Genomic DNA, 288358 nt, shown 5'->3' on the forward strand with positions numbered 1-288358 from the left:
ATAATAATAATAATAATAATAATGGAGTGAGTTTCGTTTCGCAGTGTAAAACGGTTAAACTTCCAAATTATTCTAATTCAATACTCAAACTTGAAGTAATAAATCTATAATTTCTGGTTGCAATAGATGAATAAGACTGTTCACAAATAAGAGTGTTCAATGAAACACATCGAAAATGTTTTCAAATTATTATAATTCATAATTGGAAGTGGCAAGGACTTCAGTAATATTGCAACACTATTGAAAATGTATTACTTATATGGGCGCTCCAAGTTGGAATATGCTGTTGTAATTTGGAACCCCTCGCAACAAAAGTATCGTCAAGAAATTGAAAAAGTTCAACACCATTTCTTGGGCATTTGATTTACAAAGTAAGTGGGATTCATCCCTCATTTGAAAACCATACTACACTGATAGACAATTTTAATAGTTACGCATTAGAACAAAGGCGTACTGCAAACATTTACGGTCACATTTACTGACCGATTACCGTGAATTCTAGCTGAAAACTGATTATCCTAAAATTTACGGTATTAGTGTTAAAGTTACGGTAATAGGGCATAAATTGGCCCTTTTATGGTCTATAACCATAAATTTTACATCGTAAGTAATACCGTAAATTTTAGAGTAATCAGTTAACAACCAGCATTGGCGGTAATCGGTCAGTAGATGTGACCGTATAATTTTTACAGTGCGTAATATTGCCGATCTGTATTCCTCCAAAATATAGTTTAAAATGCATTCGATTTCTCGAATTTTATATAATCAGTACACTTCCATGTTACTTCAGTTTAAATTAGAACTAATAATATAGGTCTCTTTTATTCAAGAAAGAAAAAAAAAAAAAAAAGAGCACCAACGTAATGCTGAAATCACCAATCTAGAGAATATGTTATATCTACAACAAATTATGTCAAAAACATGATAAGATTGATATATGCACAATGTCTTGTATGGCATTAAAATAGCTGTCGTAAAAAAGGTAATATTTCAAAATTTCTAATTGGGCATCTGTCTGATGTGATGATAATTAAATAAATTAATTGAAGATAAAACCTGTTCCTCAGTCGCTGAATCCATATCAAAGAGACATTACTCATTACCTCATTGTTTTGACTTTATGAAGATTAATATTGCAAACAAAAGTACTAATTCATGTCTATTACTTCCGGTTGCAAAGAGAAATATAATCAGAAGTTAAACATATTTTTAGTGTTTTGATGTACACATCAATCTTGTGTTCCATATGTGCTGCAGGAATCAGCTGAATCCGTATAATAAAAAACGACTTGTCACTATTTACGTTCTATCCATTCAACAAACAGTATTTAACATGGTATTGTAAATTTTCACCAATTTCAGTTTGAACAGACACATTCAAGTCGAGACTCAACCTATTCTTGGTTGATTTGAGTTGATTTTGAGTTTAACTTCCCTTTCAGCAGCGAAGCAATATGAGTCGGGACCTACTGATTAACGTGGAAACCGAACAACATGAGTTGCCGCCAGGAATCGAACCCGGGTCTCTCAAGCCAAAGGCGCGTACGCTAACTGCTTAGCCACAAAGGAGCTCAACCCATTCTTGGGACACTGACTGAATATGTGTGAAAAATCTCTTTTCGATATTTCTTACGGTTTTTGCTCTATCGAAATCAATATTGAAACCGGAAGTATTAATAAATTTAAACCACTTTTGGTTTTGGAAAAATGTTCCGAGTAGTGATGATACATTGTCTCGACAGGCTAAATCGATAACGAAAAATGCGTATCGCTATCAATTAGAGTTTTATGTTCTCGGAATCAGTTGATTTCTAGCCATTTCCAGTGTTAAGAGGGTCAACGGAAGAGATGAAACCTATTCTTGGGACACTGAATCGATTGAAAACAGTAAAGTTCTTGATACCTCTTACTCTTTGTGGTATAGGAAAATCAATATTAAAACCGGAAGTATTAGTATATTGTAACCACTTCCGGTTTTCACAGAGCCTTGGGTGATTATCATATGTTTTCTTCAGACTCTGAATATCGATTGCAGAAAACCAGTTGTCCGTATCTGCTACCGTTTTTATTTTATGGCAATAGCCTAAATGTTGAAACAGGAAGTGGTTGATTTCTATAATTTCCGGTTTGAATAGAGTGTTTACGAAGATCATATCCATTCTTGGAGCGCGGAATCGATTTCAAAACACATACTCTCGATATCTTTTACCGTTTTTGCTCTATGGAAATTAGTATTAAACCGGAAGCAGTAGCAAATTTCAATCACTTCCGGTTTTAGTAAAGTGATGGTGATGGTGAGGTTCTCTTGAGACCCTGAATCAGTTGCAAAAATCCAGTGGTCACTATCTGTTTCGATTCTTGTTCTATGGCGATAAACGTTGAAACCTGAGATGGTTGATTTCTACCACTTTCGGTTAGAATAAAATGTTAACGGAGCAGATAGAACTGAATCTTGTGAAGCTGAATCGATTGGAAAAAGACGTTTCTCGACATCTCTTATTGTTTTTGCTTTGATATCTGTCAAGAGACGAACGGACGGACATAGTCGTTCTATATGACTTTGATAATGTAATAATAATAATAATGTTTATTTTTGTGCCATGAACATTCTATCATACAGCACTCGATCAGATAAAATAAACACATATTACATTCTACAATGTAACCTATCTATTGAAACAATAATAAAACATAATGATAAAATAAAATAGTATCCGTGATAATTCCTTCTCAAATTAACACTAAATATTTGTAGTCTCAAAATAGATACATCGTCAAAAATACTAAAAATAATATTTGTCAATCTAAAATTCATGCTTCAATGCTGATAAAAATAAACTAAAATAAAAGAATCTTCTTAAAATCACAGATTTTGGATTCAAAGGAACTAATCTTGATCTATTTCTCGTAATAATAATAATAATAATAATAATAATAATAATAATAATAATAATAATAATAATAATAATAATAATAATAATAATAATAATACACTAACATATAAAGACCGATTTTCAAAAAAGGTATAAGGTAAAAGGTTCTATCAAATTACGTTTTTGTTTCCTCAGTAATTATTTGATTTACAATCCTAAAATATTGCATAATTCATTTTGCACCCAATATTTCAGAAAGGTTGGTTTACTGGTGTTTCGTTGAGGTTGTTTTCGAAAATGGCTTTAATGTTCTTGCGAATACCTACAGGGTGCGGCACGTAAAACCGGCCCGTAAAGTGAACACATAAAATGAAATGTAATGTATTGAATATGATTAACTACAACACATAAATTAAATGTAATGTACTGAATATGACTACTCACCTTCACAGCAGCCTTCACAGCAGGTGCTGAAAGTGTCCTCCGCCCACTTCAACACATATGTGAGCACGATTGAGGAGATTCATATATACCCTTGTCAGTTCTTGTGTTGTAATGCTATTGGTGACATCCTGGATCCTGGTCTTGAGTTCTTCAATTATGTGTGGATTTGTTTCGTATACTCGTCCCTTTAACAGTCCCCATAAGTAAAAGTCACACGTGGACAAGTCTGGTGACCGAGGAGGAACAGAAATGCACCCTCTTCTGTAGGACAGGCTCCTTCAGTTCTTGCACAACACTTATCCGGTGAGGTTTTAACTTCAGTCCCCTTAAAACACGTCTTCAACTTCTCTCACTCGCACGAACCTGTTGACTCAATCTCCTGGTTGACTTTCGAGGACTTCTTGTCATTATCTTCTCCACCTGCATCTCTAATTCAGGTGTGCAGAAAGATGGTCGTCTGTTCCTGGGAGCATTTTGAACCGATCCTGTACGCCGCCATTTTTCAATCAATTCCTGAATGGTGCTTTTTGCTGGCACAGAACGTCCTGGAAATTTCTCCCGAAACAAATTCTTTGTTTTCACAAAAGATCCAGTGAGAATGAACCCTTCAACAATGGCAACACGCTCGGGTATCGAATACGGCATTATCACACACTGACACTCACCCGGCTTAACACAACGAGGCCTTTTTCTCAACTGGTTTCGACAAGTTTCACTGGCTGCGGCTGCACGTGACTGCTGCAGGTCACGTAAGTCGACCCGACCTCGACACGCCATCTCTTGATAGGAAGGTAGATTATTTAAGTGTTGCCAAAAATACAATATACCAGAATATTACGACGGGCCGGTTTTACGTGGCGCACCCTGCACTTCTTATTAATCGCAGAATATAATTAATTTCTTTGTGAAGGTCGCAGAAAGGAAGTTATATATATACATACATATATATATATATATATATATATATATATATATATATATATATATATATATATATATATATATATATATATATATATCCTACCTACTGTACTGTATATAAAACTACATGAACTGGCATAAATTAAAGGGGTATTTCCGGTTAACGTGGAAAGTTGAAATTTGACATGATTGTAGCTTTCCGGGACTAACCGACAGGCAAATTGCCAAAACTGAATATTTTTAATTGTTAGGTAATCTAAAGGGGGGGGGGGAGAATTTCCCCATGTTATTTCCAAGGGGTACTGATGGGCAAATGCAAGACCAAGACTAAGACCGGAGTGGTCTTGGTCTTGGTCTTGGTCTTGCACACCCAGTCTTGGTCTTGGTCTTGGTCTTGCTTTTAAAACATCTTATACTTTTTATAAGTAAATTTTACTCTGGACATGAGAGATAATAAATTCTACAATGCGCCAATAGTAACAGAAATACAATGTATGTTTCTAAATGTGACATAGTTTACTTTCTTGTAAGTATTATGATAGTGTACAACATACGTGGTGACCTTTATTTTTTAATGGGTGTCCACGCTTCACTACTTGTAAGATAAATCACAAAGTTTCGTAATCTTTTTACATCTTTAACAGATCCAACACTCCACTGGTTCCCAAACTGGCGAGGCTACCCCTAAGACGCATGAAAGAAAATCAAGACGGCACAGATTATTAAAATACCATGAACTGCAAAATTATTTTTAAACTCTAAAGGCGTCAGATTTTTCTTTTCAACCACGATTAGCTAATTCTTGTATTACACAAACTTCCAATTAAATATTGAAATTTTGTTTTACTGATTCCAACATATACTCTATGGGGCAGAAACATGGACACTACGCAAAAGCGATGAAAAAAATTGCAGACTTTCGAAACTGGGCATGGAGAGAAAAGGAGAGAATTAGCTGTGTTGAACGGAAAATGAATAAGAAGGTGTAAGAAATATTAGCAGTAGGTAAAAGTACTTTTAGATATCGATCAGAGGAGGAAGATGAACGGGTTGGGATATTGACTGAGAGGGGCGTACAGAGGGTATGGTGGAAGGAAAGAGAGGGAAGGAGCGAAGGAGACTGTATTTGAAGAAAGGTACAGTATTAAAACAGAAAATTGCTAAGTCAAGACGAGGGGACTAGCTAAGGACCACCTTACGTCGAAGTTTCTCAGTTGCAGTAACTAACCTGCCAATAATGGCAAAATAGCTATGATAATGATGATGATGGTGATGATGATATGTTTAGCAATATTCACGAAAAAGAGAGAAAAAAATTAAAATAATAATTATTATAATAAAAACTCTCAATATTTTAAAATAATTTGAGTGAAAACTGAAAACGACTCAACTGTCTATGTTTTTTCTGTAAACTCAATTTATATAAATACTTTTGATCTAATACAAAATAACCGAATCAAACTCCAAGTTATTTGAAGTCTCACTTGTGAATATCTATGGATTACTAGCATGAATTACCCACTTCTTTGGGTTAAATTTAAAAAGAAATAATGTGTTTTTTAGTCAGTCACTTTTTACTATTACTAAAGCGCTCTCTGACATCGGTCATTTTCGATGATTTTTATATTTCTCTACCCTCTTCCTCCCCAAGTTACAGCGCTGAATTTGTATTTAAACGGCATCAGAAGTGTCACTGTTCGTCTAAGAGACCCCGAAAACTATGGATTTGGCATCGGTCATTTTCAATAAATTTATATATCTACTCCTCCCTCATGTTGCAAGGCACGGCATCGGAAGTGTGACTGTTATTCTCAATGACCTCGAAAACCATGGATTCGACATTGATAATAAGGGTCATTTTCCATAATTTTTATATTTCTTTTTCCTCCTCATCCCCCAAGTTGCGGTGCTGAATTTGCATTTAAACGGGATCGGAAGTATCACTGTTCACCTTAGCGACCACCCAAACTATAGATTCCATTCTGATATCGGTCATTTTAAATATATCTCCTCTCCTCCACCCCTCCCCTAAACTACACTGTCAAAGTGATATGACAGAAACCATCTCAGGTCTGAACCTCATCTATGTTGAGAGATCGGTTGGATGGTTCAAGAGTTATTAAGTTTTATTTATTTTTGTACACTTCCCCTCCCCTCCTCCTCCCCTAAGTTCTATTGTCAAAGTAATATGATTAAAAAACACCCAAAGTCCGAACCTCTTCTATGTTGAAAATTTGATTGAGATCGGTTGGCTGGTTCAAGAGTGATGAAATCACAAAGACAGTCACTTATATTTTTATTTTTACATATATCTCTCCCGTCCCCCTCCCCTACTTTGTACCGTCAACGTAAAGTGATAAAAATCGTTCTAGGTCTGAACTTCATCTATGTTGAAAATTTGATCGAGATCAGTCGGGTGTATCAAGAGTTATTAAGTTTTATTTATTTTTATATATACATGCCCCTCCCCATGTTCTACCATCAAAATGAAACTATAAAAAAATCTTTCCAATTCTGAACCTCATAGATGTTAAAAATTTGATTAAGATCGGTTTGGTGGTTCAAGAGTTATTAAATCATAAACTTAATCACTTTTATTTTTATTTATATTGAATTTTGTATCTCTCTCTCAACTCCTCCTCCCTTACGTTGCTCCGTCAAAGTGAAGTGACAAATAACATTCCAGGCTTGAACCTCATCTATGTTAAAAATTTGATCGAAATCGGTCGTTTGGTTCAAGAGTTATTAAGTTTTATTTATTATTTTATAACCCCCTCCTCCTCCTCCCCTAAATTTTAAATTCCCTTTTCCCTAAGTTTTTCCCTCAAAGTGAAATGATGAAAACACTTCCTAGCCCAAACCTCATCTATGTTGAAAATTTGATCGAGATCGAGCGTGTGGTTCAAGAGATTAGGAGTCACAAACATGGTCACTTTCAATTTTATAATATAGATTTACTGTTGTATACTGTTACATCACTCAATCCTCGATGTGTCGTATACCTAAGGAGGCTAAAAGTTACATTGATAATCAATTATTCAACGTATAAGCATCTGCCCATGAAATCAAACTTGTGGTGACATGCACTAAGTTTTTGTTAATGTCATGAAAATGTTATTTCGATATTCATTTTATGAGCACACATTAAAAATTTCCAACGGATGCTTGAGTCTCGGAGCCAAGGCCATACCCATGTAGTCGGCACCTATGGTGTACGGAATTACCGATGTTCAATACTACATTTCTCTTTAGTTTTGGAGGAAAAATACCACTAACATGTTTTGAAACGAAACGAAATATCTAGTTTAACGTCCCACGTTTATGGACCAAGGCTAAGGGAGACGGTGATGACGAGAAATGAATGAAATGGTAGAATAAAGAAAATAGGAGGAAACGAAAAAGCACTGAGAAAACCCACGCATACGGTGTTTGTCCACCAAAATAGCTCAAATGGCGCAAGATAACACCTGTGTCTCTTGAAAACGAGCAATATCTACAGAAAATGTGAACAACCAATTCAGAAAACGACATACTGTAGCTATATGCTACAGGGGCAGATCGACTCACAAGGATTGCATAAGCTACTTGGAACACATTCACTCCAGCGACATTTTTACTGAAGCCAACAAATTCAAGTGAAACATGTAATGATTTTCCTCCTTTTTTTATTCTATATATCGGGTGTCATAAAATTCGACCGACAAACTTTGGGAGGTAAATCCTCTCATACGAAGAAACAAAAGGTCTTAGTAAACATGGGTCCGGAAACGCGTTGTTTCGGAGATATAAGGCGCCGAAACCGTGGGAAATGAATCTTCAAATGCGTATATTTCAGAAACTATTCAACGTAGAGGGTGCGGTTTAAAAACTCACCAACGAAGTCATACCTGCTCTTGTTAAACATGCATGTTTCATAATCTTGCAATGCCTGCGGAAGGGATTCCCCAAAGGAGCATAGAAATTCCCGGATAATCTGCCGAGTGAAGATGGCTCGAAAGGTGTATGAATGGACGACTGCCTCACCCGTTAACAGTATTTCCTGGTACCAAGACGATAACTCAAACGGATACAAAATAATGGACACTTGTATACCTGTTGTGTGTGGTTGCATAACCGCCACATACGGTTGATGCCCAATAATGAATTTCGGAATATGAAGTACTGTGAATATGCAGTCGAAGGTTCGTAGTGAGGCACGTGCGGTGTTGCTACAGCATAACACACGAAGCAGAGTGATTGAGAGCTGTTGAAACTAGATGCAAACCCGCTATCACAATGTACCTAAATTATCGTGGACAAATGTATGTTAAATATGCAGCATTGTGGAGTATATTATTAACATACGTAAGAAGCAGCTAACAAATGACCTCCTGGGAATAGCGATAATGTGATTCGCATATTAGTAGCATAGTTGGTACCGTGCAATGCTGTCAAGCATAACCTCCAGTCACACAAATAAAATACACAAAGCACAAAGACAGAAGAAGACGAGTCAATGCAGAAAATGGTGTTTGTAATTCATTTGTACCTTACAACGTCACGAAATCTACTAAAAATGTGAACCATTGACTTCAATACACAAGAGATAGCGTCGAAGCACTTCGTCTCGCACACTAGGAAAAACGTCGTGGTTAACACGAATTTTTGCGGAAGCCTCGACAATGTGGCCCACAAGGTCAAATTCATTCTCCACTGGTGTCTGGTAGACCAACTCCTTCATGTGTCCCTATAGGTAAAAGTCCATAGGTGTCATATCCGGTTATCTAGGAGGCCATGCTACAGGACCAGCATGCCCGATCCATCGATTCCCAAACATATCAGAAAGTACATTTTGAACACGCCGCGGCCGATGGGGTGGACCTCCGTCATGCTGGAACCACATTTTGTCGCCAGACTTCAAGGGGACATTTTCTAGCAGTTCCGGGAGTACCTCTGAAAGAAACACACTGTAAGTATGCATGTTCAGTCGTGGAGGTAATACATAAGATCCTACTAAGACATTATTCACTATACCGGCCCACACATTAACTGTGAATCGTTCTTGATGACCTCGGCGAAACATTGCATACGGATTGTTTGCTGCCCACATATGTCTATTATGAGCATTGTAACATCCGTCACGAGTAAAACATCTGTGAACAAAACATGCCGCGCGAACTGCTTATTCTTCACACTCTGCCGCAGGTAAAATCGGGCAAATCGCACACGTGTGGTATATGAATAGAAATGTTCTTTATGTAGGACGTTCTACATTTGCTGGTGCTGAACATGCAACACATGCCCAACGACCCGCGTGCTTTTTCAGGGACTTTGTTCAAATTGGTCCAACACATTCTCTTCGAATGCTGGTTTTCTCACTATTCGTGGTCTTCCTGCATCAGGCCGGTGTATATGTAAGGAACCTGATTCTCGCAGCTGCCGATCAATTGACGTAAATGTAGTGTGATGGGGGCACCGTCATTCTGGAAAACGTTCTCTATACAGTCTTTGTGGCTCCCTTGCATTTCCCAAAGCTGCACCATATGCCAGATGCATATCACTTAATTCTGCCCAAGTAAACTCCATTTCCCACTACGGTGTTTTATAAAGCACAGACAGTAAGCACTGCACACAAGCACAGTCGCTTCCAGAATACACGTCAGTCTTCGGTAGACTAGCATCTTTAGGTGCTCGTCTGTCATATGGCTTAGAGTCGAATCCCACTAACAGCATGACTCTGTTAATCAATGTTTATTTTATCTCTTTTATCGTATTTTTGTTCCTATAAACAGTTTTGGACGTAAGAAAAACGCTATGTACTGTCATTTCAAGGACAATGTCTTTTTGTTGAATATTCTGGACTCAGTTAAAATTATCGTGTGAAACTGAAATACCTCTTACATGTTTTAATATTTAAAGAAGACCAGAAACCAATTTCCTTACACACAGTAAAATGATAATCAATGTTGTTTTTGTTTTTCAAGGTCGACAATACCCTCCAGAGTTCGACTGCGTGTGCATTTAAGTGCAGCCTAAATCTGTTTACATTATGAGAGTTAATGACATCCGACGACTAAAGTTCAGACACAAACGCAGGCGATCTTGCGGCCAGAGCGTTTATAGAGGTACCATCTTAGCATTCGACTTGTGAAACTGAAGAAAGCCACTCAGAATGGTTGAACAAAGAGTGGCGAATCTAGGGTGGGGTCGGGGGGCCTTGGTCCCCCAATTTTGCTGCGTTACTAGAAAATCACTAATGTCATAAATACTAAAACGCAGTCCAAATTACGTATTTTACATAGCAAAATACTGACACCCCCTCCCCCGCCAGTTTTTACTTTCAAGATCGGCTACTGAACACAATGATCGTACCCGGTTCTCTCTACACTTAATCTACTGTGGTTGCTAAATTGGAATAGGCGTATAGATTTGAGGCTCCAGCAGTTGCATTGTAAGCAAAAATAAACATGAGAAGAGTATGACGTTATGATTATTATTTCGTAATAACGTCCCCGCCTTATAGACCTAACAAAATGGACACGAAGACAATCTTGATGTAACTTTAAATGGAGGAATAAAGACAAGATATAAAATATGAAGGTGGTTTATTGTTCTGTTTACATATTTTGGAATCCGTTAACACGAGCGGCTTGGGTACCCGAAGAGAAAACGAAACCGTAGCAGGACTTACGTTTAATTTAACGAGCTAAACCAATTCATTTAGATATCACATTCGCGCACTACAGTATCATTAAATTGTACGTTTATAACAATTGTTTATTGTTTGATTGTTTATTTGTTAAGATGTTCAACGTTCCTTTTCAGCAGCGGCGCTATATACTCATAGTGGAGATTGACCCCGAGACATGGCGCGCCAACGTGCAACCTTGCTTTCTGTTGCTTCCTTGCTTATCCACGTAACGATGTAACAACTGAAAGGAACAAGTACCATTGAAATCAGGTGGATGGTTGCAGACTTATTAAGATAATGCATATGATTTCAAATCACAAATCTCTTATACATTTAATCAGATCATTCATGTAATGTACTTAACATTGGGTCACGTTCATTAGTGACATTCACTCAGATCACTAGACATAACGATATTTGTAGCCATTGCTAAACATTACGCATATCTGGAAATGTGCTGACTGTATTTGCTATCGTGCTATTTTGGGGGTTTCCTTTGCATCAAGTGTTTTCACAATTTCAAGCACTCTGCTTCGTGCTATGCTGTAGCAACACCGCACGTGCCTCACTACGAACCTTCGACTGCATATTCACAGTACTTCATATTCCGAAATTCAATGTTGGGCATCATCCGTATGTGGCGGTTATGCAACCACACACTGCAGGTGTACAAGTGTCCATTATTTTGTATCCGTTTGAGTTATCGTCTTGGTACCAGGAAGTACTGTTAACGGGTGAGGAAGTCGTCCATCCATACCCCTTTCGAGCCATCTTCACTCGGCAGATTATCCGGGAATCCCTATGCTCCTTTGGGGAATCCCTTCCGCAGGCATTGCAAGATTATGAAACATGCATGTTTAACAAGAGCAGGTATGACTTCGTTGGTGAGTTTTTAAACCGCACCCTTTACGTTGAATAGTTTCTGAAATATACGCATTTGAAGATTCATTTCCCACGGTTTCGGCGCCTTATATCTCCGAAACAACGCGTTTCCGGACCCATGTTTACTGAGCTTTTTTGTTTCTTCGTATGAGAGGATTTACCTCCCAAAGTTTGTCGGTGGAATTTTTTGACACCCTGTATATATATATATATATATATATATATATATATATATATATATATATATATATATATATATATTAAAACCTGCCTTCAACGGACCCTTTATTAAACGGAAAACTGTCTTAAACGGAAATATTTCACGGTCCCGTGAATTTTCCAGTAAAAAAGTGTAAAAGTCCCTTCATTAAGCGGAAACTGTGTTATGCGGACAACGGAAAGCAAAATAAGCCTTTAACGGAAAATTCTGAGTTCCGGACTACAGCATTTAGACATCCTGTGAGAGCGAATACACATACATTTACACACATATACTCTCTCTTTATGGTCTATGGAACCCGGAGGTTCCATGGCGGTTCACAAAATCTCTCCACTGACTTCTATCTTTAACCAGCTATCTGTGATATACATTATACTGTCTGTGATAAATTCTTCGCTCTTTTGTTAATTTTTTTTTTGGGCATTGTTGACCTTCCCCAACCACTACCCATATTCACCCCCATAATTTGTCCGTAATCCCCTCACCGTAATCAAGAATTATACGGAATGTCGGAAAGGAGAAGACGAGATGGAAGAAGAAGAGGAATACCGTGTTCCAAAAAGAGATTAGAATAAAGACGTATTAAGATGCTCTCAGAAGTTTGAAAGAACTGCAACAATTTGCCTTACGAAAAAATGACTCTGATTTACTTAGTGCAATTTCTGAGGCTCAAGTGTGTGCGGAAAGTAGAGCAGCCAAGCAGCAATGCATACAGAAAACACTGTTTAACTACTGGAAAAAATAAAGAAAGCATGTGCTTAGCATATTTTCTATTAATTTTAACCTTTTTGTGTATTAATTCGTAGAAGAAAGAAATACTGTAATTGAAAAAAGTACGTAGAACATTTTCACAGTATGTCCATTATAAGCATGTATTTTAAAAAAGACGTCTACCTCCATTAAGTGGAAACCTGACTTTTACGGAAATTTTTGCGAGTCCCGCTCGATTCCGCTAAAGACAGGTTTCACTGTATATATATATATATAAAACAGTAGTACCGGTACTTGTGCAAGACTCTTGCGCAAGAGTCTTGGTCTTGGTCTTGGTCTTGCACACCTTGGTCTTGGTCTTGGTATTGCATCGGAATTCCTGGTCCTGGTCTTGGTCTTGGTCTTGCATGCAAGACTCTTGCAAAAACTGCAAGACCAAGACTCTTGTGCTCATCATTACCAAGGGATCCTTTTTTGGACCTATAATCTCATGTTTTAGGTACTTGAAATTAGAATAAATGTCAGAATTTGGATTTAAACGGCATCACAAGTGTCACTGTTCGTGTCAGAGACCCCGAAAACTATGGATTCGGTACTAATATTTGGTCATTTTTGATCATTATTATGTATCTCCCTCTTCCCCAAGTTACGAGGCTGAATTTGGTCGTAAACGGTATAGGAAGTCTCAGTATTTAACTCAGCGACCTCGAAAACTATAGATTCGACACTAATATTCGTCATTTTCGATCATTTTTATGTATCCCTCACCTTCACCAAGCTACAGGAGTGAATTTTGATTTAAACTGCACCGGAAGTATTATTGTTTATCTCAGCGATCCCCAAAATTATAGATTCCATTTTAATGTCGATCATTTTCGATCATTTTAAAATATCTTTCCTCTCCCTCTCCCCTAAACTGCATCGTCAAAGTGAACTGACATTATAACATTCCAGGCTTGAATCTTATCTATGTTAAAAATTTGATCGAGATTGCTCGTTTGGTTCCAGTTATTAAATTTTATTTATTATTTTACAACTCCCCCTTCTCCTCTCCCCTAAGTTTTACCGTCAAAGTGAAATGACGAAAACACTCCCAGGCCCAAACTCCATCCATGTTGAAATTTGATCGATATCGGTCGGGTGGTTCAAGAGATTAGGAGTCACAAAAATAGTCACTTTCAATTTTATAATATAGATTTATTGTTGTGATATAATGTTATATCGCTCAATCCTCGATGTGTCGTATACCTAAGGAGGCTAAAAGTTATATTGATAAACAATTATTCAACGTATAAGCATCCACCCATGAAATCAAACTTGCGGTCACATGTACTAAGTTTTTGTCAATGTCATGAAAATGTTATTTCGATATTCATTTTATGAGCACACATTAAAAATTTCCAACGGATGCTTGAGTCTCGGAGCCAAGGCCATACCCATATAGTCGAAACCTATGGTGTACGGTATTACCAATGTTCAATACTACATTTCTCTTTAGTTTTGGAAGAAAAACACCATTAACATATTTTGAAACGAAACGAAATATCTAGTTTAACGTACCACGATTATGCATCGAGGCTAAGGGAGACGGTAATGATGAGAAATGAATGAAATGGTGGAATGAAGAAAGTAGGAGGAAACATCAAAACCCCGAGAAAACCCACGCACACGGTATTTGACCACCAAAACGTTTCCATGGCGCAAGCTACAATCCAACCAGGGACCCGTATAACCACACGTGACTGCTCTACCACCGAGCCGGTACTTGTGCAAGACTCTTGCGCAAGAGTCTTGGTATTGGTCTAGGTCTTGCAGGTATGGTCTTGGTCTTGGTCTTGCACCTCTTGGTCTTGGTCTTGGTCTTGCATTGGGATTCCTGGTCTTGATCTTGGTCTTAGTCTTGCATGCAAGACTCTTGCAAAAGCTGCAAGACCAAGAATCTTGAGCTCATCACTAGTCTTAGGGTATATTAAATAAACTTATAAATGTCCTTTACAATATTACTTATCTATAACAACATTTAAGCAAGTATTCTTTTTTATATAGTTTTCTAGAAAAGCTCATATAATTTACTAACAAAAATATGTAAAGAATTACAAATATTTAAAAGAAAAATAAGTGAAAACGACAGTTTTGAGCTGAAATGCTTTTTCCTGTTTTAGAGATACTTGTAATAAAAGTACACTGAAAAAAAGGGCTTGGTCAGGAATACCAAATTTGTTTGGTCAGAGCATTTGGTCAGTTTTTTTGGTTAATTTAACCAAAATTTGGTCATTTTGACCAAACGTGTTTGGTCATGAACACTATATTTTTTGGTCAGAACATTTGGTTGATTAATTTGGTTATGCGAACCAAATTTTAACTGATTTGGTAATTATTTGGTTTTCCTGACCAAAATGTTTAGTTACAACGTCACATGTGTTTATTTGCATTCTGTGTAAACATTTCGATTACGAAAGTGTGGATTGCATTAGCGCTTTATACCGTAAAAATAAAAAGGAAAAGAAAACGTAGGGCAACAATCATAAGGGACATGTCTTGGAAGTAAAAGAACTGTGTGTAAATGAGGTTGGTTTGCACTATACAACTTTCTCAACGAGTAATTTTCACTTTTCAACGACGTAATGGATGCCTATGTTATAAATTTATTAAGAAGCTGGAATTTACCGCAGCTAATCGACATGTTTCAAGGTAAGTGTACTTTTTCGTATATAAGCTATTAATTTTGCTGTTAGTTCATATGTACTTATTCTATTAGCTGTAAATTTGGCGTATCAAATACACCTTTGGTAAACTTTACAATGCACGCCCCAGCTGCGCATCGATATGTAGAACCGCTTTCAAAGGGTGTAGAATAGAGTAGGGTAGGGTACATTAGAGTAAGGTAAGAGTAGGAACGGGTTAGCTTAAGGTTAGGGAATTTTTGATCCATTTTCATAGAATTAATAGAGAGGAATTTCTCGCTTCAAAGTGAGTACCGGTATACCACCCGGAGCGGGCATTATTAAGTTAAACCTAGGCCCTTACATATAGATAAGGGGGGCATTGACGACACTAGAGCAGGGTATAAAATTGCAGGGGCAAGAGTTGGGGTAATTTCTATTACCACTAGATACTTCCGGAAAGGGGTAAATAAAGTGACACTAACGCTGGTAGTTTGCAAAATAAATTGGTGCATTTATAGTTTACAGATGAACAAAATTCTAAAGTTTACGGAAGAAATATGGTGTATTATTTAGTTTCTCCTCCAGATCACTTGGTATTGAGTCTGACTTACTTGGTAGGGGTTACCATTCGTTATTTGTAAATATAAAGTAGTCATGAGTATAAGTACAGTGCGAACGTATAGCATAAAAAACTACGCATAAAACACTAACCAACTTGTGCTATATGGACACGGAAAACCATTTATGCTATCGAACAGAGTCAGAACAGAAGCGTAGCAGCGGGGCCCCGACAGTTAGAAACGATTTGCGTCCGTAGGGAGCAAACGCGTCAGCGACGGTGGGTATTCGCATAAACGAGGTAGTTAACAACAGCTTACTCTGTCACAGTACTGGGTCCTGAGCCGTCGATGGATTTGGGAGAGATACTAAATGTCATCCGAAATATAGCCTAAAGCATAATTTTGAAAGAACATTTCATGGAACCCAAATATAGAATCCTTACCTTTGAAATCGATATTTCTCGTGACATACGCTGATAAAAGCGTGCATTTAGGGGGGCGCGGTGGCTCAGTGGTAGAGCGTTCACCTCTGGTGCTTGGGGTCCCGGGTTCGATCCCTGCCCCCGCCAAGTGAACTTTGTGGTGGACAAACACCGTACTCGTGGGTTTTCTCGGGGTTCTCCCGTTTCCTCCCACTTTCTTCATTCCACCATTTCACTCATCTCTCATTATCAACGTCTCCTTTAGCCTAACCGGCATAATCGTGGGACGTAAAACTTAAAGATTTCATTTCAAAAGGGTGCATTTTTATTTTCGGTACACCACTCGAAATAATCGTTGAAAAAAATATAATTTTTACTAATTTACTTCTTAGTGACTCCTAAAAGACTTACGCTGGGCGACATGAAAATATCTCACTTAATCACAGGTAAGTATCGATGGCCCCACCAGAAGTAATTGTGAAAAAGTCACAGTTCTTTTACGATTTGCGTATAAATAAATCTTTCTGATTGTCATAAATATACAGTGCATAAAAGTAACCTGTGCTAGGTGGGCACTAGGGGGGCGCGGTGGCTCAGTGGTAGAGCGTTCACCTCTGGTGCTTAGGGTCCCGGGTTCGATCCCAGCCCCCGCCAAGTGAACTTTGTGGTGGACAAACACCGTGCTCGTGGGTTTTCTCGGGGTTCTCCCGTTTCCTCCCACTTTCTTCATTCCACCATTTCACTCATCTCTCATCATCACCGTCTCCTTTAGCCTCACCGGCATAACCGTGGGACGTAAAACTTAAAGATTTCATTTCATTTTTTTTTCATTTAGGTGGGCACTAAAAAGCGCGAATGCTATCTAACAGTCAGGGCAAAGCAAATTTGGTGGGCCGAAGCGGCATCGCAGGGAGCAGGCACGTCAGTGATGGTGGGTATACGCGTAAGTAAAGATATGAAAAGAAGTGGGATATTGCAATGATACGAGTTTCAATAGCACTTGTCATACTTTGACACTAGTAACGCTCCACTTGTAAACGTAAAATTCAGCTTGTGTACACTATGTCATATTTCTTCTGTAAATTTTACAAAATTGTGCTTCCGTAACATGAACCACTATCCCCTCCCTATATATATTCGAGTGTATACTTCTTATTAGGTAACTTCTATTAGGTATTCGGAAAATATTACATTCTTCAAAGCATTCAGAGAATAGTGTATTATCTCCAAAAGATAATTCTGTGGTTTGGAGCAAAACGACCAATGTCAGAAATTGCAAAGAGGAGAGAGAGAGAGAGAGGAGACAGGCTATGATTTCTGCATAGAACCTTTCATTGTTTGTTAGAAGTACATAAGTCGTTGAAAACAATCGGTTAGCATTAGACTTATTGTTATCCATAGGTACTCGTTATGCACCAAATTACAAAATTATTTGCATGAGTTAAAAATGCTCTTAAATTCTTGTTGTTGCTTCTATACCATTGTAACTTTTACAGTATGAAGCTGAAGTATGAAGTTACCATGAACATTTTTCTCTTTAGCTTTGCCCAAATACACCCATTTCTGTAAAGCCCAAGAAAAAAAAACTGGGGTGAGCAATTTACTATACTCTTTGTGTGGCACATGATCGCGTAACATACCAAATTTCGCTTGGTAGTGTAATAAAACTTAAATGCTTTCACCATTGTATAATTCTTTTTTGATATTCAGTAAATATCTGGTTAATTATAAACTTTCAATCTACATTTCAGAACAGGAAATCGACGAAGCAGCATTTAATTCATTAACTGATGAACTAATTACTCAGTTAATTCCCAAAATAGGGATACGTGCAAAGTTCTTAGCAAAATTTAAGGAATTTGTAGAAGCAAACACAGTTGAAATTTATGATGTGCTAGATGACGGTTCTCTCTCATTTGCTTCACCATCAATGTCAACGCCAGATGACTCAGTGTCGGTTCGATCTGAAACTACAGAAAGCAGTTGTTCCATGCCAGCACCAACTAAAAGAGGAACTGATACGATGCTGAAACGAGAAACAAATTTCTCTACAGAGTCTCGGAGTCCGAAGCTCTTCAAGCTGACAGATTTTGTAAGTGTTCTGTCTTAAGTCACTTGAATATCAATTGATACAGTGATACTTATGCTGCACATATGAACTGTGCAAATGTGATTCATTATCAGTCGAAATGTAAAAGATTTTTGCGTTCACTTTTCAATCTGGTGACAGCCTGCGTGTTATTTATTCCATCTTTGTTGGTGCAAGTAACTTTTCTCGGGATATCAATCACGTGTTGTGCTCGTTGTCCAAAGTTTCGAGAACAGACGTTGTTCTCATCATCAGGGTCAGTATCATGAGAACAATGTCTGTTCTCGAGACTTTGCACAACAAACACATCACCTGGCTGATACCCCGAGAAAATTTATTTGCATCACGATACGAGGAAAGCATCAGATGCATTGAAAGAGTTTTTGTAACGTCCCACGGTTATGCCGTTTAGACTAAAGTAAACAGATGATTAATGAAAGTGAACGTTCGCAAATGTTTTTGTGCTCACACCGGGAATTGAATCCGGACCACATACATCAATGATACACCCGTTATCCACTAGAGTAGCTGGGAGGGCGAGGAGATTGGTATTCAGTTATATTTTTGGTTATTTCAATTTAAGCGAAATGACACCACAATATGCAGGATCTTTAAAATTGTAAAGGAACAGGAGGAAAAGGTGCAAACCTTAAAGGTACTACCTCAGTATTTATTAACTACAAGTGAAAATACCCGGATTCGATTTCGTATAAAATTTGATCTAGGTAAACAGCATCTCTGCTCTTAAGTTCCTAATCATAATTCGTTTGTATTTATTCCGTCTCCTTTAGCCTATGAAGCTAAATCAACTGTTGATATATGGTCGGGAAACATTTGACAAGTACTTTTGACGAAAAAGATTTGAATGAAAAGATCTTCTCGGGAGAACTCCGACAAATCCACACACACGGTGTCACTTAGCGCGATTTGGAATCAAACAAAGTATCTCACACGTCAGAGGTCAACCCTCTACCACTGAACCACCGAGGCCCCGATCATACTTTAAAAACTGCCAATGATTTACCTATTTTGTGCCAGGGTTTGCAAGAACCATGTTTTAAAAAATTGTTTAGTTTTTTTTTTCCTGCTAATTGAACGTATGGAACACATTAATATAAGTCGATACTAACCTGAAAGTGTTCCTGTAAGATTAAAACGTGGTTCTTCAATGTTCATATGTATTTCTGGCAAAAATATCGTGTGCCTTTCATCAGGATGGCTCAAAATGTAAAGTGTATATGCGTTCAAGCTGAGTATTTCAATAGTATAAGGTAATAATGGGACTGTGTAGATATTCTTACTGTTTACAACATGAAACTACAGTCGAGAAATTTTTCACCTACTCTTCAGTTAAGCAACCAACTAATCTATTAAGGATTAAATAGTGCACTAAATTAATCGATACTTAGTTTCTATGTGTTTCTATTTACAAGACTGAACAAGTCCAAATTTTGTATGCTTAATCTTCAAATCCTTCATTACAAGAGTTACTTTGTTGATAAGAAATCATAAGTAGCATATATTACTAAATATTTTTGCGACTTTCTTCGTCGTAGATAGTCATTATACTTATATAGTACCACTATTACGTTATACCATTGAAGTACTAAGCTAGAACATGTAATTTACATCAGTTCTACATGTTTGAAGAATTAAACCATTCTGATGAAAGGCATTCGATATTTGTGCCGGAAATATAGATTACCATATGAAGGCAAATTTCAAGTTCAGCTTCACAGGAACAGTTCCAGGACATTTTTTTTTTTTTTGTTTTTTTGTTTTTTTTTGTAAATATATTTCTTTCTTTATTATATATTACATATGGATATAAATACTTGTACAGAAGACTTATGAAAATATAGAATCATTTTAACTGATATTTGAAAAAATATAGGAATTTATTTATTGAGTTTTTAATGTAATGCAGATCTGTTTGGTAAGTTTATTCTTCTCTTTCAGAATGTGGCATAGATATTGAAAACAGCTTAGCGTGGCTAAAGCATAGTGTCGAGCCCTGGCAGGAAGTACTTGATCACTGGAAGAAAACGTTGAAAGTTCGATGCAAGCAAGAGGGCAAAACTGTTCATGAAATAATTTCAACTTGGCCAGCATTGAAGCAGCCTTTGGGATATACATTGGTAAGATTCATTTAATTAACCTGCATTCTGTTTTACTACTAAGGACTGTGTTGTTACTGAATAGGCCATAATTTACAAGCATTGAATTATTCTTTGGGGCTGAGAACACTCATACAAAATCTTTTGCTCACGTCCAGAAGTTGATTTTTTCATAACGTACTTTTTAGAACAGAAGTTTTCTTTAAAATTGTGTCGCGTTTGACAAGAAAATAGTAAAAGCCTTCAGGATAGTCATACTGAATATTGAAATGACATATACTAGTGTAGGTATTTGTATGTGTGAGCTAATAGACCTTAGTTGTCATAAAACCATAATAAAAATATATATAAATGGTGGACATGAATTACTTCCTTGTCCTCTTATGTAATATCTGTTCATGAATGTTGAGATATCTTGAAGCAGGTCTGAACTGCCTGTAGGTTGGTGGTTATCGGTTCGATGCCCGGTAGGTGTATAATTTTATAACAGTAATTCAGATTCAACTACAAACTATAGATTCCTTCCTGTTTAGCTCCGGTGATGAAAGAGGATAGAGGCAATCAATGAATCTGGAAAGTTTTTGCAGTTTCCTTTTCAAAAGTGCACATTTTGCATTGTATTTAGATTGCATATTAAAAGAACTAAAACATGTCTAATAATCTTTTTTGCTGGTTCTTTATAACATATTCATCCACATGCATGTAACACAAAGTGGGAAAGGATTAAGTTCAGTTTATTAGCAACTCGATCTTCCTTTGAACAACTAGATGAAAAGCTCAATCGCAAGTCTGAAAACAAATACTCTAAACCTAAAATTATTGTTTCCATTTTTAAGACGCATATGATTACGTGGCCATACATTACGAACACGTGCACTGACTTTACCTTGCAATGGAAAGGAACGTATCATATTCAGTAAGATAACAATTGAGAACTGAGTTCTTACAACACGATGTCACTTGCTTATGAAAGCGAGATCTCAGAAGAACAATACTTACATGACTGATAAACAATCTTTCTTGTGATTGCCTACCAACCAAGCATATACGTACAGCAATAGAAACTTTGACGGTGATTTTTTTAAGTGCATGAAGTACTTTTCGATTCAATAAGTCTTTTTCTTTTACTCAGTAGATAGCAAATAGTGGTTTTATTGTCTGATAAACGCTAACAATATTGTAGAATTTTCTTCACTTTGTCCTTTGACAAATTAATATGAAACCCTAGCGGCCTTATTTCAGAAAGTAGAACCTTGGCTTTACATTCGGAAGCTTCCGGGCTCAAATCCGGTCATCGTGACTGAAATTTCCGTGGATTTTTCCTCAGTCATTCCAGCAAATACCGGGATGGTACCTGTAATATTAAGTCCAGATCAATACTTTCCCCATCCTTGCCTAATCTATCCGAGTAAATAGACCTTTGTTTACATTAACCTATATAACCAAAAACCATTATAACACGACGAAAGCCCGTGATGCCACAACCTCAATATGGGTCTAACTGGCAATTATCGTCAATGTAACATCTTCTTGCACCACGTTTCTGGCTTTTGTGGTCTACTTATTTAAGCTACCAGTAAGTCAATTTCCTCAAGATGTTGGACAACACCAGAGGAAAGCAGGTTGAATTTGAACCCAAGTCAAAGTCCATAAAAGTACACGCTGTAACTAGTAGTTTGTATTGAAATTGTTACAGTTAAGAAATTTCATTTATGCACGTAAAGGAAGTTGTGATTCTTAAAAATTAATGAAATAATGTTATTAATGTAAATGTTTTAATACAATGGAATTCCATTTCCAGATTGATCAAGATTTCAAAGACTTATATCCTGATCATACATCCTTGTTCGTGAAATGGGATTCTGTCAGTAAAAAATTGGAAAAACTAATGAAGAAACGGCTACATGACGCTCCAGCAGTCGAACTTTTAAGTCTGTTAGACACAGAAAGTGTTACAGAAGGTAATATTATTTTTGTGTTCTTTAATTCTTCCTTTGTTCTGTTTCATTAACTTGAAATTGTAATTACTTGTATGAATGAAGTAGATTTTTCTATCTGAATCCAGTTTTATTGCAACAAGTATGTTGTAATGATCATATTAATAATTATACATTGGTTGTAAGTAGTAGACACTATACGTACAATATATACTCAGTTGTTCAGCATTGATTCAAAGAGTAGATCTCATTTCTCCAGATAAGCCTCTATTCAAACCGGAAGTGGTATGAATCAGTCGTTTAGGGTTTCAACATTGATCGTTATAAATCAAACATGGTTATTGATAGTTAGAAACTGTTTCCCTGATTCGATTTAGCGTCTCAAGTAAAGTAAACACATTAACCGGTGTTTCTGTACAAAAACCGAAAATAGTAAAGCTATACTACTACTTCCGGTAAAAATAGTGGCATCCATACAGCATCCGATTTTTTTTTTTTCTACTGAAACCGGGAGAAGTAAAAACTAGTAGTTATTGTAGTTTCAATTTTGATTCCTAATAATTATAACGGATAGCAGAAATCTGTTTTTCTTATAGACTCAGCGCACGAAGAACAGATTATCTCTCTCTCCCTGTATTGGAACCGAAAGTTATGTGTCTACTACTTGCGGTTTTGTTATTAAATTGGCATAGTTTTTAAGTCTACCATAGTTTCAACTGTAAAACAAAACTCACTCATATTGAGTTACTAATGATTAAAGATATAATTTTTATAACACTGCAAAATAGTTCACTACTAAAAACAAAATGACTTTCATTCATATAGTTCTTTCTTATCCATCACAAACATTGCAGATTTGTTTCAAACCATTAAGCATTAAAATTAATATAGAAAATAATGGAATTGATTCACAGAGCTGTAATGGGTGGGGCATTTGCCACTGCAAACTACTGTCAAACGTCCGGTAGGCATTTTAATCGAAATAGTATATAATTTTTAAGATTTTATATGGAAGATATAATAATGCAGGAGTCCGCGTATAAAAAACAATTTCGGTAAAAATATTTTTTATTTTATATTCTATTGTATAGTTTTCATTTTTATTTTTAGATACCAGATCCAGTGTACTACTTTCATTGCTTGGTACCCTGTGTAGGTCAACATCACATATAAAAACATCGAAGAAAATTTGGAAGCCAACTGTGAAAGAGTCTCAGGATAGTTTCTTCTGTCATGTTAATGTAAGTAAAGTATATTTTATTCTATTGATTGATCATGGTCAGCCAGATCAGGTGTCAACTACGTATGTTTTGTTAAGAAAATAAAGTTACGTCTTTTTATTGATCTGGCATGGGCATGAATAATATGAGAATTAGATCTGTTAAATCAATATTTCGGTGGAGAGAGGCAATGAAAATCTTAAGAGGGGCAGAAGCGGGGTCGCACTTGCTATTAGCCAACTAGGCCCATGCCTGGAGTGCAAAATTTAAAAACTATTGAGATAAACTCTCACATTTCATTTCAAACTCTTTATAAACATCTGATTGGCATTATATTTCATACAGAAACATAACTTAGTTTATTGTTAATTTCAAATAACGTGAGGACGAGAGAGAAAGAAAGAAATGAAGTGAAATTTTTAAGTTTTACGTCCCGCGGTTATGCTGGTTAGGCTAAAGGAGACGGTGATGATGAGAAATGAATGAAGTGGTGGAATGAAAAAAGTGGGAGGAAAGGGGAGAACCTCAAGAAAACCCACGAGCACGATATTTGTGCACCACAAAGTCTACACGGCGTGAGCTGGGATCAAACCAAGGACCCCAACCACCGGAAGTGAACGCTCTACCACTGAGACACCGCGCCCCCGAGAGAGAGAAGTAGATTATTATCCATTGCTGGCTATCCATAATTATCCAATTGTATCGGGCGTGGACGAAAGGTTCAGTTTTCTAGAATACGTAACACAGTTCGTAGTCCGACTGGGATTTTGGGGTATGCTTGGAGATCACACAGCAAAGGTTCAACAACTTGTTTATTAATAGAGTTGGTCTTCTTCCCCTATCTCCGATCATTAAGTTCGGAGGACTGTAGCGTAAACTAAAGTAATTTGTGCCTTTCAAAGTGGTATGAAAATGTTCTCGCCAATAATTCCCCCCCCCCCCACACACACACACTCAAAGACACACGTTGGAAAGAAAATTAAGGTTACGCCAAGAACCCTGTTTTCGGAGTGTGAAGCTGAGCTACGACGTTTCATTACATGTGAACAAATACGAACTCGATACATTTATTTAATAATAACCAAACAGTGGCCGCGGTGGCTCAGTGATAGACCGTTCATCTCTGGTGCATGAGGTCCCGGGTTCAAACCTTGCTCCAACCAAGTGAACTTTGTGGTGAACTAACACCGTGTGCGTGGGTTTCCTCGAGGTTCTCCAGTTTTCTCCCACTTTCTTCATTACACCATTTCATTCATTTCTCATCACAGTCTCCTTAAGCGTAGCCGGCATAACTGTGGGGCATAAAACTCAAAAATTTCATTTCATTTTAATAACCAAATCACTTACTGAGCATAAATGTGATCTATTCTATATTCTCTGTTGGTAAATGCTAGTGAGGAAGTTCTTAAGTCTATTTGAGGACAAGTTGTCGAGTTTTCGTAATTTGTAGCTTCTGTCCTTGTTTGAACGTATCGTTTTTGCAGTCAGATATAAATAGCTTTTGAAAACCTTTGCAGCTTTTAAAGCATTTAAGAGCTTTTAAAACTTTGCAGTATTAGTATTACTTACCAATTTTTTAGCTTCAAAATAACATATATTTATAGGCGCAAAATGCATATGTCATTGTAAATGTACAATAAATAATGCTTCAGACTATTGAGGAAGAAGAAGTGTCTTTGTTCTTATATGTAAGAAAACTTATTTAAGTATGTAACATGATCAGTTAACCTCTCTCTGATTCCAACAGGTAATGGGTGATGTTCAACCTTTCATGGAAACGAGAGACCTGCAACATTCGTTGAGTGTTCGTTGTTGGCAATTACGGAATAAGGAGCTGCTTTACATACAGCTACGTTAAATAACTTTCGTCTGCAATATAGATTTTTGTGTTTCCTCCGAAAATGAACTCTAAGTGATTTGGCCCCTTGAAATTCGCGAAAACAACCTTCATCAATACATCTAAAGACTCCATTGAAGGATATTCTGTGTTTGAGCTTTAAATGAAGGATAAGTGTTGCTACTAGCATAAAATTTGATTTGCAAATTGAACAAACAGGCATTGTTACAAACAATTCCATATAATTCATTCAATTACGTATAACGCATGTACTGAAATAACATTTGTTTTAGAGAAACGTGATTCAAGCAAGCATAAAATATCAGTAGTTGTATCTGTTTCGACCACTATTGTTTACAGATATTTCATATCAGTTAAAAAAAAAAAACAAACAAACAATCATATCCAACAATAGTGTATCGTCTGTTTATCGTGAGGAGTACTTATGTCATATACAACTTTTTGCAGAAGAGAGCCAAAGATGTTCCCCTTCCTTAGGGAATTCTGCGTTAAACACAAAAAGTTTTAAAACATATGTCCACACCCTTGAGCACGTTGTCTAGCTCAGTTAAGAATAGTTTATAATTTATTTGAAAGATCTTCAATGCTGTTTGCTGGGAGTAAATTTATAACTTTTCTCACAGTTTTTTACCTTTTTTGTTATAAAGATTTATATTTGGCCTAAAAATGTTATTTTATTTTCACTAACCAGTTGATACATGTTAATATCATTGTTTTATTTTGAATAGATTTATATTTGGCCTAAAATGTTACTTTATCTTCAGTAAACAGTTAGTTTCGTTATGTAATTTTTGAAAAGATTTATATTTGGCCTAAAATCTATTTTATTTTCAGTCAGCAGTTGATAAATGTTAATATCATTGTTTAATTTTGAATTTAATATTTTTGTTTAATTTTGAAGTCTGTATGGCTCAGTTGCTATATTCAGTTATAATAAATTCTTGTGTAGAAAAGTATTGTAAGTACATGCTTTATATCCTAAATTCGTTCTATTTTTCTCCTAAAGTTGATTTATAACTTTGTTCATATATGTGTGTACATGTATTAGAACTTCATGAAAATGTACATGTATTCATGTACATGCATGCTATTCTAGGAATAAACCAAGCCTCGAATATGTGTTCAGGACCTCATTATAAGAAAACCAAGTTTATTTGCAACTTTGGTCGGAAGCGCCTAATTATGCAGATGACACCAATTTAAGATAATTTAAGACATACAAGAGTGAAGAAATGCGTCTGAGCCGTGACTCGAACCCGGGATCTTCGTCTTACCATGCAGATGTGCTACCCAGTCCGCTCTCGGTAACAACAATACATTCTTTCACTCTTTATAACGATGCTGTTCCACAAGGTGGAAGAATGTATGGCTGTTCTGGGAGCGGACTGAATGGTGCAGTGGTACCGCATCTGCATGGTAAGCGGGAGGTTCCAGGTTGGAATTCCGGTTCAGTTATATGTTTTTCAGTCTTTGTATATCTTTGATTTCGTGCCTACAAAGGGTTTGGTGTGACAAAATTGGTTGTTTTCTCAATTTATCAATATATTAATGTAATTATTTAAATTGATCGTAGGATACTACATTGAATAAAACAATCGAGGAACTTTGCATACGGTTGAGTACCTCGATACGAGAGGGTTGTTTTAATTTGATCCGAAACGTTTGATTACGGAAAAGTAAGTATGTTCTACTTACCTTCAATTGGCCTCATTTCTGTAATTAGGCTTTTCCAACCGAAGTCGCAAATAAACTCTTTACTTATAGTGAGGTTCTGAACACGTGTGCGACGTTTCTCGGTTGTTTTATTCATTGTAGCCGCTCCTGCGAACAATTCTACTGATTATCTTAAATTGGCCCCAGTTACGTAAATATGTATTTCCGACCAAAGTCGTAAATAAACTTTTTTCTTGCATTAACATTTTAAATACGTATGCGAAGTTTTTCAGCAACTAGTTTCTCATTTATTTGAAAAATCTTCAATGCTGTTTACTGGGAGTAAAATTACAGCATAAGTTTTCTTTAAGTTCTTTACGTTTTTTCTTGAAGTTTTGAATTTGATCTAAAAATCTTACTTTCAGTACTTTAACAGATGTTAATATCATTGTTTAATTTTGAAACCTGTATGACTCAGTTGCTGTTTTTTTACTATTATTATTTACAATAGAATGATTTTGTAGAAAAATGTTGTGTGTAAATTCTTTATATATTAAATAGTTCTATTTTCCTCAAAAAATTGATTTGCAACTTTGTGTACATATACATAGAGTTTTAAATTTACATGTATTCGTATACATATTTCGTATGTTGCTTCAAAATGTATATGTAAATCTTATTTTTGAAGAAGTTCTTAGTAACTAGAAGCAATAACTTCTAACTTTATATGTGGGTTACCGCAAAAGTCATGGCAACTTTTTTTTTTTCTTTCTTACGAAAATGGTCACGCATCAAAAACTTCTGAAATATCCAAATGGAAGGTTAGCATATACGTAAACGTTACATATAAGGAATTGTGTAAACATACACATCTCCATCAGAATATAGCACGAGAAAAAAAAAAAGTAAAAATGATTGTTCGTATTATGGGAATATGTATTTATATCCAATCTATACGTAATATTTACATATGTATTAACTTTCCATTTGCATGTTTAAAAATTTCTTGCTTTGTTACCATTTTTGTTAGAAAAAATTTCCCATGAATTTTGTGATAACCCTCGTATTATTTTCAGTTTAGTACCTATAGCAACAGTCTTTGGTAATTGCTACCAAATGGTTTGGTCAAATTCACTAAATACGCGTTTAGTATTTGCAACCAAATTATTTGGTTCCAAGAACCAAATTTCGTTCATTTTAACCAAATTTTTGGTATTCCCAACCAAATTCTACTTGTTTGGTCATTATTTGGTCAAAATTACCAAATGCATATTTGGTACTGGTAACCAAATAATAGGTTCCTGCAACCAAACAAATCGTGACCAAACGATTTAGTGCTGGTGACCAAGCGTTTGGTTGGCGCTATATTGACCAAACGATTTGGTACCCAGGAACTATTTTTTGGTCAATTTGACCAAACTTTTTTTTCAGTGTATGTTTTTTTTTTTTTAAATAATGGTTACAAATTAATTATGCAGTTTTATATTCTTGAGTCTCTAAGACGCAGCCCGATCGTTTATGAAACTTTTTTTTCCGCCCGACCATTGTAGGGTTAAAGCTACCACCTGAAACCCGAGTTGAAAGGCTCTGATTTATTTTCAGGCGTGTCGCCACGTTTGGCCTAATCCTCGTTTCGCCTAACCAATTATCTGGCACTTTTATGACAGATAAATGATAATATTTGTGTCCGCCATTTTAGGCGAAAAAAGGATCCTCGTTTGTCCTAATCCTCGTTACGCCTAAAATGGCGGACAATAAGAAAAAATCGTGGAAATTCAACTAGAGGGAAATTATATAACCGAAAATTCCCTAGTATATAAAAAATTAAGAAATGCAAAATATATAGATTAATATTATATTAACTATTTTCGAGGAGTTAGGATTACCAAAACTCCTTTATGTATTTACTAGGACTATGGATATATACGAATATATATGAGTACGTGAATACCAAAACCCGTTAAATTCACATTTAAAAATTTGTGACAGATCGAGAAAAACTGTTTAAACACGTCATAATTGTAACTAGAAACTAAAGAACATTAAAAAATTAAGAATAATGTGAGTGTTGGTCTGTCGAAAGCTGTATAATCACACTAGTCTGTGAATTGCGTTATTGAAGAAAATAGTTTGGATTTAACAGGTTTTGCGTATGTAAATGGAAATAACAGCTTTTGCATCTGGACGAGCGGCCATTTTTGTTGAAGCTCAAGATACAAAACCTGTCAAAAAGAAAGGGAGTCAGAGCCAGAAATCGGTATTATGCCTATTAAAATATTGGGGGGGGGGGGTATTATCGACTATATATTGCACAAGATTGGCACAAATGAATATGGATACATAAATGCTACATTAATTTTGTTTTAAATTGAAAACAATGGATCCAAATGTGCAAAAAATTGAATTATGTAACCTCCTCTCCATCATCATCTACTAAATGGAAATCCATATCGTCGTCGTCCTCTGGTGCATCACCATTTTCTCGGTTTTCTATTCCTCAAAAACCTCTTTGTAAAACGTGAGCTTTGAGCTGCTTTCAATCGTCAAACCCTTCGTAACTACAAGCGGAGTTAATTATACCTATCCGTATACATTTCTAAACTGAATGACTATATTTTGGAAGAGTTTGTAACCTTTTATGGACTAACATAGGGTGAATATTAATTTGCCAACTATCCCAATATATGAATTTGAAATATAGCAAAACAAAATGTGCAAATGTTGAGTTTGAGCAAAACAGTGGCAGAAAGAGAATCAGAAATGGTAAATAAGTGGCAAAATTTTGTAACATGTTGTACCAGAAGCATGTTATAATTTTGAATGATAATTGACACGAGACATTTTAAGAAAGAGGTTCTGCCGAAGCTGAAGAGACCGTTTAGAGAAGAACCTAATCCAACAATGTTCTGTTCAAAGTAAAGAGTTACCCTGAAATACAAAACAAACGACTTTTAACCATAGATAGTCCACTCACCTTGTCTTTTTGGCTACATTTCGTTTCCAGTTTTTCATGTGTCTTGTACGTTTTCTAGACAATTTTGGTGTTGCCTGATAAAAAAAATTATGATCATCGCTGCTTATAGTATCGTTTTCTTTCGATTTTGCGTGCATATGTCTAGTAATTATTAACGAAAAGCAAATAAGCACAGAAAAGTTTCACGAACAGTTAGGTTAAGACGTATAGTGTCTCCATTTTCAGTCCAGGGTGCGCGGTGGCTTAGTAGTAGAGCGTTCAGCTTCGGTGCTTGGAGTCCCTGGTTCGATCTCAGCTCGCGCCATGTGTGGACAAACACCGCCATGTGTGGACTTTGTGGTGGACAAACACCGTGCTCGTGGGTTTTCCCGGGGTTCTAAAAGAAGCATTAATGTTGTTTTTGTAGTATCATCTTTTTAAGTAATGAATGGGAAATTTAGGTCTGTATATAATACGAATGATATACGGAAGTGAAACGTGATAACCCATAAATGTGTGTTTATCAAAATTTACGAACACTTACATTTTTACGAACATTTTTCGTTTTTTGGTTTAAACCATTTATTTTATAACAGCTGATTTAAACCAGCAAACCCTGGTGCGATGAGTCTCGATTTCCATCTCATCACGCCGATAGTTATCTATAATTTGGTGCCAGCCCAACGAAATCATGTCAGGTTGGAATTGTACAAGATAACGGAGACCATGTTGATTTATAGTGTTTTTCTGTAAACAATGTTTTGGCCCTTTGGTACCTACTATTCACCCGTATTGTATCGAAGTACGAAGATCACCAGAGTCAACTATATCTTTATTTCTGTCATACGAGTGGAAATGGAGTGTACCAGCAGGACAACCACCCTCGTAACAGATCCCGGTTGGCCACCATCTATTTGGAGGAGCATTCAACTTCTTCCTGCTGAAACAACCACCGAGAAACCCGGATTTCAACCTCATTGTGTATCTCAGAGACTTATGCTATGGACATTCCCGGTAGTATGTGAAACGAGTGGAAATTCAACTCAAAAGTTGTAATTTCAAAAGTAATAAGAAATGAAATATATTTTTCTTCTTTCTTTGTCAGTAACACATTGAGATGTTTGAATTGTGGAATTATCCAAAGAGCAATTTGTCAGCGGAGCGATTTGTCACAAATCACTCATTGCGATCACAATTGTCCATTGTTAAGTTATGGGCAAATTTAGGGATCTTTTCTCAGATCTAGCTCGAAATAGTTACAAATTTCATTCATATTGTAATTACAATAGAATCACAATCGGATCTGTTATAATGCATTAACAGTTCAAAAAAGCGTTGAAACTGGAATGAAATCGTCTGAAAGATCAGCAAAACCTACAATAAAATAACTTTTGCACCTACATAAGAAAGAAACACACAAACTATATTTCCTTTAACGTACCGATTAGCAGTACCATTTGACAATATTAAATATTTGGAAACAAACTGCAAACTAAAAGTTACTTTTGAACAGCACTCGCCTTTAAATAAAATTAATAACAGGTGTAACTTTTTGTGTTTCTCTCATCTCAAATATAGTCACTATACACCCTGTGGGGGCATTAATATTCTCAAAATGGAACGGAAAATTAACTGTACAATTGTCGAAATCTTTTTCCGAAAGCAAATAGTCTTATTACAAATTAATTATGGGAAAACTAATTTGTATTTCTCAGTTCTTCACATAGTAGGGAATATCTTTTGTTTGAAAAATTTCCCTCCAGTTTTATCTCCAAGATTTTTTTATAGTCCACCATTTTAGGCAAAACGAGGATTAGACCAAACGAGTATCCTTATTTCGCCTAAAATGGCGGACATAAAGCTTATCTTTTATGTGTCATAAAAGTGTCAGATAATTGGTTAGGTGAAACGAGGATTAGGCCAAACGATGCAAGATCATTTTCAGGAAATGAGAGTGACAAATTTTAGATTATCTTTGATGAAAAATTATGCTGCAGGATAAAGAGAGAAGTTCTCACTTTAAAAAAAAAAAAAATCATTGATATAACATCTTCCTGGAAGCTAGGGTGGCTCAGTGGTAGATCACTCAGCTGTGGTGTATGGATCCCTAGTTCGATCCCAGCTAACGCCAAGTGAGTTTTGTGGTGGATAAACAACGTGTGCATTTTTTTTTAAGGGGAGACTCCCGTTCCTTCGCACATTCTTCTTTCCACCGTTTCATTCACTACCACCATCACCTTCTCTTATAGTCTCAATACATGACAGTGGTATTAATACGTAAAATTATATATTTCATTACATTTTAACATTTTTCATAGTAGTGACCTAGCTATATTACTTTTTCATCCAGAAACAGTAGATACCATATTTCACGGAAACCGTAAATAAAAATCTTTTCCTCTAACTGAAGTTTACTGAATTCGAGTATATGTCCTTTTTTCCACATATACGAGATAATCTACATGAAATTATCTTATTTGAACATTAGGCTACTTTAAAAACTACTTAATATAGCATGTTCGTTCGAAAATTATCTCATTTGAACAATACTTGATATAACATATTCATTCCTAACTTACTTAACACAACATGTTCGTTCCGGAGTTACCTTAATTGAACAATACATAATAGGCGTATAGCATGTTGTTCCAAAATTATCTTCCAAAATTATCTTATTTAAACAATTACCTACTTCATTTAACACGTTCGTTCCGAAATTATTTCACTTAATATATATATTTATTCTGAAATTGTCTCAATTGAATAGTATTCAGAACAGTATGGGAACATGTTTGTTCCCAGTTTTCTTACTTGAACAGTGCCGGATTTACGTATAAGCTAAACAAGCTACTCACTCACTCCCACTGGCTTGGGAGCCCAAAAATTTTTAAAGAAAAAAACTGATTGTAATGCAATTTCGAAATAACAAGAAAATGCCAATAAGATAAAACGCACAAACAACAATCGTGTTTTATATTTTTATGTGCTAGGCTTTTATGAAGCAAGTAATAGGTAGAGACACGATTTTTTGGTGACACGCGAAAACGCGAAATGTATCAGTATTGTATGAAAATGTTGTGTACTTAAAATATATATTTTTTTCCACTATTTGTTAGGCCATATAACGCTCGTGATTAAACTCGAAATTCTGTCGAATTAGCGAAATTTGCAACAACTCTCGATATTGCACGAAATTTACGCAAAAGTGACAATTTTTCGATGCTTTTACGATTTACTCATTACCGTTATTTCTGACTTGATAAAGTGCTTCGAAAATTCCAACATCCTTTGGCCCATAAAGTTATTCCAAAAGTAAATGAACTGATGTCATTACTGATGTCAAAAGTAAATGAGTAAATATAAACTTGTGGCACAACTTATATTTAAGAAAGAAAGAAACAAACAAACAAAGAAACAAACAAAAAAAGTGAGTTGAGTGAAGAGAGAACGGAGAGTGCCGAAAAGAAGTTCAAGGAAGTTGGGGTGGTATGCAGCAACACAAACTGGCTGACATGCCTAAAAAGGGATCCAGCTGGTGAGATCTTTAAGACATTGACATCATTATTTAATCTTCCCTAGCTCAAGTTTGCAAAACCTGATGGTAAGTTTTCTAGCGTAGTGATGAAAATTCCCATTTTTGAGAAAATAAACCACCATGAATTTTTTAAATTTTCAGTTGTAAAATGAGCTGCAAACAGTATCTACTATATCATAAATTACTATATCTACTATATTAGAAATTAGATGAGTTTTACGATATTGTGAAAGGAATGTATCAGTTTCGAATGTTGATGTGGAGAGGGCTCTCTCTTCTTACAATCGCATACTTACCGGCAATAACACATTTAACACCAGAAAACATTGACACAATGATTATGTGTTATTTGTGTAAGTAAACTATGAGCACAAAAGTTACCTTTTTATTAATGTTCTTTCTCTGTGTTTTTTAAAATGATACTTTTATTCAATGAGGATGCTTAGTGTTATTTAAAAAAAAACAAAAAAAACTCAAATATTGTTTAATATAGTTATGCATGAGCTCATGTCATGATGATTGATGAGTGGAAATTAAGGTGAAATAAAAGGCAACTAATTGCTAAGGAAAATAGTATTCTTACATTGAACTTTTATTCATCGATTTTATCCCGCTTTACGCACATTTTTATAACAAAATTACGAATTCTTATTTATCACAAAATCGTATCTCTAGAAATAGGGTTCTATTTCTCAGCCCCACTTGTAATGTGGCCCCTGTTATTCAGTCCCGCTTATAACGGAGCCCCTGTTTCCCAACCCTGCTTGTAATGGGCCCTTGTTTCCATTTAGATATCCATCAGGTCCATAAATTAGCATATGGCATATATTAAAACCTAGAAAATGGCGATATTTTGTCGCTGAAAAAGAAAGCTTCACGTATAATGGATCCCTTTCAATAGCTTAGGGCTCCATCAAACCTAAATCCGGCTCTGTACTTGAACAATAGTTACATACAGTTCCGAAGTCGACCTACTTGAACAATAGTAAATACATGTCAATTCGGAAATAATCTCCTTGACCATCCTAATTATCGTATAACTTGTTCATAAAGAAATTAATTTACTAGAACAATACTTAATATAAGGTGTTGTTCCAAAATTATTTCACAAATTGAGAGATAAATCTTAATAGTTTTCAAGAAGTATTTTAAAGTAAAACATGGCATGATATGATTTTTTTTAATGAAGGAATTTCCAAAATTTGTGTTACACCCACAGAACATTACTTTGTGGCGGGCCTCAGAGAGAGCAGAGTCATTCATAGAAAACCCGGCCCTTCCAGGCCTTAATGTCTGACACTGATTTAAGTTCTGTATCATATATCTTAGCAATACAACCTACATGCCTTAAAATATTTTATGAGTAGGGATTATTTTCTTCTTCTTCTTCTTTTCAGAAAATCGGCTTTCTTTTGCAAATACTTTTCTGGGAAGCAAGTGGGAAGGACAAGGCCGAGCTGATTAACTAAACATAAACAGACGAAAATGTGACAGGTTGGTATTGTGTGTCACGGTGATTCCTAGATCCCTAGCCTACTGGAGAGATAGATGGTTATAATGATGATTTTTCGGATTTTCTCGGGTTGAATCGGCTTTCGTCGGGTTGCACCTGGCTCGCGATTTTGGACAACCAGCAGAAAGCGAGCGTAAAGCAAGAGGGCCACAGTCGGCTGTCGGCCGAGGTTTGTAGCGGATGTAGTGTAAGTGAGGTGTGTTTGAAGACGGATAATGTAGGACTGCCTCGGGCTCGCTCCATCACCACGTGATTTCGCGAAAACAGTGAAGATTATTTTTATTATTTTTTTTGGAGGAAAAAAAGCGAACCAACACATTGGATCGACTGACAGGCGGTACTGCTTTTAAGGAAAACGCAAAAAAATATTAACAGGTAGGTGAACTTGTTTTTTTGATTATATAGAACAGGGCGTTACTAACTTTTATTTAAGGATGAAAAAAATTCCAAGTGAAACATCTCCGAATCCAGTTTCTTGTGAGTGATTCCAGCAGATTATTTTAATGGGTTAACATTACTACCGTACATACATATAGATGTTCAAATTACTTAACATATATTTTTTTTTATTTACAAAAAATGTAGTTATTTTTCCGAAGCTGAAACAAGCTAATACTATTTTCCCGAAAAATAGCACTAATCCATATTGAGATAGATATATTCATGAAATATATTGCAAGGATACTTCCAAACTTTTTTTTTCTTTTTGTGTGTGTTTATTATATCATTTGCAAGGAGCGAATAAAATTCACATTATATTTCACAAGAAATATTCATCCATGTAATTATCGGAATGTTTATGTTGTGTTACTACTTCAATTTAAAAAAAAAAATCTACATACTTGCTTAACTTATTATTTTTGTCTGTGTATTAGGTTGACATTTAATTCCTAATAATACTGGCATGTTCATGTAGAAACGGAATATTTTGTACACACTATATATTCGTTATATATTCATTGAATTTTACTGTAGCAGTTGTGTGTGTGTGTGTTTTAATTATCATATCATAGTTATATATTTCAATTTGCTTATATTTATCTAGCTACCATATCCTTTATTATTGAAATTGTGGAGTCTCTAGTTCGATTCCTGGCCAAGTAAATTTGAGGTGGACAACATCATGTCCGTGGGTTTTCTAGGGTTACTTTCGTATCCTTCCACATCCTCATTCCACCAATTCTTCCATCGTCATTCATTTGGCCTAATCATCCGTCTCCCGTAGCCTAAAAGAACATAATCGTGGGACGTTAAACTGAAAGATTTCATTCCATTATTGGAAGAGTTATGTCTCGTCTCGAAAATTAGATCTGTTTTCATTGCAAGAATTCTGTCTCGACTTGAAAAAAATATATGTTTCTATTGGAAGAGAGATGTCTCGTCTCGAAAGTAATATTTTTTTCCATTCGAAGAGTTATGTCTCATTTCAAAAATTAGATCTGTTTCCATTGAAATAATTCTTTCTCGATTCGAAAAACAGATCTATTTCTATTGGAAGATTTTTCTCGTCTCGAAAAACATCTGTTTCTATTCGAAAGGTTCTGTATGGTCTCGGAAAATATATCTGTTTTTATTGAAAGAATTCTGTCTTGCCTCAGAAAATATATCTGTTTATATTGGAAGAATTGTCTCGTCTCGGAAAATATACCGGTTTCTATTTTAAGAGTTCTGTCTTGTCTCGAAAACAGATCTGTTTCTATTGTAAGTTATGTCTCGTTTCGAAAATTAGATCTATTTCTATTGGGAGAGTTCTGTCTCGTCTCGAAATATATATATGTGTTTCTATTGGTAGGGTTACGTCTCATCTCGAAAATTAGATCTGTTTCAATTGAAAGAGTTCTGTCGCAACTCGAAAATTAGATAGGCTTCTATTGGAAGAGTTAGGTCTCGTCTCGAAAATTAGATCTGTTTTTATTGGAAGAGCTATGTCTCGTCTCAACAAATAATCTGTTTCTATTAGAAAAGTTTTGTCTCGTTTCGAAAATTAGATCTATTTCTCTGGAAAAATATATCTATTTCTATTGGGAGTGTTGTCTCGAAAAATAGATCTGTTTCTGTTGGGAAAGTTCTGTCTCGTCTCGAAAAATAGATATGTTTTATTGGAAGAATTCTGTCTCGTTTGGAATTTCGTCACGAAAACTCTATCCCGTCTCGATTTATCTCGTATGTTACCTAATTTCCTCACAACACTGGACCAACACCAAAAATTATGTGGCTCGGCCAGATATTGAACCCAGAACTGTACGCACATATGGCATATGCCCTAACCATTCAACCACAATTAAGTATAGATATCAATATTAGAGCATTGGTTGTCTCGACATCTTAGAATAAGGTCATAGAGATCTGTTAACATTAGTATTTTGCTGTTTTGTTCTTCAAAGTTTTGAAGTGATCTTTAGCGTAAAGCAATATTACTTTCATAAACCTGATTTGAAGTTTAACGGAAAAAAAATCTTAGTTATGACAATATTGCAATGGTCTTGCCAACTACTGAAAAATTTTAAGCTGAGACCGAGATCAATACAGTCGTTTATAAATCGAGACGAAACCTATATTCAAGATACCGAAGACTTATTCAAGTCGAGATGAGAGCGAGACACACAGTTGTAATTCGATTCGATACTGAGAAGAGGCAGTTCAGGCTCGGTCTTGTCTCGAATATTGATAAAGAATTGCTGAAAATTGTATTTACACAAAATGCTTACGTTGTTCAGTTTCATGTACAATCGTGTAACTATTGATCTGAAATGGTTGTCGTCATAGGCGTATACACGAGAGAAGGGGCTGAATGGCACTACTGATCACTTAGAACCTAGGTACCGCATATCAATAATATTTTAAACAACATAATTTTTAGTTGCGATTTAAAATATTTTATTCTCTTCCTAGTCATTTAAATGACTCAAAGAATTCCCTTGTGGCTAAGCGGTTACTGTACGCGCCATTGGCGTAGAGACTGAGGTTTGATTCCCGGCAGAAGCTCATGTGGTTCGGATCCCATGTTAAGCTGTAGGCTCATGCAGGGGCGCCGATTTCTCTGTAAATTTGGGGGGCGGACCCATTCAGATCTAGAAGGCATATATGAGTGTTTTACGACAAATTGCATTTAAATTATGCCAAATATTGTATATTCTTAAATACAATAAGGGGGCCCACATGAGCTTTGGTGGACCCGGGCCCTCTTGCCCCCCCCAGGATCGTCGCTCTTGGGTTCATGTCTTACATAGGCTCGCTTTTGAAAGGGACGCTAAACTCAAAATCAAATCAAATGACTCAAAAGCTATGTTGCCAAAATGCTCCGAAACTTAATTTTGTAAAGCAAATTTATAAGGTTTCAACTCGGCAGCATAAGTTTTCTACACAGCTTAGAAATTCTCCTGGGGAACACGTGTTTAAAAGTTCTTGTTGTTTTTCTGCAACTGCTCTTGTAAATAATGTGACCTTGGCAAGAGTTCATTCATAAAACGTAGCTTGATCTTAAAAAGTTAACTGGCAATATGTTTGAGATGAAAAAAATTCAGAGAATATGATTTTTTTTTTTTGATGAGTGGATTGGAAACATGATTTGAGGCTCCTAGTATCAAAAGCCGCCAAATCTTTTTTTTTTTTTTTTTTGCCGAAATTGAGTTATCGCTTGTTATATGTTTGATCTCATGGAGTGCCATGGAAACATAATTTTGTTGAAAAGCTTAATAATTCATACTAAAAAACTAGTTCAAATATGGGACTTTGTACGCGTGTATATGGAGCTTCACGCACGTTTTGCGAGATTACTCGAAACTAAGTGAAATGGATGTGGCGGATTTTGATACTAAGCTCCTCATTTAAGAAATAATAATAATTAAAATAAGATTTTAAAAGCTTACCGTTTGAAGACTATACAAGAAAATATAGTGAGATATGTGCTAAAAATTACTGGCAAACACAGGAGAAGAATTACAGAATCAGGAAACTGCAAAACGTGAAATATATTATTCTGAAAATCCCACATTTCACATAGAAAATCAATCCTTGATTGTATGTGAAAGATATTGTAAAAATAAAAGCAATGAATCAGTCATTTGGAAGAAGAAATGATGGGGAGAAAATCAATCCTTGATTGTATGTGAAAATATTATTGTAAAACAAAAAGGCATTGAAATGGAAATGGGTCGGCCACTTGAAAGAAGAAATGATGGGATAAAAATCAATATTTGATTGTATGTGAAAAATATTATTGTGAAAATAAAGGCAATGAAGTGGAAATGAATCGGTCACTTGAAAGAAGAAGTAATGGGGAGAAAATCAATCATTGATTGTATGTGAAAGATATTATTGTAAAAATAAACGCACTGAAATAGAAATGAATCGGCCATTTCCAAGAAGAAATGATGGGAAGAAAATCAATACCGCCACAATTGTTATGTGAAATGTATTATTGTGAAACTAACAGCAGAGAAGAAATGATGGGGTAAAAATCAATATTTGATTGTATATGAAAAATATTATTGTGAAAATAAAGGCAATGAAGTGGAAATGAATCGGTCATTTGGAAGAAGAAATGATGAGGAGAAAATCAATCCTTGATTGTATGTGAAAGATATTATTCTAAAAATAAAGGCAGTGAAATAGAAATGGATCGGCCATTTCCAAGAAGAAATGATGGGAAGAAAATTAATCCTTGATTGTTATGTGAAATGTATTATTATGGAACTAACAGCAGAGAAGAAATGATGGGGTAAAAATCAATATTTGATTGTATGTGAAAGATATTATTGTAAAAATAAAGGCAATGAAATGAAAATGAATCGGTGATTTGGAAGGAGAAATGATGGGGGAGAAAATCAATATTTGATAGTATGTGAAAAATATTATTGTAAAACAAAAAGGCATTGAAATAGAAATGGATCGGCCATTTGCATGAAGAAATGATGGGAAGAAAATCAATCCTTGATTGTATGTGAAAAAAAAGGCAATGAAATGAAAATGGATCGGTCATTTGCAACTAACTTGGATTAACTTCACTCAGATGGCTAGTCGGAGCTTGAAAGTTATGTTAAAATTAAAGCAAACAAAAGAAAATTCATCTGCAATTGCAATCGATGGGATGATTTGTTTCCTGGTTAAATCCTGCCCACATGCTTGTGCTTTTGGTTACCAATTAAAGGCAATCTATTAATAGTAAACTAAAGAATTCCAGATCGTTTTGAGAGCAATGTCCGTAAGGCATGAATGAGGAAATTAAAAACAGCATGGCGTGAATTGTATACCGGAATCTTATTTTTGAACTGTGCTATAACTAATTACTGTGACAGGCCTCCTACGCAGCAAGATACCTGTTATTACTTCTGTTCCACATTGCCATCCAAAGACAAATGGTGTGGCTACTAGCAGCGAACTATAAGTAACAAGATTCATTATGCAATCTGTGAACTTGTATTGAACTAGATCTGCTATTAATATCTTTCAAAGGTAAAGACATTTACTATCACGTAGCAATAAGACAGAAAAATTCAGGCGCAAATATATTGTATATGGAAAGAGGTATGTTATGTTTTCTTCCGTGTAGGCGTGCCACGAGAAAGAATTTATAAATAGTACGGACAACACATCAATCTGAGCTTTATAAGGTATTCATAAATGTAGCATGCTCTTTATCGTCCCATTACATACACACTTAGAAACAAAGCACAAGTTGTATAAAAATAATTTTAAGAGTACTGTTTTACCTGCAAATATTTGAATAAAATTATACCTGTCACTTGGCGTTAATGTTAGGACTATGTGTCTCACTGTTAAGAGTCACTGATTGGAGTATAAGCTATACTGCTAGGATAGGTGAGTCACTATTAGGAGTGGAGTGGCGCTGTTTGGAATAGGTGAACGATGTATGAGAGTCAGTGTTAAGAGTAGGCATGTCTCAGTTAGGAGTATGACTGTCACTGTTAGGAGTAGGTATGTCACTGTTATTACTATGATTCTCACTGTTAGGAGTACGTATGTTACTGTTAGGAGTATGACTGTCATTGTTAGGAGTAGGTATGTCACTGTTATTAGTGTGACTGTCATTGTTAGGAGTAGATATGTCACTGTTATTAGTATGACTTACTGTTAGGAGTAGGTATGTCACTGTTATTACTGACTCTCACTGTTAGGAGTACGTATGTTACTGTTAGGAGTATGACTGTCACTGTTAGGAGTAGGTATGTCACTGTTATTAGTGTGACTGTCACTGTTAGGAGTAGATATGTCACTTATTAGTATGACTCACTGTTAGGAGTAAGTATGTCACTGTTATTACTATGACTCTCACTGTTAGGAGTACGTATGTTACTGTTAGGAGTATGACTGTCACTGATAGGAGTAGGTATGTCACTGTTATTAGTATGACTCACTGCTAGGGGTAGATACGTCACTGTTATTACTATGATTCTCACTGTTAGGAGTACGTATGTTAGGAATATGACTGTCACTGTTAGGAGTAGGTATGTCACTGTTAGGAGTTTTCTCGTCTCGTCTCGAGTACAATGCTAGTTCAGGCAGAATAAAAACTATGAATTATTATTCGCGGCGAACGACACAATTTTAGTGCTATAGAATATTGTTTATCTCTTTTTATTTCGAATGGTACGCATGAGACTTTGCCCTTAAGCATGAGCATGAGCATGAGATTTTACCCTTGAGCCTAGAGTTACCATGTTTCTAGATTAAAAACCGGGACATCTTATGAAAGAACTACCATATTTCTAGAGTAAATTCCAGGACATCCTATGAGAGAGCTACCACATTTCTAGACTAAAAATCGGGACATTCTATGAAAGAGCTACAATATTTCTAGACTAAAAACCGGGACATCCCATAAAAGAATTATCATATTTCTACACTAGAAACCGAAACATCCTATGAAAGAGCTAACGTATTTCTAGACTAAAAACTGGAACATCCTATAAAAAAGCTACCATATTTCTAGACTAAAAACCGGAACACCCTATAAAAAAGTTACCATATTTCTAGATTAAAAACCGTTACATCCTATGAAAGAGTTACTATATTTCTAGACTAAAAACTGGAACATCCTATAAAAGAACTACCATATTTCTGAACTAAAAACCAACATCCTATAAAAGAACTACCATATTTCTAGACTAAAAATCGGAACATCCTATGAAAGAACTACTACATTTCTAGACTAAAAACCGGGACATCCTATGAAAATTTACAATATATTTATATCAACGAAATAACAGATCAACGTTCACAGAGTGTGAACGACAGAGAATAAATTATTACTATTATTTGAGGATCGATGGGAAATAAAACCTGGATTAAAAAAAAGAAAAAAACAGATATATCTCACGAATTATGTTATGTTTTTAAAAATTGAAATTTTTAGTTTAATGTTTGTGCCCTGCGTATAATGGAAACACTAATGTTAATATGATGAAACGAAAAAAGTGGAGAAAAGCAGGTAAACCCCGATAAAAGCCACGCACATTGTGTTTGTTCCTCCGTAACTTCGTGCAAGGTCGGAGTCGAACCAGGAACTCCACGCACATTGTGTTTGTTCCTCCATAACTTTGTGCAAGGTCGGAGTCGAACCAGGAACTCCACGCACATTGTGTTTGTTGCTCCATAACTTTGTGCAAGGTCGGAGTCGACCAGGAACTCCACGCACATTGTGTTTGTTCCTCCATAACTTTGTGCAAGGTCGGAGTCGAACCACGAACTCCACGCACAAGAGGGCTAGCTTATGATTTGGAGGGGAACCAGGTCATTTGGAGTTACCGGATAATTCTTGGGGTGAGGAGATATATGATGCAAATCCGGGATTGTCCCGGCTAAACCGGAATGGTTGTGAACCCTATTACATGTTTTGTCTTTTGAGACATTATAGTTTAGCAAAAGTTTATATTTAAGGTGATCTTGTACCCCTAGCAACCTTGAAAGTTAGTCCATTTAAAAAGCATTGCAAAGTTTTTCACTATTTTCTTCTTTATTATTAAAGTTACAAACGTCAAAATTTGAACAAACCTAGATGAGACACATATCTATGTCTTGTGTGTTTTAGATTTTGAAAAAAACACAGTAAGAAAGCTTCCATGTTTGATTTTAAAAACTTGGCAACGCAGATGTAACCCTCCCACTCAAATTTTGAGTTGGTGTCTCCTTTTGTTGAAATGTCTATTGACTCCTGTGTGAACCTCCCTGTCCGCGTTTAGCGGTCGTCTTTCTGCCTGTCCTTCGAGTCGTGGTTGCTTGAAATGTGAATATCGACGGATAATCACTTTATGAGTGACAGCAGGAGGGATAGCAGTACAAATGTGTGCCGTGAAAAGACAACGGAAAGCGAGATATTCCTGCCGACCGAGGAAAAATATCGCACGACTTTCGGCTTCAGAAACATAAGAAAAGAGAAGAAAGAAGTGCTATTGTGTTTCATATTTCTGTGGTTATTTCTTCCGTTTTTATGTAGCTTTATTTCAATGCAGTATTTGAAGGTTGAATGAAAGATGATAAATCGAACGGTTGATAGACAGGTAAACAGATAGAAGTAATAATATATATATATATATATATATATATATATATATATATATATATATATATATATATATATAGAGAGAGAGAGAGAGAGAGAGAGACATAGATATAAATATAGATAAATAAGCATATAAATGCAGAAAAAATATTTTCTAAAAATGATAAATAGCTAGAAACGATATATAGGACCTAACACATCAAACTGAAGCTCTTGAAAAGTATGTACATTAGTAAAGAAATACTTTCAAACAGAGGCGTACTTTAAGATGTGTTGGTACAGGTTGTAATCCCTCCTTTCATATCTATTGAAATTAGAAGATTTTAGCTTTCATCTTGGATCAACAACAATCTTCCTCTGTGCAGAAGGGGCTTACATATACGTACGACGACACATCACAATGTTTAGAAAATGTAAATGAGTAGAGAATATACACACCCAGGCAGAGGTCCCTATTTTCCCCTGAAGGTTACCATTCTTCCCATTTACTGTCCTCCCCCCAAATTTACCACTCTTTATTATGACAATTACTTATTTAAAAATGTTATTCATGCTAAGTTCTCCTTCATACTTAGTGTTCATCAGTCGGTGGCTATCGAGCTCAATGCCCCCCCCCCCCCCGAAATAAATTTGTTATATTCACAACTTCATTAAAATTTGTCGGCACCTAAAAGGAAAAATATAAGTGCTTATTCTCGTATTGTGCATACCCCTTCCCGAAACAAATTCCTAAATACGCCACTCGTGTTCATAAAAGTATCATTGTGGTATAATTAAAATTCGATTGTTCCACTTTCAATGACAAATTATGTCCCTCCTCTTAAAAAAAAAAAAAAAAAAAAAAAAGGTGCAACCTGTGCCCCAAAACTTGACTGTGGGCACCCCTGTAATCCAGAGAAGGCTAGGAAATGAAGTTTCTTTGTTTACAATCTTTCCCAACCCCATAAACACCCCCTAACACCAACCAAACTCTCTTTACACACATCCCTGGGCGTAACAAAATATATTGCTTCCTTTGCGTTTCTGTAAAAATATGTATCACTATTCTAAATGCTCTCTCTCTTGGGTTTTGAATACCTCACAAAATAAAATTCCCAGCGTACTTACTGATTAAACGGGAGACTCAGGTGAGATGCTCGATTGCAATACGTACATTTCCAAGGTTTCCCACAGGGAAGTATTGCGTCGCACACTACACCACACATCTTTTAGGTGAGGACTGTTAATTTTATGCAAAGATTGAAGACTATAAAGAAATGCATTCCAGTGAAATTAACAATAAACAGAGAGACAGACCACCGAAACTGATTGGAATCTAAAGATGTGGGGGTGGGGGTGGGAAATGTTTATATGGAGACGGACAGTGTCAGAGGAAGAAGTCTACATCTGTTCTACGAAACACAATACTAAGCGAATATTATTATTATTATTATTATTATTATTATTATTATTATTAGTCTATTATTATTATTATTATTATTATTATTATTATTATTATTATTATTATTATTATTATTATTATTATTATTATTATTATTATTATTATTAGAGGCTCTATATTTAAACCCGACTAACGAATATTTCTGGCTACGCGTATGCCTTCAAACATAAGTGGAAAACATTCTTGTGTATCTTATTTTATCCTGTAGGGATGGCATAGAGACTTGTAGGCGGATCCTGAGGGAAGGGTCGTTCGCCATCTCCAATGGCACAAGCACCAGTGATGCAAAAGTTCAAGTCTGTACATAATAAAACTAAAGTAACCCTAACTAGCAGTGTTACAACTCACCGCTACCCCATCCCTCAGGAATCCATCCTGGATCCGTCCCTGTGTCGTCTGGAGTCGAAAATATGTCATGTAAAAAGAAAAGGTATGAAAAATGTCATCTTACAGCCTTTTGCGTCGATTTCCTTATAAATTGTGAGAGGCCCGTCCTAGTGTGCTAATTGACGAGGGGATGCCAGGGTTTTCTCCTCTGAGAAATTTTTATCCCCCTGTAAGAGAAAATTTTCATTTCAAACAGGAATAACTTTTCCCCACTCTTACGTGTGTGATGGCTGGGTGCGCATATGAGTGAAATTCATCCGCCCTGGGAAAAATATTCAATTTCCCCCGTCGAGTTATCCAATTTTTATATAACGTAGTGAATAATTTTTTTACGAAATAAAGTAGTGGTGTTTATTTTGTGAAATAAAGTACCGGTACTGAGGAATCTACTTACATAGTTGTGCAACTACGGCGGGGGTTAGGGGGCCTGCTCCCTTCCTAAATTTTTTAGCCTCTCAAACCACAATGCATCCTATGACATTGATACGGAGACCCAGAATTGTTACGATTGCCCCCTAGCATATTTATGCTCCCCAAACTTCAGTGGCTGGTTGCGAGCCTGGTCAACAAGGTTTTCACAGATATTACATAATTTAAACAAATTTGTATAATGCAAAATAAATTTACTACTAAATCATGCTCAGGTATGCGCACGAGACGAGTCGAGACACGGCTTTTCCAATAGAGAAATATACATTTTTCGAGTCGAGACATCACTTTTACAGCAAATTTTCGAGACGAGACAACCACAAATCTTGTCTCGTGCGCATCCCTAACCATGCTCAATTTTAAAATAAGCCAACATCATTTACTTACAAAGAACATAAAATGTTGCGTGAGCCGTTACCCAGCTTTATCAAACTTGGTTCTCTTCTGTTCGAACTCACAATGAAACTTTGCACAAGATATTTCATACGAATTTGAAGGGTGTATCTATGCACATGATACCCAGGTAGAATCTCACAGCCTTCAGGTGCCTTGCGAACTTCATTTATTAGAAAAAAATCTAAAATTAGGAAATGCTAGTGTGAACATTACATGGATCTATATTTTTTCCTTCTCCGCTTCCAGGAAAAGGGAGATATAGACATTACACATGAGTATATGGTAATTTATACAATATTGTATTGTCACCGGACATGTGCATGCAAAATTAAAAAAAAAAAAAGTTCTAGGGGATAGTATAGAAGTGGCCATGTGGACAGGCAACAAAGAACGAAAATGATTTTTAAAAAAGCAGGCCCTACGAATTTTGCCCACATGCCATTTCAGTTGATCATATTTCCCTCAAAAATTATTCATGTAAATATCTTTCAATTATTTCTGGAGAGAGGGTTTTGACCTCGCTTTCAAAGGGTAATTTTGTCCTAGATTGATTCCAACAATATTTTTTCTATAATCTTTCCCAAAGATCACAAACTGACATCTATACTATGTTATTTTGCGGAAATGGTAAGCTGACAAGTGACAACTACCCTTCCAGGAATTCGCAGAATGAAAAGAAAGAATAAAGAGAGAGGGAGAGAGATGAGAAAAGAAGGTTTCGGTTGTACCGCTGTTTATGAGTCACCTGATTGGAACAACTTGAGCGAGGCAGAGAACTGAACTTGCCGCTCGACTCGGGCGGAAAGGAAAAACTATACCGTCGCAGGGAGTTCAGGTCTAACTGTTGCCATGTTTTCAAAGTTGAAGATAAAAGTTTCCTTACTGTGTTTTTTTCAAAATCTAAAACACACAAGGCATAGATATGTGTCTCCTCTAGGTTTGTTCAAATTTTGACGTTTGTAACTTTAATAATAAAGAAGAAAATAGTGAAAAACTTTGCAATGCTTTTTAAATGGACTAACTTTCAAGGTTGCTAGGGGTACCAGATCACCTTAAGGGTTGATCTTAACTTCACGAAGTATGTTGTTTATTTTTGTTTTACTAGTATCATGATGAAAAATTTGATAAAGGTTAGTATTACTCATGAGACGAAAAGAGACAAGAAGAGAAATAATATTGTTGAGACATTATATCTTAGTCTCGTCTCGACTCTCAAAAAGCTTTCCTCGTCTCGAAAATTTCTCTCGTCTCGTTTTGCCAACTTATGTACAAAATTTATGTCCTGATTTGTTTCTTCCTAATTTCATCTAGATGTTATCAGAATCGTTGCGCGTAATGGAAGGTCCACGAAGGATACAATATAACAACACTTAAATTAGGGATGGGCAAAACCGTCTTCTTTTATAAAAACCGGAAACCGGTTTTTAGAAAAACCGAAACCCGAAAAACCGACATTTCGGTTTCTCCAAAACCGGTTTTGGGTTTTTCAAAACCGATTCGGTTTTCACCGAAACTGGTTTCGTTGAAAACTTTTGGAAAACCCATAAAACTATTTCTGTGGAAACGGATTCGGTTTCCGGAGAACAACGAAACACTATTCTGGTCAGAAATAGAACACATTTTAAAAAACAGTGAAAACCGAACCGGTTTTGAAGAAAACCGAAACCGGTTTCGGTGAAAACCAAACCGGTTTTTGGAGAAAACCGAAAAACCTGTTTTTGTGCCCACCACAAATTTAAATCATATTTATTTCTTGGAATATATTATGTATCTTTAAACGTTGAGGAATGCTCTTCATTCGGAAAAGCACTTTTTCAATGTATAGGTTTTATAATTTGAATCTTTCAGTGGCGTATTTACGATTTTGTTTCGGGGAGGGTTTTGCTAACTTTCGGGGGGGGGGGCTTTGGCTGAAAATGTGAAAATTCTGCGAGATATTTCATATACTTTCCTATAGTAAGTAAGATTTAGGGGGGCATAAGCCCGGAAGCCCCCCTAAATACGCCACTGGAATCTTGTAACAGTAAAACAGTGATTGAGAGATTAAATATGTGTGAACTAATTTTCACAAAAGACGCGTTCCAAAATTAAAAGTATACTTCTTATCTCATTTTTGAGACGAGATGAGAAATTTCTCGTTTCGCGGACAACACTAATGAAGGTATATTTAGTACCAGTATCCACTTTTAGTTTCTATTACTTAAAAAGAAATGTTAATTTTTCGAAAACTACACATAAGAATTTCGGTTTACCCATATTTTTTATTAAGATTAATGAGATTTCTTATTGATACACATCTCGTCTTTGGATATTTTGTTTCCTTTTTACGCTTATTTAATTTGATTTTTAGTTTAACGTATCTTTCATCAGCGAGGCTATATGAGACATGAACCTACTGATTAACATGGAATCCGAACTTCCGCCGGGAATCAGTCACATGTAGGCGTTTGAGATAAAAAATAAATTTAAAAAATTAGTAGTGAAATCTTGTGTTCGAGAGCAGGACTACCTCCTTAAAAATTGTTCCTAAACATGTTCGAAGCAGTGATACCAACCTGAAACATTATAAAATCTCATTTCGAGAGGCAGAAATTCCCGTTTTGCTCTTGAATTCATCAATGGATTAGATCAGTGATTCTCAAACTTGTTGTTACCGCGACCTACACTAAATATTAGAAAGTATTTTGTGGCCCACCTACTTTTATCCAAATACATATTGTCGTTCTACGCAATGGTGGTGTATTTTAAGGCAATTAAATTTTCTAAATCATTTTTCTAATTTTTCCATATAAAGGTAATACAGAGCTAACACTATTCCCAACGCAATGTCCTACCCTTGACAGATTTTGACTCACCCATTCTCTTTCGATCCAAACCCAGCATCTCTACTGACTGTACAGCAGGGCAGAGTTCTAAGTAACCACTTACTCTTCACTCCATTAACAAACGCTTTCAATTTTCATTTCCTGAATGGCGCTTACTTTACAACATATGTTTCTGCATCAAAATAAAATTTTCATAATTAAGAGGAAAAACTTCTCGCGACCCACCAAAGAAACGACCCAGACCCACCAATGGGTCGCGACCCAAACTTTGAGAAACACTGGAATAGATATATGAAAAGACCATAAATCTTACTTTTTTTAAAACGGAAATTCTCATTATCTCATTTCGAGAAATTATTGTCAAAAAAATCCCACAATATGGGATTTTTCACACGGGTATCACTGATTCTGAATTCGCGATTATAGTTTTCAAAAAATGTAATTTTGACGAAGCTAATATATCTATAGTTCTTGGGTAGGAATTGGTTAAGTATGTTTCAAGCAGAGAGAATAAGTTAAATTAAATCATGCAATAATAATAAAATAATTACGTTATATAACTCATCGTAGCTGGAACCGAAGAAAAACTACAGAAGATGATTGACAAAATACTTGACACTGGGAAACTATATGGAATGAAAATCAATATTGAAAAATCGAAAGTCATGAGAATATCCCGTGGAAATGCGCCCTTACAGGTCAGAGTAGAACAAAGAGTACTTGAACAAAGAGGTTAACCATTGCAAATATCTGGGAAGTATTTTGACGAAAGACGTGTACTTCACCAAAGAGATTAGGTCGAGAATTTCCATAGCCACATAAACATTCAACAAGAAAAGGTCACTCTTCTCCTCCTATTGGATTAAGGAAGAGGTTGGTCGAGTGCTATATATGAAGTATTGGACTTTATCGTTCAGAGACTTAGACATTACGGAAGTTAGTGAAGAAATATTTAGGGAGCATCGAAATGTGGTGTTGGAGAAGATAAAATGGACAAAAAAGAGTAACAAACGAAGATGTTTTAAAACGGATAGGAGAGAAGAGGACGCTTCTAGCCACCATCCTTCGTAGCAAAGGCCAATTGGATTGAATACATCTTGCGAAGAAATTGTCTTTTTCATACCGCCATAAAAGAAAAGATGGAAGGAAAGCAAGGAATAGAAAGAAGAAGAACACAAGTGATCGATAATTTTAAAAATAGAAGACAATATTGGCAGTTAAAAAAGGGAAGTAGAAAATCAAGAAACATGGAGGAAACATTTCCAGGTCCAAACTGAAAATTAAGAAACAAAAAAAAAACCTTCATTAGTCCTAGGACCTGCCCAAAGGCAGATAATAATAATAATAATAATAATAATAATAATAATAATAATAATAATAATAATAATAATAATAATAATAATAATAATAATAATAATAATAATAATAATAATATAGGTGCTTAAAATTTTTCATATTTTATCCAGTTTTATGTTTTATCCAGTGTGGAATATACTGCATTGAAAACTCTCGCTACGCCAGCCATGTGTGGAAGTTTTTATTCAAACCATATAGAAGTTAATCTACGCATCACTCTTTTTGACTATACATGCTCTTTTTTTTTTTTTTTTTTTTTTTTGCGTATCTCTTCAGGTGTCTTCCATTAGCAAATTCTTGTTATAAACTGTCGGCAAGTGTCTTTTAGCTTGTTTACTGGTTTTGCTGGATTATTTGGCGTCTTTTATTAGATCAACATTGTTGTCGGTATCTCTTTGGACGCCTTAACTGCTCAAATGTTTTTTAAAAAATTCTCTTTCATTTTGTGTCACACGATGAGCTATAAATATCTCTTTCGGCGCCAACAGCCATATTAGTATTGTTTCCCGCGCAATCTTCACTAATAAACGTGCCGTTGTGAATATTGGAACTACGACTCTTTTGATTATTGCAAAAGTTGCCGCCTATGTCCAAGTGCTTTAAATGTGTAAAGGTTTAGAAGGATCATAATCATTTTATCTAAAGAAATTATCTTTGTAAAAGTAGAGAAAATTTACTTTCTTCGCTTTTAAGTATTTCGTACAATGTTAGAATACCGAATTAGGCTTGTCTGACTGAAGTACGATCTCAACTGTAATTATAGTCATTGTTAATAGATATGGTTAGAGTAAATGCAATTAAAGAGAGAGCATTTTTTGAGTCTGAGGTATTGAGGTTGAATGGAACTGGAAAGTCATAATAATAAAATGTAAGATTCATGTTGAGTGTAGCTAGAATTTACAACATGGCTTGTTCAGATTCATCATGAGGGAAATTTGAGGTCTCGATATGGCATGTTATGATGTAGTCGTGAATAATATGTTGTAGCGTGAGGTTCATTTTGAGTGAAGTTAAAAGTTGTTGATGTGACACGAAGTTGAGATTAAGTAGTAATGAGGTTCAGTTAGGTTAATCAACATTTAAAGCAAAAACATTGCAGGTGATCAATATTAGAGTTCAGAGTATTATAAAATTTCTCAAGGACCAAGTTGAGGTAACTTCCAGTGGCGTTTCTAGAAGGTACAACGTGAGGAGGGACAGCCAGAACCCAGAATATGATAGATATACCATAAGTTTAGTATAAACTTTCAAAAATATATAAATAATAGGTTCAATTATTTTTGTCTCTCTAAAAACTGGGGGAATAGGACCCCCAGCTCCGGGCTAGATCCTCCGTTGTAACTTGCTTCTAAAAAAAATGAACTAATAGTCGGTAAAAGGAAATTGAGAATCGAATTTTATCTATGGTTATTTCCTTGCTCGGCTTTAACTTGCTTCACAAATGGGTAATTTTACCTGAAAAGTGTAGTAAGTTTATGAAATATTTCTATGGAAGAGAAATGAAATGAAATAAATAAATAAATAAAATAATTATTGGACAGAGCTCGATTTTCAATTTAACGTTTAATTTCTTCCTTCTTCCATCAAAAATTGATCTAGGGATGATTGGAATTGAAGAATGATTTTATCTAACAATTTCCATGAATTGGAGTGAATTCACCGCTTTCGAGCTGTGTGCCAATGATTTAACTTGGAATTTTAGGATTTTAGAATTTAAATTTCTGAGCGTTTGGCATCTGTGGCCATATTAGCCCGTCACGTTTGAGGGTTGACATCCCTTGGCAAGCACACTATCCGGGGAAAGGGAAGGGAGGAAGCGACCTTGAACTATAAGTTAGGTACCACCCCGGCATTTGACTGATGTGAATGAGGAAAACTCATGGAAACCTAATTCAGGATGACTGGCCTGAAACAGCTGTTTACACTTTTTCGACCGAGTGCCCCCATCGGGAATCGAATTTGCGACCGTGCGCACCGAAGGCGAGAGCGTTAGCGACTACGCTACGCGGGGCTACTTAACTTGAAATTGACACTGTGGAAATTATAGGCGTGATTATGTGAGTATTACATAACCAGTAAAATCAAACTTCAATTAACAAGTATAGAAACAGAAAATGTTTGTAGTTATTTTTCAAATATTCTCCATAAATCTTATTCTTCTCGTGCCAAGAGTCGATAATATCAGCCTTCAGTTAATTAAGTTCTGTTGTAAGTATAAATAAATAAATAAATTTCGAAGGTGAGGACGGAGTTTTAATGAAGACAGTGTTGCGTTAAACTGCTAATTTTAGGATCGTCCATGTTAGCCAGTCACATTTCTATCATAACAAGAGTGCTTACCCATATTTATGCAACTTTAATACACACTTTTTATGTCCAGATATAGTATCTAAAGTTATTATACAAACAAGCACGCACCCAGAACTCTGGTCCAAATTTCCGGGGATCCAATACGACAATATACTACGTCTATGTAGTTTTGAACTGTTGGTATTGTACTCCCGAAAAATTGATAACAAATTTTCAAGTACTCACATTTAAATTCTCAGGGGGGAAATGCAATAATAATTAAACAATTTTTTTACATAAAAGAAACCGTACAGACGTAGTGTAAAATGAAACCTTTAGGCCACATGAATCGTTTCTCTGTTAAAACAAGTACTGTAACTTACAGTTTCGTTAAAAAAAGTGTACAACGTATCTGCTTAGTTTTTAAAATTGGACGGGTTCCTGAACGGGTGGTCCTCCTTCAGTGAGCCTCTGATACAGACAAAACATAAGTATTGCGAAGTTATTATTTAGAGGGGGAGCAACAGAGTAATTTCAGATTTTATCAAAGGGAACAATATTCTCAACTCATGTAGGAATTTCACGTTTTTTATTAGTAAGTTACTTTACAATTTATTAAAGAATATGTATTTCCCTAACTCAGGGGGGCAATCTCCCCCTCTGTCCACCCCAAACGATGCCTCTGCGTGGAGAGGTCCAGACTCAGTAGGCTTCCTCTGTGAGTGCGTTCCTGCGTACACATTAGAAAGAATCAATGGTACACTACATTCGATTCAATACAAATTGAACCAATAGTTCACCAATCACTTCATTCAAATTTATAGCTCCGTACTCGCTCCATTGTTGCAATACTCGACTACCTTACACTTATTGTTGACATAGGCCGATACTGAGAGGAAGTGTCCAGCGGCACAGACATCAGTAAGCCCAGTGACAAAAAAAAAAAAAAAAAAAAAAAAAAAAAAAAAAAAAACTTTCAGCTCTCCCTCCAGGACTCTGTCTTAGGCGCGCATTCAGAGATTTTTACTTTGAGGGGTTCCACATTTTGCGATGGAAGCCCAGTACTACAAGCCACTACATCTACTGTACGAACGCGTAATATTCTGCACCCGGAAAGATGATAAATAATTGTTAAATACATGATAGAACTAGATTATTTTTATAAGAGAAAAAGTACAGATAAAGTATAAGATCAAATTTTCATACTTCATCAATCATGTTGATATTAAACAAGTATAGTTTTATTGATGTGCAAGTATATGTTGAGTTATGAAATTTCTGGGAAGGTCCGAACTTTGGACTCCTTCCCCGGTGGGTGCGGTCCTGATTCTGAATCCAACTCTATCGTTGGCCTGTTATTGCTGAATTAGAAAGTCATAAAGTGGATGGTAAACAGAAAATAACTTCTTACGACACTAGATTCAAGCGTAAAGCAGTGTCTGTTCATTCCAAATGTTTATTTCTTGTAATTAGTACAGTAATTATAACAATGAGTGTGTCACGTAACAATAGGACATCTATAAACTTTTACTGTTCTGATAATGTATGTACAAGTCATTGTTGTATAAAATAAATTAATTTACCTTATCATTGATGCGCATTACATTCGCCAAAAAAAACCTTTTTCTCATCCCGGCGAAATTAAAATACCGCTAATTTTACGGAAATTATGTCGTATCTTCAAATAGATAAAAGATAATCGAAATGTGGAACAAGAGCACCCTAGACAATATCATTTTACATGAGATACCGTTATCACGACTCACTTATCTGCTTTCGATTTCGAGTCATTTTGAAAATCGGCATTTATTTTCGCGTTTCTAAACGGCTGAAAACGGAAAGCTACTAGGTGACTTGTAATAACGGTATCTCACGCAAAATAATATTGTCTAGGTCGCTCTTGTTCCACATTTCAATTATCTTTTATCTATTTGAAGATATCACATAATTAGTGTAAAATTAGCGGTATTTTAATTTCGACCGGATGAGGCCTCTTAAAAAAATGATTTTAATTTTTAAATTTCTAGGTTCGCATTAGATTGACGTAAATACGATATTTCTATGTTACAGGAACATAACTATGCTTTGTAAACACCTTGTTGAGAATTTCCGTTGTAAAGCTTACTCAACCTACACAATCCTGCTACGCTCGTATAGCAATCCCTCATTTCCCAGATCAGCTGATTCTGTTTGCGCAGAGAGAAAAAAAGGGAGAGAGAAATTCGTACTTGTAATAAAAGTTGGCAACATTGTCTAGCATGTCCAAAACCACAACATTCCTCGGGATAGCCGCGTGTTCCAACCTTGATCAGATTCAAGAAATAAAAACAGTCAGACAAGCTCTGTGATCCTGCCGCCTCTGTTTTTCTACTTTTCTTTTCTTTTTTTTAAGAAAAAAAAGAGGGGGTATAATCTGCTTAACAATTCCTGTGGTTCTAAAGTTGTGGTGTGTACACCTGTGAATGAAGCGAACTAGAGCTATCGGTACAAGCGGCCTACACCCAAATTACAACCACAGGCTACTACAAATTACAGAGTGACGTCACTGCTTCCCCGCCAATAATAAAACTCTCGATCACAGCTTGCCGCTGTCTTCCCCTACATTTTCCCCCTTTCATTTCTCTTCTGCATCAGAAGAAAAAAACCCTACAGCAATACTCACACTTCCATACACAGCGATCCGCAGGGTCATTCACCATCAGGGTAGGACATTGTAGGGTAATTAACGGATTCATAATGATGCTCATGTGTATATATACACACACTCTATAATGAAAATGACATGATTTTTTTTAAAGTTCAGGTAAACTATATTCTATCAGTACTTTTTGCGCGTAATACGAGTAGTTGGTTGCCAGAAACGCGGGCAATATGAAAAACAGTGTTGTTTGAGGTCTATTTACAATCAGTGACGACGCTAGATTTAATTTCTTGGCGGGTGGTTGCGAGCGGAAGTGGACGCAGATTCTTTTTTGCATACTGTAGATAATAGTTTTATATGATATGACCTACATTATAGAGGACGCAGTGGCTCAGTGGTAGACCCTTATCTCTGCTTCGTGGGGGTCCCTGGTTCGATCCCCGACCAGGTAAGTTTATGGTGGACAATATCGTGTCGTAGGATTTTTGGAGTACTCCCGTTTCCTCCCACATTCTCATTCTATCATTATTCACTTACCTTAATGATCTCTCTCCCTTAGCTTAAAGTGCATAATCGTGGAACGTATAACTGAAATATTTAATTTTCATTTCATTTTTACCTACATTATAATACAACATGTCTGGGGGAAGTTAGGGGGTCGGACGATTTCATCAGCGGGGCAACGGCCTACATCACAATACAAAATGTCTCGGGAGGAAGTAGGAGGTGGGGGCGGGTCCACCCCTTGTCCCCCTTCTAGCATCGTTACTATTTACAAGGAGTTTAAAACGAATTTGTTCAACACAAAAATGTGTGATTATAAATAACTTTGAAAAATGATAAACATATATTTATTTCTGTAAACTAATTAGCTGATGTGCTCGTTCTTCGCATGGGAGGAATATATTTATGGATATTATTTGAACCCATTTCGCCTGCACCCTTAGGATACCCATTTCAGTGAAAAGGTAATGATAAAAGCCCGTAAGAAAATCAGTTTTTGGCATAATTTTTTAAAAACCCTTTCCCTACTTAGGAAACGCCCGCTTTATAAAAAGTGACATGACACTAAATGGTTGTGGTTAGGATTTATTTTAGTGCTTCAGGCAAGCAAAGAGAGTAGTTAAGGTCCCATAACGCTCCAAGCAAGCTGGGTGGGCAAGGAACCTAAGAGCTCTAGGCAAGCTAAGATATAACTACAAAAAATCCTTTTAAATATGAAAATGTTGGTTAAAAAGAAAATACTTCCTCGTTACGGTAGTAAATGAAAATAAATTATTTCGGGTTTACGTCTCACGGATAGGCCCTATAGGCTAAAGGAGACAGATGAGTAATGAAAGGAATTGATGGATTGAGGATGTGGGAGAACCTTGAGAAAACATATGGACACAGTCTTGTCCGTCACAAACTCACATGGCGGCTCTTCAAGGATGTCACATCGGTAAAAGTGAAAATTTTATTGCTACAAGCTAAGAGAAGAAATCTTGTATACAAGAATCGGAGAATTAGGTAATGCTTCCCTCCTTAGCTTATGGCATTTTTTTTTTTTTTTTATCAATGTAACTTTCCTTACGAACCAACACTGATTTTGGCATATGAATCGTCTTCTTTAATATAGGCCATCAAATACAATCACCTTCACCTTCTTGTTTACTTTATAGTATATCTTAGATCATGTACCGTAGAACAATGATGTCCAGCCATCCAATAGAAGAGAATTGTATCATTTGTTTCATTTTTAAACACCATCCGTAACAGGTAGAGTATGGCTGCCCATCATGATATGTACCTGAATGGAGACTTTTAGCTAAGAAAATATTTTCTTTAACCTTTTGGTTGCTAAGCCCATTCTGCGACATGAAACGGTTTTTAATAAAATTACAGAGTTATTTTAGTAATTTCAAACGTCGTTAGCTCTTAGGGCCTAATTGATCCAGATACATGACAAATGCAGGAAATTTAGAACTGAACACAAACTCGGAGAACGCACATTCAGTAAACTGTCACCTCATGGAAAAGGGGATGGAAAATGGCTCCCAAATATAGTTCTTATCTTGTCCTGATCCGCAATGTGTTATAAATTGCCCATCGCTATCTTAGAATATATCTTTTAAAAATAATAATATTCTATTTACTTCGTTTTCTTCTTTTTAATTAACTAAAATATTTCTTCAACTTTCACTAATACTTTCTCAGTTTTATAGCGCCATCTACCTATTTTTTAATTCTTCGGCACTGTCTCAAATTTTATAAAAAATTGTCTTAGTTATTTATTTTAGTATGTTTAGTTTAGTAGGTTTCTACAAAGAATTGGAAAGATGGGAGAACAAACAGAGAAAATGAAATCTTTGAAGTTTACGTTCCACGGTTATGCTGTATAGTTTAAAGGAGACTGTGGTGATGAGAATGAATGAAGAAAGTGGGGAAAGTTCGGTGTTTGTCCACCACAAAGCCAACTTAGTGTAAGTTGGGATCAAACCAGGACCTCGTGCACCAGAGGTGAATGCTCTCACTGTGCCACCGCGGCTCCTAATATTTATAGTATTTTGAATATTAAAATTTACTTGCAATGCAACTTTCATTGTATTTATGTGGATAAGTGTTTCCATGTAGCTTATTGGTTGTTTTAGTGCACGTGATCCCAGTTCCATTTGACAGGAGTCCCATTCCTCATGGCTTCTTACTTTCCTTTAATTTAGCTTGATAAGTTTCACCATAAAAGCCATATCTGATTTAAATATAACTGTTGTAACTTCCAATACATCCGCTCCCTCCAGGTACAGTTTCGGTTAAAGCATGTTTTCATGCAAAACTTTTGAGTTAACCATCTTAAAAGTATGTGTTACTTGGTTATTAGCACCTTCTAAAATTCCAATGTGTATTTTGTCTTATAACAACCCCTCTTCCCGTCCCTTAGGCACTTCTGCATTCAGCAATGTAGACGTTGGATTTTCGATCTAGAAAGCCACTCTTGCATTAGTAAATAGCTAGCTCGAATCAGAAATGCCCGAAATAATGGAAATAAAAGCCGATTCCAGAACTACCAAAAGATCCAATTGAACGCGCGTCATTCATCTGCCGATCACAGCCAGCCATTTGTGATCTGTTCAGAAAAAATTAAAAATTCATCGAGTTCCTTGGAAGATATGCAACCCAACCAACACACTGACTTGGCAGAACAGTATCGCAGTAGGATATGAACGTTGAGTCCAGTTCAGCAGGGTCCCGTTCAGCAGAGAAGCTATATGAGACGTTAACTACAGCTTAACGTGAGATGTAAATCACATGGGGTCCTACCTGTAATCAAAACCCGAATCTCCAGCGCAAAAGACTCGTACGTTAACCATATAACCACAAAGAATCTAAGATAAAGATTTGATATTAAATGTCGTAAGAGATGGTCCCTTGTTTAAATAATTTTGGTTTGGACTTTTGTGATTTGTGTCCTTACACAAGGAGTGGATCTACTATTAATGTGGTCTTCGAATCATAACTGGAGATTGAATCCTTGAATCTGATTCAGTTCGTGGATGTTCAAATCATCATGCAAGATCAACTTGGATAGTATATGTTGTTCCCCACCATACTATCTCCCCTTCAAAACAACAGGATTGCGAAGCCACATTACCAACCTCCGACTGAATAACTTTCGTGTTGGTGGTCTTGACACGAAACATAATCTTAACATGTTGGAAATACAATTTGTATTCTGGATGTTAAAAGCCAAACAAACGAATTTTATTTATCTGTTTTTTTTTTTTTTTTTTTGAGTTTAGCGTCTATTTTTAGGACCGAGACCATATGAGACATACACTTACACTTTAAACTGGAATCTGAATACTGTAATGCGTTCAATTTTTAATACCGTCTAATCAGGAATCGAACCCGTGACCATGTGCACCAAGGACACAAAAGGTAGCCACAGGGGCGCACAAGGACGCAAGGGACGCTAAGGATGCGCACAAAACAAGATTTGTGGCTGTCTCGTCTCGAAATGTGCTGTAAAAGTGATGTCTCGACTCGAAAAATGTATATTTCTCTATTGGAAGAGCCGTGTCTCGACTCGAATTTTGTCAGGAAAATCCTGTCTCGACTCGTCTCGTGCGCATCCCTAAGGGACGCACCCCCGCGGAGGATCAAACGAGTCTACTCACTCCAAAACGTCATAATTCGGTATTCGTCGTAATTGTATACTTTCTTAATAAAAATATACTTGCTTAGAAGAGAAATGATTGATATAGGCTAAAGATTTGATCTTTCATGTTTTCTCTACCTTCCTATAAAAGCAATTCCTATATTTCTCTACCTTCCTATTTCCTATAAAAGCAATCTACTTCTATTATTTTTTTGTGAGAATATAGGTGACAGTACTTATCAATTATTTGTAGTTTTTTCGTATGCAGAATAACACCGGTTCTGCACTACATACACACAGTGTCTTACAGTATTTGAACTCCCCTAAATTTCGAATCCCTCCCAACAAAAATTTTGGATGCGCGCCTGGTTAGCCACTAGACTAACGGGGAGGGTATAAACGTGTTTTAGTCATTTGATATATGGTCATAAGGCAGTGGCGTATTTACGATTTTGTTTCGGGAGAAGCTTTGCTAACTTCATTTCTGGAAATATGAAAATTCTGCAAGACGTTTCATTTACTTTAAAATAGTAAATAAAATTTCAGGGGTGTTAAGCCCGGAAGCTCCCTCTTAAATACGCCACTGTCAGTAAGTACAATTAAACCCAATTTTCTTGCTGATATCTGCAATATCGCTCTTGTGACAAACAAAACTTGACGCATTCTTTTTCTCTCTATATTCCACGCAGAGCTCTCATCAGAACTATATGATTGGCATATACGTCGTCGGTGCCTGAGACCCGGGCTTGATTCCTCGCGAGATCTCATGTAGTTCGCATTCCATGCTAAACTGTAGTCAACTCCGTTAGGTTTTCTCTTCTCAAGAGTAGCAAAAAAGTTGTAGCATTTAAGATGGTTTCAAACTCTCTTTCCGCACTTCCATCTTCAACAGTACAACAGAACCCCATCAACTGCTAATGTACTTAAATCTATTATGATTGAGACGAAATGGAAATTGAGGCTTTATATTCCTTAACATAAAAAGAAAACTTGTTCTTTTCTTCCATAATATATGAGCCCTTGGTTATTATTCTATTATATCTTTTATAACGTATTATGCGTGATCAGATGTAGCAGATTCTTTTTTTTTTTTTAATACAAATTTTTACAGCATCAAAGCATTCTTTTTAGAGCGAGACTATTGATCCTTATACGCTCGTCGAATTATAAGCCTCCCCACATTTCTTGGAATCAGTTTCTCGTTTGCCATGAAAAGCTCATAAAAGTAACATTGTAAAAGAGTGAACCCTGTCAACTCCATATTGTCTGGCACAAAGAACTGAGAGAACCTTTTATTTCCTTTGTCTCTAAATTCAATTTTAATATGTCTTTTAAAAAAGAGTATGTAAGAACGAAAAAAAAAATAAGCACTCAATTTATTCTGAAGTAGTTTTCAAACTTTGAAATACGTTCTTCATTTCATTACCAAATGAAGTAATACTGTGTGTCGCAGCGTTCTTCCTATTTTAAAGCGTAATCTTAGTAGTTTATGGATTTTTCAAATATTTACCATTTGGCTTTAACTGTTATAGCTCTTTAGTATTGAAATTTATTGAAAAATGCAGTAAATACAGAGACGCTCTAACTAGTAATTATCATTCTGTTCCGTAACTGTCTACAAAATGTATTCACTTCATTTATTTTTGAAAGGACTACTTATTTGGATCATGAACTTAAATAATGTCTACTCCATTATAATGGAAAGCTCTTGAAGAGTACTCAAACTTTCTTACTTTTGCTCCTCAATAAAAAGCTTCATACAGAAGATTTTATTCTTTGTTCAATCATACTGGTACATTGTGGAAATGCATTTAGACAAAACATTAACTATAAAGGTAACCAAAAGTTTTTTTTTTTTTTTTTTTTTTTGCTTTTTCACCCACCACTTTCGAACATCGATATGTCACCTAAGACGTACCTGGAAGATCAAAAATAGTCCCCATCATCATCGAAGACCTTTTCCCAACGTTCTGGAAGGCCATGGACTCCATTGCGGTAGAACTTGGTGGGCCGTGAAGCGAAAAAGTTATCAAGTGCATTTTGCATCTATACTACGTCATCTAAGGTGATTGTCCAAGGAATGGAACAGGTGATAATCGGACGGTGATCGGGGAGTATGGCAGATGCAATAATGTTTCCCATCAAGGCGTAGAATGCTCTCCCGGGTCATCGTAGCCACGTGGAGCTTAGCGTTGTCCTGTAACAGGAGGATCCCTTTGCAATTCAGAAGTGCTGGCTCCAGAGTTTTAAGTTTTTCTTGAACACGGTTTAACTGCTGACAGTGTACAGTTGCATTGATGCTCTGACCAGCTGTTAGCAGTTCCCGATGCACGATACAGCGAGCAGTCCACCAAACACAGAGGAGGACCTTCTTCTGGTGCAGTGCTGGTTTCGGCTGTTTTGGAACCGGTTCATGGGATGCTAACCAATGATGACGGCGCTGTGGAGCTTCGTACAGGGTCCACTTCTCATCACACGTGAACATCCTCTCCAGAAATTGTTCCTCCCTCAGACGAGACAGCAAAGAAACACAGGTGTCTGCTCGCGTTGTTCTCTGGCCCGGAGTCAAATCATGGGAACTCATCGACCCAACTTGTAGTACTTCCCAAGTTGATGGAGGTGTTGCCGAATGGTTTCTTCACTCACACTGAATTGTAGTCTTAGTTTCTCACATGTTTAGCCAGTGTTCGCCTCAGTTGCTGCATGAAAATCTTCATTTTGTACATTATTGGATTTCCGGCAAGTGGTGTGTCTTCGAGTGTTTCGTCACCGTCCTTAAACTTTTCTTAAACCTCTTAAACCACTGCTGCATTGTCCGCGTGGTCACGACACCCTTGCCAAAGGTCTGGCATATATCCGCCCCGCTGCAGACGCGTTTGACTTCAATTTGAACTCGTACAACATACAACATACACGCCCTTATGACGCTCTGTGGAGGTCCCATGTTCACTCTGTCCTTACGCAAGTTCACGGTGTAACTGAACTGCCATAACCAGGTAGTATGTTGGATATACCCACACCAACAACTGATCTTCGCCTTACCTCCGTTCGCATTTAACTTACGGTGAACTTAATTGAACACAGACCTCCACAAAAAGTGACAGAACTTTCCTGGTTACCTTTATAGACGATGACTAAATCAAGAATGAATTATTTAATAGAGTAATTTTAAATCTCCGATATAGGCCTATGACCAGAATTCAATTGTTTCAAAACGGTCTTTTTTTTAACTTTTAATGGACTACTACCGTCTGTTCAAAAATTTGACTATTCAAATGTGTTTTGGCTTTTCTAAACTTACCTCTTCCCTTTTACGCAGTAGTTCACCACGAACTGTTGGCATTATCATGTCAACATTCGTGAAAATATTCAGCCACTGACCAAAGCTAAGGCCTACATGGAATAACAGAACTGAAAATTAGAGACCTGCACGGGCCGAATTTTTCGGCCCGAGCCCAATCCAGCCCAAATGTAAATAGGCCCGGCCTAGCCCGGGCCCGAAAAGTTTTGGAGATTTTCATCCCAAGCCCGGCCCGGCCCGATAAGTTTTTTTTAAATTCTTGGCCCAAGCCCGCCCCGGGCCCGATAAATTTTAAAAGTTTTATTTTGTAACATTTTTCACGGGCACACTTCTTCAACGTTTGCCTTTATTCTAATTATTGTTTAACGAAAGTCAATAATTATTAAACAATTGCAATTAATCGGCCCAGCCCGGCCTGACCTGAAGAGAAATCAGTGTCGTCGGCCCGCCCAAGCCCGCCCCTGGCAGATGTCTACTGGAAAGCGAGTAAAATTTTTGCTCGCTGTATGTAGTGAAATCCGATACGTAATGCACAGACCACGAACGACAGACTGCTAGTGTTGCACACGAGATGAGACGAGACGATTTTTAAATTCGAAATGAGACAAGGAATATAACAATTCTCGTCTTGTTTTCGAGACGAGACGAGAAATTTCTCGAGCCTCTCGAGTAACACTAGCTTACCCAAATCTTAGATCTGAAACACTATTTTCGTGTTACATAATTTATATATAAAAGCTATAAATTGTTAATGTGATTGTAAGTGAACATTTATCAATAAAGAACATTTATCAACGTTTAAAGATACGTAATTCATTACTAGAGACCGGATATTTAGGTACTAAAAACCTGGAAAATAGGCAGGCAAATAGGCACTAAAAATTTAAAAAAAATAGGCACTAAAATGTAACTCGAAATAATGAAGATAAATACTCAATATAATTTTAAGATAGATTCAAGTCATAGATAATGTTCAAAGAATATAGAAACATACTTCTTTGTTAATTAATATCTTCTTTTATTGTGTATATAAAAAAAACAAAGCTTGTTATGCATTCCATATATACTGGGAGAACCTGAAAGATGTGCACATACGTTAGGAGGTGATTTATGACATCAAAAGAGGACAAACAGTCCTTTTGCATGTTGTTGAATTCCACGTCGTGTAGGAGTGACAGGAAGGCGAACTTGGAATTCAAAATCAGATCCTGACAATTGGAACGAGACATAAAGGCCTGCACATACTTCGGGAGGTGATTCGTGACATTCAAGAGGACTTTTTGTCTTCTTTTCATGTCACGAATCACCTCTCGAAGTATGCGTACATCTTTCGGTTTCGTTCTAATTGTCAGGATTCGATTTTCGATTCCAAGTTGGCTCTTTGTCACTCGTACACGACACAGAATTAGACAAAATACACGAAGACTTTTTGTCTTCTTTTGATATCACTAATCACTTCCCGAAGTATGTGCACATCCTTGAAGTTCACTCTGTATATATCCTATATTGCAACGTACCACGTGCTTGTATTTACAAACACCTAATATACACATATATATGTGTATTTTATTTATGTTATTTAAATTACATTTTTCCCAATGAAGGCTTAATTTGAAGAAAATGCATACAATAGGCAATATTAGGCATTAAAGCAATTATTTAGGCAGTAAAGGTCGAAATAGGCAAAATAGGCAAAATAAAATTAGCTTAAATCGAAACTATAATCCCCCATATAAAGTTTAAAACGTTATTTTCGATCATATCTTTAATATTAAAGAATAGGCATTTTGCCTAACATCCGGTCTCTAGTCATTGCACAATTTACTTCAATAACATTTATGGTTTAAATGTTATTGTGTTATACCCTTCATGGACTTCAGGGGATGCAGAAGGATTCTGATAAATGATAACATCTCCTTAGTTTGGTTTCGTCTAGTGAGCAACATTAGCGAGAGCACACATCTCCGTACCAAGAAATAGAAACATGGTTGATTTCGTTGTTCGGAGCGGTTCTATTATCTCTGTGATGTTATCTTGCTTTTAAACTAAAGATCGACATAATGTTTCATAAATAGCAGGAAATTAAAATTTCGTTAACGTAAAAAGTAGGATTTTAATACTTTCTCAATATATATATATTATACAGGTGCCGATCCAAGGATGACTATAGGGGCTATAGCTCCCCCTTGCCGATCAGGTATACACTGGATAAAGTGGGCTTCAATCCTGCTTTACATTGGATAAAGCTGCAAACTATGGTTTACCCCCTCCCTTGATCATATCCTGGATCCGTCACTATATATATATATATATACAAGAAGTAGACAAAAGATCTAAAAACACTTCATACAGAACACGTAAGTATGGCCCTTCACTTGCCGATCGTTTTTTGATTTCAATGTGTCATGTGGACCTTCCTCTTCCGTCAGCAGTAACCCGTTTACCTGTAAGTGTCGTGGTGTGAAAGTGGTGCGGTAAAATGTGCGACCTAACAGACTTCCAAAGAGGCATGATGGTTGGTGCCCGTCTGGTTGGAGCTTCAGTGGCAACTGTGGTGAACATTGTGAGAGTATCGAAAGGCACTGTGTCCAATGTCACGAGGGCATACACAATTGATGGGCAAACGACGTCTACAAAGTACAACAGTGGCCGAAAAACAATCTTGTTAGATAGGGACCGGAGGGCATTAAAACGGATTGTAGCAGCTAAAAAGAAGACCACTGCAATGAAAATTACGTCTGAACTCAATTCTAACCTACAGAACCCGGTTTCATCGAAAACAGTGCGACGGGAACTTCATAAAATGAAAATTCATGGCAGGGCCGCTATCGCCAAACCCCTAGTCACAGCAGTAAATGCGAAGAGGCGTATCCAGTTGTGCAAGGACCACAAGGCGTGGACTCATGAGCACTGGAAACACATAATGTGGTCCGATGAATCAACCTTCGCCTTGTTTCCAACACCCGGTCGTGTTTATGCATGGAGAACACCGTCGCAGGCCTATGATACAGACTGTCTGCTCCCAACTGTAAAGCATGGGAGTGGCTCTGTTACAGTATGGGCAGTGATATCGTGGTTTTCTGCAGGCTCCATCATAGCCCTGCATGGAATGATAAATGCTAAGGCGTATGAGGCCATTTTGGGGGACCAGTTTTACCCATGGCCCAAATATTGTTCCTTGATGGTGATGGCATCTACCAAGATGATTTGGCACCCTGTCACGCTGCAAAAACGGTGAAATCATGGTTTGTGGAGCATGACCAGGAGCTATTACACCTCCCCTGGGTCCTACAATCACCAGATCTGAACATCATTGAGACATTGTGGTCTGAGTTAGAAAGGCATGTTCAGTCTCATTACCCTTCACCAGCATCCCTTAAGGAACTGGAGCATGTTTTGGAGGAACAATGGTACAAAATTCCACACACCACGATTCAGGAGTTGTATACGTCCATTCTACGTCGGATCCAAGCTGTTTTGGACGCAAGAGGCCCCACATCATACTAGGTATGATTTTCACACTTTTGCAATCGTTTTAGATTTTTTTTGTCTAATCCCTGTATATACGCTTCATGTTACATATATATTGAAGAAACCTTTAAGGGAAAATGTTACAGGTAGGAAAGCTTTAAATGCTAAGGACGTAAATGATGAGTAACGCTGTGTATTAAAATTATATTTACTCAAAATTGTTTCCGTTCCTAAGATATGTAGAAGATAGAACTGTTTTCCAATGCTGAAACGCTGCTGCTCCCTTGTTGTTAAATTATAGCAGTATTCTTTCAAAACAATTTATAGAGCAACAATATTATTTTCTTACATGGTTATCGATTAGTGGTAAAAGCTTCTTCCATGTAGTAAACAGAAAACATTTCTGTATACTAATTCCAGTCGTCCTTTCGTTGAAATTCTGTTTAGACTAGGAACGGCCATATTTTTCCAGAATCCAGAAATTTCACTTTCTGGATTTCTGAAATATTCCGGAATTCAGAAAAATCTGGAATTCGAAAAAATTTCGGATTTCGGAAAATTCCGGAATTCGGAAAATCCAGAATTTAGAAAATTCCGGAATTCAGAAATAATCCGGAATTCAGAAAAATTTCGCAAAAATCCGGAATTTTTCCGAAATTGGATTTTTTCCGAAATACGAAACGGCGCGGCGTCGGGCCGAAATAGGTTTTTGAGCTGAACTTTGGGTCGTAAACTCTTTCGGTCCTATGCCACATTCCCAATGCACCAAGGATCATACAGCAGTTATCAAAAGCGCTAGTGGAGGAATGAGACTCCATACCATAACAGCTCATTACCAACCTTGTTATCAGCATAAAAGCACATTGCAGAGCATGCATCATTATCCATGGTGATTACAAACGGGCATGGGTAACTCTATTTGCACACGTTAATTTATATTCCTTCGATATGAGGATCTTTTACTTCCAATAGTGTCAAGAGCAAATGAAAAATAAAAAGTATGCTAGTAGAATAAATCAGAGTTCCTACTGGCCAGGAAAGTCAGGGAAAATGATGCAGGTCAATGAAGCTCAGGGGAAAAGACTGGAAATCAGGGAAAGTCAGGGAAATTTTATAAAATATATATATTTTTTAAACATAAATTGTACGCCAATTTCAGCTTAGCCAACCATTATAACACATTGTTTTATGGAAGGAAAGTGGAGTGTACGTATGAGCAATTGATTACTATATGTACCTATAGAATATAATGTTCTCATATATAAATATTCACCGTTATTTATTCCTTATTTATATGTCAACGTCATCCGACACCTGTCATGACAGTCAGGGAACTTCCTGCAAACCGTCAGGGAAAGTCAGGAAGGAGTCAGAAAATAGATTTCTTCAAATTAGTAGGAACCGTGTAGATATTCAGAGGAAGGGAGATAAAGAGAAGTAGGCAAGTAAATATATACTTTTTGGTAAGGAGTGCGCAATCTACATATATTACCGTTTTTCCAGTTTATAAGACACAATTTTTATTTTTTAAATAGACCTTAAAATGGAGCGTGTTATATCTTGCAAAGTAGGCCTATTATCTTCCGGTATATACTACTCATCCCATTTTAAGGCCTATTTTAAGGGTTAAAAAAGCGCGTTTTACACATAAAAAAATTATGGTAACTGCTAATGAAACACAGTGAGAAACAGTGACAACACTGACCTTGAAAATATACGCAAGTGTTCTGTTTTTAATAAGAGTACGAAATGTGGTTGTTTATGCAACACAAAACGAACGAAAGAACAAAAATTTATTCAGACATAAATAAGTTCGATATATACCGGGTGTTTCAAAACAACACTGATAACGTTTGGGAGGTCCAAGATAAGACAAAAAGTATACACTAACCTGGGTGTATAAATGTTTTCTTTCAGAGTTATAGGCTGCCGAAAAAAATCAAAAAATGAACTTTAAAGGTCCATAGCTCCGAAACTATGGGACCTACCTAGTCGGGTGAAGACTTTAGTTAGGAATTATTATGTGCCTTATCTAAATATCGAAGTGTCAGAATCATGTGGTACTTCCGCAACAATTTTTATAAAGGTCAGTGGCGTATTTAGGGGGGGGGGCTTCCGGGCTTAAGCCCTCCCCGAAATCTTACTTACTATAGTAAAGTATATGAAATATCTTGCAGAATTTTCACATTTTCAGGCAAAGCCCCCCCCGAAAGTTAGCAAAGCCCTCCCCGAAACAAAATCGTAAATACGCCACTGATAAAGGTAGTTGGTGAATACTTCAAAATATACGCCCGCAGCCAAACCGCATCTATAAAAATTGTTGTGTGAGTATCTTAGAATTCTGAAATATGTAGTTTTGGATAGGGCACATATTAGTTCCTAAGTGAAGTCTTGACCCGACTACGATAGGTCCCATAGTTTTGGCGCTATGGGCCTTTAGAGGTCATTTTTTCGTGTTTTTGGCAGCTTAAACTCCGAAAGGAAGTATTTGTGCACCCAAGTTGGTCTTATACTTTTTCCTCTTATCTTCGTATTAGGAATCATCTCTCAGCGTTGTCGGTGTTGTTTTGAAACACACTGTGTATATATGTAATCAAATGTATATGATGTATTAGTAGTTTATGCAATACATAGACAGACAGAGAGAATAAAGAAAAATAGAGAAGAATAAAGGCAAAAGTATCAGATATAAGCAAGCACGGTAGCGGCTTTGACTACACGAAAAATAAATAACAGGCTGGGAAAGACTTAACGATCCTTCGGGCGAATGTTAGTGAAGCGAGGACGGTGGAGGAAAGAAAAAAAGGAGCTAAAAGAACTGGAAAAGAATGAAAAATGAAAGGAGAAGTTAAAGAAGAGAAAGAAGGCTGGAGAAGATATACATATACCGACAGGCAACAAGTGGATGTTATGAATGGCTGCAGTAATGTCTTGCCTCAGGTGAAAGCGGCTGAAGCGAATTGTAATTATCAGACTGCCCCCTTTGCGCGCAGAATGGGCGGGGAGTGTTCTTCCTCAGGGAACAAACTTCCGAGTTCTTGGAACGAAAAAAAGGAAACTATAAAGAATCAGATGGAGAGAATTATTCTATGTCGGTTGAATATGTGTTGTGCTCTGTTGTACAAAAAAATATACTTGTTACCTAATGCATGTTTTCGCTTCTTTAATCGTATATACAAGGTGATAATTCTTCGCATCATAATGGGGGACTAATATCTTTTACTTATTTTGTTGAGAATCATATGGTTTGGAAGCGACAGCCACCGGGGCCCCATGCTAATCTGTGTATGCCAAATGATTTGCTCTAAATAAATATTACTATACAGTAATCACTCTAAACTATTCTAAACTATAAAACAATATTTGTTGCAATGTTTTTGTGTTAGTAATGAACGTTGTGTTTTGTCTCTGATTTAGCATCCCTGGGTTAGTACCGCAATCACCTCTGCAATACTGTCACTTCATATGCATGTAGAATCATTTACATTTTATTCCTGTGAATGGTTATCGTAGGGTACACAGCACGTTGGTTTGCCCAACGTCTTATAATAACGTTGTTATTAAGACGGCACTGGCTATAGCTGACTAAAATTTGTGTCAACGAGAAATATTATGTTAGTAGGGCGTTTCAGAAAGGAAAAGAATCGTTTTGGTGTGAAATGGTACTGCTAAAATGTTCGAGTAATGAATGTTGTTCAAATATTCAAAGAATTCATTATTTGAACATTCGAATATAATTTTTATCCAGTTTAACGTCCCATAATTGTGGCGTTTACGCTAAGGGAGACAGATCATTAAGGCAAGTGAATTGTGATGGAAGAATTGGTGGAATGAAAAATTGGAAGAAATTGGAATAACCCGAGGAAAACAAGAGACACGATGTGGTCCACCACAAACTTACTTGGACGGGGATCGAACCATGGACCTTACACCAGAGATAAGAGCTTTACTACTGAGCCACCGTTCCCCGTCGAACATTCGAATAACGAATTTTAACAGCACGAGATTGTGAAACACAAGCGATGTAAATGATGTATGCAAAATATTCATGATGCAGAAACTGGTTACCTTACTCTACTTTTAAAGTATATTCCCCATACATATTTTAATCTTTTTCCATATCGTGATACCAATTTTTCTATACCTTAATCGTACTTTGTTGCAGTCAATGTATTCACCTATTTATGATCAATTCGCTGCAGTTCATCAGCAGTACGAAATAGTTTCCTAAGAACAGGAACATTCGTCACTAGCATGCATTCGTCACTAGCACTTTACCTACGACAAAGTGTGGAGTATGATAAAGTTTCTGATGTTCACTTGTTCCGGAAGTTGAAAGATTCTGTCCGGAAAGCGCTACTTCACTGCTGGTTAGTTTAAAGATGGTTTGAACATAGATGGTTACGGAGCGCTATGATGGTATTAGCGTTACCTACGAGGCGGGAAATTTCTCGTGTTGTCTCGACTCGCCTCTCAAAAACGAAATATCTGTCGACAGAGAGACAGGTAGGCGGGCATAGCCGTTTTATAAGACTTAGAAATATTTATACACGTCATAATTTGGGAGTCTAAAAAAAAGAAAAAGAAAAAAAAGAGAAAAAGGCTAGAAGGTACTGACCTGAGACAATATTTTGTAACTACTTTCGAAAATTTTAAAATTGGACCTTCGCAAAAGATGAAGTGGGTCGCGGGTCAATAGGACGTGATCCACCGCGACCGACTATCCAGTGCAACCCACTCTGTCCCACCAACCCACCATGAGCCACTCAGACCCACCGATCCACTCTGCTCAGTGCATTGTTGACAGCATTTTCTGAACATTGGTGGCGAATTTGTCTACGTTTTACTTTCAAGGTCTCCATTTTCCTTTGCTTTTCATTTGTTTCTATTTATTACCTGAAATAAGTATATCTAAGTGAAAAATGAACTTCAGGCACTTTTGCATATCTATTGATATTTGTAATTGAAGACCTGAATTGCATAACATCCCAAGTCCACTCTTTTTCTTCGTATTTTGCGTTTTCTGTTTTTTATGTTAGCATCTATGTTTTAAGGACTATTCACTTAAATAATACGTAAATCCAAAACAAAACATTTTTTAAAAATACAAAATAATTTCAGCTAAACAGAATATCATGCCAAGTATAACCTTCTTGTCTTTCTTCTAAAATCACAAAAGTACTCCGGTGGACTTGGGATGTTCTGCAATTCAGGTCTTCAGTTGTGACAATAGCAATAAGACTTAATCTTGGCTTTCGAGACACAGCCACTAAGTTTTTTGAGGAACTAACTAATGAAAAAAAAAATAATAATCACCTCTAATATAGGGACTATTAATTATTATACCTAGGTATAAAAAATGAATGTAGCTATGTGTGCGTGATCATCAAGGCCAAATGGAAAAGCCAAATAAATGACTTATGGTATATACCTAGCTAATTAGGACCTAATTCCAACTGAGATTTTATCATATCCCTTTCATTATTATACATATCCTAAGGGAGAATGGGGATCCGAATTTTTTGCGAAAAATTGAGTATACCACGAGTGGATCACGGTGGGTGGTGGATCAGTAGGTCATGGGTCAAGTTTTTATTGACACACACCATCTCTGTCACGATGTCATAAAACAAATACTGGTTGACTCGTAGTCAGACCACACGAAAGGGGAAGACGTGATCGATTCTAAGAGACTAATCAGAAACTTGAGACAGCTTATACATAAAACTATTTTAGCAAAATGTTGAGATAATATTTTCTTTCATTTTCTATTATTTAATTCTAGCTTTTGTACGAAGCGAGTTTTAACGAAACACCAAAAGAGGAGTATTGTCTCTTTTCGGTACTTTGAGAAAAATAATTTCAGGGGCTCCAATGAGTTTTTTTTTTTTAATGGAAATACAATGATGGTATAGTTGAAAAACCGCCACTGTCAAGAAAAACACAAGTAATCGAATACGGGATGTTTTTAACCAAAGAAATATAAATAACAGATGTTGAAGAAGTTCCATGTAGTAAATAGAGTCGAACAAATTATTAGAACATGAAATAAAAGGTCATTGTGTCCTTGCTTTTATGTGTCATAATAGAGAGAGAGAGACTTCTTGAGAGAGGCGGCTTATTTGTAACAAGGCTAGCACTGTTTACACTGAGTTCATAATAAGAGTAAATACAAAAGATTGAATAAATTAAGTGTGCTCTAATTTAAGTTTTGTTTTAAGCAGATGGCTTATGAAGCCTAATTTTCTTTATCAAACAATGAAAGAATAAATAATAATCAACTAATCAAGGAAGTTTATAGGTTAATTAGATATTGACCTAAGTCTACAACTAGTAAGGTCAAAAATAACATTTTACAAGTGGTCTTATTGTTATAGTGCTGCCAAAATGTCTTGAGCCGTGGCAAAAATGCGAACTAAAACTCACACCCTCACACGCCCAAGCGTTTAGCCAATGAGGGCTCAGCTGTTGTTTAGCGAGAGAGCGGATGACGAAAGGGAGTGGAATTCCTTCAGTCGATAGCAGCGCTTAGAACGGAAGACTAGGTGTCAAGTCAATGTGGTATGTCTTTAATTTAGTAACTGGAATAAAAATGGAGCAACGGTTTCCAAGATACATTCGTCCATATATACAGGGTGATTCAAAGAAACGGGAAATTTTGAAAGTTGTGTTGGCAACAGTGGGCGTTTGGTAATACTGAATAACATATGCTAGCCTGTCAACAACATCCTGCCATTTAGTTATCATGTATGCTTGAAGTGATGCTCAACATGCTTTCTCGATCAAAGCATTTTACAAGAAAGATGACTGTGTGGAGGGGGCACGTTAAGAGGTTTACACGGGCCGGAATTTTTACCCCGGGCCCGGCCCGAATCCGCATTGTTTCGCATTTAGGCCCGAGCTTATGTGATAATTAAATGAGCCCAAAATAAGCCCGAATTACAGAAATTTAATAATTAACGTAAAATTGCACTTTTATTTACAGCAAGTAGAGGTTTAATTTTGAAGTTGTGTTTTAAAAGTTCTCCAGAAAGAACAGTCCAATAAATATCTTTCTACAGTATATTTACAAAGTTAGGCCCGAGAAATATGGTTGTATGTTTAAACATTTACGACTAGAGCCCGGGCCCGAAATGGTATATGCTTTGTAGGTCTGAGTTCGGCCTGCGGGCCTGGTCGGGCTTAGGCTCGCGGGCTCGGCTCGAGCTAGTGCAGATCTATAAGGCACGTAGAGAATTCCTCGGTCATTTTAATTTAGGACGCCACGATCGTGTTCCATCAGCACATACGATTAAAACATGGATACGTAATTTCGAGCAAACTGGTTCGACAATGAAAGAGAAACCTCCAGGCCGTGCGCGAATCGTTAGTACACCAGACAATATCCAAGCTGTTCGAGATGCTGTCATAAGAAATCCTGTGATTTCTGTTTGTAGGGTCATCTTACAAAACAAAGTGTTCCTTAATCGACTTGCTACAATGGAAGAATTGAAAGCCAAAATCCGAGAAGCAGTTGCCGAAATTCCAGTTGAGATGTTACGTCAAACCATGAACAAGAGATTGCAGAAATGTTTGCGTAGAGAGGGAGCTCCAGCAAGATGTCATCTTTAAAAAAATAAATTGTACTGTTTGTCTTCTAAAATTGCATTATTTTTACTATTAAATGAGATAAACATTAAAAAAAATGTTTTCATGAAATTAATAAATTTTCAAAATTTCCGGTTTTTGAATAACCCTGTACTTTCGATATAATCACCCCCATTACTTGCTGTTAAAATTACTCGAGCTCAATGCTATCGTTAGCTAACGCGAATTTGGTGCAAGAGATCTGCGATCGATTCTCGGTGGGAGATAATGTAGTTCAGATCCTATGCTAAGTATTGGGTACCTGTTTCATATAGCCTAGGTGCTGAAAGGGACGCTAAATTCCAAATTACCAACTAACCACTCAGAGTTACGTGGATGAATTCATCCTACTTGATGGAAATAGAAGTCGAAAATGAAGTTCTGCATTAGTAGAGGTAAGGCCACAAGAGATGCAATTGGCTTATTAAAGGTAACGGGTGAAAGGTTTATATAGTAAAAGAGAAAACAGAGGATGTTGTATTTATTGATTCAGAAGAGGTTTTGGACCTCGTGAACTGGGAATTGTTGTTGGGACTTCTAAAGAAGATTTTGGGTTGGAATGGAAAGATCGAAGACTCACAAGAATCTTGCATATGAACCAACAAGTATGTTTTAAAATAGGAAATGAAATGACAGAAGAGAGTGCAATTGGAAGGGAAGTTCCACAGAAATGTTGTTTCTCGCCAACATCATTTAATATATATCTAGAAGAGACAGTGAAGAAAAAGAGTTTAGATACATAATGAAGATGGTAGGAGGTCGAATGATTAGGTATATATGGTTTGTAGATGATATGGCGTTTATTGCGGAATCTGAAAAAAAAAATATAGAATGTTATAAATCTTGAGGAAGGGCTGTGAAGAATATGGGATTAAAATAAAGGTTAAAAAGACAAAAGCTATAGTGATCGGAACGAGGCGGTCGGTGTCAAATATAGAAATAGGAGGGAAGAAAGTAGAACATGTGACTAGTTTTCGATACATGGGTAGTGTTATCAGTGATGTTATGAAGTGTGAACGTGAAATAAAAACAAGGATAGGAATGGCGAAAGAAGCCTCTAGGAGGAAGAAAATACTATATTGTGAGACCTTGAGTGAAGAGTTGAGAAAAGTCATTAAATGCTTCGAATGGAGTACTGTACTATACGGAGCAGGAACATAGACATTAGGCAAAAGTGATGAAAAAAGACTGGAAACTTTCGAAATGTGTGTGTGGAGAAAAATGAAAAAAATAGCTGTGCCGAGCGGAAAACTAATGAGAGGGTTAGAAATGATGGGAGAGAAAAAGAACGATTTTAAAGAGAAACTGGTTGAGACAGTGTCTAAGAAGAAACTGTATCATGAGGGACGTGCTAGAGGGTATGGTGGCAGGAAAGAGAGGGAGGGAGCGAAGAAGGCAGCAACTGATGCCTGATGGACGGTTTCAAATCAGAAAAATCGTACATGAAGATGTTACCTGAAGGCCGTGAAGTATGGAAGTTTCTCACCTGCGGCAAATGACCTGCCAATAAGGGCAGAATGCTTATGATGATGATGATATAGGAAATATTTCAGGAAAAAAATTCTTCAGAAGTAGTACAGTATCTTTTAAATGAAATATGACATGTGATTTCTTTTGCGCTTAAAATTACCTTTATTAATTGGAATTGAAATAGGTCATGATTAAAATGGTACTTATATCCCTACTTAAAAGTAATAAAAAAGGAAGAAGAAGAAAGTACCTACTTATTTTCTATCTTGTGTTTACCGTACACAATACAATTAATCTACAACGGGGTTTCTCAACCTGGGGATCGCGAAGTGAGGTTTAAAAGATAACTATAATTAAAGCCTCGTAGCTGAAAAGCTATTTTAAATTTCTTATTTTGATATATATATATATATATATATATATATATATATATATATATATATATATATATATATATATATTTCCATACTTGCTATCAAATACGGAAAAGAATATTAAACAAAATAGTAAACAAATAGAAAATCGTTATAAAAAAACAATTATAATAATAAAGGAACAAAATTGATAAAAAGAACTGCCGGTTGAAATGCAAAAAAAAAAAAAAAAAAAACAATTAGAAATTAGAAGTGTAAGTGATGGGCAGCAATAATCGAAAACTTTTGCATGCAAGAGAATGTGATAAAAGGGAATCGTGATATGAAATAAGATAAGAGGCCCTGGTCTAGAATATATGCAGAAATTATTCAATCTTGTTTACGCTGACTGTGAAAGAAAAAAGTGTATGTGACATACGTAAAAACGTAGGTTACATGCGTAAATCCTGTAGTTTTTGGAGTTAACGTATAACTATAGATAACACCCTGCTGCTAACGTATAACTAAAACATGTTTTATACATACTTTCAGTATAAGTGTTTCGAATAAACATACTTTCCATACGAAAGAAACAACTGTATATAGGCAGTCAGGGTCTCATATACAGATGGACATATAATACATGTAGCTAACGATGTAACATACATATACGTATGTAATATACGGAAGACTATTGATGTCAGACTACAGAGGCATTATTTAACATTTAAACGGGAAAACGGCAGTACGGATATAGCATATGGATAACATATGTTTCGTACAGATTTCTGTAGTAAACATAAAGATTTCGTACATTTGTTCAATATATTGCTGTCCAGATAACGGATTTTTTTAGTGTAGGGAATCGACAGTTACATTAGAAGATTTGGGACAAAGTGATACAGTGGTAGAGTGCTCGCCTTTCGTCAGAGGAGAGCTCTGGTTCGATCTTAGCCATGTGACTTCTTGGTAGACAACATCGTGCCCTTGGGTTTTCTAGATATTTTCCTGTTTCCTCTCATGTTCTCTTTCATCCACTTGTTCCATAAGCATCCATTTCCATTAATCATCTTTCTCTTTTGCCTAAAGAGCACATTTGTGGGTACACTGAGAAAAATCCGTTATCCAGACAGCAGCAGGGGAGGATCCAAGACCGACTTCTTGGGGAGGGGGCGATGGGTTATCATACTGCTTCTTAGAGCTACTATTAAGAGCTTCAAACTCTGGGATGGGTTATATATATAAGAAAGTTTCCTCTTCTGGGAGGAGGGCGATTGCCCCGATCGTCCCCAATGGATCCGCCACTGGACAATAGTATATTATACAAATATACGGAATCAATATGTATAGTACGGAGATTTGTTGGAAGAATGCTTTATCTATACAGATGTATTATTTCATACAACCAATACAGTCCTCAGATAGTACATACATTAGTATTTTTCGATATAGTTTCCATATCAGTTGAGGTACTTGACGCATAGTGGGATGAGTTTAAAGATCCCCTCCTGGTAAAAAAAAAAAAAAAAAAAAAAACGTGTCTTTGCGTTCAGCCACGTTGTCACGAAGTATTTCACCTCCTCGTCTGAAGCGAAGCGACGGCCTCCGAGGTGTTCTTTCAAGTGCGGGAACAGGTGAAAGTCGTTTGGAGCGAAGTCCCAACTGTAGGGAGGATGGGGTCGATGATGTCTCAGAGAAACTGCTTCAACAGCGTTGCGATCTTCTGAGCTGTATGCGGGCAAATTTTCTACGAATCACAAACTTTTGACACCATTCAGAGACATGCTGACGAGACATTACAGTCTCTTCGTAAACCTCTACCGGTTGTCTGTGAATTTCAACCACAGTTACATGTTTCGTTCACAGAAATCGAATAACTGAGCGGACTTCTTCGCGAGATCAGTTTTCCAAACCAGTCGCCATTTGTGTTTACCTACAACTAGCGCTGTAAGTGGCTGAAATTCTGCATAGTTGCCAACTCCATGTGTTGCAATTACCACACACTCCTCATTCCTCTACAACAGACGAAACTCCAGAAATATCGGCCCTATAACCTTAGTTTCTGATTCATCCTCGTACATACACACACTTTAAATCTTTCATGTCGTATTGGGAAAACCTTGGGTTCAAAACTCGGCCATTTATCCGAATGAGGTTTTCCCAGAGTTTTCGAAAGTTTCCAGGTAAATAAGCATGTGAAATCTGGAAGGATTGTTCCCTTTACTTCATTTAAACTAAATGAAAAAAATATTTTTAAAGGAAAAGGAACAAATGTGTAAATGAAAGAATCGCAATATAGTTTTATAACAAAAATGACACTCCAGACTTATTATATTATCATAATTATTATTGGTGGTGGTTGTCAACTCAAAGGATTGGACTTGAGGCATTATCATGGTTGCTATTTCATTTAAAAATATTGTACAAAGTATTTAACAATCTTTTTCATTTTATATATTTTCGTTAGTAGCAGCATTGCTACTACTGGAAAGGGGACCCATTGTAAGGGAGCAAGCTTGGAGTACAGGCTCTGCCTTCCTGACTCCCCTACAACTCCGCCACTGTTGCGATAACAAATTTTTTAATGAATTATTTTCTTAAGGACAACCTACCACATGTTGGCGCGTGAGTCTTGTCATTTTGTTATTATATTTTAAACTTGGCAACGCTGCAGAAGACTATATAAAACCCCTCCCATTGTAGCTTCAGTCAAGAGATTATGGATAAATTTTGCTCCGTTTGTAAATTAATAGTCAAACCTATTGTGGGCAAAGAAAAAAATGAGCATGAAACCTGATTAATTACATAACCCCTCAGTCAGAGGGCGCCGCTCTAGAAGAAGGGTAGAGAAAATGAGGATAGCTACATACGGTTTCAGTCTTGCCGCTGCCGGATGAAACTACAGGATGGTTGGAAAAAAGGGCTAATCAATTACAAAACTCTGTTTAACAACAGATGTTTAAACAGGGGCGTCATTTAGGGTGCAGGGAGGGGTTACCCCCCGCCGAGTTTGAGATTATATAGATTTTATCAATAGAATAGTAGTAAGTCAGTGAAAAACGCGAAATTTTACTTATATCAAGGGGTCTTGCCCTCCCCAAACCAAATCTGAAATGACGCTACTGTGTTTAAATAGGAGAAAACGAATCAGTTACTCTCGCAATTTTATCTAGAAGAAGTAATTAAGAAAAATCTACGTACTGAAGATGAAATTTCGATAGGACATAGAAATAGTTAAGTGATGTATACGTTTTATGTATCTTCCGTAGCGAAATCTGAAACAAGAGTTAGTATTTTTTAAAAAGGAGGTTGAGAAGAACGTAGTACGAGAGTAGTTATTAGAAAAATGAAGTTGATAGACTCCTATTGATTAGACGAAGGAAAAGGTATCAATTATAGAAGTAAGTGACGGTGATGAGAATTAGCAAGAAAGAAAGAAATTATGTCAACTTTAGAAGAAGCTGGAAGCGATGGGGACGAGAAACAAAGAAAGTGTATCAACTATATAAGTGGGAAAACAGCGATGATGGTTAGGGAGAAAGAAAATGTGTAAAATATAGAAGTACAAAGGAACCATGATTACTGAAAATAGCGAAAACGATTTAAGAGCGATTATTAATTTTTTAAAGGAAAATGTATCTATGGAAGTAGGAAAGAAGCGATGGTACCTAGAAGGACAGAAAATATGTCAACTATAAAAGTAGGAAAGAAGCGATAATGTTTATAAATAAAGATAATGTGTGTGTGTCAACTATGGAGGTAGGAAAGAAGCAATAAGGGTTAGAAATAAAGATAATATGTGTATCAACTATGGAGGTAGGAAAGAAGCGATAATGGTTAGAAATAAAGATAATGTGTGTGTCAACTATGGAGATAGGAAAGAAGCGATAATGGTTAGAAATAAAGATAATGTGTGTATGTCAACTATGGAAGTAGGAAAGAAGCGATAATGGTTAGAAATAAAGATAATGTGTGTGTGTCAACTATGGAGGTAGGAAAGAAGCGATAATGGTTAGAAATAAAGATAATGTGTGTATGTCAACTATGGAAGTAGGAAAGAAGCGATAATGTTTATAAATAAAGATAATGTGTGTGTGTCAACTATGGAGGTAGGAAAGAAGCAATAAGGGTTAGAAATAAAGATAATATGTGTATCAACTATGGAGGTAGGAAAGAAGCGATAATGGTTAGAAATAAAGATAATGTGTGTGTCAACTATGGAGATAGGAAAGAAGCGATAATGGTTAGAAATAAAGATAATGTGTGTATGTCAACTATGGAAGTAGGAAAGAAGCGATAATGGTTAGAAATAAAGATAATGTGTGTGTGTCAACTATGGAGGTAGGAAAGAAGCGATAATGGTTAGAAATAAAGATAATATGTGTGTCAACTATGGAGGTAGGAAAGAAGCGATAATGGTTAGAAATAAAGATAATGTGTATGTCAACTATGGAGATAGGAAAGAAGCGATAATGGTTAGAAATAAAGATAATGTGTGTGTGTCAACTATGGAGGTAGCAAAGAAGCGATAATGGTTAGAAATAAAGATAATGTGTGTATGTTAACTATGGAAGTAGGAAAGAAGCGATAATGGTTAGAAATAAATACAATTGATTGTATACACGTGGAGTTGCGCACTAGGATTGAGCAAAAAAAAAAAAAAATCAGATTTTCGAGTATCGAATTCTAATAGGGCTCAAAAGTTGCGTATTTGCGTTCTAATCAATGGAAAAATAACGAAAAAAACACACTTTGGATCTTCAGTTCACGCAAACGGCCTAAAATAAAAAGTAAAAAAAGATAAGAAAATCCTACTAAAATTTACCTTTGCGCAAGAAATACATAGATTACCTTTTTTTATTTCTATAACGTCTAAGCATGATACTTTACTTTGCTGTGTGAAGTCATGATCGTTAATAGTTCGTTAATTGAATGATTTTATAGACTACATTTTATTTTCATAATGTGCAGCTCTTCGCTCATTTCCCAACGTTTTCTTGTTCATGAAATTACCCAGAACTCACCACGAGGAGGTGTCCGCAATTCGAGTTCCACCCACATTCTACCTAACCATCCTACCAATTAGAGTGTGCTAAGTTATGTTGATTTAGTCAAAGATGTTGTCTTAAATTCAGATTTTATTTTAGTTATCATATTATGGCATTGTGAGTCTTGAGAGCAAAGTTGGTGTATGTACGACTTACAATCTGAAAAAGAAATACTATAGGTGTAAGGCACTCCTAGAGGCGAAACAAAACCATTTTCGCGCCAAAAACTTAATAAGTTTAAACCTGGGTTGTATGCAACTAAATTGCACTGATGATGTTATGGTTGCATATTCGTAAGGAACAATTGCAAGCTCCGTTGTCTGTCGTTTGTGATCTCATCACGGGAAAATGGCTGATCCGTTTGGAATATATTTTAGAACAGAGTTAGCACATACATCAAGCTGAATTCTTATCATGTCATCATGTCACTTTGATGTCCTTTAGCATTTCTTAGGGGTTCAAACATTCTACCGAAATTAATCTTTCTTACGGATTTTAAACATTAAACTTTAATTGAAATGATGTGCCAAGGGAGTAAAGGCTTTAAGTGCTTTCCACAATCTTATTTCCGTGCGAAGAACCAGCATTTCATCCATAATTCTCTTACAAGCAACTCGGATGAAAGTTGCTGTTTCTACAGGGAAACACACTTCAACTATTTTATGGAATTGTAATATAGACGGGGCTATGAACTGAGAAAGTATATATCGTCGTTTAAGATGTGATACCTCGTATATCCAAATTTTGCGATTTTGAGTTTTTGGCATAAACCTTATGAGGAAACAATAATCCATGTTCTAGCAAACTCTCATACGTCGCAGGGGGCCACGGTGGCTTAGTGGTAGAGCGTTCACCTCTGGTGCATGGGGTCCCGGGTTTAAACCCTGCTCCCGCCAAGTGAACTTTGTGGTGGACAAACACCGTGTGCGTGGGTTTTCTCGGGGTTCTCCCGTTTCCTCCCACTTTCTTCATTACACCATTTCATTCATCTCTCATCATCACCGTCTCCTTTAGCCTAACCGGCGTAATCGTGGGACGTAAAACTCAAAAATTTCCTTTATTTTTTTTTCTCATACGTCGCAAGAAGTCGAGTGTTGAGAAACAATCGATTATAGTGTTGGCTTCCATGCCGATTGCTGGGAATTTCAGATGATACATCGTGTGGGCGGTTCGAGTTCAATTATAGCCATTTGTGTTGATAAGAGCAGCTATATTAGCGTTTTTTTTTTTTTGACAGATAACAGACTTGTTAGCAGGTCTAAAATATTAATATTGTGAATAGATGTAGTGAAGTGTTTCCGTCTCGTGAAAAATTAACAAATTGGACATACAAGGTACCACATCTTAAACAGCGATATTGCATTCACAATAGTTACATCAATATTATTAAAAGCACGCTTTACTAAATCTAAAATAAAAACTGTATTTCAGAATAATAGCTTCTGTTTGAAAGGCGTAGTTAGTTACTCACTAACGCCATCTACTCCGTAACTCTACGAAATACTTGATAAATCAAGTGAAATATTTCAGTTTAATGTCTCACGATTATCTCCTTTGTACTAAGGAAGACGATTATTAAGATGTAAGAATTGGTGGAATGAGAAAGTGGAAGGAAACAGAAATATCCCGAGAAAATCCACGGATACGATATTGTCCACCGGGGAACGAACCAGGGACCCCACACACCAGAGATAAGCGCTCTACCGTGCTCCTCCCGTACGAAATACTTGAAACCTGCGAATCAATATCCAAATAAATTGCAGTACATCTGAGTTGCCTGTAAAATGGATAAAAACATAAAGAAAGTACGGCATTCAACGTTAACATTTTTGTGTTGTACTGAAGTTTTTGATGTCATCGCTGCTGAAAGAAATCACGTGACACAAACATTTGACATGGAATCGTGAGACCGAAAGAATGCCCAGCTGTTGTTCCCACGTTTTCAAGTGATGCGTGTCGGCAATTGAGAGTTTGGAGTTGACAATTCAACATGCGGAAAAAAACAACTACAATCACAAAGGAAAGGAATTTAAAGTCAAATCTCACTTGTCAGTAGCAAAAAGTGTGTACGTCATGTGTCAAAGTTAAATTAAATTAAATTTATTTAACGTACAATGGTTTTTGCCTATTTTAGGTTAAACATGATAATAGATGCGAAATCGATGAATGATAAAAGGATTAATAGAGTAATAAAGGAATTCCCTATGAAAATTCACATACAAAGTTTAATAATAATAATAATAATAATAATAATAATAATAATAATAATAATAATAATAATAATAATAATAATAATAATAATAATAATAATAATAATAATAATAATAATAATATAAAGATCACTTTTACGTCCCACGCTTATGCAGATTAGGCTAAAGGAGACGGTGATGATGAGAGATGAATGAAATAATGGAATGAAGAAAGTGGGAGGAAACGGGAGAACCCCGAGACAACCCGCGCACACGGTCTGTGTCCACCACAAAGTTCACTTGGTGGGAGTAGGGTTTAAATCCGGGACCCCAACCACCAGAGACATGGAAACATGGATATTACGCAAAAACAAGATTGAAAGCTTTTCAAATGTGGATGTGGAGAAGAATGGAGAGAATTAGTCGGGTCGACCGAAAAAACGAATGAGAATGTGTTAGAAATGGTAGGGGAGAAAATAATAATTTTAGATATCATTAAGAAGAGGTAAAGAAACTGGTTGGAACATTGCCTAAGAAGGAACTGTATCATGAGGAACGTTTTAGAGGGTATGGTGGCAGGAAAGAGAGGGAGGGGGCGAAGGAGGCTATAATTGATGGATGGTATGAAAACAGAAAAATCATGCGTGAAGACGAAGAGGTTAGCGGAAAACTGTGAAGCATGGAAGCTTCTCAGTTGCGGCAAGTGGCTTGCCAATAATGGCAGAGTACTTATGACAATGACGAGGAATTAGACAAAACTGAGAAAGTAGACCTAGTAAAAGAAAAAGTCAAAATTTATAGTTTTCGAGAAGTCTCTGGTAGATGACTGGGATAGGTGCTGATTGCCACGGGTGCTGACTGCCACAACCAATTATTGGTGCTGACTGCCACGACTGTCGCTGATTGCATATATGAAGGTGCTGACTGCCACGACGGCGTGCTGACTGCCACGAGCCTGGAAGAAACTGTATTTGGAAAGAGAGGAATTAATCCCTCATACTAAATTTATGATTATTAATTAATTTAGTAGAGCTTAATTTAATAATCATCACAGCAAATCTATGTGGCATCCTATAAGTTACAAAGTTGCTCACTAAGTGGAACGACATACACTTGGATGTTTATAAAGGAATTGTCTTTTCTGTTGTACAATTGGCACATTTCATTGTTTATATTAATTGTTTTATTGTATTATTTAATGGATATGATCAGTGGCGTATTTACGATTTTGATTCGGGGAGGCCTTTGCTAACTTTCGGGGGGGGGGGGGCTTTGCCTGCAAATGTGAAAATTATGCAAGATATTTCATATACTTTACCATAGTAATTAAGATTTCGGGGGGCCTAAGCCCGGAAGGCCCCCCTAAATACGCCACTGGATATGATGGTCTGAAGCCAGCTGACAAGGGAAGTTTGGGAGAAGCACTCGCCTACAGAGAAATAAGCATGCCATTTGAAGGACCAATTCATGCTGATTACAACAGGTAATAACACTCTTGTACGTTGAGAACTGTTCGAGATATTCAGCTTGGAAATTTATGAGAAAATGAGTGGATGCACGTTTCAATGCGTTAAGTATTCTCACCCATGGCGAAGCCTGATGGTTTGAACTTGCTATTGCTTGATCACTGGGGTCCATTCACAGACAAATTGTCTATTACAAATTGTATGAAGAATGACAAAGACCTAATGGTTGAGAAGATACCAAAGAATTGCACACGATTTGTGCAACCATTTGATGTGTTTTGATTCCGATCAATCAAAGATTATGACAGGAGATTTGTACATAGTATGAATCTTCTTCATCTGGACGTTATAATGTACCAACGAAACAATCAAATAAAGTTTGTGTCCATACGAATCACTTCCGATCACCGCGATACATTGGATTGTTTCAGTTTGCGTTCTGCAAGGCAGGTTACGAACAAATTATAGGCCTATAGCTTTTGAATCATTTGTCGAATTTGCTTTGGTTCTGCGAACTGTTCTCTTGACGGATGCAACACAATTGCACATATAAAATGTTCATGGTGCAAGGGAGTATTTTGCCTGCGTCATTTCTTCATAAAACAGAAGAACAACAGTGATCAATTTTCATCTCTAACCTATGATTATTGTGAACAATGTAATGACTAATTGTATCTAACAAACCCGTTAGTTATTGCGAAACACTTTTTTTCTGTTACTTCCGATAGCTTTCAATTCGTATGTCAATATTCGTTACTAATTACGTTGTACTTAACGCGTATAAATGCGTATTTCCTCATTTTTTCATATAAACTTCCAAGTTGAATATCTCGAACCGTTCTCAACCGTACATGAATTTTATTAGCTTGTTATAATCAGCATGAATTGGGACTTCAAATGGCATGCTTAGTTTCTCTGCAGGCGAGTGCTTTCTCCTGAACTTTCCTTGTGAGGTACAGCCAGTAGTGCTTTTTTTATGGGACTTTCAAGAGCTGCTCGAAACAGTTTGCACAGCTGTACACAGTTCATATTGATGTAGGGAGTTCAAGTGAGAATTCATAAATCGTACCAATTTTGTACGCTCCGCTCCCTGACAAAACTGAAACTCATGTCCAAAATTATTGTCGCATATCTATAACTGTCTTCTTGTAAGAATATAATTTGATAATTTTGCAGAGTACTTTTAATACTTATATTGTGTGTATAATAAGGAAATTTATATTTGTGATAAACTTCATAGGAAAATAATTATAGCCTAAATACGAAAATTATAATGAGTAAAATAAAATGTAACTAAATGGACAAGAAAATTTTATTTTCATTTTATTGTTCTTATTTACTGCTCTTTTGACATGAAATTTACCACATACTTGTCTTTGCCGATTATACACATACTAACATTATAAGAAATGCTGGGCGAATTCGTTATCAAATTATATTACTAGAACAACATATTTATAATCATGTGACAATAATTTTGGACATGAGTGTACATACAGAGACCTGTTTACCTTTGTTAGGTGTTGGTCTGAACAATACGGTCCTAAGGATCATCTAGTTTCTTTCATGTTTCTTGGCGTCCGGTAACGTTACGTCTAGCAACTTTCTCTCAGGCTCGTGGCAGTCAGCACGCCATCGTGGCAGTCAGCACCTTGATATTGGCAATCAGAGCCAGTCGTGGCAATCAGCACCATTAATTGGCTGTGGCAATCAGCACCCGTGGCAGTCAGCACCCCACCGATGACTGCGTCCCCTTGGCAAAGTCACGCTTTTATGAATGAGTTCAAAGTTGATAGGTAGCTCAATAAATAAAATAAAATAAATAAATAAATAAAATAAAACGTTTTATTTTTTTTATCAGGGAGATTTTTAAAATTAGACTGGATAGTATGCAGGCCGGATAATCGCGAACCAGATAGTGGACTGTATTTGTTATTATTAAAATCTTCAGGAAAATATTCACTCTTCAATACATCTTTAATCCAAAGGCATTTCGCAATATAACACGAAACAAATTAAAATAAACGATAGTAAATTTACGTCACATGCCGTATCATTAACGAGGAAATAAATCATTTTTATTTCGTTAGCTAAAATTATATTGTTATTAATAGGATTTTTCGACTTACCAATGACCTTCAAGTTTTGAATTAGCAAATGTATTTCTATGGTGGTCCTTATCGTGTTTGAAATTGACTTTTTATATTTATATGTACAGCCGCTAGTTAAAATGCAAACACTTCCTTAATCACATATATTTTATCAATAACTTCAAAAGGAATTGACTTTTTTTTTTTTAAAAAAAAAGGCCCTATTGTTTTTCTTTGATGCAGATACTATGTTGTCTGAATTCTGTAAAAAAAAAAAAAAAAAAGAAAAAAAACACAAAGCTATGAATTCGGTTCAGATTTATAAGAGAATTATGGGATGGGAGCACTTTGCAGTTTTCTTTGCTACTGTACAGTTAGGAGGCACAGTGACATGAGTGACTCAGTGATAAAGCGCTTACCTCCGGCGTGTGGAATCTCTGATTTGATCCCCAGCCAAGTAAGCTTGTAGTGGACACCATTCTGGGTGTTCTCAGCGTGCTCCCGTTTCCTTTCACATCTTCATTCCACCAATTCTTCCATCAGCATTCACTTGTGTTAAATTATCCGTTTCCCTTAACCCAAGGGCGCCGATTTCTCTGTAACTTGGGGGGGGGCTCATTCATAAAAAAAATAAATATAACAAGAAAAGATTCATATAAAAATACATATTCATAAAAATCCAGGGTTCTCACATGAGCTTTGGGGGGGGGGAGAAGGATCGGCGCCCTTGCGTTAACCTAAAGGACATAATCGCGGGACGTTAAACTGAAATATTTCATTTCACTTTCACTTTCTAAAATTTCTATACTTTTCATTATCTTAGTTATTCATTAAAAAAAAGTGAAAGTGGGCTTAATGAAGAGTCTACCATCTCCCAAATCGTTCTCAAGGTGTCGGATCAAACCGAAAATTATGGGCTTATACTAAAAAAAGAAGTTGGACCTCACGCATCAAAGTAGATGCGTTAACTATATGGACTACAGTTAAATGCCGTATCATTTTAATACAGATGTAAATAATTATACATGTCATTTGGAGCGTTTATTCCCCCAGAGCTTAATAATTAATTTTTATTATTACGTATTCTGCCTTTTGGCAGCTCCTGGGATTAATGATTTTTTCCCCTTAATTTTTAGACCTAGAATTGTTTCTTCCACGTTTCTTGATCTTCAGCAACCTTTTATTCGATTCTTCAAATCATTGATCAGTTGTATTCTTCTTTTTATTTTTCGCTTTCCTTCCATCTTTCCTTCTATGGGAGTATGAAGAAGACAATTTATTCGTAAAATATGTCCAATCCAACTAAGTTTTTCCTACGATGGATGCTGGCTAAAAGTGTCCTCTTCTCTCCTATCCGATTTAAAACATCTTCGTTTGTTACTCTCTCTGTCCGTTTTATGTTCTCCATCTTCCTCCAACGCCACATTTCGAAATTCTCTAAATATTTCTCCTCTAACTTCCGTAATGTCCCAAGTGTCTGAACCATACAGTTCAATACTCCATATACCAATAAAAAATGTGAAGAACTTACTGTATGTCGATGAAGAATCTTGCATCCACTGAGCCCCAAAGCAAAACCTGAAAGATGCTACTGTAGATAATATCTAGATCTCCTTGGTATACGCAAAGTTCACAAGGGAAGCAGAATTACCAGCTATAGTATGGCATCTCTATCCACATAACAATCATTGAAGGAAGTCTGGCAACCCAGGACTAGAGTAAGCATTTTACAGTTTGGAAGTCGTTGGGTACAACACCTCTGATATCTATAAGAAAGAATAGAAAACGCTTTTATTATTTTTTCGGCAAAAGCAAAGCGGAAGACCACCTCCAATGAGTTTAACAAAAGAACTGCTTAACATACACCTGATAGTCACTTGTCTGACAGGTAACTCTGAAAACGCAAATCGTGCGTCAAAAGTCCCCCCCTGGAGGGTGACCAATTCTTGTACCTCGTGAGGACAGAAGAGCTTTAAATAAGTAGCTCATCTTCGTGGAAAATGTCAAAAGTTCCTTTTTCTTTTCTCACCCGAAAAAGGTGGGGCAAAAAGTTTCTCTTTTTTCATTCAGTGACCCTTGGTGCGTAAAATACTTTTGTCAATAGTTCTAGTTGTGTTGTGACAGAGGTCTCAGGACCTCCAACGTAGATGGACAGCTGCCAAAAGTTATCAACAGGTACCAGCAAAAAAAGGACAAGAAACATTTCCTTTGTCAACCTCCAAATAGGATTAGTTTTAAATACTTTAGAAACTATCCACTTGGATTGAGAAGAAAATTCCACGAATTTTTTTTTCATTTTCGGAATGCATATCGCCATATGAACACAGAAAATACGAAGCCAAAATTTCACGGAGAGTTTCAAAAGGTAGTTTCTGCATTGATTCATAATGCTATATACACAACTGTTTTCAGCGTCTTTCGATTTCAGTAACAATACAATTCCCCTTGAAAAGTACTCGGAATAATTGGTGCACGAATCTTCATAGCAAAAGCAAGAATCTTATCTCTGTACCTATCAATTCCTCTTTCCTTGAAATTGTCCCTTTTCTCGCATGTTTTTTTTTTCCTTCTTTGGTATTATATTACTCTATTTCTTTCCAGTCACCCCTCCTTGCTAAGATCACATATCACTCTTGTGCAGGGCATAATCCTTTAGCAAATAACGTACCAGTAGCGTCGTGCCGTGGAAAATCAGCGCCCGGGGCGAGAGTATACGACGGTGCCCCCGTACAAATGAGTGAGGTCGACAGACCAGCAGCTAGCTAAGCGCCACCATGGTTTGCGCGAACCGTAAGAATTTTTTTTTTTAAAAAAAACCTACTTTTCCTTGATTTTGAGCACTTTTTACTACTTTTTTTCCTCCATTTTATATATGAGAACAAGTATAAATCTGACTCTGATCAAATTAAATATTAGACTGAAAAATACTGCTATTGATCTAAAATATTCCAAGTATTTTTTCCTCTCTCTTTTTCTTTCCTTCTCTTTTTTCCTCCCGAATTTTTCGCCCATTACTTCGGCGCCCGGGGCCGTCGTCCCGCCCCTCCCACAGCACGGCACTGAATACCAGTATAGTTTCCTCATATTTCAATTTGCCTCCTCTGGACATAATTTTCTGGAATATGTTCTTAATACAGTCCTGCTTTTAATATGTTCTTGAGTCTAGATTTTTAGCGCACTAATACGAAAACATGAGAATTATTGTACTGTTGTTATGCACCCTTCGATTTGCCGTCGAAAATGAATTTGTATAACTTTGACGAAGGAACGAAGTAAAAAGAAATCTGCTAAATTATGAAAAATCAAAGAAAGAAAAAATGGATTATGTGCTATTAGCAAGCAAATTCGTGTTTTATTAATTAGTAGATACTTACAGTGCACTTGGTTTTCCAGCCTTTTTTCTTCTCAGAATCATAATTAGGAATTAGATTTCTGGTTTTAGACGTCTATGGCCATGTTAGTCCGTCATGTATGAGAGATGGCGTCCCTCAGCGATCACACTATCCGAGGAAAGGAAAGGATGAAAGTGTTGTTGAAGGAAGGAAGCGTCCTGGAATCTATATGTTAGATACCATCCAGGCCCATTTGCCTGGTATGAATGAGAAAAACCCAGGAAAACCTCACTCAGAATGGCTGATCTAAAAAAGCTTTTACGCTTTTTCGAAAGAGTGTCATTTTTTCCTTTTCATTTTCATGTATGGAGACAACCCTTGTTAGCAGAAACCGTATAGTTGTATGGTTCAACGTCCTTTCTTTTCTTTTTCTTTTTCTTTTTTTTTTTTTAAATAAAGAAAACTGCCAGTCATCATCAGGGATGTATGCAGGACTCGTGCTCCCGAATTCCCGACTTTTCTGTAAATTTGGTCTAATTTTAGGGATAGATCTTTAAAATTTTAATATCCTTTATCCTCGCATTGAATTTAGACTTCCCCCAAAAGCTTTGGACCCCCGAAATAAAGCTCTGGGTATCTGCCTGTTCATCATACTTCATACTTAAACATTTTGTGCCATTTTTTGATTTAAAAAAGAGGTCATATTTATAATGTCTAGTCGTTTTACAAGAAAATCAAGTATTTTTTTTTAAAAAAAAATATACCGTATATATTTAGCTTTTAAAATTCTTGTTACTGAATTTAAAATATAATAAAATAATAAATAAATAAATAATATTACGATGAAAAATAGAAAGTGTAGACAAAACACCAGGTATGTTAGCCTTTTTTAAAAAAATTGAAAGCCTCTAGGTTAGTTGGTTTGGAATTTAACGTCTCCTTCAGCACTGAGGTTATTTGAGTCATGGAGCCAGTGGCGGATCTAGAAGGTAAAAACTAGGGGGAAGCCAGATCCCAGACTGTGATAGGTATATCAAGAGTTTACAATTTTTGATGGATTTTGCAGAAGTTTCCAACTTAACTCCGTCCTTATGGATGTTACAGCTAGGTTGAACATTGACATTGTAGACCTCAAGTGTTGGTTTATACATTGTATAACAGAAAATTTGCAACTGAAACTATATCTGATGTTTCAAAAAAATTTCAATAAAGAATAAAAGGCAATGCTTACTATACTTTCAAAAGGTATAAGTAATAGTTTCAATTATTTTTGTAGCTTAAAAAATTGGGGGAGCTATTTAACCCAGGCCCCGTGCTAGATTAACCACTGCATAGGCCTACAGCTTAACATTGAATCCGAACTACTTGAGTTCCTGCTGGGAATCGAACCACGGTCTCGTGTTAATCGTATAGTCGCTAAGTTTTAAAAATCTTATTACGATTATAACGAAGATTAATGACAAATTATTGTGGACAATGATAGAAAATATACAGTAGAGCTCACTCGTGGCTATATTATTAAAATTTTTAAGTTGTGGAACCAGTAGACTATTGATATCTTATTGGAATTTTTGTGTTTTGCGTACTTACTTAACACCAAGGCTACATATATATATATAGCGTGGTTTATAATTAACGTATTGTTCGAACTACGACCGGGGGGTTATATCCGGTGTACTTGACGGGTACACAGATCATTCTTTACTTATAATCAACCCTTACAATATGATCAACCCTTATAGTATAATCAACCCTTACAGCATATGCCGTTTCCCACCAAACTATTTCGCCAACAAGAGAGCTGAATTATTGTCCCTCTACAATAGTCTATTGATCAAAAGGCCTATAAGAAAACCCCATAAAATGTCACGTGATTAAAAGAAATATGTTCTTAATATTAAATTGCACATTGGTGACTGCTCAAAACAAAGAATGCCTCTAGTAAACTTCTAGTAAACTACATGAAATTTCTTCTGTGAAATTACAGCGAGTAACTGACAAACAAATTGTCGTAAAGCCTTTGTAAAATCACATTAAAGGAATTCGCCATTATATAGGGCATTCATTAATTGCTATTTTAAAGTCACTCATATTATATTAATATCAGGTATATTCCTTGTATATTGTCATTTAAAAGACATTAAAAAAAGAATATTTTGCCAGTCATTCGTTGTAATTTTATTTTGTAATCATTTAGAATTGTTTGTTTGCTGTATCTAATGATATTATTAGCCGATGGCCATCAAAATCTCATAGTTCTGTAAAGAATTAGTTCTTATATTACATACAAAAAAAAAAAAATCGTTGACGGATCATTGAATCAAAGAAGCTCGTAAGAATCATATTTACAAGCAAGACAGAAAATAACAAATTTTGGTTTTTTATGTATGATGTAAAAAAAAAAGGATTCCAAATGAGTGCTGCCTATGGTTATTATTACTTTGTACTCTCTTTGAGGTTGGGGCCAACATTCCTTGACCAGAATATGGATGTCGGTGTATTTGTTGTGTTCTTCAGTTGAGATAAACCTCCCCTCCCCTAACGCCTACACACACACACACACACACACTGGCCGACCTCCTCTCTCTCTCTCTCTCTTTCTCCCTCTCTCTCTTTGCTCGTTTCTTACTTTCATTATAAAGGCCACTTGATCTCAGCCCCCCCAAGCAAATTCCATCGTGACTTTGGCTGCGTGGTGACTCCAACTGCCTCCTTCCTGGTTCAAACACTAACACTTTTGCCTTTGATGTTTTCCGGCTCCAGTGAGTCCTAAATCTCTCATCCAATCTCCTTTCTATAGCATCCTATCTGGGCCTTCACAGACTCTCTACTGTACCCGCTTTTTATATATATACATTTTCTCTATTTTTTTAAAAACTTCTTTCTTGTCTACGACAGCAACGAAAAATTATTAAGTAGATTAGATTCACAGTTGCCTTTTAAAGTGACTGCCTCACTAAACATAAACTACAAAAGGTGCTGTAAATAATTCATTGCTAAACGTTTCCTGATTACCGTGACGCGCCATATTAGTGCTTTTTTCTTTCTTCTCAAGACGAAACCTGAGTTCTTTTTATTTATTTATATATTTTTGTAGCCCAAGATTTTTTTTTTTTAAATGATCTTCGTAAATCATTAGCGCTAACTTTACGATAGCCTAAAGTAAGGGGCTATTTGTTGTTACTAAAGTGATGTGTTTTCTTTGTAGTCAAATATAACCTAATGGTGCTGCAGTGCCATTTATATATGTATATATTCCATGCAAAATGTCAGAGAGTTATAGAACTAATGGTATTCGTTAGCGCTGTTCTCATCTTCCATTTTTCTTATAAAATATTTTTGCAGCTATGTTTTGCAGTAATGTTAGTTCACTTCTCATTAATTTTAGATATTTATTTCTTCATGTTTAATCATCTATATATATTTTTGCATCGCTGGCAGGTCACTTACTGTAAATTTAGAGGCTTCCATTAACTACAGTCCTGAGCTATTCATTCTACCTAATCTTAATAATGGCCATAAATTGTGATATTTTTCTTTCCATTCCTCTTCTTCAGTGGCTGCTGTAGTACGCTGCGTGGTTGTGAAATCACCTATTTGTTTTATTTATTTAACACCATGTATATATTTTATGCACACTTGATCTACTAGAAACCATGTGCAGGGCGGACCCTGGGTAATTTTGCCGCCCCGTGCAATGGCATAATTTGCCGCCTCCCTTTCTTCAGAAAGAACAAATCTTAATAGCCATGATTTTAAGTATGCTACCCCCCATTATGAAAAATGAAGGGGAGTGGCAAGCGCTCGCACTCAGAAAGGCCTAAACACTACAAATACAATTTCGTTGTGTTTGTTTTTCTTTAAATAATTTATTATATTAGTGAAGGATAAAGCAAACACACTTGCGGAGGAAATATGGTAATCCTTTTTATAGAATTCAATATGGAGCTTCAATATCAATATATCAGTTGCAATTCCAATGCAACTAACTCTTTTAGACCCCTTATCTTTATAGTAGTGCCGCCCCTGACCATGTGCATATATGTTATGCACACTTCACATATTATTCAATGGGCCAGTCAACATTGCTGTCCCCAGGATAAAACATCTGATTATGGAGCTTAGCGCTTTAAGCGATATAATCTTTTTTAAAAAATGTTTTTGAACTGTTAAGATTGTGTTTGAGTAAAAGTAAGCTCTGGTAAAGATACTAAAGAGGGTCACACGCAACAAAAATATTCCCACATATAGGCTACGAGATATAGAAAGCCACCGTTGAAGTCACCGTTACCTGTGAAAATATTAACGGATTGATTCCGTTAACGAACTCGCTTGAGATAACTACTCAAGCTATCTATTGCAAAGACCAAATTCAACTAGTAACCCTAAGAGACACATATTTAAATGAATGGAATATGGATAGCCACCGTTACCAGTAAAAATATTAATGAATTGATTCCATTAACAAACTCGCTTGTAATAATTACTCAGGCTATCTATTGCAGAAGACCAAATTCAACTAGAATAATCCTAAGAAACACATATTTCAATGTATGGAATATGGATAACCACTGTTACCAGTCGCCCTTACCAGTAAAGATGTTAATGGTTTGACTCCATTAAAGAACTTATCCAGATAATCGATTTGGCTGTCTATTGGAAAGAAACAGAATACATAATTGCACTTTCGTTGTAGAGTTATCATGTAGAGTGACGGAGATTGTACTACTATTACAATTTTATGAGGCTCACTACCATGATCTTAATGAAATTTAGCTTGAATCCTAATGAAAATAGTGTTGATTTATCTTTCAAAAATTCACACACACACACAAACACACACACACCAAAAGGGAGCGCTTTACGTTTGTAGTTGCATGAGCACTGCAACAGCACCCAGCAACATTGATAATATGGAAGGGAGCTTCTTTTGTTTAACGTGCTAAACTATGTGCATACATGTATGGCTCATATTTTCTTGTATTGTCAACAGGTGGTTGCAACAGTCCAGTCGATAACCACCAGCAATCTATTTCTATCATAGTTACATTTTTTTTCAGTTAGCGGCATTTCACTCTTTTTTTCTTTTTAATCCCTGTGAGCAAGAAGTAGGTAGAAAGCGGTGAACAAATACATGAATGAATGGTTAACAAATAAGCTTCGCAAATACAAATAAACATGTGTTAAAGTGATATACTGTATATAGTTGAAATTGAGTTATATTGACGAGAGCAGAAGGAGTGCTGTTTAAAATGTTCTGTGTTTTAATCCTCTTGCAAAAAGATAAATGCTTTGTATGCGTTTTACAGTTACGATTCTAGAAGATTTTCTTCGTACTGGGAATCGGAAGGGGAGGGGGGACTTCAATACAGTGGGAATGAAAAGTAGCATTACGAAAATATTGGAAGTATTGGTATGAGCTTTAAATCATGGAATGGAAGTCTTCGTTTTTTTTTTTTTAAGTGCCCTTGTTTTAAAGGGCAAAGCTTAGGGTCCTTCTGCCCCTGTCCCTCCTTCACGTTCCAAATCTGTCAAAAATCCTGCCTAATGTTTAAAACTCGTAATTACAACCGAGATCAACTTCATTTTGTGAGCCAGATCTCTATTGAGATTGAATGAACGAAAGCTTTATTACAGCTTTATCCTTAAAATGACATCAAGGATCGAAACTGGCAAGAGTTCGTTCGACGTAAATTGTTGAAGCATACAGTGGGTTTAGTTAGGAATCAGTTGTGATGATTCAATACTCATTTCTAGCCTTTGTAATGAGCTTTCTTGACGACAACTCTAAAGGCGATTACCATAATGAACTCTCCGGACACATGTGAAACAGTAAGACCAGAGCGGTAACTTAGATTTTTCTGGGGGACAAATATTAATATTTGGACCCTCTAGGACAAGTTGTTTTGGTCCCTCCCGAAAAATTCGAAAATAGGCCCCTTTTCTTCATCTTTCTCTTCTTTATGGGCCCCCGGAGCAAGTAGGTCCTCTCGCACGCCTCTGGGCCCGTTCCATACATGACAAATTATTTAAGGAGAAAATATTGACAAACCTCAAAGCAATACAAATAAATATTGTTTCTAGGGCCCCTAACAGTAGACATTTTTTTACTGAAATGGACCCACGACTCATTTCTTGTTTTAATTACCTTTTTTGTGTTTTGTTTATGTAATGTCTTGAATCTGTGTGATGCTTCATTTATAATTTCATGTTTGTATATAGAGTAAAAAAATCATGTTTGTGTATAGAGTAAAGTGCCCCCCCTAAACGACGAGGAGGTTCCCTGGGAGGGCCGTTGCCCCCCTGCTCCCCCACATGTTACGGCCCTGAGAGAGACACAGTTGGTAACACTGATGCACATGAAACAAGAGACATGCTGAATGTATTTAATGTAGGATATAAATATGCAAAGAACTGTAGTTAATTCCCATTGGATAATCTCTAATGTTTTTTACAGGAATTGCATTTATTATTATTATTATTGCATACAACTTCTGTTGAATTCTGACAAAACGTTTATGATTTAGTATTCTATACACACGGCACATTCTGATTTTACAGCTCGTTGATAGCATAAGAAACATACGTATCCCCCCCCATATATATATATATATATATATATATATATATATATATATATATATATATATATATATATATATATATATATATATATATATATATATATATATATATATATATATATATATATATCGGCGTTTCTCAAAATTTGCTCTACCGAGTTTTGAAAAAAACGGCCCTTAATTTAATGAATTTAATGTGTGTGTTTATAAAACGTTTTACATTTGTAGACGTAGTAATACGTACCTGTAGATAAATAAACGAAATTAGTGCAATAGTAACTAGTTTGAGTTCGGTTGATCATCTGAGTGGTTACAAAGAATAGATGAAACCAGAGTTGCCAACCACAGAGAACAATATTATCGATTTTCGTCTCTAAGATTATCGTATATTACAAGAAAATTATCGTATATTCGTCATGCATATGATAATAATTATAGAAACAAGTATAATACTACTAATAATAGTAATAATATATATAATAAAATTGTCTAGAAATATTCGGTTTCAAACTTCAAATCGGCATCACTGTCCTCATCATATTTTTTATCCATATTAACATTACTCTGAACAACAACAATATTTCCATCCACTCGTAAACGTCACTAAATTTAAAGAATGGATGGAGTGTTGCCATTTCCCTATTCTCAAATCGTTATTGATTGATTTTACCGGGAATGACTATTAAAAACTTCAGTGTGTGTGTGCAGGCCGGTAGCCAGCCCCAAAATGTAGGGGAGGGGCGGTAGAAGTTAGGGGGCTCGATCCAACCATACTATAGTTCATCACCATTTTATAGTTCATTTGTAAGCCTACCATGAAAATTTTAAAGGAGCCAGTAAAAATTTAGGGGGGCCCAGCCAGGCCCGTATCCACGGGGGAGCTAGGGGGCCGCCCCCCCTAAACTTTGGCTGGCCTCCTAAAAGTTTCACGATAGGTTTGCAAATCAACTATAATATGGTGATGAAGTATAATATGATTGGGTCGGGGCCCCCCTAAATTCTACCGCTCCCCCCTAAATTTTTCGGCTGGCTACGGGCCTGGGCCCAGCCCCCTACACCCCCTGAATATGGGTCTGTGTGTGTGTATTTTATAATTATTTAATGCACGTTTAAGTTTATTTACTCATTCAAAAACTGTAAAAAGAAAGTGTGAGTTTTAAAATTATTGTATATTCTTCTATTATCGCGTGAGTATTATCATATATAGCATTATGGCTTAAATTATCGTGTACCACGATAAATTATCGTATGGTTGGCAACTAACTAAACTAACTAACTCTATGGCCTATGGAACCCAGCGGTTCAATGCTGCGTTCACAAAAAGCTCTCCACTGGCTTCTATCCTTAGCCAACTGGGTCCAGTTTCTACTTTGTATTCCTATTTCTGTGATATCCATCTTAATATTGTCCTCCCATCTGCGCCTGGGTCTTCCCAATGGTCGTTTTCCGATTGGTCATCCAGTTAAGACTTTGAAAGCGTTCCTAGTTTCTTCCATCCTGGTTACATGACCTGCCCACCTAAGCCTCCTAGACTTGATGATCCTAACAATGTTCGGTAAACCTTAGGGGAAGGCGTTGTACCTGTGAACACTTTTAGAGCTTTCGAAATTTTGGTGCTAATATTCAGCACTTTTTCTCCAGTTTTTGTCGTATATTTGAAGTGCCATCTCTTTGCTATCAGATAGGATGATTTTTAAACGTGTTACATAGTTACAGTAGCTTTTGTAGAATATAATAAGAACACACCCGTTTTGTTCACAGGTACATTATGGTCATGTACCATTGAACAGACCCTCTTGTACCTTTGAACAAAGTGATAATTACAACGTTTCTGAGGCAATAATATAAAAAGAAGCCTCAAATATTAATAGTTATAAATTACAATAAAAGGTTTAGCTATTAAAAATTCTCTAAAATTGAAATTTTATTAATTAAATTAAAATTCGAAGAGAAGTTCTAACAAAAACTTGTGAACAATAAAGTTGAGCATATAGAACTCTTAACATAACCTTATATGTTATACAATAAGCGAATATTTAGAAATTACTTAAAATTATAATTAATAACTTTATATCCTAACCTAACCTATATAAAATATATCAATTGCTTTAAGTACTTACATTATGTACACCTTGTCTCAAAAAGGTTGAGCGCATTCTTTATTGGTGTTTTGAGGCAAAAATTTTCTAAGTCCAGCTTCGGGTATCTTCGGGAAAAAGTAAGCCAGGTTCGAACCTCCAAGCCAGCCTTTGCAATCGGGAAAAAGTTTGCAGATGTGTTTTTCTTCTTTTAAATATAATAAGACTTGTTACCAAGTGTTTAAAAAAGCAACATTGATTGAAATACTTAATGATACAATATTTCGAAACCTTTTTTTTCAATCTCAGCACATGCTTGTTTGTCATTTAGCTCTCCATACGTAATGGAACATTTAAATACGTTAACGAATCTTTCCATATGCAAAAGAATGCTCAAAGTTAAGAAATAGAACATAATTATCGCCTGAGTACTAAAATAAAAGTCAAAGTAGAACAGAAACAGCGTTTGTAATGGATATGAATGTCATAATTATCTTGAGATCCGTTACATATCGCTAGAAGGTTGTGTTAGCTCATTGGTAAGCTGTCGGGTTTCAAATCATAAGGTTGAGGGTTCGAATCCCGTCTAGGCTAATCCTTTTTTTAAAATTATATTTTCCGCAATGCATGAAAAATTATATAAAATAATTACATTAGAATACATAAGTTGTGTATATATAACATAATCATTGCACAACATAGTAATTATTATGTTTAAAATATAACATCTGAGATAATTTTCACAGTAGGTCGGTATTATATATGAGGATGTAAATACAAGTTAGGAAAATCATTTAATAGCAATAAATAAGTTATGTAGTGTATTTATTTGCATCTATTTGTCATACAGATGTATGACAAATATTCTCATGAATGATATCAATATTCTCATTACAGCATGTCATTTACATTCGTGAAATACAATATATTCCTACGGATATAGAAAGTGTATAAACAGAGTATCCAAAGTCGTATCCTGCTTCAAGACACATAACTTTTCCCGATCCCCTTAACGTCACGGGAAGAAACACAAATTCTCTTTAGAACGGAATGTCGTTACTTAGAGTCTCATTCGAATACGTTGAATATGCTTTTGTATATTCATCTCTCTCTCTCTCTCTCTCTCTCTTTCGCTTTGTTTATGTGTGTGTGTGTGTGTGTGTTGCGGAATATCCCAAGTTGAATACAACATTTGCCAAGTATATCAGCATCATATGGGTGATATCAATAAAACGGAGAAGTTACTCATTACGCCCAATTTTAAAGTAGTTACTCGCATTGGTATCAATAAAAAGAGAACTGAGCACTAGTCGCCTCGGCTGACCTCGGAGAAGCCCCGCCCTTTTGAAGTAACCACACCTCTATTCTCGAGCCGAGTAACTACTCCGCGTTTGATATCAATAAAAATCAAAGACTCCTCTGTGATGCTAGTAACTTCTCCAAATTTATGGAGCAAGCTAAATAGGTGACTCCGTGCGAAATATGGCAGAGTGTATGATTGTTTTACTACGTAGAAAAACTTATAAACTGCATAGAAATGTTGGAAATGGAGATTACAAAAAGCATTATAAGTTTATGAAAGAAAATGTAGTGATTAGCACAACATTGGGTGATATCAATAAAACGGAGAAGTTACTCATTACGCCCAATTTTGAAGTAGTTACTCGCATTGGTATCAATAAAAAGAGAACTGAGCACTAGTCGTCTCGGCTGACCTCGGAGAAGCCCCGCCCTTTTGAAGTAACCACACCTCTGTTCTCGAGCCGAGTAACTACTACGCGTTTGATATCAATAAAAATCAAAGACTCCTCTGTGATGCTAGTAACTTCTCCAAATTTGTGGAGCAAGCTAAATAGGTGACTCCGTGCGAAATATGGCAGAGTATATGATTGTTTTACTACGTAAACTGCATAGAAATGTTGGAAATGGAGATTACAAAAAGCATTATAAGTTTATGAAAGAAAATGTTGTGATTAGCACAACATTTTTTAAGGAGAATCAACCGAAATTCGGGGTGGTGGACTACGTAATGATGAAAAGATGCGGGTTTTCTTCAAGGGCGCCGATCCTGTGGGGGCCAGGGGACCCGGGCCCCCCAAAGCTCATGTGGGCCCCCTATTGTATTTATGAATATACAATATTTGGCATAATTAGAGTGCAATTTGTCTTAAAATCCTGATATATATACCTTCTACATCTGAATGCCCTCCCCCCTCCCCAATTTACAGAGAAATCGGTGCCCTTGGTTTTCTTGCGTTACGTGAGTGATCCGGGATTCAAGGTCGGAATGTCAGGGGATTCTGGTGTGGCTCAAAGTACTGTCTATGACTACCTGAAAATGGATTGTTTCCGGAAGTGTGCGTAATATACAAACAGCGAAGGCAGAGTGGCAAGAACAATATACATTTCCGGGTGCTATCGGAGCACTTGACTATACACAAGTGGCATTAAAGAAACCTAGTATTTTGGAGAGTAATACGTTAATAGGAAGAGCTATTTCGTGGCTAAGCGGTTAGCGTACATGTCTTTGGCATAGGAGACCCGCGTTCGATTCCCGGCAGGAGCTCATGTGGTTTGGATTCCACGTTAATCAGTGGGTTCTGTCTCATATAGGCACGCTACTGAAAAGGACGTTAAACTAATAATCAACTCAACGTTGATAGAAAGGGTGTATACATGAGAATGGGACACGTACGGTGTGGAAAACGCAATCAGATGGACGTGATTTATGACGTGGGTGGCTGGACTTTATTAAAAAGAAAACAAAGGAGCCAAGTGTCTGATTTCGTTCTTAAAGCCAAACAATCTACAAAGACCTTGGACAACACGTGATATGCGCTTGTCGTGTTAATCTTAATATTGCTGGATTCCAATCAACATCCCTCAGCTCAAATAGGTTCATTCCCATGGTTTCAATATTACTTTCTTCTTTCCCGTTTATTTTATTTTATTTTTTTCTTCTTTTTGTTTTATTCTCGCTCGAATATTAAATATTCTCTTTTGAATTTGTGTCTCAGTCGTAGATGTATTTGATATTTCGTTGCATTTCACTGTAATTACCTTCAAACTTTCGGCTTTCCTTCGTTTACTTTCTGGTAGCTGTGACTTTTAAAGTACCACTGGAAACTCTTTTAGAATATCCACAAATGCACTTTGATTGAAGCTATCGTTGCTACTTGCCCGTTTCATGGCTTTTAAGATACTACGCCATAGGTTAAAAACAACGAAATGATTGCGCGATGAATGGGAGAAATGAGTAATCATTTCTTTTATTGATACGACTCAGTGCTACGTAAACGTTCATAAATCTGGAGCAGACTAGACCTGAGTAGTGGCTTGTTTTATTGATACGAAATTGAGGGAGGAGATTACTCCAGGTGTAGTTACTCCGATTCTCGAGCAGGACTTCTCAGGAGTAGTTACTTATTTTTATTGATATCACCCATTGGGTGATATCAATAAAACGGAGAAGTTACTCATTACGCCCAATTTTGAAGTAGTTACTCGCATTGGTATCAATAAAAAGAGAACTGAGCACTAGTCGTCTCGGCTGACCTCGGAGAAGCCCCGCCCTTTTGAAGTAACCACACCTCTATTCTCGAGCCGAATAACTACTCCGCGTTTGATATCAATAAAAATCAAGACTCTTCTGTGATGCTAGTAACTTCTCCAAATTTGTGGAGCAAGCTAAATAGGTGACTCCGTGCAAAATATGGCAGAGTATATGATTGTTTTGCTATGTAGTAAAACTTATAAATTGCATAGAAATGTTGCAAATGGAGATTACAAAAAACATAGGTTCATGAAAGAAAATGTAAAGTAGTTAGCACAACATTTTTTAGGAGAATCAACGGAAATTTGGGGTGGTGCACTACGTAATGACGAAAAGATGCGGGTTTTCTTGCTTTACGTGAGTGATCCGGGATTCCAGGTCTGAATTGAATGTCAGGGGATTCTGTTGTGGCTCAAAGTACTGTGTCTATGACTACTACAAGTGTAATGGATGCGATTATTGCGAAATCTGAAAATTGATTGTTTCCGGAGGTGTGTGTAATATTCAAACAGCAAAGGCAGAGTGGCAAGAACAATATACATTTCCGGGTGCTATCGGAGCACTTGACTAGAAACACGTGGCAATAAAGAAACCTAGTATTTTGGAGACGAATACGCTAATAGGAAGAGCTCCTTCGTGGCTAAGCGGATAGCGTACATGCCTTTGGTATGAGAGACCCGCGTTCGATTCCCGGCTGTAGTTCATATGGTTCGGATTCCAAGTTACTCAGTGGGTCTCGTCTTATATAGCCTCGCTACTGAAAAGGACATTAAACTCAAAACCAACTCAACTCAACGCTGATAGGAAGGGTGTATACATGAGAATATATATTTTTTTTATGCCAAGGTGAAAGGGGACATGTATGGTGTGGAAAACGCAATCAGATGGATGTGCTTTATGACGTGACTGGCTGGACTATTTAAAAAGGGAAACAAAAGGACCAAGTGTCTGATTTCGTTCTTAAAGCCAAACAATCTACAAAGACCTTGGATAACACGTGATATGCGCTTGTCGTGTTAATCTTGATATTGCTGGATTCCAATCAACATCCATCAGCTCAAATAGGTTCATTCCCATGGTTTTAGTATTACTTTCTTCTTTCCCGTTTTTTTTTTTTTTAATTGTTTTCTTCTTTTTTATTTTTCTTTTATTCTCGCTCGAATATTAAAGATTCTCTTTTGAATTTGTGTCTCAGTCGTAGATGTATTTGATATTTCGGTGCATTTCACTGTAATTACATTCAAAGTTTCGGCTTTCCTTCGTTTACTTTCTGGTAGCTGTGACTTTGAAAGTACCACTGGAAACTCTTTTACAATATCCACAAATGCACTTTGATTGAAGCTATCGTTGCTACTTGCCCCTTCCATGGCTTTTAAGATACTACGCCATAGATTAAAAACAACGAAATGACTGCGCGATGAATGGGAGAAATGAGTAATCACTTCTTTTATTGATACGACTCAGTGCTACGTGCAGAGGAAGCGCGAGTAAACGTTCATAAATCTGGAGCAGACTAGACCTGAGTAGTGGCTTGTTTTATTGATACGAAATTGAGGGAGGAGATTACTCCAGCTGTAGTTACTCCGATTCTCGAGCAGGACTTCTCAGGAGTAGTTACTTATTTTTATTGATATCACCCATTGTCATCGAATACCAGAAATTGAAAATCGTGTTTCTTCAGATTGGGTTTGCGTGTTCATGTTAGCTCACTGGTAGAGTACGGACTTGCCAATAAAGAGGTCTTGAGTTCAAAGCCTACAGCTAATTATCATTCTTTTGTTGGTAGGATTGCACAGAAATCGGATACAAGGAGTGGTTTACTTCTAGAAATATTTTCAGAAGCGTTTAAGTAGCCCTGAAAAGGGCTGTTTTCGGGAGTTAAGGCGGGGACATTAATATTGTGTCCAAGACCCTTCTGAATTTATTACACGCTCCATTCTTCTGGGCATGGAATCTATTACATGGGTGACAAATCTATCTCCTTCCCCTACCTCCAGCCATGCTTCGGAAACAAGATGCCACAGGTCATCCTGAGTTCTTGGTGGATCTGCCTCAGGCCAACTTTCCCTTAGAGTACGCTTCACTTCTGCCCACATATTTTGCATGAGATTGAGGTCTGCTCCACGAGCGGCCAGTCGATTAAATCAATCTCAGGGTGCCCTGCGAACCATTCCTGAATCACACGGGAAGTATGTATTGGCGACTGGTATTGCTGGAACTGAATTACACCATCAGGCTGAAATACTCGTACAGATAGCACCATGATATTACTGATAATGTCTAAGTACTGAGCATTGTCCAGATGTCCTTCAATTCTATGAAGCTGTCCTGCTCCGCGACTAGAAATCCAACCCCAACATAAAATAGATACATGGCCACTGCGATTGCAAGCAGCCACATATCCATGGTCATATCGGGTGCCTCTCGGACGATACACAAAACGGCGTCCCTCCTTTGATGTTGTGAATATGGACTCATCTGAGAAAACTACGTTTTCCCAATTGAGACCCACATTCGCCTGTGCAAACGCGAGACGGTAAATTTTGTGGTCGCCTGAGAGTTTTTCCTACACGGCAGCAACACGGCCACGTAACCCAGCATGAAGAAGCCTTCGCAGAGCTGTATGCTTACTACCAGGAAAGAGAGAAACTTCCCTTAGCTGTCTAGACGTCCTTAGTGGGTCTAACCGGGCTTCGTTTACTAATCTCGCATCTTGGGCTTCGGTTGACACATGCGGACGACCAGGAGATCGTAAATTATCAGTCTGACCTGTAGCACCATATTTCCGAATCCATCGCCTTCCTGTAGAGGCCGGGACACCTACTCGCTTGCTAGCTGCAGTTGCAGAATAACCTTCCAACTCCATAAAGTAATTACTGCTGTACGTCTATCCATAGTTACCAATGTTCTGAGCTGTGAGAAGGAAGCAATAGGTAAAAGCTAGTACCTGACGTGTGATTGGTTACTTGCACGACACGCCTATTGTGGGGAATAGCGTTGCCAGATCTAGCATAATGATGCTAGATCTAGCATAATTTGCATGTCTCTAGCATCTAGCATTTTGCTTTTAGCATCCTGCCCAAATCTAGCACAATTTCAGCAAGTTTATCGAAAAGCCGTAAAACCTGGAGATGAGAAAGAAGTTGGTCGTGGGAAGAAAAAGAACGGCAGAAATGTATCCTCTTCCATTGATTCATACAGTCGGTAAACCATACAGGCAGTCTTATTTTTCGAAGTAAGTTCGAAACGTCTTTGGGCTTTTTTGTGGCTCCACCCAGGGTTTTCTAATCCTTTAACTCCGACGCGTGGGCGGAGCTATGGGGGCCATTCTCCCCCCAACTTTTTGACAACTTCATCTTTATTTCTGACTTCATGATCATATTTATTCCTGAAATGACAGCTCCGAGACCGACCAAAAATCTGCCCCCCCCCCCCAGCAGACGATTCCCAACTCCGCTTATGCTGCGAAGTAATTTTCTTTCAAAATATGTAAACAAAAACTTTGCATTCATTTATACGACATATACGCCATTGAATCTGGCAACGACTGCATTAATTTAGTTGAGTTAAAATTTTGGTGCGTGAAGTATTGAGTTCTATCCATGCATTCTTGCTCTCTGTGTATTTTAAGTTACGTTATCGTATCTCAACTTCGTTTTTTCAAACTCCTGAATTAGTAATTATGAGGATCTAGCATAATTTGACCGAATCTAGCAGAAGTTCGATCAGGTTTTGGAATAATTCCGAGCTGTGAGTCTGGCAACGCTGGTGGGGAACGACTTGGTCAACGACTCGCGAAAGAAATCTGAAAATGGTGCGCCGTAATAATAATATTAAAAACAGTTTTTATAAAGAAATATTAATACATACGAAAAGCTGTTTAAAGAATGAATTGTTATACTGACTTTACACGTATAAAAACATATACCATATACCAAACAGATTGAGCAATATGATGATAGCTGTTTTGAGACAAACACTTTCGAAGTCCAACTTCGGGTATCTTCGGAAAACAGTAAACTAAAGCTGCTGGTTCGAACCTAAAAAAGCCAACCTTAGTAATCGGGAAACGATGTACAGATATGTTTTTCCTTCTGTTAAATATAATAAGACATGTTGAAATGGTATTAAGTGTAGAAAAAAGTAACATTGAAATACTTAATGATACAATATTTCGAGACTATGTATTCACACTCTCGTTTCGTCATTGTGATTTCCATACGGAAAAGAGCATTTACGTATGAGCTCAGTTATATTTCAGAAGCAGCTTCCGAAAAGCGGTCCTGTTAGCTCAGTGGTACACCACCGAGCGCTAAAATCGTGAGTTCGATACCCGTTCAGGTGAAATTCTTTTATGATATTCTACTTTCCTCAATGCATGAAAATTATGTAAAATAGTTACATTACAATTCATCAGTTGTATATATCAGTTGAATATATATATTCATATCATCAGTTGTATATATCAGTTGAATATATATATTCATATCATTTCACGACATAAGTAATTCTTATCTTTAAAATATAACATCTGAGGTATTGACAGAACGTCGGTGTGTTATGTGTGAATATTGAATACAAATTTAAAAAATCGTGTAATAGCAATAAATAAGTTATGTAATGTATTTATTTGCAGCTACTTTCATCGCAGATAACTTCTCAATATTCGCATTACAGCATTTAGGTAGAGCATATCGAAAATCGGATCGTGGTCCAAGACAAAAAACTAGCTAGCCCCAAACTGTCACGCAAGAAATTCGCGAATCGCAAAAGTAAAGCGGCAATTCCTTAATCGCTCTCTCTCATCTCTCTCTTATCTGCATTTATACACATAAAAGTGTATGTATGTATGTTCCAACATAACTCATGTATGCCTAGAGCAGGGTATCTCAACCTGGGAGTCGCGGCCCCTAGGGAATCGCGAAGATAGGCGGAAGAGATAAATGTAGTTAGAATCTAATACCAGAAATTATTTTTAAATATTATTTTTAAATATTATTTTTAATTTTGTTCTGATAAGCATACTTTTATTTTTTATACACATTGTAAAGAACAATAAAAAATAAGTCTACTGAACATTTTCAAAGGGTGTAGAATTCGTGTTACTATTCGGTTCAAAGTCTCTTGTCGTCGCGAATTCTGTCGAGAAATTTGAAGCTTAAAATATACAAAACGATAATCATGCCTGTTGTTCTGTATGGTTGCGAAACATGGTCGCTTACTCTGAGGGAAGAACATAGACTGAAAGTATTTGAGAACAAGATCCTTAGACGAATATTCGGACCCAAGAGGAACGGGAATGGGGAATGGCGGAAACTTCATAACGAGGAACTACATAATTTATACGGTTTACCCAACATTGTCAAGTCTAGAAGGCTTAGGTGGGCAGGTCATGTAGCTAGATTGGAAGAAAGTAGAAACGCTTTCAAAATCTTGACTGGAAGACCAATCGGAAAACGACCATTAGGAAGACCTAGGCGCAGATGGGAGGACAATATTAAGATGGATCTCGCTGAGATAAGAATACAAAGTAGAAACTGGATCCAATTGGCTAAGGATAGAAGTCAGTGCAGAGCTTTTGTGAACGCGGCATTGAACCTCCGGGTTCCATAGGCCATAGAGTTAGTTAGTTAGTAGAGTTGTTTAAAAATGAATTTAAATCAAAGAGGTATGATATAAAACTAATGAGAACTGTATATAGAAATACTAGAAAAATACACATGCAACAAAACCTGCACATTGAAATACAATTAAAATTAAAACCTAATGAGATACCTAAGCATGGTGTAATTTCACTAGTGCAGCAATGTCCGGTTCAATCTTCATGACGAACATTATCAAACCATTTTCAACTGATAAGCGATTTCTTATCTTTGTTTTAATGTTTACCATAAAAAAACACACTTTCACACAAGTGCGATATAGCAAATGGAATTATTACTTTTAAAGCAGCAATCCCCAGACCAGGATATTCTTCTCTCCTCATCAGGCAGAACTTGTCCAAGTCTTCGTTACAAAAAAGTCCAAGTCCTCGTTACAGTTGCAAAGACTTGTCGCATGATCATTCTATTATTTGGTCAAGAAGTTGTGGGCTTAGATCGGATACGTTAATGGCCTCTTCAATGAAGGAGTTTAACATCCATCTTGAACCAGCACCTTCGACATTGGGAATATAGATATTACAGTTACTGTATCCACTGTCAGTGCCGGGCGCCGAAAAAAGGGGCCACACATTTCGGAGGAAGTGTGTTACTCATGTTAGGAAAGTACATGTGCACATGTGTAAAATAGAAGGAAAAACGTAATAAAATGTGCTCAAAATTAAGGAAAGGTAGGGTTTATTTTGAAAATGTTATTGAGCTTCGTGCCAACCATGGTGGCGCTTCGTAGCTAGTCTGTCGACGTCACTCATATATACGGTGACATCGTACTATACTCTCGCCCCGGGCACTGATTTTCCATGGCACTGTTCACTATAAACAAAAAAATGGATTCTACCATTATAGAAATAGGTAAAACAAATTATAAAAGGGTCGCTGGCAAGAGCGTGTGATAAAAGGGGATCGTGATAGGAATTAGATTGAGAACCACTGGTCTAGAGTAATTTTAACCACATTTCTTATAGTTTCAAAAAGATTGCTGTCGGGTTACCTATGGTGAATGGGAGGGGGATACATATAAAAGATTGCTAGAAAATGATCGATATTAGATTCATAGTTTTCGGGGTCGCTTAGATAAATAGTGAGACTTTCAATTTCGCTTAACTCCGATTAAGCTCTCATTAGTAGGGATGGGCACGAACGACTTTCCTTTGAAACTCGACTCGACTCGAAACAGACATCTTTGAGGTCTACTCTTGGACTCGGCGCGAAAAATATCTTCCAACTCGACTCGGATTAGAGTCAAGTCGAACCAAAACGAGCCAAATCCTGTGTGTAGTCCTACCTAGACAATACATAGACAATAATTATTCTATCATCAATTATACTACTATTACTACAAATAATAATAATAATAATAATAATAATAATAATAATAATAATAATAATAATAATAATAATAATAATAATAATAATTATTATTATTATTATTATTATTATTATTATTATTATTATTATTATTATTATTATTATTATTATTATTATTATTATTATGACAACACCGTGTACAAACATGAACAATAGATGGTTAGTAAAGGAATACTAAAAGCTAGTTGACTGCCGACGTCGGTAGTCATGAACTCTACAAGGCAAAGACATCGTTCATTACTCTAAGCTGTAAGCGTCGGTGGACTACAGATGGTCAACTATTGACCTCTCGCCAGAAATTGGTGGCCCCGCAGCGACGATCCGTGGTGGCCCAAGTTCCATTTTGAAAACTTTACCACCAGCAGCAGAGACGCGATGAAACGCCAACGAACCACAAAATTACTCTCCCGAAATATGTCAAAATGCCTATATGTGTGTTTTGTTTATATTTAGCTGAATCAAAAAAACACAAAACAAATACCCGGGGTGGACGCAAACTATCAATATTACGATTACTAGGCACGTGTTCTCCTGACTTCCCCACGGAAACGATCATAAAAAGCTTGGTTGTTGAAGGATAAATCATTGACGTCTTAATTTAGCCAATCAGACAAACCCCTACATCTCGAGTTCTAGAAGGTGATACCGTGAACCGTTTCAGATTTATTGCTTCCTGGTGGAGTACTATCCATGAGCAAAATTTGAGCATAATAGCCGACATACATCTTCGGTCCCTCTTATCTTTAGTACAATTTTAACCAGAGATGGTGTGGGTCAATGAAAATTTGATCCACGACCCACCATGACCCACTATCACCCACCACCCAAATGCCCCATTGGCCCACTCTGACCCATCAACCATCGTGATCCACTCTGACCCACCACCAACTATGAACCACTCTGAACCATTGCGACCAACTCCGAACCACCAAAACCCATCGACATCAACTCTGACCGATGGCCCACGTCCTCTTCTCCATTGACTAAAGAGGTTACACTTGTAATAAAACAAGACTGTGAAATTATCACTTATCGGAGTTTGAATTTCTACCGTCAATGGCTCAAGCACCTCTCTGTTACAATACTGGTGGGTCTGACCTTTACGATATATAATGGCAAAGTGTTTCTCATCTTCCAAATTAAAATGAATTTAAATTTATCATATATATATATTTCTTTGTTGCCTTACAGACACATTTCAGTAGAAAATAGGGTGAAATTTGAAAGTTTCAAATCAAGGAAAAATAGACCAACGTAAAAAAAAAAAAAAAAAAAGAGAGAGAGAGAGAGAGAGAGAGAGAGAAACTAATTTTCTATATAATTAAGCATGCCGTACTAATTGAAAATGCCAATGTAATTAAGTTTAGAATACAAATTTTATGGCCATTTTTCTCTAACTTTATGGCACCAGCTTCAGCAATTATAAATAGAAAGCAGTGGGTATAAAATTCAAAAAGAACTTTAGTTTGCATTACTCAATTCGTTTCTCAACTAATATCAATCGTTTTCGATTATTTTTACAAATCAACCCACTACCAATTTCCAATATATAGAAAATGCACCCCCGTCCCCCCGCTCATAAAAGATAATTTTAAAAAATGCCAGGACATATTTTCTTTATTTTTAATAAAGAGTTATATGTTGAATTTCAGCTCTCAGTTGAACGGCTTGTAAGATACTAAATTTTTCGCAAAAATTCGGACTTCTACTCCCCCTAAGGATATGTATTATAATGAAAGTGACACGCGTATGGTAACTTCCCAGTTGGGAATGGAGCCTGATTATATACCAAACGTCAATTCATTTGACTTTGCAATTTGACCGTGATGATTACGCAGACATAGTTACTTTCAATTTTTTATGATACATATCCTTATTTCATATGTTACAGATGATTCAAAAATATTTTTTCAAGCAGTTAGCTCCTCTAGAATCTCACAGGCTGCATCCCAAAATCCAACTCCTACTATCCTATGACAATCCAAAAGTGACTGAACTTTTTTTTATTAGAAACAAATGACAAAAGAAAAATGGAGATCTTGAAAGTAAAATGTAGAAAAGCTCGGTGCCCCCAATAACTACATATTTCTCCACCCCTTCATCCCGAACTTAAAAATAAAACTTAATTCGAATATGGTTAATTAGTGAATTTATTACAGTTAAATTCCACTCACTACATGCTACAGCTACAACTATGTAACAAAAAATAACAACTGTGAAACATGTTCTGAATTACTATTAGATTTCTTATGCTATTATTAAACATATTAAAATAGTAAAAGAGGATTGTTCGTGAAATAGTATATTTGCTCTTGATTTATAACTTTTTCATACGGAAAAATTAAAATATTATTCAAGTTTTAAACTTTGCACTCTGCAAATATGTTGCCCTCTAGGCAATGGGACTAATGTGAAATGTGGACTAATGTGGACTAATGGGAAATGCTGCACTGTTAGCGGCGCTGAAAACTTACGATTCGATTCTAATATCGAATGATTTCGATATCTTTATGTCGCTACGTAACCACCCTGGGTGCTAATGGAAGCTTAATTGGACTTGAATTGAAAGTAGAACTATTCACCTAAGCGACCACGAAACTATAGATTCGATACTAATATCGACCCGTTTCTAGCATTTTTGATATGTATCCCGACAGTACTCTTTTTCCAGACTGTAAGAAATATAGTTAAAATTGCTCTAGATATATCAGAATTATGTTGAAATACACACATAAATCCACTTTTATATTCTGTATAAATAGAGAGTGAGCGAGCGAGCGAGCGAGAGAGGGCGACTCAAGGCATCACAACCTCCACATTGCAAAAGCATATATCAGGAATTGAATTGAAAATCTATGTAAAGACTTTCTGCTGTGGCATGCTTCATAAGGACAATTCCAGTCTGCTCACGTGACCTTTGGGGTTCATGAATTTTTTTGCGAGCGTTCCGACTTTGGATTCTCTGTTTATACCTTCTGTTTATGCATCCAATAACTTTTCAAAAACATAAATGACATTCTGTATTATGAATGTTGAGAATTACCCTCTATATGACAAATAGCTGCAAATAAATACACTACATGATTTATTTATTGCTATTGAACGAGTTTCTTAACTTGTATTTACATCCTCATATATAATACCGACCTACTGTGAAAATTATCTCAGATGTTATATTTTAAACATAATAATTACTATGTTGTGCAATGATTATGTTATATATACACAACTTATGTATTCTAATGTAATTATTTTATATAATTTTTCATGCATTGCGGAAAATATAATTTTAAAAAAAGGATTAGCCTAGACGGGATTCGAACCCTCAACCTTATGATTTGAAACCCGACAGCTTACCAATGAGCTAACACAACCTTCTAGCGATGTATAACGGATCTCAAGATAATTATGACATTCATATCCATTACAAACGCCGTTTCTGTTCTACTTTGACTTTTATTTTAGTACTCAGGCGATAATTATGTTCTATTTCTTAACTTTGAGCATTCTTTTGCATATGGAAAGATTCGTTAACGTATTTAAATGTTCCATTACGTATGGAGAGCTAAATGACAAACAAGCATGTGCTGAGATTGAAAAAAAAGGTTTCGAAATATTGTATCATTAAGTATTTCAATCAATGTTGCTTTTTTTTAACACTTGGTAACAAGTCTTATTATATTTAAAAGAAGAAAAACACATCTGCAAACTTTTTCCCGATTGCAAAGGCTGGCTTGGAGGTTCGAACCTGGCTTACTTTTTCCCGAAGATACCCGAAGCTGGACTTAGAAAATTATTGCCTCAAAACACCAGTAAAGAATGCGCTCAACCTTTTTGAGACAAGGTGTACATTTAATCAGTATTATTTATCGTTCAAAGGTACACGATGCATTAATGTTCATAGGTACAAGAGGGTCACCATTACGAAAAGAAGTTCTCCACTAGCTTAAATATTGAACAGATGTTAAAACTAAAAATATTACTGTATTCACCAATGATTCTACCCCAAGTTTAGACAAATAAATATCACAAGTTGCGAAAACCGAAGAGCAGAAAACTCAAAAGGTAACTACAAAAAATCTTCGTTTTGGGGAGTGAAAAAATTAAAAGGAACATTACTCGGCACAACACTCAGTAAACAACAGCCAAACGCGTTTGTAGTGCTCTCTTTCATTTACTCTTTCAAACGAATTTTAGTCACTGCACCTAGATAGTTCTGAATTCGAGAAAAGCACAGGTGTTCAAAGGTACATTGTTTCAAAGGTACAACGCCTTCCCCTATAAATTATGTAGTTTCTGGTTATGAAGTTTCCGCCATTCCCCCATTCCTGTTCCTCTTGGGTCCTAATATTCGTCTCAGGATCTTGTTCTCAAATACTTTCAGTCTACGTTCTTCCCTCAGAGTAAGCGACCATGTTTCGCAACCATTTAGAACAACAGGCATGATTATCGTTTTGTATAGCTTATCTTAAGCTTCAAATTACTCGACAGAATTCGAGACGACAAGAGATTTTGAACTGAATGATTAGCAAGCCTGGATGAAGCACTAGTTACTTATTGTCTCCGTGATCCTCACTATTAGACAATAATGAAACAAAATGGCCTGGTTTGCTTCCATGTTTCTCACAGAAAATATCAGATACATCTTTCAGAATGTATTTAAATTATATAAAGTAATAGTAAATGAGTTCAGTTCCCTGGTGGGAGCTGATGTGGTTAGGATCCCACATTAAGCTACGCCTCTACGTTATAGGCTTGGTGCTAAAAGGAACACAAAATTATAATCCGATCGAACCCAGCTAAACAATAATAGACCTAATAAAAGAATATTTTGTTTAGTTTAGTTTAGAATGCCTGTTTGTTACTATATGAAAGAAGAACAACATAGCAACAGAAAGGATAAAAATCAACGGCTTTACAACCTATCATAAACCAAACCATAAAATTTGTATTCCTTTCACGAGAAACTTAGACGGAAGCTGTTTATGATAACACCAGTTTCGTTAATTCTTTTATAATTATAAATCATCGTTGTTGTGCATCTATTTCCTCTTACAAAGTTAAACTTTTTTTCGTTTTGTATGTGAATGTGCGTCGGTAGTTTCTAAAAGCACTATTTCTTTTTTATTGGTATTATTTTGTAACACCACGGGGGAGCGAAAAAACGAGTAGCTAAATCTGGCAACGCTGTCTACTTTGCGGCTTATTTAAAAAGACTGGAAACACCCTCCTCTGTCTTATACGAGTCTCCTCTGATGAGCCGACGGGTAATTATGGAACCCAGCATGGGTCGCGGAAGTGGGTCAAGTCAGGTAGCATGTATCGTGAATCGGACAACAACGAAGGAACAGCGAGTGTCTGAAAAAAAAAGAAAAGAAAAGAAAAACAAAGGAGATTCCCAACAGATAGCAGCACAGTCGGCAGCAGTTAAGGTAGACCTTTGCACCTGAAGTGACTTGTTAATGAGCTTTGCTACCAACCAACCCAACCTTACTTGTCTTTCGTCAAAAGAAAAACGGAAATTTACGACGTATCCATGTATCAATGAATGGTAGGCACTGTGTCCATTTTTTTTACTTCTTATTTTAGGTGCTCCTGAAAAAAAAAACAATAAAAATAAACTTTCTCTTTCTGTAAATTATTGTTTGTAAACATAAAGATCCAAGATTTTGTCATACGAGGGTGTATCTGTAAAGATTTTTTTTCTCTTAAAGATTTCATCGGCTTTTAATTGCACGGTTTCAGTTTTATTTATTTTGTATTGTAAATCTATTTTTTTACGATGAGGAAGGGGAGTCTTCTTAGAAGTCATTTACGATGTTCTTTCTTGGTATTTACAAAGAATATTTAACCACACACACACACACACACACACACACACACAGCCATAACCCTTAATAAAATCAAGAATAACAAAACGAAAAGTAAAATAATAATAATAATAATAATAGTAAAACAAAACTTCATAAAAATTAAGCTATACTACACCCTGCATTAACTAGATCAGTTATCATCAAAGTCAGGCGCGCATCTATAAATTTTTGCTGGGAGGGGTCCAGGCTTTGAGGTGTGAGTCCAATACTAGAAGCCATTACGTTTGTGTAGTATTGAACGAGTATCATTCTGCACCCGAAAAGACGATAAGTAATTGTAAAATACTTCCACCTTTATTTAAAAAAAAGAAAGAAAAGAAAAGAAAAAGAAAAAAAGAAAAAAACTAGAATGTTTTTATAAGAGAAAGACTACAGATGAAGTATCAGATTAAATTTTAATACTACGTCAATCATTTCCCTGTTAAACAAGTATAGTTTTATTAAGAAAATGTACAAATAGGGTGTTTTTTTTTGGGGGGGGCTCGGATCCGGTGAAACCTCCATGAGTGCGCCCGTATGTACTGTAGTGTTGAACTTGTGTTCTTGTACACCCGAAAAGATGATAAGTAGTTGGAAAGTACTGTCACCTATAGGTTCAGACAAAAAAAAAAAAAAAAGATTGATTTTATAAGGAAGAAAAAGTACAAATGAAGTGAAAAAACCTTATCTTCATGCTACATCAAACATTTCTATGCTAAACAGGCAGAGTTTTATTAAGAAAGTGAGCAAATCTATGTTGAGTTACCAAGTTTTGGGTAGAAGATCCGAACTCGTTGGATCTCCCCCACGTTGGTGCGCCCCTAATCAGTGTTCAAAGCAAATCTGAAAATGAAGCTCCGCTCATTGGTGTAAGTAGGATATTTTTCTAGGAGGATATGACCCCTTACTTCTGAGAATTGAGACCTCCTTTGTGCCTAAGCGGTTAGCGTACGCGCCTTTGGCCTGGAAGATCCGGGTTCAATTCCCGGCGGGAGCTCATGTGGTCTGGATTCCACGTTAATCAGTAGGTCCCGTCTCATAGAGCCTCGCTGCTGGAAGGGGTACGTTAAACTCAAAATCAATTCAGTTCTGAGAATTGAGACAACCTTTCAACGATCACAATTTTAGTCTTAGTCCAAGGTTATTCTAGGAGGCAACATTGCATATGAGGCAACTGGTTTACTTTCTAGTTACGCCTATGGCATCAATCCTGACTATTATAGGAGACCACGTAGACTTCCAAACTATGCGAATTCAATACTAACAAAAAAAGTAGTCGATCTAAAACTTTGGATTGCAAATAGAGAGGTAAGGTTAAAGATAAAACCTGTTCTACAGATGCTGAATCCATATTAAAAAGTCTTTCGTTATCTCTTATAATTATTAGGGTCGCACAGTGGGGTGTACAGTATTCTACTATCACTAAGTCCGTCCGTCCGTTACTACACACAATAACTGTTAAACGAAAGCAATAAACAGCTAGAGCGATAATCTCGATCGAGTTCATTAATAGCTAGTCAATTCATGATATGGTGTTTATCCATATACAGTTTTAAAAGTCTATAAAATTCCCCTTGTATCTATGCAACCTACACAACAGCAAAGAAATGTTGGTTGCCTATAATAAAGAATATGCACCTTTTCTTAATGCAAAACGCCCCACCGACTCTGTGACTTAATAACACTCTTGAACCACGCGACAGATCTAGAACGAATTTTCAACATAGATGAGGTTCGGGTTTCGGATGGTTTTTATAATTTCACTTTGACAGTATAGCTTACGGGAGGGGTATATATATATATATATATAGTGGCGGATCCAGGATATGATCAAGGGAGGGGCTAAACCATAATTTGCCGTTTTATCCAGTGTAAACCTGAGCGTAAAGAAGGGGGGCTATAGCCCCTTAGCCCTCCTTGGATCCGCCCTTGTATATATATATATATATATATATATATATATATATATATATATATATATATATATATATAAATGATCGAAAATGACCGATATTAATGTAGAATCCATAGTTTTTTGGGTCACTGAGATGAACAATGACACTTCCGATGCCATTTAAATCTAAATTCAGGCCCGCAATTTGGGGGAGGTGGGGGCACTTGGGTATATATATATATATATATATATATATATATATATATAGATAGATAGATAGATAGATAGATAGATAGATAGATAGATAGATAGATAGATAGATAGCAGCGAAGTGGGTAATTGATGCTAGTATTCCATAAGACAAAATCGCGTGATCCTCATTACTGTCGTTAACTGAGTTCATTGGTATAGGCAAGAGTCAATATTGAAGCTGGAAGTTGTATTGGCTTTTACTATGTTTCAGCAGAAGAACAAGAACTGAAATATTATCTATTCTTGAGATTATGAATTCATAAATTTCGCCGTTTTCGCAATACAGGAATCAACATTTGAAGTAGTAGTAATAGCGGAATCTTATGGTAATGAACTTATATTTAAATAAAAAAGTATTCTTGCTATCTATTACAGTTTTTTTTTCAGTATGGTGATCAGTATTGAAAATCGGAAGTTGTAGATTTTTTTACCACTTCCGGTTTGAATAGAGAGATAAATATCGAGATATAACTATTCTTGGTACCTTGTATCCACACCAACACGCCATTTTAAGTTTTACTCTGTGGAGATCAATACTGAAGCAGGAAGTGATAGTAGGTTTTTATATGATAGAAAACTAGAAGACGGACGCAGATATTTAATATCATTAAAACTTGACAATAGCTACTGAAGGAATCGGTGCATCTTATATGTACACTCATGTCCAAAATGATTGCCGCATATCTATAACTGTCTTCTTTAAGAATATAATTAGATAATGATTTCGCAGGGTACTTTTAATACTTTTACTATGTGTATAATAAGGAAATGTATATTTGTGAAAAATTTCATAGGAAAAGAATTATAAATACGAAAATTAGAATGGGTAAAACAAAATATTGCTAAATGGACAAGGAAGTTTTATTTTCGTTTTTTTATTCTTATTTACTGCTCTTTTGACATGAAATTTGCCACATACATGTCTTTGCTGATTGTACACATACTAACAATATAAGAAATACCGGGCGAATTCGTTATCAAATTATATTCCTACAACAACATATTTATAGGCATGCGACAATAATTTTGGACATGAGTGTACATATATATAAGAATAGTATCGCAACTACTGTAAGTTTCTTTTAAATTGGGAATGAACATTCGGCCATTTGAAAAGTAGGTTCTATATTGTATCTTTATTTTTATTTATTTATTTATTTATTTTACAGTGCGGATAGATTATTTTAAAGATATTTACGGATATACATATGTATTTATTTAAACTTTATGATCAAACGTATATTCACGAATTTGCACATCATTTTCATGTAACATAACCACTAGCGTGACAACCCTTTCTGGGCATGAGCCGCTCCAACGCCATCTCTTAGCAACCGGCTGAACTAGCGACGAATACGTGGTGAACGTGTTGCGTCGTCAATGTCTTTGACAGGTGTATCAGGACGTTTCTATACCTAGTGGACTTCACGTCTTTTATTCACGTGACTTCCCTCACGACGCTGGAGATTGGGATGCACCGGCTGAGAATCCAACCCGGGATCACGCGGACATGAGTTAAACGCTCTAATCACTAGACTATCCTATCACTAATCACTAGCTCCTTATTTCCATGTAAATATTCTTTTATAATTAGGGGGCGCGGTGGCTCAGTGGTAGAGCTTTCACCTCCGGTGCATGGGGTCCCTGCTTCGAACCCAGCTCGCGCCGTGTGTGTAGTTTCTGGTGGACAAACACCGTGCTCGTGGGTTTTCTCGGGCTTCTCCCACTTTCTTCATCCCACATTTTCATTCATTACTCATCATCACCGTCTCCTTTAGCCTAACCAGCATAACCGTGGGACGTAAAACTAAAGATTTCATTTCTTTTATAATTTCTCCAAATGTATATCAATTGCATCTAGTTGGGGAACTCATGTAGGTGTTTGATTACTACTTTTTTTTTTTTTAATTAAGAATGGATTCTAAGTTAACCTGGAATTAACATATCAATGATTTGTCTAGGAAACCAAGCATGAGAGAGTTTACTTTATACGCAAACTTAGCAAGATTTTAGCTTTGGAAACATTGAAGATCATGTACTTCGGCTTGAACCAGATATTTTATATCATACGAAAACATTTTCTGGTGTAATACCTACCATACAACAAAAGTATTTACAAGACAGAAGAAGATGCTAAGAATAATGTTTTCAGTTACCTTTGCTTGATCGATTGGTTAAAGTTTTTAAGTGTGACGTCAGCAGCGAAGCGTCACAATCAGTTTTCTTTCATACACCACGTATAAACCACTATATACCATTGAGTTAGGAAAAATGAAATGAATTTTTTTCTATTAAACGTCCCACGATTTTAGGCCGTTTTAGGCTAAAGGAGACGATGATTAAGACAAGCGAATGATGATGGAGGAATTGGTGGAACGAGAAAGTGGGAGGTAACGGGCGTATCCCAAGAAAACCCACGGACACGATGTTGTCCACCACAAGTTTACTTGACCGGGAATCGAACTAGGAACCCCCTGCACAACAGGTAAGCGCTCTACCACTAAGCCACCCTGCTCCCTTCATTGGTTGAAAGTCTTCCGTAGTTCCACAGTGTGAAGCTAAGAATATTACCATTACCGTGTGTGGATATATATAGGTATATCCTTAAAACAAAATCATTTATACATATGTACTCTATGAATAAACGAAAGTTTTCACTAAATTCGCATCTACGCCAATACGACATTATAGCCATCAATCATATTCATCAATGGCGAATCCAGTGGGGAATACAATCGGGGCGATTGCCCCCACAGAAGAAGAAAATTTCTTATTTAATATATAAATTAAACCCATCCCAGAGTTTGAAGCTCTTAAAAGTAGATCTAAGTAGCAGTATTATAACCCACCGCCCCCAGGAAGTCCGTCTTGGATCCGCCCCTGATGTTTATATACAAAATTTGCGATTAACAAAAATTCGTTATATCATATAGGAATAAAATAAAATACGTACTAACTATCAGATTCTGTCAAACAAATGCCAAATTTGAAACAACTTAAGTAAAAAAAAAAGGAAAAAGAAGAAGAAGAAGAAGAAGAAGAAGCTATTTTCAAACGGGAACATTTCCATTTCCATTTTTTTAAAGTCCATCCTTTCTGAATCTTTGTTCCGCAATTATTAGTTTTACAGTAGAAGCGAATGAACGAGATGAACATATTCCCTTTTGATGGAAAGTACTAACTTTACATTGTGATTTCGGGACGCGACACAAGACTTAAAATTCATTTGGCGGCACAAGGCCTAAACAGCACAGGAAGTAAACGGCATAAGACCTAAAATTCATTTGACGGCACAAGATCTAAACACCACAAGACCTAAAAATCATTTGGCGGCAGAAGACTAAATGGTACAACATCTAAAAGGCACAAGACCTAAACGGCATAGACCTAAAATTCATTTGGCGGCACAAGGCCTAAACAGCACAGGAAGTAAACGGCATAAGACCTAAAATTCATTTGACGGCACAAGACCTAAACACCACAGGACCTAAACGGTACAAGACCTAAAAATCATTTGGCGGCAGAAGACTAAATGGTACAACATCTAAAAGGCACAAGACCTAAACGGCATAGACCTAAAATTCATTTGGCGGCACAAGGCCTAAACAGCACAGGAAGTAAACGGCATAAGACCTAAAATTCATTTGACAGCATAAGACCTAAAATTCATTTGACGGCACAAGACCTAAACGGCACAAAACCTAAACCGCACAAGACCTAAACGGTACAAGATCTAAAATTTAGGTCTAGTGCTTATATTTCTTTTAGGTCTTAAGTCGTTTAGGTCTTGTGCTGTTTAGGTCTTATGAACGTTACTAGTGATTTCTACCCAAAGCCTTCCTATTTGCATAAACTCTGTTGCATAATCGGAAGATCTCATCTCAAAGATTCGGAAACCGTTAGAGATGAATTTCGAATAAAAGTCGAACTGGAAATATTCCCCTTTTAAAATAAGTTTCTGTTATTACTTCATAATCATTTATTCTCTAGCGTAAGGAATATCTTCAATCAGATCTTTCTGCATAAGATCAAGATTGAAATTTACTTCGTTTGTTGTGATCATACAAGTATTTATAATAAGCACCAATTACATTACTATTTTAGTGCTACTATTGTAATGTTGTATCTTTATTTGGATTTTTCTAAATGTATAGTGTTTGTAAGTTTTTTGTAAACATTTTGTATCTTCTAACGATACTATATATAACTAACCATTGGCGTGACGCCTTTCTGGGCCTGAGCCGCTTCAACGCCATCTGTTAGCGACTTGCTGAACTACGTCCAGCCTAAACTATAAACTTTGAGTTCCTAATAAGGAAAACGAAATAAATAAGTAAAATAATAATAATAATAATAATAATAATAATAATAATAATAATAATAATAATAATAATAATAATAATAATAATAATAATAATAATAATAAAATGCACATATATTTATTTTTCAGAATGCAGTGGTTATTTCTGGTCACGATAACACTACTTGAGTGTCTCCATGTGAAGGCTCGACCCCAACAATCAGATTCTGGATCTGGTGAAAGAGGTATTGGATCGAATCTAGTTTCGGAATTATCTGTCTCTGGAAACGCTGTTCCGTTAGACACTATTCAAAAGCTAGTTAAGGTAAGACATACACTTTTTTTTCTTTTTGCAAGTTACAGGTTTCTGTAACTGAATACATATATAGAAAAAAAAAAGAGTATTTCAGATGTCTTTTAGTCAATAATTTATGTATTAGTAATTGTGAACACATAACTTTGGAGTAAGGTAAATGCAATGAGAAGGGAATAATAATTGACATACATTTAAAGCGAATCTTTGCCATTGTGTTTTCTTTGAAAGTGTCTTCAGTATCTGCAAAGGGGGATACCCATGCAGGATATGTGTAGGAACTTGGGGAAATGCCGCGCAATGGGGAATACCGCGCAAAAGTTTACTGTAGAACTGGAAAACATAGCAACACTGGAAATATTTATTTTACCTTTATGTTAGGATAATAAGAACCGCCAAAAGTATCAAACCAATGCGAATTTCATTTGTCGCATGAGGGAACGATTTTAGGAAAATTATTTTTTTTAAAAAATATAATTTTTCGCAGAGAAAACTTAAGAATTAGGCGAAAATTTGTACTCTTTTATTGTATAATCTTACTATAGGATTAAAACGTAAAATATTAAAGATTTGTGTTAACTAGATAAAGTCTCCAAGATCATTGATAAGTTCAGTTATGTTCATTGAATAGTGAAATGGGGAATACCACGTAGTCATTGTGTATCCACTTTACTACGTTAGCAGAAATATGTTTACTTTTTCCTTCGTAAAATGAGATCTTCCAGTTTAACATCCCACGTTATGCCCTTTAGGCTAAGGAAGACTGATAGTTAAGCCAAATAAATGATGATGGAAGAATTGGTGGAATGAGAATGTGAGAGGAAACGGGAGAACCCCGAGAAAACTCACGGACGCGGTTTTTCTTCGTACATGAAAATAATATTAGAGCAGCAGTGGTGTGTGCAAAGGGAGGTGGGTTTCAGACCTTAACCCGACCCCATGGGGAAATCGTGGTCGAAAAGTGGGAGGACCACGACCGCCTGTACGGATCATACCCGACTATGTACAGAAAAAAAATATCTTTTTGCCGAGTCGGTTCAGAAGCGGCAGGTAGCCGCCGACCCTGTTCCGACCATTTGCCGACTGTATGTCGACAGAGACGCGACGTCGCGGCAGGGCTGATCACAGATCTGACTCTCTGCCGAAGAAACTGAGAGTCTTTGTGCCGCCATCGTTTTCGAGACTACTTAGCCGCTAGGTCGCCTAATTCTCGACCCTAAACCAACCTTTAAAATACTGCCTACCGCTACCGTCGCCATTTTGTCGACCGTAAATCAACCGTCGGAATGTTGTCTTTCCGACGTCTTTTTATAACCAATGTTGTAGGTTTGCCGCACCTTTGCAGACCCAAAATCGACCTGTGAGAAGTTGTTTCGACGTTGTTGTGCCGGCAGAGCTACTTTCGTAGAATTTTTTTTTCTGCGAGTCGGACAGTCGCGGGTGGCCCTTTCGCTGCGGAGGCGGACATCGGCGGTAATTCCCCATGGGGCATTAGAAAGATAGTATTGAAAAAATCAACATTTACCATATTAAGATATGTAGGGTGTATATAAAACGTTTTTTCTGGAACTCTAGAAACAAACATTTTGGTACAGAGGGAATGAACGAGACTCATTTCATTTTTCCTAAGGTGATGAGGTCAAGGGCGTCGATCCCGGGGGGAAGGAAGGTGAGGGGCCCGAACCCCCCAAAGCTCATGTGGGCCCCCTTACTGTATTTGCAAATTTACAATATTTGGCATAATTTGAATGCAATTTGTTTTAAAATCATCATATATGCTTTCTGCGTCTGAATGCCCCCCCCCCTAAATTTACAGAGAAATCGGCGCCCTTGGATGAGGTTATGCTCAATGACAATTAACTTAAGTCTTAATTCTAAAAATGCGTCAAGCATTGTTTTCATTTGAATTCGAGAACGTAATCTTGTTTCACCTAAGAATATAGTAAAGAGTAACTTGAGCTACATAATACTTCATCCGACATTTTAGAAAATTTATCCCTTACACCATCTTATTGATGAACTGTATATTATGTCGTGGCGCGCTCTTTCAACAATCAAACTTACTATGAATACTATAAATTAATATTACATATGTAGGTTAATGTAAAAGCATGTAGTGTCGAAAATAATGTAGAATACTGTAAACCTTAACCTTGACATGCAAAATAAGTCAAAACAAAAAGTGTGAAAATAGTCACGAGTAAAAACCTACTTTCTTTTCTTTTTCTTTCTTTTTTCTTTTTTCTTTTTTTTTTTATCAAAAGATCCAATATATTTCAAAGATTTTCTTGTATGCCTTATATCTGGAGAACTACATATAGTGTATCCGAATCCAAACTATCAGTTAACCCAGTATGATGTGCTTATTCCGTAAAAGATACGAAAACTCGATTTAGGGGCCATTCAAAAAATTTGTGCCCCTGTTTAAAAAACTAATTATTGGCCAAGATCGCGATCTTTTGATGCATTTTTTTGATCATTCCTAAAATTCTTGTTCTACGTATATCTTCTTCGTGTTTATTTGAATACAACTTTTAATCATTCTGATTTTAAATGCAACTGTATATGTCACAATTTTCTTCTTTTTGTATATCTTCTTCATGTCTATTTGAACACAGTTTTAATCATTATGTTTTTAAACACAGCTTTCTTCATTTGTCTCACTTTAGATCTCTCACTCATTTGACCGCCTTTGTGTATATGCTTCAAGATTATTTTTATTTGGAAAGCCGTGCTCAAACAGAAGTTACAAGCTACTGAAAGAACAAGTGCAAATATACTTCTTGTTTATGCATACACATTTTGTCAGTAGTACTATTCTTGTGTTTACACGGGACGAGTTTGTTTTAAGATCATGAAGAAGAAGAAGAAGAAAGTTTATTTTTCTTTCTTTCTTTTCTTTTTCTTTTGTCTTTTTTTGCTTTTCATTATCTGCTGTAACATACAGAGATTGGTGACTTTATAACGCTATTTCTCATCCCGTCCGACTACAACTCCATGCATTGAAATAGAGAATGAATGAATTTAAGGAGGTCATTTCCAGAAAAATAATGCCAAAGGTTTAATGTCTTAAAACAGGAAAAGAATCTCTCATTAAACATTGTCAATAACTTAATATAATTATAATTAATTAATTCATCTTCTTTCTCACCTCAACCGTGGAAATATGGAATTTTAAAATCTTTTCTCTCCTTTGGGAGAGCTGTTTTGTACTTTGATAAGGTCTTTTCTTCGTAACTGCATCTAGATATTCTATCCTTGGTCTTCCTCTTCCTAGTTTTCCTTCTGCCTTTCTCTCTATCAACACGGTGACCCAATCGGAGTGCCGAATAAGATGACAAAGCATGATGTTTCTTCTTTTTCGTATTATCTTCATGATCTGTCGTCCTTTACTAGCTTCCTTTAGTACATCTTTATTCCTTTACCTTTCGGTTTATGATATGTGCAGGATTCTGTGCTAACATCACATTTCAAATGCTTCCAGCTTGGATATTTCAGTTTTTCTCAATGTCCACGTCTCTAAACCGTAAAGCGCCACTCTCGATACCAGAGTCTTGATAAATCGTTTTCGAACGTCCAACGACACATTTCTTGATGTTACCAGTCCTTTTTTTCCTATTGAATGCTTGTTTAAACTGCGCTGTTTTGGAACTTACTTTTTCACTTCTTTCATCCGAGGATATTAGACTTCTTAAATAGGGGAACGTTTTAACGTCTTCGATTTTCTCTCCCTCTAGCCACACGTTTGCCCCTTTCGGTCCTACTCTTGTGTACTTTATAACTTTGATTTTCTTCTTATTTATCTCCATTTTGCATATTTTTTTCCAGTTGGTCGTTCAAGTTTGAAAATGCTTCCTGCAAGCTATTCATTGATTATAACGTAATTTTTATCTAGATAATTTTTCGTTTGTTTTCGATACCTAATGTTCGTTCTGGGTACGGTATTAGTTTTGAGTGTTAATAAGAGGTATAGTATTTAGGTTGAGGAAAGAAATGTTGTGAGATTGCAGAGTAACAAGGCGGAATGAGGTTGACGATAAATAATAATTTTATCTATTTTATTAGCTAAAAATAAAATTGTAGAGCAAAACTTTTGATCTTTGATCCCTTTTAAAATCTTTTTAAATTCTGCCTTTATGTAGGAATAAATGGTGCGCAACTTCAGGAAATCAGGGAGCTGTTTTGGCATTCTGCTGTCCTAAGAAGGTTATAATTCCCCTCTGGTCACTGGTTCGAGGATTTTGTTGACCAGTTAGCTCATAAAATTCAATTTGATTTGATTACCTTTTAATTCAAACACACAGCTATTCTTTTCTTTCTTTTCATTATTATTTAGCTTTTGTAACTGTACAAACTTACAAGATACCTTTTCGTATAATTTTCTAGACAGAAGCTTCCTTATTAAGAACCTGACATACTAAAAATAATGCAAAATTTACCATTTTTCTTTTGCTTGTTTTTCATAAGTGAAAGGAAATAATGAAATGCAACTTACCATATAGATAATATTATTTTACACCAGAAAATATGAACCTAAAGAATTTTTAGTGTTGCCATCCATAGAAATTACAGTGTTGCCAGAATAACGTTTCTCCAAAAAGCTAAGTTAAGGCAGCAACTAAAGGAACGAACTCAACTGCATTTGGTTACGTATCATGTTTTGGTATTCTGTGATTTACTTTTTAAATAACATTATTATTTAATTTTAATAATTGTATGTTAACACTTTTGTTTATTACAAACTAAATACAATTATTATTTAAAAAGTAGTTCACAGGATACCAAAATAACTTGAAATGTAGTCAAATGCAGTTGAGCTCATTCCTCTAGTCGCTGCTTTAACTTAGATTTTGGGGGAAATTTTATTCTGGCAACACTGTAATTTCCATGGATGGCAACACTGAAAATTCTTCAGGTTCGTATTTTCTGTTGTAGGATAACATTATCTATGATTGTGGTAAGTTATATTTCATTATCTCCTTTCACTTACGAAAAACAAGCAAAAGAAAAATGTAAATTTTGTATTATTTTTAGTATGTCAGGCTCTTAAGATATAATGTCCATAATATGTCAATATTAATTAAATATTATGTGACTGTCTAATCTTGTATTGTTTTAATTTACTATCTTGTGGCATTTTCAGTGATCACCACAGAACCTTGCATTTATGTTCGTGTGAGGGTGTGTTTGAGCTATATATTTCGGATGGAATTCATGGCTATTCTTCTTCAGAAGTAACTAGCTTATTTTATTTTACGAAACAAAATTGGTCATATGCCAAGAAGCTTCCCTATCCGGGACAGACTTTTAATTTCTTTGTAGCTTTTCTCCCCTATATCTTGTATTATTTGGTTCATATATTTCAATCGTAGATTTCCTCTACGTACCTTTCCTTCTGCAATTCCCTCCATAGCAAGTAACATCATTCTTCCAAATCTCATAACGTGTGCAATCATTCTATTTCTCTTTTCGAAAATATTCTTCAACACTCTTTTTTCTCTTATCATTTCCAATACAATCTCATTTTATACCTTTTATCAGTCCATCTAATTTTCATCATTCCTCTATAGCACCACATTTCAAACGTTTCCATTCTCCGCTTTTTTGCTCTTCTTCCAGTGTCCATGTCTCAGATCCATACAATGTCACACTCCACATATAGGTCTTTATCAGCCATTTTTTCAGTTCCATACTGATGCTTCCGGTTAGGAGCTTCTGTTTTTCTTTTAATGTTTTCTTTGCCTGAGCCTGCCAACTCAAATGAAGATAGTCAAAAATCATTGTGATATATTTTATGCTAGAGTTGCTGCATCTCAGCATATGCCCAGCTTTTCTTCGTTAAGAAATAAGCCTACTTACTACTGATGAAGGATAGTTGTGAATTCGATCCGAAATATGCTGTTCATACCAGAATAAATGCTGATCATCGGAACATGTCTAATTTTAGTAAATTAAGATATAATGACAGAAAAATATAAAAATTCAATCCGTTTTCCCTTCCCTCTTGTTTTGCTTTAATTTTTTCTGAGAAAAGAGAAAATCTCACAAAGATAGAAATCATCCCGTGTTGTTTTCGTTCCTTTCTAATTAACATAGCATTAATAATAGACTGTAATGAGAAAGACAACTAAAATTACAAACATTCCGCGTAGAAGTTGTGGAGTTTCATTTAAAAGAAATACTTAAAAGAGAGCACACTTTCCTTTTCCTTTTGTTATCGTGCTTTACTTTCTTCTTTATTCCACTGATGTAATTTCTGCTAATTCTTTGTTTACTTTAGCTGGTGAAAAGTATGTTTAATATGTATATGTTTGCTACTTCAGGAAAATATCACATTAAAGTTTTTTTTTTTTTTTTTTTTTTTTGTTTCACGTTTGAGCTGCACAAATGACAATCTCACAACCTTGGGTTCAGCGCCGCAACTTAGATTTTTCTGGGGGAAACGGGGAGCAAGCATTAATACGCGTATTTGGGTCCCCTAGAAAAAAGTTTTTTCTAATTCTTGGGTCCCTCTTTCCGTTTTACTCTTTATGAGCCCCCCCGAAGCCTGTGGGCCTTTCCGCACGGCAAGGTCTGCGGGGCCGTTAGTTACTCCCCTGGGACCATTCCATACATGACAAATTAATTAAGAGAACAATATTGACAAATCTTAAAGCCATACGAATAAATATTATTTCTAGGGCCCCTAATATATATCGAAATGGGCCCACGATTCATTTTTCTTTTATTTACCTTTTGTGTGCGGTTTTGTTTATGTAATGTAGTGAACCTATTTGATGCTTCATTTATGATTTCATGTTCGTATCGTATATGGAGTAAGAAAATTTTGTCTTAAAATGGGCCCCCCTCCAACGACGGGAAGTATCCCTTGGGGGGAAGTTGCCCCCTGCCCCCCACAAGTTACGGCCTTACTTGGGATGGAAAGTGAAGCAAGATTTCGGACTGCAAATAAATAAATAAGAATCAAAGAGAAAATTGCACTCGTGCCACTTCAGAACTTTCATTTTTGAAGATTCCCTAATTTGAAGCTAATTGTGTGAAATTAAATTTCATGTCATATTCAACTAGCCTTATTTCATCATCATCATCATCATCATAGGTATTCTACTATTATTGGTAGGTCACTTGATGCAACTAAGAACCTTCCATGCTCCACTGTCTTCCGGTAACCTCTTCGCCTTCACGTACGATTCCTTTGTTTTGATATAATCTATTCTATTAATTGTGGTCCCCTTCGCCCCTTCCCTCTCTTTCCTGCTACCATACCCTCTAGCACGGCCCTCATGATACAGTTCCTTTTTAGCCAGTGTCTCAATCAGTTTCTCATTCTCTTGTTAATAATATTTAAAATTGTTCTTTTTTCTTCCACATTTTAATACCCTCTCATTCATTTTTCGTTCGACCCAGCTACTAGCCTTATATAGGACTATTAAATTAAAGTAAAGTTGTCGATCATAGCCCATGCCTCATCGACTTTCTCAGGAAAGGAACAGCTGCGAATATTATTCACTATGTCGAAACGGTCAGAAAGTTTCGGCGAGCTAACGGCTTAAGTACCATTCTGTTCAATTATATTGGCCGCCCACATACAGCCACTGTTGTCAACTCCATACAGCAGTAAATTCAGGTGAAAAATGCTAATATTTTCACAATTTTGGCATGTCTCTTTGTTAACTTTATGTGTTCGGTGAGTCGAAACGTGTCTCCAAATGCAAATGTTTCATCAGACATGAAGTGCAGAATGCAGATAAACAATGACAATCCAAGGACTTCGTCCACAATCAGCATTTTGTTTCAGAATGGGATGAACGTTTCAACTGGTGCGGCCAATCCGAATAATTGAATCTCATGGATGCTACGTAATAACTTAACTGCTTTCATAGATGGCTACAATGAACAGATAAAGATCTATCTAATAAAATAAACCACCAGTTAACTGAAAACAATGATGAAAAACTAAGTTGACATAGTTTAAAGAAGTGGAATGTAATTTTTTACTAATAGAATTAATAATACTACAGTTTTTCTTCCCTTCTTAAAAAGGTTCTACCTCCAAAATTCTTACTAAATTTTACTTTATAGCTTCTGCTACAGTATTATGGTATCTGATTTTGTACTTGCCTACGCCTCCTCCATTTGTGGCCATTGAGATTTCTTCTACCCACATTATAAGCGTTCCTTCTTTTGATCTTCGGCATTATTTGATCTTCCTACGTATTACAACGCTATGATCGACCTAAATCTGTTTGAGATTGCTTTCTTTATGTATTTTCTTTTTAATCTTTGTTTGACGATGACAACCGGTCGAAATCTTGTTCTAAATGAATTGCTACAGGCATACTTTCCAAAAATGTCCATACGTAAACTACCCCGTTTTTAGTATGTTTATCTCATGGCGAACAGATATTCTGGCAATTGTCCTACATTCTAAGACTATTTGAAGTTAACAAAAATTCGGTAAAAGTACATTTGTTTCAATCTTGAGATTGTTTGAGGTTAAAAAACTTTCAACTTTTTTTTTCGTTTTTTCTCTCCAGATACTGGAAAACTGTGGTTTGAAAGAACAGCATGGGATGAAACGCATGTATTTATCTAAACCAAATATTACTTGTAATGACGGGTCTCCAGCCGGGTAAGTAAAATAAGATGTATATGTTTCATTGTTATATTGTTTTTATCTGTTTTATACAGGGTGTTTCAAATCAACACCGACAACGTTTGGGAGGCAATTCCTGACATCAATGTATAAGACAAAATGTATAGACCAACCTGGGTGCACAAATGCTTCCTTTCGGAGTTATAGGCTGCCAAAAACATGAAAGAATGAACTTTAAAGGTTCATAGCTCCAAAATTATGGGACCTACCGTAGTTGGGTCAAGACTCCACTTAGGAAATAATATGTTTGCTCTCCAAAAATACATGTTTCAGAATCCTAAGGTACTCACGCAACAATTTTTATAGAGAGAATTTGACTACGGGCATATCATTTGAAACACTCACCAACTACCTCTATAAAAATTGTTGCGGAAGTACTGCAGGATTGTGAAACTTGGATGTCTGGATAGTGCACATACTAGTTCCTAAGTGAAATCTTGAGTCCACTTCGGTAGAATCCATAGTTTTGGAGCTATGGACCTTTAAAGTTTATTTTTTTTTTTTCGTATTTCCGGCAGCCTATAGCTTCGAAAGGAAGCATTTGTGCAATTAGGTTGGTCTATTCTTTTTGTCTTATCTTGGTGTCAAAAATCACCTCCTAAATATTGTCAGTGTTGTTATGAAATACAATGTATATGTTTTATATGGGTTTCAATTGTTCTAAGAAGAAGTCAAAGACTATTTGCTCAACAATCACATTGTTTTTAAATACATCTATCTGATAAAGACAATTTAATTTATTGATACTTGTAATCTTGAACAAGGATGTTATAAAATAGAGGATCTGCCCATACAACAAAATTGTGAAGACATACGTCACAGCTTCGCCACACCTACTCTGCCCACTCCGCGCCAATAAGATCACAATGTTTCGAGCCAATAATCATGGCGTAAACGAGAGTAGCCAATCAGACATGCCGACTCAACAATGCTCGTTTTTTTTTTTTTTTTTTTTTTTTTTTTTTTTGCTTCATTGAGTTCATATGATGAAGATACGTATGGGCAGATCCTCTATTTTATAACATCCTTGATCTTGAAGCTGTAAGAAATCATAAAAATGATTAGAAGAATTAAATAAATAATGGGTTTGGTGATAGAGAGAAATAAATCAAAATCGAAAAATTAAAGAAAGGTAAATACTATTAAATCAATTTCATGATCGTATACAACAACAACAACAACAACTAGGCCTACTACTACTACTACTACTACTACCACTATAATATTAATAATAATAATAATAATAATAATAATAATAATAATAATAATAATAATAATAATAATAATAATAATAATAATAAGAAGAAGAAGAAGAAGAAGAAGAAGAAACTTATGTCTACCTGTACTATTTACTTGTATATACTTCCTTTATTTCGGCCGCAGTCGGCGATCTTATTTAGAGGGCTGTACTTCAGATTCAAAAGAAACAAAATTATGAATCTAAAAGGTATCATAATCAATCTTCAGACTAGAGAAAATGTATTAGAATGAAAAAATTGTGTAAATAATGTTCAACTTTTATAAATGACGACATTTGTTTATTTTATAAACGCCATATGTTAAAATGACCACTTAAAAGGTTATATACTAGCAGCCATATATAGGAAATTTTAATAACTTTACTTAAAATAATGATTTCAATTGCCCAAATATGACCAATACTTGTTTGGTTTAATTTCATCTATGATTAAGAAAGACTAGCTAATTAATATTTGGTATGCATAACACTTTGCTTCTTGAGAGAAATTTTCTTACGTTCTATTTTTACTCCTTCACATTTAATGAATTAATGTAAAATTTAGAATAGTTCTCTGATATATTCAACCAAGTCGGTTTCATTTGCCAATAAATTCGGAATGAATTTTTAATCTAACTCTTTAACGCGAGATTTTGGAAGTTCTACGAGAATACACAAATTTCAAGATTGGTTGAAAAAAAATCATTAAAAAAAGAAAGTAAAGAGAGAGAAAAATAACCCTTAAACCTTGTAACGAGTTACCATGAGGTATAATTGATAATATATAGGGTGAGTTAAAATGAGGTTCCCGATTTCAATGATTATTTTTTGCTTTTAAGAACACGTATGAAAACAGAGATTACATAGACTGATTGATCAACTCAAAAAAGTTCTTTTCTAACATATTATAAATGTTCAATATGCGATGCATGAGTTACACGACACACATCTAGTCTATAATCAAGTTTCTACCAAATTCTTCCTAGCATGTCAGGATCGATATCTACCACAGCTGCAGTGATGCCCTCACGCAATTCAACCACAGTTGTAGCAAGCGGTGGCAAAAATACCCTAAATTTTCCACAGAAAAGCTGCTGAATTTGCTCAACGGACTTAGTCACACGAAAATCAAGCACACAGAACACTCTGTGTGGCTTGTAGAAGCCATATTGTTCACTTCGACTAAACTGCCTTCTGGTGGACGTTTACGAAGTTTTTTTGAGATTATATTTCACAAATATATATATATATATATATATATATATATATATATATATATATATATATATATTGGCAAGAAAAGCTCATTATTGTTCAAATAATAAAATTAACGACATCGGGAACACCATTTTGACTCACCAGGCAGATATGTAGGTAGATAGATAGATAGATAGAGATAGATATATAAGCTTTCCACAGAATAACGCTGTATAGCACATTTTTGAGTGTGATGAGCTACCAGTGGAACAAAGTGCTATGTGGAACATGACTAACTATACTTAAAGGTTCCTTTTTTTCATTACTTATGGTAGCATTAATATGCTAGCAAACTGGTCTCTGAGCGGAACAATGTTTAAATCAAGGAACATACTACAGGTTTTCTTCGGTTTTCTCAAATTCATTGAAATATGCCATACAGCGTTATTCGGTGAGATGCTTCAATTAAATATTGTTCTTAGTTTACATAAAAATAAACTCAAATGGAGTATTAATCTAGATGTTATTGAGAAAACAAATTTTTGTTAGTGGGGATCGGTTCACTTTACAACTTGACTGCTGAATATATTTTAAACCACTGTTATTGTATTTCTTGTATATTTTCAGGTTTTACGTTAGAAAATCTCACGGCAGTAAACGATGGATTGTATTTCTTGAAGGTAAACAATCATAGCTCTGTAATATGTACATTTAGTTTTATGTTTTCCAATACAGAAGTAAACGATATATACAGTATACACTGTATATTGAAGTGAAGACACAGTAATGTTGGCATGTTAAGCCTTATTCTGGATGTAAGAAAATGTATGTACTTACATTTCCAAGCGAACAAATATAATTAAAATTACCTTAATACGATAGACAAATGTTATCAGAATCCACAGATAGCTCTTTTTCAAACAATGTAATACACACAACATTATTTTGAAACTAGATTCTATTAGTTTTCATAGAAACTTACTTTTTTCTCACGACTTCATTAGAGTAGATGTGAACCGTATTTTTCCTGCAATAGTATTTGACTTTCATCTTGAAGCATACTGTACCTGTACTCTTTTATGACAGGCTTAAGTAAGTATTTTAGTAGTAAAAGAATAATTGGCAGAAAGTTTAAAAGGAAGAGGATATATTATTTTTGAACATTGCGGTAAGAAAATAATATTTTACAATACTGAATATTCCAGTCTGCGTTGCACAAATCAGAGGGATTTATGAAAGATCACCAAAAGTTCTCTCTGTATACACGAAATGCCAATTTTAAAATCATATTATCACACAATATACTTAACATTACTGTCCACAAGATTTAGGCACAAACGAATGCGGGAATGACCTCGAGCCACAAATCAACTATCTTTTTGGTTGTAACGCACGAAGAAAGGAACGAAGCAAAATTTCTTGACGTTACAGCCCATGAAAGGCTAAATATGATAAAACTAGTTCAACTGAATGACACATGTCACACATTGACACGTGTCACATTGTCACACATTGACACATATATCTAATTCAAAATTAACAAGTGTAAGCTTCGTTTCAAAGTGTGAAACTGCGGTAGACGTCCAAACTATGCGAATTCAATACTCAAACTTGAAGTAGTACATCCATAACTACTGGTAACAATAGACAAATAAAATCAAAGATAGAATTTGTTCTTTGGGCGCTGAATCCTCTTACTGTGTTCCTTATGGAGATTAACATTCAAATCGGAAGTGGTAATTGATGTTTATCACTTTCGATTGCAACGGAGGAATAAAATCAGAGGTGAAATATATTCTTGGTACTGAATCATGTCAAAAATGGCTTGTCGCTAACTATTTCCGTTTTATCTATTGTGCAATGAGTGTTGTAACCAAGTCGACATAAAACTCATTGTTGGGACGCTGAGATTTGTATTAAAAACTATTTTACGAGATCCCTTATCGTTTTTGCTCAATGAAAATCAGTATTGAAACCGGAAGTACTGGTAAAGTTCAACTAATTCTGGTTTTCTAGAATGTTGCGCGTGATGATGTTATGTCCTCTTAAGATGCTGAATCGATTGAAAAGAAAGCTTGTCGTTATTTATTACCGTTCAGGTTCTATAGCGATGAACATTTAAACCAAAAATTGTTTATTTCTACTACTTTCGGTTTAAATAAAGTATTAATGAAGGAGACGAAACCTATTCTTGAGACGCTGAATCGATCGCAAAAACAGCTTCTTGAAATTATGTACCGGTTTTGCTCTTTGAAAATTAGTATTGAAACTGAAAATACTAGTAAATTTTAAATACTGCCGGTCGCAGGTGGTGATGATATGTTCTTTTTGGACGCTGTACCGATTGAAAAAAAAAAAAAAAAAAAAAAACTTGTCGATATCTGTTACCTGTTTTGTGGCGACAAATGTGGAAACCGACAATTGTTGCTTTTTACAACTTCCGGTTTGAATAGAAGGTTAGCCTAGAATATATAACCTATTCTTGGAACACTGAATCAATTGCAAGCAAAACGGTTCTTGATATATTTGGAACTATATTCTGTTTTTGCTCTATGGAAATTACTATTGAATCCAGGAGTAATAGTAAATTTTAACTACTTCCAGTTTTGGTAAAGTGTTTCGGATGGTACGGTAATGATACGCTCCCTTGAGGCTATAAATCGATTGCAAAGAAACATTTGTCGTTGTCTTCTACCATTTTGGTATACCGTGAAAAACGTTGAAACCGGAAATGGCTAATTTTAACCACTTCTGTTTTGAATATAGGGTTAACGAAGAAGATGGAATATACTCTTTGGAAGCTGAATCGATTGCAGAAAACAAGTTCTCGATATCTTTTATCGTTTTTGTTCTGATACCTGTCGACAGATAGACAGATTGACATATCCGTTTTATAAGACTTCCGACACTTATGCATAGCATAGTTTGCAAATCTAAGAAATTACAAGTGGTTGGTGTTAAGGCAATACCAAAACTTTGTGTCTCCACCGAGAAACAAACTCAGCACCACACAAATCGGAAACACGGTATTCGATATACCTGCATATGAAAAATTTTGGAAGTCATATACTTAAATTAACGGAATATATTTTATTCCCATTAAACACATATTTCTTTTCAAAATACCACTCATGTTTGACTACATTTTGTTTTGTATTAAGAACATAACCAGTTGAGAATGCTCGAAGAGCATTGCCAGAACGAAATTAAAAAGAATTATTTTTTTTCGAAATTTATTTGAAATTGTATGTTAAATTTATTTGATTAAATTCAATAGACAATGCAATATAATTAGATAATTATATTAATATAAATTATATAATTATTGAATCAATATTGGTATTGATCAACACCAATATGATCTGTCTATGACTTACGGTTCCCGAGATATGGCTCCTTAAATCTCCCGAAACCGGAACTTTCTTGGCCAATATCTCGGGAACCATAAGAGTGACGCGTAAAGTTCCATCACTTCTCTAAGATAGTTTTTAATGCTCCATCGAATGCAGGGCTCAAAATTGAAAAAAATGCAAATAACAGACAGATACACCTACACACACACAACTACACACACACACACACATAGAGAGAATTCGGAAACGAACTTTTTTTTAAAGTTCGTTGAAAATACATGATAGCATGAACCTAATTTTTTTTTCTTTTACCTAATGTACTACATTAAACTTTAAAATTCAATATAGAAAATTAAGTATACAAGCAGCACTATCAAAGTTAATAGTGTCACCATGCTTTGTTCTCCATATAATAAATGTCAAGTAGAAAATGTTTTACGTATTTAGTTCGTAAGACGTTTGATAGTGTGACATCAACTTTCATAGCACAAACTAATATATGTTAATTTATTTTGATTCTCATATCAAATTATTCCTTCTTTACAACTATAAACAAACATGAGTTACAAGGATTTTGTTTGGAATAACATTTGTGGTGACATCGGTTTATTCCCTTCAAGCAGTCACTCTTAGTCCGTTACTGTTTAAACTGGTGATTTACCAAATACTATTAGAAATTCTAATGAGGTTCTGTTGCCGTTGACCTATATATACACAGAGATAACCTCATTTTAGAAACTGTAAGCGGCTACTTTAAGAAAAGTTAGGCAACACTATAAGTTTGGAAGGATAAACATGCTTCATATGAACTTGGAATGTGTATATTTTTGACTTTCATAAGACAATAAAACTGTGTAAAATTTACATACCAAATAGATGCAGCAGATATAGTATAACCAGTATTGTCCCAAAATGTTGTCTTTACCTTTGATCCTTATCATATAAGAGTCTATATATAAAATAAATAAATAAATAAAATCATCCACATTTTAAGTTCTATTTCTGCTATGCATAACAAAGTAAAATAGTTTTCAAAGTAACAGGACATTCAGGACACACGAGTATCGGAAAATAACTAGGTTGACATTAACAAGAAAGGTGAATCTAATACAGAGATTCTCAAACTGTGTTTTGCCTTTAGTCTTGTAAGAAAAATACAATGCTTAAGAAGGCTAGTTTCATTTTTACTTCCGTTACACTATTTAAAATGTCATTAGATATAACAAACTAGCACTAATTATTAGAAGATATGTTTATCAAGCTTCAAAGATGGTGAAAAGAAACAGGATCGCCAAAATAAATATTGAAAAATGAAAAGGGCCTGCTTGAAGGATTGTTCCTAATGGCTGAATGAATATAACAGTGCATTTAATAGAGATTTAATGTATTCTCAGTGCCTAAAGCAGTCCGAGCTGCAGAATTGTTAACTGAAAGGCAAGGAATGTTAGACTAATGTTAAAAAAATGTACAGGGTGTTCACATGAAACCTCTCTGATTTCAAATATTAATTGCATTGAAACTATTAGTGCCAGAGAATAACGGTTTCCGGCATCTTGAAGAGCAACTCAAACATTTCTTTCTTTCTTTCTTTTTTTTCTTTTCTTTCTTTCTTTTTCTTTTTTCTTTTTTTTTTGTGTGTGTCTATATATGCATTTCTATATGGGCCCCGTTAGTAGTTCTCAGAATGTCCAGTCGATATTCAATGTTGCTTTGCCCGAGCCAGGCTGTCAGTTGACACTCCCCGTTTCTAAAAACTTCTCAACCATGTTTTAATGGTTTTGACGTCTGGTGGGTTGCGTTGGTACTTTCGTCTGAAGTTCCTTTGCACGGTACTTAGTGATGCAGTCTCAGCCAACCACACCACATACTGCGCTCTCTCTTGTGCTGTTGTCATCTTGGTTCTTGAACACCTGCAACAAATATCAAAAATTCATATAAACTTTATTACTGAACACCTGCAACAAATAACAACAATTAACAATCAACAACAAAAAACTGTTTGAGTAGCTCTTCAAGATGCCACGCACACTAATAGTTTCCATGCAATTAATATTTGTAATCAGGGAGGTTTCATGTGGACACCCTATAGAATTTATGAACTAAAATAATAGTATATAAAAAGAAACGTACATCACCAAGCTACTGAGAATTGCACTCTAATTCATCCTTTCCTTCTAGAGATTTTTGGTAGAAAACATCTATCTAATTGGTATGTTCTCTCTGTGATAACCGTATCAACGGATCGACTAATTTTATGAGATATGATAATGCAAAATTCTTCACAACTATTTCAGTATTACCAAGAATCGATCAGACATGATATTCATTAACATAAAAATGTGATTTACTGGAGCGGGACTCGAACCCGGAATTTCTGACATATCAAGTCGATGCGTTAACCACTACGGTGCCCAGTCCGTTTCGACGAACAGCCAAACAGCCTCTCATTTTTGTAATAGGTGCTCTCTACCATCCCACATGGGCGTAGTATGCCGGAGATCCGGGTTCGAATCTTGGTCCAGTTAATCACTTTTTCACTCTTTGGATGTTATTGAATTCACGCCTACAGAGAATTGTGGTGTGTAAAAATAAGTTTAAATCGGATGTTTCCTCCTTTCATTAATATATGGTATTCATTAGCTTTATTAAAAACATAGGAAATGGTTACAAACAATACAAACATCCAGATAATACGTGTGATAACCTATACTTTAGTTGATTCTTTTAATTTATCCTGAATTTTAAAATGAATCTGAGAAAAGACTACTTTATTTAGCTTCTAGACGATCACGTTCACATATGATTCTATATTTATAATACTACTTACTAAATTCAGTAGACTTAAACGCTTCTACGTTTAATATTGAATTATAGGTTGAGTGCAGGAAAATAGGTCATTGAAGAGATTTAAAGTCTTTTTAATACCTCAAAATTATACAAAATGAATTCAAGTCGTTTCTGTAATCATTAATTCATATGTTAAAAAAAAAAACTCTAAATATACAGGGTTTCAAAACAACATCAACAACGTTTGCAAGGCTGCCGAAATCATGAAAAAATGAAATTTAAAGGTGAATAGTTCCAATACTATGGGATTTACCGTAGTCGGGTCAAGATTTCACTCAGAAACTAATATGTGCGCTATCCAAAAATACATGCTCCAGAATCCTGAAGTACTAACGCAACAATTTTTATAGAGGGAGATGGGCCACGGGCATATAATTTGAAGTACTCACCAACTACCTCTATAAACATTGTTGGGGAAGTACCGCAGGATTCTGAATTATGAATATTTGGATAGGGCACATACTAGTTCCTAACTGAAGTCTTGACTCGACTACGTAGGTCTCATAGTATTGAAGCTATGGAACTTCGGCAGGTTATCACTCCGAAATGACGAATTTCTGCACCCAGGTTGGTCTGTACTTTTTGTCTTACCTTGGTGTCAGGAATCACCATCCAAATTTTTTCGGTGTTGTTTTGAAATACCTTGTATATATATATATATATATATATATATATATATATATATATATATATATATATATATACAGGGAGTTAATGAACTATACCGACAAACTGTAAGAGGTGATTCCTCACATCAAAATAAGTCAAAAAGTTCCTATGGGCCTGTGGGGAAAAGTACATAGTTTCAGAGCTAGGGCTGTCCAAAATCGGGAAAAAGCCAAATTTGAAGAGGCCCTATTTCGAATTCGAAAAATCATGGAGTGGCGGTCATTATCAGCGTAAAGGAAGTCATGCATACACAATCCAACAATTCATATTTCATTAATGTTCAATAGGTGTGAAGAGTATTCCCTGCAGGGTGAAATTTCCAGACATGCCCATTAACCGAATTTTGAGATATGCTCAGACTTTATGATTGGTCCAAAGTAGGCAAACGATAAGCCTTAGGATCCTTCCTCGGAATCCTTCGGCTCGATGTCGGAAGTGTTAAGAATCGTCAACAGCATGGTCTCTCGTACTCGGGAAAAAAGGGTGCTGCGATGTTTTCTTTCACGCTTATTCTGTAAGTGAAGAAAATATGAAATATACCGTGACGAAATACATCGCATCACACGTTATCCCGAACACAAAAAAACCTGGAGCTGCCGGTTCATAACACTTCCGACTTCCCTCCGAAACACTGGATGTCGATTGTTGTCAAGGCTTACCTCCTGCCTACTTTGGACCCTCCTTGAAATCGAGGTATATCTGAAAACTCTATTGAGAGGATATTTGAGAAATATACCCTGCACAGAATACCTTTCATACCCATTGAAAATTGATATAAAATGCATTTTTGGATTGTGCATGCGTGACTTCCTTTACGCTGATAAGGATCACCATCACCAGTTTCTGGAACTGGAAATAGGGCCTGTTGAAATTTAGCTTTTCCGCGAATTTGGACAACCCTAGCTCTCAAACTATGCACTTTTCGCCATAGGTCTATATGAACTTTTTTTTTTATTTTGATGTGAGTTTTGTGAGGAATCACCTCTTACAGTTTGTCGGTATAGTTCATTAACACCCTGTGTATATATATAAGGGTAAAAGTGAGTCTGAAAAGGAAGGGGGACGGTAGGTAGCGGCATGACGTCATGCCGTCCCCCTGCCTATTTTTACCCAGTGTATTTTTTAAGCAACTGGGGAAACGCCGTACATACTTTTTGGAGGTAGGAGGACGGCGTTCCCCTGCACTATTTCCTATATCTATCTATCTATCTATCTATCTATCTATCTATCTATCTATCTATCTATCTATCTATCTATCTCTCTCTCTCTCTCTCTCTCTCTCTCTCTCTCTCTATATATATATATATATATATATATATATATATATATATATATATATATATATATATATATATATATATATATATATATATATGTGTGTGTGTGTATGTGTATTACATACCTTGCATGTGTGTTTGTTTTTGTTTCAGGTGGGTGGTATTGTTTCGATCAAAGAAGCTGCCAAAGTCGGTGGATGCGGTTAAGGAACCTGATGACATCAACGCAATGGCCAGAAACTAGAAATGGTACGAAACAATTTGCAAAGCAATGCATAACATACCCGTGTATAATCAAGTATTAAAGAAAGCAATTATAACAGTTATTATTACTATTATTTTTAAAATAAAATATCTTATTAACCGTTTTAAATTTATATATATTACCTAATAAAAAAATTTAAAAAATTGAAAATAAATGTTAAATTGTATATTCAGTATTCATAACGTAAATATGTACAATATTGCAACAAATAAAAGTGATATATATATTTATATCATGAAACGTTCATTTCACATTTAGTTCACAGGAAGAAGTTCTCAAATTTCATATCTATGAATAACATATCTTAAAGACTTATAGTTTGAGGGAGGCCCAAAATAATTAAAATTACCAATAAAAGAAACGAAATTTCTACGTTTCATATGTTAATCTCATTTGCTGGTGAATATTTCAATTTTTACATCTTTCTAACTTTATATTAATTTCTCTATTCTGCCGTTCTGTTAGGATACTAAGATATGTTGTCGAAGTACAGTTTAATAGTATCTGAGAGAATATCAGTCACTAACATATTGTAGCATGTTGTTGGTGGTTATAAATTAAAGTAAATAACGTGAAATTATATCAGAGTTATGTTAGCTGAACTCATGAACTGCATATACTGTTTTATAACTTATTTGGAAAATAATCCGCACATTTTTGCTTATCATAAATTAATTTGTAAACTTTAGAAATAATCAATTATTGGAAAATAGTCTTCACTATTTCTGCTTGTGTTATTTTCTTTTGGTTAATGCAACATTTTAAATTTGATTGTTTCTTATTTCAATTTGACAAAGTCCGAAGCATAAGATTTATAGGATAAATTAGATAATTAAAGAACATATACAAGCTAAGCAGATAAGTTTCTGCGAAATATTCCACAAGAGGACATTTTTCATGTGATACATAGTACACGTTGTATGAATAATACAAAAGTAAATACACTAAATGTGATGTTTTAGAAGTTGAAAAACAATTGTATTAAATGGTAAATTTGCCTGCCTTAATTATAGATTATTCCTAAGTCTAGTTACTCATATAAAAATGTCAGAGATATCGATACTGGTTTTCTGTGATTTCATTGAAGAGAGATCTGAGATTCTTTTATACAATTATTTCAATCCTAAACATTTTATTACTAAAGCATAGTTTAAGTTTTATGGTTACTTTTAACTGTAAAAAGTGCAAGGGTTGAATTGGTAGTTACTTGTATGAGAGTCAAAAATCTCTTGAATTATGTTTCCAATGTAAAAGGTAGTCGATTTTTAATAATAATCGTTTCAGAGCTAAGAAATAAGATGAAGATCCTTCAAAATTAACATTGAATTCATTTCCTGTTGCAAATCCAATATTCGAATTCAAATGCAGTATGAAAATACTGTAAACCATCAACTTAACGGACCTCAAATCAACGAATTTCTGATTTAATGAACAGAATTTGATAGATGTAGCAAATGAATTTCAGCTCCGGAAGTGCTACCTTCTCTGAACATTTCAGGTAGTTTAGGTCAGTGACGTACGCAGGGGGTGGGTCCTGGGGGTCTGGACCTCCCCCGAAATTCCAACTTTTGTGTAAATTTAGCCTAATTTTAGGGACAAGTTTAGGAATTTCAATATAAAATACCCTGATATTGAGTTTGGACCCCTCCCGAAATAAATTCCTGCGTACGCTACTGGTTTAGGTCTTTGATTTTTAAGAAAAGCATTCAATGGAAAAGCAACTGAAGCTTGAATTTTGTTTTTACCGTTCTAATACACAGTTCTAAGGAGTTTATTTATTTGTTTATTGATAATATGGTGTATATATTTACATTATACAGCACAATTTCAAGTGTAATATATTGGAGTTTTCTCGTGGCTACATGATTAAATAAGCGATTCGATGTGGGAGACTCGGTTCGATTTCCACGCGGTTTAACCCACAAAAATCCAAACATTATTCAAGTAAGAATTTTTGAACAAAACTTTCATGGTTCACTAAATGAGGGTCTTAGATAACGAAAATGTCCAAAAAAGTGTTTTTAAATGAATTGGAAATTCAATGTGACATCAGCGAGGAACAGACGTAGTTTACAACTTTAATTTAGTACATGAACAATTACTATTTTAAAAGAGTAATTATTGACACTTTTAGATACAGGAAAAATAAATTATTAAGGAGTTAAATATTTACTTATCATAGGAATAAATAAAATATATCCGAAACTGAAAGGCGCTCAAGAACTCTATGAGCCACATGCAGCTACTGACAAGAAAAGTTGAATAAAATTGCTAAACTCTGAAGAAAAGAAACGAAACAAAGCTTGTTACAAAAGTTTATGTGTGGCTTATAAAGTACAATGGGTATTTGTGTAAAACGTTTGAAACTAACTTTATAAGATCAACAGGAAATCAATGTGACACCTGTGATACACTGGGGATTTGCGGGTTAATTTGGTTCAGATTCCAAACTAAACTGTAGATCCACGTCTCATATTGCCTCACTACTGAAAGGGACCCGAAAGTCTAATTCATCCCTTCAAATGTAATATCCCATTTTAAATATTACTTATAACACATTTGCGATTTAGCGGACTTCCGATTTTACAGACGCTGTTCCGCCCCAATTAGTTAGCTAAATGGATGGTTTACTGCACTGTTTAGAAATATGCACTTTAAATTCAAGAAATATTTCCTTTACTGTTATTACTACAGTCTAATGGTTAGAGCGTTGGACTCATGTTCGCGTGGTCCCGGGTTCAATTCCCGGTCTGTGCTTCCCAATTTTCGGCGTGCACCCATCGTCGTGAGGCAAACTGGGGAGTCACGTGAATAAAAGACGTGACGGCTACTAGGTCCAGAAAACTCCTGATACACCTGTTAGAGACGCGCGCTGTCACGTGCTCGTCGCTAGATCAGAACATAGTTCAGTTGCTAATAGATGGCGTTGGAGTAGCTCAGGTTCACAAACAGAGCTGTTACCGCCAAGTAGTTTTAGTTTGGTATTATTACGACAACAACAACAACAACAACAACAACTACTACTACTACTACTACTACTACTACTACTACTACTACTACTACTACTACTACTACTAATAATAATAATAATAATAATAATAATAATAATATGAACAAACTTCCGACATTTTGTGATAAAATGTGAATGACAGTGCCATTAGTTAAAGGAATGACAAAGTTTATTTATATTGCATTAATATTTTATTTTAGTTGGGGGCATTTTATCACCCAACCCAGAAGAAAATCCATTTTGGTGGAATGCTAACCACGTGTAAGTAAACTTTAATTTTTTCTTTCTTTTTTTCTTTTTTTCTTTTTTTGCTGAAACTAATATCCGAAATTGAGATGTTAGAAAAACGTTTAAACTGTTAGTATTCTGGCAATAGTCATCTAGAATTGTGTATTAAATTTTAAATTGTGTACTAAGAATTTTTTGCACACAATTGGGTATTATGTTGTTTATTGTTGGACAAATGCAGCAATATTTTTGATTGAACTTCCAGTAAGATAAGTGTACTTGTACACTCATGTTCAAAATTATAGTCGCATGTCTATAAACATGTTGTTGTAGGAATATAATTTGATAACGAATTCGCCCGGTATTTTTTATAATGTTCGTATTTGTATAATCGGCAAAGACATGTATGTGGAAAATTTCATGTGAAAAGAGCAGTAAATAAGAACAATAAAATGAAAATAAAGCTTTCTTGTCCATTTAGCAACATTTTGTTTTACTCATTCTAATTTTCGTATTTATAATTCTTTTCCTATGAAATTTACCACAAATATACATTTCCCGATTATACACGTATTATCAGTATTAAAAGTACCCTGCACAATCATTATCAAATTATATTCTTACAACAAGACAGTTATAGATATGTGACAATCATTTTGGACATGAGTGTACATTCTGGACGTGAGCAGGAATAACCTTTGGAAAAGAAAAAATATACATTTCACTTAGGTATTTATATTAAAAGTATGTTTTTTTTATGTACGTGCTTTAACCTGATTTAGCATGAATATTAACTATATTTTTTTTTAAAAAAAAAGAGAAAATAAACTTTATGTTTGGTACCAGTTGAATATAATCAGTAATGATGGAATTACTTTCTTGAATTGAAAAGATTTTTTTTTTTTTAAAGTACTTTTCCCATTCCAACGAAAAGAAAGAGGTTCACACACAGTGTTATACTGACTATATATAAAACTACATGAACGGACATAAAATAACGGGTACTTCTGGTTGACGTGGAAAGTTGAAATTGGGCATGATTGTAATTTTTCGGGACTAACCAACAGAAAAATTGCCAAATGTGAATATTTTTATTTTTTCAAAGGATCTAAAGGGAGATGAAGAAATTCTCCATGTTATTTAAATGGACGTTTGTTTGTACCTAGTATAATCTCATATTTTAAGTACTTGGAATTGGAATAACAATAAAATTCGGTATGCTTGTATGTTTTCGTTATCATTACCTAAGTGAATCACCAACAATAAAAAATTCCAACTTAATGGTTTTATGTGGAACTGAAAAATCTTTCCCATATTATTTATATGAGACATCTTTTACACACCAAAATTGTTGGGCACTTCCCGTAGGGCTACAATGATTAAATTTGACATGATTGTAGCTTTCTTGAACTAACCCACAGAAAAATTGCCAAAAGTGAATATTTTTAGTTTTCAAGGGGTCTGAAGAGCGGATGAAGAAATTCCCATGTTATTTAAATGGCCGTTTTCTTGGGATACAAAATCTTATCTCTCAGATCGTTGAAATACGAAAAGAAACTTAAAATTTAGTATAATTGTGGTTGAAGAGGTGCTAGGCTGTAGGTCAAGTAATTCCAAGGTCTGGGGGCGGATCCTCAAGCTAGCCAAAGCTAGTTCACTTTATAGAATTTTTACTTGCAATTTAAATTCTTTAACATATATTTTAATTGTAGAATTATATCCTACACTTATGTATGTACATACCACTGCTGCTGTTTAGCTCTCTTTGCTAGTCTAGTGGCTAGCGCGTTCTTCATTGGTGTACATGCTCTCGAATTTGATTTCCGGTGGGAAAGCATTCAAAGTTTGAACTCATTATGGTAGTTCGGATTCCACCTTAAACTTTAGATCTACGTCTCATATAGCCTCGGTGTTAAAAAGGGACGTGAAGCTTCAGTAAACAAATAAACATACCACTTATGCTGAAAGATAAGTACATAATAATTTATGAGGTCTCTGGGTGGGTATGGCAGTTGGATAGTACAAGACGTAGCACACGTTTAAATGTAATGCTGTTTGCAATGAATGAAAGGAAGCCGTGGTAAATTGTTCTTTTAACACTAGAAAGATTGTCTTAACAGAATCTATATTATACGCACAGTAAAATTCTGTCGAAAATGAAAAAAAAAAAAAAAAAAAAAAGAGAGAGAGAGAGCCAGCGTTTCATCGAATTTAATCTATTTGCTTTTGTAAAAAGTCTTAAGGCTAAGATATAAAACAGTTAAAATAAAAATGAATTTAGAAAAGGTTGGTGAAATATTGAAAGAAGATTCTTTTTATTCACGACAGAATTTAAAAAAATCTATTTTCCTTCTTAATAAAGTCTTTCGTTTGCATTGGTAGTCAACGTATACGAACAATACGTTTCCATACACATGCATACTTTAATTGCATCCCAAACTTTATTACTCGCTAAAATCTTCAAACATCATATAGTGAAATACAATTTGTCCTTTAGGCTTTTGTTTCAGAGTTACAAATTTTTATTGTTGTTCCTCTATCCATCACTATTCTGGATTTCACTAAAGAAATAATAAACACTTTTGACCACAGTATATACGCTTGTTTATTAAAAACTAAATTACAGTGTAACGGTTTCGACAACTTTAGATGACGCCCGAGGAAGTACGGCTCAGGTGGCTTCCCATGCACACAAGGAATTTGAGTACTTTCACTTTTAGTATATATATCTATGCTCTAAGATATCTCTTTCAGTTAGTGTCTGATGAAGACAACGTTAAGTTGTCGAAACCGTTAAACTGTAATTTAGTTTTTAATAAGCAAGTGTATATACTCTGGTCAGAAGTGTTTATTATTTCTTTAGTGAAATAAAAGTAAAGAAGCAAAAGAAAAACTAATAAATATGAACAACGAATATTGAAAAGTATAAATTTTACCCTTATCTAGAAGGATTCGTGGAAAACAAACTAACACTTAAATGTAAGCCTTTTTAAAAGCTTGGTAGTCATGTTATCAATAATATGTATCTTTTTGTATCAATAGATCCAATATATTTCAATCAAAATTTTTCTTGTAGACCTTATGTCTAGAGAACTACATATAGTGTAGCCAAACCCAAACTATCACTTAACTCAGTATGATATGCTTATTTCGTAGAAAATGCGAAAACTTCATTTAGAGGCCGTTCAAAAATTTTGTGGTCCTTGATCCAAAAACTAATCATTGGCCAAGATCGCAATCTTTTGATCCGTTTTTAGTTTTCCTGAAATTCCTGAAGTTCTCATGTCATTCATATTTATGAGTTTTCAGCCTTTTCTTTTATACTTGTATTTGGTGTATGATTGACATGAATAATCAAAAATTCATTAGATATAACAAAATTTTGAAGGTGATTTTGGTTGATACTGCTAAATTTCATATTATTGCTTTACTGCCTGAAATGACTATATATATATATATATATGTATATAATAACTATACACATTAAATTATAAAATTCACATTCACGCACTATTTAAATCACGTTATTTCTTCCATACGATTTAAAGGAACTTACCGAAATTGTGTATATATTATTTAAGTACGAGATTAAAAGGGGAATATAACACAATATAAGATTTTTGCTTTGGTCAAATTTTGGATTTTACGTAAATATAGATTAGATTCCAATTTACAATGAATAAAATTCAAATATTATTTAAGTATGTCTTAGTAATATTGTTATTTTTGTTTTAATTATTTTATTTTTTTTTTATTTTTTTTATATAGCTTCGTACCCTATTGCTCTAGTGATTCATGGAGTGGTTTGAGTCCTGAATATGGTGAAAATCGTTACTCTTTCATGGGATCTGCAATTGTGGAACAGGTTATAAGAGATTTGCTTCCATTAGGTCTGGAAAATGCATCAAAACTTATTCTTGCAGGTAGCAGGTATGTTTCTCACACTTTTTTTTTTTTTTTTTTTTAAGAATTTTGGATTTAGCGTCTGGGGAAAGAAAAAGTAGAGAAAGAAAGTTACTTGAATTTTAAATGCAATTCTTCAAAAATACAGTGAAACAATTACTTTCATATGTACAATCACCAGAGAAAAATGGATACATACATTCTACATGTTCTCTTGTTAGTACCTTTGGATCTACTCGGCCAATTTTAATTTAGGCTTTTTTGATGTAAAAAGAACGTACATTTCTGTACGATACTAGAAACTATATTCCAATCGATAAATTCTTTCCAAGATAAATAAATAAATAAAAGTATGGTGTGTGTGTGTTCAGTTTTGCTGGTGGTTACGAAAGAGAATATAAATATAGGATCAAAATTCTGAAAGTTCTTCTTGTATCAAATAAAGCAAAAAAATTCCTGGTAAACGTGAACCTAAAAAAGAAAAAAAAAGTTTTCTTAAATAGGTATTGATCCCACAAAATGTTCATCTCTGGTTACAGCTCGTGCTAAACAGAGTAATTGAATCAGTCGTTTTGGAAAGGTCATGAGTCAGAAAATAGCGAGTTTGCATTGAGTACATTTTTTGTTCCTCTCAATTGTTCTAAACAAGCTGTTCATTTAGTACAAGAACAAGAAAACTCTACTTTTTCAAACAAAGGTCGATCATTTCATTTCTAGCAGAAGTTTAAGAAATTAAACAGGTTTTTGTTCGATTTTTTTTTTTTAACTTTACTTTTCTGACTCATGACCTTTTCAAAACTACTGATTCAATTGAAGTGGAAAATGATTTGATGAAAAAAAAAATGATAATTTTCTCTTATGGAACGCCTCATCTGCATATTATGAAAATGTATATCTCTAAAGTATATTGTGATGTATTATATATGTGTCCATGAGTTTATTTATTTAATTTATGATTTAAATTGCTCGCTGAGCAAAACAATACATGTATTTATTATTCCCGAGCCGCCTCGGGACAGAAGATTTAACCCTGCATCTGTTCCACTAGTCAAAATCTGTTTGTCACGTGTTAGCACTTCACCTCATTCATCATAATCATCATTGTTCTTTATTCTATTACAACTATTATGTATTGTGTTCCCTATCGGTACTTTAGCACCTGAAACATATATCTGCACTCAACTGTTATATTATTCTTCAATAGAAATTATGACTTATTACCTGTTTACTAATCTTCATGTTCATACTTCCTGCACTTAGCTCATCTACAATTATCTTGTCAATAGAAATACTTTCCAATCTATGCCAAAGAGAGGGCGTAACCCTCTAATGGCTGGGAGCAGATATCTCTCTTTTCTCCTATAAAATAAATTGATGAATAATTATTTAAAAAGTAAACCCTATTCCCGTACCCCCGCCCCCCAAAAAAAAGTTTATTGTAAAAATTACTGACCTGCAACAGTTTCTCTAACAATTCACTTTGCCTTCATCAGACATTATCAGATACAGCCATAGAGATAGTGTCTAATGAAGCCAAAGTGGATAGTTGGCGAAAGTGTTACAATGAACGTAATGTTTTGCTCAGCGAGTAGTTTAAATCATATTTAAGTTTCTGAAAAGCAAAGATTGTGTAATGAAAAACATTAGAGTTTATTTAATTCAAAACCTGGTAAATTGAGTTCAGTGAAACCTTCATAGATATTACATGATAATTATAGGCTGTTTATCGTTACACTTTGACTCCATAAACTAACCAATAATGCAAAAATGGAGTAAGTTATATGAAAAAGCACAATATTAATTATTTTTTTTCGTTTAGTACTGTTGATTGCCTAACTACAATAAAATGGTATGAATTTGCGATTTTTTGGTGACAAATCCACTTAGATAAGTGTTGATCGTGAGATTTGTGGGAAAACTCATTCCATAATTTATAAGAATTTTGCCTAGCAAGTATAATGAAACATAACTAACATCTGTGGAATTGTTGGGTGTGAGAAAAGAAACTGACATTTTGTTTTGATTTTAGGTAAAGTTATTTGGGAGCGACTTGAGAATAGGGAAATGGAGTTAATAAATTCGCACTGACGTCAATGTGCTCTCAAGTCATAGTTTGCAATGATCTTTTATCAGAAGATAAGACAAACAAATTGTACTCCAATAAAATAATAATAATAATAATAATAATAATAATAATAATAATAATATATGAAACTTGTTGAAAGGTAGTTTTGCTCTGACCTATATGTCGTGATACGAAGTCCAGTGTTTTGAGATAAATATTATTCAAAAAAATATTATTAAAAAAATATTATTAAAAAATTAATAGAGGATTTTAAAAAGGCATTGATATTGAACAATTTATTTTGCTTGTAAACATCAAATGTTAGCCATCGAATAGAAAAATTTCTTTGTCAATTTTAAACCCGAATTACAATACGGAATGGAAGTACGAACAGTGCGTATTCTCAAAGTTTTCTTTTCGTTTATTACCAAGAAACTATCATTACTTTTTGAAAGATATTTTTATGAAATTTTGAAACAAAATTTTTTCAAGGTTATTTTGTGTGGTACAAGTTTTCGAAAACTGAATAATATTGCACGATTTTGTTCTAATATTCTTTCATATAATTATTTTCTAACTATTCCCCACTCCAATTCTAGTGCTGGAGGTATTGGTGTACTAGTAAATCTGGATAGAATTGCTGATTTGTTACACAGTATGGGAAACACCCACATTGAGGTACGAGGTGTAGCTGACTCTGGATGGTTCTTAGACAACGCACCTTACGCGAAATCAGATTGTACTGACTCTCGATGCTGTGCACCTGTTGAGGCAATTAAAATTGGTGTAAACCTTTGGAATGGGCAAGTGCCAGAACGGTGTAAAAGAGTCTATCCAAATGAATTGTGGCGTTGTTATTTCGGATATAGAATTTATCCAACCTTAAAAGGTAAGAATATAATATCTATGAATTAAGACTGTGATATAATACAAGTAAATATGGTTTTCTATTTAAAATCATACCATTTCTTAAGATTTAGTCTTTATTGCGAACAAACCAGAAATGAGATATGAAATCCTGATAGTCGCGAAATATTCAATTCAATATTTTTAACAGAAGAAAACACTGACCAAAGCTTCAACATAAACACTGTATTTTAAACTATGAAGTGTTAAAGTTACGGATATCTGCCATATCCTTCATCAGACGCTATAGATCATAAATGAAGATACAGACATATACAGGGTGTTTTAAAAACAACACTGATAACGTTTGGGAGCAGATTCCTGACACCAAGATAAGACAAAAAAAGTATAGACCAACCTGGGTGCACAAATGCTTTCTTTCGAAGTCATAGGCTGCCGAAAACATGAAAAAATGAAATTTAAAGGTCTATAGCTCTAAAATTATGAGATCTACCGTAGCGGGTTAAGACTTCATTTAAACACTAGTATGTTTCCTATCCAAATATCCAAGTTTCAAAATCCTGCGGTTACTCCCGCAACAAATTTTATACAGATAGTTGGTAAGTACAGCAAATTCTATGCCTGTAGCCGAATTCCCAATATAAAAGTTGTTGCGTGAGTACCGCAAGATTCTGAAACGTGTATTTTTGGATAGGGCACACATTAGTTCCAAAATGAAGTCTAGACTAGACTACGGTAGATCCCATAGTTTTGGAGCTATGGACCTTTACAGTTCATTTTTTCATATTTTCGGTAGCCCCGAAAGGAAGCATTTATGGACTCAGGTTGGTTTATACGTTTTGTCTTATCTTGGTGTCAGGAATCACCTCCAAACGTTGTCGGTGTTGTTTTGAAACCCCCTGTATATAGTCATCCTTATGAAAAAATCTAAATTCTATTGGCTGAAGCCTTCAGCCAATCCCGTAGGTCCCCGTGTCCATTTTCCAGCCAATCACGTTCCGCCATTTTTGGTCCTTATAAGGGCCTTTTTCAATTTGATCTTGTCTATGCTATCTAAAATTCTCTGCCATAATTCATTAATAGGTAAGCCTCCTGTCCATATATTGGATTGGTTGAACTCTTCGGCCAATAGAATATAGACTTTTTCATAAGGATGACTATATATATATATATATATATATATATATATATATATATATATATATATATATATATATATATATATATATATGTCTGTATCTTCATTTATGTTCTATAGCGTTTGATGAAGGAAAAGTTAGATATCCGAAACTGTAACACTTCATAGTTTAAAATACAGTGTGTGTTGAAGCTTTGGTCAGAGTTTCTTTGTTACGATATCCAATCCAAAACCATGGATAGTGTTATTACAATATTTTTATACATTAATTTTATTTATATGACAAAAATGATTATTTTAAGCATGTATATACATATATACAGTTTTTTTTTATCGTGCTTATGATTTATGATATATTTTTTACATTAGGTACAAGAGTTTTCAATTTTAATGCTAACTTCCTGCTCTTCTTTACTTTTTGGTTTCTTTTAAATCAAAACTCCAATACACAAAGTCACCTTTCTCTTGTATTCTTCAAACAATATTGATGGTCAGTTACATTTGTTAAATGACATCAACTTCATCTATTAATAAGTGTTGGGGAGAGATTTGAATGCAAGGGCGGAGAAATTAAGAACTGTTTAATTGGAACACTACCTTGAAAATATGCTAAAAAAAAAAAGAAAAGAAAGAAAGAAAGAAAGAAAAGAAAAAAAGATCTTTCGTGACAATATTGAGTCAAATATTAAAAATGGCTGACACTAACAAACAACTGGACTCTTCTTTTATATCCAGCATTCTTCTGCCTTTCTTCATTTCTTTTTACATGTTGATGACATTTTGTTCAGTCTCGAAAGCTAAGTATTCATATTAGTTTCCTTGGTATAAGTAATTTTATTATAATTTATAGTTCGCTTAAAATTTCTCTCTGAATCTATCCATGTTGGTAACTAGTACAGATGGTGGATCAAAATGCAAAACAATTGATTTTACTACAGTCATAGGGAATGAGATACGAAATACATAAATACCCATTTTTCCTTTCCTCCTTTTTCTTCTATTTTTTGATCAGACTAGTGTGTCTAATAGCCACGCAAATTGGGAATAGTATAAGAATATGGGGCGCTCAAGGCGAAAAGGTACCAAGTATACTCTTGATCATTTTGGATATATTTCATATTTGAGATCTCTACCTGATGCTTCTTTTAGTGTTTTAAAGATTCATGCCTAGGTATTGTAAGTGACTCTTATAATGTGAAAAAATAGATATAAATACATATATTTACTTTTATATGTATTTAAACAGAGCGTACAAACTTTACGTGTCTTTTTTTCCACAACTTTTAAACTTAAATCCTTTGTGCTCCAAACGTCCCATATATTGTAATAAATACCAATTTTTGTAACAAATATGTTAATATTAAAGTTTGAGATAATTTATTGAGTGAAAGTTACTAAGTAATATAAATCTGCTTTCCATTTGTCAATACATAATCTGAAGATATTGTAATTTAATTTTCAGCTCCATTGTTTGTGTTTCAATGGCAGTTTGATGAAGCTCAAATGACAGCTGATAACGTTGGTCCTCCAGTGACAAAAGAACAGTGGGATTATATTCATAAAATGGGAGACAACTTAAGAAAAACTTTCGAAAATGTGACGTAAGTTTAAAATAGAATATTCGTTTTGCGTTATTTATAACACTATACATTTCCTATTGGCCCTTATCGCCTAATAAAAATATTACATAAAAAGTACAGGAATAACTTTTTATTGAATTAAAATGATAATATATATATCTATCTAAACATCTGTTTAAAAAGTTTAATTGAAAAAATAATAATAATAACATTCGACACAACAATAAAAATTAAATGCATATTTCTAAGTCAACAGAGACAAAATACGAATATTTAAAATTGCCGATTGAATTTGTGTGAATAAATATTTAAAGGTCAGTTACGGATATATTATACTGACATATTTTATAGATACACAAAAAGTGAGCCTTTGACCATTGCTACGTACCACTAGACGCTAAGGGTAGGAATGTGGAATGTAAAACTTGGAATGTAAAACTCCATGTGGCGTGTATGCAGCAAACCATCGACAACATCATGTTATAGGTAGTACAATTCCTCACAAAATACCTCGAATACTTGTTGTTCGTTTGCAGCTGTATGTGAGCGTTTATGAAATTTTAGTTGCAGGACATGCCAAACGTTTTTGGTAGAATTTGTGTCCGGAGGATTGCTCAGATCACGACAGAGTTTGAATTCCATTTTGCCCCTTGTAGTAGATGATCTGTTTTACCCTATGACATGATGCCTACCATTCGTGAATTAAGTGGCTTCCCGCGAAAGCTCGTTTATAAAGAATAATAGCAATGCATTTTGCAATATTTCTGTGTAATATTCGCAGAATGATGTGCTCGTCGTAAAACAAGGTTGCTACGACCATCCCACGCAATTTGCATTCCAGATTATAACACGCCACAGGATGGTGAAATTGTAGTGAATCATGGTTTGTCAATCACTTTGCTGTTCGAGAATTGGTAAAATAGGCTTTCATCGGAGAATGTAACATTGTTCCAAAAATGTTGTGAGCTTTTGCACATGGTGGCAGCCCAACTGTGCCTCAGTGTCATTTCAGATTTTGTAAGCAGAAGCTTCTATTTGACGACGCGTTGGTGTATTTCTACTTTATGCAGTACCGCTGAACAGTTCATGTTTATCTGTCAACCTCAGCTGCAAAGTCACTGGAAGATTTAGATAGCTGGGTGCGTGCACTCCTGACGTTAGCATTTAGCAGGCGTGATGTTGCACCAGATTAACCAGGTATTGATATACGGATGTTTGAAATTCATTATAATTCTGTTATCAGTTGTTAACGGTACACGTCATACAACAGTGTTGGTACACTGGCTTCCTCCACACTCCCAATGCCTAATTAAATGACCTGGTGTAAACTCCGCCAGCTTGGCTCACCACATCCATATGCCTTGGTGCCACTTATTATAGTACATGCTCACAGCACAACCATCTGCGTTATACTCATTAGCCATTCACATTCGTTAAATGGTTCCATGAAATCATGTTGCCATGCGGGTTTTGACCATTGGTGTTCAAACTCGCGATCTTGGCACCCGCACTCAACCGGGCTCGGGCTAAATTATCTAGGTCTCGTGGAACAAGGAAGGAAAAAGCAACTATATACAACAACTATATGCAACAATCTTCACTTGGACATCTTCAAGGTTACGAAAAGTGGAATTTTCAAAAGAACTCATATAAGATAATAAGTGATAAATGTGACACGAACTAAAGCCTGCACTTATTAAAATTTAAAAATCTCAATTGAGGTAGTGAACGACAAGATTAGAATACTACTACGAAGATAAGATTTTTAGTTTACTAAGACAAAAGTAATTTTTTTTAAAAAAAATAATTAATCTTCTGTAAAATCGCAATGTTCCTTGCTCATCCTTTTTAAATTCTATGTAAAATAACCAAAATTATCAACCAATAAAATATTGAAGTACAACACAACGCAGGTGAGTTTATATTGCTTTGTGGGTAGAAATTTTTGCTTATTAGTTTTATCTTTTTTCTTTTTTGTAGGTTTACCGAATAATTTAGTTAATCTCTTTATTGCATTGTATTTTGCAGAGCTGTTTTCGCACCATCTTGTATTTCTCATACCGTTCTCACGAAAAAGGATTGGCAAGATATTCGAGTAAATGACGTATCTTTACCCCATGCATTACGTTGTTGGGAAATGGAGAAAGACGTCAATAACCGTCTGACATCTGAAAGAAGCCACAGTAATAGTCATACGTTGGATTTCAGTAACACGACTCAGCTGGACAAGTAAGTGGTAAATATTTGTGTATGAAATTGAATCTAAAACAGAGTGGGGGATAAAATAGGAAACCGAATTTAAGTTGGATTCATATGCTATAGAGCAGAGTTTCTCAACCTCGGGGTGGCAACCCCTAGAGGGGTCGCGAAGATAAATGGAAGAGTTAACTATAATTAGAATCTAATACTCGACTGGTAGACCCATAGGAAAACGACCATTAGGAAGACCTAGGCGCAGATGGGAGGATAATATTAAGATGGATCTCGCAGAGATAGGAATACAAAGTAGAAACTGGATCCAATTAGCTAAGAATGGAAGTCAGTGGAGAGCTTTTGTGAACGCGGCACTGAACCTCCGGGTTCCATAGGCCATAGAGTTAGTTAGTTAGTTAATACCGGAAAATATCCTATTTTAAAATATTATTTTAAATTTTGTTCTGATAGACATATTTTTTAACTTTTATACATACTGCTAAGAACAACATAAAAATAGGTCTACTAAACATTTCAACAGATGCAGAGTTATTTAAAAATCAATTTAAATGGAAGACGTACGATATGAAACTAATGAGAAGTCCATATTGAAATACAAATGCAACAAAACCTGCATATTGAAATTCAATTAATATTGAAAGCTTATGAGATACTTGAGCATAGTGTGATTTCACTAGTACGGCAATGTCCAGTTCAATCTTCGTGACGCATATTATCAAGTTATTTAAAATACTCAATAACTTTTTTTTTTTAAACCAAAATTAGAAATCACTTTATTTTTTTATCATATGACCCAAAATTAAGGGAATTATGAACTTATAAAATTTTCAAACGACCTCCATTTTGAAACAGTATGACGGATCGGATTTCGATATTTGTAATATGAATGAACCGATCAAATTTGGTTTTAATCCATTCGATTTTAGGGAAGTTACTGTATCCATTATATACAAGAAATTGATTTTACTATTATAGAAATAGATGGATATGGTGAGATCTCCTATGATCATATTAAATATCTCACACAAGCTTATTACAAACCAGAAATTCTAAGGGGGTCGCTGGTAAGGGTAGGTGATAAAATGGGTGCCGCGATAAGAATTAGGTTGAGAACCACTGCTATAGAGTGACATGCAGTTCGCTAATTTTGGAACTTACCATCATTTCAAATTAGTACTAAATGTATGTTTACAATTAGTACTTCATTGTCTTCAATATATGAAATAAAGAGAAGAAAACGTTAACGAAAAAGTAAACATTAAGTCAGATGGAGTGATACAAATGAAATATATTAATCTTGAAGCCTTTACGCAAAAACCAACAATATTTTTAAAAAAGTCTCTTAGGTATGCAGGAAGGATCTATAGAAGAATGCAGATAATGGTTTAAAGCAAGTTTGTTTTCTCGTGAATGAATGAGAATATTGAAGAGACAGACCTATTACTCAAATGAAGAGTATCTGCACAATAATCAAATTGAGTAAATATGTAATTCTTGCCATTTTGTTAGTAGTTTTATTACTATGTTACTTTTTAAAGTTCGTTTACTTGCACATAAATTCACACGTTCTACATCGTTTACATTAGCGCGAATACGAATAGAATGTGTTAATGTGTGGTTTAGTACACTGCGAGAATTTAATTGGTCCAATAATTCACAACTATATCAGCCTGGTAGCGCTCAAGGTATATGAAATAAGAGATAGCCCCAGTTCGCGTTTATCATTCTGATTGGCTCCCTGTCCGTGACGTCTTGTGAAGGAATTTTTGCTCATTTTGAAACAGAATACCAACTAGCGTAATTGCGTATGCAATATTTCACTTCTTCTCTTGAACGATATCTCGCGATACCCAAGGATGTTATGAAATAGAGGATCTGCCCCATCCTTTTAGGTAACTGAATGACCGCCATATATGGTGGCTCAAAACACTGCGATCTTCATATGTAGACATGTAGTGTCTGCTTCAGATTTATATTATACAATGGTTATATGCTGCACGTATGAGTGTACTAATAGGAGTGAGAAGAAATTACCCGAAATAACCTTTCACAGGTAAGAAAATTACCAATCATAGGATATGTATGGCTGTGACGTATGGCTTCACGATTTTGTGGTATGGGCAGATTTTCTACTTTATAACATCCTTGGCGATACCTCCACGTAACGTCACCAACTGCCAAGTATCCTGGGAAAAATGAGAGCAGAAAGACTGAATCGAGAGTCCCTTAGTAGCGCTCAGCTTAACTTGAGCTCTAAGAGAATTCCTAGTTATTTTATTTTTTTTTCAGTTTAGAGAGTTTATTACATTTATTATTGAAGACAGGAATATAATTTCCTTAACTGCTGTGACGTGACATAAGTAATACGTTTTGTATTCTGTGCAAAAATTTGTTTAAAATTGATCGGAAAAAATACCATTCAGGAAAAAAATAATTGGTAGGGTAGATTGGACTTTAGCATTCTTTTATGCAGGAGACTATATGAGACACGGACCTACAGTTTAACATAGGATCCGCACCACATGATCTCCCACCAGAAATCAAGCAGGAATTCTCATTTTAAAGGCGCATATGCTACCAGTAATCATATAGCCACAAGGAAGTTCAGATGAAAGAAGTAACGTATTTATTTGTAATACTAAGGGAAAATGGTTCCAGACATTAGAAAATATGAACAATTGACAATATTAAAATTGAGAGTTTGAACCACGTTATGAGAAAATTAACTGGAAGTATGCAAAAATTCGATACGACCATATTAATAAAAATATATATTATACTTGGTTTTCCTACTTTCCAAATTAGGATGATAAATTACCAAACGTTTTAATATTGTGTATATACACCAGGGGCTTATTTATCAAAAATACCAGTCTTGTAACATGTGTTCTACGAGTCATAAAATATCATGAAAAAGAAATATTCGAATAATAGTAAAAGTCATTTCTAAATATTAATGATGATGTTTCTTATATGTCACAGCTTTATTATAATTCACTTGTAAAATATTTGATTTTTTTTAAAGTTTCACATTAGTATTACATGAACAGTAGTTTTGAGAAATAGGCCCCAAATATCACTAACAAACTCAACAAACAAATCAAAATTTTGTGGAGACATCATATATATATATATTCAAGGAGTATCCCTATACCTCAATTTCCTTTTTACAGTTCGTTTTGCCGATAACAGGATGGTAAAACATGGATATTTAGATAGTTCGCATACTAGTTCCTTTGTAATTCCTTAAACCGCTTGGGATCGGTCCTGTAGTTTCTAAGGCAGAGCGTTTCGAAACGTGAATTTTCGAATTTTCAGTGGTTCATAACTCTGAAAGGAGATGTTTTTCGTCCCATGTTTATTAGAACTTTTTTCTTTCATTTCATACAAGGAATCACCTCCCAAAGTTTGTCGGTGGAGTTACCTACCATCCTGTACATTTAATTGCATATCCACAAAATCGTTAAGTAAATTCTAATTCAATTCAATGAATATGTTCAATTTTTATTCTTATTTGCTTCTTTTTAGTGCCACTCTGTCAATGCTGAACGATGCTCCTGTCACAAACAACATAAAATCTGCGCGTAATCTGGTGAGATCTGGCAGCCATAAACCGCTTGTAAACGTAACAGTTGCAGCGAGCAATCGCACCACAGTTATTAGTAATTCAACTTCCAGAAGACATGAATTACTGGATGAAGAGAAACCTTTGCACGAAGGAGGAAGAAAAAAGAGGAGAAGGAAGAAACATGGAAGAAAGAACAGGAGAAAGAATCGTGTGCGGGGAGAGAGAGCCAGAGGAAAGAAAAGAAAAGGTAATTTAAAATACGTAATAAATAACTTTAGGCTTTAGGCTTTAGGGAAAAAGAAAGAACAACAATTTTAGATATTATTAAAAAGAGGAAGGGAAACTGGTTGGAACATTGGATAAGAAGGAACTGTATCATGAGGGACGTACTAGAGGGAATGGTGGCAGGTAAGAGAGGGAGAGGGTGAAGGAGACTACAATTAGTGGACGATATTAAAACATAAAAATCGTACGTAAAGACGAAGAGGCTAGCGAAAGATTGTGGAGCGTGGAAACTTCTCAGTTGCAGCAAGTGACTTGCCAATAATGTCAGATGATGATGATGATGATTAGACTTCAAACAGTGAAGAACCAGCATACTTTAAAAAATATTTGAAAAATGATTGATTATTCTTTAAGACGAAACCAAGTTATTTGCTTTTATTGATAGCTGTGGATCAAATTATATCTTACACAAAATAATACTGGACAATTGTTCTAGATATCCATCAGTTGATGATAAAATTAAAGGCTTGACAAATAATATTTCTTTCAAACCTACAATGAAAAAATGTTATTTTAGGGTAGTTGATTCTAGAATCTGCTAACAAGTGCTAGCGCAACTCTTCCGAAACTTTTATTCGTACCTATTTTGAAACTTATTTTCATGTAAGACCACTATAAATTTGTAGAGTTTCATATTGACATTAAAAGCAAATCATATTAAATTTTGGAATATTGTAACTCCACTATGTATAACCTAGGAAGCTATTGATCTTCATTTTAGTAGTATAGCAGCTGAACAACTACGTATTTAATAGATTGGAAGCGAAGATAGACTGTTCTTTACAAGCTAAAATAGTTTCTTTTTCTTTTACCTTCCTTTTTTTTTTAAAAAAAATCAACATTGCTCTCCGTGCTCCTGGGTCATTAATCTTGCATCGCCAATACGTCATAGCACTTTTAGGAACAATACATAAAAGTTCATAATGGCAGTTGTAACTGAAATATATTTCTTTCATTTTTTAAGTATATATAAATCAGAACATGCCATAATACCATTTAAGTTTAAACTTTTTTTGGTACATACTACACACTATTTAAGAAGATACTAAATATCCAGATAATCGAAAATACAAGTAACAACCATAATAAATATACAATTAACACCCATACATACACACCAGTTGCGATTTCTTTATATTACCACATTTTAGCGGTGGTAAACAAATAATCAGAGAAACATTTATTGTGATATCTGTCACTCTTGGAGAATAACTCAAAATGCCCTTCGGACTATCACAACGTCATTTACGCTTCAGTACAATTCCATCTTATAACATGGCGGAAAACATCAGCACATCTTATCAGATAAAATAATTACTGAAGTGAGTTCCATTGACTATATGACAAAGGAGTAACCAGCTATTCTAAAGTACCCATCCGAGCAAGAACTTGGGCGCAACCACCTTAAATTTGCCTTTCTCCTCTCAAATTTACCTTTCTACCCCAAATTCAACATTCTGCCCAATTTTTACCTTTCTCCTCCCAAATTTACCTTTCTCGCCCCAAGTTCAACATTCTGCTTAAAAATTGACCCTTCTCTTCTGAAATTTACCTTTCTCTCCCCAAATACAACATTCTGCTTAAAACTGACCTTTCTCCTCCCAAATTTACCTTTCTATCCCAAATTCAACTTTCTGCTCAAAATTTACCTTTCCCCTCCCAAATTTACCTTTCTCGCCCCAAGTTCAACATTCTGCTTAAAAATTGACCTTTCTCCTCCCAAATTTACCTTTCTAGGCCCAAATTCAACATCATTCCAATTTTATCTTTCTCCTTCCAAATTTAACACTTTGCTCCCAAATTTACCTTTCTTCTCACAAATTCATTATACCATTTTCAATATTATGTACCCCCAAACACTTTCATGAATGGAATCTGCGAAAGAAAACGCACATGTAAGCACCTATGAATGGCAGGTTTATCTGAAAGCGCAAAGTTTTCTTATCATTGATTGGGTTCCCTGCGTAAGAGGCTGTTTTAGTGGTCGCATAGTGAAAATATTTGATCTTTTTAGAAGACGAAACAAAATCTTCTGTCTCCGTCAACACGTAATTAATTGTACTTTATAATTTTTTTTATTACAGTTGTTAGTTTATCTACTAGTTTGCTAATTACGTCCTTAATAGCAATTTTCAAAAATGTCTTCGAACTCTGTGTAGGTTGAGCCCCCTATGATCATCTAGTGATCTTATCAAATCTCCGGATCTTTCAGATTAGATCGCTAGAGAAGAAATGTAACATTGTAAATCCCGCATATTATTTATTTATTTATTTATTTATTGAGTAAAAACGATGTAAAAAAGATAACATTACTGGGACAGCGGATTTTTACATGATTTTCATACTTTATTTCCATACTATTTTATATGCTTTCTTGAACATTGCTCTACAAAACAGAACAGACGAGTAGAGTGGGGCAAAATTAAAGAAAGGAAAGTACATTAGAACTTGTTATTGTAAACTTGTTTGTAATGATTACTCGTCGTAATAGTATAGTGTTTATTTTTAATATAATATTCAAGGTACTTCAAATTCACAAAATTCTGTACGTCTTTTTAAAAATGCAACGTTAATTGTGCTTGTGTCATTTAAAGGAACATTTAAAACGTTTTACAAGTCTCCAAAATTGTACTTGGTGGAGATTTTTTGGAAACATATAAACTACAAAATTCTAAAATTTACACTGGATGAAATTGGCATTTTAAGCCGGTTTCAAATTTCTCTTTCTGGCCCTTTAAAACTTATTTTCTGGATACGGCTTTCACAGCTTCGCGTAAAATATTAATTAACTACTTAGGAGTTTTTATTATATTTTATCTGTTTAATATATTCCTAACCCAGTTGGGTGGCCACGATTCGATCCCCGGTGGAAGCGGAATTTTGTTTTTCGATCTACCCTCGTTCTAATGTGGTTCACCCATACTCTTTAGAGTGGGTTACCTGCGGCAAATTGAGGAAATAAAGGAACGCGTAGTGACGAAATCAAGAAAGAGTAGAGCTTGCTAATGAAGACTATAGGATACATATTTATAAATTAAACATTTTAGCACTGATATTATATCCTGATGGATTATTTCTTCTTTTACATAATTTCCATCTTTCCTGGAACCTTCATAAGTAATTCCTCTCTTGCCCCTATTGCTTTTACTTAATTCGTCCACGTATAGGAAATTCTTGAAACAACAGAACGCAGAATGTGCATAGGAAAACAGCAGAATAATTGGCATGAAGTGATTTTCCAAAAAATAGTATTTTAAACATATTTTTTTTTTTTTACGTTTTAATTTACGAAATTAACAGAAGACAAGAACAACAACTCTTCATAGAAAAGATCTTTTATTTCTTCAGCATGCTGAGTAGGGATAGATGGATTATTTTTTTATATAAATAAGACTAACTATGCGCTGTTGTGTTGGAAGAAAATAGTTATTCAAACATTTGGAAACAGTTTCTTATCTTTATGAATGGCATACTTCTGTAAGTAGTTTTTCCTATACCATATAAACACTTTAAAATTCAATTTTCGAGAATAGCTATCCATAAGCAAAGACGTGTAAGTATCTGTAAGCTAGACAAAAATGTATGGGTTTCCAATTATGGGCTCTGATGTTTCAGGAACGAGAGGAGTTACTTAGAAAGGTCCCAGAAAGGGTCGAAATTATATAAAAGATCAGTATTTATCTCTAAAATGTGGAGCTTTTACCTCCATACATGTTCCTTGGGCCTTCATATCCTATTCCAAAAGGGAGCAACCTTTACTTCTTTTTTTAAAAAAATCTAACTTATAGCAAATGCATAAATATTGCAAAAGCAGTAATTATGTATGTTATGACATACAAAATATGACATTGTGGTTACAAATTATTATTACGACGTTATCCTAAATGCGAATAGACTGCAAAGTTTTTCAGGATACTCCACTGACACTAGAGGTCTGCATGGGCCGGAAGTTTTAGCCCGGGCTTGGCCCGTGAATTTATAATGTGAGGCTCGACCTGAGTCCGAAATATGTTTTAACGTTTAGGCCCGAACCCGGTCCGAGCTCGTGTTATAATCAAATGAGCCCGAAGTAAGACCGAATTACAGAAACTTAATAATTAACGCAAAATTTTATTTTATTTACAACAAACAGAGGTTTAATTTTGCAGTTGTGCTTTAAAAGTTTTCCAGAAAGAACGGTGCGATTAATATCATTGTACCGTATACTTACAAAGTTAGGCCCGAAAAGGCCCGAGTAATATGGTGTATATTTAAAGGTTTAAGGCCGAGCCCGAAGTGATATATGCTTTGTAGGCCCGAGTCCGGCCCAGACCTCTAACCGACACCCACACCCAAATATATTAATAATGAAAATAACGAAATATACAAGACGTAATACGCGCATTTATCTCTGACACATATACAATAATAATAATAATAAATATCTGGATAGTAATATACGAACCTGGCATTGGGCCGCGGTGGCTCAATGATAGAGTGTTCACCTCTGGTGCGTGGGATCCCTGGTTCGATCCCAGCTCACGCCAACTGGACATGTGGTAGAAAAACACCGTGTGAATGGGTTTTCTTGGGGTTCTTCTGTTTCCTCTTAATTTATTGATTCCACCATTGCATTCATTTCTCATCTTCACGTCTCCTTTGGCCTAGTGGGCATAACCGTGGGACGTAAAACTGAAAGATTTCATTTCATTTCATTTACCAACCTGGCATTATCATACATTAATTCAATTTACATTTGAAATATTCTCCAATTAAAACTTAATGTACATTGTTAATTAATTTAATATAATATTAAAACTTAATACACGCTTACCTTTTCTGTAAATTGTGAAAACGTACCGTTTCTCAAGAAATCCTGAAATGAGTTAAAGTAACGTTTAAATTGTCTCTATAGTATTTGCTTTTGTTATCGTAAAATTTTGGCAGAAAATAGATTATAAATAAAATTATTTTTCATTGTGATTTCAGGTCGTAGGGGGAGAAATCGGGGTGAAAGATCAGTTGAAAACTCGCAAACAGAAAGCTGGAGACAACACAACCACTGCCGACACAGATTTATTGAGAAGTGCACCTGGCCACAGTGTAATCATTCGTGTCCAAAGTTACGGAATCCTTTCACAGGTAAGAAGTACGACTTTATTTGGATATCACTAGAATAATGTTTTGCTACTATCCTTTAAGTTCGATGCAAAAAGAGTGTAAGAAGGAAGTTACTCAAAGTAAAACTTCACATAAAGACATATCATTAAATACTGTTCGGAATAAAAGATCAAGATACCTAGTACGGGAGGAAGGAGGGGGCAAAGAAAAAATAAGAAAAGAGATTTTAAAAAAACTTAGAGTTTATAGAGTTCTAAAAAGAAGTCAGAAGTAAGATACCTTTTCAAGGCGAACAAAACTATGGAGAACAACATAAAAAAGGATCTAGGTAATAACTATGGCTAGAATTTTGATGGTCTAAAATTAATTTAAAATGTCCTTAATTATGAGTGTAAAGAGTAGAACCATTGATGTAAAAGTTAAAAACGTGTTGTACTATCGATTTAATGGACTAATTGGGGCGAAATATAATATCCATAGAATTTATACACTGGAGTTCTATTCAAGATAATGTAGATAGAAGCTCCCAATAATAGTGTCTCCATGAGAGTAAAAACAATATTTATGTTTGTAAAAGCTTCAGATATAACACTTAGAATTTTCCCACTAATAACGAAACAACAATAGCTGTAAAAGTTAAAAAAAAAAAAAAAAATGAAAACAAATATCATATAGGGTGTAACCGAAATTGGTAATAGTAGATCAAGAAACATATTAATACTAAAGCAACTATTTCTTAATTTTAAAAAGAAAAAAAGTAATCAAAATCATAGCCCTAATAATATTGAACCTGATTAGATTGATTTGACACATGATAGATATCACTGCAGAGAGAAGTTTTGTCTCCACAGTAACAAACTTCAAATTTCTTAAGGGTATTATTCCTTAAGATTAGATTTCAGATATAAAAGCTTATAATGTATTAATATTCGTTGAAGAAGTTACCAGTAAAACTACCTGAAACAGTTTAGATATTACGAAAATGTGACAATTAATAAACACATAGAAACAAGAGGACTTCGTTTCACATTCTAAAACTATAGTAGACTTCCAAACTATGAGGATTCAATATTGGAAACGGAAGTAGTAGTAGATTTCTACTAATTCTGTTTTTTGTGAAATGATAAAAGAACAGATGAAGGCTATTATTGGGAATCCATATAGAAATATGTTTCTTCCTCTATTACCATTTATGCTATATGGTAATCAAGGTTGAAACCGGAAATAGTAGATTTCTACAACTTCCAGTTTGAATAGATTTATAAAAGTGAAAGTTGGATTTAAAACCATTTTTCATTGTATCTTACATTTCTTGCGCTGTGAAAAATCAGTAATTAAACCGGAAGTTATAGTAAATATATACTACTGCCAGCTTTAGTAGGGAAGCAAGAACGTACAAGAAACATATTCTTGTTGACATTGAATCCATGTCAGAAAACCGCTTCTCGTTATCTAATATTGTCTTTGTTCTATGTTGATCAATGTTGAAACAAAAAATAGCAGATTTCTACAATTTCCAGTTTGAATAGATTTATAAAAGTGAAGGTTGAATCTATTGTAGGAACACTGAATCCATATCAGAAAACATATTTTACATTTCTTGCGCTGTAAAAATCAGTTGAAACCGGAGTTGTAGTACATTTATACTACTATTAGTTTTAATAGAAAGCAAGAGCGTACAAGAAACATATTCTTGAGACGTTGAATCCACATTAAGAAAATCACTTCTTGTTATCTAATATCATTTTTGTCCCATGTTATTCAATACTGAAACCTGAAATATGATAGATTTGTATCACTTCTGATTTGAATAGACGGCTAAATAAATAAATAAATAATGAAAAAAAAAAAAAAAGACGAAACCTACCCTTACACTTATCAAAAAACCGCTCTTCGGCATCTCTTATCGTTTTTCTCCTATACGTGTCAACAGACAACCGGACATAGCAGTTCCATAAATCTTCCGATACTTTATGCAAAACATAGTTTGGAAGTGTAATAAGTGTTTTATTACAAAATGAACTTCGATATATTCGGATGTTGTCATATAACCTAATTTAGTTTATGGTAAAATTAATTTCAGGTGAGGAAATGGACTTCATTGAGCTGTTGAAATCTTTTGGTCTGGACATGATGAGTGTGGCCAATGCTTTGGACATTGATATTCATACGTTAAACAATATGGATCACGACGAACTTTTGAATTTATTAACACAACAAGCAAACTAAAACTTCACTACAATTAATGAATTTAATAATTGCTGTAAGTTCTCTAATTTACAAATTGCATGTTCAGCAATTTTATGTCTTCTTTCGTTAACTATTTATTAGAATGCTAAGGAAAGGTAAGTATTTGCAGTTTAATGTCATATTTAGTAATAATATACGTGAATTAAACACTAAACATATCAAAAATTCATTTTACGATGTAAAAAAAATATTATAGTAGTCAGAATTCAGCATTAAATTCATATAGACATAGGAAAAAAAATGCGAATTTGCAACTATATTACATCACTTCAATAGTTTAATGAACTCGAATTATTATTTAATTATATCCAGTGAAAACTTTACTTTTCACCAGTATATTAAACTTACATGAACAAATTGTCCCGATATATTAAGTTTATCGTTCATCAGAAATATTAACAAAAATACTTCTTCTTTAGTCTTAATTTTACTATCTTAAGGAAATAAATTGCATTGTAAATATATAGTATATTTAAATATTAGTCTGTTTTTCATTTCCCAGTGTTATCTTAAAAGTATTTTTTACTCTTTTGTACAAATTTATTGTAAGTTTTAAACAGAACTCGATGTACTTTCTTATATTATTTTATTAAAAAGCAATGCTATTAATTTAATAACGAATTCTTTCGTTTTCTATATATATATGTATGTATTTAAAATGTTTATAATAGCATTAAATGAATGATTTGAGTGCTCTTCTCTTGAAGACTTTCACTTAAGGCTTTATTTTGTGAATGGTTGGAATTTGTTTGTGAATTATAACTGCAAAATAGTTTTGTTTCAATATATACATATGGAGAAAAGAGAGAACGAATGAATTCCAAAGTGAAAACAACCACACATTAAAAAAAAAAAAGTACATACTTTCGCTAGAATGCTTCATCAGATAGGAGAAGAAAACTAGAGGGAACGGAAAATACGCTAAATTTCATGGAAAAGCTTTATAAGCGCTTGTATCTACTATTTTTAGATTCAGTTGTATGTGTATACGTATATACACACTATTCTGCAAATTACAATAAAGAACATTCAAGTTTCCTGCACTAGTGGCAATGTTGCAAACTTTTTCTGGAACTTTAGCCGGTGAAGTAGGACTTGTAGCTGTATGACTTCTTCCAGATCTTCCCTTGTGCACATCAGAAATAGTACTGTGTGTCTCAAATTTGTCACAGGGTCGCGTAATTGTCTGTTTCAATCTCGTGCCTAGCATGAAATTGAACTTGAGCGATACTTTCAAACTCGAAATGCCACTTTAAAATAGAAGTTTAGATTATCATACGTCACATGTTACAATCATGAAAGTATTGGCATCTGTTGAGAAAAGTATCATACTACATATTATAATGAAAAATCAGCTTCGAAATCGAAAACAATATGGAGAAACAATCTAATAAATTGTGAATATATATTTTTGACAGATTCTGTATACCCATTAAAATAAGAAAAATAAAAAATACAAACTATTAGGAAACACTGACGTCATTAAATGCATACACTTTGATTTTAAGCTTCGCAACAGAAAGAGAGAAGAAAAAAGAAAGAAAGAGAGAGAGAGAGAAAGAAAGTTATGTTCTACTGTTCGCGAATTGAAATGTTTTCATTACAACTTTCTCTACAATTTTGTTCTTTTCTTCTCTCCTCTCACTTCGTCGCGGATTATTCGAAACTTGAAACTGTATTTTTAGTTATCTCTTTCGTTGCTTTTGTGATCTAAACAATCGTATTTAAGTGCTTTTTTTATTTAGATTTTCGTATGTTCATATTGGTACTCCTTTGTGCCAACCACGTTCAGTATATATAAAGCGTATTAAAATTTCAATATTACTTTTAATTTGTTAAATAAACGTACAAAAAAAGAAAAAAAGAAAAAGAAAAAAGAAAAGAAAAACTGAAAACTTTAATATTGAAATTAGGTAAACACATGTTCCAGTTGAAAATGGAAGTTTTCACGCAAAAGATCATTCATTGCAGTAGCCAGTGTGACAAGTAGTACCGCCTTGTTGGAACTAAATAGTGTCGACATTCATTGCTTTAAATCCATTTTCTCTCAACGCAAGGTTTCTCCTTCCAAACTCTAATAACTTCTCGCTATGCTGCTTCGTTTACAAAAAGAAGAAAAAGAGGCACATTTAAAAGTAATATTGAAATCTGAACACCCTTTAAAAATATATTCAAATTTTATACGCCTGTACTTCAAATATAGGAAAAATTTTATTATCAACAACTGTAGTGTCAATGTTGGTTGAGAACACAGGTGATTGTTGGTCAAGGACACTTTATACTACAAACTTTTATGAAATGAACTTAATATGCTTTTTTTCCCCATATTATTCTTATAATGTTGAAATTTTGTATCTTAATAGTTAGTTTGTAATAACTTGCACTTGCAGATTTCTAATCTGGGAAGGAAAATATTAGTACGTTTCAGCCAATATTTCTGAGGAATTTGATTTGATTTTCTTAATTCATGCTTGAATGAAATATGTGTATTGATCTCCAATTTACGAATTCAATAATTTGCATTAATTTACTGGATTAGTTGATAATATGAAAAAGAAAGCATTATAAAATATACAAGACACTGAGCTTGAAATGCTGCTATTGCATCAAATTTTACTAACAACAACTGATTTAGATTCCAATTAAACTCGTACTATGAATAAATGATCAAGGAGAAAAAAATCATTATGACAGCTTTTTGTTTTAAAAACAGTGCCTCGTTATTGTCGATTAATAATGAATAATTTTCATCTCATTTTACAATACAATTTAAATATCATTATTAAAAGTTTTCTCCATACTATTATAATTTTTCCCCCTTTTTTGTAAACAATTCAAAGACAATACAAAATATAACTATTTTGAAAAGTAGGCAAAAAAATTTCTTCATGCTCTTACCATTTTTTTCCTTTTTGTAAACAACACAAAGACAACACAAAATATAACTACTTTGAAAAGTAGGCAAAAAAAATTTTCTCCATGCTCTCATCATTTTTCCCTTTTCGTAAACAGCACAAAGATAATACAAAATATAACTACTTTGAAAAGTAGGCAATCTCTACTACAAGATGGCATAAAATGAACTAAATATTTTCAGAATTTCTTATTTTGTAGAAATTCTGCATTATTCGCTTACATCGCAATAACACGCACTTCCAGACTTCTAATCTGAAAGAATAAAGTTCTTTTAACGTTATTGTGAAGTGTTCAGTATTTAACATTGTTTTTGTGTTGAAGAAAGAGAGAGAGAGAGAGAGAGAGAGAGAGAGAGAAATGTGCGAAAAAATCCTAATACTTTACATTTAGATTTATATAAGGTACAGTCTAAGTAGGAAGGAAACCAACTATTTTGCAGCTATATTCTAATTTAACTTAAATCTGTGGGAAAGAGTGAACTACCTATTGTTAATAGTAAATATAAACCAAGTATGAATGTTAAAAAGAATTATCAACATTCCATACACTTTTGATTATATATATGTGTATATCTATCAATGTAAATGTATATATAAGTATTTGAGTCTGTGTGCGTGTGAATAAATGTGGGTGTGTAGTTTATGTTCCATTTATAATTGTGATTGACACAATAAATAATAATCGCTTACAAAGTTGTTAAAAAATGAGAATCTTTTGTTATATACAGAGATGTTGATAATATACAATATTACCAATATCCATCTGAGCTGAATTTTATGCACCATTCTTAATTTCCAACTTATTACTTTTGCTATGTTATAGATACTTATTTTGTTTGATTATTCTTACGTTAATTCACTGTAGCGTTAACAACAGATATTCTGTTCTGTTTATTAGTTAACTATTCTTCCTTCTTATTCAAGCATAAGGTATCTATTGTACTATAAATCCAATTTAACGGACTTGTGGTTAATTTCAGAAAAGCTCAACAGAGCGTACGTGATGATTGTGTATTTTGCCACTGTCTAATAGTCGGTGGTAAACAATAGTGTCGAATTTTGTTCTTATATAGATTTCAAAGTTAAGCAAATGGTAAAATTGGGTTTAAGAAGTGAACATTACAGAATGGATTGTCTTATCTACAAATTTCTTCTAATTATTCATAAAGCAAATGACATATTATTTTATTATAAAGGCCTGAATTTATTAGTTATACAAAATGTTTAGATGTAAAAACTATCAATATGTATATTTCATTTCCACAAATATTTAAATATTTCTCATGCCATCCAGAGCTAAATAAGTCAATTCAGTTTCATTGAAGCATTTTGTACTTGAACGTTAACGTTTCTTATATTTTTACTGTTTATGATGACAAGTATGTGTTTGCAACTAAACATTTTGTGAGTAATTTCGCAGAAAGCATAACGATAATCCAATAAAAAAACATTCAGATTTGAATCAGTATTCAATTTTATATAAATAGATTTAGAAAGAATTGTGTAAACATTCTAATTGTTTGTTTGTTAAAAAACAAAAGTACGTAAAACCAAAAACTACTTCCAAATACATAGGCTCATCATAACATCAGAGTATGTGAGATTCGAGTGATAAATATTAGCAAATCATGACTGGTTGATAAATATCTTTGCAAATTTATTAACCAGTTTTTGTTTTTGCAACTATTTAAGTTTCATCTCTGAACCTCCTCAGTACTGTATGTTAACAACAATTGATTCAATGAGTGAAGGGACCACATTAATAAAAAAATGTTCAGAATTAGTTACATTACGTAGTCATGTCTAGAATCGACATATAATGTGTGAAGAATAATCCGTGGTTTTAGTTTGTACTTGTAGTTTCAAGCAAATTCAACGTAAAAAATTCTGCTGTGCTGAGAACGGAACTTTGCTCTACATCCTGTAGTGCTAGCGTGCTAACACTAGAATAGCCACACATTTTTACTTTTGAGATGTGTACAGCGGAGTAGTACCACATCTTACAACTAGTATGTTCGAATTTAATTAAATCAACACTGCAGGAAAATGTTGAAGTTAAAATGTATCGGTAGCTTGTTTCTATTTCTATAATTCAAATGTTCGTAATGTTCATTAATATATACAGACACTGGGTTTTCCAACAACAAGTTATAAGTTGTGGTACAATCAGTGTGGGTACTAACCCGGGGCAGGGGACCTAGGCTCCCCAGGTTTTTGATTGACACATATACCTATCAAAGTTTGGGTTCTGGCTGGTCCCCCTAGTTCCTCCCTTCTAGATCCGCCACTGGGCACAATTCATGCGGTCTAAGTGGCTAAACACAAACCTAAAGACTGACGAATATGTGTCTGGCTTGAGGGATGTCTGGGTAGCGTAGTGGGTGGGACACCAGCACGAATTCTCGGCCCAGGTGTAATTTTTTAAATTTTTTATATTGCATGGAACCTTCACTTGTAGAGGATTTAATGTTAATAAATATAATTCGTTTTCATTGTTTATCCTTTATACAGTTTCAAAAATTAAGCACAAAAGTTGCATAAAATCAGGTTACTAAAGTAGTTGGACAGTTTTCCTGTTCTCATGCAAAAATTAATATATATATATATATATATATATAATATTTTTCCGCCAGTCATTGAGTCAATTTGCTAAATTCATAATTTTAGTGTAACGTTATGACTTCCTCTTGATACTTACTTTCCTTCTGTAATTCCACTTGTGTGAAAATAACGGAGAAAGGAAATATACAAAATAAATGAAACTGCCATTTCTTAAAACAACTTCATGGTTCTTAATGTTCCCAGTTTCAGATGACTGTATGCCCATTATAATATATGTTGGAATATTATGTGTCTATGACTTTATATCTATGACTAAAAGTTAACATTTTCATGTTATTGTAAGAATGAAATAACAGGTTTTCTTTGGTAATATCTTTGAAGAATTTTGGTAGTGATATTGACACCAAGTTGAAAATTAATTTCAGGTGCCTATTATTACTAAATTTTATATTGCACATTTAGAAACTGTAAAGAAAAATAAAGTTGAAGTTTGGTGTACTGACAATGCGTGATAATACTACATAACCATAATTGCATAAATGTAAAGAAACACGTGTTGCCACAGCCAATTACAAATTTACTATGTGTATTGGTAATTGTAAGTAGTGGATAATTATTGTAATGTATCTGTATAAAGTGTTTTTAATTAATAATGTAGATATGTACGTGTCTATGTTTGTGACGAGAGTTATATATATAATAAGATATTTAGCGTTGTTTACTATCAAACTACGATGCGACTTGTAGTTTGACAATCTCTACCTCTCAGTCGTACAACCTTGTTTTTTGTTTCATTACTTAACCATACAAATGTCTGATACAGGAAAGTCATTGTTTTCTTGTTCAATATTTTAAATAGATTATGTTGTTTTTATCCCAGCATTTAACAATTTATCATATCAATATTTTATTGTGAACTTTTCCTAACTTAAACACGTTACCATTATTTTGCGATCATTCCTTACAACAAATAAATCAACTTTATCTTGTGATCTTTTATAAGCATCTGCTTTGCTACATAAGTTGAACGTTATCTTTCGTTCTTGTTTGTTTTAAGAAACGCTTTAATTACTGACATTTTTTTTGGTTCAAAATATGTTCATAAATATTATACAGAAATATTTAGCAGTTTTTAAATCCAGTGTCAGATATTTTGTCATATACATAGTACTGTAATGGATGACTTATTTCGTTAAATCTTTTATAATTCACAAGTTGTATTTTCTTTCCCAACATGTCTTTATACTCCAAAATTCTTACTTCTTCGTATTGTTCGTATATCTCTAAGATCTATCCCATAAGTTACATTTTTTACCAAATATTATCTACTTTCTTAGCTTCTTGTGTTCAACAATTGTACCTATTCATAATTCCTAGAATCCTGTATTCTAGTATAGAGTAGTGTCTACATACACTATTCTACGTATATGTGACCAAATTATACTTACCAAATAGATACGAAAATCTCTGGCGCCAGGTGCGGCTGTACTCGATGTGTCTCCCCTGGTTCCTGGTCCGGCAATGTAGCTTCCATTGCAGAAGGAAAACTTATCCATTCCATCCAGTCCTATCTTACAGCTTTCCAAAGCTCACTCACAGTTGTCAAACGGTCTTGCTCAAAGCCCTTTTAAGCTCATCAAATCCATATAGGTATCTCGTCGAAAGATATGGCCTATATTCCAGTAGCCTCCTTCATATAGTGATAGAATTCCAGGGATGATCTTGAGATGTGTGATCATGCTTTGTCTTGATGGATGAGGACCATATTGATCTCGTTTCCGTACATTTTTGGTAGCACCTACTCGTAGATCAATTTCAGGATCTCGTTCTGGTAGCACTCTGAGTTGATTTTGCAGTTTCTCTTTACTCTGAGAATCTTCACTTTGTCTCCGTCACAGTAACCGGCAACTACCATGAACCCTTTCGGTAAGGCTTTTTTACATGATGGAACCCACTTTGTGAAGTACTTCGTGCTTTGTCTTTGTACATAATGGTTCTTGGTTTGTCACAGTCGGAAAGGTATACACGCAAGAGTCCTTCAATGTAGCTACATACCGTTACTGCCATTTGATTTGCCAGATAACACTTGTACAGCTTTCGAGCTTTCTACCTGCGTTTCCTCGGTGGGTATCAGTAAGGTGAAACCACTAACCTTAAACACCATTTCAAGATTCAGTTGCTAGCATAAGGTGCAGTTGGTAGTTTCCATAGACATTTAGACGATTTGTCATCTGTCTTGTACTCGGGGGATTCCCTTGCATGGCCTGTTCATGAAGTTTCACTCTGCATGCTGGTGGTGTTTTATGTGCATAGGTGTGTTCTCGTCCCCTTTGTTGGAGAACTGAACGCCGGGGCCACGGAATCCATATACTTATCGATAAAATTCCTGATTAAAGTCTAGGTAAGGCCATAAAACTTGTCCTTATTCTGCTTTCTAGGCACTGAAAGAATAAATTTTGCACCATACAGAGCTCCAACACAACCTTCCCAAAATCGACTCTGTTCTGGCTTCATTCTCGGCCCAACGAGAAAACACAAACTCTTGGAAAAGTTACATAATGTGCTTCTCCCAAAAACATTTCAGTTTTTGCGGCATTTTTGGTCCAGAGAAAAAACACAAACACTCCCTCGTAGCTTACACACTACACTAATTCTGTGCTCGAGGAGAAGGCATTGCGTTTAGTCAAACAGCTTTCTGTATTTGTTTGTTCATATTTTGCTTGTATTCCATAATTTGCTTATTTGTGTTTTTCCTATTCCACATTTCCTTGTGATCTGTAATTTGTATTTACTCAAAGTGTGTTGATTTACTCAAATCTTAAATTCGATAATTTGTAATTGCTAACAATTTAAGTGTTTCTGTGCTCTCTTTTGCTTCGTAATTGTATTCTCGACTTCCTAAGAAACAGTTCTTTTTAATTTTATAATGATTAATTATTCACTTATTTTATCATATCTATTAAAATCTGCTATATAATTTGATGTATTGGACATTCTCACGAATTCTGTAATTTTTATTGCGCATTATTTCATGATTTGTTCCTTTCTCATACTCTTGAGACATAAATTTCCTTTCCCAATCAATAATACGTTAAGTGTGTCTCATAGCGTATATCCTTCCTATCCAGCGAGTACTATGTTACGTAGTGCAATTTAGTCTTTGCAAGGAACGCGTGTAATGAGTTGATCTAGTCATTTGCACCATTGAACTTGCAGATAATAATGACTATAGAAATGAAATAAATATAATATTCGAACATCTAGGGTTACTGTTGATTAAGACAAGAAAATGGCACTTTAAAAAGCAGTTTATAGTTAGAACTTATTCAGTAGGACTTTTTTACTTGCTGGTAATGCTAGTTTTGTTAGAAAAAGATGTTAATAAAAATCAATGTTGATTGTTACCTTGTACCTAAACAATAGTTATATTTACGTATTAAAAGGATTAGATTTAATGTATAGAAAATAACGTTCTAAATGATACATTTACTTCTACCTCAGCAGCTCCAACAGGAACTGATTTGTGTGTATGAGTTTTATTATCCCTCACTCGCCTCATCTGTTAAGTTAAATTTCTTGAGATAAATGGAAGCTGCTCAGTGCTATTGATATGTTGAAACTTATATTTTGTGAATAACTTAAAACATTTAAGGAAAAGAATCATATTTTCTTATATATATATATATAAATATATACAAATAAAACGATCTTTTTTTAATAATAATTCTCTAAGTCCATTATGCTCGTCCTTCATTTGATGAAAAAAAAAAAAAAAAAAAACTCAATATATCGTACACGAAAATTACAAAACCTATCTGATCTTAACAAGCTTGGTATAAGAGTAGGCCTCGACTTTCTTAGTAATGCATGTGAAACATTTTTCTGTGCAAACCTTTAGTTCCTGAGTTATTGATCACCAAAGTTAGGACTTAGGTTTAGTCAACCTAACAATATTTAAATTAGTTGCTATTTGTAACAAGAATTAAAGGAAAATACATGGCACAAACGTGTTAAACGTTGATTTGAGATTAAACGTTAATCTGTTAAAAGTTGTTATTTATAATAAGAATTACGGGAAAATACATAAAACAAACCTGTTAAATGTTAATTTGAGATTAAGCGTTGCTATTTAAAACAAGAATTAGACGAAAATACATGCACAAACCTGTTAAACGTTAATTTAAGGTTTAAAACGTTGCTATTTAAAATCAAGAATTAAAGGGAAATACATGGCACAACCCGTTAAATGTTAGTTTGAGGTTAAACGTTGCTATTTATAATAAGAATTAGGGGAAATACATGGTATACACCTGTTACATGTTTGAGGGCAAACGTTAACCTGTTAAAACAATGCTATTTATAACAAGAATTGTTGGAAAATACATTCCACAAACCTGTTAAACATTAATTGGAAGTTATTCGTCCAGTAAATGCAGTGGTATTTATAATAAAAATATTTGTAATAAAAAAAAAATCTAAATTAATGAATACATGAATTGAAGGGCGAAATCTTTTAGCAGTCAAGAAAGTCGTTGGCGTTTAGTTTAGATCCACAAGAATTCTTCCTATATTCATTACCTTTAACTATATTTGAAAATAATAAGAAAACAATGACTTTTTAAATTTTTTTCGACAATATACCCTTACGTACTTGCTACGTAAGCTAAGGTTTCGTACGTACAAATGATCTCGGAATAGTTTCGGGTCTTCTGTATATTCAGAAGTGTACAGTTCAACTAGTGATAGTTACGTTGTATATGTGTATGTATGTGTGTGTAAGCATGCATGAGTGATTTGTGTGTGTGTGATCAACATTAATAAAATGTGTTTATGTAAAAAGAAATGACAACATATGTTCAAATAAAAATTAAATCTGTACTAACTGATTGTTTTATTTCGTATCTGACAAATATCCTATAGTTGCTTTAAATTAAAGCTTGACACAAATTCATTACACTTTATCAAAATAATAATAATAACGAACTGTGCTTCTGTAGCTTGTGAAGGCTCTGGCAAGCTAGATGGCTCACATCTAACTTAGTGATGTATTTTAAGCAGATTTGTTTCCAACATCATTATTTCTGACTTTCTCAACCCACAGTTAATTATTTTGCACCCTCAAAATTAAAATTATATTGGCGGATTTTGAAGATGATCTAAATTAACAAAACATAGGCTACTTACCAATGAGTCCTCTCTTGGGAAGCCTATATATATATAGGGCTCAAAATTTCCAAGTCAGACGCACTCGCCAATCCAAAAATGATGGTCGCCAGCATCTCTCACGTACAAATTAGGAGAAGTCTCCCTCCCCCCTCGGCCATTGGTTTGACAAACAAAGAGATTACATCACGGCATAAAATTTTAAAACCAGACAATTAGATTCAGGATAATCAATTTTGAATTGGACAATTCATACACATGTTAAAAAATATCTCACCTTAAGACCTCAAGTTTGTGTAACGCATTTTCCAGACTTCACATTCCATGATTTCTCTCACTCTGTGACAGTTATTTTCGTGCGAAACAGAAACTGCGCAGCCTTGTGAGTTTAGGTAGGAACCATTTCTACTGAACACTGGTCGCCGGCTCTAAATTTCTAGTCGCTAATGGCGACCTGGCGACCGGAAATTTTGTGCTATATATATATATATATATATACACACAGTAAATATATATATGTATATATATTTGGCTACTTACCTATTTTAAATCTGGATACTGGTAACATTGATAGACTTCGGTTACTTACCTTTGATGTATATTTTGAATCTGGCAATAGCAACACATAGACACCGCGCTTCCCTCGATTCAGTTCACTCTTTTTGCGCTTTGCTCTGTTCGTGACATTTCAGGATCCATTATTTACGTTACATTTATTTAGTAGCATGTTTCCTCCTTGTTTCCTTGTTTTACATCTTTTTTCTCCTATCCGTTTTTATCATTGTTAACTTGGCACTGAAGACGGAACCAGCTTGGCATTCCGACGTATGGGAAATGTTTAGGTTTCCCAAGAGAGGATTCGTTGGTAGGTAGCCAATTTTTTGTTAATTTTACTCCCACATTTACCCTCACGACGTTGGATTAATATGGAAAATCTTGAGATACGATAAGGAACCTTGGTGCTGTGCTTATAGATTTTGTCTTGGCCATTTTTAATTCCGAAATCTTTCATTGTATCTATCAATATTGTTATGTCTGTCATAAATATATTGTCCTATTAAGTACTAGATCGAATTTTCTCAATTTACTGGGGAGATTGGGAAAGAAATTCCCCTTCTTCAATTAATATATTTTATTTCTGGGTGGGGGAATGTGAATGTATTTGAATGACTTTGTAGGTTCTTTAATAAATAGTTACGGGAGAGATCTATCAAATGTTTTGTGTGGAGTATTGTATTGAACGGGAGTAGAAACGTAAACGAGAAAGAATGCTGAAAAACTACTTGAAGTCCAGGTCTTCGAAATGAGACTACAGAGAACAGGAACAATTACCTGAGTAGAACGAAAAGCTAATAATTAAGAATTAGCGAAAATAAGTTCGGAAAAGAAGATTGATAATAGAGATACTCATAACAGGAAAGAATGCTGACCGAACATTATTGAAAGAGTAGGGTTGCCATATTTCAAAAATGAAAATTCGGGGCGCTACTAAATTACGAGAATCTTTGAAATGCTTAAAATGAGAAGAAGTGTTATAAACTAATTTACTTTTTTCCATGAGATATAGTTATTCAAATATTACGAAATCACATTTTTAGTTATTTCAGTAGACCTTCTCTTCCATAGTTAAGCAAACGTAAGCAGATGGTTTTCCCCTCCATCCTGGTAAGCATTTTTTTAAAAAATTTTTCAGGATTTGTTATGTTTCATTCTTTCCAGAGTCTGTTTTAGCTCGTTCAAGGTATGATGTTTCCTTTCACACGTTTTGTCTGTTAGTTTTTTTTTTATTTCTTTTTTTATTTTAGAACGGTTAATTCATTGGCAATGTGTTGTGGCGGCAGAGAACTTCTTTCGTTGAATTTTTACTTTATTTCCGTTATTTGTTAACTGGCATGTATGCTTACATCAGCATGACCTCTCTCTCCCACAGTCAACTCACTATCAACTTTTGAGTTGTCATACTCGTAAGTTGAAGAGAATAATTATATACTTAATCCTGTGAAAAAAGCAAACTATAATATTCCCTTCCTTTCTTCTTCGATGAAATCCGGGACACTTAAGCGTCCCAAGAAATATCTTCGGGACGCCGGGACGCAGATCTCGACTCTGTGACGGTCCCGGATTTTCCAGGACGAATGGCAACCGTATGAAAGAGAGAAAAAAGAGAGGGAGAGAGAGAAAAGAGAAAGGAAAGGAAGAAGATTGGAATAATTTGACGACAGTTAATCCTTGACCAGTTAAGTCGTATGTGAAATTTTGGCCCTATATATTTTTTATGACGATTTATTTCGTGTCTGGAGTATTTTTTTCCGTTTTTCTTTTGTTTAACTCGAAGGAAACTGTCTATTGGCGTTATAAATACATATTTTGCTCAATCGATGTCTCTAGAATTGTGGTACAAGGGTGCCGCTTGTATTGTCTGTCTCATAAGTAAATGCATGTTTTCCGCGGGATAGTATCTTTTGCCCCTTGAAGCGATGGAAGATATGAGAAAAACAGTTCGCTTAATGTAATTGACCTTAAAAACTTTTAAAGCTGTGGATGCTGGTAAAACAACAAAACATATTACGTTTGCAAATGCAATTTACACAACAAATAACACGAATAGTGTGACAAGCAGGGAAAGCAGAGAAACTGTTATACGGTAAGACGACAGAAACAAAAATCAAAAACTGAATGTTTAAAATGTATAGCAAGAAACCAAGCACCCGAGTGTGTGGTGTAGTGAGTACGTTCTATCCTACCAATCAGCTGATCCATGTTCGAACCTTCGTCAAGTGCCTTTTTTTCTTTTCGACGAAGGAACAGCCATTACTTGTAGTATTAGAGTTTTATATATGGTGCCATTCTGTTAGATTTTTTCTTATTCTTGTCTAAGGTAATAATATAAGGCTGCAAGTATGATTCTACCTAGGTAGATCAAAAGTAACGATGTTCTAGATGTCTTTCCATTAATAAAATATAAAAATAAGCTTACATCCGAAACTAAATATACAAGTAATTGAAATGAAAGTAGCAGGTTGATGCAATATAACCTGAGGGCAGATGAACAAACCATTAGGCAGAAGAGCAAAACAATATAACCTAAGGCGCTTTAAAGTGGTTGTTTTATCTCTGTCTTAACTGTGAACTCAACACATTTTTTTAAAAAACACAATGTTATCAATGAAATGCTGGTTTGTGTGAAAACATAAAGAGAAGAGAAAAGAAACAATATTAGTATATTTTGTTTTATTATTAGATGTTTCAGTATGTTGAAAAAAAGAAATCATGTCCACTATTAAATGAGAATATGATTAATAAACAAGTGTTAATACCGAGTTGAATGACAGTATGTATTCTGGAAGGTCATATTCTATTTGGGAATACTCACGTGATAATGAAAAGAATGTAACATTTATGGAATCAACCCTATCAAGAGATTGATTTCTGATGGGAGTTCATTTAGTTAGGGATCCCAAGTTAAGTTGTATTTATAGAACCATGTCTCATATAGTCTCGGTGCTGAAAGGGATGTAACATTCCCAATGAACAAACTGATCAGTCTTAGAACTATCAGTTTCAGGAAAGATGATTGGTTTGTGAACTGTGAAAGGTCTCTATTAATCTACAAGCCAAGCTTGGAGCAATTTCCACATAACCCAAAATAGATTAAAGTCACAAATCTGCGTATAAAAGTTGTTCGCTCGCTGAACTATTGTAACCCATAATTAAACTTGATTTTTAGCTTCCTAAAATTGTGCTTCTAAGTTCACTGGATCAAATCCTGGGGAAATGAGAGGGACATGTCTCCTCCAACCTTGGAACTGAGGGGGACTGTCCCCCATAATCCGATTTGAAATGTGTTTTTTGGGCATAAAAGTGATGATTTGTGTCCGATTGGCACAAAGGAAAGTGAGATGAAATTGATGTCCCCAGAATAAACCTCAAATCTGCCTGTCTCCCAATGTTGAAGACAATTCTGCTCCCTTGATCCTCCACAGCATTGTTTTTCAACTTCATAAATATTTTGAATATCGCTTTAATAAAAAAATGTGAACGGTCTTACCCCCTCTCCCCCCAATGTTGAAAACAGATTTACGCCGCTGTCTAGGTTCCTAATACGGGTTCAAAAGACCTGTAAATTTATTTTAAAAAGTCAAAAAATAGAATACACAATTTGTTTAAAAATATAATCTGGAGCAATCTTTAAAGGTCAGACACGGACTAGTTGGAATTCTCATTCTTCGAACGAGAAGAATAAGTTTATGGAAATATTATTTGCGAAATATTCAAACCTCTTCCCCAATAGAATAGCATATCAATCGAAGAGAAATGAAAAAGATCCAAGTGAATCCAACTGCTAAATATCTTCTAGATTTATTTTAAACAGCTTACTCACTTTGGCCAGTTTATGAACACAAAATGAGAAATTAAGATATTGTAGCAGTTGCCTTGTTTTCTTTGCTAGAGTTGGAATTCCCGAAAAAGATGCACCACGTGGTCACAGATTTGTAAGGAGGAGTTTAAATGCCGAGTTTCTTACTATGATAAGAGTTTCGTCAGAAACACTCTTTCTTTACATTTTAATACTCCTTTTCTCTCTTAGAACATGTATGAAAGTAACGTGAGAAAAGCCCGGCGAGAGTTAACTAACAAGCGGAAAGCAGACTTTTTAAAATAAACTTTGGGGATATCCTTCGCGATGTAGTACTGCACATTGAAAGTGTTAATATTACAAACCGGAGGAACGCAATTTCCAGAAATAGCGGGGGGAAAAGCGTCTTAAAGATTCCAACTCGACGCATGTATGAGACGAAAGTTACTAAGTGACGCCGTGGCACAGTCAGAAAGATCCACGACTCAAGTGCAAAGGGTCCTGGGTTCGATTTCTGCTTGAGTCTTTTTGATTTTTCCTTTAACCAATAAAGTAGCCATTTTTAACTATGAGTAAAATATTAATTCATCATATGTTTGTGAAGTTTTGTCAAGTTTCCAGTAGACGTCAGCTAATCATTTTTTTCCAAGTACTAAATGTATTCAAATATTCATTTCAAACGGTTCATTCGATTTCCCGTGATGATCGGATAGACAATCACAATGTCACTTTTACATATTGACCGCGTATTTAGAGCTTGTCCCCTTTTCCCCTCAAAAGCGGATTTTTAAAGACAACGGAAGATGAGTTCACATATTTGTAAATAAGGTGTTTATGTTCATCTCTTCCTCTTATGATATATGAGTTAATTAATTATAAAAACCTGACTGGACCAAATACTAAATACAGTATATTAAAATGATAATTTCAAATGCTTCATCCGTTTCGCTATGATGACAAGACACAACCTCGATGTCATCATTCTTAAACATTGAGCAAAAATGATTCAAATTACTCCTATTCTTCACTTAATAGCGAAAGTTTTAAACACGGTCGGACACGAGCACATTCGTTTTAAATAAGGTTTTTATGTATCAAGTTTCATCTCACAAACGTTAGATATTCTATTTTGGGCATACATTTTTATCCCCCTCTCCTCTGTTACGATAAGCAATTTAATAAAAATTTAGTGACAACAACCAAGTCCAAGGTAGATGTTAACTATGTTAATAAAATTCATTTCAAAAGATTCAGCCATTTTTCGTTATGATAGACAACGTATTTTTCATTTATATACTATGTAGATATAAATTAATAGTATTCTTACTGTCTTGTTATTTATTTATTTAAGTTAATAATTGATATAAAAGTGAGGTGTTATGTTTAATGTTTAACAATACCTATCATTTTTCATGTTATCAACAGTCAAGTAGCAAATTTTGTGTAATATTTATGTTACATTGATGTTCAGTTTCAGTTCTCACGAGATTTTCTTTCCTGTCTTTCTATTATTTTGTCAATAGCTTATAAAACACTACAGCAGACATTTTTTCACGTGTAGTCTTTAACGTTTTTTCCCATATACTTTTCTCAACGTTTAATTCCTTTAGGCTAAAGAAGATGGATGATTAATGAAAGTAAATTCTAGTTAAAGTAAAATTTTAATTGACCCTTAACGGGAACCGAACACGAGACTACAAGAACCAAAAACGTACGCGCTAACCACTAGACCAGCAGAAAGAACGGGTAGTGTTATATCAATTCTCAGTGTGTATGACGATATTTCGTCGTTTCCAGGTCTGTTCTGGTCATACCGGAACACGAGTGTGACTGCTTCCAGATCACGAAATTCTTAACCAGTTTCATCACTGCTTCCCCATACGAGTATAATAATAGGGTCTGTTCCAACCCCAACGGGTAAGAACTGACTCTGGTAAGATACTTAAAAAAAAGCAGCGTTCGAGTCTCGGCGGGGGCTCATGTATTTCGGATCCCACGTTAAGCTGTAAATTCATCTCATAAAGCCTTGCCGCTGAATGGGACGCTAAAATCAAATCAACTACCACAACAAATAACAGACATTCTAGAAAGAACTCTGCAGACCATTTTATTCATAATAAACTTTTATTCGTACCAAACAGAACAACGTATATGTATAATAGGGTGGGCCGAATTTAAACTTTTTTCGAAAATCGATTCGGCGAGGTGATTAAAGGGTGTCTTTTAGTGGGCAAAGTGTGCCAGATTTTTTCAGAATTTTTAGTCAACGCCTTCATGTGCCGCATCGAGGTTTATGGAAAATTTATACAACCCGCACTACATGATACAATATTTCACGTTTGTGGCTGTGTAAAAGTCATATATTCTCGTTTTTTTCCTTTCTTTTTTTTTTTTAAAGATTCAGCCTTAGGGGCAGCTTGAACTATACCTAATTCACCTTCCCAAAGCTCACTTAGTTCTTCACAGTGAAGTTCTTCGCCTTAATTGGCCAAATTTCAACGCTTAAGGCAAGAAGGTTGCGTTTTTTTTATTTGTATGTACAAAAAAATGGATTTATTTTTGTTTAGGCTAATAGTATTTATTTACTTATTTATATATGTATTTACTTATTTTTTCATCTAATACAATTCATTATCAACATTCAAGATCATTTATCCTTTGTCCAAAATATCCCAGAACTCATCACAAAGAGGTGACTGCACTTCGAGTTCCACCCATCTTCAGTTCCGCCCTCCGCTCTGTCTAATTTTCTGTCATGGCCTTACCTGCTTGCGTCCTGACATACTTGCTTTACTTTTCTAGATGGCATAGTATTATTTCCATCCGAATGTTGGCCTCCTCTTGCTAGAAACCAAGGCACAGCGTATGAATCCATCACAACTTGCCGGCCTACACAAGGAATGAGAAGCTTGCGCCACCAAACCCACCATTCACTCTACTGCTTGGGTATGGCACGGTAACGTAGTTTTTCTTCTCCGAGGATTACAGCTGACTAAATATTTTCTTCAGCCTCGTCATCGGAGAGCATCTTGGTAAGTGGAGGTTCTGCTGGGGACAAGGTCATCTATTCCACCATGTCGTAGTAATCGTCCGCGTCAAAATTTATTTTTAAGAACTGAAAATTATTGGAAAATACAGAGAATATTATCTGCTTCGGTTCCGTGGGTAGAAATTGGGTTAGCTGTCCCAAATTCCATAAATGCCGTGGTCCTTCACAGCATGATGGCTTTTGCTGGATGGCAAACCAGACCAGGGGATACACCATGACAATGTATTATACAAGACACATGAATGCCTAGCAAAGTCTCGCTGTGATAATGTACAAACGAAGAATGCGACATGCCTTGTTGAGTCAACGTGACTGGACCACTAGACCGGTTTACTTGATCGCCAAGTTTGAAGAACAGTATCCTGAGTAAATTGCTCTGCAGATTGCTAGTAAATATTGTTGGTCTGCATTGAGGTCTTCAACTTTTGCGAATTCATCCAACCAGTCAAGATTTATTGCTTGGTATTTTACCAAGGGCGCTTCCTCGCACTTGTCGAGCTTTCTTCTGGATGGGTCCCGAAAGTGTTTTTAGACCCGATGCTCCCCCGTCGAGATGTCTTATTAAGTAACGAAGCGGTAGTTCATTTCCGTTAAGAAGACAAACGGTCCATTGAAGTTCTCGATTTAGTTTTTTTTTTCAAACAATGTAGAGCTCCTTCAAATCTTCCCGTGTTGATTGGTGTACCGTCATAGCCAGCTGCTACCACCGTTGACAGATCAGTTCCGTTTTCATCCAGAAGTTCGTACATAGACGCGGCAGTGTCCTCTCCACTACCAGTCTTCGGTACGACGTTGCCCAAATATGTTGAACCTGGTTCTTCCACTAATGCTAAGTGTTCTTCTTCGATCTGCCGTCGATTCCAATGTTTTTCTTTTTTCGCTTGCGTTAGGGTCTGGTCTTTTCTTCCATCAAAGAAGACTCTTCTAACAGATTTTCTGGCTATGTCGTTACTTTCTTGAACAACTGCAGTGAATTTACTCTTTTCCCTCCTAATCTTATTTTTATCAATAACAAAGTTTTTGCGCTCAGTTTAAATGTCTCTCGCATCTTGAATTGCTGCACTAGCGATAAGTGAAACTGTCCAGAGAAGAAATAACTACATTTCCATGCCATACCCAACCAGTAGAGCGAATGGTGGGTTTGGTGACGCAAGCTTCTCAATCCGTGTGTGGGCGGGCAAGTCGCGACGGATTCATACGCTGTGCATTGATTTCTATCAAGGAAATGCCAACACTCGGATCGAGAAAAAGACTATCTAGAAAAGTAAAGCAAGTAAGTGAGGACGCAAGCAAGTAAGGATATGGCAGAAAATTAGACAGGACGGGAGGGTGGAACTAAGGGTAAGTGGAACTCGAAGAGAAGTCACCTCCTCGGGTGGGTTGTGGGTTATTTGGACAAAAAACAAATGATCGAGAATGTTGATAATGAATTGTATTACAGTAAAAGATAAATAAATACATAAATAAATAAATAAGTAAATAAACTCTACTCTTGGACTAAGTAAAATAAATCAATTTTTTGAACATACAAATAAAAAACGCATATAGAATATTTGAAGCCTCTTTCCCTCTTAGTATAAAAGCCCACAGGATACTCTATTTTTAGCATAACTCACGTACCAACTTGCTGTACAACTTACTAGAAGAATGAATCGGAGAAAAGAGTCATGTGATTTCTTCCGCTATCGTGATCGGCGGACCTAAATATAAGACAACCAACTTGCGTGAACGAGCACATACACGGTAAACATGCAAGAAGAACGGCAAAACCAGCATGCAAGTTTACAGAAGATTTTGAAAACTTTCAATATGCATGCACGAGGCCATATACAATACTCCATTTAATCAAATTGACATGATAAAAACACAGCTTCAAGTAAATACTACGTTTCAAAATACATTTAAAAACGGGCAGCTGTTTCCCAGTGATTCGATCACAATAACAAACATCGTCCATATAAGTTACGAAGCATCCTATCCAACATCATAAAATTCATCCATCTTTAAAATTCCTTTGGATAATTTGACAGTCACGATACCGAACATTCAGTTTTCGCATCTCTTAAATATTAATTTAATCTGATCGCATGTTTGAAAGGTAATACACAAATTATTAGATCAACATGAAGAAATAAGATTATACACTGCACTATTTTGTAGTGAATCAGGGAAATAGTTATTATCCGTTTTAATTTCTGTAGCTTTCTCCTTCTCTCTCTCTCTTTTTCTAAATTTTGATCACTTCCTCTCCTCTAATGAATGACATCCAATGATCTGAAGTATAAAGGAGGCTATAGACGCACACACTTGCATGACCAACTTTCATGAAAGATTTGTTTCATCATGCATGTTGGAAGAATTTTTTTTGCCTGCACACGTACCAACTTTCTGTACAACTTACTAGAAGAATGAATCGGAGGAAAGAGTCACGTGATTTCTTCCGCTGTCATGATTGGCGGACCTAAATATAAAACAACTACCGTATTTACTCGCGTAATTTTTGCACTTTTTTAGACGAAAAAAGTTGTTTTGAAACAAGGGTGCGTAAATTATGCGGGAAAAAAAAATTAGCCACATCAGTGAACATCATCTAATATTTTTTTTTCCAGACAAAATAACACGAAAATACCGGTACACATTTTCTTTGTAGCAAGAATTGACAACAAACAACTAATTCTAAATTTGTAGAAAAATAACATTAAAAAATTGATTAAGAAGTCGTGTGGTTTCTTACCTTACAACAATGGCTTTGCTGCGTTGCCAATTGTTCATTAGCTACCGTAATTGATTCCTGGAAAAATGCTGTTTCACAAAAAGTTTCCGCGTGCGCAAATTACGCGAGGAAAATAAAATATACAGAAAATGCCCTTCAAAATTGGGATGCGAAAATTATGCGAGGGCGAAAATTACGCGAGTATTTACGGTAATTTGCATGAACGAGTACATACACGGTGAACATGCATGAAGAACGGCAAAACCAATCAACATGCATGAACAAGGCCATACACGATCAACTTACCTGTGGTTTTATCATTTTTCATGCGTGTTGGAAGGTTTCTTCATGCATGTGTCTGCGTGTATGGGCTCCTTAAGGAGCTTAATATCTTAAATAAGACCCTCAAGAATAACTGCTTTTTTTCATTCTCTTTTCTTTCTCTTTCCTTTCTTGTAATATAATGAACATTCAATCCCATTTTTTCTGAAATAACAACTGTTTAACAACAGACCTTCAAGGAAAAATGAAAAAATAAACAATAGCTATAAGGCAACTGTTATAAGCAGCACAAATATATTGTACACCAAATATAATGTCATTAATTACGGTAATATTGACAAAAACAAATAGTAATATTGCCAGCTCGAAAATGATTAATTCAGGAGCGTCATTTAGGGGGGCAGGGAGGGGCATTTGCCCCCCCCCTGAGTTTGAGATTTATATAGATTTTATCAATAGAGTAGTAGTAAATGAGTGAAAAACGCGAACTTTTACTTATATAATCTGATATGACGCTCCTGGATTAAATATTTGTATAATCACGAAACGTTATAAAGAGTTATGCATTTTAAGTTAAGTTTAGTGTTTGAAATGAAACACATTTGGATTTTTATCCAAGCATATTACATGTTTTATACCATTTTTTAAACTGACTATGAATAATTATGTAGTGATTAAACCTTTCAATGTTTGCCTTGCACTTAAAAACTGTTATTTTGTTGTTAAACCTAACGTAAATTTGTCTGTAGATATTTTAAATGTAAAAATCTAAATTGATTACGAGCATATAAACCAAATGTTATGTTCTAGTTAAAGATAATAAATCAGAATACTAAATTATAAACCATTTCAAATTATAAACTAAAAATCTTACGGAAAAAACTACTTGGTACTCATTAAGTACTTCTCACTTCCACTGCACAAAATCACTTAGCACGTACAAACTTCATAAATCTCCCACTGAAACTGACGCATGAAGGTAGATAGTGTCAAAGTCGGGGTACTGCCTGCGCCTGGCAGGGCAGGCAGGATGATTTGCCCGCCCCTCGAGTCATTTCATAAGAACTTTCTGGATATCGTTCCTATTCCTATAAACCTATCAATGCATATATCATTCTAAAGTTAATAAAACAACCTAAAAGTTTCATTAGAAACATTTTATTGCAGCGTTATCAGGTTTTTAGTAACAATATCAAAAATGCTGAACATAATTTTTTTTAAAAAAATCTACTTTTTCAGCAATTTATTACAATGTCGCCATAAATACTCACATCAGCTAAAAACAAATAATGTCATAATTTAAAGAACGTAATGTGATAAAACTTTAAGAAATCGTATTTGGTTTAATCGAGTTAATGACACTTCAATGTAGATGTGCAAATTTGCATGTTTACGGTCGTAGGGGGGGGGGGTAAGCAAGAGGGAAAGGGTTGGGGACCTTTGAAGAAATACTCTCCTTATGATGTAATAACTGACAAATTTTCAGCTTTTCATTAATTAGTCCCGACAAATTTTTTTATTGACTGGACTAATAAGGACTTTCTCTGTGACGCATATGGAAGTGTTAGAACTTAGTTTTTTTTTTTTTTATACGTAGTTCTTACTTCAACATATAATTGAACCTTATGGTATTGAGTTGAAGATTTTTTTTTTTTTTTTTTTTTTTTGTAATTGCTTTGTCAAACATGATCTTTGCTATGATTTGATTTTCTTAAAAGATATCTCTGTATCTAAAAACGAACTCTTAAAACTTATAATTCTAAGTATTATGAAGGCTATACTGATAATTAGAAATAAGATTACCACATTTTGTTCATATAGAGGTTCTAAGGGATAATTTCCATAACTAAAATCATTTTCCAAAATTAGAGGTTCGCGGTTGCTCAGTGGTAGATTCCTCACCTCTGGTGCATGGAGTCTCTGGTTCGATCCTAACTCGCGCCAAGTAGGTTTGTGATGGACAAATATCGTTGTGTGTGGGTTTTCCCTGTATTCTCCTATTCTCTTCTACTTACTTCATTTCATTTATTACCATCATCAATGTCTCTCTTAGTCTCGCATCATAATCGTAGGAAGTTAAACTAAAAGAAATGTAACGAGAAGATTTCTGAACACTCTGTATGTAGAGTATATTAATATGCTCAACTGCTGAATAAAATTTTCTTCTTTCTTTAACAGAAATTTCTCTTTATTACTTGGTATATTATATCAACAATCGAAATCAAATTATAGATGTTTGGATATAACATGTTTAGCAGTTAAATTTTCCATTTAACAATATTGTAGGCTAAATAAATTAGTAGAACGTTTATCTCCAAGGATTCAGGACACCCACTGTTATGGTATAAACAGTGGTTGAAGTGAGGTGGTATGCGGTGGTATTCCATACTTCCTCTGGTTTTTCAGTCATCAAGACATACCGTCACTGGAGAGTAGATGCTAAATACCTTTAATAAATCCATTTTTATTCGCAGTAATTGGCGAATAGCTTTGTACGTAAAAAGATTTTATTTCTTATGTAGAAATAATTCTAAGTTGACAACACCGACATTTTTGTTATCTTTTTCCTAAGTTTTGTTTTTAAAATGAGGGTGTCTTTAAAGATGTTCATCTAGTGTATACTTTGATGTGCCATATTGAATTGTTTCTTTCTAATGCATGTGTGCGTCTTCTTGCTTTAATGCATATAAATGTCGTATTTTGATCATTAACGGATTTAGGATTTGTCTGCTGTGGAGACGGATCTTGCGGAGGTTTGGAACACCCTCACTTGTCAGTGGATTGGGGGTCCGGGAGTTTTCCCGCAGGAAATTGTTAATGTAAAAACCAGGTTTTTGAGAGTTTTCGTGTATAATTCTCTATAATACAACAAAAGGGGATATTTTTATTGTTTTATTTTTTAGAAGGTTGTTGGTGGACATCAAAGTCTCTCAGTGCCCTCTAACTAAAGGAAAGCTTTCCAATGATTTTCAGTCTTTATGTATATAAATAGAAATGCAATCTTTTAGGCAACATACCCTCACTGAATTTCAACATTTACATAGCCAGTATGTTGAGTTAAAATCATAATAAAACATAACGCCTCTGCTCTTTTCCCACTTCGAATACTGGGTGTAAATATAAGATAAGCTAGTGTCAAAGTGTGTTCTTACATTTTTTTTTTGTGGATAATTTAGTCTTGTAGTCTATTCTGTGCAAAAAATGAACTATTGTACTTACAATTGGAATTCTTACATTTAAAAGAATGTTATTTAAACTAACCCTTTGGTATTTTTCAAAAGGCACTGCCTTGTGAAGAGGACCATACGCGCCTCCAAAGAAATATACACCATGTTTCTTGAAAAAGATTAAAATAAACAAAAAATTCACTGAAACACGTGCTGCATTGATCCGAAAATAAGCTCTGTCCTTTTGACACTTCTGCCAAGTGTGCTAAATTGGTATAGGTAGTAAGCCCAGGTGAAGACTGTGCTGGAAGAAGAAGGCAGTATATTCTAGTCAAAGTTGCAAAATAGTGATAAAAGTGCCAATGATGATGGTGGCGTTGTACCCATTCGATAAATAAAATTTGAAAGAATATTTCGTTACAAGAAAACAAAGCATAACCAATAGTGTTATTGTCATTCTTTAACAACCGGTTCTATATATATATATATATATGTGTGTGTGTGTGTGTAGAGAGAGAGAGAGAGAAAAAAAAGAGTAGATGGATTGATGGATAGATATAGCTCTTAGGAAATAAACCATACAAGGTAGACACAAGCAAACTTTTTACTGGATACCACAAGTGACAAGTAGGGACCTTCACACATCCTAATACAAGGTGGTGTGACAAAATTAGGTAGCACTGCGAATATCTTGGAAACGAATTATCCAAGATATTAAAAAGAAACCTATTGGAAAGACCTTAATCCAGCAAGGGATTGACAATTGAGGAGTTCTATGTAATTGAGGCCTATAACGGCATAGGCCTTTTTTTTTTTTTTTTTTTTTTTTTTTAAGGGAGATTGCATTTTTAAATTCTTTGCTATTAATTCTATACCCCTGCAAAATTTCATTGCGATATCGTAAGTCTTAATGTTGTTACAGTGAAAGCATAGACGTCGTTTTGAGACGAAAGTTAGTATCTGCTTCAGTTATGTTGGTGGGAAAGTTGTATGAAGATTGTTAAACATGTTGCAGTGTGCTAGCAATTCATTCTCATCCAATTTTCTGTGTCCCAAAGAAAAATATTAGTAAGATGCGTGTAGTAGTGGATTTAACGGTTTTGAATTCCCATGTAAAAATAAAACAATTGAAAGTAAAGAAAATAGATGACTTGTTGTTGAACATTCAGGCTGAAAATCCTATCTTCGAACATTTTGGTATTTTTACGAATGATACAAGCGAAAATGATAGTTAAGTTGGGACAATAAATTGGTAATGGCAGATTTTAAAAGAAAAGAAGTGATTCGAAAGCGAAATGAGAGGTACAACTCAAAACAGGAGAGTAAACACAAAATAAAGGTAAATGATTTGGTTTTTCTAAAACAGACAAATTTAAGTTCCGCCACAGATAAGAAAATTTCGAAGTTCTTTAATGTATTTAAGGGACCTATCTCTGTGTCAATAGACCACAGGGGTGTAGCCAAGGGGAACCCATCGGGGCCAGACTCCCCCAAATGGTTTCCTGGCCCCCCAAATGACCAGCTTTTAAAACATCATAGTAAAATTATCTCGCTTCATTCATTTAAAAGTAACAAAGTTTATTGACAATTAATAATTTATGGTAAAATAGTATGGAGAAATATTGTTTTTCCATACCGATCGAAAAATAGTATAGTATCTCTTCCTTATACCGATAGGAAAATAGTATAGTATCTCTTCCTTATACCGATAGGAAAATAGTATAGTATCTCTTCCTTATACCGATAGAAAAATACTATACTTTTTTGTGACAGCAGATTACACAATTTACTGCGATTTATATTTGACAGTTTAAAGACAAACGTTTTAACAAGGTACAACAAATACAGCTATAAAACAAAGGTACTAAACTGATTTGTAAGTACAGTTTATTTTTATATGCTTTAACAAGTGTTTTAAAGACATAGAGGATGGAAAATTTGGTGAGAAACAATGCTTTAATTGAATTTGGATTTCATTCGCTCTCTTTTATTTCTACTCAGTGTAATAAAATAATTATGTTTTTTAGTCACGTATAATAAATAAGTATTTTTGTCAGGAAACCGTAAAGAAATTAAGTGAAATTTCAAAGAAAATCAATCTTGTGTAGATAGGTTCTGTATACAAGGTCTTAAATTTAAATATAAAGGTAACCAAACCAAGAAGTTTAGTTGCTTTTTCACCCACCACCTTCGAACATCGATATGTCACCTAACCTGGAAGATCAAAAATAGTCCCCATCAGCATTGACGACCTTCTGAAAGCGTTCTGGAAGGCCATGGAATCCATCACGGTAGAACTTGGTGGGCCGTGAAACGAAGAAAGTATCAGGTGCATTTTGGACTTTTACTAGAGATTTGAACTGGCGTCCTCTAAGGTGATATATATATATATATATATATATATATATATATATATATATATATATATATATATATATATATATATATATATATATATATATATATATATATAGAGAGAGAGAGAGAGAGAGAGAGAGAGAGGTGATAATCGGACGGTGCAATAACCGGGGGATATAGTGGTTGCAATATTGTTTCCCATCCAAGGCGAAAAATGGTGTCCTGTGTCATCCTAGCCACGTGGGACTTAGCGTTGTCCCGTAAACGAGGATCCATTTGCAATTCAGAAGTGATGGCTCCAGAGTTTTGAGTTTTTTCTTGAGCACAGCTCAACTGCTTACACTACACATTTGCATTGATACTCTGACCAGCTGGTAGCAGTTCTCGATGCACTATGCACCAAACACACAGAAGGACCTTCTTCTGGTACAGTGCTGGTTCCGGTTGTTTTGAAATCGGTTCATGGGATGCTAACCAATGATGACGGCGGTGTGGAGCTTCGTATAAGACACATTTTTTATCACATGTCAACGCCCTGTCCAGAAATGGCTCCAAAACAGTAAATAAACACAGGCGACTGCCGCGTTGCCTTCTGACCCGGAGTCAAAATATGAGAGACCCATCGACCCAACTTGTAGTGCTTCCAAAGTTGATGGATGTGCTGCCGTATGGTTTCTCCACACACTGAATTGTAGTCCCAGTTCCTCTTTGTACATGTATTGGTCTTCTGGCACGTGGTGTTTTCGGGTGTTTCGTCATCGCCCTTAAACTTGTTAAACCATCGCTGCAATGTCCGCGTCGTCACGACACCCTCACCAAAGGCCTGGCATATCTTCTGTCCCGCTACAGCGACGTTTGACCTCCATTTGAACTCGTTCAGCATACATGTTCTTATGACGCTCTGTGGATGTCCCATGTTCCCTCTGTCTTTACGCAAGTTCACGGTGTTTCTGAATTGCCACAACCAGGTAGTATGTTGGATATACCCACACCAACAACTGACGTTCACCTTATCTCCACTCGCATTCAACTCGCATTGAACACAGACCTCCACGAAAAGGGACAGAACTTTCTTGGTTACCTTTATAGTTATGCACAAAAGTATAGCGTTTGGTCCCGGGCAGTAGTTCTTGATTAAACGTAATAAAAACTATCTTGAATATAATTTATGGATAATAATAATAATAATGATAATAATAATAATAATAATAATAATAATAATAATAATAATAATAATAATAATAATAATAATAATAATAATAATAAGATAAAATAGTGTTTTTAGTATTCCAGAAGGAAACCAAAATTTTCCTTTCTTTCAGGCCTCAAAAACACTAGCAGCAACACATTTTTTGGCTTTGTACATTGTAGCTGGCTCCCCTCAAAAACGACGGCCCCCTACACAAACCTGCTGGCTACACCCCCGATAGACCATCAAATTCAGAAAAGGTGTTCGAATTGTTAGATCCTTTAACTGGTAAATCGATCGGCTCGCATTCTGTAGACCGACTTAAGGTGTGGAAACCTACGAAATCAACTCGAAAGATTTGGTTAGATTTAGCTGTTAAACACAGTTCTGATAAGTATCACAATGTAATTTCAAGTGAGTTTAAAAATTCAGATTTAGAAATTAGTGTTGAAACTGTTCTTTGCAATGCCCTAACCACAGTACCTGTATGTTTGTCTCAAAAGGTTACGTCAAGAAGTAATAATAAACGGATAAACGAAATTCTAGAAAAATTGTTGGATGTTGATAAATATTTGAATTTTTTGTTCTGTAAAAATCTATGTTCATCCAAAGTATTGGAATTTGCGTTGGTAAATTTACAAAATCCTTACGTGTTATTGAATGAGCGAGTTCAAGAAATATATATATATATATATATATATATATATATATATATATATATATATATATATATATATATATATATATATAAATTGTTTGATTTGATGTGAGCAGGCATCTGTGATGAGCTATGCGAGTTCCAGATGGCCGTTGATATTTTTTTCAAAGTAATGGAAAAACCAGTTAAGCTGTATGCCTACAATATTTATTTAAAGCTTTTAGTAAGCAATTTTGGTAAAGTCCATTCTTTATTATTTTAGATTTTAACCTTATGTTCTATCTTCCGCCCTCATCTCGGGATAGGGAAACAAATGATTTATTGTGGGTAGGTATCTTCAAAACTTAGCAAGGCAGACCCTGTCGAGTGGTCAGAGAGAAGCACAACTGAATTATTACATTGTAAAAATTCAGCTGTGGATCTTGAATGCGCCGATAAATTTTTATTAAATCTCGACAAAAGTATATTATTCAATGCTATGTTGAAAATAGAGTCTTTAGTATGTAATGTGTTTTGAAAATTTATTTACTAATAAGAAAATTTATTTTGTACTTTTACGTTTCTGTATTATTGGGTAATGTTTGGAGTTAACCAATAAGTTGATATTATGTCGTTTAAATTCTGTACTTTGAATGTTTGAATAATGAAAATAATATTTTATTAAAAGTTATTTTAAAAGTTAGCTATGAGTAAGCACATATGCTCATAAAACATTTAGTTTTGCATTTTACATTTCATTTTCTTTAAAATGTTGAAAATTAAATATACTTAGTGTAATATAATGAAAATGTTTAGTTTAAGATTTAGTTTAACACGAGTCAGACTCATATATATATAAAGAAAAAAGCCCACTTAAGATGAATAGCCCTTAAAAATAAATAGCCCATTTACATTTGTGTAAAGTGTTAATAAACCATAATATACCAAGAATTAATATTGCAAGAAAGAAGAGGAGTAATCATCAGAAAAATATATTTTAAGAAGAGGAGTATCTCAAGATTTCAGGATTCTGATAATCTCCGATGAAGATCATCGTCCCTCCCGCGCGCCATTTGTGAGTGTGTGTTCTCCCTCACTCCCATTCCATTTGTTTAAATTCTCCAGTCAGCCCCACCTGAAGTGGAATAAGGCTCTATGCACAATACGTTGACACAAACCTTGTATAATGGTGCTGTTCTTTAACTATAAGTATAATGTTGGCAACACTTTACCGTGATGACTTGCCTTACGTGCTCAGAAAACAAAGGGATGTGAAGTGGCTATGATCTTTTAAAAAAGTAGTTTCGTAAAATTTGTTGTCATCGACATTTATTTCTATTGTTTTTGGTATTTTGATTACTTTATTTAAATGGTAAATAGGTATAAAACTTAATAGTACACATATTATTTACAAATGAATGTTTTCTAATAATATTTTAATATTACTCACTGCCATTAATAGGCGTAGGAAGACGAACACTTTGTGTCGAAGGCGCGAAAGGTTGACACTACGTCGCCATCACCAGACAAAGGAACAAACATGTAACTCGAGTGTAAAGAAAATCTGTGATTAAACCAGTCATCCCCCACGGTGTTGTGAAATTAACTATGTAAATATTTTCTATAGTTAACGCAGTTTCACGACGGAAATATTATGGTGAAAGTGAATATATGTGAAAATGATACAACTTAGTTAAAATCAAGTGAACACACATCGTGAAAATCTATTGCGTACATGTCTGGTCAACCAGCAAATTCAATCTTCGCAGTTAATCACGTCAATATTAATGGTAAGATAGTAAAAGATATGTGGAAAGACAAATTCATTTATCGTACTACCAATTTATCGTATATCAAGAAATTTCACCGTAAATCGTACAATAAGAAGGTGCAAGTTGAAGTAACCCGGACGGAGCCTTAAATTCATCGTCGGAATAAGAAGACAAAACTAAAAGGATTTTTTCTATGGAATTACACTAAATCCCTCCCAAAACCCCCTGTGATCAATGTGAAAAGTGGTGAAGTGTTCAGTGAACAAACGTGTGCTAAGTGGTCGTGCACCACTAATCTTAATATAGGCCGGCAACGAAAATATAATTCCATTTTAAATTAATTCTTCGTCTTTTTTATTTTTTATTTTTTCTTCTATATTAAATGGGCTAGAAGGTTCTGAAAATATATTGACATATATATATATCAATAGAAGTATACTAGTGAAAGATACACGTAAGTGTGAAATGAGAATCACCTACTGATCAAGTAAAATTTATCCGATGCATTTATTTTGTTTTCAGTTATGTTTTCCATGTTGCTTACATAAATCAGTACAGGAATTCTTAGCATTTTGTGTTGGTATTCATACATACTCTGTACGCCTCAACGATTCACGCGTCAGGGATGGTGGGTAGCTACGAAAGCAGCCTCCGCATGAGTTCATCTTGGTTTATGATTTGATTAAGAGGTGCATTTAACTTTTGTTCTAACCATTGCCACCTACAGAGCTAAGTACTTGTTCTTACTGACCACTAAATCCGTTTTTGGATATAAAAAATTAACAGCCCGAACATGGGGAATCGAACCTGGCCGGCCATGATACGTATATGTCTATATACAGGGTGTTTCAAAACAACACCGTCAAACTTTAGGAGGTGATTCCAGACACCGAGATAAAACAAAAAATATAGACCACCCGGGGTGCACAAATTATTTCTTTCGGAGTTATAGGCTCAGTAGCGTAGCTAGAATTTTTTTCAGGGGGGCCAATGAAGGGCCCAAGAAAATTTTGTGGGGGCCATCTCCAATGAACGAAAAATTTTATTCACATAAATACATACACACACACACATTATATATATATATATATATATATATATATATATATATATATATATATATATATATATATATATATATATATGTGTGTGTGTGTGTGTGTGTGTGTGTGTGTTTGCATGTGTGTTCAAGGTGAATTTTTTTCATCTTTTTTGTTCATGGTTTTACCCTTTTACAGCGAAAATGTAAGAATTTACTACCTCAAACAACTAGGATATATTAATACAACTGATTTCTAAGTAAGTGTGTAAGTAAGTAGTTCTTTAATCATGGCGTTTGAAAAATATTTGTGACTGGTTGATTTAAGTGGAAGCGAAGAAATACACTTTTACAGGTAAAGAAAATTACTTATAGGTTCATGCCTCTAATTAAAAGAGGATCTTTCTATTCTTGTGGGCAGCAGCAAACTTATCACAACTTCTTCAAGATCTAACGATTTAGCAATTTTCTTCAATATAAAGTAATCCTAAATCTTTAAACTTATCATCAGTCATTGAATTGTATATATGTCTTTAACCTTTTCAAACATGAGAATGACCTTTCACATGTAGCACTAGAAACTGGTATAGTCACAGAGATGATATCTAGCTTGTAGGTTTCTAGGAATGCATTTTTGTAGACGCAGAGATTAACAAAATTAATCAAGGAATCAACTTTGATTTTCTGTCGCCTTCGTACAACTTAATTGTGTATGGAAGGATTTTGGGTTCACATTTGAATATTTCCAGATCATTCCCATAATACTGGACTATAGGCTCCATAATGTTGTAATTTAGAAAGTTTTCACTTTTTGGATGTATAGTGGTGTTTGATCCAATGGTTTTGCTACATGATACAAAGCATTTTTAAGCCTCAGTGATTGCCTTATCAATAGTAGGCAGAAAAATGTCTGTTAGTATATCATCTTTAGAAAATTCATTTTCTGCCTCCAATGAAGGAAGAGATTCATCCAGAATGAATTTGTGATATTTCGATGTCGAATGTCTAGTTCGTTTACACGAAGAACCCCTATAGTCTATCTGTTTCCGGCTCTGGAATTTCAAGACCATTTTCTTTGCATATCTCCAAACACTCTTGATAAATTTGTTCGAATGTTGTTCGTTGAGAGACATTCTCCAGACCTCATCTTCGACAGCGTTTGAACTAGTGAGTCTACAAGAACCGAACCTTCCGACATGCCCGCATCTACTTCAGATAAGGCGAAGCTCAACGTTATAGCATGGTAGCAGTCATCTCAAATATTATCAGCCCGAAAACATTCCCTTTTGTACAGATTACACTAATTTGCAGGATGGAATGATGGAAGCAAATAAATATCCCAAGTTCTAGATTTGGTTTAATGCCACATAATAATATAAATAGTTGTTTAGTAGATAAATTGTATTAATAATAATAATAATAATAATAATAATAATAATAATAATAATAATAATAATAATAATAATAATAATAATAATAATAATAATAATAATCATCATCATCATCATCACAAAGTAAAAAGTGATGGACAAGGACAAATGTTCTTAAGAGACAAACGTTGCACAGTAACAGGAACTGAACTCTAGCAGGACACTGAGTTGCCGTCCCAGCCCACTTTAAATTTTAAGCCCAGCTCTTGAAGTTTAAAGTAAACTGCCAATAATTATCATGTATTCTTAATATTTCAGAAAAATGTCCCAATTGCACGCTCTAAAAATATGGTAGCCTAATCAGTTACGAAATTAGACATTTGGTGCCCAGGGCAAATTTTGCTATTAGTATCCCCTTCTTCTACATCTACACCAATAAACACAGATTAGTTTCCTGGCGCCCTGAGCAACTGTCCTGGTTGCAGCATTTTGTTTTGATCTGGTCGTGGTTCAATTATTTTTGGTTACTTTTATCGTTGAGCTCCAAAAATGAGTAATGAATGTGCCTTTACTTCATTAAAATGATGAGGTGAACATTCTTTGAAGTAAAAAGAGGAAATGTGTTTTTCTTTCCCTAATATCAAACAGTGTTAGTTTAGACATTTCAATCGGGACTCCTTACAGCAAAAGAAGTATACGTGGTCTTTTTCTTTCTTTCGTTTGTTTACTTTCACTGTGTTTAGAATTTGACGTAAATTCAAATATACAAACACTTCACACCCACACTGAATGGCCAAAGCTCAGCGGTAGAACATCAGCTTAACATTCGGAAGATGGTGTGATCCATCCCTCGTGGATAAATATTTCGACTGAGGAGATTACCAAGATTCTTCCTCGGTGTCACTAGGGAAATTTTTATGGACCTATTGACTCATTTCCCTCATTTCTATCCTCTGAGTCTTGGATATTTCAAAGCCTTAAAATAAGTTCAAATGTAGTTGAAATAACTTAACACTACTACCCTGTAGTCGATGCTAAATAAATATTGTTAGTTTTGAGCTTAGATTTGAAGGAGGGGCATTAATTAGTATATCTTGTTGAAAATTCATATCACCACTGATTTACTGTTCTGCATAATTCCTACAATGTAATTTTCTCAGAAATACTTAGTGCTTAATTTTCTCAGAAATGAATATTTTGACGAAGAACAAATATAAATCTGTGATAAAAACGGATATTCACTGACTGAACTTACTGAATGGAATATCTGTGGACCAGTCCCACAAACTCCTGATATATCTCTGATTACTAAACATCAGCTAACGGGATGATACAATCTGGTCATGGGGGTAACTACCACTTTTACTCAAAATAACATTACTGCCGCGACCAAGTTGTATCATCTCGGTATCTTACCTGATGGTTAGTAATCTGTCTCTGTGATAAACTTCGGAATTTCTTTAGTAGTAGCAGTTTTGTGATTAAGCTAGAGTTAAAATCATTTAAAAGAAAATACTCCTGAACGATTTATTTATAATCACTGATTTATGTTAGCTTCATTTTCCCAGGCTTTAGTTAGTAGTATAGGTCCACCAAGCACTGACTTCGTTTTTCTTGGAGATAACATCGCAGCAGAAAATTTCTACTGAGTTGGCAACGGCCAAGAGCGTTAGGAAACTAGACGTACTAGAGACAAGAGCAGAAGGCAGTCGAAAAGGAGAACCAGTATCAGTAGCAAATAGTAGTTGTTGGTGTTATTCAGTATCTTAATTTTCTCGAACGATTGGGATACGAACAACAGAAAGAATGACAGAAATAATGAAAACTTCTGCTCTCTCTGCTTTTACTGTATATTAAACAAGACGGCTCGATATTATTTAATAATAATAATAATAATAATAATAATAATAATAATAATAATAATAATAATAATAATAATAATAATAATAATAATAATAATAATAATAATAATAATAATAATAATAATAATACCAAATTATTTAATGGATGCTACGCATTTGTTCTATGTCGCCATAATCAATGAAAATTAATTACTTAGTGCACATAGACTTCTTTCGTCCAACACAAGTGTAATGTTTTACTGCAGTGCACATTATTTGTAAGTAAACTCTCTTATTTTCATATGACTTTCAACGTCGAAACGAATGAGAATGCCGACTGATTTTGCCTTTTTTCTGTTTTTTTTTTTTTTTTTGTCGATAACAAAGAAGACAGCTAGATAAAGGACAAAGGTTAAAGGAAACGATTATATGGTGAGATCAATGCATGCACCATACAGATTTTGACGAATTAGATCTTGCTGTACTACAAACAAAAACGAGCCTGGAGCTTTTTACTCAGAACGCGGACTATTACAACATACGGTATCCTGCCGTTAGTAATTCTGTTGTCGAGAGATGTTTCGGTAGTAGTTTCACTGAGGCCACTATCAACTCACCGTTTGTAGACCTATAGTAGTATCACTCTGTGTGTGTGTGTAGGGGGGGGGGCACTAGGGGTGGCAAGAATTTGAGCAAGGGGGCCTGGCCCCCCAGACTCTCCCTTGGCTCCGCCACTGTATAGGCTGCCGAAAACATGAAAAAAAAAATGAATTTTAAAGGTCATAGCTCCAAAACTATGGGATTTACCGTAGTCGGGTCAAGACTTCACTTAGAAAATAATATATGCGCTATCCAAAAATACATGTTTCAGAATCCTGAGATACTCACACAACAATTTTTAGAGAGGGTGTTTGGCTACGGGCATGTAACTTGAAGTACTCACCAACTACCAACTACCAACTGGAAGTACCGCAGGATTCTGAAACATGGATATTTGGATAGGCACGTATTAGTTCCAAGTGAAATCTTGACCCAACTGTAGTAGGTCTCATAGTTTTGGAGCAATGGACCTTTAAAGTTCATTTTTTCATGTTTTTGATAGCCTATAACTCCGAAAGGAAGCATTTGTGCACCCATGTTGGTCTATACTTTTTGTCTTATCTTGGTGTCACGAATTACGTCATGAACGTTGTCAATGTTGGTTTGAAACAACCTGTATATTCGTGTCGTATTAACATAGCCTAAGTATATTCGTGGAATATGATTTAGTGGATATATACTATTCTATAATGACTAAGCTATGGTATGGGCTATGGGTTAGGGGGGTTGGGAGGTAGTGTAATGAATAAATAATATCAGACAATATAAAGCCACAGTCAAGAATTCTAATTACCATTCTACTTACAGATTTCTGAATGTTATATATATATATATATATATATATATATATATATATATATATAACTTCCGAGCTTTCGACTCTTTCCTAGAATCTTGGTCACCGGGGGTGGGGGGTGGGAATAAAAACAACAAGAAAAATACAGTAAAAACATCAAAGAATAAAATGGAACGGACTTACGAAGGGAAGGGTTGTGCTGGAAAACACGTTGTCAAGTACACCGATTAAACATCAAATGATAATGATGTAGGCCACAATATGGCGAAATTGATTTGCGCTCACTTTTGTTCTTTGGTGAGAGTTCTTTACCAGCTATTATTTCCGTTCTTACGCCAATACTGTAAAAATTTTGTAATTACCGCCTCCCATTCATTACTTAACCATCCGTTGTCCAAATTTATCTTTTTAATTAATAAATACATTTTGAAATACGAGTCTCTCTGCTTCATTTCTGGCCCCCAATAAAATTTTTGAATCTTTTACCTTCTGTTATATTGTTATTACATGTTTCGACAGGCCAGACAGAGACCTTCCGTTTTGAATCCCTAATATACTCTTTATACGGACCTGTAGATTTCTTTTGGTTTTGCCTATGTAACTCTTGTAGCAACTGTATTTTACTTCATAAACACTCGATTTTTCGGTGGAATCCGTGTAATAACTCTTAAATTGGGTAATATTCTTTTATAATATTTTGGGATGTTTTGACGTCGTACGGAAACGGTATTGCCTATATATCTTATTCAATGCAGTTATCAATCTGAAAAAATAGGCAATCCTACCCATTTTTTGTCACAACAGAACAATTAGCGTATAAAGGCTGACAAAGGGCAGAAATATGTCATCATATCAAAAGAAATGTGCAAAGAAAAAAATGTATAAAGTGCAAAACAGTTCATACATTAGATTAGAAATTGTCGCCAATACCAACAAAACTCTTCAAATTTAATATTTTAGACAATCCGATTAGTAAAGTGCTAAAAATACCTGACCCTGGACTACAGGTCTACTTATGGCCTACCAAAGATACATAAAGCAAATGTTCCTGTAAGGCCCATTATTTCAGGTCAACGTCATCCTACGTATAAATTGGCTAAATGACTTATTAACTATTTTAAGTCTGAATATTTTCTTTACTCATTGCGTGAAAAATAGCTTTGAAGTAAAACAATAAATATGCAATTTAATTAATGGCAATAACATTAAAATGACTCTAATAGACGTTGTTAACATGTACCCGTCCATCTCTTTGCAATTATTTTTTCATTCAGCTACAACCATCCTATACAAGAAGAATCTTAGTACATTTGAAGTTAACGAAATTCTATCTTCTTGAATGTTACTTAAAATATATGTTCTTCTTCGAAGGAATATCTACCGCTAAGTCAAAGCCCTAACCACGGGAAACCCACTTTCGCCATTGTTAGCTAATCAAGTACTACATAGGTTGAACCCCAAAGCAGAATATTTTTCAACTTTCTGCGACGGTTTACGAAAACGCCAGAAACGTTTTGCAAGTATTTTAATAATAGCACAGTAAAATCATAATCTAAAATTTTTAAGTGTATAAAAGCAAAAAGGTTTTATAATTCTATTTTTCTATTTTTTTCCCCTTACAGACTTTTTATTTATGGACAAAATTTACAAGGGACTTATAGGGCTGTAAAATAACTGAATAAGTAAACAATCAAGAAATCCTCACATATATTTACTCAAAAAGGATTTATAGATACTTACTTGGTTTTGATTTTTTCTTCTTTCCATCTTAAAAAAACACGACAATGAATAATTTAAGTCTCCTACAATTTTGAATGTAACCTCTTTTCAAGTTAATTTATCGCCAGGAACAGGATCGAAAATGCCTGTGGAATTGAGTACCATATTTCTGACATAAAGCCAGTTTCAAGAACTTCCTGTTTCTCTTCTAACCAACAGAAGGTCTATTTATCTTAAGGTAAGCCAACATATCAGTTGTACGTATCTCTTCCAACAAAAAAATCACTGGCTGCAGGGCGCTTAGTCATAATACTTAGTCATACTAATATAGCGCGAAACTAGAAGCTTCTACCTGCTTCTCTGTTCATTAAGTTTTCTGTTCTTCCACCTTCTCCCCTTATCTGATGAAGCTTTAAGCGAAAGTCTGTCTCGTGATACAATAACTCACTTCTAACATACATATACTAATTTACCTGCGAGACAGACCATAAATAGCGATCATAAAAGTAAAACTTAAAAGGAACAAAAATTGAGGCAAAGTTTTCCTGTAACTGAAGTAATCATTTTAAGCTGTAGAATTAATTTAATAAATTATATGCTGAAATGGCAAGAAATTTAAATTTTGTTGACCAAAATATCATGTAAACAATGTATAATGTGTTACGAGACATAAAATAATAATAATAATAATAATAATAATAATAATAATAATAATAATAATAATAATAATAATAATAATAATAATAATAATAATAACAGAATTTTCCAACTTGGGGAAAAGATTTAATATTACAACATAAAATATCATTATTATTTATGTTTTAAGATATACTCCTAAGCTGAAGACCATTGAGCACAATGCGACCATGATCTTGCCTATTGCACACTGTTGGCCTATTATACATCATATTTTGAATATTTTAAAATTTTCTTGCGACCTCTCTGCTGGTCTACTGGCACGAGCGTACCTTAGCTCCATGGGATCCTTGATTCGATTTTTGGCGAAAGTCATAAAATTTCAACGCGTTCGGAAATTAACTCATATTTTAAATTGTACTATCTTCAAACTGCCTCGGTGTTGAAAAGAGGAGCTGAATTCCAAACACAAACCAATCGATTTTCCTACTGACCCTCTTTACATTTAGAAAGCTTGTCAAACTTTAACATTTTAAATACACTTTGACGTAAATAAGTAATGATAAGATTAGAGTTACGTTCTTATATTTGTTACATGAATAGTAGTACATAGTACGAGTAGTTTCGGACTATTCTTGATGTATGTCGTAGGAAGTTCATAAATTGAATTGAAATTTACTAGCTAGTAATAGAATTTTGAGCCTCGATCGATAACAGCACTTTAATGAGATTAACCACTTTCAAGTTTTTGGCACTCATTGTACAAATTTCAATAAGTTTTGTAGTGTTATTAATAGAAATGTTTTATGGGTGCATTCCATTGGACCATGACTAACAGAATTTGAAGTCAATATTTGGCTATCTGTAAATATCTTCAAGTTTTCACTATTTATTTGTTTCTCTTTACCTTTCTTCTAATAAGTTTGGGAACCTTAGAAGCACAACTGAAAAAAATTGCAATCTTATCAAACTTTTATATTCTACTTTTAAAATAAATTTCATTGATTTTGTTTTCATAACACTAATGATAGCCAACTTCGGTAATGTTGTCCTAGCATAAGACTATGAGAAACGAAATCTCTCCCTTGACGTTAACCCATGAGCAGATAAAACGCTTTGTAATTTGTTAAGCTGTATTATTTTTAATCCTCTCTGACATAATATGTATCATGATACGATCACACTTACGTACTTATATTTGTCGCATACATAGTTGGGTTTTGCTTGATTTCTATTATGGGAAGTTCATAAATTGAACTAGAACTTGGTAAGTAGTACTAGAAATTATTTCTTCTCGCATATAACTATTTCCAAGATGGTTAGTAATCTAGTAAAATACAAGACGGCGAATCAACATACAATGAATTAAAATTCTTAATGGTAGTTAATAAATTGTGAACCTGTAGAAAAGAAGTCAGAAATAAACTTCTTGCTGCTAATGAAAGGACGAAACAATCGATTTTTTACACACCAGATCCTCTATAGGTGTGAATTTTACAACATACAAAGAGTGAAAAAAGTGACTGACTGGACCGAGATTCGGATCCGGTACCTCCGGCATACCATGCCGATGCGTTAACCACTACGCCATCCAGTCCACTTCCCAGAACAGCCACTCACTCTCTCACTCTCGGGGTCGGTGCTCTCATCTCGGATCACGTGGATTGTACCGTAGACCCCTGTTGGGATTGGACAATCCCGTGTCCATATACCGAATACCTATGACGATTGTATTCAGAGATGGAGTGAGTCAGTGGGCCAAGTGGGTCAAGTTTTCTAAGTGGGTTAGTGGGTAGTAGGTCATGTGACTCACTGCGATCCACCACTCACCATGGTCCACTTTGACCCACCGACTCACTCTAACCTACCCGACCCTCTCTGATCACGACATTGTACACAGCATCTTCTGAACACTGGTGAATTTGTCTACGTTTTACTTTCAAGGCCTTTATTTCCCTTCCTTTTTCATTTGTTTCTGTTTACTTACCTAAGATGAGTATATCTAAGTGAAAAAAGAACTTCAGGCACTTTTGGAAATCGATATTTGTAATTGTAACAATAGCAATAGGATTTATATTATTACTTGGCTTTCGAGGCAGTGTGTGTGTTTTTAGAGGAGCTAACTACTGGAAAAAATACATGTTTGAATTATTGTAATATGTAAATTATTATATTGTAAAAAAATTGAATGTAACTATGTGTGCCTGATCATCACGGCCAAACTGCAAAGTCAAATAAAATAACTTTTGGTATATAGTTAGGACTTAATCCAAACTGGGATGTTATTATATCGCTTTCATTGTAATACATATCGTAAGGAGGTAGTGGAAATCCGAATTTTTGCGAAAAAAAAATGAGTTTCTCGCAAGCCTTTAAACTTACGGAGCTGAGATTCAGTATATTAACTCTTTATTAAAAATGAACTGAATGTGTCCTAGCATTTTTTAAATTCTCCTTTATAAAGAGGGGGGTGGCACTTTCTATATATGGAAAATTGACGGTGGATTGATTTGTAAAAATAATCGAAAACGATCGATATTAATTGAGAAACAAATTGAAAAACAGTTATTAATTGAGACACAAAAAATACAGTGCTTCGCTTCATATATAAATTGCTTTCTACTATAATAATTGCTGACGCTTATGTTTATTATACGGAGCACTTAGGACACAGGGCAATCAACCCATAAAGTTTTGAGAAAAATAGACATAAAATTTGTACTGTAAGCTTAAATACACGAAAATTTTAAGTTTGGACTGTACACATAATTACATATGGAAAATTTTACACTTGTTTTTCTTTTACTTTCGTCTACTTACCTTGATTTGGGACTTTCAAATTTCATCCTTTTTTCCACTGAAAAGTATCGACAATTGAACAAGGAAATAATTGTACCATGATAATTTAATTGAAATTGATCGTAATTTGGCCCATGATAAACACTTTACCATTTTATATCGTAAAGGTCAGATCCACTGTTATTGTAACAGAGCGATATTTGAGCGATTGACTGTAGAAATTCAAACTCCGATTAGTTAGAATTTCACAAACTGGTTTTACCATAAGTGTTAACTCTTTAGTCAGTAGAGAAGAGGCCGTGGATCATGTATCAGAGTTGATGACGATGTGTTTTGGTGGGTCAGAGTGGGTCAGAGTGAATCATAATGAATTGTGGGTCAGAGTGGGTCACGGTGAGTAGTGGATCAGAGTGGGTCACGGTGGATTGTGGGTTACAGTGGGTCACAGTGGTTCGTGGGTCACGATGGGTGGTGGGTCAGTGGGTCGTGGGTCATGTTTTCATTGACCCACGCCAACTCTGGTTGTAATGTCATATATTCTAATCACCCTCGCTCTCCTCATTAGCAGAATCCACAAACGGAACTTTTATATTCAGTTTTGGAAATAATAACGAGTTTTAAACACTCGTTCATATGAAAAAAAAAAACTTAATATGCACATTTAGGCTTGTTCGGGATATTCCAAGAATAATATTGTTTGATTCAACTGCATCTATATATATTTTAGTTGTAGTTAATTTGAAACGACAGCAGAAAATTCAAACTAGAGTGCATTCTGAAAAAAATGAAATCTTTAAGTTTTATGTCCCATGATTATGCCGGATAGGCTAAAGGAGACGGTGATAATGAGATATGAGTGAAATGGTGGAATGAGGAAAGTGGGAGGAAACGGGAAAACCACGAGAAAACCCACGCACACGTTGTTTAGAGTGCATTCTGGGTACACCAACATAGATCCACTCGCTTACAAGAGAACGAACGTTAGGAAAGTCGCTATCCGTTCTAAAGCTGCCAAATAGTTTTGAAAAGTGTGAAAGCACCACATATTGTCAGAGGAACATTAACGTTTCGATGACAACTTTGCTCCAACTCTGGAAACAATAACCAACAGCGACACAGTGGTGACATAGCTGAAATGAAACTATCCCTTCATTCTTTTACTTTCGCGAGTCTTTATAGACCTGAATTGTTTCTTCTTTTCTTCTCCTTTTAGGGTGAACTACGAGTATAAACTAGCAGATTGTTACTCCAACTGCTGGAGTCTTTTTGAGAGAAAGAGAAAAACTTTTTGAGCTTACAAAAGCTCCAGTATCACGAAGTATGGAATTTGCATTTTTTTTCCCACCATACTACCTCATCGCTGCTTTCAATTTTATAGATGATGTGAGACCTTGTGATCTTTTAAATCATATGCTAATAGATTAGTAATAGATTAGATAGATATAGATTAGTACATTTTTAAATATTACTTATCATAGTATGATATATATTACAAAATATATCAATACAAGAAATTAATGGTCAATAGTTGTACGTAACAGTGCCTATACATAATTACGAATAAAAATAGTAATATAATATAAAGTTCTTTTACATTATTATATAAAATTAATTAAAACAATTTAAAAATAGGTATGCCAATGAACTAATTTCTATTTTGATAGTCAAATTAAACAGAGTGAAACTCTGGACCTCACAGAATTTGTTTTCTACAATCATTTAAGCCTCTCAAGAATATTTTCTGGGGAAAGGGGGTTATATGGCGCGGGAGATAACACGTGATTAACAAAGAAAGAATAAGCCGTTGGTATCAATCTTTCATATTGAAGAGAAGTCATCATAATCAGAAGTAAAGCCTATGTACTCTCAGAAAGCAATGCCCTATTCTACCAACTGGTTAGATATTTGGAAAAATATTCGCTCCGTCGATGACTCAACCTAGGGTGGGACAGATGGTGCGGTTTTCTACTTCTATATAAAATATTCAAAAATCTATGAAACAATTGCAAAGACTAAAACTATCCTCTTTTGTCCAGTGATCCAATGTAACTACACTCCAACAGCACATCGTAGTACTGTAACCCAGCCCAGAGGTACTGCAGGATCTCCAAGCGAGTATAAGGCATGGCAACCAAACACAAGTGATTATACTGCAGGTAAAATGAATCGGGAATAAATGACTCTCAACAAAGTAATTGGATGTATTTCTCCAGTGTTTACTATACCAAGATCATAAACGTCGAAAAGAGAACTAATAGCTGATTTCATCACTATCACAAAAATAAATAAATAAATAACAATTGTAAAATAATAATAATAATAATAATAATAATAATAATAATAATAATAATAATAATAATAAATGGATTTGAAGTCTGATGCTCTGAGAAAGAAACGCAAGGTTAAAAGTGGAAGGCCTCTGAAGGCTTTGTATCATCTATTCATCTAAATTATCATCTGCATCTCTAATTTTGTTGTCTGGTAGCAACGATTCCGTTATTGACTTTGAAACGGGTGCCTAGAACTACGTAAAAGTACAATGCCTACAACAGATGGACAAAACTATTGAACGTTTCCATGAAACTTGCTCGTTTTATATAGACAAGTTCTCAGTATGTAGAAAGGCGGAAAATAGATCATTATAGGATGCTCAGAAAACGTTGTAGTATAAGAAATCGTTCTTTTCAAATAATTTGTTTAACGCTCCATTTGTCCTATCCCATCTCATTCACAGAGTAGGCGAATAAATAATGCCAGTTGGGGTAAGGATTACCAAATAGTATCCTTAAAACTACTCTCAAACTTCTTTAATTCTAAATGTCATATGTAGATTAATCTACTCAATGGTAAAAGGTATATCAATTATATGGTAGGCATATCTTGATAAGCAAAGAAATACAACTACGTATAGTGACCATACATCAAGTTTTCTTCCATCTCATTAGATAGCTAAGAGATCCCGATAAATCAGGATTATCAATACTCCTTCAACGAGTTCTCATTATCTACAAATTATACAAATTTTCTGAGTTCCACAATAAACTCATAACTTCAGGACCTACGTTTAACAATACGATCAACATACATCACACACTCTTTCCATAACAACTCTTAGGATCGATCTACTGCATGCTATGTCCATCCAATGCCTCTTACTCAATAACAAAATCTAATCCCACAATTAACTAAGTGAAATTTGCTCACAACTTCAGCACCCAACGTCTAATATTACGATCAACATACAACATCACAGACTCTTCCTATAACAACTACTAGGATCTAATGCATGTTATGTCCATCCAAAGCTTCTTACTCAATAACATACAATCTAATCCAAGAATGAGCTAAAATTATTACATACGAGCTAAATGATTACATGCCATGGTAAGATTTTGGCTCGCGAAAGATTAGACAGCGATATTTTAGCCGCAAGATTTTGTCCGTGTACTCTTATGGTCATTCTTCTGTTCCACATATATTTCATTACAGAGAGGGAACAACTATGTTTTGCCCTTAATTATTATTAATGAATCCAATTTGTATATTATCTTACTCCTATATTGCTTACCTATATTCAGACACGTATTTATATATTGTGCGCCCCTGTGCTCAAAATAATTTACCTCTCCCCACACAAAATTTCCTCTGAAAACGACCAATATTAGAGTTGAATTCATAGTTTTTTTTTTTTGGGGGGGGGGGATCGTTGAAATGAATAGTGACAGTTTTAATTCAATTTAACTTCAATGTCATACTCCACTTTTCAGGGAGGGAGCGTAATTTTAAAAGTAATTTAAAATGACAGATATTACTGTTGAATTCATAGTTTTCGAGGTCGCAGAGTTTAATGGTATCAGTTTTCATGATGTTTAAATTCATCTCCTTGGGATAGGGGTGGGAGAATATGACTTTTTAAAAATAATCAGATAAGCTAGCTAATTAGTAACTACTGTAATTATAACAAATTAACATTACTTTATTGTGAATCAAAAAATAAATTGCAACATTTTGCCATCCCCTAAATTCTCATGCCCTCTGCTCAAGCACAGAATAGCACTTACCTAAATACGTGCCTGACTATATTATTGTATTCTTTGTCTGGCTAGGGGACCGCTGTGGTTCAGTGGTAGAGCGTTCAACTCTGGTGCTTGGGGTCCCGGGTTCGATCCCAGCCACCGCCAAGTGAACTTTGTGGACAAACACCGTGTGCGTAGGTTTCCCAGGGGTTCTCCCGTTTCTTCCCACTTTCTTCATTCCAGCATTTCATTCATTACTCATCATCACCGTCTCCTTTAGCCTAACCAGCATAAGCGTGGGACGTAAAACTCAAAGATTTCATTTTATTTTTTCTTTGTCTGGCTACTTTATGTAGTACAATTCGTCAGTGGCGGCTCTTCTAGTAGTGAAGTACCACCGACATAGTTTTCATTTTCACTCTAGCACGGAATCCTCGCCACCCGACACATAAGTATCTTCGTAAAGGTGGTATCTATTTTGGAATTATTTCACAAACAACAAAGGATTATATGGGCATATATATCATTTATGAAAATTCAAACCCTTGCACTTTATATGAAAGATGCAGACAAATGATACTTAATCGTGGATAACAATTTCTATGATTGTGTAATAGAATGGACGGCTGTGGTTATGGAAGTTAAACAATATCTTTTCTTCTCAAGATACGGAACCAATCCATGGTGCACATGCACCATCTTTCCTTCAGTGAAATTCTCTCCAATACCTTCTATATGCTCCTCACCATTTTGCTTGTTTTTATGGAGTTTGGATTACCAAAACTTCTTTATAAATTTACCCTGCGTGTCCGTCCCAGTGTCCGGGAGACAACAATGTGTGTCTGTCCGAGAGACAAAATATCTCAAGAGCTAATGGATAATCATTAATTTTACCAGAGTCAAAATTTGGAAACTAAGTTCGTTGATTTAACTAACTGTAAGTCAGCTACTGGAAGTGGTAGAAATCAACCACTTCTGGTTTTAACCTTGGTAACTATGAAGTAAAAACGGTAATAGACACAGAGACGTGGTTCCCTGCAATCGATTAAGCTTCACAAGAATGCATTTTACTTTAATCTTTAACTCCTTATTAAAACACGAAGTGATGGAGATCTACTACATTTTCTGGTTCCAATCTGCACCTACATAGAGAAAAACGACAATAGATACGAAGAAGTGGTTTTCCTAGAATCAATTTTCTGTTAAAATAGTATTTTTATATATATAGTTAAAATAGTAAAATAGTTATTTTTAGACAGTCAACTGAGATTTTGATCAGAGTGGAGGCCCCCGTCCACCTGGAGGCCCGGGTCTACAGCTCTCCTAAACCCCTCCCTTAATACGGCTCTGATAGTAGGCACTGTTTGTTTCTCTTAGCTCTTTATTCAAACCGGAAGAGGAAGAAATAAACCACTTCCGGTTTTAATTCTTTATCGGCCGAATTATTTGACAGCATTCAAAAAATACGTTTTTGTGTTTATCTATATATATAAAAGAGAACGTACAATTCTTTGTCCGCTCATCACGCTAATACGGCTGAACCAATTTCTTTCATTTTTGGGGGGTTATTAGGATTTGGACCCTAGATGGTTTTTATCATATCACTTTAATTTTTAATTACCAGTGTCTTGAGATAATTGACCATTCAAGTGTCCATAACGTACAAATCCTTTGTTATTAGTTCATCATAGGTAAAAATAAACGTATTTATATGCAACCCGCATGACCGTGTCACTCGGCGGGTTAACATAAATGACAGGCGATATAGAGCGGAAAATAGCTTGAATCTTCTGTTTAAAATTTTTTTAATTGATTTGCTTATTTTTACAGACACTTTTACAATATGCCAGCACCGGGATGACCGCAGCGAAGCGGGGCGGGTTAACATAAATGACAGGCGATATAATGTTAAGATTTACTGCAATCTTCTATGGTTTTTATCATATCACTTGAAAGCGAAAAAGTAAAAATTATCTAAGTAACAAAGTTTATTGCGTTCCGGGGTGACCGCAGCGAAGCGGGGTGAACGCTGCTAGTACGATATAATTTTGTCCCTAGAAACTAAAAATAATAATTTTGGAAAAAATGAATGCAGAGGTGCTGACTCTTGAAAGGAAGTCCGTACGTTCAAAAATTCACGAAGAAAAGCAGCAAATCCACTGCTAACATAACGTCAGGTGTTATGAAGTAGTTTGTGACTTCAGATATACAATGGCCGGTTGATTATTATAGTGTTAAAACGGTAATAGACAGCGAGAAGCAGTTTTCTGTAAATCAACTAAGCAGACCCAAGAATTTACTCCACCTCCGTTCTAGTCTCTACTAAAACTGGAAATGGTGAAAATTTACTATCACTTCCGGTTTCAATACTAATTGAGGAAATATCACGTAACTCAAATCAAAACTCTTTCACGTGGTGTACACGTGACATTACTATTTATTTTTTTTTTATTTTAGTGCGTAGTTTAAATACAATAAAGAAGACATTTTGAAAGGAGACATATATAGTGCCTACACAGTACTACTAAACAAACTAATACTTGGTTCAAATTCTCTTCTAAAAGGTGAGAAAGTATATGACTTCATAGTTGTAGGGTACTCAAATTTCTCTACTATAGAGTTATGAGATGCCTTAAAAAAAGATTGATTCATTTAAATATATGTTGTAAGTGTTAAATAATCCACTTTCAGAAATTCTCATGTTGTTTGCTCTTATTGAGCTTCTTAAAAGAAACAAACAAACCAAAAAAAAAAAAAAAAAGGATAGTGAAGGTGGGGACATTGTGAAAGCCTTCTGTAACTTCATTTTACTATTGCTTATCCAAAACATCTTATCATCATCATAGTAATCTCCCATTGTTTGCTGGTCGCTGGCCGGAAAAAGAAAAGCTTCCACGCACAAAAGTCTTCAGCTAACTTTTCCATTTCTACGTTCAGCGACGCAAATACACTAGTTTTTGCCTGGGCCAAGAACTGGTCTTAGCTCCCCTGACCAACCAACCCAGAACGCTCCCCCAAACATTTGCCCAATTTTGCGCCCTCCCAATATGGCGCCCGGGACACAAGCCCCGTTTGCTCCTAGTTACGTCACTGGCTATGTAAGATTTCACTGTTTTGATACCGTTTATCAACTGTAGTTTCGTACATCCATCCCTCTTTTTCCTGCTACCATACATTCTAGCTAGTGGTGGGCATAAAAACTGGTTTTTCGGTTTTCTCTAAAAACCGGTTCGGTGTTTCACCGAAAACGGTTATCGATTTTCTCCAAAACCAGTTCTGTTTTCAGGATCCAGTTTTTTCAAAACCACTTCCGTTTTTTTTTATACCAAAATTGGTTCTATTTCAGACCAGAGTTGAGTTGATTTTGAGTTTAACGTCCCGTTCAGCAGCGAGGCTATATGAGACGTGGATCTACTCATTAACGTGGAATCCGAACCACATGAGCTTCCGCCGGGAATCGAACCCGGGTCTCCCATACCAAAGACGAGTACGCTAACCGCTTACCCACGAAGGAGCTTATTTCAGACCAGAATAGTGTTTCGTTGTTCTCCGGAAACCGATTCCGTTTCCACAGAAATAGTTTTGTGTTTTCCAAAAGTTTTCACCGAAACCGGTTTCGGTGAAAACCGAATCTGTTTTGAAGAAAACCGAAACCTGTTTTGGTGAGAAACCGAACCAGTTTTTGGAGAAGACCGAAATCGGTTCCAGTGAAAAACCGAACCGTTTTTTGAAGAAAACCGAGAACAGGTTAGGTGTAAAATTGAACCGGTTTTTGAAGAAAACCGAAATGTCGGTTTTCGGACTTCGGTTTTCTAGAAACCGGTTTCTGGTTTTATAAAACCGGTTTTGCCCATCCATAATTCTAGCACACCTCTCATGAAACACTTCCTTTTCAGATAATATTCCATTAAGTTTTCTCTTTCTCTTTTCAATTATATCTAACATTTTTCTTTTCTCTGCTACTGTTTCTGACACTTCTTGATTCGTTTTCCTTTTGACCCAGCATATTCTCTTAATTCTTTTCCATAACCACCTTTTAAAAGTCTCCAATTTTTTTCATGAATTTGTCTAGAGTCTATGTATCTGCTCCATAGAGTGCAATGCTCTACATGAAATATTTTATATAACTTTTTTTGATAACTTTTTATTCTCGAAACATGTAATACGCACATTCATATTTTTCTCCAGAAACGGACAAAAGAACTAATTTACAAAGAATAAATGAAGCGCTTGAAGGATATAGGTAACAAATTGAATATGAGGGGAAAATTGACTTTCACAACTTTGTCGCTTAACATACCGCCTTCATCCTTTCTAAATACCTGCACCCAAACGAGGACTCACTAAATAAGGTGTTACGTGGCATGATTAACACATAGCACGTGCATGAACCGTCAGAATGCAACATTTCAAAAATGTAACATAACACCTTTATCCTCCAAGCGCTTAAAATAAATTCTACTGTGGCTGCCGTTAATGGGCAAAACCAAGTTCATATCGCAAAGAGTATGGGAATAGGGCTATGTGATTCACCTCGTCAGACTGACCAGATGTTGACTGACTATTGGTTGTTACCGAAGATTGATAATTAGTGAACTGTAATGTGGAAAGTGTGTGTGTTTTTAAAAGTCTGTGTGTATGTGTGGGTGCATTATCTATAAACGGTGATTAACCTTTGAATATTGGTCGATTATTGAATGGAATTAATAAATCTGGAAAGATTCAACATGCTCTTTTTATTTTATTCTTTATGTTCGTTAATTTATTCACGGACATTAAAACAAGTAACGAAGATGTTAAAGAGAAGCTGAGGATGTTTGCACAAAAAATAAGCGTGGATTGCGTCGAAATCGAATCTGGAAACATGTTGGAAAGATGTAGGGGAGAGTTCCCGATATCGCACCGGATTCTAAATCGCACCACCCTTAATTTAAAAAGAACCGTAGTAGTTCCAATCGCATGTCTTAGTTTCTGTGGCGATGAATGTTCTTATATTTTAGGTCACAGTTATTATTAGTCATAGTTTAGGTCATATTTATGTCATATTGTCGTAGCTTCTTTTGTTATGTTTCCCAACAAATTTGTTAAATCGTGACCTGCTCACCCCCTTCCTTTGATCTCCCATAATGGTTGCCATGATCATTAGTAAATAATATAGGTCGTCATATGTGTCATAATTTACAAAACGATACGAAAATAAACAATTATTATGAGATATATAAAAATTTATATTATGAGACCTAATTGCGTATCTTTTTACCAATAAATCAATTCTCCATATTTTATTAATGTATCTGAATAAGAGATTAGTAGGGAATAAAGAATAATAAAGTCATTAAAATATGTGCTTCCGTGACTTCTATTGCATACAATACACCAGAAGAAATAATAATACTGAGAATGCTGTTTCTAACAAAACCTATTTGGTGGAGTTTATCGTTTATCAAGCTCACATATCAAACATACGAAAAATCAATATGTATGAGAAATACACAATTACACGCAATTCTATAATGCATTGAGAACTGATCATTAAAACGGAACTGACCTATGAGCGCCAGTGACAGAACATATTTAGTCAAGAATAAGCAAGTTACAAGTGCTGTGGGGCATATAAATGCTGTACCTAAGAAATATAGCATTATTTTGGTATGTATTGCCTATCAATGGCGCCGACTTTATGTGGGTGCATATCAATGGCGGGATGTGCTATATGTTTTCAGGAGATATTTTTGATTCATTTCCTTTTAGTTAAAATCTCTTATGAACACTTTGATACAGGACTGTACTGTGATAAAATAAAATATACCGATACTATAAGGATAGGTTGGGTGCCCTAGCTCAGTTGGCAACACGGCAGACTTAAACCCAAAAGAAACGGGTTCAAACCCAGGACAGGGTTAAGTTACTATAATGAATATTCTCAACATATAATCGTAACATTAAGTGCATAATTTAAACAACTTAATGATGCACAATGATTGCAAAAGGTAATGATATTATCACACGTTACTAAAAGAAAATACCCCATTCATACAAATTAAAATGAAAAAAATCTTCATAAAAGCAAATAATTTTAATAGTATTGCATAAGCAAATGTGCAAGGATTTTGTTTTGAACATAAAATACAAAATGATTAACTTAAGCGTGTTTCTTGGTTACCTTTGCTCATGATGATAGAAGACAAAGATTTTCTTTTTTCCGATCTCGAAATAGATCTCGAAGTTGCTAATTATTTATCGTCAAAACAAGAACATGTGTGTTATAATTGAATGTTCCTTTAGGCCTGCTATCTACTGAGACAACACATCTTTTGTCTTTTCTGTCAGTAAGGTGCTGTCTGGGAACTGTAGGGAATAAGAAATGTGTGTACCAAGTTCTGTATTGGTAGAGAGAATAGGTATGAGGGTAAAACGTGTATTGGTATAGAAGCTCTTCCCTCATATCTATTCAGTCTATCAATACAAAACTTGGTGCAGTCATTTTATATCCACTATAGTATTATTCGAGATACATTTGGATTGTGTGTTTTTACCCGGGGCCATTCCAGACGGGATCAAAGTTGATGGGAGGGATTTTTGGAGGGAATTTTCCCGACATTCTTCCAATTTTCCCTGTTCAAGTACGTTATGGACCCCAACACATAACACTTCTGGAAAGGTTGTTTCATGCTGAAGAAAATGAACTATAAACTATGACTTTCCAATGAACAGTGTTAATGCAATAGCTATTTCACTTGCAAGTCTATGATTTTCTTTATATTAACAGTGTTAAAGAGCCCCAGGGACTTACTCCATTGGCCATGGCACCTAATTTTTTGTGCATGAACATATCTTTGTTATGTTTTTCGAATGGACTAGGTTTGATTCGGATGTCCGGATGACAGGTTTATGTCCGTTTCTTGTCAGTACTTTTTGTTTCTCATTGTTGAACTCTTATTGTAAAAGGCATGGTCAATCACTAAGAATTATTCAGTTGGGCATGAGTGCGTTAAAGAGTGTGTTACCATGACATGGTTAAGTGCAAGCATAAGTGAACAGGGCACTTGTATACAAGGCTTGGCAATCATCATGTACAGAAAATGAGAATTCCAGCCCGTTTCATTTGGCTCACTACATACAAAAATAACTATCGAAAAATAGTCACAAATATATGGAGTGTTAAAGATGGTAAAAGGGTTACATGTTTACTGTCTGTTTGACTCAATCAAGTTATTTATATCGATACTTTGATTCTCTGAGTATATGCCTTGTTAGCTCGAATTTGTAAGTAATAAACTTAAAAATACTAGATGCTTCGACTTCACAAGTAAATAAATTCCGATATTTGTTACATTTTGTGGAATTTGGTAACTTGAATGATTGGATAGATTGCCGATTTACGACACTTTCTGTACTGAGGTTATATGTAATTCAACGTAAGATCCGAACTACATGACCTTCAGAACCAAGAGGAAGCTATTTGGTAACTCGAAGTTCCCTGATACTTGCTTGCCAAAGTTCTTAGTACTATTGATTGATTGATTTTTTTTGAGTTTAATGTCCCTTTTGAGCAGCGAGGCTATATGAGACGTGGACCGACTGATTAACGTGATTAACGTACGCTAACCGCTTAGCCACGGAGGAGCTCTCTTAGTACTACTTCTCGCATAGATAGAGATAGAGAAGAAAAAGGTTCGCCTTGGCAGTATTGTGAATTGTGCTACAGTAGTTACAACTTGTATTTATTACTCAAACAGAAATAAGTAACAATCACATAAATCGGAAAATAAACAGCAAAATAAACAAGAACAAGGAATACAGAAACAGCAAAATTTGTAAACTTGCCTGAGGCTTTGTGTTCCAGTCTCTATTCGCCAGATATTAAAATACTAGGTCCCTTTACAAGGGCGCCCATGTTGTGGTTTCCAGGGGGCAAGTACAAGCGACATTTCAAATATAGTTTCAAATTTTGCTCTAACTAATGTAAAAATTCTATTGGGTTTCGATATTCCCAAGTACAATTTCCTCTTAGGGGGGGGGGGGCGAGCGCCCCACCTTGCCTTCCCTGATGGGCGCCCTTGTCCCTTTATGACTTTTAGAAGGGAGCTGTATTAGCACGAAGACACGCATTTTAGTAGCACATACTGTACGTAATAGACAAACCAAATGCTTTGGCGAAATTTTTTTCTCGCGATCTCTATCCAAGGCCTAATTACTGCTCAAACTTTAAATATTTCAACACAATCCTTATACCTTTCTGGTCACTAAAATTTTACATTTTGCTCTTCAGATAATATACCAGACATGCAAAAAATGCAACTCTAACTCCTGATATAGGCTGCATGGTTGTATTTACGAGGGAAGATCGGAAAGTAACGCACAATATTTTTTTCAAAAAAGTTTTACATGTACCAAAACCAAAGAAAGCACAAATGAACTCACATCTTTGACCTATTTTTCTACATAGTCGCCAAGTTTGTTAACACATTTCTCCCAGTGTGGTACCAGTTTCAAGATGCCCTGTTCATAGAAGTCCATTTGGTTGGAGTATAACTATCTGTAGACTGCTGATTTCACTTCCGCATCTGTCGCAAAGTGTTGGCCGGCTAGTAATTTCTTCATGGGACCAAAGTTCACGGTATCAGGTCCAAACGCCGGTCATTCAAAATTGCTGCCTCGATGGCGCAGATATTCTGTGGTGTTGAAGCTGTTACCGTCCGTCCCGAGTGTGGTATATCACTAAGGTTCTCACGGCCCTCTTCAAAGAATGCACACTACCTGGAGACATTGCTACGGCCCATACAATCGTCCCCATACACGCAACTCATGTTCCTGTGAATTTAGCTCGGTGTATGCCCTTTGACCCACAAAAATCTAACCGCACCTCGCTGCTCTTCACACGTGGACGACAGTAACATGTGCGCTATGTTTGTTTCATAGTTCTGGCTTCTCTCGCTAGAGCTGCACAGAAGAACAAAATACCCTCTGTAGCGCAAACTTCAAACTCTCTCGTCGTGCAGTTTCATCATTCCAGCTGCAATGCCTGGGGAGAAAAGCATTACTTTCCGATCTGCCCTAGTACTTTTTAACCCCGAATGATGTTTTTGAAGTATTAAAGTTTGAGTAAGAATAAAAACTTGGTTTTCAGAGAAAGATCATACCATGCATGTTTCAAAAATCTAAATTTTAAAACCTGAAAGGAAAATAGTGGTTTAGATTTGTAGTTGCTGAGCACTGCAATCATACCCAATAACATTGAATATGTCAAGAAAGCACTTTTATAGTTGTATCGTTCCTACATTCTCGTATCATCGACAAGTGTTTGCAGTCTATTTGACAAATATCGGCAGTTTACTTCCACAATAGTTACGAGTTTTTACATACAGTGGACCTAGACTCAACTTTTTCAATCCCTTGTAAGCAAGTGGTGACGAGTAGGGAGATAAGGCAAGAATTAATGTTTGACAAATATGCTTTGAAAAAAAAAAATCGTGATGGTAGGACAACAACTAATGGTACTTCTTTTTATAGGAGAAATAAGAGCAGACTTGGAAGACACACTAATTGCACTAGCGAAAATAACTTAATTTCAATTGTCTGGAGCATCAACACGCTATTATTTATTTTTGTGAAGCTTGTTTGGGTTTAGTGAAACATTCATTTCCCCTTGGCTGATACCGAATTGATTCCGAAACGGACGAGTTGATTCCCATTAGCTGACAGTGGATTTACCCCTAGCGTACGAGTTGATTCCCATCTGCTGAGTGCGTATTTACCCTGAGCGTACGAGTTGATTCCCATACCGTGCGATTCCGATTTCGCATACCGTACCGATTCACGTGTGCCAACCACATCTTAGCTGCTTGTGAAGTTGTAGTTAAGCAAACTATCCTAAATAATTCCAATTTTCAACCTTTGAATAACTCACTTGACAGATGCAAGTTGCAATAAAAATTTGAGAAATTTTATACAGTGAACAAACTACAGAAAAAGAAGAAAATTACTTTTGACTCACCATTTCCGCTACTTGGAAGATGCTGGAGTAAATATGTCAACTTCATTTGCATCACTATAATATTTTCACACCACTAAAGTATTTTCAATCACTGAACTCTGTCTTTCACTAAACACAGTCAGGAAACACAATTACTAGCAAAGATGCCGCGGAGCACCTATTAAGAAACACTAGTTCACATGCATTACACATCTTTATTATTACTCTCATAATTTACGTGCTAAGTTGCAACTGTCAAGTATAAGTAATGGAATTATGTACATGGGAGAAACTTGTAGCAGATTTTCCGAAGATATTCATAACGGGTAATGGTAGACTCTGTTAGTCTCATCATTTGTTCTTCTATATAGTTCTGTTTCTCCCGCATTTTGGGGGGGGGGTCTTCTTCTCACTTTTAATTTTAACATAAGTTTCAGTCTGAACACCCTTCAATGTTTCTATCAGGTGGAAAATGTTTGGATGGGGAGAGTAAAATTGAGTGTTCAGTTTAGAGTGGAATACTTCGCAACAGTTAATAGTAAGCTTAAAACTACTATTAAAGTCGGCCCATATTTGGGTGGGAAGTCGCTGTTTGGGAGAATATAGGTCTCAAGTAAATCATCAAAAAAAAATCATCCAGTTTTTCATGTGTAGGTTTGCGGGATATTAGATCTTCTACGAAGCAGTCTTCAATTTAATCTGGTGGGAGAAGAGACAGTCCAAACAAGGTTTCGAGAAGTGCTCCTAGTTCAGAGTCTTTTGATTTGAAATCATTTGACAGTCTCAAGGGTTGAATTTTTCTCCACCATGACTGACCGAGATGAAATCTGCAGCCCTTTATAGTCGTTTTGGGCCAAACGTAAGCAATTGCTTGGTGGATTGCTGTCTCAAAGTTAACGTATATAATGTTTCGATTGGTGATATTTTTAATTAAGAACAAAGCTTCCTAGTATGCCTCAGAGGTTTTGTTTTGGGAGCAAAAAATACCAACGGGAAATAGTTTTTCTGATTTACACCGTGAATTATAGATATTTGGTGGAACAGCTTAGGGCAACTCTTGAAGGTCCCATTTACATATACAGTTTTCGAATTCTTAAGAAAATCCAAATTATTTTCACACGAGAAACCAATAATATTATTTTCTGAGTCGTTCAAAAACAAAATGTTTTCGCCCCAATCTGTGTTCAAAACACTTTTCTCTAGGGCTTCGTGCAGTTCTTTTAAGTTATTAGATAACTTTGGAAACTTGCGTGAGCGAGCAGCATTAATATTTTTCCTAATTCGAACTAAATCACGTGTTGTGAGTGTGTCGATATCACTATTAGCTAACTCGATACGTATGAGTTTCGACGGGCGCTCACACAAATTTTCTACAAAACACATTTTCTTCTCGTACATTTATATCTTTCAATCCCACCGACGAGACACTTATGGAAACAAAATTTGTAACCATCTATCATCAAAAGTTGCTTGCCCTTTTCACTTAGCATCACTTCAAACTCCATCGCTGGCATACAATGAACTGGTTTCTCGCAAGTGAGTAGCGACACCTGCAGGAACTGTGTAAAAGCAGCCCGGGAATCAACACGGACAGTGAGGGTTCGTAGTGTTGGGAATCAACTCGGTTCGTATCGTTAGACAAACTTGTCGAATACGGGAATCAATTCGTACAATACCAAAACCCCAAGGGACGCAAAACGGCAGCAGCGTTCCCCTTTTTCACCCTCTTCCTCCACTTGCCAGAAGGGATGCTAAGCGTAGAAATTCATAACTATTATGAAAGTGGAGAGCTAGTGGTTGTCAAGCAGGTGGTACAACTTTTCGACAACACAAGAAAATTGGAGCGATGTAAATATAAATGTGCATTTCTATGTTAAGAAATATAAGCTCCTTGCCATTCACTCAATGTTACCGGATGTAGTAGTTGTAATGTGCATGCAGGACAGGATTAACTCATTTGGAGGCCCGGAGCTAGAAAAAATATGTGGCCTCTGCTGAATTCGCCTAATACATTTCTACGAAAGTACAGTAGGAAAGTTAAGGAAGTACACGTACTTCTACATCAACCATGCCATCCGGTTGATATTATACCTAATGGAGCTTTCTAAATTAATACGGTGGATGTATCAAACGAAGAAATTTGTTTCATATTTTTGGTTATATTTTTTCTTCTGATGATGATTGTATCTTGTATGATTCCTTTTAGACGTCCAGTTGAGATTTTGATCAGAGTGGAGGCTCCCATCCACCTGGAGGCTCGGGTCTATAAGCCGCTAAGCCCTTTTAATACGGCCCTGTGTCCATGCAACTATAAATTTACATTTATCCTTTCCTTCATTGTTTTTTATGCATTATCGAGAGACATCAATGTTGTCTTGCGCTGAAGAACAAAATTTTATTTTTACTAAAATAATACTACAACGCTTCAGTAACATTTTTAGAAAATAAGTTGTTGAGCAAAAAATGTAAGCTAATGTAGCATCCGCACCTGATAATTATAAAATTATGCTTAAGTTAATGTAGCTAAATAATGGTTTTTCCTTACACTTGTTCAGTATGTATAAGCAATGTATATGTAAATAATAATTAGTTTTTTTTAAAAAATTTATTCACAGATTAAACATAACGGACACGAGAGAAATACTAATCATACATGATGAAACTGTATCCTTTATTTATTGTAAATTTCCTGGTGTTTACACATTCTACCAGAAGCACATTCCATAAAAGGAATTCAGAAGATAATGAAGAACTCAACAAAAGGATTGTACATTTTATACAACATCTAATCACCAGGTTTCCTGACTTAGAAAGAAACCACGCTACTGTGATTGACTACTCGAAAAGTGGATTAGGAAGACGGCTTGTGTTACAATTAATGCAAGGAAACACTTCAATAGTCTTAGTTGAAGGCAATACCTGTGAGAAGATTTCAACGAACTTTTCTGCCACATTTCCTACATCGCAGATTGTTTCTCTTGCAAAAAGTGAAATTATAATGATTATTATTAAAGACAGCCGATCAATTGAAAATGTAATTCTTTGTAATGAAGGTAAAATTTACTGGAAAAACACAGCAAAAGTGATCATAATAGTGGCATCTACTTTGCATTCAGCTCAAAAAGAATTTACAATTATATTTAATGCATGTTGGAAATACAAAATTGCAAATAATGTTGTTCTAGGAACTCAATACTGTAATAACGGCGGAAGTACAGTTTCAGTTGAGAAACAACATTGTATTTTCTCAGGTACTTACAATCCGTTTTTGTCAGAAACGTTTATTACAAATTATACTCATATCTCATTTCCTTTAGCTTTCCAGAAGAACGTTTTGCAAATACTGTCAGGAGATCACCTGAAGAACTTAAATGGATATCCAATTACAATATCATTTTATGCTGACTTTCCACCAACAATGATAAAGAAACAATTACCTGACGGCAGATGGAAGTACAAAAGTATATTTGGTTCGATGCTTGAAACATTTATCGTGCATCTGAATTTCACACCGGTACATATGATACAACATAAGGACGTGAATGCTGGTTTGAAACTCAAAAATGGTTCTTGGACACATGTTATGGGAGATGTTTTAGCCAGACGTGTGGACTTAGGAATGCCTGGTATATGGATTAATTATGACAGATTTATAGCTGCAAAATTTGCTTATCCTGTTGTGATCGGTGAGTTTATAATTGCTGTTCAAAATGCTCAACCGTATCCTGAATGGATGTCTTTGTATTTCCCATTCAGGCTGAGAACTTGGATTTGCTTGCTAGTAACATATTTCCTAATAGTTATTATCTTCCACTTGTATCAAAGAACCCCCATCTATCAAGAACAACAATATTCATGGGAAGAAAACTTCCTCAATTTATTTGGTATTTTGCTAGAGACTACATCCATAACGTCAACAAATAACCGTACAAGGTTTATGTTGTTTTTATGGGTCTGTTTCTGTCTGGTGATGGGTGTGTTGTACGAAGCTGGTGTTTTTAGTTTTCTCACAAAGCCCAGACACTACCCGGAAGTTAACACCATTGAAGAAGTGGTAGAATCTAATAGAAAAAGTATTGGTCATGTGGTAATTAAACACTTCCTGAATGGTAGTTCAAATCAGTACTCTCAGAAACTTTGCGAGAAATTTGAAGTTAATAATAATTTCACAGATGCTATTTATAAAGCACTGAATAGTGATAAGCTTGCCTTTCTATGTGATTCACATATATTTCATTATTTTCAACATATGTTACTAGAACACATATGTCCTGGAGAAAGGTATCACCACATTCTAGATGAAAAACTTAGAAATACTTTATTATCATTTATTGTTACTGATAACTCACCGTATATAGGTAGATTTAATGACATTATATTTAGAGTACAATCTGCAGGACTTATTGACAAATGGTATGAAGATTTTTTGAGGGAATCGCATAACAAAAATCCTGGATGTTCCTTCCAAGCAAATGTAGTGATTACGCTTAAACACATCCGATCGGCATTTTTTATTTTATATTTTGGACTGGCAATAGCCATATTGCAGTTCTTCAGGGAATTAGTACTTCAGAGACATAGAATAAAGCAAAGAAAGATTCGAAGTGATAGAAAATATATCAGAAGAAATGCAGCATCAGCTTATAGGAGAAGATGTGTTTATATTGTTAATAGCAGATTTAACAGATCGAAAACCATTCACACAAAGAAAAGCGAGAAAATGTGTTAGCATAGTGCAATGCCTGTTTGAAAACCAAAAAGATAGGCAGTCACTGACTAAACATAAGACTACAAGCAAAATATGTTGGAGAGACACTTTCCTAATTGTAGGTTTCATTGCAGGCAAATGTGGTGTACATGGAGAATGTGAACTAAAAGTCGAAATAGCGAATATTTCAATATTTCCCCCCAAAAGATGGCCTAAATACATTTTGGCAAAGTTAACGACAGAGTGTGAACAATAAATTCAAAGCGTTAGATATTGAAAACCAATAAGGTTAGATATAGCAGTCTATGAAAGTCAAGAGGTGGTGGTGGTGTTCAACACGTAGTTGCTCGGTTCACGCACACAGGTGGCGCTTGTGTTCAAGACGCTACAGTACAGGAGAGTAGTCATTATACTGCAAGTATTGAATAAAGACAAGTGGCAGTGCTCGACTAAACCATAGTGCATTCTTGAAACCTCGAATAGGACGACATGTTATTCATGTACGGTCATGCAGATGGCAATGGGCGTGAAACAGCATGACCCTATCAGGAACATTTTCCTAACAGACGATAACCATCATACTGGATGTTTGCAAAATTTATCTGCGTGTATATGAAACAGGGACCATATTAGCTACCCATGTGGATGCTGATCTATACCATCGTGTACGAACACCTGTTATGGACGAACGTGTGTTAGAAGCTGTGGACAATGAGTACGAAGAAACTTAGCCATGAGACGCATATTAGTTACACGACTGAGTGGCGTGCGTTATATGAAAATGCCTTGTACCCATACTACCTGAAAAGGATACAAGGATTGACAGAAATAGATTTACAACCTCATGAAATAATCTGCCAATGGTTTATTCAACAGACCACTACCATTACGTTGTTTCAGGCGTCAATGCTGTTCACTGACAAGACCATGTTTGTAAGGGGTGTTATTGTCAACATGCATTACACCCACACGCGGGCAGATGCACATCTCCATGATACGGTTGTCACTCACCAACGTCATCAATTTGGACTCAGTGTACGATGTGGTCTTGTCCATAATCAACTTATCGAACCATACATGTTGTCCCGAAGACTAAATGGAACACAGTATTCGGCCTTTCTGCAGAATACACTGCCCAAATTACTGGAAAATGTTCCGTTAGCAATTTGCCATAATGTGGTGAATGCCTGATGCGGCTTCCGTGCAGTTAGCGTGAATGTCTGCCGGTGGTTGAACAACTTTCTAAGACGTTGGATTGGGCGTGACGATCTAGTGAATTCGCCTGCCCATTCTCCGGACCTGAATCACTGGATTTTTATCTGTGGAAACACATTTAAAGTGTAGTGCATACTACCCCTGTTAACGATGTTAACAACTTGGAACAGCGTATCCATAACGCTTGTGCAACTGTTTGCCATGACCCAGGAACCTTCAAACGGATTCACCAATCCATGATCCGGAGTTGTCATGCATGCATTCCTGTCCATAGTAGACCTTTTGAATATCTCCTGTATTGTGCAAGACAAACGTACACTTGTATCTCTGCACGTTGATATCTACCGCCTCTAACTTAGTGTTTCTGGGCTTTCGGCTCTCGCTAACTCTGCAAAATATGTCCAATTTGCTTTATGCTTATACGATAGGGTTGCCTTTCGTCCCGGAAAATCCGGGACCGTCACGGAATCTGCGTCCCGGGGTCCCGGCGTCCTGAAAATATTTCTCGGGACGCTTAAATGTCCTAGATTTCAGCAAAGAAGAAAGGAAGGTAATATTATAGTTCGTGTTTCTTACAGGATTAAGCAGTGGTGCCCACCCCCCTTATGTCCATGACGCACTCCCTCAATTGTCTACCCGTAGGTGTTCTTCCATGAAAAAAATCTTCTTTTCGATTAATTTTTACACTCCCTCAAACATATTTATACAGATTTTTACCCCCCCCCAAATATTTCAATGACGCACTTTGCGTCATAGCACCCCCTTGTGGGCACCCCTGGGATTAAGTATATAATTATTCTCTTCAACTTCTGAGTATGGCAATTCAAAAAACTTGAATATATAAAATATGGATTAATTAAGTTCACACCTTAACTACTTTGGCATGGAACGAAACATTAATTTCATTGGATCAGTGACAAAATATTTTACTGCTCAATCTTATTGTTATCTTTAGCACTCTGTTTCAATCTACTTCTTGCTTCTGAGATATTTTAATCAATAATCCCTGACCAATATTTTTGATAATTTTCCGCTGACTATTCAAGAAGAAAAATATATTCAACAGAATTTGAAAGACACGAAACATGGGCCCATCAGATCCTAAGAAATTGAAAATCGAGGGGGAGGGGTAAATTATCTGCTTACGTTTGCTTAGCTAGTGAGGAGATGGTCTACTAAAATGAATAAATGTGATTGCATTATACTTAAACAACTCTATCTAATGGAAGAAAGTAAATGAGTATATAACAGTTTTTCATTTTAAGCATTTCAAAGATTCTCGTAATACAGTAGCGTCCGGGATTTTCATTTTTGAAATATGGCAACCCTATCATAAGATCTTTTCTTGTTTATCTCGGTGTCAGGAATCACTTCCCGATGTGTTAAATTAATTAAAGTTACACTATATATGTATGTGAAAGTATTATATATATATATATATATATATATATATATATATATATATATATATATATATATATATATATATAACAAACTTTCTAGTGATTTTCTAGTAAAAACTAAGTTTGGAGGATGTAATGTTTCATCAATTTTGTTATTCATGTCTGCATTGATTTTATTGTATTTTATAGAGCATAGGTTGATCTACAATCGGAATAGATGGTATTTTTAATATTTGACTTGTGTTTGACTAATATCGTAAAGTTTGTGACCCGTAAGTATGTGGAATTCAGTGTTGTAACTAAAAATAAAACATGAAAGTCCGTAAGCAAAACACAACTAGGATGAAAACCTATATTATTAATGTAACCTCCCTGGCAGTGTAGCATATGAAGGCGTATCCGTAAGGATGAAAAGAAATATATTAAAATATTTTTGACTGTATCATCTACAAACTTGCCTAATGTGGATCTCTGTGTGTATTTATCCTGCCTCCAGTGTTGCCATATTTCTTTATCAAATAATATTAATGAACTATGGAAGGTAGTTTAAGAATAAAATCATGAACATGTACTATTGAGGTAGGTTAGCATCTGGATAATTTTTTATAGCATACGACGAATCATTTTCGTGGTATTTTGGGACGAAATTCATCATGATGTAGTATACGAAGAAATGATTTGAGCTGAAATCCTTAGACAAAGCCTTAAGGATAACAAAATTTTTAAAGAAATGCTTTCTAAGTTCCTCGAAATAAAGATGTTTTATGAACATATTGATGAATTAGTTCTGCAAGCCACATTGGTAGAAGTTGATAAGTTTTTCTCAAATTATAGTTGCTTTTTTGAGAAAAATAATAATACTTATCATCATACATAAGTCGTAACTGGTGTTGTAAAATTTCCGCAAATTTTGAACCTGTTGGTAAAAAAAAAAGTTTTTCCGGTTTCTTTCCGGAAAATTTGAGAAAATAACAAAAATCTTTGTTGTAGGTTAATTTTACTAGTAATGGAACTTTTTTTTTGAACGCATGAAAAATATAATTTGAGAAATTTCAATTTGCAAATATTTTAAGGAAGAAGCATTTGAAAATAAAACTGTTGTAATTATTCTTGAAAATTAATAGTCTGCACTCATTTTCTTTGTGTGTTTTTAGGTATTTATACATGGTTGTGCATTACAGAACTTTTATAGTTGCATACACATCTACTATCATGAAGCGTTTCTGCTGCAATAAATAGGGCTCTTGAATGAAACTGGGTTCTTAATGTGCTCTTTGATCTGGTGAAATTTTGTTAATTTTAGCCAAATTGCTTCTTAAAAGAGACAGCAGTAGGCAAATTTCACTAATACTCATGCACTAAAACATATAATTACTATTATTTAATATTCTAATATAGACTTTTACGAAAATTTTATGTAAAATTTTTGTATGTGAATAAATACCTGTTTTCTAGTGTGACATATTACCTATAAGGTGAAAGTAACTATATTTGTAACTTAACAACTCTCGAATCACCAAACCGATCTCGATAAAATTTGCAACATAGATAATGTTCGGGATGGTTTTTATTATTTCACTTTGAAGACGCCACTGGAGGAAGGAAGGGATATATATATATATATATATATATATATATATATATATATATATATATATATATATATATATAATGACTGACATTAGTGTTGAATCCATAGTTTTTGGGGTCGCTGAGATGAACAATGACACTTCCGATGCCGTTTAAATAAAAATCCAGGCCCACAACTTGGGGGAGGTGGAAGGTCATATATATATATAATTAAAAATCGTCGATATTAGTGTCAAATTCATAGTTTTCGGACTCTCTGATGTGAACAGTGACATTTTTGATGCAATTTAAATCCAAATTCATCTTCACAAATTGGAAGAGATATATAAAAATGATGGAAAATGATCTTTATTAGTGTCAAATCCATAGTTTTCGGGGTCGCTGAGATGAACAGTGACATTTCCGATGCAGCTTAAGTCCAAATTCAGCACTGCAACTTGGAGGAACCTTAACAGCACAATTACATAGCAGGCATATGTCTATCATGTTCCCTCAGGTACATGGGAATGTGACCAGTATGTGCCTTATGTACAATTGAGAGAGAAATCACATGGATAGCAAGTGATAGTAACAGCCTGTCCGTCTTTAGGCACATGCCTGAAATGTACCTGGGGAACGTGCCTAGTATGTTCTAGGCATGTTTCCCATGCTGTAAGCGTCAATGAACCACAAAATTACTCCACCAAGATATGTTAAATCGCCTATATGCATAATATGTTTATATTAATTTGAGTCTAAAAAATACTTTAAGCAAGTAAAGAAAATGTACTACAGGTTGGGCGCGAACCACCAACCTTCGTATTACTAGCCATGTGCTCTTCCGACTTGGCCACGGAGGCGACAAATAAATTAATGTCTTTTGAATTTGACTAATCAGAGTGCTCCTTTAACCGCGGAAATTCTACGATAACCGTTTGGGATCAGATAAAATCTGCTCACCATGTAATTTTATAACAAAATGACGAGTGTCTATTTACTTTATTTCATGGTTCTTCCATATTCACTTTCAAATGATCGGCGGCAGTTGCCATCTAATCAAGTTGATGCGTTTGTTGCTTCTAGTACACAATCGCTTAGGAAAAGAAGCAACAAATGCATCAAACGTGGGAGATGAATTTAGAACACATAAATGGCGCATACCTAGCACATCTTGTGTTGTTAGGATATCTGAAACAGTATGTACCTAAAGGACGTACCTAGAACATGACAGATATATGTTGCAAGTGACAACATAAAAACAAAGGACTGTTAGAGTGCGGAACTGAGCCAGGTATATAAATGCTATATTTGTGGTACATAGTTGCAAATATCAATTAAGTGTAACAAGTACCTAAAACTATTGGTAGCTGAAGTACATACTTAGCACATGAATATCATATGTGACAAGTGTTGGGTACCTAAAAAGTAACTGGGACACCTAAATGGCACATGCCTAGCACATCTTGTGCTGTTAGGGAAGGGGGAGGGGAGATATATAAAATGATCGAAAATGACCGATATTCGTGTCGAATCCATAGTTTTCGGGTTCACTGAGATGAATAGTGACATTTTCGATGCAGCTTAAATCTAAATTCAGCACTACAACTTGGAGAAAGGGAGAGGGGAGATATATAAAATGATCGAAAAATGACCGATATTAGTGTCGAATTCATAGTTTTCGAAGTCGCTGACCAGGGAAGGGTCCGAATGGGTCACTCGAGTTGCCGGACGACATGTATCAGATATAAAAGAGGGTGTGAAACTATGTACATATGCAAATTTATAGCGGCTAGGGCAACATGGAAAAGCAAGAGAGCCGGAAGAAATATGGCCGACTGTAAGGGCCAGCAACAGAGAAAGCTAAGGAATCACTCGTTTTACGCGTGAATGGTCACAGAAAGTAAAGTCAAATCTTTAGTAGTAGATGCATGAAAAGATCTGCTATATGTAATGAACATAATGGCCGCCATATTGAGTAGCCATCTTGAATTTTGACTCATAATGTAAAAGAGAAAGTGGGTAATGTGTCATATGAAATAGAACTGAAATTTTACCAGGAATTCATTGGTATTAACCATTTTGTAGTAGCTTTATTGCGAGTTGAGAAGTAACATGCAAGAAAGTCGTGAGGCGAGATTTGAACAAACTTCGGAATAACCTGTCGGAATAATGTTGGCACATGATGCAGATCTAGAAAAAATATTACAAAGAGCATTTGCACATGCAAAGAGCTGATAATATTGCAGTGTTAAAGATGGATAGTTGTTGTCACGTTAGAATACTCGACACAAAGGAGGGCTGAGGATTACAGGTACAATTACGACGTGATTCTTCTCAAAGAAAATAACACGTATCATCACTTAAGCAAGTATACTGATAGAGGTACATAGCAATCTATGAAGGACAGTTGATGTGAAGATTATCTATAAGAGTGTGATAAAAGCACAAGAGCTGTTCTCACCTGGCGCGCTATCATCTATCTCTAACGCTTATTATTCTTCGACCACTGTACCAATATTCACCAAAAACTATATTTCTGATCTTCTACACTTGGATTATTCTCGCACGTCCCAAACTCAAGCATTAATTTACCTTCCTACCAACCACCCTATCTTACTTGATACTTCACTGATAACGCATATATTACCTAATGAGCTTTCTCGCGTATTTTCTATCGATCTTGCATCGTTTGGCCTAATCCTCGTTTCGTCTAACCAATTATCTGACACTTTTATGACAGATAAAAGATAAGCTTTATGTCCGCCATTTTAGGCGAAATAAGGATACTCGTTTGGCCTAATCCTCGTTTTGCCTAAAATGGTGGACTATCAAAAAATCGTAGAGGTAAAATGTTCCCTAAAATATTCCCTACTATATGAAGAACTGAGAAATACAAATTAGTTTTCCCATAACTAATTTGTAATAGGACTATTTGCTTTCGGAGAAATGTTTCGACAATTGTTCAGTTACTTTTCCGTCCCATTTTGAGAATATTAATGCCGCCACAGGGTGTATAGGGACTATATTTGAGATGAGAGAAACATAAAAAGTTACATCTGTTATTAATTTTGTTTAAAGGTGAGTGCTGTTCAAAAGTAACTTTTAGTTTGCAGTTTGTTTCCAAATATCTGATATTGTCAAATGGTACTGCTAATCGGTACGGTAAAGGAAATGTAGTTTTTTCTTATGTAGGTGCAAAAGTTATTTTATTGTAGGTTTTGCTGATCTTTCAGACGATTTCATTCCAGTTTCAACGCTTTTTTGAAATTGTTAATGCATTATAAGAGATCCGATTGTGATTCTATTGTAATTACAATTCGTATGAAATTTGTAACTATTTCGAGCTAGATCTGACAAAAGATCCCTAAATTTGCTCATAACTTAACAATGGACAATTGTAATCGCAATGAGTGATTTGTGACAAATCGCTCCGCTGACAAATTGCTCTTTGGATAGTTCCACAATTCATACATCTCAATGTGTTACTGACAAAGAAAGAAGAAAAATATATTTCATTTCTTATTATTACTTTTGAAATTACAACTTTTGAGTTGAATTTCCACTCGTTTCACATACTATCGGGAATGTCCATAGCATAAGTCTCTGAGATGCACAATGAGATTGAAAACCGGGCTTCTCGGTGGTTGTTTCAGCAGGAAGAAGTTGAATGCTCCTCCAAACAGATGATGGCCTACCGGGATCTGTTACGAGGGTGGTTGTCCTGCTGGTACACTCCATTTCCACTCGTATGGCAGAAATACAGATATAGTTGACTCGTATGACAGAAATATAGTTGACTGGTGATTTTCGTACTTGGATACAATACGGGTGAATAGTAGGTACCAAAGGTCCAAAACATTGCTTACAGAAAAACACTATAAATCAACATGGTCTCCGTTATCTTGTACAATTCCAACCTGATATGATTTCGTTGGGCTGGCACCAAATTATAGAGCACTATCGGTGTGATGAGATTGAAATCGAGACTCACCGCACCAGGATTTGCTGGTTTAAATCAGCTGTTAAAAAAAGAAATCTGGTTTAAGTCAAAAAACGAAAAATGTTCGTAAAAGTGTTCGTAAAATCTTGATGAACACACATTTATGGGTTATCACGTTTCACTCCCGTATATTATTCGTATTATATTCAGACCTAAATTCCCCATTCATTACTCAAAAAGATTATACTACAAAAGCAACTTTTGCATTTTTTTAATAAGTTTATGAATGCTCCTTTTGTGATTTTTTAATAGTTTGTTATTATTGTTATGCAATTTCAATCAAAGAAAAATTCTAAATATTGTTTCGTTTTAATAATGTTTACTATTGATAAAATACATCGAAATGCTGTAGTTTTTTGGGGAAAGGAAGGTTCATCCAAATCCCAAGAGAGGCATTTATTGAAATCAGAAGTATCTTCGGTATTTATTTATGTATAAATGGGTCAGAGCCAAAATATACTCAAATAATTCGTATCTTTATTCACTTTTCTTACAGATATGCAAATTAAGTCTATTTCTTCTTCTTCTCGTTGTGTTTCTCTATCTTGGACTAATAAAAGTCGTAATGAACTAACTAGGACTAAATTAGTTCTTCTGTACTCTGCAGCATTTTGAAATTGTCCATATGTAATTCTGTATAATGGTTTCACTTGTGCAACTGGTTATCTTTTTGTCCTTCTGAAATGACTCTTGACAGTTACATTAACAAGTACCTAAAGATCAGCACAACGTATTTTTACCAGGAGTCCTTCATGAGTGAGTCGGCAGACATATCGCATTTGTGGTCAATTAGTCCCGGTTTCGAGTTCAAATGGAGGACAATTTCTCTCGGATGTAAGCCCAGAAGCGGTTTGATTCCGCTTTAAGCTTATGTGACCTCTCCCAGCATAACCCGGTTGTTGCATAATAACACCAAGATGAAACAAGTTTATTTCTCTCCATATGATATATAAATACATACAGCAAATTATTTAAACAGAAAACCTCGTTTAAACTAAAAAAAAAAAAACCGGGTTTAAACAAAAATAAACGGGTTTATTGATTTTTTTAAAAATGGTTTTTGCCAACCCTGCATCGCACCATGCTGCTCGTTTTTATGGTCCAGTCACGGCATTCTGTTGCCAGTGTAAAACATTAACCGTAGTGACATATAATGACAAGTAATAATCTCGTGGGTTATCGGCTTCTGAAGTCCATACGATGAAGCGAACGTTGTCTACTAACTATCCGGCTGAACCCCTTATTCAGTTGGGTGTCCGTCTTGGCTAAGGTTTACTGGTGCTTGGTGCAGTAAGCGAAGTTATGAAAACATTTATACCTCGTTCTCTTACACGTGAGTTTGTTTTTACATTGTTAAATTACTATAGATTTTCAAATTATGATTCAATATTGAAACCGGAAATATATCTATAACTTACGGCAGGAATATAGGGATAATGTGAGACATGCAACCTGTTTATCGGAAACTGAATTCCCATCAAAAACGATTTCTCATTATCTCTTACGATTTTTAATATTTAGGAATCAATATTGAAACCGAAAGTTGTACTAGTTCTTACTTTAATAGAAGACTCAAGCTGAGATTAAATCTATGCTTAAAATTTGGAATCCATACCATAAATTGTTTGGATCGTTAGAGAACGTGTCGATATATATAATATTAAATATTAAATTTATATTATATATAAATATAAATAATGCTATTATTTCGAAATAGTATTCAGTAGAAAAGGCCATTTTTACTAGTTGAAAATTGAGATTGAAATATGTGCCAATTACCAAAACTTGTTAAATCCATCATGGCAACAGATGCAAAAACAGTTAAATCCCTCTTCCATATTCAGTTTCATAAACTGTTAAATCCCAAACCTGCAAACAACCTCATGAGAAAAGCAGAATCAAATAAGGTAAATTCCATATTTCAAACAATTTGAGGTTTCGTACTGTGTAGGATTAATTTAGTAATCTGAATATTTATTGCAACTCTTCGTAAATCATTCGAAATTTTGTTTGGCAGAATTTGAAGTGTGTGCTTTCATTATTTTTTTATTTTTGGACTGAAAATTGAAAAAAAGAAAATGAAATTTTTAGTTTTACGTCCCACGGTTATGCCGGTTAGGCTAAAGGAGACGGTGATCAGTGTTGGGGAGTAACGTAACGCAAGTAACGCGTTATTTTTTAAGTAACGTTTCCTAGTAGCGCGTTACATTTTTTCCAAAGTAACTGTAACGGTAACGCGTTACAATTTTTTAAGTAACGTACCTAGTTTGCGTTACTTTTTTCGCGTTACATTTCGGATGAGTAACTACAATATATGTATATATTTTTCGGAAACAAATGTTTCTTCCTTGTAAGTGAATTTCTCAGAAGGAAACAATCGAGCATGAACTACGTATGTCAGTGACCGACAGTCACAGACACACAGAGAAACAGATAAGTTCGTAGTGTCACTTGCTGTTTTATGAAGATGAGGACAGCCTTAGGAAAATCACGTGTACTGATTGCAAGCACCTGGAAGATTTTGTCGTAGATTTTGACAGCTCCAAATCAATACATTCAGTGAGTGAATTGTGAGTGCAATGATACCGGTAGTCTATTTTACTTTGATTGGTGTTGTTTTTATAAAGATGGAGAACGACATTTTACCGTTCGAACATTTGAAAGAATACTTTTTTCTTAAGAGCTGAGAATGATGGTGGATAGAATTTAAAAGTAAAGTGTCTGAAGTGCTCCGGCGGAAAATATTTATCAAAAACTAGGATATCATAATCAACGATTTACAGTAAGGGGTTAATATGAATAAACTGTGTTTTGATCAGCAGGCCTACTTTATTCCTTGAAAATAGTTTGTTGATGGATGTAATATTGGAGTTCTTTCAGATCAGTTTGCTTATCCTAGAGTCCCGTTGATTATAGATTAGTGTAATGTTTCTCTATATTCTTTATTTTTAATTTTACATAAGAACATTTTATTATTATATAATTAGTTTAGTAGAATAATAATAAGCAACCATTTTTTCTAACGCATAGGGATGAACACGAGTCAAGCTAAAACTCGACTCGACTCGAATTCAAGTCGAGTTTCGAGTCAAGTCAAGGGTAATATGCTCAAGTCGAGTTCCGAGCCGATTCAGTTTTTCGCGTCGAGTTTCGAGTACAGTCGAGTTTGATAAATGGTTAGTTCGTTTTAAGTCGTCTTGAAATCATGGCCTGATTACAATGGGAAAATAAGCCATGGAATACTTTTAGTGTTGCTCACGAGAGGGGACACTGCTCGCATCTCGTCTCGTTTCAATAACAAGACCACAAGAGATTTTTTTATAACAAGCTCAGCTCGGCTCGGCTCAACTGAGAAGATGGCTCGAGCCGGCTCACTTGGGATGAACCATCGGCTCGAGCTGGCTTGGTAGGGATGAGCCATTTGCTCGGTTCGGCTCAACTAAGCCGAGGGCTCTAGCCGAGTCGGTTGGGTGAGCTGTTGGCTCGGCTCACTTTTCGGTTCTGGTCGATAGTGAATGAGCTGTGAGCCGAGCTGCTCGAGTCGTTGACAATTCTAAACCCGGGCCGAGCAGTTTTGAAGATATTTGGCCAGTGCCCTATAACTTTTAACAGTGTTTGGCTCGAGCCCGAATACTCAACCTAGACCCTCAACCCAAATTCAGAATCTCGTGAACAATGTCCTTGACTCCTAGACTTCACGACTACCGAAGTTGGCAATCAACTAGTTTTTTAGTATTCAAATACAAGCCGCCTATCTTTCTTTTTATATACAGTGTTGTTATAGTTAATAATAATAATAATAATAATAATAATAATAATAATAATAATAATAATAATAATAATAATAATAATAATAATAATAATAATAGTAATAATAATAATAAAAGTTGTAGTAGTAGAGTGTCATTGATAATAATTGTACTGTCTATGTAATATACTTGAAGAATGCACTCGGAACTCGACCACAATTCGAGTCGAGTTTTCGGGTCGAGCTCAAAGATGTCTGTTTCTAGTCGAATCGAGTGTCAAAGAAAAGTCGCTAGAACTCGCTAGTGTCCATCCCTACGAGTAACGCAGTATGGCATTTTATTAATGTTAAATTATATGAAAATGTTCATATATAAAGTAAAAATTTGACGTTGCAAAGCGATTCAGAACGTGCAATAATAATAATAATAATAATAATAATAATAATAATAATAATAATAATAATAATAATAATAATAATAATAATAGCCGTAGTAATAGTAGTACGGAAAATTGAAGTAATAATTCTTTCCACATTTTTAAAGTTTCGGACGTAAAAGTAACGCGTTACTTTCGAAGTAAAGTAACAGTTACTTTTTGGGGGCAAGTAACGCGTTACTAACGCGTTACATTTTAAGAGAAAGTAAAGTAACTTGTAACGCGTTACATTTTTACAAGTAACTTACCCAACACTGACGGTGAAGATGAGTAATGAATGAAATGGTGGAATAAATAAAGTGGAAGGAAACGGGAGAACTCCGAGAAAACCCACGCACACCACAAAGTTCACTTGGCGGGGGCTGAGATCGGACCCGGGACCCCAAGCACCAGAGGTGAACGCTCTACCACTGAGCCACCACGCACCCTGGACTGAAAATGGAGACATTATACGTCTTAACCTAACTGTTCGTGAAACTTTTCTGTGCTTATTTGCTTTTCTTTAATAATTACTAGGCAAATGCACGCAAAATCGAAAGAAAACGATACTCTAAGCAGCGATGATCATAATTTTGTTATCAGACAACACTAAAATTGTCTAGAAAACGTATAAGACACATGCAAAACTGGAAACGAAATGTAGCCAAAAGGACAAGGTGAGTGGACTATCTATGGTTAAAAGTCCTTTGTTTTGTATTTCAGGGTAACTCTTTACTTTGAACAGAACATTATTGGATTAGGTTCTTCTCTAAATGGTCTCTTCAGCTTCAGCAGAACCTCTTTCTTAAAATGTCTCATGTCAATTATCATTCAAATTTATAACATGCTTCTGGTACAACCTGTTAAAAATTTTTGCCACTTATTTACCATTTCTGTTTCTCTTTCAGCCACTGTTTTGCTCAAACTCAACATTTGTACATTTTGTTTTGCTATATTTCAAATTCATATATGGGGATGATTAGCAAATTAATATTCACCCTATGTTAATCCATAAAAGGTGAGAAACTCTTCCAAAATATAGTCATTCAGTTTAGAAATGTGTACGAATAGGTATAATTAACTCCGCTTGTGGTTACAAAGGGTTTGTCGATTGAAAGCAGCTCAAAGCTCACGTTTTACAAAGAGGTTTTTGAGGAATCGAAAACCGAGAAAATGGTGATGCACCAGAGGACGACGACGATATGGATTCCCATTTAGTAGATGATAGAGAGGAGGTTACATAATTCAATTTTTTGCACATTTGGATCCATTGTTTTCAATTTAGAACAAAATTAATGTAGCATTTATGTATCCACATTCATTTGTGCCAATCTTGTGCAATATATAGTTGATAATAATATTTTAGTAGGCATAATACTGATTTCTGACTCTGACTCCCTTTCTTTTTGATAGGTTTTGTATCTTGAGCCTCAACAAAAATGGCCGCTCGTCCATATGCAAAAGCTGTTATTTCCATTTACATACGGAAAACCTGTTAAATCCAGACTATTTTCTTCAATAACGCAATTCACAGACTAGTGTGATTATACAGCTTTCGACAGACCAACACTCACATTATTCTTATTTTTTTTAATGTTCTCTAGTTTCTAATGTTATTTTACAATTATGGCGTGTTTAAACAGTTTTTTTTCGATTTATCACAAATTTTAAAATGTGAATTTAACGGGTTTTGCTATTCATCTACTCATATATATTCGTATATATCCATGGTCCTAGTAAATACATAAAGTAGTTTTGGTAATCGTAACTCCTCGAAAATAGTTAATATAGTATTAATCTATATATTTTGTATTTCTTAATTCTTTATATACTAGGGAATTTTCTCTTATATAATTTCCCTCTAGTTGAATTTCCACGATTTTTTCTTATTGTCCGCCATTTTAGGCGTAACGAGGATTAGGCCAAACGAGGATCCTTTTTTCGCCTAAAATAGGAGACACAAATCTTATCATTTATCTGTCAGAAAAGTGTCAGATAATTGGTTAGGCGAAACGAGGATTAGGCCAAACGTGACGACACGTTTTCTATCTGCAAACAGGACACAGAGTAGGTGGCACGGACTCATTTTTAGTCTCTTCTTTCTCTGTCCCTTACTCGCAACTATTCTGTATGTAAATATACTTTTTTCTTTGGTCTGTATACAAACTAGAGTTCTCCAAGCGGCAGCTTTTGAGTCATACTAGTGAGACTATTACAGAGTTTATATGCGTCCTTCTTGCATGTTACCGGTACTTCTCAACTCGCAATAGTTACTACCAATGTATTCCTGATAAAATTCCAGTGCTATTTCATATGCCACCTGACTCACTTTCTCTTTTATACTGTGAATCGGAATTCAAGATGGCTGCTTTCAATATGGCGACCATGATGTTCATTACATATAGCAAATCTTATGTATCTACTACTGTACTAAACGTTTAGCTTCATTTCTGTGACCGAGTAATTCCTTAACTTCCTCTGTTGCTGGGCTCTACGGCCGGCCATATTTCTTCCGGCTCTCTTGCTTCTCCATGTTGCCTTCAGCAGCTATAAACTTGCATATGTAGATAGTTTCACATCCTTTTTCATATCTGATACATATCGTCCGGCAAATCGAGTGCCCCATTCGGACCCTTCCCTGGTGAGATGAACAGTGACATTTCCGATGCCGGTTAAATTCAAATTCAGCCCCCATTAATACTTCTAAAGGGAAAGAGTGACATGTAAAAGTAATTAAAAATAACCGATATTAGTGTCGAATTTATAGCTTTTAGGGTCCCTAAAGTTTATTGGTGTCAGTTTTGGTGCCCTTTATGTCCAAAATGAAACTTATTCTCTCCGTACGAAGAAAGGGTATTCTGCTAGTCTTTAATAATAACGAACGGAAGTTTCACATGTTAAATTCTTTAATATATTTCTCGCTGCTCCAATTTACGCACTTGTGCGGTGTATGTGTGTATATGTAAATAAAACCATCTCTCTTTTTGAATTGTTCGAGAAATATACAAATAATATAGAGTTTTTTTTAGGAGAAATCAGAAAACTAAAAAGTAAAATTAAAAGCTGTTGCTTTAAGTATTTTACTAGTAGCGAAATAAGTTGCATATATGCTGCAGACACGTTACAGCAAATAAGATTAGTATCAGGCACAGAAGTAATTTTTAAATTATATTTACAGGTTTTTTTTCAATATATCTGAATAAAAGATATTTTTCTAATTGGTTCAAAATTTCCAGCAATTTTACACAGTACAAGGAAGATACATATCTCCATAAAATATATATTTGATTTTAACATATCAGTATTAACTGAAATGTTTCTGGCCCCGTTATTTTAACACTTCCCTGTTATAAAGTGGAGACTTCATAAGATTGCTTAAGATAATTTAAATGCGTCTATATTAATTAATCTAACTAAGCTTATATTTTAGTATCTTTTGTAGCCGCAACTCCATTCTATCACGGTGGTAACTTTAAAGGCGTGGTGCACATATATTTGTTACTACACATTTTTCCTATTCTAATACAAGAAACATAAACACTCAATGATCTTAGCTGGTAAACCAGTAAATATAAAATAGTTTCCTTTTTAAAAGCATAATGTAGTAAAATATTCAATTTTTTCCCAAATTTTCTATTTTTTCCAAGCTCGGGGTAAAAAACGGTAAAAAACTGTTTTTAACCCAAAATTTCCGTTTTTTTCCAGGCCTTACAACACTAGTCGTAACATTTCTAAAGGTAATGATTTGATACGAGGGCTATCCAGAAAGTAGATTACGTTTTGGAATAAAAAATCAACAAAGTATAGGAAACAAATTTTATTATATACAGATGAAAGCCACACACAAATACTACTTTTCGACATAGTCACCATTCAAATTAAGGCATTTATCGTAGCGATGTACGAGCTTGGAAATTCCTTCGTCGAAAAATTCGGCCGCCTGCGACTTCAACCACTTCGTTACCAAACTTGTGGTAACCAAGCTTTTCGCTGATGATTTCGTGCAACAAACTTCGCGAAATTTGTGGAAAACTCAAAGAAAGTTCCGTTATTGTGAACTTTCGATTTTCACGGACTTTAACATCGACTTTTTCGACAAGTTCGGCAGTCACTTTGCTGGGTCTCCCACTTCGATCTTCGTCGTGAACATTGGTTCGGCCATTTTTAAATCTTATGACCCACTGTCGCACTCCACCTTCAGTGATAATGTTGTCCCCATACACTTCACACAGCTGCCGATAGATTTCTATCGGTTTACAGTTTTTTGCTGTCAGAAACCTTATTACTGCACGCACCTCGCAGCTCGCGGGATTTTCAATTAACGCAGACATTTCAAACCGTCACAGTATCTTAACGGAGCACAGCACGAACCTCTCACTAGCACGGCTAGATGCCGACTGAGCTGCGCAACGCTCTGACCCCAAGATGGCCGCGCTAGCCCCGCCCCTAGCGGACACAGACGAAAACGTAATCTACTTTCTGGATAGCCCTCGTACATATCCGTCTCACAACTTAGAACAATGCCTTACTAGCTTAGCAGGTAAACGAGTATATACACGCTTGGACTGAAAGGAAGCGTAGCTATAACCAAATCAGGTTTCACAAAGATTCAAGTGAAATAATTACTATCGTTACACCGAGAATCATTCATCAATATACTAGGATTCCTGTTGGAGTTAAGACCTGGAATCGATTGGGGAAATCCGAGATGATGGTGTAATGTTTAATTTTGATAGTCTCCTAGTCGCTTCACACGGTACTGATAAACAAAAGAATATTTTATGTAAGGTCTCGGCAAAGTTGAGGAAGAATGAGGTTACCATTTCACCTGATAGGAGTATACTTTCTTTTAGAAGAAAATTAATTTTCTAGGTTCGTAGCAGATAAGGGTACAATTGAGATTGATCCAAAAGAGAAAGAAAAATTCTTAGAGCAAACAGCTACAACTAAATGGGGTGCTTTTACCTTTAAAAACGGAAGGTCGCTGCTGAAAAGGGAATTCTGAAAAGGATTGTAGTTGTATTCGTCTTTGAGAATATACTATTTTTAAATTTGAAAGAATTTAAATTCTCGGATATCGAAACCGATGGCAACCTGATGAGGGAGTGTTACTTTAAACAGTAAACTCATACACTTCATAGTTATGGTTTTGGTTGTCAACAACAGAAATTCGTTGTATACATTATCCGTGAGGTGTAGATCTTCAAATTCCACTTCTCAAAATTTTAAGTTTTGGAGCCAAGCCACTTGGCATTCAAGCGATCCATATCTTGTTGGTGCTTGATTTTGTACAAAAGATGAAGTCATGGAATTTAGGGAGTCCTTTATCATGGCATGTGAGAAATACTTTATTCCGACGGAATGCCAAAGTTACAGAAGTTACAGAAGTGTTACGTGTGTCAAGAATAGAGCTCCCATATTTTGAGACTGAAGACAAGGATAACATATGAAAATTTACACTAAAAACCAGGATACTCTATGAAAATTTATATTATGTTCATAGTAATGAACTTGTTTTTATTTATTTATTTTTTATCAAATATCAGATTAACTTAATAGGACATTCATTTTGAGTAAGTGACAGAGAGATTATTCCTATCAGTTGACGATGATTAATAAAAGAATAGATTATTTCTATCAGTTAAGTATCGCTGACCAATAAAAGAGTAGATTATTCCTGTGAGTTGAAAATCAATGACTAATAAAAGAGTAGATTATTTCTGAGTTGAATATCAATGACTAATAAAAGAGTAGATTATTCCTGTGAGTTGAGTATCAATGACTAATAAAAGAGTAGATTATTCCTATGAGTTGAGTATCAATGACTGATAAAAGAGTACATTATTCCTATGAGTTGAGTATCGATGTCTAATAACACAGTAGATTATTCCTATGAGTTGAATATCGATGACTGATAAAAGTAGATTATTCCTATGAGTTGACTATCGATGACTAGTACAAGAGTAGATTATTCCTCTCAGTTGAGTATCAATGACTGATAAAAGAGTATATTATTTCTATGAGTTGAGAATCGATGACTAATAAAAGAGTAGATTATTCCTCTCAGTTGACTATCAATGACTAATAAAAGAATAGCTTATCCCTATGAGTTGAGTATCGATCACTGATAAAAGAGTAGATTATTCATATGAGTTTAGTATCGATGACCAATGAAATAATAAAGTATTCCTATGAGTTTAGTATCGATGACTAATAAAAGAGTAGATTATTTCTATGAGTTGAGTATCTATGACTAATACAAGAGTAGATTGTTTCTATCAGTTGAGTATTGATGACTAATTGGGGCCGCGGTGGATCAGTAGTAGAACGTTCACCTCTGATGTATGGGTCTCTGGTTCGATTCCAGCTCGTGCCAAGTGAACTTTGTGGTGGACAAACACCGTGTGTTTGGGTTTCCTCGGGGTTTTCCAGTTCCCTCCCACTTCCTTCATTCCACTATTTCATTTATTTCTCACCATCACCGTCTCCTTTAGACTAACTGGCATAAATGTGGGACGTAAAACTAAAAGATTTCATTTAACTTCATTGATGACTAATAAAAGAGTAGATTATTTCTATGCGTTGAGTACCGATCTGTAATAAAAGATAGCGATGACTAATAAAAGAGTAGATTATTAGTCATCTGAAATCTGAGAAGTGAATTTTACATTCTAGAATCATAGAGTTAATAATCGAAATTTATATGGGCTCCCTTTTGCCGTTCTCTCCGTCCCTGCATTGCAGCCCGTTAGTTACGAGAGTGTCTAGATATTTTAAAAATGAAAGATTGATTCAAAACCAAATGGGCTCTACGCAAGTTATCGTGGAACCGAAGTAAGACTAGGGTGAAGATTAGGAATTAGATTTTTGGGCTTTCGGCAGCTTTGGCCATGTTAGCCCGTCATGTATGAGGGATGACGTCTCTTGGCGATCGCAATACCCGGGGAATTGAGAAGGAAGGAATAAATGGAGAAGGAAAGAAGCAGATGCCATTATGTTAGGTACCAACATGACATTTGCCTGGTGTGAATGAAGGAAACACAGGAAAACCACGATCGAGATGGCTGGCCTAAAAAAAGATTTTACACTTTATCGGCTGAGTGTTCCTACCGGGAATCGAACAAGGGACCATTAGCACCAAAGGCGATGGAAATTAAAAAAGAAAAATCGGAAAGTTGGGGGTGTAAATATACTATTTTATTTTTTACTGATTTAAATTGCATGCAGAGTGAATGACTACATTTTACATCTAATCGAATATTTTTAGAACGAAACTTATTGTGGAACATGCTGTATTTTTTAATTGCCGGAGGTGATTTATTCATCCTATTGTTTTTGACAGATTTTAACCCCAAGCTGTAGGGATGTTCAAGCTACCGTAAATAAACCATACATTATGTTTTGTCGTAGTCAAATAATTTTTACGAAGTTTATATTGAAAAAATGTTTGGAAGGGAGAATATATGCAAATTTGCAACATGGAATGAATTTTTACTTCCTTATACTTGATGGATTGCAATCCCAAACAATGGTATTATTTAATGAAATTGAAGGAAGATATTTAAAGTTTCATTAAAATCGGATAAGTCTTACGAGAGTTATGGTGGGGCCAACGGACACATAAACGTCGACGATTCGAATGATAGAAGATTTGTTACGCTCGCTTCAATTAACATATAATTTTCTATTCTCTGTGTCACGTGCAGCTACTTAAACGTGTGTTGGCCCCGGTTAACACGGACTGACAAAGTGCTTAGCGTCTTAAGTACTCTTTAAGAAGCATTCTCTCCGCGGAGAAAATGCCAACTATCAGCTGAAAAACTTTTACGTATAGTTGTCGAGTCAACATGGATGATCGTCACTGGGCAGTAGCATGTAGGGCTGCAAGTACTAAAGAAATGCAGGAAAAGTGGAAAGCAATCGGTACAGAAAGTTTACTTATGATAACCAACATTATACTCTCTTTCAAGGATGAATTTTGAACCCTTCTTTCCCTTAGGATACCGGTATGCCCTTTAATCAAAACGACAATGGGTCATTCCACGTCAATTCAACCAAAATTTTGGGGAAATTTAATCCACTATCTCAGATTTGGATGAAATTTGGTAGTGTTATAAAACTTTTTATGCTGATTACAAGTGTGTAAATTTTATTGCAATAGCATCAGTGGTTCAAAAATGAGAAGAAAATGCATTTTTAACAGTCGCGACACGATATTTCCCTGTTTTGGAAGAACACTAAAACAATCATATTTCGGTTCCTATTAATGCCAGAAACAGACTATCTTTAAGTTGTTTCCCATTAACAACATGAAAACTTTCCTTAGAACTGATAGAAAATTTATAAAATCATTTGAAAAGTAACATTTTGTATTAAAAAAAAAAAAAAAACTACAACGCCATTTTGTAAACTTCAAACCTTTATTTCTCAAAATCCCCTTCATGGATTTCAATGAATTTGTTTTTGTTTGAAAGTTTACTACATCTAGTTTCACATATACAAAAATTGTGATGGGTCATCCAAGCACTGAGGAGATACCCAAGTCAGTGTTGCCAACTGATTGCGAAATAAACATTTTCCAATAACTTCCATACGATTTAACATATCCACCCCAAAATTGGTTTAAGTACTCTTCGGTATCCTAGCAATACATCTGTGAGTATTACCATTCCTCCCAAGCAACCCAGTTGTCAGGATTGCCAACCAATTTCAGGGCTGCCTGTGACAGCGTTAAATGTATCTGTGCTACATTTTGCAGTAACCTTATTACATCTATGTTCACTATAGGGAAAGGCGTTGTACTTGTGAACACTTTTAGAGTCTTCGAAATCATGGACCATGGTGCTAATATTCAGCATTTTTCCCCAATTCTTGTCGTACATTTGAAGTGTCATCTCTTTGCTATCAGATAGGATGATTTTTAAACGTGTTACATAATTACAATAGCTTTTATAAGATAAAATAAGAACAGATCCGTTTTGTTCACAGGTACATTATGGTCATGTATCATTGAACAGATCCTCTTGTACCTTTGAACAGTGATAATTACAATGTTTCTGCGGCAATAATATAAAAAGAAGCCACAAATATTAACAGTTATAAATTGCAATAAAAGGTTTAACTATAAAAAGCTCCCCAGAATTAAACTTTTATCAATTAAATTAAAAATTGAAGACAAGTTCTAACAAAAACTTGTGAACAATAAAGTTGAGCATATACAACTCTTAACGTTATGTTATATAATAAGCGAATACATAAAAACTACTTAAAAATTATAATTAATAACTTTATATCCTAACCTAACCTATATAAAATATCTAAATTGTTTTAACTACTTACATTGTGTAGCTTTAAACAATATTATTTATCACGATGCATTAATGTTCATAGGTACAAGAGGGTCACCATTACGAAAAAGTTCTCCACTAGCTTAAATATTGAACAGAAGTTAAAACTAAAAATATTACTGTATTCACCAATGATTTTACCCCAAGTTTGGACAAATAAATATCACAAGTTGCGAAAACCGAAGAGCACAAAACTCAAAAGGTAACTACAACAAATCTTCGTTTTGGGGGTGAAAAAATTAAAAGGAACATTACTCGACACAACACTCAGTAAACAACAGCCAAACGCGTTTGTAGTGCTCTTTTTCAATTAATTTTTCAAATGAATTTTAATCAGTGCATCTAGGTAGCTCTGAATTCGAGAAAACCACAGGTGTTCAAAGGTACATTGTTTCAAAGGTACAAAGCCTTCCCCTACAAAAATTGTGATGGGCCATCCAAGCACGGATGAGAAATAGAGAGTTTCGAAAATGTGTCGGTAAGGGAAAAAATACAATAATCATAACAGTAAATGGGCATTAGCATTTTTAAATGTTAATCAGAATAAGTACCAAAGAAGCAAATATAATAAAGCCTGATATTATAGGCCTACATGTTATGGCACATAAAATAAATATTCGGTTTTGCTGTAATTAGATATTAAGATCAGGTGCTTTTTGTAAACTTTTCTCACATTGAAGTAACTACTTGCAGAGACTTTGGAGATAACTGGTATGTTCTGCCAGTAGCAGTTGTTATATCTGCTTTACATAAGACGTGAGTAAACGGAACACAACAGGAATCATTTTCAGCCCAACAAAATTAGGGAGATGGACCATGGGGAACTAGGAAATTTACTGATACATCACCTTCATCAGTATTCACTAACTAAAATCTTCATCCAAACTTGTACACTTCGCTCCAATCTTAATGGATCATTTTTTTTTTTCAAAACAATGCATTGCACGTATTCCCGGAATAGTTTTTGCTCTCAGAAATCTTTGTTGAAGTGTGGTATGAACAACAGCCATTTCTTCTTTCTACATAAGGAAAAACATGGTGCTAATGATGTTTTCTTCACACAAATGAAAAAAAGGTCACATTTATTTATTTGATTAGACAATGTTCTCTGAAGGCTTGCTTTTGACGACCCGCTCGGGAGAGTAATACTCCCGGAAGTACGTTTTTTCGCGCGCTACTCTAGCCAGCTGTTTTACGCGCTATCCTAGTCAGTTGTTTTAAGTTGGTCACAAAATTTATATCATTTAGTACAAGGGGAACAAAACGAGCCTTATATCATGGAGTACAAGGGCAACAAAACGAGCCCTGCGGGGCTTCTAACCCGTTCCTACTACTACTACTACTTATCTGCACAAAAGTAAGTAAATCACATTTTTGAGTATTATTTTTGTATTATTTTAATTTAAAAAGTGTTATAAAAATGTAAAAAAATGTTTTAAAAACTTTCCTTGGGCCGGGTTTGAACTCACGCCAAAAGAGATTTTCGTTACTAGCATATAGCGCTAGCCCACTTTTTTTTCTTTAATAGTCACTCGGCCACGAGGACCGACAACAACAATCGTCTGAATTCTGCTATTTGAATGCAACGTGGCAAGACATAGATAACGCCAACCAATCAGAAGTGTGTTTTCCGTTCCTACTTCCGGGAGAATTATTCTCCTGAGCTAGTCCTTGCTTTTGTCACAACCCGGTTAAAAACCCCACCAATTCCATCGCATGGGGACTTTCCAAGGCTGGTAGCACAAAAAAAAAAAAAAAAGCCACCATACCATGGAAATCACTTGCGTGGAAGTAAAGATTTAAGAAAGAAGGCTTTTCAGTTTTTATATTGGGCTCCACACCCATCAGTGAAATATTTCACTTTTGTTACGTGAGGAAAATCTGACATTACCAGTTTCTGTGTTTGAAAGACTGTTGGTACGTCATATTCCATATCATCTGAAAGAGTGCAGTAACTTTTGTGTTGAATAGTCATAATTAGTTGGGGAATCACATTGAGATACAATAGTTTCCTTAATTCTAACAATAACTATACTACATTAGAACAGCAGCATAAGACTTGTTATTGATATACTACCTGATACGCTCTCCGTTGTGCGAGATAAGCAATATTTGGAAGATCTTCAAATACATTCACTAACTCTGACTTCCGGAAAGATTTAGAGCGTTGAACCATGTAGTATTTTTTCTAGTGTCATGGACATTTTCAAAGAAAGAAAGAAAAAGACGAATTTCGCTATTTGGAAATGAGAGCAGAGTGAATACGGGTTTTGAGCCCTACGTACAGATTAGTAGGGTGTCGAACACAATGTTCTCTGTTAATTGAATATATATATATATATATATATATATATATATATATATATATATATATATATATATATATATATATATATATATATATATATATATATATATATACAGGGTGCAAAATCCCGGGGGGGAAGGAGGGATTTCCCCCCACCAAATATTTTATACTTGCGTTTCCCCCCACCAAAATATGTAAGGGGGTACAACTTAATATGAAAATGTAAGAAGGTCTATAATGAAAATTTTCAAACAAACAATAAATTTGAATGCATGCCTGTTTTTCAAAAACGTAATTTAGTTGTAAAGGTGTTGAACTTTGTCGGCTGTTTCGTTGTGACGAGATGGAGGAGACCTTTATTCTCTAGCGTACCAGTTGCATGCAAAATTGGTAAAATTTCTTAAACAGTTGACGAATCTACAAACAGGTTTGCGGGTAAGCACTTGCTTTTATATGTAACATATGTGGACGAAGAAAATAACCATTGTTGTTGTTTTTATAAATTAGTGCCTGTAGAAAATGTCGATGTAAAATTCCTTGAAGAGAAAATTATTCAAGCGTTTTCCTAAGATGGCATATTTCTTAAAGAAAAGCTTGTTAGATTTGGTTCGGACGGGGATGTAGTGTTTACTGGGAGAAACAAGGTGTTGCTGCCCAAATTAGAAGAAATGTCGACCAGTGCCTAATTAGTGTACACTACATGGCACATCGAATGAATCTTGTATCTGAAAGAGTTTTTGATGTTGTGAATGCTGTTCACAACTTTGAATATTTGTTAGGCGAACTTCATACAGCTGAAAAACTTAAAAGTATCGCGACAATCACAGATGCCGCAGGACTGCTAAAACTCAAAAGATTGTTTCACATATGTTGGATTTCAAATGAGGAGCATGTATTATTTGCAGTCTTTACATATTTTTCTTGTATAATGCAATTCCTACTTTTGGAATATGAAAATGCTGACCATTTGAACAGAGATAGTTTTAAAATGAGTGGTATTTACCAAAAAAAAAAAAAAAGTTGAAAAAAAAAGAACATTCTATTGCTCGGTTTTCTTCTGGATATTGCGTCCATTCTGTCTAATATTACTAAAACGATGCAAGAGAAACCAGTTTCGTACAATGAAATAGAGCAAGAATTGAATCTTTAATCCAATGTCTGAGAGAAATGCGTATGAAAGATGATGCCTACCAAAGTCTTTGTATTAGTGCACTGCAGATAAGCGTCTGATACAGGGAGTGATGATAGTAAGTTTGATCAAATAAGGGGGCAGGTAATCCAGGGTTTAGTAGAAGAAGTGGAAAGAAGGTTTCCTTCTAATGATGTCCTAAAGTGCTTTTCAGTGTTTGAAAATAAAGATCGTAATAACATGAGTGGTTTATACGGTAACGTAGACGTATATAAAGAAGCTCAATTGTTTGGATTAAATCGTGATACTGCAGTGTTAGAATGGCTTGGTTTGATTTAGTTTAACGTCCCACGGATATGCCTGCTAGGCCAAAGGAGACGTGGACCTACTGATTATAATGGAATCCAACCACTTTGGTCATTCAACTGTACACCACCACTGTTCAACTGTGAATCGAACTAAGGACCACGTTAACCGAAGTCAAGCGTGCTAGCCACTAGACCAAACGGGGGTTCTACAGTGTCAGAATGGAGAGAGTACAAATTAAGTTCTAAGTCGGTAAATGATTTTCAAGTTCTTAAAGAATTAACGCGGAAAGTTCGTTCTGTGCCATTATCAACTGCTGCCTGTGAACGTGGATTCTGTGTTGTTCATATTAAAAGTTTCGAAAGAACCCGTATGTTGGCGAGCACTAGTGCTCTCAACGGGTCGGGTCGGGTTGAAGACCGACCCGACCCGACCCGTGACCCGAATTGACTGACCCGACCCGACCCGACTGACCCGAACCGTGATCCGATCTGATTGACCTGACCCGATAACCCGACCCGAGCTGACCCGGTTGACCCGACCCGACAACCCGACCCGAATAACCCGACCCGAGCTGACCCGATTGACTCGACCCGACAACCCGACCCGGGCTGACCCGACTGACTCGACCCGACAACCCGACCCGAGTAGCCTGACCCGACAACCCGACCCGAGCTGACCCGACTGACCCGACCCGCCAACCCGACCCGAACTGACCCGTTTGAGTGCACTATGGTCACGACACTGGGTGAACGCCAAAATGCACTCACATTGGGAAACTAGTTTTAAAAGCATAATTTTAGAAAACAAAGCATAATTTAAAATATATAGCACAATTCTTGGAAAATTCTCTTTAACTGAAAGTTTAACATACTGTGTTAATATTTTTAAAACCAATATTTACAATGCAAAATCATTGAGAACATAACAATGCAACAATGAAAAGCTTATTTTCATTTCTGTAAACTTTTCGGTGTAATCCTTTGATGTGGAGAAAAGAAAGTAAAAGAAGAAATTTTTCCGCCAACAATGAATAGTATGCAAGAACTCCATACTATATTGTTACAGTGACGACGCCAGCTTTAAGTTCTTAGGGGGGCAAAGGAGGGCAGATACATTTTCGGGAGGCGGCTATTTGCCATACCAAAAATGACATATTTATTACGTTTGACTTATTTTACATTACATTGTGTATTTCGTTGCTGTTTTTATGTTAGATCTATATGATTATAAATTAAACTTATTTCAAATAAAATTTGTAACTAACAAATAAGTAACGTCTGCACATGAAATATTTTTCAATGAAACTTTTGAAGCCTAAACATAAATTGAATTACTTTCGCGTATGCTACAAGTAACACATCCGTCTATATGCTACGTATCGCTCTCTCTCTCCCCCCCTCTCTCTCTCTCTCTCTCTATATATATATATATATATATATATATATATATATATATATATATATATATATGTAGAGAGAGAGAGAGAGAGAGAGAGAGAGAGAGAGGGAGCCAGAGAGAAAATTTACGAGGAGCTGCTAAAAATGTCGTAGTCCAATGCAGAAGGAGTGTAGGCACTAGGTAGAAAAATGAAACCGTAGTTTAGAAAAACATATCTCTGTATATACAAATATAAATTTTCATATTAATAATGAAATTCTTATTGTTTCTCAGGCCTCTCAAGTGATTATGTGTGCCCAAACAGATAATTTCACGAACATCCAGATACTTACTGTTATAACATTTTTGTTCCACCAAGGAAAGTGACCGAAGTAAATTAATTAGGAAATCAGTGAAACACCACGGGACTCTCCTCGGTTATATATAGTGGTGAAGAAGTAAGTGGCTTAGTATAAACGTAGCAATTTCTCAACAAATTATGCTTTACATCCAGGATGATTAAAAGCAATGACTCTTCCTGGAATCATGGATACAATTTGTGACATTATTCTTGAAAATTGCAGCATTTCAGCCAGTGGTGGATATAGCCCGGGGCCGGAGGGCCTAGGCCACCCCAGTTTTTGTGTGACAAAAATAATTCAAGCTATTTATATTTATTATAGTCTGAGGTCTGCACCCCGCTTTCTCAGTTTTTACCTTCTCAGCAAAACTTGTGTCAGGGATTCTGGACATCTCTTTGGAACTCGTCGGTAGCATAATTCAGAATGGCTTGGGTATGCGCAAGTTCTCGGCATAATGGGTTCCCAAAATATATGTCAGGAGAATAAAAGGGTAACGGCATTAAGAGAAGTATTCTTCCAATTTGACCGTAATGCTGATCAATTTCGCTGACGAATAGTAACCATAGATGAAATATGGTTGTACCATTATGATCCTGAATCGGAACAACAGTCAATGGAGTAGTAGCACTCATTTCTCCATCGCCCCAAGAAGTTCAAGACACAGAAGTAGGTTGAGAAACTGTTTGGAACATTCTTCTGGTATAAGTATGGAGTGGTAGACTACCTCCTCAATGGTCAGATATTTAATCCAGAATCTCTACATTACTTACAAAACTGAAAGAAAAATTCAAAGTTCAACGCTGCGGAAAATGAAAAGAAAGGAATTCTGTTCCTTCAGGAGAATACACCTGTCCATCAAGCCCCTGCGAACGTAACTGACATTGCATAATCTAGGATTTCAATGTCTAGATCAGCGTTTCCCAACCGGTGTGCCGCGAATGGACCGCTGGTGTGCCCTGAGGAAATCGAATCAAAGTTATTAATTTTATAGCAACCGAATTGCAAGACATAGGGAAAAATTTATATTTTTGTATTTCACATTACTATGAATTTCTACCATGGAAAAAATTACTGTAATTGTAATATATTATTCTACATCTATTACTGTGTAGCAGACAGTATTTCGGCTCGTACACATTTCCACGGTTAGCTGCTATGTTACGCTTCAATTGGGAGTCATACTAACACCGAAAAATGGAAGCACTTGTACGGTACGCGTCAAGTGAACGTTCATAGAACACTCATTCGCACGTGAATGACAGAACAACACTTTGTTCAACAGCTGTGTTTTGACTTCGACGCATCGCAAGCTGTGTGATTGCAATAATATGCACCGGTTTTGGCTAAAACAGCAAAGTTAAAAGTACAAGACATTTGTTTGTTCGTTCGTTATTTAGTGATCTTCGTTCTTAGTGAAAGGTTGGATACAGATTTCGAAAAAAAAAAAGTATTTTTAAAAATTTGGGTCCTATATTTCATTGCAATTGTTTTCTACTTTAAAATTATAATAAAAAATAATCATAATGAATTAGCATAGGGGAAAACCAGTGATCGAGCTTTCATCTCTGTGAGAAGATGATCAGTAATCACAGATAAAAAATTACCATTTTATTTTAGATTAGCAAATAATAATAATAATAATAATAATAATAATAATAATAATAATAATAATAATAATAATAATAATAATAATAATAATAATAATAATGATAATGAGTGTGCCGCGAGAATTCAAGATACACCCATAGTGTGCCGCAAGTTGAAAAAGGTTGGGAAACGCTGGTCTAGATCATCATTCTTATTCCGCAGATTTAGCTCCGTCTAACTATTACGTGTACTTATTTCCCAAACTTAAATAACACTTTAAGGACGCCATTTTAGATCTGATAGGGGTAGTGCTACGAACAGTGGTGCGAGGAAAGCTAGATTTTTTTAAACTTTTCTGCAAAAGCTGGAGCACTGTACAAGGTAGTATATTGACTCTCGGGGGAAGAGAAGAAGAAGTAAAACTTCACCAATCCACGTGCACTCCTTCTGGGTTGGGCTACGAATTTTTCAGCAGTTCCTAGTCAATATGGTAGACGTCACGTCAGTACTTTGAAACAAAATAAGTAAAGGAGCACTAGTATAAATCAATTACTAACTAAAGATCAGCACTCTGACAATACATTTTATTGGGAATCAATTTCATTCCATAATTTTATTATTATCATTTGCAGGAAGGGAAAACACAACTCTTTTTATCTCCTTCAAAAAATTAAGCCCTGGTAGTTGCAAACTAAGCTGTTATAAGCACATCCTCTGAATATTGGAAGCCGAGAATAATGTTTCAGAAAAAAGAAGTTTTAAATAAAACAAAATATAAAACTGAAAACTTCAAACGTGGACAAATACAAACAAGTTACGTAACTGGTTTTACCTTTCTTTTGTTTCCAATCGAAGTTGATCCAATGAGAAGAAAACAAGTCGACCAAATCTACTATTGTTCGCTAGGCACAATTATTAAAAATCATAAGAAAGAAGTATAACTAAAATTTACCTCAAAATGGGCTAAATTAGAAAACAGAAATATGCGTGCATACCCAGACGCTCAAAGAAGAAAGCTTGAGGATTAATCTGCCACATAGTAAATTCATGGAAAGTAGACTACAATTTGTCAATGAGATTGGTTATGATACTGATATATAATACTACATGAAGAATGTTTAAAGATTGTACGAGTCTGGGGGGGCAGTCTAGGTGGCAGTCAGGAGGGCAGAAGTAGCTACTAGGGGGCTCTCGCCCCCCTTTCCCCTCTCTGGCGTCATCACTGTATTGTTATGTTTACTTTTTGAACTTAAGCACTTTATGTACTTTTTGGTGGCATCTTTTACTTTCCCTTTCTGTATATATGTACCTGTAAGGCGCACACAAATGATAGAAAAAATTTATTTGAGCAAAGCACATCTCTTTACAATGAATTAAGTAGAAAGTTCATTAAATATGAGAGAAACTAGTTGCAAAAAAATATCAATAAATAGATCAAGATATTTAGAATATTTGATGTATAATAAATATACATTATACACGATTAATGTAAAAAAATCATTGAAATTAACAATAAATCATAATTTTAAAAAAAGCATAATTAAACAAGAAATAAAGCATAATGTGGGTTGCTCTAACAATTAAGTTGTATGAAGACGAGAAGAAAACGAAAGCTGATTCCTTAACGAATTTCGTTGATCTTTGTGTCTACAAAAACGCATTCCTAGAAACCTACAAGCTAGGTATCATCTCTGTGATTATATCAGTTTCTAGTGCTACATGTGAAAGGTCATTCTCTTCTTTGAAAAGATTAAAGACTTGTATACGCAAGTCATTGACTCATGATAGGTTGAAAAACTTAGTGTTACTTTATATTGAGAAGAAAATTGCTAAATCGTTAGATCTTTAACAAGTTGTGAATATGTTTGCTGCTGCCCACACGAATAGAAAGATCCTCTTCAAGTAGAGGCATGAACCTATAAGTTATTTTCTTTACCTGTAAAAGTATATTTGCTTCCACTTAAGTCAACCAGCTACACATATTTTAAACGCCATGATTAAATAACTATTTACTTATATTAGAAATCAATTGCATTAATGAATCCTAGTTGTTTGAGGTATTAAATTCTTATATTTTCACTGTTTTCTAAAGAGTAAAATCATGAACAATAAAGATGGAAACATTCACCTTGAATACACACACACACACACACATTATATATATATATATATATCTTGGAGATGTCCCCCTCAAAATCCTCTTGGGCCCTTCATTCGCCCCCCCCCCCTGAAAAAAACTCTAGCTACTCTACTGGACACCATGCACCAGAGATGAATTCTCTACCACTGAGCCACCGCGGCCCTGCTTGGGCTTGGTCGTCCATATCCAATCTCTCTTTTGGCGTTGCTTAAACAACTTCTAGTTTTGTTCTAAATCCAGACTCCATATTGGCGTAGATATTAATATTACAGTCGATTGGTAAAATCAATCTTCCACATTTAAAAATTAAAGTACACACAAGCAGAAAAATAAGCATTTATCATAAAAACACTAGCTGCAAGTGTTCAAAATAGATTTATGGTTTCTATAAAATCAATTGAAAATTGCTATTTTTAATTAGGCAGCTAGTGAAAAACAGCAGCTTTCGACTCCAGCCGAGTTTAAACTCAACCTAAACTCAGTTGACCAAAGTGAACTGACCCGACTGACCCGACCCGACAACCCGACCCGATAACCCGACTGACCCGACCCGATAACCCGACCCGAGCTGACCCGATTGACCCGACCCGACAACCCGACCCAAGCTGACCCGATTGACCTGACCCGACAACCCGACCCGACAACCCGACCCGAGTTGACCCGATTGACCCGACCCGACAACCCGACCCGAATAACCCGACCCGACAACCCGACCCGATTAGCTTGACCCGACAACCCGACCCGAACTGACCCGACTGACCCGACCCGAGTTGACCTGACCCGACCCGACCCGACCCGTAACCCGACCCGTTTGAGAGCACTAGCGAGCACCTTTCAATCTTTATTAACAATTAAACTCAGTGGATCTCCTTTAAAATTATGGGATGCTGTTACTGCTTCTTCTGGCCGTCACATGTTCAACTCTCGTTAGACACGGAAAGAAAGTGAAGTTTAATCTTAAATTTTTTCTCTAAGGTAAGATACGTTATTGCAAACTATATTTTAGGTCTATAAATACAGTAACACAATCATTCATTACTCGTATTATTGTGGCTCTCTCCGCTGGTCTACTGGCTAGCATTCGCGCACCATCTTCGGTGCACGGGGTCCCGGGTTCGATTCCCGGTGGAAGCGCCTTACAAAAATTTGAACGATTACCGTGGTTCGGATTCCACCTTAAACTGTAAGTCCACATATCATAGCTTCGCTGCTGAAAAGGGACACTAAATTTAAATAAGCAAATCAATCGTATTGTTGTATTTTGCTTTCATTTTCTAAAGTTTAACGTCCTACGAATATTCAGTAAAACTAAGGAAGACGGTCATGATGAGACAGATAATAATGGTGGATTAAGATAGTGGAAGGAGGCGGGAGGACCCCGAGAAAACCCACTCACAATTGTTTGAATACTACAAGCACAATTTGGCGCGAGCTAGGATCCAGCCAGGGATTCCACGCACCTGAGGTGAGCGCTCAACCACTGAGGCAGCACGGCTTTTTGGTGTCTATCAAGTATTTGTAATAAAATCATATCTGTTATTTATAATAATATATTCTTGCTAATAATACAATATAAATACATAATATTATTTAGACTTACATAAGTGACCGGATATCTGAGCGACCAAACTGAAATACTAAATACTTAGCGAAGAAACGCGAATTTCATAAATAACAAAAACTATGCTCTGACTCTACTGCTCATGGGGATATATGGCTGGTCAGGTGAAGAGCTTCAAGTTAATAGTTCTAATGCTTGGTTAGGACATCGGTTCTCAGGGACTATTATTTCTGGCTTATAGATCTCTACCGCATTTTCGTGAATGCAGTCTTCAATATGATGGTAAACACAAGGGTACTGTGGTCCCACGGGACTCTATCCCTGGACCATACGCACCGAAGTGTATATTAAACGCAGTAGATATGTTATCAATTTTGGTTAAATGAATAAATAACATTAAAGTATTTTTAAATAATAATGTCGACTAGTTTGAATATTAATTATTATTATTATTATTATTATTATTATTATTATTATTATTATTATTATTATTATTATTATTATTATTATTATTATTATTAATAATAATAATAATAATAATAATAATAATAATAATAACCATTAAAATTTTAACTTTTTGGAGGCTCCACGAAACATTAGTGTGGATCGCTGAACTTCTTCCCCCCACCATTTTCAAATGATTTCGCACCCTGCATATATATATATATATATATATATATATATATATATATATATATATATATATATATATATAATGTTTTTACGAGATTGGTAGTTCAGTAATTAGGGGTATTTGGTCCACACGATACGTCTAACACTGTGACAGGCAACCCTGAAATTGGTTGGTAACCCTGATAACTGGGTTGCTTGCGAGGAATGGTAATCAGTGTTTCTTGCAGAAACAATGTTCCGGAGGGCACACTTAGTATTCCGAAAGGGGGCAGTACTGATACTATTCTATTTATTATTATAGTATAGACGTATTATTTTGGTCTGCTCCGGGAGGCAGTGTCCCCCCCCCAAAAAAAAAGGTCTGAAAGAAACACTGGTGGTAATGCTTAGAGGCGTATTTCCAGGATACCGAAGAGTACTTATACCAATATTTTTTGGGAGGGGGTATGTTAAATCGTATGGAAGTTATTGGAAAATGTTTATTTCGCAATCAGTTGGCAACACTGACTAGTATATCTCCTTAGTGCTTGGATGGTCCATCACAATTTTTGTATATGTGAAACTAGATGTAATAAGGTTTCAAACGAAACCCAATTCATTGAAATCCATGATGGGGATTTTGAGAAATAAAGGTGAAATTTACAAAATGGAGTTCTAGTTTTTTTTATTTTTATTTTTTTCTAAATGTTACTTTTCAAATGATTTTATAAATTTTCTATCAGCTCTAAGGAAAGTTTTCATGTTGTTAATGGTAAACAGCTTAAAGATAATCTGAATAAAGAAAGAATCATGTTTCTGGCATTAATAGAAAGCGAAATATGATTGTTTTAGTGTTCTTCCAAAACGGGGAAATATCGTGTCGCGACTGTTAAAAATGGATGTTTTTCTCATTTTTGAAATGCAATAACTTCTGAATCACTGATGCTATTGCAATAAAATCTACACACTTGTAATCAGCATAAAATAGTTTTATAACACTCCCGAATTTCATCCAATTTTGAGATAATGGGTTAAAAGCCTTGGTTGAACTGACGTGGAATGACCTCACTGATAGAAAGTCCAGCTGGAGGTAGGTGCTATTTTCCAAAATTCATTTCAAATTGTTCAATCATTTTCGCGTTATGTGATCATAAACAAGAGCGCTTACCTCTGGTGCATGCCGACCATGTTTCGATCCCCGGCCAAATTAGTTTGTGGTGCACAACATCGTGTCCGCGGGTTTTCTTGGGGTTCTCCCGTTTCTTCCCAGTTTCTCATTTAATAAATTCTTTCAACCTCATTTACTTGCCTTAATCATCTAATCCCTTAGCCAAAAGGGCATAATCATGGGACGTTAAATTGAAAGATTTCGTTTATCATAAACGACGGCCGTGTTCAATCTGGCTATATGGTTAGCGTACACGCTTTGGCGTAAGAAACCCGAGTTTGCTATTCTACGACGGAGCTAATATGTCACGGAGTCACATTAAAACTGTAGGTTCACGTCTCTTATAGCCTCGGTTCTGAAAGGGATGCTAAACCAACCAACAAAAAAACAACAGAGAACATTGTTTTCAATATGAAGAAAGAATTAGAGAAAATGCTCTCTTACCTTTTTAAAACAGCAGTTTTTAAAAGCATTGAGGCACAGGTCTGCTTATTTTTAATAAGGAGCTTACATACCAGGTTTAATTTTCCTAACGTAACTGGATCGTAAGATACAATTTTTTTTTCATTTTTCTACTCCGCCCCATGCTTCCCTTTAGCGTACATATTGTAATCAAAATAGCATAATAATAATTCATTTCGAGATAAATAATAACTACTTTCAAATGTTCATTTAGACTGGTTCGACTATTTCCCCGTGATTTGGCAATTTTGTTTGTTTATAGCTATTAGGTTCGTATTCTCCTCGAAAAAAAAAAAAAATACGTAACTTTGGTTGACATATAGTGACAACGAACTGCATTTTAGTGAATAATATAAACATTTTTAAGATTATGTCTCTACAAAAAATTTTGTAAGCTCGTGCTATGTAGATATCTGTACAACTTTGGGGAGTAAGACATTTAGGATTGTCACATATAATCTAATAAGACATTAATGAGAATTTTAATACAAATATGTAGGCCCAAACAAACGTCAGGGGCCTCCTGGGCTCCCTCAGCACCTCAAGATCGGAGCCCATGGTTGTACCTCTTCCTTTCGGGAGACGGGTCTTTAACTGCTTCTGTGTCTGTATATTTTGAGAAATCTGCTAGTAATGCTTTAAAAAATTTATTTACTTATTTTTTTTGACTAATTTGGTATATAATATGTTTGGATATCGTGTGCTATGAATGAAAGAATTCGCTCGAACATAAGTAATGATCACTTACCAACATATTTTCTCTCGATCAGAATTTTCTGCAGTTTGAAAACAAAATAGAGCAAATTTCATTCCACGTCCGGTTTTTTTCGTTTTTTTTTTTAAATTTCTGGTTTTATATTCCTATATCGGGTATTATAAACATTAGGTATTTTTTTTCCTTTACATAATGAATAGCTCTGTGCAGTGCCGTATTCAAGGTGATCGAGGTTTTAACCTTCTCCCCCTTGAGCAAGATGATATGCAAAAATAAACATTTACCGTATTAAGATATACCACAAACACCTGAAATTATATGAACGTTGGAGCTTGAATCTCCCTTCACGAACTTCTGCGTACGTAACTGCTTCTGTGTCTGTTTTATTCAGATCTAGATCATTCATATTCATTCATATGCCTAAAGTCTCTACATGAGGTGAATTAAGTTTTATATTGCCAAACACGTAAGATATATAAAACATATCATGGTACGAGGTGCCAGGTGTGTGGATTTGACCATGGCTAATTACATGTTCTTCCTTGGACACCTGTATCTCATAAATCCATGATTCTGAATTTCTTATGTGATGAGTTGGACCAAGAGAAGTTGAGTTAGAAGCCCAGCAGGGCTCGTTTTAGTGTTGGTTCCTATGAATGTTCTGCTGAAAGTGCACTTTTGCCCACTTTATTTTTTTTTATCATATAACGCAATATTAAGAGAGTTATGAAGTTTTGAAATTTCCAACGGCCTTTATCTTGAAACAGTGTGACCGATCGTATTCGGTATTTTTAATATGGATGAACTGACCAAATTTGGTTTTAATCTATTCGCTTTTAGGTAAGTTACTGTATCCACTATATACAAAAAATGGATTCTACTATTATAGAAATAGATGAATATTGTGAGATCTCCACAATAGGTATATTAAAAATTTCACACAAGCTCATTACAAACCAGAAATTACAAGGGGTCGCTAGCAAGTGGATATGATAAAATGGAGCTCGTGGTAGGAATTAAGTTGAGAACCACTGCCTTGGAGGTATCCTTTGCTGAAATTTGGACATATCTTAACCTACTATCCTGTATGTCTTATGTAATCTTTGAAATAGCGTTTAATCCCTTATCTCTTTGTTGATTTGGCTGTTTTTAGTATAGTCTTTGATAAAAGTAAACAACACTTTTTATATATGATCTCTATATAAATATATCATCTTTTTTATTGATGACTGTACAATAATATTACAATTTGAGGTAACATCCTCACTGCTAGTAGATTTCGTAACTAAGTGATCTATATAATAGCTCGTGTCATTTGATATCACATATTCACTGTTAACAGCACATCTTTACTGTTAACAGGTTTCCTTACCATATCAACTAAGTTGGCTCGTTTTCTACCTGGTTTCTGACGTAAGTAACAGCATGGTAAATCTAATATATGAAATATCGAATTTCAGTAACCCATTCCGATGAAGAACATCAATATAACTTAATATATTGTTCTCGCCCAGTGGTTACTACATTATTCAGTGGAGAATAAATCAATGGATACTGTCAAACAACTTATGGACCACCCTGTATATTTAGATGGCACACAAACATTTTAACGTGCAGATGCTCATAATTGAATTTTCTTTACAGTCGACAAATTGCATTACACAATAACGGAAACCGAATAAAAAACCTTTGTGTTTCTTCTTCTCTTTTTTCTCTCTTTCATTTTATTGTGGTACCTGCACTCAAACCCATAAGGATTAGCTTGGTATTGAGTTAATTAAAGCTATTGTACAGTACAACATCGCATTGAATACAAAGTGTTTCGTATCGTTTAACAAAATTCAAACAAAACCAATTTGCAAATTGATCAATTATTGTCTTCCGGTGTTTATTTTTTTTTCATTACTAGAAAGCAACCAAACACAGAATACACACATTTTAATTTGTAATTAAATTAGGACATTAATTTAGGTAATTGCTATTTTAAGCTACTTGTTATTCACGCGTGCATCAGGTTAACATATGCGGCAGTTCAATGGTATTTTGTCTGTTCTTGTGAGAATACCAGTTACACTTCCGAATATAACCTGAACATCATTAAGTACGATTACATGCAGTAGAGAAGAGAGGGAAAACAGAAAGCAATTACAAGCAAAGTATCGGCAGATGAACAGTCGCTGGTTTGCTGTTGATCTCTTCAAGCAAGATAAGAAGAGAAGATTATTCCTATTTCTCCAGATTTGTCTCTTCGTGGCTAGACTAATGAGCGCTTTCAGTGTGTAAGGTCTCAAGCCCATCACCGAGGGAATTACTTGAGTCGGAAACGAATTTTCTACCCTAATTTAAACAGTAGGCCCATTTTATACAGCCGTACTACTAAAGTGCAAGCAGTCCCAATTTTTTTTTTTTCCTGACGGGAACACTCGGTCGAAAAAGTGTAAAAGCATTTTCAGGCCAGCCACCCTGATTGAGGTTTTCCTCATGCACACTAGGCAAATGCCTAGAAGATATCTAACACAATGGTCCCAGGCCACTTCCTTTCTTCCCCATTCCCTTGTCCCTTCCTAATTGGCCGGCTAGTGTGATCACCAAAGGACTTCATAATTCCTACGTGACGGGCTAACATGACCATAAATCTCGAAAGTCCAGACGGCGTTGAGATGTGGCACCCTCATCACACTGTTCTTCGGAACTGCAGTCAGCCACTGTCCTCTACGTTGAGGGTTGTGCCGGGCCATTTAAAACCTGCGATCAAGCATAGTTAAAATATAAGCCTCGGATGTGGACTGCTCTCCCTAGACGACAACCTCGCTTTGGACTTGTTTCTGCTCTATGGATTTGTGATAGAGGATGACGCTTGGACCTGGGGCCATGAGAAGGAGGAGTGAATCGCATACGCACCCAGTAGATCCAGAAGGAGTGACGATGCCCTGAAAGGAAATGCTAGGAGTCTGCGGTGCGGGAATCTCCAACGAACCACTGGTCCCTCCTCTTACATGGTGGGACGTGGATTCTCTCGCCAGTACCCATTAGTCGGCGGTGCAAGTGGCTTTGCCTCCTAGCCACTTCGACTTGGAGTCATACTTCAGCTTGCTGACAAGAGTAATACAGGTAGGACCAGTGTTTGGTAAGTTACTTGTGAAAATGTAACGCGTTACAAGTTACTTTACTTTCTCTTAAAATGTAACGCGTTACTAACGCGTTACTTGCCTCAGAAAAGTAACTGTTACTTCACTTCAAAAGTAACGCGTTACTTTTAGGTCCGAAACTTTGAATATGTGAAAAAATCTTATTACTTCAGTTTTCCGTACTACTACTACTACCACTATTATTATTATTATTATTATTATTATTATTATTATTATTATTATTATTATTATTATTATTATTATTATTATTATTATTATTATTATTATTATTATTATTATTATTGCACGTTCTGAATCGATTTATGTAAATGCAAGGCCAAATTTTTAATTGACAGGTATATGAACATTTTAATGTAATGTAACATTGACTAAATTGCCATAGTGCGTTACTCGTAGGGATGGCACGAGTGAGTTCGAGCAAGTTTTCTTTGAAACTCGATTCGACTAGAAACACACATCTTTGAGCTCGACCCGAGAACTCGGCTTGAAAAATTTCCTTCAACTCGATTCGAATTCGTGTCGAGTTTCGAGTCGAGTCGAGCCAAATCTGGTGTATAGCTTCGAGTACTCTCTTCAAGTATCTTACATAGACAACATAATTATTATCAATGGTACTACAACTTATTATTATTATTATTATTATTATTATTATTATTATTATTATTATTATTATTATTATTATTATTATTATTATTATTATTATTATTATTATTATAACACTGTGTATAAACATGAAAGATAGGCGGTTTATATCTGAATACTAAAAAAGTAGTTGATTACCAACCTCGGTAGTCGTGAAGTCTAGGAGTCAAGGACATTGTTCACGAGCTTCTGAATTTGGGTTGAGGGTCTAGGTTGAGTATTCGGGTTCGAGCCAAACATTTGCTAAAAGTTATAGGGCACTGGCCAAATATCTTCAAAACTGCTTGGCCCGGGTTTAGAATTGTCAACGACTCGAGCAGATCAACTCACAGCTCATTCACTATCGAGAAGTGAGCCGAGCCAACAGCTCACACAACCGAGTCGGATAGAGTCCTTCGCTCAGTTGAGTCGAACCTAGCAGATGGCTCATCCCAACCAAGCCAGCTCGAGCCGATGGTTCACCCCAAGCGAGCCGGTTCGATTTATAGGCTCAGGTAAGCCGAGCTGAGCTAAGCTTGTTATAAAAATCTCTTGTAGTCTCGCTATCGAGACGAGACGAGATGCGAGCAGTGTCCCCTCTCGTGATCAACACTAAAAGTATTGCATATTACTGCTTAGCTTACATTTCTCATGGCTTTCGCTTTCCAGTGTAATCAGGTCATGATTTCAAAACGAGTTAAAACGAGCGAGCCATTCATCAAATTCGACTCGACTCGAAACTCGATGCCAAAAACAGTGAATCGGCTCGGAACTCGACTCGAGAATATTACTTTTGACTCGACTCGAAACTCGACTTGGATTTGAGTCGTTTTAGCTTGACTCGTCCCCATCGCTATGCGTTAGAAAAAATGGTTGCTTATTATTATTCTGTTGAACTAATTATATAGTAATAACAATGTTGCTATGTAAAATTAAAAATACAGAATATAGAGAAACATTACACTACAACTGACAAAATGAGAACACATGAACTGGGAGTGAATCAAAACTTGCCTGTAACTCTAAAATCGATACATGCTTTCTAAAGCTAGTTGTTCCAAACTCTATAATCAACGGGACTTTAGGATACGCAAACTGATCTAAAACAACTCTAATATTATATACCATCAACATTACATTAATAAAGTAGGCCCGGTTATTAGAATACAGTTTATTCATATTAACCCCTTACTGTATGTCATTAATTATGGCACCCTAGTTGTTGATAAATATTTCCCGCCGGGTCACCACTTTACTTCTAAAATTCTGTTAACTATCATCTTCAGCTTATAAGAAAAGGTATTCTTTCAAATGTTCGAACGATAAAATATTTTCGTTCTCCATCTTTATAAAAACAACACCAATCAAAGTAAAATAGACTACCAGTATCATTGCACTCGTAGTTTACTCACTGAATGTATTAATTTGGAGCTGTCAAAATCTAAGACAAAATCTTCCAGGTGCTTGCAATCAGTACACGTGATTTCCCTGAGGCGGCCCTCATCTTACAAAAACAGCAAATGGCACTATATTTTGTTATATAAATAACAAAAAAGCAAATTGTATCTATGAATGTATTTGCAAGCCTACCAACATAAAGTTCGTACGGCAAAACGGGAAAATGCACATCGAGATTTCCCGTTTCACCTTACATTAAGATGAAAAGTGATAACAGGTTTTACATGCAAATATCATTGCTAGAGGTCATAAGGCGAAACGGGAAAAGGCGAACAATGCAGGAATCGTCGGTCACTGACATCGTTCATGCTCCATTGTTCCATTCTGAGAAACTCACTTACAGGAAAGAAACATTTGTTTCCATATATATATATATATATATATATATATACATATATTTTAGTTTACTCATCCGAAATGTAACGCGAAAAAAGTAACGCAAACTAGGTACGTTACTTAAAAATTTGTAACGCGTTACCGTTACAGTTACTTTGGAAAAATGTAACGCGTTACTAGGAAACGTTACTTAAAAAGTAACGCGTTATTTGCGTTACGTTACTTCCCAAGACTGGGTAGGACCTACCAGCCTCGTTGGCCTCTTCGAATGAAGACTGGGAAGAAGGGATGATTTTAGGGTTTCATTTCGATGTAAAGGTTTTTCATATTAGTATCCTAAAAATTTATCGCTACTTAAGCTTGTATTACCATTATCGAAACTTCTATTGTCACTTTTCATTAAACTGAGCCATATTGTTAATGCTCTTCACAAGATCTAACCTATATTCAATATGACATACAAAAAACGTAAGAATAATAACGCGATCGAATGCAGATTTCATACTACTTTCTTTACTTTTCTTAGAAATGAGTGAGAAGATATATAATCTTCAACCTTGCGTAGCACTGTTACAATATAGTGCTGCAACGATAACTTATAATGCGACACATATATAACGTGCCCCGGTCAAATTTCCATAATTGGGGGACTTGCACAAGCACTTTTCCCTGAGATAAAGCAATTACACCAAAGGAGATACGCAACTCAACTCTATCAGGACTAGTAATTAACTGTAACACAACAAATAAGGTGACAAAGTGCAGCAAGATATGGATCATTCTTGCTTCACTTTGTCACCTTATTTGTTGTATCACCGTTAATACAGAAAAAAATAATATAGAAGATTTTGATGTGCATAATTATTAGTACTAGTGACAGGAGAACAATAGAAAGAAATGCAGAGATCTTATTAAACGCTTGCAGGGACATGGGTTTAGAAGTGAATGCAGAAAAAACTAAATACATGGAAGTGCGTCGGGACCGTAATAGATGCGTCAAAATAATAAATAGTACTTTTGATAAAGTGGATACTTTCAAATATCTAGGATCAGTATTAACAGAGGAAAATCATATTCACGAAGAAATTAAATGTCGACTAAAAGCTGGGAATTCATGTTATTATTCAGTTCAAAATCTCTTGCCGTCGCGAATTCTGTCGGAAACTTCATAACGAGGAACTGCACAATTTATACGGTTTACCAAACATTGTTAGGGCCATCAATTCTAGGAGGCTTAAGTGAGCAAGTCATGTAGCTAGGATGGAAGAAAGTAGAAACGCTTACAAAGTCTTGACTGGAAGACCAATCGGAAAACGACCATTAGGAAAACCTACGCGCAGATGGGAGGACAATATTAAGATGGATCTCGCAGAGATAGGAATACAAAGTAGAAACTGGATCCAATTAGCTAAAGATAGAAGTCAGTGGAGAGCTTTTGTAAACGCAGCATTGAACCTCCGGATTCCATAGGCCATAGAGTGAGTGAATTAGTTAGTTAATTAAACATATCAAAGTTTTATTTATTAATTTTTTAAAATTAAATTCAGTTATTTATTGGTAACAAATGCTTTTATCAAAACAAAATATATAAGTAACAATATCAACTACTGAAGAGCAGGATAGTACTGCAGGATACAGGTCTTAAGACAGTCACCTTAATAATCTTTTTGTTTGCTAAATTTCCATTTTTGTAATAACTATTTCAGAGCAGAAGTAAAGTGCGTATAAAACCTCCATCTTAACAAAATTCTAAATAACTGCACTAAACGTGTAACCACATATGATTTCAAAGAAATTTTTTTCTTTTAATGGTGAGAATGGAAACCAATATGTATTAACTGCTGTAATTATAAAATAAGGATCTGAATAAGATAAAACGCAGTAGGTAATAGTACTTATTAAGTTACTCATTCATACTTTGACATGTGCTTTACACAATGTCTGTCAACTCACAATAGCGGCTATTAGCTCTTTCTTAACAAAATATGACAAAATATTCAATTAAATTCAACTACATAATATTATATATACAATATCAACATATTTACGTAATTGTCATTCTATTTGCAATAATTTCATTTTAGAGATAACCACATTTTCCAGGATTTTAGACCAATTATGAGATCAATAAATTTGTATATGGTCAAAACTATGTTAAAGCCAATTAAACCGAAATTTACACCTTACATTTGCACCAACATGCAGACCGTCCCGTCAGCGGGACGACCAGCAGGTGTAAACTGTGCAGGATATTACGTCATTGGTCTACCACTGCTTCAGGAGGGAAATTTAGCAACTGCGCCGAATTGACAGCGAATTCGTCTTGATTTCAGTTGCCGTCTAGCGGTTATTCTAACAACTTAAAGAATGAAAAATTTTCACACGTTTCACAAAAATTATATTATTTGACTTGCTAGTAACAGTTTGTTGTATAAAATTAAAAAAAAAATCCTAATATTTGGTCTAGGAATTAATTCGTGCGGTTGGTACGCACACATTGAAGCTGTAGTACAAACACAAAATACATAAATACCTTAAGAAAAATATTGTCCATCGCTAGCCACCACTTTCGCCCATCTGTCAGGCAATGTACGGATTCCGTGGCGAAAGAAGTCCTCATCCTTGGAAGCGATCCAGTCAGAGACCCATGTTTCGATATCTTCTGAAGAAGTAAACCGCTGTCCAATCAAATCGTTGTTCATGCAATCGAACAAGTAGTAGTCCGAAGGAGCAACGTCTGGTGAATACGGCGGGTGGGGTAAAACTTCCCATCCGACATTTTCTAAATAGGTTTTGACCGGTTTTGCGACATGTGGGCGAGCGTTATCATGTTGAACAATAAGTTTATCATGTCTGTTCTCCCATTCTGGTCGTGTTCTGGCCAGAGCTTGTTTCAAACGCATTAATTGTCGTCGATAACGTTCTCCATTCATAGTTTCACCCGGTTGCAGCAGCTCATAGTACACCACACCTTTCATATCCCACCATATGCAGAGCATAACCTTTGCACAGTGAATATCTCGTTTTGGTTGTGATGGACCTGGTTCACCTGGTTTCACCCAGGCCTTTTTTCGTTTAGGGTTCTCGTAATGGATCCACTTCTCATCCCCCGTAATAATTCGATGCAGAAACCCCTTTCTGCTCTGTCGTTGAAGCAGCAATTCGCAAATGGTTTTTCGTCTTTCAACGTCTCTGTCTTTCAATTCATGTGGAACCCAATGTGACATCTTTTGAATCATTCCCATGGCTTTCAAGCGTTTGGAGACTGTTGTTTGATCAACGCCTAATGCTGCTGCAAGTTGTTCCTGCGTTTGACACGAATCCTGCTCGAGCAATGCTGTCAATTCTTCGTCTTGAAATTTTTTTGGCTGTCCAGCTCGCTCTTGGTGTGCCAAGCCGAAATCACCACTTCTAAACCGTGTAAACCACTTCTGACACGTTCGCTCAGCTAGAGCATGGTCACCATACACTTCCACCAAAATACGATGACTTTCAGTCGCACTTTTCTGCATGTTAAAGTAATGCAGCAGGACACCCCGCAAAAACACTTTATCAGGCACAAATTGCGCCATGTTCACTTAACTACAAACTGGTGTTGTTGACGCTTTAATCCACTGCCCTATACTACGAACGATACGCGATGACAAGGGTTTGCAACACATGTGTGGATACACGGAACTGTGGGACGCTCCGTTCGTTGCGCCATCTCTTGTCCACCCGCACGAATTAATTCCTAGACCAAATACATTATAATATATTAAAATTTCAAATACATTATAATGTAATTTAATGGTTTTTGGTATCTTGCTATTACCGAAAACACAGTTAATGCGTTGCAAAATATATTGACATTTTTTCTAATATTGTGTATTTAAACTGTGAATATTAACGTTTAGTATACATATTTAAAAATGAATACATTCTGGAATTATATTCCCGCAGAATGAAAAGAAATGTTCGTTTGACATACACCTGTTTTATAATCGTGTTCAATGTAGATGTTAAGCAGGGTTTCTTTCAGAAACTATGTTCCGGGGGACACACTTCGAATTCCGGGGGGCACTGCTGGTACTATTCTATTTATTATTATATTATAGACGTATTATTTTGGTCTCATCCGGGGGAGCACTCTCAGAGCTCCGGGGCAGTGCCCCCCTAAAAAACATGCCTGGAAGAAACACTGGTGTTAAATTGTGTGATCGTTATCCGTATTGTGTACGTTTGATCTATAATTTGAGATTTCCAAATAATGCAGGAGTTAGGCTGAAAAGATGATAATAGGATATTAAACGAATACCAGTCAGAGAATACCGGTTTAGGCATCAAGGTTAGAGACAAGAAATTTGGTATTTATACTCTTGATTAAAAATAATTAAACATTGTAGTAGAACCGTAGGTTCTTGAAGGATTTAAAGAAAGTACGTAGGATCTTTTCGCGGCAAATCCCAGATAGAGAAAGCCGTATTTATTGTTGAAAAAATAAAAGTATTAATTACAAGATTCACATATCCAAGATTTCATAGAATAAAATAATGATATATATATATATAGTAAAAGATTATATCTTGAAGTGATGTTTTGAAGTATGTTAAGATTTAGAATTTCCAAAAAGACTTCAGGACGAAGAGTTAAATTTCTAGTTGAATTAATCGAAAGAATTAAGACTAAGCAGCCAGCCAGTAAGAACCGTAGTTCTTAAAATATAAGTATATGCTCTGGGTGGATGAGAAAAAGAGTCTTCTTCGGATGAATTCTCGCGGTAGTTACGCGTCTATGATTTTAACACTGAATAATCTATCTGTGAATTTTCACAGTTTATATATTTAACATTAATCTTGTTGTTCTCGCCTTTTGGTGTTAAGAGATTTCAAAAAGGAAACATTTAATCTCTCATGTGAGTGTCTTATCATTGAACTTCAAAACATCACGTACACATAGTCATAGTCATCCATTTGTTCATACATTAATAATACTTCTGGAACCAAGTATTGACTTTGAGTACATAAGATAGTTAACAGAACAGAAAAACAAAACTTCGAAGCTGACAAATTATCTATGTTAACTTAAGAAGTCATGATCATGTGCCTTAAGTAAACAAAAACGGCAACTAGAGAATTATCTACAAAAAGCAAACACAACGTGGATAGCTGAAAGATTATCTATAGCAGTTTAGTTCGAAGTCAACCTCAAGCAATGATTTCATCTTTAAGTCTTATCAGTTTAAAACCAAAAGTTCATTCTTTTAGAATCACTTAAATGAAAAGAAAAATATACTTGCAATTATATCAGAAACTAAAATATACAATATTAAAAGAAAAAAAATAAAAATATACTCCTGGTATAGCCATATATTACACTTCCCCCCTTATTGAAAACAAAATTTTATATCGTAAAATTTTGTTTTAAGTTACTCTCTGCTTATCTAATTTTGTTTCTAGGACTTGGTACTTTTCTGTTCGTGAGAGGAATTTCTTCTGATTCAGTTACCTCCAATGAATTTGCTATTTTACTCATTATAACCACCTTATCAGCAACATCGTCTCGTTGTTGAATCTTATTTACAATAGTTGGCTTAAAACATATCTGTCTGCAACATGCATCATCCTTGTACCATTTGTAAAATAACTTCAAACATCCGCATCTTTTACAGCAACAACAAATTACAATAATAATAACTATTGCAGCACAGACATACGCAATAATAGATAAATTTGATACAGTATTAGTATGATAAAGTTTCCATTCTTCTTCAGATATTTGCTGTTGAATTTCATCAACCTTGTGACTTGCATATTTCAAGTCTTGGACAGTATTAATTACATGTTTCAAAGGTAAATCTATGGTTATATCTGAAAATGGAACTTTCTCACCCAATACTTCACAACAATCTAAAGAGAGATTAAATTGAGGAATTACATCTTTGTGGGAAACATTAACTGACAGAATACTTTGGGATTGGATTAAAGTACGAATACCATATGCTTTACAACCATTGTCTAAGTGAATTTTGCCAGATCCTTTCAGATTGACATCATAAGGTTCTTGTGATTTACAAACAATTGTTAGTTTTTCATTTTCTGGAGCGATATACAACCAATTATTATTACCTATAGGAACTAGCATTAGTTCTGTTAACTGTACAATTCTTTGATTGCAATCATTAGGTATATTTCGAACATATTGAAGCAGTTTAGCTTCACAATCTTCATGCAAATGTGTCGAAAGAATAGGGAAGTTTTGTTTACAAATAAACCAATCCTCTCTTAAAATTTTACATTTTTGAAACTCTATTTCACTTATTTTAAAATAGTGTTGTTTCGTGCTATCCATAAGTAACATTGCCTTTTCTGGCTGAATGAAAATGTATTTGTCAGTTTCGTCTACTTTAAACGGAAATGGCATTACCTTATAAGTGAAATATTTCATATTTTCCGTGAGGGGTAATCGAATGACATAACCTAATATACCATCATTAATAAAGACATCTAAAGAAAGAAGTTTCAAAAGTAAATACCCATATGAAACGCTAAGGGGAATGGGTAATGATACACCATTATTTAAGTCAACTTGACTAATTTTAAAATGTTGAAGTATCTGAAATGGGGTTATTATGTGTGGTTGTAATATTCCATGTTGAGCATTTAGGATAGCTCGTAGGACTATATCATACTGTGCTTTCAGATCTCTACACAATTGATCTAATTTTTGAATGTGATCATTTAAGGCTACCTTTTAGTTTTAAATTTAGAAATTCTTTATTTAACTGAGAAGCACGTTTATTCAGCTCATTCTTTAATAGTTCTATATTTTTACTTAATAACTCTTCATTATTTTCTACAGCATATAAAGTATTATTAATTGAATGTAATGTCGATTTGACCACTACCATTTGTTCTTTGCTCAGCTTCAGAAAATCTTTCTGATCAGTTACTAATTTATGAATCTGCTGTGTGTAATAATCAGCATCATGACTATCCAAAGTCCCAAATAGTACCTTTGAAATTTCACCTACAAAATTGAATATTCCTCGTTTATTTCTATAAGAGTCACTTGTGACTTTTGTAGTTTGATCTATGATTTTACGTAACTCTTGAATTCCTTGTAGTTTTTGAAGAATTTGATTCCCATTTATGTTATCACAACTTGTTTTGTTAGCTTGTACCATATTTAAATTACATATGTGTTTTGTGACAGAAAAATACTTATTAATTACATTATAATTAAAATCTAACATAGACAGATTCACAAACACAACCAGTCGCCATTCTACATTGTATATTTGTGTGAAACCCAAATTATTATAATATAGTCCAGGTGAATCATGGAATTTTTCCACTTCAACGCCAAGGAAAGCAAATCCCAACGGGAGAGAAATAGCCAAAAGCAGAAAGAGTAAGTGAACCATACCTGAAAGAGGTATGTTATGATATTAGAACTTCTCAATAGTATAGTTTTAGTCTATTCGCATGCACAGTTGTTACCTTTCCTCCTCTTTTAATCTGACAATTTACACCTTTTGTGTTAATGACTGTATAGGGACCTACCCAATAAGAAGTTAGTTTTTTCGAACGTCCACGACGTACGGATTCATCAAAAAGTAAAACTTCATCACCAGGTTTGAAAAGAAATTCATTGCTATCTTGATCATAATATTCTTTGTTCTTTTCCTTGGATATCTGCAACTTTAATTTGGCTAGTTGATGAATTTCTTGCAGTTTCTGCTTTAACTCTTTGACATAGTCGTCGTAGTTATACAGAGGTTCAAGGGGTTTCTTTTGGAGAATGCCTGGAATATTAGCTTTCTTACCAAACAACAACTCATGAGGTTGAAAATTTGTACTTGTGTGAGGAGTTGTGTTATATACAAAAAGAGCATAAGGAATATATGTGTCCCAATCTCTTTGGTTTTCAGACACAAAATGTCGTAAAAATTCTTTCAGTGAACGATGAAAACGTTCTAGACTACCGTTTGATTGTGGGTGATAGCTAGAGGTATTTATCTTTTCAATTTGCAAAATTTTACATACTCTTTTCATGATATCTGACATGAAATTACTCCCTTGGTCTGTAAGAATTATCTGTGGAATACCGTATTTTAAAACTATATTTTCTACAAAAGCTCTGGCTATTGTATCAGCATCTTGTTGTGGTAGAGGGACTGCAAATGTATATTTCGAAAGTTCTTCTTGGACTGTTAACAAATACTTGTTACCTTTGTCTGTTGTTGTTAGGGGTCCTACAACGTCTAAACATACCTTTTCTAAAGTGGTACTAGGTGTAGTTGTAATTTCGAGAGGCATTTTTACTTTGGAACAAATTTTGTTTCGTTGACAACTGTCACAGACAAGAATGAATTGTTCTATATCTTCTCTTAACTTTGGCCAAAGAGATATTTCTAAACCATTTAATTTCATGTATTCTTTTACTTTTTCGTACGTACGACAAACACCTTGATGGCCTCCTATTGCAATTTCGTGAAATTCTTTTAATATGTGTCTTTTGGTATCTTCGTCTAAAAGATTTCTATCTGCTACATCTGCTTCTAATGCATACATTCTACTTAGAGCATCTGCATTTGTATTCCTTTTCCCTTGTTTGTAAACGATTTCATAATCTAGCTCTTCTAATTGAATTCTCCATCTAATTAATCTAGAGGTGGGATCCTTTACCGAAAAAACCCAAGTAAGTGGTTTACAATCCGTGACAAATGTTACTTTTCTGCCTAGAATGTAAGGTTTGTAAATTTTGGAAGCCCAAATTATCGCAAGTAATTCCTTTTCAGTTGCACTGTACCGAGTTTCCGCTTGATTCAATTTTCTACTTGAGTAAGCAATAGGTTTATCTTTTCCTATTTCACCTTGACTTAAAATAGCTCCAATGGCGTTGAGGCTAGCATCTGTGGTTACTATGAACGGTTTTGAAAAATCTGGGTATTCTAAAACAGGAGCTTGAGTTAGTTTTTCTTTCAAAGTTTCAAAAGCAAGTTGGTGATTAGCAGACCATTGAAATTCTGCGTCTTGTTTTAGGAGAGAGGTTAGAGAATATGCGATTTTGGCGTAATCGGGAATATGTCTTCTATAGTATCCTGTCAAGCCTAAAAATCCTTTTACTTGTTTCTTATCCTTGGGGACTGGAAATTCCATGACTTTTGAGATAAGCCGGGGATCTGGCTTCACTCCGTCAGCTGTAATGACATGGGCTAAATAAACTACTTCTGGTCTAAAGAATTCTGATTTGTCTGGTTGTAATTGCAAATTATTTTCTCTAAATCTTTGAAAAATCTCTCGGAGTTGTTTTTCATGTTTTTCTAGCGTGTCAGAATATATTACGCAATCATCCAAAAAAATGAAACATGAAGTACCTTGTAATCCTGATAAAACTGTATTCATCAAATATTGAAATGACGATGGCGCGTTTTTTAGCCCAAAAGGCATTCTAAGATAATGAAAATGACCTTTGTCTGTTGAAAAGGCAGTTTTCGGTCTGTCTTCTTCCTTAACTAACACCTGATTATAACCAGACGCAAGGTCTAAAGTGCTGAAGTGTTTGGCTTTTCCTAAACGGTCCAAAATGTCTACAATGTTTGGGAGCGGAAAACAATACCCAATAGTCAAATTATTTAAATTTCGAAAATCAATTACCACACGATATTTCTTTTTCCCGGAAGCATCCATCTTTTTTGGAATAACTAACATGGGAGAATTGAAAGGACTCGTAGAAGGGGTAATGATTTCATTTTCTAACATTTGTTCTACTTGTTTGTTGACTTCTTCGCGATAAATTTCTGGCAATCGGTAATTCTTTTGGTTTATGATACTACCTTGAAATTCTGGTTTGAACGGAATAGAGTGTTCAATAGCTGCTGTTGCAGTAAGTTTATCTCCAGGGAGATAAAATATATCATTATAGTCTATACAGAGCTGCCAAATTATTTCTTTCTCTTTTGAATCTAAATGTTCTAGTCTGACAAGAGATTTTAGTAGTTCTAATCTTTCACTAATACTACTATTTTTACTATTGTTTTTATCCTGTTCTATGTGAGCAACTAAAGTTTCGTCGACTTCCACAAATTCTTCTAATTCGACTGGAGCAATTTCAAAATCCTTTTCTTCGTCATTTATATTCATTACACAACTAATGCATTTATTATCTTTGGCTACAGTGAGGCTCTCCGCAAGAAAAATCCCTTCTCCTAAGGATTGTTTGGAAACTATCCCTACGCCATTATTCTTTGCTGGAATTTCAACTAATAGTTGACAGCGACCTGAAATAGTATATTTCGTACTACTTGTTTCAAATGATATGATGCATTCGTGTTTCTCTAAGAAATCTCTACCTATTATTCCTGAATAGGAGCTAGGTAATAATTTATCTACTACATGGAACAAAGCCGGAATAGATTTCTTATCAATTTCTAAATTTAATGTTAAAGAACCACATGAAAATAAAGGGGAACCTGATATACCCTTGATTTTCGCAACTTTACTATGATCAATTTTATTCACTAATTCAGGAGACAGAATGTCTTTATGAATGCATGTAATGTCTGATCCTGTATCTATCAAAAAATGTTTAGTACTTGGTCCTAATTCTTTTATTTGTACTTCAAGACTACCTGGAGGTTTTTCTTTACAGCCCTTTTTCAGAGGAGGAAAGTAAACAGACTGCTGATTTACTCCCGTCGACCGTTTCCCGCATTCATTTTGATACACTTATTTTGATTCATACTTTTCTCTGTACCTTGTCCCTGTCTTCCTTCAGAAAGACACTTCGACCCACAGCTGTGGCCGGAACAACAATACTCGTACTTACTAGTAGAGTCTTCATGCATCTCATGTGCATGGCAACACATATGGGATCCCTCTAAACTTTGGTTAGCACTATACCGCACATTTTTATTTTGTGTGCCTTTACTATGTTTTAGTCTACAATTGGCCTCAATGTGCCCAGGCTTCTTGCAAAAATAACAAGAAATGTTTTTCTTAAATTTCCTACTACCTTGTGATTGTGAGTTCTTCCCTTTCTCAGTTCTATCCTTATTAGACAATTGGTTAGATTCCTGTTCCAAACAAATTTCTACAGCCCCACCAAAATTCAAAGTGTCACTGTCTTTACTGCGAGCTATCATTTGAATTTTGTCGTCTGAAAGACCTTGTATGAAAGATGCTTTAGCTAAATGCTGAATTAGCTCTACGGCTCCTGGAACATGGTTTTGATGTAATATTCTTACCGCTGCTTCTTTTAACTGACTCTGCAGGGAATCGATGCGTGAACCCCAATCTGCGATACTCTCTGTTTTGTTCTGCCTGGCACTAAACAATGAACAAGCGTAAAAATCGATAGTTCTCCTAATCGAATAATTTTCTTGTAAGACTTCTTTTACTTCGACCCAAGTTCCAGTGGCACTTCTAACTAACAACTTTGACTTTGCGTCACCAATAATACGTGCTTTCACAAATTTCAATAACTTACTATGTTGGGACGGTTGAACTAGAGAAAAAGCTGCATCGCAGTTATCTATAAACTCAGGAAGAGCACGTTTGTCTCCATTGAATGGGTTATGTATTAACTTTAAAGCTTCCGAAATGGAACAATAATCTGTTTCAGAATCGGCGTTACTGTTTGTTTGCGAATGTGCCATGTTTTACAGAAGTTTATGTAGTTATCAATTTACCTTACTAATCCTACAGACAAAAGTATTATTTAGCTTAAGATAACCTTATAATCCTTTCGGACACTCCCTTCTATCGAAGAACGTACAAAAGCGCGTGTACTGAAGTGGGTTTCCTTCTTCGTAAAGAACGCGTATTAATATTCTTTTGTCCTACTCTTAATAACTTGTATTTCTGGCCACGGAAAAACAGTTATTCACACTTGAGTTCTTCCAACTGAATCTCACAAGAAACCTAAGAAATTGTTTTGTACTCACTGTTTGTTGTGGAACTGTAAGTCCTGGGTAGATTGCCGCTAAGCGTGCTGAAACAGATGCTGGTCTCCGCTGAGAGATGAAATCTAGTTGTCCTGGGTACCCTTTGTTAGTTCTCTCCGCTGCAAAACCGGGGTCTTGATTGTCTTCCTGTATACTGGCAACAAACTGTCACATGGGGTGTTCACAAAATGTCTCTGCTTGGCAGGTTTCGGTTCTTGCTGTCCCTCAGGTTGCGCCTGCAACCTGGCACTCCGTAGTAAGGAAATTGAAACTTCACACTTCGAAAAATTGTTAAAATGTTGGCTGCTATTTTTCTTCGTCCTGGCTTACATAGCCACCCAGATGCATATATATAATGAAAACCCGTAGTTTTCTTTTTCTTTTGAAGAAAGACTCAATTTCAATATAAAAATTGCAGAGACTGAGATTTACTGCTCTCAGTTCCGCCAAAAATTTTTTGAAGTTTCCTGGTATAATGGGTTAGTTTGAGATCGAACTCAGGTCGATGTGTTACGGCTCCGCGAATCCCACCGCTGCCACCAATTTATCTGTAGTAGAACCGTAGGTTCTTGAAGGATTTAAAGAAAGTACGTAGGATCTTTTCGCGGCAAATCCCAGATAGAGAAAGCCGTATTTATTGTTGAAAAAATAAAAGTATTAATTACAAGATTCACATATCCAAGATTTCATAGAATAAAATAATGATATATATATATATAGTAAAAGATTATATCTTGAAGTGATGTTTTGAAGTATGTTAAGATTTAGAATTTCCAAAAAGACTTCAGGACGAAGAGTTAAATTTCTAGTTGAATTAATCGAAAGAATTAAGACTAAGCAGCCAGCCAGTAAGAACCGTAGTTCTTAAAATATAAGTATATGCTCTGGGTGGATGAGAAAAAGAGTCTTCTTCGGATGAATTCTCGCGGTAGTTACGCGTCTATGATTTTAACACTGAATAATCTATCTGTGAATTTTCACAGTTTATATATTTAACATTAATCTTGTTGTTCTCGCCTTTTGGTGTTAAGAGATTTCAAAAAGGAAACATTTAATCTCTCATGTGAGTGTCTTATCATTGAACTTCAAAACATCACGTACACATAGTCATAGTCATCCATTTGTTCATACATTAATAATACTTCTGGAACCAAGTATTGACTTTGAGTACATAAGATAGTTAACAGAACAGAAAAACAAAACTTCGAAGCTGACAAATTATCTATGTTAACTTAAGAAGTCATGATCATGTGCCTTAAGTAAACAAAAACGGCAACTAGAGAATTATCTACAAAAAGCAAACACAACGTGGATAGCTGAAAGATTATCTATAGCAGTTTAGTTCGAAGTCAACCTCAAGCAATGATTTCATCTTTAAGTCTTATCAGTTTAAAACCAAAAGTTCATTCTTTTAGAATCACTTAAATGAAAAGAAAAATATACTTGCAATTATATCAGAAACTAAAATATACAATATTAAAAGAAAAAAAATAAAAATATACTCCTGGTATAGCCATATATTACAACATGTGTTCCGACATTTTTTCACACTTGACCAAGAGGGTAGAAAAAAAGGTTGGGTGTTCACTGACAGTGGAGGATCTGGAAGGTAAAAACTGGGTAGGGGGACAGCCAGAACCCAAACTATGATAGGTAGATCATGAGTTTAGCATAAACTTTCAAAAATAATAAATAAAAGATTAAATTATTTTTGTCACTTAAAAAACTGAGTGTCCTAGGCCCCCGGCTCCAGGATAGATCTCCCACTTTTCACTAAGGTATTCATCTGAGGTTTCCGAATTTTTGGCGAGACTTCCAGTTCAGGTGAATTCGGTGTGAAAGACCCAGTAGAAGGAACACAATATATTGTCCGCTATAACATTTCCTATTTGATGTATAATTTTTATGTTGTAAATGCCTGTTCTTAGAGTAGTTCACTTTTATATGGTTGTTTCAGAGTGTAATTATATTTTCAATGATGCAACTATTTTCTGTAAGAGCCAGTGGTATACGCAGAAGTTCGTCAAGAGATGGGTTCAAACTATGAAGTTCATATAATTTCAAGTGTTTGTGTATACATTTTAATATGCTAAATGTTTATTTTTACATAATATCTTGGTAAAGGTGGAAGGTAAAAATCCTGAGCTCCCTTGCATACGTCAGCGGTAAGAGTATACATACATCAGTATCGCTCAGGACCGAATCAATGTGTTTAACTGACCGAATCAATGGGTAGACTGCATAGGCGGAGCTAGGAATTGTCTGCTGGAGGGGTAGTGGGGTCTTGGTAGGTCGGTCTTGGAGGTCTTGGTAGATGGCCATCTTATAGATGGCATTTTAATTTTTTGTCAAAAGTTAGGGGGGGCAATGCTCCCATGCCCCCTATAACTCCGCCCATGCGTATGGAATTTCAAATACATGGCTCTCCCGTGTAGCGCTTCGTGTATGGTTTTCTATATACAAACAATATATTACACTTTTGTCGCGTTTGTTTTATAGGTGTATATATAATTATATACATAATGACGTAGAAGTCAAAATTTAATGTCCACGCGTCATATATGCAAGACGATACACAATGAAAATCATACATTTACGTGCATAAAACAGAGGCAAAAACATAATATTACTGTGAACTGTTGACAGTGGCGGACAAGTGTTAAGGGCCAACAGATAATGTGACAGCGTTTGCTCAGTGATAGAGTGTTCACCTCTGGTGCATGGGGTCTTTGGTTCGATCCCAGCTCGCGCCAAGTGAACTTCGTGGTGAATGAAAACCGTGTGCGTAGGTTTTCTCGGGGTTCTCCCATTTCCTCCCACTTTCTTCATTTCATTCATTTCTCATCATCGTCGTCTTCTTTAGCTTAGCCGGCACAAACGTGGGACGTAAAACTTAAAGATTTCATTTTGGATGTAGTGGCAGTCAAGGTGTTTAATTACATGTGGGTTTGTTTATGATCGTATAGGAATATGGCCAAACAGCAAATAGCTACCGGCCTAATGAGATATCTGAGGCAGCAGAGTAGTAGCAACTGAAACATCAAGCTATTTTTAGATGACTTTTTTCTATTGCCGTCACGTTTCACCGACACTACTCTCTTCCTGAAAGTTGCAAACTTTTTCTTTTTTTCAGTGAACTCTCCCCCCAGAAAAGAGAAAAAGAAGAAAACAGGAGCAAAAATGAAGAGGAGAAGTCTTTACCCTGCTCCTTCGTTGATTGTTGGATCTGTCAAGGGCAACAGACAGCAATTCATTTTAATTTGCAGCCTTTTATAGTCTATCTTCCCTCTCCCTCTCCCTATTTCTCGCTTCCAAGTTCTTCGATGCCTTCTTCTTCCTCTAACTTGACAGAGCTTAACGTATAGAACACCCAGAGAATCTAAATTCGCCTCCATTACTATTACTATTATTATTACTAGCATTACCGAAGCAGCATTCTCCGATCATTGACATCGAACTTAACTTTTTCACCTCTTTCCTTAAAATCTATTACTTTTACGTGACGATGTCGTTAAGGGAACAATGAGGAACGAGCGAATTCCTTATAGTCAAATATTGATTGAAGCAAAAATACTCATATTTTGGCGTTACTCTACAGAGTTCAAAGCCTTGAAACCAAAACCAATGTCTAATAGAAGTGAAAAGACACAACTAATTCGAATCGAATTTCCAGGCCTGTTTTCAGTCTTTCTGTTTCGGTTCGTATCTACGAAATAATTGAAGCACAAACGACACATTATAGTAACCGCGACGACTCGTGAACACCAATGATAGAACTGTTTTTGCCTCATCGGAAGAATTCGGTAGAATTCGTGTAGCTGCACTCCGAATGCACAGTTGAGATGACATGAAAAAACAGAAGTACACCGACAATGTTGCCAAGTTAGAATATTTGGAGAAGAAGATACAAGAAAACAACACTTATAGAACTATAACACCACCGAATTAAACTTTAGCAATAATAATAGCAAAAATATAATGAGTTGAGTTGATTTTAACGTCCCGTTCACCAGCGAGGCTATATGAGACGTGGACCTACTGATTAACGTGGAATCCGAACCACATGAGCTCCCGCCGGGAATCGAACCCGGGCCTCCCACGCCAAAGGCGCGTACGCTAACCGCTTAGCCACGGATGAGCTCAGCAAAAATATAAAACAACAACAACAACAATAACGCCAAAAAAATAGAACGAAATTTAGCGGCAATCCGGCAACACTGTACCCTCAAGAAATGTTCTGCGTACAGCGCGAGAGATAAGACTGGCAATAATTTCACAGTTGGGAGACTGACGACTGGGACACACTCACTATCAGAGATAGTGTGGATGAGTAGATCAAGATTTTTGGGTGGGTCATTAGGTCGTGGCTCAACATGATGTGACTCACTGCGACCCACTCACCCGCCGACCCACCATGACTCACTCTGACCTACCGGCCCACTCTGCTCACATCAGTGTATTGTAGACAGTAACTTCTGAACACTGGTGAATTTGTCTACGTTTTACTTTCAAGGCCTCCCTTTTTCATTTCTTTTAGTTTACTTACCTGAGATTATATCTAAATGAAAAAAGAACTTCAGGCATTTTTGGATATTGTAATAATAGCGATAAAACTTACCACTTGGCTTTCGAGAAACCCAGCCTGTGAGTTTTTAGAGGAGCTAACTACTGGGAAAAAGACATTTTTGAATCACCTGTAATATATGAATTATTATATAAAAAGCTGAATGTAACTATTTGTGCCTGTCATCACGGCCAGATTGCAAAGTCAAATGAATTGACTTTTTGTATACATAGTTAGGCCTTAATCCAAACTGAGATGTTATCATATAGCTTTCATTATAATACATATCCTAAGGGAGTAATGATGTTCCGAATTTCAGCGAAAACATTGAATATCTCACAAGCCGTTCAACTTAGAGAGCAGAAATTCAATACATTAAATGTTTATTAAATATAAACACAACATGTCTTAGCATTTTTTCAAAATATTCTTCTTTAAAGGAAGGGGGGCACTTTTCATATATAGGAAATTGGTAGTGGGTTGATTTGTAAAAATAATCGAAAATGATTCATATTAGTTGAGAAACAAATTCAGAAACAATTATTAATTGAGAAAAAAAAAAAAAAACAGTACTTCACTTTATATATCCATTGCTTTCTATTACAATAATTACTGAAGCTTGGTATTTAGCGCCGTTTATTATATGGAGCGCTGAGAGCGTAAGACAATTAACCCATAAAGTTGCTAGAAAAACAGACATAAAATTTGTACTGTAAGCTTAATTACATGCAAATTTTAAGTTTGTACTGTACGCTTAATTACACGGAAAATTTTACATTTGTTTTTCCTCTACGTTGGTCTATTTACTTTAATTTGAGACTTTGAAATGCCATTCTTTTCTCACTGAAAAGTATTGGTAATTCAACAAGGAAATAATTATGCCATGATAATTTAATTGAAATTCATCGTAATTTGGCCCATGGCAAATACTTTACCATTTTATATTGTAAAGGTCAGATCCACCGTTATTGTAACAGAGCGATGCTTGAGCAATTGACCGTAGAAATTCAAACTCCGATTAGTGTGAATTTCATAGCCTTGTTTAATTACAAGTGTAAACTCTTTAGTCAGTAGAGAAGAGAGTGTGGGTCATGGGTCAGAATTGATTACGATGGGTTTTGGTGGGTCGGAGTGGATTATAGTGGGTGAGAGTTGTTCATGGCGGGTAGTGGGTTAGAGTGGGTCGTGGATCGGAGTGGGTCACGATGGGTGGTGGGTCAAGGTTTCATTGATCCACGCCATCTATGGACACACTATTGCATTCTATTGGATCTTAACCTTGGTAGATCTAGATCAAGCTTCACGACTCGCTGCGATCACTATAATACTGAATACCATGGGCGTCACTGATAGGGTAGAGGGAAGGCATTGATGAAGCGTCTTCCCTTAAAATTTTGTGTAGGAGAGACAATGGATGAAAACTGAAAGTACTAATATGAAAGAAGTAAAGAAACAGGAAGGACAAATGAAGGTTAAATCTGCTGTTCTACTTATCTGAAATTTTCTTTTAAGTGTCTTGGTATGATATAAGTAGGCTAAAACAAGAAAGATAAAGTGGCTAAAGTCGCTAACGCTCTCGCATATGGTGATAGCTATCATGGGTTCGATTCTTGGTAAGAACACTCGGTCAGAAAGGTGTAACAGCTTTTTCAAAATGAAATGAAATCTTTCAGTTTAACGTCCTGCGATTATGCCTGTTAGGTTAAGGGAGATGGATGATTAAGGCACGTATATGATGGAAAAATTGGCGTAGAAAGTGATTATGATAATGTGGGAGGAAACGGGAGTACCCTTAGAAAACCCAGGGACACGATGTTGCCCACCACAAACTTATTTGATGAGGGATCGAACCAGGTACCCCTCATACCAGAAGTAAGTGCTTTATCATTGAGCACCATGCTCCCCAACAGCTTTTTCAGGCTAGACATCCTGAGTGAGGTTTCCCTGGGTTTTCCTCATTTACACCAGGCAAAGCCGGGATGGTACCTAATATAGAGGTCCTGGATCGCTTGCTTCCTTCCTCAATAATTTCTCCTTCTCCAATTCCCCAGGCAATGTGATCGCCGAGTGATATCATCCCTCATATATGTGACGAATTAACTTGGCCATAGATTCCGAAAGCTCAGAAATCTAATTCCTATTCCTAATTCTAAGAAAGAGAATGACTACAATTAATGGATAGTATTGAAGCACATAATTCCTATGTCAAAACACAGAGATTACTTAAGTGACCTAATGACTTGGTGATGAAAAATTTTCAATTTGTAGCACGTGATCTATTAATATAATAGAAAATGATTATAAACATCAATGGTTAAGAAAAAAATGCGGAAGATGTAGGATCACAATCTTGCGGTGATTGAAGTGGATACTCATTCAAAAGTAGAGATGCACACGAGTCGAGTCGAGTCGAGATTTAAGTCTATCTTGACTCGTCTAGAGAAAATTTTGTCTCGACTCTAAAATATGTTTCTGTCTCAACTCGTGTCTCGACTTGACTTGAATTCGGGACATCTCGAAATTCGAGTGGAGACAAAATATGGGAGTTAAAATATACGCACATATCAGCCAGAACATTATGATTAACTACCTAATTGTCAGTATGTCCAAATTTGGCACAGATAACAACGACAACGCGTCTCGGCATGGACGCAATGATCCTTGGTAGGTCGCTGGAGAGAGATGGCACCACATGTGCACACACAGGTCACCTAATTCCTGTAAATCCCGGGGAGGGAGGCGATGCACTCTGACGTCACGTTCAATCACATCTCAGATGTGTTCGATTGGCTTCAGATCCGACGAGTTGGGGGGCCTGCACATCACTTGGAACTCACCCCTGTGTTCCTCGAACTACTCCATCACAATCCTGGCCTTGTGACATGGTGTGCTATTTTGTCGAAAAATGCCACTACTGTTGGGAAACATGGTCGTCATGAAGGGGTGTACGTACTCTGCAAGCAGTGTGCGATACGCCTCGGCCATCATGGTGCTTTGATCGAGTTCTACTAGACACATGGATACTAACGTGAATGCTCCCCAGACCATAATTAAGACGCCACCGGGTTGTCTCCGTCAGGTGTCAAGGAGCTGTTCCCTTGGAAAACGACGGATTCGCACCCTTCCATCGTTATAAGGAAGATGGTATCGGGATTCATCAGGCAATGCAACGCCCTGCCACTGTGCCAAGGTCCAGTGGCGATGTTCACGTGTTCATTTCAGTCGTAGTTGACGATATTGTGGTGTTAACATTCGCACATGAATGGGCCGTCGGCTGCGGAGGCCCATCGTTAGGAGTGTTCGGTGCACCGTGTGTTCAGACACACTTGTACTTTGCCCAGCATTAAAGTCTGATGTTAGTTCCGCCACAGTTCGCTGCCTGTCCTGTTTTACCAGTCTGCCCAGCCTACGAGGTGGGGGCGCCCAACCCCTCGACGTTTGGACGTCGTTTCCCCTTGGTTTCACCACTTGTTGAAGACACCACAGCACTCTTCAAATACCCGTCAAGTCCTGCAGTTTCCGAAATTCTCGTGTAGATTGTTTCTGAGTGAATACTTTCTTCAAAATAATATTAAAAATTATAGAAAGATTTTCGAGACATTCGAGTCGAGTCGAGATTTTTACGAGCAGTCTCAA

General features: G+C 35.4%; 2 protein-coding genes across 2 annotated transcripts; both read left to right on the top strand.

Annotated features, from left to right (window-relative positions):
• Nucleotides 1-15176: 15176 nt before the first annotated feature.
• On the top strand, nt 15177-25833 carry LOC145663172 (uncharacterized). Its single transcript, XM_081729506.1, has 5 exons — nt 15177-15412; nt 20418-20596; nt 22377-22536; nt 23623-23753; nt 25480-25833. The coding sequence occupies exons 1-5, from the start codon at nt 15346-15348 to the stop codon at nt 25588-25590; spliced, it is 648 nt and encodes a 215-aa protein (XP_081585632.1). The 5' UTR covers nt 15177-15345; the 3' UTR covers nt 25591-25833.
• A 9544-nt stretch (nt 25834-35377) lies between these two features.
• Nucleotides 35378-177207, top strand: Notum (palmitoleoyl-protein carboxylesterase notum). The gene is made up of 13 exons (XM_081729511.1): nt 35378-35619; nt 121702-121876; nt 130402-130496; nt 133582-133634; nt 141254-141349; nt 144576-144636; nt 148372-148533; nt 151171-151460; nt 154039-154177; nt 156185-156385; nt 159899-160185; nt 165192-165344; nt 167407-177207. The coding sequence occupies exons 2-13, from the start codon at nt 121703-121705 to the stop codon at nt 167550-167552; spliced, it is 1857 nt and encodes a 618-aa protein (XP_081585637.1). The 5' UTR covers nt 35378-35619; nt 121702; the 3' UTR covers nt 167553-177207.
• Nucleotides 177208-288358: the final 111151 nt, after the last annotated feature.

Source organism: Thermobia domestica, chromosome 1, assembly GCF_964235325.1.
Source record: "Thermobia domestica chromosome 1, izTheDome1.hap1.1, whole genome shotgun sequence".
NCBI classification, from domain to species: Eukaryota; Metazoa; Arthropoda; class Insecta; order Zygentoma; family Lepismatidae; genus Thermobia; species Thermobia domestica.

Coding starts and splice junctions, on each gene's coding strand:
- Notum (XM_081729511.1), top strand. CDS start 121,703: ATGCAGTGGTTATTTCTGGTCACGATAACACTACTTGAGTGTCTCCAT. Junction 141,350..144,575: donor ATGGCCAGAAACTAGAAATG/GTACGAAACAAT, acceptor ATTTTATTTTAG/TTGGGGGCATTTTATCACCC. Junction 160,186..165,191: donor CAGAGGAAAGAAAAGAAAAG/GTAATTTAAAAT, acceptor TTGTGATTTCAG/GTCGTAGGGGGAGAAATCGG.
- LOC145663172 (XM_081729506.1), top strand. CDS start 15,346: ATGGATGCCTATGTTATAAATTTATTAAGAAGCTGGAATTTACCGCAG. Junction 20,597..22,376: donor AGCCTTTGGGATATACATTG/GTAAGATTCATT, acceptor TTCCATTTCCAG/ATTGATCAAGATTTCAAAGA. Junction 23,754..25,479: donor GTTTCTTCTGTCATGTTAAT/GTAAGTAAAGTA, acceptor TGATTCCAACAG/GTAATGGGTGATGTTCAACC.